The sequence below is a fragment of the Leptinotarsa decemlineata genome, unplaced genomic scaffold (genome assembly GCF_025532065.1).
Source record: "Leptinotarsa decemlineata unplaced genomic scaffold, Ldec_3_MD MMD2_tig00078346_RagTag_RagTag, whole genome shotgun sequence".
NCBI lineage: Eukaryota > Metazoa > Arthropoda > Insecta > Coleoptera > Chrysomelidae > Leptinotarsa > Leptinotarsa decemlineata.
In genome coordinates, this window is record NW_027412724.1 from 1,265,894 (window position 1) to 1,538,328 (window position 272,435).

The 272,435-nt window shown below is 34.2% G+C and overlaps 11 protein-coding genes across 14 annotated transcripts; 7 read left to right on the plus strand and 4 right to left on the minus strand.

Moving 5' to 3' along the window:
• Positions 1-38,372: 38,372 nt before the first annotated feature.
• On the minus strand, positions 38,373-86,797 carry LOC111514702 (uncharacterized). Of its 3 annotated transcripts, XM_074185647.1 has the most exons (8): positions 86,583-86,719; positions 77,992-78,039; positions 77,795-77,918; positions 75,241-75,389; positions 67,319-67,603; positions 48,069-48,333; positions 44,717-44,846; positions 38,373-38,491 (listed from the first exon to the last, which is right to left on the minus strand). In XM_074185647.1, the coding sequence occupies exons 2-8, from the start codon at positions 78,012-78,014 to the stop codon at positions 38,430-38,432; spliced, it is 1,038 nt and encodes a 345-aa protein (XP_074041748.1). In that variant the 5' UTR covers positions 78,015-78,039; positions 86,583-86,719; the 3' UTR covers positions 38,373-38,429. The 3 variants fall into 3 exon arrangements, with proteins under 3 accessions (XP_074041748.1, XP_074041746.1, XP_074041747.1); XM_074185645.1 differs by having other exon boundaries at positions 77,795-78,039; positions 86,583-86,795; XM_074185646.1 differs by lacking the exon at positions 44,717-44,846 and having other exon boundaries at positions 77,795-78,039; positions 86,583-86,797.
• On the minus strand, positions 63,968-65,511 carry LOC111514700 (uncharacterized protein CG3556). The gene is made up of 3 exons (XM_023170949.2): positions 65,356-65,511; positions 64,588-64,908; positions 63,968-64,099 (listed from the first exon to the last, which is right to left on the minus strand). The coding sequence occupies exons 1-3, from the start codon at positions 65,417-65,419 to the stop codon at positions 64,032-64,034; spliced, it is 453 nt and encodes a 150-aa protein (XP_023026717.2). The 5' UTR covers positions 65,420-65,511; the 3' UTR covers positions 63,968-64,031.
• Positions 86,798-86,845: 48 nt separating the features above from the next.
• On the plus strand, positions 86,846-102,775 carry LOC111514701 (uncharacterized). The gene is made up of 16 exons (XM_074185637.1): positions 86,846-86,992; positions 87,515-90,018; positions 91,235-91,354; positions 92,713-92,802; positions 93,088-93,491; positions 95,591-95,781; positions 95,837-95,935; positions 98,842-99,025; positions 99,079-99,259; positions 99,443-99,659; positions 99,726-99,935; positions 100,022-100,221; positions 100,287-100,440; positions 100,497-100,671; positions 100,725-100,937; positions 101,858-102,775. Exons 2-15 carry the CDS (start codon positions 87,778-87,780, stop codon positions 100,894-100,896), a joined length of 4,638 nt encoding a protein of 1,545 aa, XP_074041738.1. The 5' UTR covers positions 86,846-86,992; positions 87,515-87,777; the 3' UTR covers positions 100,897-100,937; positions 101,858-102,775.
• A 3,726-nt stretch (positions 102,776-106,501) lies between these two features.
• Patr-1 (Protein associated with topo II related - 1) lies at positions 106,502-136,288 on the minus strand. The gene is made up of 12 exons (XM_074185832.1): positions 136,130-136,288; positions 135,613-135,793; positions 131,603-131,751; positions 125,596-125,841; positions 125,257-125,478; positions 118,759-119,055; positions 118,280-118,447; positions 115,678-115,898; positions 109,567-109,741; positions 109,349-109,506; positions 109,156-109,294; positions 106,502-109,073 (listed from the first exon to the last, which is right to left on the minus strand). Exons 1-12 carry the CDS (start codon positions 136,166-136,168, stop codon positions 108,813-108,815), a joined length of 2,256 nt encoding a protein of 751 aa, XP_074041933.1. The 5' UTR covers positions 136,169-136,288; the 3' UTR covers positions 106,502-108,812.
• A 7,051-nt stretch (positions 136,289-143,339) lies between these two features.
• Ufc1 (Ubiquitin-fold modifier conjugating enzyme 1) lies at positions 143,340-144,532 on the plus strand. Its single transcript, XM_074185729.1, has 4 exons — positions 143,340-143,541; positions 143,594-143,725; positions 143,784-143,951; positions 144,005-144,532. The coding sequence occupies exons 1-4, from the start codon at positions 143,419-143,421 to the stop codon at positions 144,080-144,082; spliced, it is 501 nt and encodes a 166-aa protein (XP_074041830.1). The 5' UTR covers positions 143,340-143,418; the 3' UTR covers positions 144,083-144,532.
• Positions 144,533-154,206: 9,674 nt separating this feature from the next.
• Positions 154,207-162,053, minus strand: Taf6 (TBP-associated factor 6). Its single transcript, XM_023156414.2, has 7 exons — positions 161,666-162,053; positions 161,311-161,541; positions 161,059-161,256; positions 160,827-161,006; positions 160,475-160,772; positions 155,580-155,893; positions 154,207-154,720 (listed from the first exon to the last, which is right to left on the minus strand). Exons 1-7 carry the CDS (start codon positions 161,906-161,908, stop codon positions 154,295-154,297), a joined length of 1,890 nt encoding a protein of 629 aa, XP_023012182.2. The 5' UTR covers positions 161,909-162,053; the 3' UTR covers positions 154,207-154,294.
• Positions 162,054-166,146: 4,093 nt separating this feature from the next.
• On the plus strand, positions 166,147-169,662 carry LOC111502350 (uncharacterized). The gene is made up of 2 exons (XM_023156415.2): positions 166,147-166,304; positions 166,362-169,662. Exon 2 carries the CDS (start codon positions 166,378-166,380, stop codon positions 168,544-168,546), a length of 2,169 nt encoding a protein of 722 aa, XP_023012183.2. The 5' UTR covers positions 166,147-166,304; positions 166,362-166,377; the 3' UTR covers positions 168,547-169,662.
• A 7,692-nt stretch (positions 169,663-177,354) lies between these two features.
• Positions 177,355-179,126, plus strand: LOC111512147 (uncharacterized). Its single transcript, XM_074185794.1, has 2 exons — positions 177,355-178,938; positions 178,997-179,126. Exons 1-2 carry the CDS (start codon positions 178,686-178,688, stop codon positions 179,116-179,118), a joined length of 375 nt encoding a protein of 124 aa, XP_074041895.1. The 5' UTR covers positions 177,355-178,685; the 3' UTR covers positions 179,119-179,126.
• A 19,646-nt stretch (positions 179,127-198,772) lies between these two features.
• LOC111502351 (uncharacterized) lies at positions 198,773-225,690 on the plus strand. Of its 2 annotated transcripts, none has more exons than XM_074185722.1 (3): positions 198,773-198,908; positions 204,273-204,439; positions 224,205-225,690. In XM_074185722.1, the coding sequence occupies exons 2-3, from the start codon at positions 204,281-204,283 to the stop codon at positions 224,316-224,318; spliced, it is 273 nt and encodes a 90-aa protein (XP_074041823.1). In that variant the 5' UTR covers positions 198,773-198,908; positions 204,273-204,280; the 3' UTR covers positions 224,319-225,690. The 2 variants fall into 2 exon arrangements, with proteins under 2 accessions (XP_074041823.1, XP_074041824.1); XM_074185723.1 differs by having other exon boundaries at positions 204,273-204,421.
• A 1,949-nt stretch (positions 225,691-227,639) lies between these two features.
• On the plus strand, positions 227,640-232,977 carry LOC141487022 (uncharacterized). The gene is made up of 3 exons (XM_074185724.1): positions 227,640-228,631; positions 230,327-230,819; positions 231,490-232,977. The coding sequence occupies exons 1-3, from the start codon at positions 228,602-228,604 to the stop codon at positions 232,839-232,841; spliced, it is 1,875 nt and encodes a 624-aa protein (XP_074041825.1). The 5' UTR covers positions 227,640-228,601; the 3' UTR covers positions 232,842-232,977.
• Positions 232,978-244,360: 11,383 nt separating this feature from the next.
• On the plus strand, positions 244,361-249,138 carry LOC111502347 (uncharacterized). The gene is made up of 2 exons (XM_074185652.1): positions 244,361-244,448; positions 248,608-249,138. Exons 1-2 carry the CDS (start codon positions 244,425-244,427, stop codon positions 249,130-249,132), a joined length of 549 nt encoding a protein of 182 aa, XP_074041753.1. The 5' UTR covers positions 244,361-244,424; the 3' UTR covers positions 249,133-249,138.
• Positions 249,139-272,435: the final 23,297 nt, after the last annotated feature.

Here is a 272,435-nt window from a genome sequence, read left to right on the forward strand (position 1 = left end):
TTTTATATTCTGATGTGAGGAAAGTGTTTTCATTGAACTTCCACTGTATTCGATTTCCGCTCTTTTCTTAATATCTGAGTCGCAATTTCGTATTCACTATTTGCTGACTCTCTCTAAGATTACTGTTTGATTGATCCAGTTTTTTGTTTTGTTTTTTTCAGTGTTATGCGTATCAATTACTCGTAGATTTTACCTTTTATGTCCAGGAGCCCTTCAGGTCTGAATGGGGACGGTAACTAACTCCAGGATTTTTTTCTTAATATATTCGGCATTACCTGTCAATGTCATCAACTATAATCATGTGTGCGATTGTTCCTAAAATGACATGAGAAATACTTCAATCACTATTCAAAATGGATTAACTAAGTGGATACTATTTACTAATATAATGCTCCTCAGCCTCACTTTGTATACCTACCCACAACAAAACAAAATCAAATATTCGGGATTTATGTACTTATACCCCATCAACCTTCAGGATTTTACTTGTACCTCATTGTACTCAAGGAGTGTTACCGGATAATTAGTTTTTACATTTTCTTGTACGTCCCCTTCAGAAAATTCAACCCCCATTAGGCTATACAAACTTGCCGTTATAAATATAATTTTCACGTTGATCGGCAATTAGTGAGCAACCCCGTACGCCAAGAGAGTTATTGTACTCTTAATTTATGTGACACATTATAGGAAAATAAAATACTTTTTTCACAGCTATTAGTTCGTAAATCAATATTTATTGATATGGAATTGATTCGATCGAAAGGGGTAGACTAGTAGGGAGTTTAAAATTTACGGCACAACAAAAAGTTACAACCGAATGATATATTGGCGTTCGCAAGTGTATGTTGCTTACGTTTTTTGAATTATGATCGTCCCTTATGTGAAAACGAAACGGCTTTAAGATATTGCACCGAAATTTATGGCCGATGGATTTATATAGTTCATACCGGTATTTGTGGAAGTGGTTATTTAATGCAGAAATCGTTCTTTGAAATCGTAATGGTTTCTAATCAAATGGCATTTTGATGTAAAAGAATAACGATCTTATTGAATACTAAATGATCAACGGCGACTCCATTCCTATGAACTTTGGTTTTTGAGTTGTCACAAAATTTCTAATAGAAGAAAGAAAATCGTTTTCAATTTATAAACATAGTAAAGTTTTGATCAAATCAACAGAATACCATTTTTACAGTATTTTTTTTTCAATAAATGTTTAACGTGATTCTTCAAATTGATATAACTTTTTTATTTATGAACCGATTGAAATAAATCTCACAAAATATAATGTGAAATTTGTTAAAAAAAAATTAGTGAAAACGGCACTCAAATCTTTTGAGCCGTTTTTGAGAGTAACGCATTTCTATTGTGTTAAAGGAATAAGATAAGATAAGACAAGATAATTTATTGATCTTTTAGATGTATACAAATGAGATACAGATAAGATAAGTCACATACACACATAGATTATTACCCAAGAAGGAATATTATACTGTTTCGCACTGTTTCGCCGTTTATATGTGTTTCTCTGGATAAGACAGCTATATACTCGTTAGGAGAATATACACAATTTGAAATCAATAGGTATTTCAGATACTTTTTGAACAAATATTAATTTAACTTTTTGACATGGGGAGGTAGAATATGGTATAAGTTGACATCAATAGAGTTTCTGCTTGACTTTTCCAATCTGAATCTACTGGCCCTCAACAAATCACATCCTTCTAGTCTCATGATCGTGGAAATCACAATTTCTGTTTAATGTTGATTCATTTTTATGAATATCTATCAAAAATTGATACAGATAAATAGAAGATACTGCCATTATTTTCATCGAAAGGAAATGATATCTACATGAGTCTAAGAAACCAGCCCCAGATAATATCCTTACGGCCTTTTTTTGTAACATCAATGTCCTATTTGCGTTAGTACTATTTCCCCAGAGAATTGTTCCATATGAGATGTGAGAATGGAAAAAGCGTAGTGAGCTAACAATAGCGCCTGTTGTTTCAATTTCCGAAGAAGAAATGTATATTTCCACAGTCAATATGCTCTAACCAGTTCAAATCATCGTATATAGTGTCATCCCCAAAATATGCACCATATGGGAAACTTATTTATTAAGGGTTTTTCGACAAAAAGTTATTCCTGATAAAAGTTTGTGCATACCCTAAAACTAAACATGCATCAACAAAATACAGTAAAGCACACGTAATATACGAGGAGCCTTCAAATATTTAATTTGTGGTAAGAGTATAGTACTCTTATTTTGAAAAATCTCGGGAAATGTTATTTGAAAAAGTAGTTCAGCATTGAAAAATACATCTAGATTTGAAGGCATGGCCATCTAAGTGAAGTTCTATTTTTTTACCCATTTTTTTAAATGAGGACTACGAAAAAAAATTTTGCTAAAACCATAAATAGATAGCTTTCTGTGTACGACGGTTCATTTAAAGAGCCTGTAATATTACAAATTACACAACTATGGTTTTACCCACGATCAATTTTTTTTAAAAGTTAATTTATTTTCAAAGTTTTTGGAACAAAGTTATTTTTATTTTTTGTTAACACCGAAAATTACTCAAAATTGTACAGTATTGTAACAAGAACTCAATATTCAACAGTATCAAATCACAAAACATCAAAATAAAATATATATTTCGAAACAAACTCATTGATTTTCTGGAAATTCAACTTAAAACACTTATTTTGGACAAGAAAATCTCTATGAAATCAATGAGTTTGTTCCGAAATTACTATTTCATTTTGATATTTTGTGATTTGATATTATTGAATATCAAGTTCTTGTTACAATACTGTACAGTTTTGAGTAATCTTCGGTGTTAACAAAAAATTAAAATATCTTTGCTCCAAAAACATTGAAAATTAATTTTAAAAAACATTGACCGTGGTTAACACCATGTAATTTGTAATAATACAGGCTTTTAAAATGAACCGTCGTGTACAGGATACTGTCTATTTATCGTTTTAGCAAATTTTTTTTTCGTAGTCCCCATTAAAAAAATGGGTAAAAAAATAAAACTTCACTTAGATGGCCATGCCGTCAAATCTAGATGTATTTTTAATGCTAAACAACTTTTTTTAAATAACATTTCCCAAAATTTTTCAAAATAAGAGTACTTTACTCTGGTCACAAAATCAAATATTTGAAGGCCCCTCGTATATTACGTGTATTGTCCTGTATTTTATTGGTGCATGTTTAGTTTTAGCGAAAAGCCCTTATAGTGCATACTTTGAGGATGACACTTTAGATGTATGCCTAAGAGTTTAACACTGTGTCCTTCAACCCAAAAGGTGTTTGATGTAAAAATCATGTGTTGAGTTTTATTTTCGTTCAACATTAGATTTTTTCTTTTGAAGCATATGTCAGCATTCTTTTGAATTTGATTTTTATCGCCCACCAAATTACCCTTGATTTTTCCGGATGTCGTAAGAATAGTATCATCGGCGAAAGCAAAACAATTGTGATGTGACATGAAGGAAAAGATATCATTGATTGCACTTTGTTGTTACATATAATTGCATTATAGATTGAGTGAAACTTTGTCCACAAGATCAATCTTATGACAATAAAGTATATTCTCTCTCTCTCTCTCTCTCTCTCTCTCTCTCTCTCTCTCTATAGATTATGAATAAAAGAGGCCCAGAACCAAGCCTTGGGGAACTCCACATGTAGCTGGTTTTAGGTCGGACACATTGATTCATATTGGTATTTGTTTGTCAGATATGAAGATGTCATAGTCGTCTAATATTTTTCAGTAGAATAGAATGGGAGACGCAATCGAATACTTTTATTAGATCACATAAAGCAGCAATAGTGTGTTCTTCTTTTTCAAAGCAAGTTGTTATGCTTTCGATTACTTTCTTCACCGCACTTATTGTGGAGGATGATTTCGTAAATCCGAATTGATTAGTGTTGAATAGCTTGTACTTATGAAAATACTCATAAAGCCTATTTTTCAGCATTATTTCAAATAATTTGCCGAAAACTGGGACGACCGATATTGGCCGGTAATTTTCAATTGCATCCTCACTGCCTTTCTTAAAGATTGGGACAACTCGGGTCACCTTGAATTCACTTAGAAATATACTTTTTTCGATACACGCATTAAATAATATTCCAAGCGGTTCAATTAGATACGAGGCCATTTCTTTGACAATTCTACCATTAAGTTTGTATGCATCAAAAGAGTTTGAGTTTTTCAGATCAGATATTGGCCCAGCAAATTCACTGTTCAAAATGGGTTCCATGAAAAAGGATCTTAGTGTATTTGGTCTGTCCGTTATTGATAGAGGAATATAACGGGAATTTGAGGGTGACAGATCCTCAGATATTCTAACGCCTACGTTAACAAAATATGTATTGAAATCATTCGTAGTGAACTTACTTTCACGATGTTTAATACCATCTCCATTATTTTCAAAATTAATAAGTCTTCAACTGTCACTAACTTTATTTTCCGAATTTAAAATAAAGTCATCATATGAACATGTTTTCGTTGATAGTATCATATATTCAACGTTCAATGCAATACCCCCTACTCTTCCATTAGTTAGGACTTCCATTGTCTGATATTACATAAAATGATTTGAAATCCCTGAAAGAACTAATAAAAAATAATATAAAAAGAATAGCTGAAAATAAGAAATATATTAAACAAAAAACCTGAAATGAAATAACACTGAAATAAAATACAAGTAACAATAGAACAATTGGACAAAAATTAAAAATAAAAAGCCAAGTTAAATCACGACGTTTCGATTGTTGTTCAATTGTTCTATTTTTACTTGTATTTTATTTCACTGTTATTTCATTTCAGGTTTTTTGCTTAATGTTATTCAAATTATCTAAGAACAATTCGTTCAGGCCAGTCTCAACTCCCTACACAGTAGGTAAATAGACTGACACCTGTCAGAAAACTACTACTCCCCTGGCTAATACCACGAAGGGCGTTGGATTATATCCGACAGGTGTCAGTGCAGGATTCTTCACAGAAGTTATTCCTGCATATGCTGTTGGCGATACAACTGCCGCAACAGATTTTCAATTATTGGAACACACTTGCAGACCGGTTTCGGGCTGTTTGGCCACTCGTCAGTGCAAGGTAGTGTATATCATCAACATAAAGTCGATGATTTCCGATAATTGAAAATCGAATTCCGTCAGAGTATTATTCCTCGAACAAAGCTGAAGCATACAACAAACAACAGGCTTGTCGTCGCTCCATCTGCCTGTGAACGAGGTAACCAAGCGCTTATCCAAAATTTGCCCAATTCCTCGTATAAGGAAAGAAAACTTTCACATATAGTCATTGGGCATACTTGAAGACTGGCTATACATCAAATTATCTAAGAACAATTCGTTTAGGCCATTCTCAATATTATTGTTATTTTCAGCTATTCTTTTTAAATTCTTCTTTTTTTATAAGTTCTTTCTGGAATATGAAATCATTTTATATAATATCGGACAATGGAAGTCCGAACTAATGAAATTCATCATGAAACATTATCAATCACATACAAACAAACCCTCTACTTTGTAATGGATGAATAATGTTCATCCACTTTTACCCAATTTGTCTACCAATTCTTCCTGATTTGAAAAAAAAATAAATAGATAAAATAAATGATAAGTTCGAAGTCATAAATTTTTAGAGTTAATTATTGACTGAAATATTAAATCATTTATATAAAATAAAAAATGAATCAGTGTTTCCATGTTGAGGAATACTCAGAAAACTACATTTCTATAATACCACGTATTCTTTCTTCTCATATGAGATTATCATCAGAATTGGTCCTTAAGAAAGCATAAGAATCAACACATCGTGGAATACCCTTTCTTTGGAACTGTAGAAAATCTCGTTTTAATAAAATAAGAAAAAAATTCGAATACGAAGAATATGTAATGTTTTATTTTGGGAAAAAATTTGCAATACAATATCATTAAACTATCAATTGTAATAGTTTTCATTTCAACATAGTTTAACCAATTTAAGACAACAACAAAAAATATATAAAAACACAATCCAATTTCAAGTTCTTGCGAAACGAACAAAAAATTTCTAGAAGAAATATTTCTTATTATTAACAACCGTTACTTGCATATCCCTTGTTTACTCAAATTATGAGAAATATATTTTTTTTATCAACGAAATAAAAATAAAGTTCAAAAATGTTTTGAAACCGCGACACGTATTTCACTATAAAATAGCTTTCTCAAACGTTTTCATACTCTATATTATAGCGAAACACGTCTTGCTTGCAGTTTTGTAAACTGTCTGGTGAAATAACACAAGTGTTATTTGAATGTGAAAATATCTGTTATCAGATGTAACATCTGTTACTCAAGGGTCATTTTTGTGGAAATTGAAAAAAAAGAGAGTTATTAGACTTAAGGGTCTACAAGAAAGCAGAATTGTTGAACTAATACAAAAGTCGTTCATCAACAAACCAATGTTGACGTACTGAGAACCAAATTGATTTTCATCTTATAAACGAAGCTGAAAAATAATAAAAATTCATGAATATGTCACTTTTGACGAGACTAATCACTGAAAATTCAGATTACCAAATTTTTAAGTTAACAGAATTCTGATGAAAAACGAAATGAACGAATATCAAAAAATATATTAACGTTTCCAATTTCAAACTGTCGGAACATATTTTTGCATCAACCTGAGAATACAATGTGCAGTTCATAGATACTCTGCTATCATAGATAAAGGATAATGCTCAAAAAGTAATTGCAAGAGTCTGAAATTTTGGGAAACTATTGATAAACCTCAATACGTACCTTATCAGTTATTATCCTTCATGAAGTGATAGCTGGGCTCTATATTAAACCACGTAACAGTAGCATAGTCATTATGATGTTTTGTCGATGAATCTCATCTCTGTACCATATCCTTGACATTAAATACGTTCTAATGTTGATTATTTGCTGCTATACTCCATTCGAGTAATGAACCTCTTCATTGTCAAATAATAAAAACGTCGAATTCTAAAAATTTGAGAGGAAATTGAAATTACAGAACGAGGTCGACAATTCCAACGTAGCTAAAGATTAGAGAAGGAGGACATGGAAACCAAAACGAGGTTACCGATAAGAGTAATTTACTAGAATGCTGTATCCTGAACTGCTATTTATAACTGAGGAACACGATGGACTGCTCTCGGTCATGACCGACTTATAAATGGAATGGTTTGAAAATGTGACTTTTGAAAAATCCTGAAGAAGCTTCGAGTTTGGTGGAGATATTTTGCCGACACCATAACATAGAACCATGAAGACACAGAATAGAACGTCTTCTTGCAACACCTCCCTGAGAAACCTTCCATAAAATTCACAATGAGAGCGGAATCCTAAAATGAATTGCCATTCCTAGATACGATAGCAAGTGGAAAACAGAAAACCAATCACAGGATACCTAAGCCATCAAACATGGACAGCGAATCCAATTTTTACAGAAACCGGATAAAATGTGAAGGTTTCAAGTCTTGTATCCATGAAACCAGGAGGTCATTGAAAGGCCGTATTGAAGTCGTATTTACATTTTGTGGAAATTAATCCTAAACTTGTCTGAGTATGGTTTGCATCATTTTGCATCTTTGTATCGAAAGTAAAAGTTGTATGGTGGATTAAGATCATTGCATGTAATAGCAATAATGCTTCAACTAACACTTTATTACAAAACAATTTCTTCATGGAAACAAGGTATGCTCAAAATCATGGACAATGTATTCACAACCTTCCTAATCAAAAGGGCAGTATTGGTGAGAAGACACCAGCAAATCCGAAAGAGCGAATACTGATTGAACCCATCACCGATATAATATCAAGTACTCAGAAGCGGAAAACATACATAAGGAGAACCGCTGACTCAAAAGAAATTCTAAAGAAGCTGAAACCATATTGAATCAACTATGCTATCAGCCAGGCAGGTATGGAGATCCAAAACGTGTGAAAACCTTCTAATCATGCAGGAAAACTGGCGCGAGGGTATAATTACTATTAGTAATAAGTTATTCATCATCTGAAGATTATTATGTATACCAACTATCAATACGTCATCAAACAACTTGGATTGAAATATTTTTTCATAATTATTTTTTATGATTTTATGGACATTTCTTGCATCGTTCATCAGATGTCTCTCATTAACTATTCTTAATTATTTTCAATTTGAATAGAACTGGCCGATACTTGATGAAAATCCATATTAAAATTAATTAATACAGTTTATTGTATGATTTTATGTTGTATGATTGCATGTTTCGTTATACAATACCTTCCTCAAGCATGAACGCTATTGATTAGTTTTTTTTTTATTTTAAATTAGGTCACAATCATTTATTTTTTACAAGTTAGCATAATTTGTATATTTCATTTTCATCGCTATTAATTTTCATAATAATTTTAGTATCATGTTCATTTTTAAATCCTACTTTTACTAATTTCTTCAATCATTTTCTATTTCGTGGATTTGAAATGTGTTAAAATTTTCAAGACAATGATAATCTGAATCTCCTAAAAGAAAAATACTTTCAAAGATAAATATTCTCAACTTTAAGTTCAGTTTGTGATCTTTTTTCGAAACTGGTACCTGTCAGTGATCGCTGTATTTTAAAGGTTTAGAAATCATCAAAAAATATAAAATATTTATATAAGAACCCTTTTTCAATAAATTGAGTTCTGTAGGTAATTCAATATACTCTTCATGGAAAAAGCACAAAATTGGATTATAAGGTAGATTAATAAAAAAGTAGCATGCCAGATCAAACAATCAGAAATCAAGAAATTGGTAACTATTAACATATTTTGGTAAAAGGACAGGGTTTTATAAAAAAAACAATGTGGAAGTGGCATTCAGACCATATGGACCAGGTTATCTGATTTTCTTTTTAATACCAAAGATAAAGTGGACAAGTTGGAGATATCCGGAATTTATAAGCTTAAGTGTCCGGAGTGTCATAGTGTTTATGTAGGACAATGTGGTATGCTGAACTTGAAAGTTCCTTAAAAATGATTTGACGTTTTCAAACCATTCCTTGGAATGCAACCAAAATTTTCCGAATCCAAACGATACGGAAATTTTGCACTATGCAAGGAATTATTGCAAACTCAATTATATGGAATCCTTGGAAATTCATAAGCAACATTGCGGGTACAACCTGTTTAATCATCAAATCGATCTAGTTTACTCACCGGTTTTCAAATTGGCGTATCCACATTGTCACAGATAAACAAAATACAGGTACTCAATTGAGCTAAGTACCTCTCTTATTACCTACAGTGGTATTATATAAGGGCTTATGTAATCAATGATTTTTAGTTGATTGTATAAGATTGAAAATGTCCTTATAGGGTGAAACTGCAGTGATATTAGTTACAAATAAAAGCGCTAAAAAACATAGATAGTTTGAATTCTCATTTTTCACATATTTTATTGTTTATTCATAGTATTTTCGAATTATTATATACAAATACATACACCAAGCACCAGGAATTAGTTCTTTCTGTGGTTTATCAATTTATTCATACATCTCTAATCATTAGAAAAATTGTATACATCATATATTATTATGAATAAATCATTATTATTATCATTACACTGGTCAACAAAATTTTAACTGTGTCATGTCACATGAAAATTTATATCAAACTTTGAATCTACTAGGGTCACTAAACAATATATTGTATCAATGAAAAAAAATTGACACAACAGGTTTTTGTCTTGATATCAAAGCATATATTTTGGTGGAAATTACAAATTACACAAGCAGTTCGGCACTATGTAGGCTGGGTCTGTTGGCCGAAGACAAGTTTGGATACTGGATAGTATGTTTGGACTTCGTTGTTAACCTTTTATTTTTGTTTGACTCAAATAAAAGCCCAACCTAATAGGAGTCTCACACACGTTACACAACATTTATCTGGGACACAGAATTTATCTTGATGCTGCACAGTAAATCCAAAATATTCTTAAAAGCACTGTTCTATTAATGGGGTGAAATTTCGACGCTGGAATGTAAAAGCTGATTCTTCACACACATAACAAAACTGTCAGGGTAAGTAGAACACTTTCGTTGCATATTTGCGATGTACCTAACGAAAATAAAATGTATGTTAGCTGATGCAATAGCTATACAGCCGCCTAAATAACGTAAATTAGGTCAGAAATGAATATATAGCTGTCACAAAAAAACTGGATGTGATTGAAACAAAATTATTATATATTTATAATGAGGGTAGGCCAACATAAACAAAACACATCACAAAGTTCATGTGACAAAAACACTGTTGACCTGTGTTATCAGTGTTGCTAGGCTGAACTATGAGTGTATTTTCAGGCTCAACTATACTTAAAAGTTGAACCAACAATGGATTCGTGTTTCAAACTAGCCCACTGACCAAACCTATCAGGTACCGAAACACCGCCGTGTTTTTGTTTAACTATTTAGATATTCTTTTTACCTATGGAAAACAATGCTACGCTTTAGTTTCAATAAACCTCATCTACATTTTATTACTGCTAACTAATCAATCTACAGGTAGACAGACAAGAATAACACCTTTGGGATTAATATTAGAAAAAATATTTTCTCAAGATCTTTTAGTGATGACAACAAGGCGTGTAATGTGGATTGATAACTGATATTAGAGAAATATTAAAATAGCTGGGAAGAGATCCCGAATGATGGGGTTCTTTGTAATAATCGTTTATGCCTATTTTAAAACGATTCTGAAACCGAACATAATTTTTCGACTGTAACCAATGGTCCTTTCAATTCATTAAAATCGTATCGAAAAGAAGGGGTGCGAATAAAGGGATGTGCCCGTGAAAAATAGAATAAAAAGCCCAGACAAAAGAATAGAAAGACATATGCGTTCGGTGGAAGCGTGCCCCTTTCATAACCTAACTAAATGTTTTATATTTATTAATTTAAACCTATTCGGCATGGTTTTATTGTGACAAATTTTCATTGTCTGTTAGAATATTAGTAGCGCTCTATTATTTATTGGGATGATATGCGCACTGTAACTAATCAAGGATATTATTATTCGACGTTCCTTCCTAAGTGAAAATATATTTCGGTTAGATTAGCCAGGGGCCGCCTGAAATGTAAATTTTTTCAAGTTACTGGAAAATACAGTAAAAAAATAAATATTCACCTTAGCCTCCACGGGCCACTTTGAAATAATTATTTACATTTTTGAATTCCTCATTGGAAAAGGAGTCAAAAAGTATATGGCTGCGACTACCGATACAAAACATACAAAAAAATGTCAATGTTGAATAAATGGATTTTTTTGTTCGAACTCTCAGAAGAAAACACCTAACCTAAGCTGAATTCAACTCATACCTAACCTAAACCCTAATCATCACCATGAATAATCAAAATCGGTAGGAAAGCTGAAGGCATGACAAACCTAACCTAACTAACCTGAACCCTAATCATCTATTTCATTTTCACAGCAGAAATGTTCTCCCATTCAACTCAAATCTAACGTAACCTGATCTAAACCCTTATCAATTCCACAATTGCTCATAATCAGTTGCTAAGGTGATTCCAACGTAAACTTTAAAACCAAATCTAAACGCTATATAATAATTCCCACAATAATTGCTCAATATCGGTCTCGAAGCTGAATCCAACTTGGACCTAAACCTAACTCAATCTATCCTGAACCCTAATCATTTGTCTCATTTTCTTCCATAGACAACATGTACCGCCATTGTATGGCGAAACACGTGTTGCGTTTTTGTAAAACTATTTTGTAAAAATCTCACAATATAGTGTTTTTTGAATACGTTAGTTATGGATTTTTATCAAGTATCGGCCAATTCCGTCATATATCTGTTGTATAGAGTTGCGATTTTTCCGATTTTGTAAACTGTTCAATGCAATTCTCACAATAAACTGCATCATCTGTTGGCCATTCGAGTGAATACCAACCAGAAATAACTCTGAATTCAGTAACTATCTATCGGTATCTATACATGAATCCCATTTGGATTCCTAATAAAGTCACACACGAAAATATGCTAATTTAATGTGCCTAATCTGTATACCAAGCAATTAAGCAATTACCTCTCTTTGACTATCATCTGAGCTTTACAATTTTCAATACCTTGCATATTAAACATTTTATTTTAATTTCTCCCTGCCACGTTTGAATTCATCTTCTTCAAAAACATCCATTGTCATCTGCTACATTAGTGACCTTATGTTTCATTTTAACGTTAAATTTATAGCCACGGACGATTTACATACAAAGATTCGTCAATTTATCATCAATTAGAGCCCTCGAACCCTTTTATCCTTTGTGTTTTCAGAACAATTTCACACTCCGATTGATTTGAAGAATAAACGATACTAAAATGATGTAACGTAACCGGGATTGTTAGAATTTGCCACCCCGGTTTATTTTCAGAAGAAAACATTATAGGACTGGTTCGAGCCTCTCATATATCCCGAATCAATGGGTTATTTTGTTAAGGAGGCCTTGATATATTTGTAATGAATGATTCAAAGAATGTTGTATAGAAGTGTATAATTGTAAAATCTTTATGCAAAGCGCTTTCGATTTTCGTCATTATCAGTGCTCACCTGGAAGTAAATAATCTTATTGAAAAGAAAGTTTTTGGGAAATTTGAATTTTGAGGTTATGAATTTAGGAAAATTGTTGATGAGTACTTACTCGTTAGGCAACAGGAAGTATCGAAATGTGAGAACATAGTACATTACAAATGTACTATTGAAGCGTGTTTTTTAGTTATTTAAACTATTATTTATGAATTATTTAGATAATTTACGACGGTGTTATGACCACAAAGCAACAATATGTGTTTTGAAATTGTTCAAATTGTGCAAAGCTTATTGTTGAATCATCTGAAAATGGAACTTTTAACGGGTGTAACTGGCAACTGTATTGCCAAACATGTGCCAAACTAAGTGACTATTAGAAGACAAGTATAGCTAGGGCACCAGTCAATCTAATAATAACACTGATGATTTTCAAACCAGTCAATCTAATAATAACACTGATGATTTTCAAACATGACTCAATCTCTGACGGAAGCACCAAACTTTTACGAAGGTTCGAAATAAATGAACACTTCAGTCTAGCAGACTTCATGTAGTCATTGTTCACTTTGGTTCTGGCGTTGAATCTGGTCGTTATTACACACTGGTCAAAGACGAAACGGACTGGTTTAAGTTTGACGATAGTTGTGTCACTAAATCTTCTAGCGAAATCTTGAGTTTATTTTAGCCTCTGGAGACACCCTACATTTTATTATATGAAGGAGAGGACATTGACAGATCAAGATCTTCAGATGACGTGATGCTGCAGGTTTTTCCGCCATTGGAATCAATCAAGTCGCCCCGGAGCGCCAATTAATTTTTGTTGTTGTTTCATAATTTCATGATTTGTACCTATTACTTTCTTCTTTACATTATAAAAACTAATTGATTCTGATATTTTTTTGGATTCTTTCAAAACAACATAAAAGCAACCTTTCAACAATCAGCTGCTCAAATAATCCAAATTCTAAATTATCGTTCTCACCACAACAAAATCATCGGTAAGTGTTTTGACGTGTGGTTCATCGGTTTTTAGAGAGTCATGTTTGATACTAATCGTTTATCAGTAGTACCACGATTTTGGTGATTTCAGAACCACCAAAGCAAATTACTTTTGGAACATATCTAATGTATCAATGGAGAGAGAAAGAGAAGCTTAAACTCCTAACTTAACACAAAAACATATTGGTTTACTCTATTTTCGTCAAAGTGTAGTCTTTTGTGAACTTCATCAGAATTATATAGCGAATTGCTTAATCACTGAGGTACCTACAGGAGTAAACTAAGCCTCGAAAATGAAACAAACTGCACAACTTTAGTGTGGGAATGTGTCGTGGTTGATAGTCAAGAAGGGGTACTTCGACCACGCCACTGAAGATAACTGCCGTAGTTGCAGCTGAAACGTTTGGAGATTATAACCAATGAAGACCACGACAAAACCGACGAAACCAACCAAAACATGCACATTTGGGTAGCCAATAACAACTCCGGTCATAATGATGAGCCTCTTCAAATCGTAAAAACGAATCGTTGCATTATTTCAGTTCAGCGGTAAACTAAGACTCAAAAATCGGTCAAACTGCACAATTGTATAGGAATGTAAGCTTTCACGGCTGGCGTCAATGTTTTAGCGTGGTCGAAGTACTCTTCTTGACGTATCAACCACGCCACTGAACTTGTTATAAACTGTTTGGAACCTTTGGTGTAGTAATGAATATTACTAGAGTTTTTTCCCAACATAAAACCAACATAAGAAGAAGATTAAACTAAATATACTTACAGGTACGGGTATACTTACTATATTCCTGATAGTTCCCATCATTGTGGACAACACAAACGTGCTCGGCTGAATTTTCTAGTGGATAGTCTTTTGACTTCTCCCCTCACACATGAGAGGTTCACAAAAGAAAAATGTACAATACAGGAAATAGCGGCCAGTAACGTTTTCTCGAGGGGTATTGAAGACGATATAATAAGGAAGAAAACGAAATTTCGACTTTTAAAAACGACGAAAACCAAGATAAGTATATCTCAGTTTGGAAAGATTTTCAAGGAACTACGTGTTTTTTAAAACAAGTCATACACTACAGAGCCTTTTAGGAAATACAAAACACAAAGTCGAAAATTCGGAAAAGTCTGGAATTTACAAAATTAAATGTAGGGATTACGATGCAAAATATTATGGACAAGAAAAAAGATCTATCAAAATAAGATATAAGGAACCGTTAGCACATCTAAAATATGGAAGACCAGAAAAATCAGCAGTCGCCTATCATATGTTGCAACAAAACCATTCCATAAACTTTAATTCATTAAGATTAGTTTAGTGTTGCCCAAATGCAAGAACAAGACGAGACTTAGCCAGTCTTGGTCTTGGTCTTGCGCCAATACACCTGGTCTTGGTCTTGGTCTTGCGCTCCCAGTCTTGGTCTTGGTCTTGGTCTTGCAGCAAGAGTCTTGCAAGTCTTGCAATTACCTATTAGTCTATTACTATTTATTAAAGTTTACTTTAAATCTTAAAAAAACGTATTAGAATTGGAACATTGTGAGCTTGAATTAACATAGCCATAGTAAAGATCAAGCAGATTAACAAATAACTGAAGATTTAATAAGAAATTCGAAAAATTAACTGACCTATATGTCGTTTTCCATGGAAGTAACTGTTTCTTAATAAACATTTATGATTTATAAGCTTACATTTGCTAAAACATGTAAAAAAACAAATTAATTACAATAACTTGACTGTATTTTAAAGAACAATACTTATCTGTCTAAAAAGAGATTGAACCCTCAACTTATAAGAAATTTAATAAAAGAGTTTTACGATTTATCATTTATTTGAACAAAAAATAAAATACAACACTAATCAACAGCTTTATCATTAGGTTATGATACTTTATATCAATTTTTTTGACCAACAATTAATACAAAGTAACCATCTGGCTGACTCATCATTTAACCTATTTCTATGTTTTCTAATTACTAATGATGCTTTAGAAAATAACCTCTCAGCAGGTACTGAAGTTGCAGGTATTGAGAGAAAATCACGGGCCATTTTCGATAAAATCGGATACTCTGTCTCATGCGTCCTCCACCAATCTAAAATGTCTTCCGAGCTGGCAGTTCTTGGTTTTCTCAGGTACTCCTCCAACTCGTCTATCACTAAGCCTTGAAGACAAGATCCAGATGACGTCGAGGGACATTCATAGAGTTTATCAAAGTCTATTACGTCTTCATCTTCATCACATACTTTATTTTCTTTTTCTGGTAATTCCAGAGATTTGTTCAGTGAGTGTAGATTTTTATATTCTTCATAAAGTTCATTGAACTTGCGCAGACTTTCTGTTTTAAGTTGCTTCCCCCACATTGTCAGGTCAAAAGTCTGAGCCTTATGCCTTGGGTCTAAAATTAAAGAAGTACAATAAATCCAGTTGCTCTTTTTGTAATGTTTAAGCATTTTGTCTCGAGCTGCTTGGAAAGCTAGAATGAGCCTTTCATCCACTTCAGATCGATTAGGTTTCTCATCTAACTGTTTTACCATAGATTCAATTTTATCTAGCAAAAGATTGAATGATACAATGACTAGCGGTAATGTAACATATTTGTCTCCACCAAGTTTTGTACTTAAAAGTTTAAAGTTTATTAGAAATTTATGTAATTTTTCGAGTACCTGCCATTCATTAGCTGTGATTTGAAAATCATTTAATTCGGTGACAGAACTGCACAATATGTCAATGCCCGCTCTCACTTTTAAACCAAATCCAATCATATCATGTGTGGAATTCCATCTCGTTGGACAGTCAAGAATGGCATTTAGATTTGATGGCACGCCAGCTGCTTCACAAGCAGACTGAAACTTCTTCTTCACTATCTCACTTCTTTTTATTTTACTGGAAACACTGCGTAACTTTGTTACAGATGTACGCGAGTCAGCAATATTTGGTGCAGATTCTTCATCTTCCTCATCCTCAGTTTCGTCTGCATAGTCTTCGTACTGCTGATCTTGCGCGTTAGTGTCAGACTCACAGTGTAATGCTAAGGTCTTTAATAAATCTTGTACACCAAGGTTTAAAATGTGAGCAAAGCACCGGAAATGTTGATTGTCTGAATCAAAGTGTGGCGGCAGCTGTTTGCCCAGTTCATACATAAATTTGGTATTTGCAGTTGCGTTGTCGACCGTGATACCTTGTATTTTATCAATTATGCCATATTCCAATAAACATTCATGGAAAATCGTTGCAATATCTTCCCCAGTATGTCGACCGCGTGATGGTATAAAATCAAGAACTACAGATTGATACTTCCATTCGTTGTCTATATAATGAATAGTAACCCCGTAGTAACTCCTACCAGCAATTGACGTCCACCCATCAATGGTAAAAGACATTTTAGATGATAATTGTTGAAGTCGTTCCTTGAGATTCAATTGGAGCTCTTCAAATCGCTCTTTGACTTTCCTTCTAAGTGTAGACCTTTTAGGAAACACCATATTAGGGCAAATGCAAATACGTCGAAAATATACTTGTGTAGCTTCGTCATCGAAAAATGAGAAGGGAAGATATTTTTTCACCACCCAATCAACTGTAGCTGTCGTGATGTTGTCACTGCTGTTTTCCGACTGAAACAAAACAATAAATCTTGTGTTATTATTTAAAACATACAAGGTTTGAGCATATAAGAGGAGGAGGTATGTTGTTGTTAAATCGAGAAAATCGTTAAATTGATATTTGTTATATTAAGGTTGCACTGTACTGTAATTTACCAAAATAAAGTACTTAGTTGTTACTGGCCGATTAAATGAAAATATGGGTGTTTATAAAAAATATTTAAGACGATAATTACATACTTAATATGTCGCACCCCTAGATGAAAACACCACTAACTCAAAAATACTTACGTAAGTTAATGGCGTTTTTGAAAGTATCGCATGAATAGCTATGCAGAGTTGAAAAAATATTCTTACCTGTCCACTTCTTCCAGCGGTTACTAAAAAGCTTGTGATATCTCCACTTAATTTTGGTTTAACAGGAAGAAATATTTCTGATTCCTTTTTGTGGAAAGATATTAGATGTTTCCTTAAGCCTGAAGTGTTTCTGTTTTTCATTTTTATTTCAATCTTTTTATGTTGGCACAATTTACAGAAGGCAGTTTGGGATGCATGAATTATTTCGAAAAACTCTTCAAATTTGCTTTTGGGTCTTTTAGATCTGTGACTCAAACTCTCGTTACTCGGACTCGAATAATTTGAATCTTCGTCACTCATATTAAATTGTACACGTGATACGTTTTTAGAAAACAACAAGAATTAGTAAAAACAATTATTAAGTTAGACTCGAAGCACAGCTCAATTGGAAATGACTGGAATTAAAATAATTCCTTTATTTATAGTACGTTTCCTTGCTTTCTACCGCGCCGCCTCGCCACGTGCCGGCTCTATGAAAAGGATGCCGCCGCAAATCAAATAATGCCGCGTGCGGCGTACAAACACACACTAAATATTACCTACTTGTACAGACGCGACGCGTGAATAAAATATATAGAAAAGAATTAGTGAAAATCACTATTCTTTACATATAAGTGAATGTTTTGGCGTACATCTATACTAATATTATAAAGCTGAAGAGTTCGTTTGTATGTTTGATGACAGAAGTTTTAAAATAAATAAATAAGTCCTGAACGTCACTATACCTCCAAAGTTACTATTCCTCGTGGACGAAGTCGCGGGCACAGCTAGTAAATACTTACTCTCATCATCTCTCTCAGAGATATTCGGGCTGGTAAGTAATACAAAACTCTTATCGCAGGCTTTTTATTTTATTAGTAGGTAAGTACCTACGCTTTTTATATTATTTTATTAGTTTTGTAGAATTTTTTTACACGTTTCAAGTATATTTAAAAGTGGCTACAATATTTATTAAACGGGTGCGGGGTGATATTTGAACACTTTTTTGCTATTTTTTCTTGTAAAAACTTAAGAAATATAATGACTAAATGTACAATAATAGTACCTAAGTAATTAGTTTAAAACCATATAAGTAATCAATATTATAATATATACTTACTAGAATGAATTAATTTGACATCTACTACCTATCCTTACCATTTTATCCCAATCATAATACTACTTGCGTGATCAGTATAATGTATTCATTTTCATTCTAAGCACTCTGAAACTTATTTATTCTTTGGAACACCTGTAGGTACTCTTAAAATTCGAAATTATTTTACACGAGTATACCTACGCCTACGCCCTATGGCGGCAATCAAATAGTGTCAAATGTTATGATTTCGGCGTGGCGGCAACGATTGTTTTAGATTTCAAAAGAAGCCGCCGGCGCGTGTATCGTAACCATGTACTTCCGAAAAGCGGCAAATTTCTTTGAGAAGTAAGTACAAAACCTTTGAAGCCGCATTATCAAAGTGCCGATGGTTAAAACATAACTATGCATGCACTCAGTTTGATTTTAATAGATAGGTCCAGTTTTTCATACCTATTCTTTGATACAGTTTTTTGCGTCTCATAGAATTTCTAAGCGTACCTACCTATACACCGAACTGTTACACCTAACTACTCAGTGAAATAGCGCTAAGTCCTAGCTGCAAGACGCAAGAGTCTTGCAGGCTATGTCTTGTTCTTGCTCAAGTCTTGCACGGTCAGTCTTGGTCTTGGTCTTGCTAAAATACGCGGTCTTGTTCTTGGTCTTGGTCTTGCAAAAACGCAAGAACAAGACCAAGACTGCAAGACCAAGACTGAATTTGGGCAACACTAGATTAGTTAGACAAGTTAACAACAACAGACATCTAGATGCCTATGAGAGTGTAGAAATAAGTAAACATAATAATATTATGAATTACGATGGTGGACCAATACCTAATAGTATACTATATTGCTTGTTGAAATAATATTTTAACTATTAGATTTATCTGACTATTACATAAGACACATTGTAAAATTAATTTAAGACTAGTAGATAAGGCAGTATTGTGAAATCAATTTAAGACACTCAAGACGGAAGTAACTAGAAGAGATATCTATGGTATAAGTAAGGATAACAGTGTACGTATATTTAGTTTGTTCTTCCCCTTGAAGATGATCACTTAGTGATCGAAACACGTGCCGAGGTGTTGAAATAATAATTTGGTGAAAAAAAATCCAGTGATATTCACACCACTGAAGATGATTGCCGCAGTTGCAGTTGAAACGTTTGAAGATTGTTACCAAAAAATATCACGACAAAACCCGGAAACCAACCAAAACATGCACAATTTTGTAGACACCTTTAACTTCGGTCATAATAATGAGCCTCTTCAAATCATAAAAACGAATCATTGAATTATTTTAGTTGATTAGGAAAAACCTGATAATTATTAATTAAATAAACTACTCTATTAACTTTCCTCGTAATTCAAAGCATCATAATGCTCAAATAGTTAAGATTTGAACTCAATGGAAGGAAATCCGAATTAAGATCTCGATGTTCGGGGAGCTTGTGAAATCGACGATGCATAATAAAACGTCCCCAGTGTAGAGGAGAACGAGAAAGTCTTGTGTCTCATTATCGTGTCCATAACATGCAAAGGCACCCAGGCTGTCCAACGCACGCACTATTAATAGCAATTACCCTAAGGCGGCGTTTAAATACCCTATTACTGGCTCGACCCTCTCGACCAAGACATGTAAGTGACATTTATGTATAATATGTACAACTACCGCAATCGTAATGACACGTGGCCAATGTTACATCGTCGGTTTCTCTTCGAATAAAAGTTTGCAGAGATGCGCTACGTCTGGGTATAATGGCGATTTATTGGATAGATCGACTGGAACGATGGTCTGGATGGGACGTCGTGGGGTCGAAAGGGATTACACGTTGTTTGAGGTCGGATGATTTGTGCTGCGATCAAAGGTACTCAACAGATCAGATATAAAAACAAAAACACCAGCTTAAAAGGATGCCTTCTGGCCAAATTAAATCATTCGTCAAATTGATAACAATCGCCACTCGCGTATATGAGATTCGCGTTCTTAAATTTGTGAACAGCGAAATCAATTATGTGAACAAAGAATATTTGCATATCAAAGTGTTCCTTATGTAACAATAATATTGTAACCAATAATTAGATCCTGTTAATGTTTTTTCAAACTCAATAACAGTGCCATCAAATGTTTTCCCTTGAAAATATAAAATATCACTACAGATTGTAATATAAAGTCTCCTCGCCGTGTTCATCTGTCTGAACGCGATAAACTCAATGGAGTGATTTAAGAGGGAAGGTCTATGTGTATCATTAATAATCCTTCTGTGTGCATTTTTTGAAATATGATGATGCTATCCGTGAGAAGCTATCCGAAAAGCTTCCATCGGAAATGCTGTCTGATACCTTCTTGGTATGACATAACAAGTCAATATATATTCTTTGAAAGACATTTTTGTGGACTACTCAATACTTTTCACTGTTTTTTGGGTATATAACCTTCCACAATCTTAAAAATGAACAAAGCTAAATCTTTTTTTTCATAAACTATACCTTACGATTTGATCTCCACAAAAGTTTTCAATTGTTACGAACGGTTTTGGTTTGTTAAACCTTGAGAATAGTTTAACAAACTCTTACTTGAAAATGATTTGACAAACCGGTCATAACCATTAAAAACATAGTAGAAATCAGACAAGAGTTATTTTCTTTATCCTGTATTTTATATATCCTAAAAATATAGCTTACTATTCCCATTTTATTAAAAAAAATTGCCACTTTCACATTATAATTGTCCTTCACAATTCCACTTACTATCTTAAAAAGTATTGCAAAATGAAAACTATCGTGCGACAAAAAAATCAAGCCGCCTCATACAACGATATGACAAGACTTGATGAAGAATAAAAGGTTGCAAATGCATTGATTGTGTTTACGTAATAACTCACTGAAGGATAAGGTTGCATTTTTGTTTTGTGTTGTCTTTAGATAGAAAAGTTTTATAATCGAAATCAATAGTTTCATGAACGTACTTTTGTTTGAGTGAATTTTATCAAAAAGAAAAAATTGTAAGCATATATACTCTGTTACACGTGCCAAGCCGGAGAGAGTCGCCAGCAATAAATATGTCAGGTACTTTAGAAGCAGATGTCCATTCGAAATTTTTCTGATTCTTTCTTTAAAAATTTTTTGTGGAAATATTGTAGGCTGCAAACATCATTTTTAACATAAAAACTTAAATATGTCAAAAACGGTTAGACTCAGATACAGGACATTAATCACAGAAAGTATTTAGATTCCGATGTAGAATCCAAAAATGTAATAATATTCAGGGTTTGCCATTTGAAATAACGAAGTTGACAGTTACTTCCGGTGTAACCGGGAATGCCGCCATTTTGGAAATATTTTAGCCAAGTTAATACCATCAGCTTTAGTATATTGTAAAATTTTCATACTTTTCTGCTTATATGCTTCCCATAATAGATCGATGCAGTTCCTGGAAATTCATCCTATATAATTCATTGAAATTTATACGGTTTCCTATTAGCTTTATAAAACTTACATTTTAATTAGATATATTAAGGTCATTATCGATAGCCCCCTGAATGACTTATACCATTTTTCAATATATTTCTATTGAGTCTGAAATAAAAGATTATTTGAATAAAATTTCCCTGAAAATTCGCTCGTGGTGATGATCCTGAAAGCGTTCATTAAAAAACCTGAATCTAAAACTGCAATAACGGAGCCATATAAACGAAGTGAATCTGTCAGAACGGTCGTCGTATTTTTGAGTTAATTGGTTCTGAAAGGAACTTTTCCACTCTCCGATTTTTCCGCAGTTGATGTCAAGATAATTAAATTTTTAAACCGTTTTTCTCCGGGCTCGGGGCTCTTGATGTGACCCCGAGTATTCGTTTCACTCTTTTCGTAATTTCACCCCGCTATTCAAAACATACGCCTTGCTGCTAATCCTAATCATTCGGTTCTCCTTCATTTTGAAAGCTTATTAAACGACAGACAATTTTCTTGAATTAATTCGGAGTGGAAAACTCTGTAGCTGACAATAAAAACTAGAAATCGCGTAATGAAAAAAATATCAAGGATTCGTGTTTCAGGGTGAATAATTTCTCAGTTATTCATTATAGAAAACCTATATTTTGACAGAATTTGATAAACAATTTTAAAAAAACGTATGCGTCTCGGGACACTGCAAAGAATAGATGAGTACTTATTTAATCATCCCCATATTGATTTCAATTTGAGAGCCATAATTTTCATGGAATTGTAGGATAGGAATTCATAGGATGTAGGACTTGTCTCATTCACATAGCATCCGATGAATGTAATTATTGGATTCGCCATCCGCGTTTGGTGGACTGTTTTTTATGAGACTGCTGGTGGTGTTTCCAGATCCGACACAGTTTTTAATGTTGTACTCGAGTATTCGAGTTTTAAAGTCGGAATTTCCAAGGAAATGTGAATTATTAATCTTTGTTGTTGATATTATCTTTATTTCTAGTTCGTGATCATAGTTGGAATTGCAGTTTTATGATAACTGCAAATTTTTTCACAATTTGTATGCAGGGTGGCTCATTCAAAACAGTTTTGCTCGACCTCATGCGCTATTTAACGATCTTGCAGAGTTACCCCCCGTTAAGCGACGGCCCTGTTCCTCAGATTTACGAACAAAAGATGTTTGGTGAAGCCTATTGAGTATATTTCAGGTGGATTACTTCAAACGGGCTAACCTGAATATAATATATTATTGGTATCAATTAATCTTAAATACACTTAATTTTTGAAGTGATAACATGGGAGGGTGAACCGCTTCGCCACCTAAAGTGTAAAGGCACCAGTTTGTCTGACTTTCCTTTCTCTCACGCAAACGTCAGCGGAAATAGGCTTCTCCTCTCTCGTCGGACTGACGCTCAGTGTTTAGTGTGCGTTAGACATATATTTTGTTTCTCTCGACCTTTTTGGGGTTTTTTTACTTTTCACAATCTGAAAATAAATAGTTTTTGTTTTTGAAGTGATAACTTCTTATGGGAGGGTAAACTCAAGCATACGTCAGCGAAAGGCAGGCTCTTTTGTCGGACTAACGCTCAGTGTTTAGTGTGCGTTAGACATATATTGTATTTCTTTCGACACACATTTCACAACCTAAAAAATTGATAATTTTTGTTTTTGAAGTTATAACTTCTCATGACAGGGTGAACCGTTTCGTTTCCGAACGTGTTACAGTGCCAGTCTGTCTGGCTTCCGTTTCTCTCAGGCTTATGTCAGCGAAAGACAGGCTCCTTCTCTCTCATCGGACAGACACTCAGTGTTTAGTGTGCGACAGACATATACTCTTGACAGTATTATAAAAGTCTTACCAGCAAGTCAAGTTGACTTGGGTGTCAACTTGCCCAAGTCAACTTGCCAAGTTGACTTGGGTGTCACACCAATAGGTGGTTCCACTTATGTTTCACTTGCGTTTACGCAGCTATTTTTATCAAGTACTTTTCTGGTTTTTCACATTTTGTCTTCAATCGAGTTTCTCTTAAACAATTTCGTTCATGTTTTGATGTTAAAACCAAAAAAAAATCTACTTCAATTATTACGGAAGATACGGGGGTGTTTCCATAAGAAGTGAGACAAATTCGGATTTTTCAGGACTGAAATTTTTTCAGGAAAAAAAGTGTATTCGTAGTGAGTTGGTAGTTCTGATCACGAATCTGAAGGAATTTTGAGTCTACTTTGCCCCCTAATATGTTTTACCGTAAAAATGGGGTGTTCCATCGCGAGTGAACGAAATTGTTTAAGAGAAACTCGATTGAAGACAAAATGTGAAAAACCAGAAAAGTACTTGATAAAAATAGCTGCGTAAACGCAAGTGAAACATAAGTGGAACCACCTATTGGTGTGACACCCAAGTCAACTTGGCAAGTTGACTTGGGCAAGTTGACACCCAAGTCAACTTGACTTGCTGGTAAGACTTGTATAATACTGTCAAGAGTATATGTCTGTCGCACACTAAACACTGAGTGTCTGTCCGATGAGAGAGAAGGAGCCTGTCTTTCGCTGACATAAGCCTGAGAGAAACGGAAGCCAGACAGACTGGCACTGTAACACGTTCGGAAACGAAACGGTTCACCCTGTCATGAGAAGTTATAACTTCAAAAACAAAAATTATCAATTTTTTAGGTTGTGAAATGTGTGTCGAAAGAAATACAATATATGTCTAACGCACACTAAACACTGAGCGTTAGTCCGACAAAAGAGCCTGCCTTTCGCTGACGTATGCTTGAGTTTACCCTCCCATAAGAAGTTATCACTTCAAAAACAAAAACTATTTATTTTCAGATTGTGAAAAGTAAAAAAACCCCAAAAAGGTCGAGAGAAACAAAATATATGTCTAACGCACACTAAACACTGAGCGTCAGTCCGACGAGAGAGGAGAAGCCTATTTCCGCTGACGTTTGCGTGAGAGAAAGGAAAGTCAGACAAACTGGTGCCTTTACACTTTAGGTGGCGAAGCGGTTCACCCTCCCATGTTATCACTTCAAAAATTAAGTGTATTTAAGATTAATTGATACCAATAATATATTATATTCAGGTTAGCCCGTTTGAAGTAATCCACCTGAAATATACTCAATAGGCTTCACCAAACATCTTTTGTTCGTAAATCTGAGGAACAGGGCCGTCCCTTAACGGGGGGTAACTCTGCAAGATCGTTAAATAGCGCATGAGGTCGAGCAAAACTGTTTTGAATGAGCCACCCTGCATACAAATTGTGAAAAAAATTGCAGTTATCATAAAACTGCAATTCCAACTATGATCACGAACTAGAAATAAAGATAATATCAACAACAAAGATTAATAACTCACATTTCCTTGGAAATTCCGACTTTAAAACTCGAATACTCGAGTACAACATTGAAAACTGTGTCGGATCTGGAAACACCACCAGCAGTCTCATAAAAAACAGTTCACCAAACGCGGATGGCGAACCCAATAATTACATTCATCGGATGCTATGTGAATGAGACAAGTCCTACATCAATGAAACCAAGAGGCCGTCGAAAGTCCCTATTGACAAGCTCAATGAAAACATCCAGTGAGGAGAAACCAGCAAATCTGGCATACAGCGATGCATGTTTGGACTCAAGAACATAACACCAAGTGAAATTGAAATCATCCACAGGGAAGAACGATGGTTCAAAAAAGTGTTCAAAGACGCTGATTGCATGCTGAACAATCACGCATTCAAAAAAACTAAAAAAGAGGGAAAACGGTCTATGTTGGACAGAACCAGAAACTGAGAGGAGAAAGAGAGGGGAGGATGGAGAGGTTGAAGTGTCCAAGTGATCTATGAATAGTTGAGACTACATGAATAGGCCAGTTGTGGAATGGAAAAGATGTACGAGATTTATGGACGAATCCCTTCTGGACTTCCACACATACACGCTCAAAAAGGAAGTCCCGCCCCATGCAGTCATCCGGGGGATGCCGGAGAACGTGGAGGAAGCTGACGTAGCAACCGACCTGAAAAAATAAGGATTTGAGGTTCTGGAAAGTGAAAGATATCGTAAGACGTCTAGCTACTCGGAAAGCCCCAGGCCCAGACCAAATAACAAACCGGGCTCTGAAAGTCCTACCACGAAAGGGTATAGCAGCTATAACAAACATCATAAATGCTATACCTAAACTGCAGCACTTCCTGTACCCGGGGGATACCGGAGAACGTGGAGGAAGCTGATGTAGCAGCCGACCTGAAAAAACAGGGATTTGATGTTCTGGAAGTGAAAGATATCGTAAGACGTCTAGCTATTCGGAAAGCCCCAGGCCTAGACCAAATAACAAACTGGGCTCTGAAAGTCCTACTACGAAAGGGTATATCAGCTATAACAACAAACATCATAAATGCTATACTCAAACTACAGCACTTCCTGTACCCGTTTAAGGAGGCGACGTTTATCCATATCCCGAACCCAAAGAAGAACCACCTATTTCCAGATAACCACAGGCCAATCAACTTAACCCCCTCCTTAAGCAAAGTGGCAGAACGCATCATCCTGAAAAGATTAGTGGACCAAACCAACGAACTAGGAATCCTACCACACGAACAGTTCAGTTTCAGATCAGACGGAAGGCTTCAACCTCGGCAAAGGATACAATACCGGAGCGATTCTCCTGGACGTCTCCAAGGCGTTTGACAGAGTCTGGCATGACGGAGTTCTGGCCTAAATGATCAACGTGCTATACAAAACCAATGGTGAGATTAATCGAGTATTTTCTAGCTGACAGGCGATGCCGCTGCAGAATTCTCAACCGTGCGACTACTGGAAGCAGGGGTCCCACAAGGTGCAGTCCTTTCGCCACACCTCTTCTCGGTATACACAACAGACGTGCCCAAGCCGGAGAACAACTTTAACAAGTTGGCGCTCTACGCGGACGACACAGCTCTGATGGCGATATCAACAAGCCAAGCGCACGTCACCAGATACTTGCAGCAACAGACAGATAGATTAGAGGAATGGGCCAACCTGTGGAAGATCAGTATGAACCCTGACAGGAGTCAGGCAATACTGTTCACCCGGATGATGGTACACCCGGAAGGAAACGTCATCTTCAACGGACAAGAGATTCCGTGGACCAACAAAGCTAGATACTTGGGGGTCAACCTAGACAAAAGATTAACCTTTGGGTCTCACGTACAGCAGAGAATCTGCCCGGCAAAACTTTTACCAATAATAGGTTGAAGAAGCAACATGGAATTGAAAGTGAAGCTGCTGATGATAAATACCGTAACACTACCATGCGTGAGCTAAGCGCACGCACTGAACAGAGATGACCCCAAATTCCGAGAGAGGGACAAACACAGGAGGCCAACGAAGGAGAACCAAAGACCACCTCCGAGAGTGGCTGACAGGCCGCTCCGGTAAGTATAATTTTCTAACAGATAACTAACACTTCCTTTTCAGGTCCAACGAGAAGCACCTAGAGGCTGACTTTCGACCAAAGAAGGTCAGATGTCAATCTTGCTGAAGTGCCCATCAGTAATTTGAGGACCGCTCCGAAGGAGCAGGGGTTGATGAACGAGATGGGATGTTCTGCACACATTAACCGCATGAAGAAGATTTCAACTCAGGGCACTCAACCCTGGAGGGGGCATGGGGGAATAGGTCAGTTATCATCAGAAAACGATTGATTGTGAATTATATCTATAGAATCTTCCTGAAGTAGCTTGGTTTGAAATACGTAATCTTTCTTTTTTGCATTTCTTTATAATTAATCTCAATTATTTCATTTTTATTTTTCATGTCTTATTTTTATTGTTCGTCTATAAATGACATTCTCTGATGAAGCTTCCTTATAGCGAAACGCGTTTTGAATACATTTTATTGTGGATATTCTATAATTACATCCATAGATAGTTTCATTGATTTCCATCAAGTAACGGGTCAAGTTCTCTTAATTGTTTAACTTATCATTATTTTATTTTCATTTCAGGTCATATTTTATTATGAAACACTCCCTTTGTTAAACGTAACTTCATTTCTGAACTGTTTCATTGTAAATAAATAAAAATTGCATAGTTGAAACTTGAATCAAACTTAAAATGATATTATTTATCTCCACGCATGCATTGCACAAGAAACAAAGGAACCCTTTCAAAGACCAAAGTCTTACATTTGTTACGTATAATTAAATTTATTTCCAGACGGAATCGAATTCGATTTCAAAATCAGAAGCATCGAGAAACAGAATACCCGAAGGAAACAATTTAATCTCTCGCAAGCAGGAACTGAAATGGGTGAACGCATCATTTGCGATTTGCGATGCCGCTTCCTTCTGCTGAAATACATCTCTGATATTTGAGTGAATTGCACCGAGAAAAACTAAAACATATATTCGAATCGTTTCAATTTCTGTTTCTGGCATATTTGAACGTTAACTCTCTATATAATATGAATGCTTTAACTTTACCGGGCTTTTCCAGTTGTTCAGCTCATTCTTTCTCTCCGCAACCGAGCACTCGATAAATAAAGTGCTCTGGACCGCATTATAATGCATATATAATGTTATATTGCAAAAAAGTTCGGGGCTGTGTGCCAACAAACCTCCACGATTTTAATGGACTGATTTATTGAATGTCACTGATTTCAATTTTTTTCAGTGGATATAACTACGAACAAATATCAACATTGGATGATGGCAATATCGGAATTATCCAAATATGTCTTTCCAAGTAATTAATCACCCCATTTTTCTGTTCAAGACATATTATCCGGTGCAAGGAATCCTTTGTTAAAAATTTCGCTGGCCATCAAATAACTTTCAAATTTTTTTTTATTTTATTTTATTTCTCTTTTTATTGAATATATTTAAATCAATTACTATCAGTGTCCCATTATGTGAGCTATAATCCTGAAGGTTATGGACCCAGGGCGGTAATCTGAGTGAAAGATCGGAAAGAGTGTATACATAACTTCAATTTTTTTCACATATACATATAGAAATCTTATTGTATATCTGTAAATAAGAGAAATACTGAAATTTTGCGAAAACATTTGAATATCTTGAAAACGCATAATTATTATATGATGGGCAATAAGGATTTCGAAAAAATTGTGACACAGAGACCACAGTGTTAGATGACATAATCCAATTACAGCTATATTTAGAGAAAAACAAAACATGTTCTTTCATAAGACCTGAAGAATGCATTTGATACTGTGGACCATAAAATTCTTCTGAAAATATTGTATAATATATGTATTAGAGGTTTAGTTTATAATTGGTTTTATAATTATTTAATGAATAGAAAGCAATATGTCTATATTGGTGACATAATTAGTTGAAAATATATATGGGTACCGCAAGGATCAATACTTAGACCTGACAATAAGAAAAAAATAGCTCCCATAATTGAAATTTTATTCAAAATAAATGTTGTATCCCTAAAATACCTTAAATTGATTTATTATTCATTAGTATATTCCAAAATTCAATATCTTGAATCAGTATGGGGAATGACAACAAATTCCTTATTGAAACCAATTAATAAACTAACTAACTGACTGTTATAAGGAAACAAGTATATCTGAGGCACCAGTCAATCTAATAATAACACTGACGATCTTCAAATAAGACTCAACCTCTGACGGAAGCAAGAATCTCTTTCGGTGGTTCGAAATAGATGAACATTTCAATTTAGCAGACCAGTATTATAATATTCATGCAGTCATTGTTCACTGTGGTTCTAGCGTTGAATTTGGTCATTATTACGCCTTGGTCAAAGACGAAACGGACTGGTTTAAGTTTAACGATAGTCGTGTCACGAAGTGTTCTGGCGATGTATTGAATCTATTGGAGCCTCTGGAGACACCCTACATTTTGTTTTATGAGAGAGAGGACATTAGCCGATCAAGATCTTCAGACGATGTGGTGCTGCAGTTTTTTCCGGGTTTTCCTGCAGCTGAAAAAGCAAATACGCCACTGGAATCAATGAAGTCGCCTCGGAGCGCAAATTAATTTTTATTGTTGTTTTTATTTTTATCGTTGTTTTATAATTTCACAAATAAAAATCATAAACTTGAGAACAAAATTATAAGGTGTTGAACAAGTTGAACTACAAGGAACGTACAGTCAACTTGTATAAACCATAAAAACTATTAGATTTGTCATCGTCACATAAATTCAAATTATGTACCTACTCCAAACATTCAAATTTGACTTTGAAAATCAATGGTTGCCAACACAACCATTTTCAGATAATCTGAAATTAATGAATATGAAAATAAATATTGGGTTAAATTCGATTTATTGTAAAGGTATCAAATTTTACAATGACCTACCGAATGCTTTAAAAAAAATTAATAAACATAAGTTCCGGATTATTTTGAAAAAATATTTATTGTTTGTATACATACATAGATACGTTCATGATGATAATCATATTCAAACAAATATGTATGTATATATGTGTTTATATGTGTATATGTTTGTATATGTATGTATATTTACATTTTTTTAAGTTTCAGTTCTGATTTTTCTTTTTTTGTGTGCTCTCTTTGTACATAGTTTTTTTTGAATTATTGTTTTTTCCCTGCAATAAACATTGTAGTAGACTTGGGAAAATAAATTATCATTATTATTAAATACCTACATGAATTTACCAATGAAAACTGTACGTACTGAAATTAGAAAATTAGGATCAACAGAATGAATGTTTAGTGAAACTGTGGAAGAACTGGAAAGACGCAAAATATGGTGGTTACGGTAGGCAGAGTATTCCAATCTATAGGATTGTATATAATTTTAAAAGTAAAGTTGCCGTACATAATCAACTTGTGTAGAGCAGAAAACTTCAAACTCCACAGCATATGGATATATCATTAAGTTTCAATCAGTCAAATTATAGACGATAAATCCTCTGGAGAAAGCAGGTATTTTTGTAAAAATGTTCGTCTCTAATTCAACATCAAACCATCAAATAAAATAACACTTCCTAGTAGCCAAATAGGTATATCACAATGCCAGATATTTTTTCCATCTGGAAAAGTTGAAATCTTCTTGGATATCGGGTTGATGTGTCGTCAGAAATGTCATCCCCGTATTCTCAAAATATGTACCCCGGATCTGACACCGAACTTCTGCAAGTTGAGCTAACTTTCATACAGACTAAATGCATTTGCTACCATTTGGAAAATAATATAAGCCCAAACAGTTTTTAAAATGGAAAAAATTGCTCTCTTTCCTCATACAATGAAGAGGAATTATAATAGATATTTCCTAGTTGCATTACAAAAATCTTTTAATGTTGAAACATTTTCAAATGCTACCAATCAAATTATTAAAATTTATTTTTTTCTGTAATTTCATTCACCCTTGGATGCGGTTAGTCTCTGAAAGCATTTTCCATCCAAGCAGAGAATTGGAACACATCCGCCTTGTTCGCCTTACTACGAGTATGATATTAATCTTCAAGCTTCTGCGGTTGATGTATATTATATTGGATATTATAACCGAGGAAAAACCAAAGCTATACTGCCACCGCCGAGCTGCCGTTGCTGCATTTCAACACAAAAGCTCACTTAGTTTTATTGTGTCTATATTAATTAACAGCTTTGTAATAGAATAAACTCTGCGGTTGTTGGAGAGCGCGCGTGTGTGTACCGGATGGATCTCGTGTGTCAAAAGACGAGGCGGAAGATGAAAATGATATTTGACAAGGTTATTTGGAAGGTGTTTTATATATTTATGATAGAAACAGATTATCGAGAAAAGTCCAAATCCATTTCGAGGTTAATAATTTCTACCGAGGAATCTACAGTGTTAGCGAAACGCGTCTTGACATTACAATGTTTGTGAAAACTGTCATGGATGATTATCATAGATAATAATATATCCAGCATAACAACAAACTTCACTCATCAATCCTCATCTATACCTCCTCTATATCTATCATGTTACGCCTCTGGGAACTTTAATGAGTGACATCTTTAACAGATTACCAATTTATGAAACCATCAACAAACACATTCACTTCAATATCACTATAAATATCTCACTTATTTCACTGGTTCATTTCTCTCCTTACTTGTGTGTACTATACTGACGAATTAACAACATGCCTGCTAATTCATGGAATCAAATTACGTAAAGTTGACGAGAAAACGATAGTTTTTCACCATATCTCTGATCTGATTGTCTCGTAGGCTTCCTGTTTTCTGGTTTTCTTGAAGAACGCATTCGATGTGCATTTTTTAGGTGGTGTCTTCTGACTTTTCCTTATCACATACATTGTCCCTAGTTCCTACTGTATTTCTTCTTCTCTTAGTGTTACAAGTACCGAGCTATTTCTCTTCTTGCCAGAATCCATGTTTCATTGGTACGAATACTCCTTGATGTTCATTTACTGTTTATGAGTTTCCGCCTTCCTTCACGGTAATCTGTGCTCTCTCGGGCAGTGACAACCTTCTGTTTTTCCTGAAAACGTGGTGATTTCTTCTCTAAATGTGTTTTCATTTTTATTCTTCTGGAACATGCTCTAACACAGTTGAAAACTCTAGGGCGGTTATTGATCCAACATTCATTGTTTTCTCTCTAGGCATTGGAAGCCGTCTGATTTGTCCATTTCTTCGAACTATCTGAAAAACACTGAAGCCTTACGGTCTTACTGCATTTTTCTCCCATCTTTTTTATCACACCCATTCCAACTATCTTGTTTCCTGTGCTGGTTTGAACAGGTCCCTTGCTGGATGTATGTCATGTCTTCTGAACATAATTTGGTTTATTCATACATCATATTTGCTGTCACTGTCCCTTTGTCGCATTGTCTGCAACCGAGGTCCCTGTTGTACAGTTCTATTTTATCCAGGTGTCCTCTCAATGAACAGTGTTCAGTTATGAGCTCTGAGCCGATCCTTGCTCCTTTGTAAAGTATTCACCGTGTGTGTTCCTGGATATGGTTTCCCAGTACTCCAATTTGGTTTAATGTTGAAAATGTTGATGCCCCCACAGCTCGTTCAAGGACTAAATATGGGGCTGATGATCCGTTCCTGGCCACTCATCATGCCATCATCGTGCCTGCTGTTTCATCATTTTCCAAACAGAGGCGACACACACTGTCTTCCGACAGTCCGAGTCTCTGCATATGATGATTCAAATGACAGTGACCTGTAAGAAGGCCTATTAGACATCGTAGTTCATCCCTACTGTAGTCCAATAACTGTTTGGTATCAAGCTCCGAAGGGTGAATAAACGCCTTGGAGTGAGTCAATCCTGGAAGTTTCTGCCGAAAGTCCATAAATCTTCTTGCCATCCAGGTGTTCAATGTTTAATTAGCAAAGCCCAAAGCGATGCCAATAACAGGTTCTGGTCCGATGAACCTGGTTGCAGCACCCTCCTTTGCAAGGGAGTGGAGAGGACTGTTCATTCTCCACTCTTCGCGGTGTAGAAATTTAACTGCTCGTCAAAGACGAGTTCTCTTACCCTGAAATTTTTGTCGTATGTATATTTCGGTATAATGTGGTCCGAAAACATATTTGGTGTTCGCTTCTTTACATATTCAGAAATTAGTGTTTTGCTTGATCACATGACTGTGATTTTTAGTACGAATTGGCCCACCCTTGCTTCACCCATTATAATAAAATTTAGAGGAAAGATTCAAGAGTGTCTCCAATGCAGCTGTTGGGGTAGTGTTCATTGCTCCCGTTATTCCCAAACATTCAAATCTTTGAACCCTGCTCAGTTTGTTAATAGCGGTCGTATGTTTCATCTTTGGTCGCCAAACCAGATATGCTTATGATATCATCATTTTGTGGAGCCAATACATGTCTGGTTTGAGCCCCCACGTTTTTTTGTAGCATCAGTGCTAACACTCCCTTTCTTTCAACTATTTCTAGAAGTTGGTTCCAGGTAAACCTGAGATCAAGAATCAATCCCAGTTATTTAACCTCCCTGTCCATTATGGTCGAGAAGACGTAGTAACTCGCCCATTACAAGGTTCCATAACATAATGGAGGTGGAATTTCAAGAGTCGGGACTTTTTTATTTTGAATTTCCCCCTCTCTATAAACCTTTTTTTTGTCAGATGTATTGCTGGTTCTTGAGTTATTAACAAAAAACTCATCTCTATTTGTCAATAATAATTAAAATTTTTGTGCTCTGTGAAATCATTAAAATCCATTTTTCCACACGTCATTCTGAATCCAATAAGCTATTGCTCATATTTTTGGCATATTCATGTCTACTTAACATGAAAATCAACTTGTGAAGTAGACTACAAGGTTGAGAAAATATACTTTGAGATTGAAGAGATGACTCTAGAGTTTAAATCTTCCGGGGCTTGAAATCTGCGAGTAATAGAGATAAAGTATTCCTAATCGAATTGAAATTTTATATTACAATGTATTGAGTGCAACAAATACAACAAAATACAAAGTATGAAAGAATATCAAACGGAACAGATTCAATCAACTTTTTCCCGTTTTATGTAATTTCATGTAGGGGCGTTTACTAGAATGATGAATTATACTAATTTTGCACAGTGTACCCCTTGTGAATGAAACATCCCCACATAATTGGAATAACGGCATCATTATGTACATATTTTACCACCTTTTTAACAAAAGGACACAAACGTTAACTGAATTATTGGAATATGGGTATTAACTGATTTTTTTATGTAACCAAGGGTTATGCTGAAGGGAGATTTAGTAGTTTTAATATATTTTTTTTTGGTTTTTTGGGTGATACTGAAATCTGAGTTAGGAAGATCTGTCAGGAGGTTTCAAAAGACCTTGCGAAGCTTGTGAAAGGGAAAGGTTTGACTTTCCACTGGCGATGATAATGATGTTATACAGTACATTAAACGGTGTGTCAGTCAAATGAAATGTCAAATATGGCTTTCCATAGTCGAATTCACTCGGTAAAATGATTTCAAGAACTGAAAGATTCTATTGGTCAATAACGAACCGTTCAGAAGTTATGCCGGAAGTCAAACAGCTGATTCATTCAACAGTCCACAAATTCATCCAAAACTTATTCTACATTTCATTTTATATGTTGTAATTTTTCTAAGAAGAGCTCTCAGAAAAAAAGGGTGATGGAGTAAACATCTAGCGGTTCAATAGTCATATTAATTTATACACAAAAAAGAAATTCTAATGTTTCCAACACAATACTATTGAAAAGTTTTTTCTCTCCAAAAGATTTTCAATGATGACGTTTTTGTATTGACATAGAATAATTTGTACTTGCTAAGAAATTCTACCTAGAAAACAATTTTTCCTCATTGTTTTTTCGAAAGGAACTTATATTACTGATGAAATTTCTTCACTATAGTCGAAGTGAGCGATATTGTGCACTCTAAAGTTTGAGGCACTCTCAAAGGCCCAGAAAAACAATACATAGAAATGAATCGGCAGCAAAATAGTCCACATAGACGGTAGACTTGGCGGTTCGTGTTGGATAATTTTTCTAACCGAGTTTTATGATTAGCTGAAGAGTTTTAGGGGAAGCACAAACTTTTATTAGGAATAACTTTTTGTCGAAAAACCCTTAATAAATAAGTTTCCCATATAGTGCATACTTTGGGGATGACACTGTATATAAGAATCTACATCTCGAATTTGGTTTTGAGGAAAACAAATTATTACAAGCAACATCAGATTTGACCGAAATTCCTGTCTCAACTGTACGTAAAATAGTCAAAAACAAACCTTATGAACGCAAGACGAGATGTGATACAGGATTACTAAAACTTTTAGATATTCATCTAATAAATGCATTGAAAAAAAACAATTTACGACTGTTACAAAAGCAATGAGATTCCTACAACTGCAATCATATGGAATAAATTGAATAATTCCGGCCATAACGTGAGCTGCTGTGACAAAACTCTTCAGCATTGGATAAAGAAACTAGGATTTAGATTCAAAATAATAAGCAAACGTCAAGCAGTTATGGAAAGCAGAAGAATAGTTGAATTGCGTTACAAATACTTAAGAACAAATAACTGAATGAAGACGAGAATAACGGCAAATTTTGTATTTGGACAAAACTTGGAATGACACTCATGACACAGTTACAGGATGGGTTCCGAATTCTTTGAAATTATGTGAAGAAAAACTTGAGGACTGCAATGTTGACTATCATGTAAACATGGAAGCTAATATTTTCGATTAATGGTTTGAAAACACATTAATCCCAAATTTTGATGATCCCAAAATAGTAAATAGTTCTTAACAACGCTTTCTATCATTCGCAACAGCTCATCAAAGTACCGAATAAAAATTCGAGAAAAATTAAATACAAAGTTTTTAATGGATAACAATTTGTATTTTAAAGATTACTATACCAAAAACCAAATACTTAAAGTTTTACAGACAAAATCATTTGAAAAAGTGTATGCTCTTGATAGTATTGTTGAGAAGTATACTGAGACTTCTTCCCTATTTTTGTGTTTCCAATCCCATCAAGCTGATTTGTAGAAAATTGAAACAAAGCATTAGGCGTAAAAATAATTTTCCAGAAAAGGATTAAAAAAGTAATTTCAGTTGAAAAAGACTCAATGAATTCATTTCCACCATTCATATGGTGGAAATTACTGAATTACTGATTTAATATATATATATATATATATATATATATATATATATATATATATATATATATATATATATATATAACAGAATAATTAGTGACTGGATTAACTATAAATCGGTTAAATTCGTGAGGTTGCAGTCAATAGCTGGACTGTTACAAAGAAAACTCTTTGTTATATGTCAAGCTTTCGGTATATTTCACATCTTCGTCAGGACAATAACGTGAGAATAAAATATAAAATGGTTCAAAAACAGATAGAAAAACATTATAAATGACAGTTGATAAAAATTTTTGGCCAACAATTTTTATCTGTCAGATATTGTATTCATTCAAAGAGTGAATCTGGTACATTCGAAATGAAATTCAAGAAATGCAACATATTATCAGGCTGCTTCAAAAGTTTTGTCCGTTTTAATGTCATGTGTTTCTTTCTAGCTCCATATCTCAATGAATATTTATTCTACTGTATCGTAGTGTATACTGATTGATATCAAATGTTGTACTGTATACATTGATGCTGTTCATTTTTCCAAATTTTAATATTTTGCCTCTTTTCAGCTTATAATTATATAATATCGTTAAGCGATTTTTGGCCAATTTTTCGCTACGAACTCAAATTGAACCAAAGCACTGCCGAAACAGCCTGGAAAATTAACCATACATTCGGCAATGATAATGTTGGTTTGCAAAATTTCGTTCGGAAGATCTAAGTCTCGAAGATTATCCCCGAAGTGGTCGACCCTAATCAGAACGATATATTTTTTGGCTCTGATCGTCACGAAAGATGAAAAGTGAGTCCTCTACGACAAAAGTAGACGTTCAGGACAGTGGTTGGACACCGATGAGCCAGCCACCCAGGTACATCCCAAAGGAGAAGTGACGGTTACTGTATGATGGTCAGCGGTTTATGTGATTCACTAGAATGACAATGCCCGTCCGCACGTTTCACAAATCATCGTCTGAAAATTAAACGAATTGAGCGTCGAAGTTCTGCCTCACCCACCTCATTCCCCAGATCTCTCGCCAACCGACTACTATCTTTTCAAGCACTTCGAAAACTTTCTCACCGATGGTAGTGCGCCAATCAGGACTAGGTAGAAACGGTCTTCGTCGACTTCATCGAATTCCGATAAACCAATTTTTATGCTTACGAAATTAATCGACTTGTGTTACGTTGACAAAAGTGTACTGATTCAAGTGGCAGTTTTTTCGATTGAATTAAATAAGTAGATAGTCACTGAGATATTACAGTTTGAAGTAGACTCATAAAAACGGATAAAACTTTTGAAAAAACCTAATAAAATACCCAATTTTTCATACTCCCTCCACGTTATTTACATTTATTATGATGACGTCAATAGAAACTCAATAAGGAAGAAGGATCATTTATAGTGGCATCCCATTTCAAAATGGATAAAATATTTTTATATTAATGTGAAGCTATTTTATAGTACAACACATGTTGCGGTTTCGTATACTGTTCAGTGAAAATTTCACATTAAAGTATCACTTGAACACGTTATAGATTACTATCAAGTATGAGCCAATTCCATCACATGTATTATTCAATAAGTTGAATTGGTAATGAACCAATTTCGAAATTTTGTATACAAAAATCACAACGAATTCTAATGTTTTCCTCTGAAAAAAAATGAGGCATGAATTGCAATATAAACACTAAATCCTTGGGATTTTTTATTTGATATTATGACAAAAATAAAGTAAAAATGAACATGCTTTCAAAAGTATTGGGATGGACCATATCCATAATAGGAAATTCCGAAAAAGTTATTGTAGCAACCTGAAAAATAAAATAAATTATATAATGGAGAGTCACCACAGAAATAATAATGTTGCCACCATAACAAGAGATTCTAGTCTCGTCTTATCTTGTCTAAATTTCATTTTTATCATCACCACGAAATGAAAAATAATGATTATATTTTGAATTTTTCGTTGTGTAGTAAATGTTGTTGCTGATTGGCTAGCAGTAAATCTCTCATATCCACCAGGAACTTTTGTTTGAAGGTGATTGACAATGTTTCATGATGAGTTTCATTAGATCGGACTTCCATTGTCATATCAGACAATGGAAGTCCGAACTCATGAAATTCATCACCAGGAACTTGTTCATTTTGTTCCTTAAAATGTTTCCATAGCGCCTAATGTGCAGAAAATAATGTAATATATAATGTTCGCTATTCTCCAATCAATTTTTTAATGCACAATCTCAATACTCAGTTTCAATACAAACTTCCACAATCCGTGAAATCCTGATAAACTATTTGGGCGATCGAGATAGAAATTTCACATACTATGACCAGAACTATAAAGAGGTCTATGGACCTCTTCCCCAAAAGGGGAAGTCTATGTTTTTTTTTCAGATATGAAACCTCAAGGCCTGATATCTGATATCAGCTTTTGAAAGTCTCTGACTGAAAGTCCCCTCATCCCTACCTTCCATAAACTACCTTCAGTCGTAGTAAAAAATCGTCGTAAAAAAAATTATATAGTGTGTCTCAAATATGAGATATGACTTCATCGATAATTTTTTCAAATGACCACCCTGTTTTTTTAATGACTTTTATTAAAAGGTTCAACAAGTTGCACATGCCTGCCAAATTTCAATACAAACATTTACTAATTCAAAAAATGAATTCAATTCAATAGTCTTCCTTCAATAAATGCTTAGAATGTCAGGGATACCTGACAGTGACATTGTCATAAAAAAGTTATCAAAAAAAAAATAAGGAGAGTAGTATCGCATTCCAATCATATTTGTGCACAAAAACTGTTAGTCGTTTCACAGTTTGTTGTTCGCCATTTGTAAAATGCCGTACTTAACTGAAACACATAAGATTGAAATTCTAATGATGATTGGATGATGATAGGACAAGAACACAAAATGAAGTCACCCATTTATTCAGAGAGAAGTATCCTGATCTACTACCCATATCGCGAAGTACCGTAAGCAAGATCGAAAAACAGTTCCGGGAAAATGGGCATTTAAGAAAAACAAATAATCATCGTCGGAGTGCACTCAGTGAAGAGGTCAAGATAAATGTTCTTTTTGACTATCGAAGAAAATCCCCATGTTCCCACTAGGCAGATAGCTAGGGAACTCGAAATTAGCCAGTCTTCAGTGGCAAGAGTTCTTAAAACTGAAAAATTTCGTCCATATAAAATAACAATCCTCCAGGAACTCACCGAAGATGATCCAGAAAGAAGACTCCAGTTTTGCGAACAAATGCTGGATCTACTAGACAGGAATGTTGTACAAAAAGAAAACGTTCTATTTTCTGACGAATCAACGTTTATGTTGAATGGTGTGGTAAATCGTCAAAATTGTCGTTATTGAGCAGACAGAAACCCACACTGGATGAGCCACACTAAACATCCAGAAAAAGTCAATGTTTGGGCAGGGATTGTTGGTGATCGAGTTATAGGACCAATGTTCTTCCAAGAAAATCTTACTGGAGCAAGACATTTAGAATTCTTGCAGGAGGACCTAGTTCCGAATTTGGCTATTTTGTTCTCTTGTCCTATAGAAGCTGACGTCCCTAATAAAAACATCTGGTTTCAACAGGAAGGCACGCCTCCTCATTTTGCAAGACCTGTCCGTGAGTACCTGGATGATGTATTTCCAGGCAGATGGATTGGCAGAAGAGGACCCTATGAATGACCACCTAGGTCTCCGGATTTAACACATTTGGTCATTTTCTTATAAGGTTACTTGAAGAGCAAAGTTTTTAAGATCAAACCGGCAAATATTGAGGATTTAAAAGAACGAATAAGACAGGAATGTAGGCTAATTTCCAGCGAAGTAATCAGAAATGTTCAAAACGAGTTTCAGTTACGTTTAGGGTATTGACAGTTAGTAAATGGACAACATTTTGAACACTTGTTGAAGAAAGACTATTGAATTGAATTAATTTTTTTAATTAGATAATGTTTGTTAACTATCTTTTAAAGGACAAGGAGTAAAGAATTGAAATTTGGCAGGCATGTGCAACTTGTTGAATCTTTTAATGAAAGTCACTAAAAAACAGGGTTTTCTTTTGAAAAATTATCGATGACGTCATATCTCATATTTGAGACACACTGTATTATTTTTTTTTTGCATTAAAATAAAGGCAACTTAAAATACTAATCGACGTGTCCGAGCATATTTCCGAAAGAAACAACACCTTTGATTTAGTGAATTTGTTCCATGTTAGAGACTCGCACTGTATACAGGGTGTAACTGAATAAGTGTAAAACATTCAAGGAGGTGATTCCTCATCGAAAAAAAGATATGATCTTTCATATAAAAAAAACTTCATTGGAGCATCCCTTGTTAAGATACAGCCCCTTTAAGGGGGTACATAAAATTTGTATAACAATTTTTTTCACAAGCACTGAAAAAGTTACAATATTGAAATTAACCTGACATTTTGTACTACCAAAAAGACACTTGGCCAGTAATTTATTTGGTTTACCCCATGGTTGTAAGGGGTAGAAAACGCAACCCCTAAAATGTATTTCAAATGTAACTTTTTGTCTTATTATTTGTTTACCATTCAAAAATTTATTTCCGATAGCCTGTTTCATTCTTAACAAAAAATGTCTCTTGGGTTTTTTGCCCAAAATAAACCAGTTCGCAGCAAAACATTATTTTACGAACAACTACAGAGATACATCATCATAAATGCGAACTGGATTTATTGTTATTTTGTAGTTAGTACCTACACAACATGTAGAAATCATAGGAAATGTTCAATATGTCTACCTTCAGACATTACGCATGCGTCTAGACGTCGGCGCATTGAGCCACGTATTCGCTCAGATATTCCTGGAGTCTCTCTGATTACCATGCACGCATCGATGATGCGGTTTCTTAAGTCCTCTACATCGCGAACAGTAGTACGATAAACCAAATGCTGTAAATGGCCCCAAATAGAGAAATCGAGAAGGTTTGAGATCCGGGGATCGATCGGGCCAGTTCTGTGGTCCTCCTCGACCTATCCACCGATTTGCATATGTTTCAGTTAAATGCTGACGTGCTACTTGACTAAAATGGGCGGGAGCCTCATCATGCATAAAAAACATATCCCTTCTGACGCCCAAAGCAACTTCCTCCAGCAGTACTGAATGCAATTCTCTCAAAAATTTAACGCATGCCTCACCATTTAATCGAGGAGGTAGAAAATGAGGCCCAATTAAATCATCCCCAATAACTCCGAGGCACACGTTAAGAGAAAACTGTTCTTGATGGTTAGTTTCGACAATAGCGTGAGGGTTTTCATCAGCCCATATGTGGTAATTATGAAAATTAATAATCTCGTCCCGAGAAAAACTACATTCGTCTCTAAGGGTATAAGAGTTATTCCTCTAAAATTCGAAATACCGTCATATGATCAACATTTAGCTGGAAAGCAATCTTTCTAGTACTGGTAGAAGGTTGTTCTTCAATCAAATTAAGTACTGCTTCCTCAAGCTGTGGTGTTCGTACTTCTCGATGGCGACCACAATCCTGTTTGTCGAATGAACCATATTCTCGTAATCGTTGATGAAGTCGAGCAAATATTCTATGTGAAGGATGCTGCCGTTGTGGATACATTTCAGCATATCTTCTAGAAGCTTCTAACCCATTTCCCTGCGACAGACCGTAAACGTAATGCATATCAGCCATTTCCTCATTTGTGTATGCCATTTTAATAACAAGTGAATTATTGAAGTAACAAATTAAGAACAGAACAACAACACACAATTAGTATTAATTCAATTTCGAAAATTCACAAACTGACAGCGTCATACCAACCTTGACCTACTAGATAGATTAGTTTCGTATTTTCGCATTTATGACGATGTATCTCTGTAGTTGTTCCTAAAATAATGTTTGGCTGCGAACAGGTTTATTTTGGGCAAAAAACCCAAGAGACATTTTTTGTTTAGAATGAAACAGGCTATCGAAAATAAATCTTCAAATGGTAAACAAATAATAAGACAAAAAGTTACATTGGAAATAAATTTTAGGGGTTGCGTTTTCCACCCCTTACAACCATGGGGTAATTTCAATATTGTAACTTTTTTAGCGCTTGTGAAAAAAATTGTTATATAAATTTTATGTACCCCCTTTAAGGGGCTGTATCTTAACAAGGGATGCTCCAATGAAATGTCTTTATATGAAATATCCTATCTTTTTTTCGATGAGGAATCACCTCCTCAAATGTTTCACAGTTATTCAGTTACACCCTGTATACATATCGTCGAGTGAAGTTGAGAGGAGTTGAGACAAGCCAAGACGAGAAAGAAAATGCCATCTCGCCAAGAGAAACGGTTTATTGTCAAGACGAGAGAGTAATTTCCACCCAAGTTATCAAAGCAAGACGCGAGAAGGCATTTTTTAACATTGTCTCGATAAGAGGCAACATTAGGAGATATTGAAGTTTTGTATGTAGACTCTAAAGAAGTTTTATCAATAGAACAGTACCATAACTAGTGAAATATTTTGTACATGTTGAAGCTTATAAAATGCTTTTGTCGAACATTTGAAAATCTCACTTCACGATATTATATGGATGTTTTGTATAGCTTTATTGACCAAAACATTATTCAAATATTTTTGGGTAGGATTAACTCTTTCTATTCTATTAATTAACTTGATGAGTAGAATTTGGAACCTCTGGTGCAGAATGAATATATGATTCCGTGTTAGGAATCACACGTTAAAAGGTAAGACCTCGTTAGTCCTCGCACAAGTTTCTCAACTTATGAGAGTTGTCGTTCGTATGGGGGCGGCAGCTGATTAACGGAAAAACAGATTTAAAACAGATTTTTTTCAAACACGTTTCCCCCTAACAGAACAAAAAAGATGCGAAACGCAGGTCAAGAGTCAGCATTTTTGTTCTGGTGCAGGAAAAGTGTGTTCAATAGATTTATTAAGTAACCTCAATTTTGGGTCATATCCATGTCAATCATATAACTGTAAAGTAGAGCTGAATAAAGTGACAAATTGAGCAACCGCTGGTAGTTAAGTTTAATAGACTAGATAAACCAAATGAGTTTTTTGATAAAAAACCCTGGCAATGATTCAACATATTCTTAATAATTTTTTGATTACATATATTACATATATAGGTATAAAGATTCTATGTACATGCCAGTTTGGATTTAGGAAGAATACATCGACCCAAAAATCAATCCTGGCATTCACAATAAAAATTACGGACGCCCTAAATAAAAACAATCCATCGTTGTCTATATTAAACATTTTAACAATAGAAATTACGGACATCCTAAAATGAAACCAATAATGTTGTGTTTATTTGTTGACTTTGAAAAGGGAATATTTTTAGAAGAGATTAGTTTTCTTAGATAATCGCTTTATGGCTTCCTACTTCTCCATCAACCAACAAAAAATGTGGTTGTCTCGAGATTTCGAAGTACACCATTGAGGATGGAAGTGTTGGGACTTCCATTGTCTGATATGATATAATCTGATTTCAAATCTCTGAAAATATTATATTAAAAAGTGAAATGAGTTGCTGAGAATAACAATTATATTAAGCAATAAACGGTGAAATGGAATTACAATGAAATACAAATGAGCAAAAATTTAAAAATTGAACAATTGAAATGGAATAAAAAATTCAAAATATTTTGAACCAAGGTACTTCACGACGTTTCGATTGTTAGTGTCCACAATCGTCTTCGGATGATGACTGAACTATTCCTCCGAGAGATGAGTTTTTTAGGTCATTTCACTAACAATGACCTAACTGCGGCTGCTTAGTTTGTCACTTTCGACGAGCAGGCAGTATTTTTTGAATGGCATTTTGAAACATAAAATTATTTATTAAAATTTTGTTATAACTGAAGAACGAATATGAAGGTAAATGTGTTTTATCTTCCGTATAAATGTTTTTATTGATGCGGTAAAACTGTGAAAGATTTTAAAATAAATGTGTTCGAATATTAAAAGTCAAATATATGGTTTTTATCATAGTTGCTAATGGGTATTATCAAACATATAGCTAAAACTTACTTTTGCAATATATTTCTCCACAATTTTCATATACATTTTTGACGTCCAATAGCTTGTGACAACAATAGCAAGAAAAACAACTCGTATGGAAAGCCCCACAGGAGACTGAAACTTTTTCAGCAGCGTACACCTAGAGAAAATAAATTACATACCTACATATTTTCCTTCAAGGAAAAAAAGTTAAGTAGTAAAATTATTTTAAAATGCAACTAGTTTTCCTTTATTTTCAATGTTTTGATATTAGTACCTGTTTACAAAAAGAATTTGAAGCTTAAATAACTTCTAACTATTATATGCGAGCGCTTTCGGTAGCAGACTGTGCTATCATCTTCATGACTATACCCAAACTGAGTATATTGACATGATATTGCTATGATATGATATTGATATTGAAATTCAAGAATATGTTGGAAACGGATTTGCTCGAATAAAAATATATTCATTTTCTGGATATTTTAAATTTGACTTTATGCACTGTTTTGAACCTTTGGTGTAGTAATGAATATTACTGGAGTTGGTGTTGGGATAAAACTCCAGTAATACTCGTATGCGGCAACAATTCTTCTTTAGCTGTTTGCTATTTGAAAATTATTCACATTTATTGAATATTTAGTTGTTTAAGTTATTTTAGGGGAATGTTTAACTAGTTTTATGATCTCTACATACAGGGTGTCAATTTGAAAATTTCACACCATTTAAATCTTCCTTCCAGTAAACAATATGAGGAATCGAAAAAAACAGGTCAATTTTATTGTCAAGTGGGACACTTTCAAGGACTATTTGTAGTCCTCGTGGTTCAACCCACTAGGAGGGGTAGATGTTACTCTTAGAATCAAGTGGCACATCATTTTGATTGGGATTCAATTCTGCTTCCAATGGTAACCTGACTCATTATTTTTTGACGAACAATGAATTTAAGATACCCCCAAAGAAAGAAATATAATCCTGATCCCCTTCTGCCAATCCATCTATCCGGAAATCTATCGTTTAACCACTGTCGGATGGGAAGAAAATAATGAGGTGGAGCACCGCTGTGCTGGAAATGTAACAGATCCTCCTGCAAAAGTTCATTACCTTCTGCATCCATTTGAGTTTCTAGCTCGTGTGTTATAATAGGATCAATAGTATGTTCAAGCATTCCAAGATACAGATTGCCAGTCAACGTTCCTTCCAGAAATAATGTACCAATAATGGCATTTCTATTAACATTGCCATTCAGAAAAAAATTGAACACTCGTCGCTGAAACAGATGTTTAACGGAAGACTCGTTGAGACATGATTTCACAAAACTCCATTCTTCTATCGTAATCAACCTAGTGGAGCTCTTGAAGAATCTGCATTTTATAGGGATGAAATTTATTTTCAATGCTTCTATTACAGTCTCGCATGACATTCTCGTCTGTTCTGAGACTGATCGTTAGGAGCTCGTGGGCTCTGCAGCAAATGTTCCCAAAACTTCAATTTGAGCTGCTTTATTTGGTAATACTCTGGAATTATTTCTTCTTTTATTTGTTACTGAACCAGTTTCGTAAAACTTATCCACCAAATCAAGCACATACCGGTGACTTACATTACAATTTGGATGTCTTTCGTTAGAAGAATGCAAACCATTTTTACACTTATTAAAGTAATCACCAAACAGCGCAACAGGTACAACTGTATGCACCACAGGTACTACCAAATTTACGAACCAATTTTTTTACTGAAAACCGAAACTTTTTACAGCAGAAGTAGCAAGAAAGGACGGCTATCTGTACACTTTCTGCGATGGAAATTAAAAATTCGGCATTCACTAAACACAACTTAACTACAATCTACGATTAACTATTAGACTACTTTCTGATGTGAATTAATTGGAGTTAATAGCTAATGTTACCCCTAATATTCTATTAATGCGTCTCACTATAGGCGTACAAATAACTACTTCTATTAGTTAAGAAAGCTATTTTTCGGAAAATGTTCATCAAAAAATAATAAGGCAGGGTATCATTGGAAGCAGATTTGTTTGAAGGTGATTGACAATGTTTCATGATGAATTTCACTAGTTCGGACTTCCATTATCTACTATATAAAATGATTTGAAATCCCTGAAACTACTAAAAAAGAAGAATTGAAAATGAATAGCTGAAAATAACAATTATATTAAGCAAAAATAACCTGAAATGAAATAATAGTGAAATAAAATACAAGTAAAAAATATTTTTACTTGTATTTTATTTCACTATTATTTCATTTCGGATTTATTTTACCTGAAACTACTAAAAAAGAAGAATTGAAAATGAATAGCTGAAAATAACAATTATATTAAGCAAAAATAACCTGAAATGAAATAATAGTGAAATAAAATACAAGTAAAAAATATTTTTACTTGTATTTTATTTCACTATTATTTCATTTCGGATTTATTTTACTTAATATAATTTTATTTTCAGCTATTCATTTTCAATTCTTCTTTTTTAGTAGTTTCAGGGATTTCAAATCATTTTATATAGTAGACAATGGAAGTCCGAACTAGTGAAATTGGAAGCAGAATTGAACGCCAATCAAAATGATGTGCCACTTGACCCCTCTTTCCATTTACAATTCTAAGGGTAACATCTACTTCTCCTAGGAGGTCGAACCACGAGGGCTACAAACAATCTTGCCAATAAAATTGACCTGTTTTTTCGATTCCTCATATTTTTTACTGGAAGGAAGATATTAAGGGTGGGAAGTTTTTTAATTGACACCCTGTATATAAACGTGTATAAACATGTAACGTTTCTGGGGATAATAATATATATATATATATTCAATATGTAAAATCAAATTAATGGATTCAACGAATGTCAATAAGCAGGACATTTTAGTAGGATTATATGTACATTTCACGTTAAAAATTGTGATGATATGAAATACTGTTCAATACTGCCGAAAATTTAACATTTTTGTCGTGTCCCCGAAAAAAAATAGTAGGCTACAAGCGCTAAAGGTATTTTAGAGAGATATACTGATGAATAAACATTTATGTATTCCCAAAAAACTATAATGGTTCACACAGGGAATTATCTAAACCAGAAATATTCTAAATATTACTGGAGATATTTTCCAACACCAAACCATTATTTTAACACCTCGACACGTGTTTCGATCACCAAGTGATTCATTCATCATTATATATGATTATATAGTATATATAATAATTATTACATAATATATAATTAATAAGTTAACAAAACACGTCTTTCCGATTGAAATATTATAAAAGATGTAATTATGATAAGGAGGTTAATATTATTGATTCAGTTTTTATTATGTCACCCTTATCAACACTTTCGAGCAAAAGTTCACTGCTTTAGATACATTGTCCTACCTTATGACCACATCTGACGCATATTGATGTACAAATTGCTCTGATTTGGCTGATGTTACAATGACATGGGTTCATTCTTCCACATACGCAATACTTTGGAGTTTTCTCACAGCAACAAGTGCATTGCTTTTGGAATTCTCCATTACGATTAGAGAAAACACAGGGATGTCGAGGTTTTGTCGCTGGGCATTCTTGGCATTTTTTGTTGTTGTATTCACAGGGATTGCGGGAAATACACTGTTTTCTTCTGGGTGGAGATGGTCTCCTTAAAAAAAATACAAATTACCAGTGCATAACGTGACAAATGTGAAAAATGTTTTTAACAGGTCTAATAGTTACAGATCAAATCAAATCAAAATATACTTTATTGTCAGAAGATTTTGTATCCCATCGACAAAGCTTTGTAGGTATAAATACAGGGTGTTTCAGAATTCGACGGACAAACTTATACCACGTCATTCCTCTTGCAAAATGATGAAAAATGAGGTAGGACATGTGTGTCCGGAAATGAGCCGTTTCAGAAATACAGGGCGTTGAAGTTGCAAAATAAAAAGACCCTTTTCGTCGTAGCTCCCGGACTAAAAGGAATAAATTAATGAAACTCAGCAAATCGATTACGAGCTAGAATGTGCTTCCTCCAGTGGTATGTTTGCTTCAGTATCAGTAGCCAGTGGCGTTCCAGCGGGGTAATAGCTTATATTTCCCCCCTTATTTTTTACGCCACTGACTTTATATCCACAACCGTCTTTTTTTTGAATTCCTTGATCAATTTTACGTAAAAACCAAATAAACATTCACTATGAAAAAACCAGTAGTTTTCGAGAAAAATTGAGTTGAACTGATAGGTGCATTCTCATATGGGAATATTAATAATCGAGTAAAATAATCGAAATTCCAAAACCGAAATTATTTGAACTCTTTCATCATTCTACCATTCATTGTGTGCTTGAAAAATTATTCACTTCGGCAACATATTGCGGATTTTCTACCATTTTACCAACTTTTTTGCAGATATGTTGTGAGCCCGCAGATCTACTGAATGGCTTTACCTCGAGATTTATTTTTTAATAAAATGTTCCATCCAAACGATTTTCAAAGACAATTACGAATAGTTGGCAAAACTGAACTCAGAATGTTTTATCGAATTATCTTCTCTCACTGGGTAAAAATCCAAGTTTTATCGATTAACCAAAATACCATTACTTGTTTCAACCTTAGCCATCTACAATGTTTCCTGGGCATATCTATTATAGTTTTGTTAGATAACTGTACCGATATTCTCGAGTTCTTCAGCCACTGGTTGAATAGTTTCAGAATACATTCACGTGACCTATAACAATCTTTGATCCACCTAAGCAATGAGGATTACTTTATTCATTGACAACAATAAATTTGTTAGGGGGCTGTGGAAATGAAATGAGATTCGTATGACACTTCCAAGTTAACGTAGCTGTCAGAAAGTGTTTGATTGTGTATTTCGTATAATAAAAATGAATTTTACATTCGAAGAGTTAGCGGACATGCACCTTATTTATGGAAAATCGGGACGAAATGGAAGGTTGGCACAAAGAATGTATCGTGAAAATTTTCCTGGAAGAAATAGAATTCCTAATTGGAAAACGTTCGAAAACGTGGACAGAAGACTCAGGGAAACAGGAAGTTTTTTAATTACCAGAAGGAATGCAGGTATATAGAGAACTGTAAGAAATTATATCACAGAAGAGGAGATATTGAACTATGCTGCTGAACATCCGTCTGAAAGTAGTAGATCTATAGCTAGAGTGCTGCATGTGTCTTCATCATCTGTTTGGAGGACTTTGCATGAACCGCAGTTATACCCATATCGACTGAGAAAAGTTCAGGCACTGAAACCAGAGGACTATCCAGATCGAATTGAATTTTCTCGATGGTTTTTAAGTATGTGGAGAAATAATCCGGAATTTATCAAGCAAGTGTTATACACTGATGAGGCAAAATTCACAAGGGAAGGTATTTTCAATTCTCGCAATAGCCATATTTGGGCCGAGGAAAATCCTTTTGCTATTCATCCTCATGGCCATCAAACAAAATTTTCATTGAATGTTTGGGCAGGAATAGTAGAAAACCGTTTAGTTGGTCCTTATCTTTTACCAGATAAGTTGAATGGGGACAATTATAGCACTTTCTTGGGAGAAGTATTGCCTGAATTGTTAGAAGATGTTCCTCTGAATATCCGGAATGGAATGTGGTTTCAGCACGACGGTGCTTCTGTTCATTTTTCGTTAGCTGCTAGAGAGTACCTAAATCGGAAATTCGGTGACAATTGGATTGGACAATGGCCTGCCAGATCACCAGATTTGAATCCTGTTGACTATTTTCTTTGGGGTCATATGAAGTCACTGGTTTATGAAACAGAACCAAAAAGCCAAGAAGAATTAGTCGCCCGCATTCAAGCTGCATCGATAACGATTGCCGAAAATTTAGAATCATTTGAAAAAGTGCGATTTTCTATGTTGCGCCGTTGCAGATCGTGTATAAGTGTTGACGGAAAAAATTTCGAACAATTACCCTATTGATTATTCATCAGATGTTCTCATTATTATTCAAAAGCACATTTGAATTTTCAATGTAAATTTCAAAAAGAAATTCGTGTTTATGACTTACTGTTCTAGAATTTCAACAGTATTGTTTCTTATCACATTATCTAAAATATGTGTCGAGAAGGTATATTTTGAACATGATATTTCTACTCAAAGATGAATTATGAGTACCGACATCCAACTAAGAGTTATGTAATTAGCTGTAAATAGACAACTTCCATTTCTTCATTTATTTAAAAAACTTCATTTACTGACTAGAGTTAGCGAAAATCTTATCAGATGGTTATTCAAATAAATTGACTTCTTCCAAATACATTTCTTTTTTTCAGGCGTATAATTAGAGTCTACTGGTAAAATTTTGTTTTTCGGCTTCATCTGTGAAAATTTGAAAACACTGTATACTTTGAGAATGTTTTTCATTTTCTTATTAATGAATATTCTTCAAGATATTTACGATTCTACAAAGAGAAGTGTGATTTCACGAATGGGAAAGACAGGATAATTGTGAACAAAAATTAATTTTCCCAAAATCCAGAATAATGGTGTTATTTTAGGATTATTGGAGCCTAACTCAGTCGAGATTCCGAATGATCGCAAATTTTATTTGGGGTCACTTTTTTTCAGATCACAAAGTCACTCGAAGATCTGAGAACAATGAAAACATTTCAACAATGAAATCTATTGACAAGCACGAAAATTAGCCTCAAGAGTTATGATTTGTCATTACAATATGCTAAACATAACAAAAATTGGTACGATGATAGAAAACCCACAATAATTACCATCACTTGCAAGCGCTAAATTAATGGTAAAATCATAAAAGAGTTCAAATAATTTTGGTTTTGGAATTTCGATTATTTTAATCGATTATTCCCATATAAAAATGCACGTATCAGTTCAACTCAATTTTTCTCGAAAACTACTGGTTTTTTCATAGTGAATGTTTATTTGGTTTTTACGTAAAATTGATCAAGGAATTAAAAAAAAAGACGGTTGTGGATATAAAGTCAGTGGCGTAAAAAATAAGGGGGGAAATATAAGCTATTACCCCGCTGGAACGCCACTGGCTACTGATACTGAAGCAAACATACCACTGGAGGAAGCACATTCTAGCTCGTAATCGATTTGCTGAGTTTCATTAATTTATTCCTTTTAGTCCGGGAGCTACGACGAAAAGGGTCTTTTTATTTTGCAACTTCAACGCCCTGTATTTCTGAAACGGCTCATTTCCGGACACACATGTCCTACCTCATTTTTCATCATTTTGCAAGAGGAATGACGTGGTATAAGTTTGTCCGTCGAATTCTGAAACACCCTGTATAAGCATAACTAATGGTGTATAGATAAAAACTGGCAATTAATAAGGGTTTGAATAAAACAGGTACAAATACAACAATAGTATATTATGCAACGATCATGTAATGATGGTTATTAAGACACGAGCATTAACCGGGATACGAAACGAGCCGAAGGCGAGTTTTGTATGGTATATGCGAGTGTATTAATAACCATTACATGAGAGTTGCATACGCTATTTTTTCTAAACCCGATAAATAATGAAAAACTATAAATATTATATTTGTATTGAACACATTTACAGCAATTAACTCATATTTTTTTAAAAAAACACAAACCTAATGGTATTATCATGGATATATGAAAACTATAAAGATTCTAATTATATTTATATTGAATATAACAACTGTAATTAATCTGATCTTTTAAAAATATTGGAGTCGATGGTATTCCTTCTATATCGCTGTTTTCAGACATTTCGATAATATAGGTAGGTAATATGAAAACTGATTTTGACAAATGAAGCAATTAGTTACTTTGGTTAGAATCTAGAACAGGATTCTTGATTGAAAAATTATGGGTTTCTATTGGTTGATAATCTGTATCGTTATGAAAAATCTGTATCATAATGGATATCATTATGAAACGGATTATGGTCATATAAGTGTATTGTTAGAGTACGGGTGTAGAAAAAAATAAATATAAAATGGAATACACTTTTAAAATGATTCATTAAAATACTCTTGCAAGCTATAATAGGCTCTATCAGCTAGCAAATTTCTAACTGCTTTCTTGAATTGTACGTTGGTCAGATTTGGAGACCTTATATCTACTGGTAAGTGATTGAATAATTTTACACCATTATAAAAAATGAAATCCTTGATTAATGTTGAGTTAGGTATAGGAAGTCTAATATTAAATATGCTATTACGAGTAGCATAAGGAGAAGAGACAAAGTCAAACTCCGTTTCATGTTTGTGCACCAAACATACAGTTTCAAGAATGAACAGTGCAACGACGGTTAAAATCTTATTGGCCGCAAAATAATTTCTACATGATTCCCTAGGTTTGACTTTACAGACATCTTACTGCCCTTTTCTGTAATATCAACACAGATGAGAGAAGGGTTGCACTGCATGTTCCCCAAAATGGTATTCCATATCTTATTTGGGATTCAATTAAAGCGTAGTAAACCGTTTTTGCTGTGTGAAAACACAGCTCGTTAGAAACCACCCTCACTGCATAACATCCGGAGGAGATTTTACTCTTGAGTTGCCTGACGTGTTCATCAAATTTGAGCCTATTATCAATATAGCCACCAAGAAATTTTGTGTTCAATTTGTTTTCCAAGATATCATTATATTGACAGTTCATTCAGCAGATATTCAAATGTTATTCAAGGATAATAAATTAGCATCATACCAATTTTTCACCTTTTCTAAATCAGATGATATATTTTTATGTAGCTCTTCTGGGTTTTTTTTCTTCCACAATATTGTTGTGTCATCCGCGAATAGAGTAAAGCTGCCAGATATATCTATCATCTGTATCTGTAGAGTAGGGAAGGTAAGTGTAAGCCCACGCACTTAGGCCACATGTGACCCATTGTACATCCTCCCGAGGAGTTGTTCTCCTAGGTCATCGTCCATCCTGTCTTTTCCAGGAAGGTGAACAGGTCGCTGGGAGACATCTCCTTTATATCGGCAGGTGTAGACCAAGACTCGCCGAACACACACTCTCTTATTGACGATAACTCCGGGCACTCGCACAGGACATGCCTGACAGTCTCATCTTCCTGTTCACACATCTTGCATAGAGGTGTGTCCACTAGCCCCATATTATGGAGGTGTTTCCTTAGTTGACAGTGGCCAGTCAGAAAACCTACTGTAAGGCGTAGATTTTTCCTGGTCATCGCCAGATATTTCTTGGGCGCCAGCTTCCCATCCAGATTACAGCTTCCCATCCAGATTACATCCTTTAATTCCATCCCATCTCTTTAAGGATTGAGCATGGGTGTAACATTTGACTAGTTCCGCAATTGTCGAAGTCATCAGGCCGTGGGTGCCACTGGGTCCTAAAATTCTTAGTCCAGCCGCTTCCTTGGCTAAAGAGTCGGCAATGCGATTACCTTTACTCCTGTCCTGTTATTATCTACCGAGGCTTTGGCTAAATCTTGGTGGCACTCTAGTACTAGCCCTGAGGTAACACGCTGTCTGTTCAAGGCTAATAGTGCTTGTCTGCTATCAGTGCAGATTGTTATGTTTTTGCCAGAAATTCCTTTCTTGGTTATTTCTTTTGTGACTATTGAGATACCAGCCAGTTCTGTTTGGACCACGCTGGTATTTCTTCCCATTCCCCACTTAATCCTTAGGCTAAGTGATCTGGAGTACACTCCACATCCTGAGCCTTCTTTGGTTTTTGAACCGTCTATATAAATCCGTATTGCATTTGTAGCATCTGACTCTGTGTTCTGCTTAATTTGTATTTTGTAGGGCTTATTAAACACAAACCTGGGTTCAATTGCATCACTTGTTGCCTGCAGCAGAGGTTGCGAATCAAGCGCTTCCCGCCATAGGCCCAGTCTCAATTGCTCCATTTCTACTTCGAGGTTTACACCAGCCGTGCGCAATCGTACCATGGCCATTAACGCAACCTCCTCAACGTACAGATCCAGAGGGGTCAGACCCGTGATTAATTCCATTGCCGCGGTTGGTGTTGTTCTCATGGCTCCTGTGATGTTCAAACAAGCCAGTCGCTGTATTTGATAATTTTTGGATGACTGTTGCTTGTAGAACTTTCGGTCCCCATGCAATGGCTCCATACGTTAACATAAGTCTTATTATTGCAGTGTAGATCCAGGTGACCACACGGGGTGAAATACCCCATACGCGTCCCACTGTCCTCCGGAGGACAGTGGGACCGACATTGCTCATAAGCCACGTATGCTCTTTTTGCTCTACTCTGTAGATGAGAGATCCATGTTAGCTTTTTGTCGAGGATAGTACCAAGGTATTTCACCTCTTCAGAGAAGTTTAGTTTGCTTTCGTAGAAATGATCGACAGTGAGTGTTCCTCACACCATATTTCTATCAATTTGAGCCCATCCTGCGCTCTATCGCACAGTGTGTTTACAAATTTGCCGGTCTGCAAGATAACTATGTCATCTGCGTGTGCAATTGTGTAGAATCTATTTTTGTTAAGGTGATTAATTAGGGTATCCAGAACTATGTTCCAGAGAAGGGTTGATAAGACCCCTCCCTGTGGACATCCCCTCATGACCAGTCCTTTCACTGTGATGTCTTCTACATTAATACTTATTGCTCTACTAGAGAGCATCTGGAGTATCTATCATAGTCAAATCATTAATATACAACAAAAACATAATTGGACCCAACACAGAACCCTATGGCACACCAAATGTGATCGCCCTGCTTTCTGAGAGTTCTGATATTCTTACCATTTGACTTCGACCTGAGAGGTACGATTCAAACCAATTGTGCGTCACCCCTTTGCAGCCATACCGGTGGAGTTTTTCGAGTAATAATTCATGATCAACGCAATCAAAAGCCTTCGAAAGGTCACAGAAAATTGCGGTAGCTACTTCACCAGCATTTATTTCTGAATAAAGTTTATGAAGGAAAGATAATATTGCGTCACTTGTATCTTTCTCCGTCTGGAACCCAAATTGGTTATTACTCATGATATCATGCAAATTTAAAAAATCATTCAATCGTTTATTCACTAATTTTTCAATAATTTTCGCTAAGGTTGGAATTAGAGAAATGGGCCGCAGATTGGAGGGATTATGCAAATCACCACCTTTATGTAGAGGAATAACAACTGAAGTCTTAAAAGAAGTAGGGATTGAGCCAGTTTCGAAGGAGGCATTAATGAGATTAACTAAAGTTTCCAATGCATTGCCTGGTAGATTCAAAAGTAATTTTACAGAAATCTCATCATACCCAGCGGTATTTTTATTTCTGATGTCGTTCAATTTTTCAATTAATTCATGAATATCTGTGTTATACAAAATGAGGCTATCATCGATATTAATATTTTCTAGATTGAATAAAGGATCATATGTCACGCGAATAGTGCTGCTTAGCTTTTGAGCAATGGTGCAGTAGAATTCATTTATTTGGTTACGATTTAATGGGATATCAACCTTTGTTTTCTTTGATTTTCCTCTGAGGTCATTTATTATGGACCAAGTCTCTTCAATTTTGTTAGTTGATTCTCCAATTCTATTTCTGTAATACATTTTCTTTGCTAACCTGATAGTTGATTTATAAATTTTACGGTACCTCGTGAGGTACATACAGATAAATTGGTCATTCGTAAATTTCCTAATGTAATGCAGTGAGCGTAAGTTTTTTGAGGAATTTTTCAGTCCTTTCGTCACCCACGGCTTTTTACGCTTCGATTTGATTTTCTGTATAGGAAAAGACTCATCATACACGTCCAATAACATGCTGTGAAATGATAAGAAAGGATTATCTTTAGTCAGAGTGCTCTCCCAGTCAATTCCGATACAATTATGATAGAACCCATCATAGTTTGAGCTACTATACAGTCTACCATGTTTACATATGGTATGTTTCTTTGGCGACTCTAGAAGAACAGAACATATTACGGCTTCATGATCCGATAACCCGGATGGGATATCTGTGCACGACTCTATCTGTTCTTCTAGATTTCTACATACATAGTCAATACGAGATGCAGAGAATCGAGAAATACGAGTATCCGCATTAACGTGCATACTCAAGTCAAATGATAAAAGTAAATGTTTTAGTGAATCCCTAGCTAGAGATTCGCAGTCATTGTAATTTATATTAAAATCACCTGTTATTATGACCACACAATTACTGGTCAAGTCAGCCTGGAGTAGCTCTAGTTTTCTAAAAAATATATGAACATCTGAGGAGGGTGATCTATAGAGACATACAACATATAAGATATATTTTTTGCTGAAGCAAATTGTGAATTCAAAGGTTTTATCCTTCAGAAGGTCTTTGAGTTTTTCAATTTGAATGAAGGAATAATCATTAATCACATTGTTATTAACCAGAATAACTGTACCTCCGTGGTTGGAGCCTGTTCTGGAGTTTTTGCATATTACTAAGTAGTCAGTTATATATATAGGTTCGTTAACGTTACACCAATGTTCAGTTAATAATATCATATTGGGAAAATTGAGACTATTCAAAAATACATAAAGTTCATCACACTTATGTCTAAGAGACTGAATATTCAGTAGAACTAGAGTAAATGATTTTGTATGTGAGCTAGAATATTCACTATTATTATAACTCCCAGAGTATTGTTTACTTAAGAAATCACTTTTTTGATATATAATCGAACTATAATGTTCTTGTTTTGAATCTGTTCTAAAAAAAATTCACTGATAGGGACAAATTTCAAATTATTTTCTTGTTTTTTAGCTAGAATAACGTAATTTAAAACGTTATTTGCAATAATATAATTATTGAGCTTCTTTCCCTTGAAGCTAGGAGAATTCAGGTAGGAATTCAGAGGTAGGAGAATTCAGGCAAGTTTGAGTATTTAACGTTTTCAAAAAATACACTTCAATGTGAGTTTTCCACTTGAAAGTTTACAAAATCGCGACACGTGTTTCGCTATACAATCTTGAAAATTGCTATACATCTTGAAAATCAATGTACTCAGTTTATTTGAGAAACTTTCAGAAAACGTAGGGTATGAACAACTGATTCATCACCTAGAAAGTAACCAATTAATAAGTATTGTACAATCAGGCTTTCGTGGAAAACATAGCTGTGAAACAGCTATTCATTATGTTTTAGATGATTGGATTTAGCTCAGAGATAGGAAGGAAATGATAGGACTTGCAAAGAGCTTTTGAAACTGTAGATAGTAGAAGGTTGGTCAACAAATTGAGAGATTTTTTTGTTGTGGGAGATGCATTGTTGTGGATAACTAGTAATTTGGATAATAGAAGACAAAAATTGAAACTGAATAACATAACATATGATGTAGTTGATAGTACTCATGGTATTCCACAAGGCAGTGTGTTAGGACCATTATTGTTTCTGCTGTATACTGATGACATTGTACAGGCTTCTGGAAGTTGTTCATTTCATTTGTTTTCTGATGATGCTATTATATATTTTTCTCCGCCCGATCTCAATCAAGTTGTGAAAGCTGTCTTCTCCACCCTTGTACAAGTACACAGATGGTGCATAAAGAATCTTCTTAGAATCAATACAAAGAAAAGTAAGTTCATGCTCATCGGAAATGGCAGTGATTATTGCCAATTCAGGAGTTCTAATATGAAAATAAATGTATGTAACGAAGAAATCGCAATTGAAGAAAAGTAAAATACTTAGGAGTCATAATAGACAACAAGCTGTTTAAACTATATAATTAAAACTATTGCATTGAAACTGAACTATCTTTACCGAGTATCACAACATTTGAACAGATGGGTAATAAAACCACTATTTAATGTTTTAATACTCCCCCATTTTAACTATTGTGGAACTATATTGTATTTACTAAAACAAAATGAGATATATAGACTACAAAAGCTACAAAATAGAGGAATGCGAATACTATTATCTTGTAATCGACGTGAATCTATTCAACATATGCTAGCAGCGCTGAACTGGATGTATGTTTCTAAATACTCTCTATTTTTGAAATTAGTGTTTATTTATAAAATCGAAATGGGTCTAGCACCTTCATATCTTTTTAATAAAATAATCTATAACTTTCAGATTCACCCACATCAAACAAGAAACAGAAACAATTCTCATGTGCCACAACTGTTAAAAAGCTCTTCACAAAATTCCAGGGTCTAATTGCTTTTTAATGAATTAACTGTTTCTCTATACCTTTAAAACAAGTTAATAGCGTCATATGTTGAAGTAATCGGTATCTATTTAAGTACTGACTTTATGCTATTGTACATTATGATTATATTCTGACGAACTGATTCAACAGAGTTTAACAGTGAATATTAGATTTTGATTTCATAAATAAGCGACAAAATTACAACTAGTTCATAGAAAATTCTTGAAATATCGAAGTGTGTCTGGTGAAATCAACTTTCAAAGAAAAATTAATGTCAAAAACTAAAACACAATCAAATTTTGACGAAAGGTCGATATATCATGATGGAATCATTATATATATATATATATATATATATATATATATATATATATATATATATATATATATATATAATTCAATTTCACGGAAAATAAATAAGCACCATTCCATTACGAAATTCAAATATGAAATGAAAAAATTCTAGTTAGTCGAATTTAATAGTGTATTTCATTTTGTTCTATTACTGATTTTTTTCTGAAATCGATTTCATTTCTGACTGCATTTCATTGTTTATTTGTGTTATCTGTTGTGTTATTAATAAAATATATTCTCTCTCTCTCTCACTACCATTCTATGATGTTTTTAGTTAGTTATAGTCCCTAATTATAAATATTTAATGTTTCTTGGGACAATGAAATGAATTGAATTGAGTTGAATCTGAAAAAATACTATTATACTTGGTACTTGTTATAATTTGATGAGATTATTTCTCATCAAATGCTACATGCCACATATATTTATTTGCGTATTCAACTCATTATTCTTGAATTTGGACCTATATTCTACATATCGAAGTCATTACTGTTCATCACTAAATTAGAATACATAATGGATGCAAATTTGAACCACAAGGGAAAAATAAATAAAAGGGATTTTATCCATTATATAGTAATACATAGAGCAAACAGAAATATGAAAAATAATAGAATTGTTACAGTTATTGTTTAATAATGAAAAGCAAATCTGCATGTTTCTGTCATATAACACCTGTCGAAAGCATTCAACAATCAACGTTAAAGGTAAAACATCATTAATTCTCAGCTCGCATAAGTTTTGACTTCTTAACAGAAAAAATAGATTATTAACATTTATTTGGTAAATACGATACATTCCTAATATACAATAATGAAATTATAAGTAAGAAATTATCAATTAATATTACAAAATCATGACTTCATCTTATTTGTAATAAATTCAGTTACATTTATTAGAAATTTGTTGCAGTAGTTCAGTTCCAAACATTTTAAGGTTGATGTTGATTTAATTGAACGAGGCATTTTGTACGTATCAAAACCTTCGACATATACTGAGTTCATACTGTTTTTGGTATTAGTTCTAGGTATTTGTATGTCAAGATTATGTCTAGTGTAATATTGGTGAATATCATATTAAAAAAAAATAGATTTTTCAAGATATTTTCCTTGTTAGGAATCACACGTTAAAAGGTAAGACCTCGTTATTCCTTAGCTCGCACAAGTTTCGACTTCTGAGGGTTGTCGTTCGTAGGGGTGCGACAGTTGGTTAACGGAAAAACATATTTTAAAACAGATTCAACAGAACAGTTAAATCATTAACAATTCCATGCACGAATTTAAGGTTGATAAAATGGTAATTATGGGGGTATATCGGTTTCCTCTCAATATACTTCTTAATTCTCTATTGACATCTGTCGAAGAAGTAAAGAAATAAACTATCAAAAAAGGAATAACTGCGAATATATTCGAATTTTTTATGCATTTCTGAAGACGAAGGCAGATTTTGGCCCCCGAAACGTAAAAGATAAGTATTATTTCTTAACAATTTTTTTGATATGCAAAATTGTTAGGTACGACAGATTACTGATAAATAGAAGATTTTTCTTTGTGAAAAATACTTTGATTTTTACGCAGTAACTTATCGGGGTGAACTAAAAAGTTTGCCCTTCTACACTTGTATAAAGTTCTCCATTATTATAATTTTTATATTTTTCAGATTGTGGAAGGTAACAAATACCCAAAAAAGGTCGATAAAAAACTAATATCTTTGTATGTTTAATGACAGATGTCTTCAAATTGTGAAGTAAAAATATGTTTTTTTTTTAATTTTCTTATGTATGTATTCAAAATATTTATTATATGTGAGATTGCAGTCCAGTTGGAACCCTAGGCATTTTACAGTATTATTCACTTTCAACTTTTTTTCATTAACGGTAATATTCATCTAGTTTATATAAATTTTTTTATATTTGTATTTTGAAGTGAGGATCATGGCAGTAGTTTTACTCACATTCAGTTTCAATTTCTTAATTGTCAACTTTTTGCAATATCACATTCATTTTCTGTACAACAGCGTCTAGACTTATATCACTACAAGCTATTAGAGTATCGTCTGAAAATAAGTAGATAAATTCACAATCAACATATATATTGATATCATTCAAATATATAATGAATTATAAGGGGCCTAAAACACTTTCCTGGGGTACTCCTTGTTTTCTGCCTTCGAAATAGTTCGAAAACCATTCATGCACATAGCCCTCAATTCTGTAATTTTCAATTTGCTGAGAATTATATTTTTGTCAATATTTTTAAAAGCTCTCTACAAATCTAAAAATACCGCTAATACATTCTTGTTATCTAATTTTTTCATCAAATAGTTTAGTGACCTCTGCAGTACCGATTCACAAGAGTACTTTTTCCGAAAACCTGTTATCAAACATATTCTCATTTTTATTCACAAAGTTTAGTAATTGATTGTAAACGGCATACTCTAGTACTTTCTCAATGGGCGTCAAGTTAGTTTTATTTACGTTTGGAACTGGAATAATGGTACTAATTTTTAGCAGATCTGGAATCTTTCCAGTCTGAAGCGAAGTGTTGATAAGATTCAATATGTCATGTCCAAAAGTTTCGAAAATTTGTTTCAGAATTTTGGCATTTAGGATTTAATAGGTTTATTATCTAATGAAGAAACAATATCACGTAATTCTCCTAAGGAGACCATTTTGAATTTAATTGAAGGCAAATAAAGATTAAAATCACGATTATACCACACTTTATCACTTTGAATACCTGGTTAATACTATTAACAAATTAATTGTTGAAATTTTCTACCAAGGATGTCTCTGCCTTAACAGATTAATGAAATGAAAGTATTTTTAAGGCTAACTTAAAGAGACGCATTTTTTCTGGAAATTCCAAATAGAATCAATTTGCTTTTCTTAGCATTGATCATAAAAATGGGCATCAGTCACAGCATCAGCGGTGGATCTAAGGGTCAAACCGTACTAAAATTCATGAGATGCTTTTTCAGATCATGCTAAAGAATTATAATAAGATTGTATGGAAGATTGACAATTATACTTCAGTGACGTGTATTAAGCTCTGAAATTCTTGAAGCTGAATTTTCATAATTTAAAAATATTAAAGTGAATCGTCAGTCGCATGTTTATCTAAAGTAAGAATATCAGTTATCATCATCAACATTCCGCAAGTGCTAACAATCTTCAAACTCACAAACATTCAGCTGTCGGCGATTTTCACTTTCATTAACGATGAAAATCCCCATATTTTAAGTTCAAGCAGTGTTTTATTATGGTACATGAAATCACATTATTCAAGTTACATCAGTATAATACTAATTGAAATTGAAACATAGTATATTATTACTGGAGTTTTTTCCCCAACACCAAATCGTTATTTTTACACCTCGACAAGTGTTTCGATCACCAAGTGATCATCTTCAAGAGGAAGATATCTATTTTATCTTCCTCTTGAAGATAAAATATATATCTTCCTCTTGAAGATGATCACTTGGTGATCGAAACACGTGTCGAGGTGTAAAAATAACGATTTGGTGTTGGGGAAAAAACTGCAGTAATATTCATTACTACACCAAAGGTTCCAAACAGTACATCATAAGTACATACTATATTAACAAAAATATGAGTTAAAATTGCTGTCAGCTGAATGTTTTAGGGTTTAAAGATCATCAGATCATTTGCGAAGGCGACTACAAAGCTCAGATGCACTGAGAGCGCATCTTTGAGGAAAATTCGTATTTTTAGATTTACTTTAATTTTTTTCTCTGATTTCCTGCCCTATTCATTCTATGAGACCGCAATTTCCTACTAGATCTCTCCATTGACGACTTTCAGTCGATTCATAATCAAACAATACCATAGAAATTCCGAATTCCAAAGAGAAATTCATCATTTTACTCCTAGGACAACTTCTGAAGTTTGAGAGCAATGCATATTTTATCATGTGAATATTTTCTTTTTGTGAATAAGTTTCGATTTTTTCTTATCACATCCACTGAAATTGTAAATTCTCTAATTCCTTTTCACGTTAGGCTCCTTTTCACATTTCTCACATTTTGCTAGGTATCGCACTTTATAGAAAAAGACCTCGTTAATCCTCAAGTTTCTACTTTTGATGGTTGTTGTTCGTAGGAGGCGACAGCTGGTTACCGGAAAAATATATTTCAACAGATTTGATAAAAAGTCCGGATCTTGAGATCATAACGGAAGGAGCATTATGTTCCTATGGTCTTTCTATTTATGACTAGAAGAAATGCTGCATTTGAAAGAAAGTCCACTTCGAAAGGGGTAAATACAAGATGAGTGGAAAAATGCGTAGGGAAAATCAGTTAATTTACAGATCTGTTTAAAAATCTGTTTAAAATCTGTTTTTCCGTTAACCAGCTGTCGCACCCCTACGAACGACAACCTTCAGAAGTCGAAACTTGTGCGAGCCAAGGATTAACGAGGTCTTACTTTTTAACGTGTGATTCCTAACACGGGTTGTCGGTAGCAAGTGAAGATCAATTGTTCAGACTAGGGCTTGAACCACCGACCAACACGGCAGTCAATTCGAGTGAGTGAACAAAGCACCCATGCCGAACCGCTTGGCTACCGACTGACCATGACGATGTGGACTTTAAAAGAAAGTAAGAGTGGTCAAGAGAACTGTGCAATATCTAGAGATTCTAGAGGTATCTGTTCTGAAAGTTTGGAAAGTACATCTTCCAATACGGCAATGCACTCTCAAATAAATTCATCAGGCTTAGCAGTTGAACACTGTTACTCAACGAATGAAGATCAAAATTTAAATCTATAATTCGTAGTAACAAAAGAAGATGTAAAGATTTTCAAATCAAACTAAGTCAGTAATATAAAAGCTGTATTGATTCATAGTAAGTACTATCACATGTTTGAGATTGTTTCAATTATTTCAACTCTTCCATATTCGGTACCAGAACAAGTAATGGTAGCCCTTCTCAATCATCAAGCCGTCAACACCTGGAACAGAAAGTAACAGTTTCATTTCTTGCAACAGATGATACTACTACCGTATACAAAACTACACCTTGGTTTGAATTGAAACAGAAAGTTAATAGATATATGGAAAAAAAATTAATCTTCGGAGAGAAAAGTAAGAGAATGAAATAATTCAACTGTCCGGGAAATTGATTATATTCAATATATTTTTAAACAATACACATTGACTTTATTTTGGACCTTTCTGCACAAACTCAATTCAGAGAATACTAAATGTGATGGAATTTTTAATTACTATTTCATTAAAGATGACAGCTCTAACAGATTAAAACACTTGAATCTGTCATCAAGGGAGAAAAATATCTATTTAAAAAAAATAGTAAACATTTAAACAAACCAAACCTCGTTAGTGATTCCACCTCAATTGCCTCTCCAACTATACATTATTCATCTGTTTCAACAAAGTGCTTGCAATACGTCACAGACATAATTACCGAAAATACACTTACCGACTGGGGAGAGCAAGTCATCAGAAGGTGGACTGTTAGGATCGGGCATTTCTTTCAAATTGTATATGAACCAGAATATATTCTTAGCTTTATCTTCTTTATGGCCTGCGATAGTGGTGATGTAATGTCCAAATGTTGATTCGGTGGCTTCAAAAGTAAAATATGGATCCTTTTTCATAGCCAATTGCATTACTTCATAGAAAGGTGTCCTCTTTGGTGCTGTTATGTTTATTGTTGCAGATTCTGTGATATCTGGGCCCACCCAGACTGTGTATGATATGGTAATATCAGAATATCTGGAATCTCCTTCGTTTGACGTTGCTTAACATATACTTATATGAAATAAAATATAGATTTGTATTGAAACTGATATGAAAATAAATGGAGCACTAGAAATAATTTTACTCAATAAATTCTAACTATTTTCAATTAAAGATAACGCGTGTGACTGAAACCTTGACATATAATGAATATAACACAAATACTGCTCCCTACACCAGTGCAACACTTTTATCGACGCTCGTTTCTCTAACCGAAATGACATCATCAGGAGATAAACTGCGAAAGCAGTATTTGTGTTAGATTCAGATAAACTTCCCAGAATCATAAGATACATTGCCCTAAACATATATACACATTTGTAAATTTCGACATGAAAGTTTAACATACAAACTAATAATATTGACATAATGAAGTATATCTAACTGAGCAAAATGTTACACATTTCATTATTATTCACACTAATTGCAGTCAAAAACAAAAACTTACCGTGAAACTTCGTTCCTGCACTGAAGATGATCAAATTGAACAGTATCAAACTTAACAAATACATTCTGAACAAGCAAATGAACACAAATGAAAATCGAGTGTCGGATGACGATATTTTTACCTTATCAGCTCTCAATTATTTACGACACAATAATAAACAGAGCAAGGTTTATCTTCAGATTTACATATGTGGAATAAAGTAGTTTAGATACCTTCAATTTTTCGCAAGTCTTATAATTTCTATAATCAAACGTTCAATAGTTTTAGAGTCTTAGAATGTTGGTTATAGAGACCATTGCCAACCATTATTCATTAAATTGAGAATTTTACCGCTACCATTCTTACATCTGTTTTTATCTTCTTAAAATCCACAAGAAATCGAATTATTTAACAAAACATTCGGATATTATTTACAATACAAGGAATGCGAATATAATTTGCTCAACTCGTTTTAGACTAGATAAGTAAATCGCAAAAAATTCCTCGGATCACATTCTGTATAGTATTGTAGCTGGTGATTTTAAAAAAATAGTTCCGTGCAATTCAAGAAATACTCACTGAGTCATTGCTTTCACTCGGTCAATGATACATTTTTTCTTAAAAAACAATCGTTTTCTTGCCCCCGTTTCGAATTTGATTTAATTCTTCTTCAGAGCTCGAAAATAGTTTCTTCGTGTTGATAATATTACTATTTTACAAACTATCATACATATTAGATACATATTGGTGTTGTCTCGGAGATTTGGTTGTTGCAATGTTTTTTAATTTCTTTTAAATATGTATCTAATATATCTAATAGTTTTCAAAATAGTACTTAATATCATGAACACGAAGAAAGTACTTTTCGAGCCATGAGGGAGAATTTAATTAAATTCGAAACGTCGGAAAGAAAACAATTGTTTTTTCAAGAAACAATTGATTCTGATACCCAATCAACCTCTCTTCAGGATTCTTCACAATGTGAAATAAATCCTATCTGATGTATCTTATCCAATTTTCAACGAAGAAAGCAGTACCTATAGGAATAACATTTAATGTTCGGAAGCTGAAATCGTCTATAAAATGAAACATTGGGTTCAAAAAATGTTTATTGACACACGCATTGGTCGGGGTAACAAAATGATTGATATAAAGTATTAATTTTTTGATTATATTAATGATAATTTATACACTCTTTCTCAGTTTCAGAAAAATCGGGAGTGTATAAATGATCATCTCCAATGTTTTATATAGGTCAAATTGGAAGAACATTTGAAGCCCGCATAAAGGGACACGGAAATAATTTCCAGAATGGAAAAATGAATTCCACATATCATATTCATTCAATCACAGAAGGATATGAGTTCAACCATAAATTCAAGCTCCTCCATTTACAGAAGAAAAATTTAAAAGTCAACCTGTTGGAGAGTATGGAAATGAATAAATTTAAGAACACTAAATATCTTATGGACTATATATTTTGAGATATCCTAGAAGACGGTTGATAAAGGAGAAGTGAGTAGAATACTGTATATAAGTATAAAAAGTAGGAAATATAGTAACTGAAGAATCATCTCGATATTTCTTTACATGAAGATGCCCTCAGCATGTCTAATGACAAAAGAAAAATCCGTAAAATAAATATCAGGTAAAGATTGCGATGTCAAAAATGCAGTGAATTATTTTCAAATCGAAAAAAAGAAAAAGACTGCATTGTCTTTCTTTTCGTGAAGTCCAAATGAGTACCTATACATAAAACAAGAACTGAATAAATTTTGTTAATATCAAACGTTTTTAACTACATTCTGCAGTCACTAAATAATTTTGTAATGAGTTTTTTCTTCAACAAAAAAATCATTTGTAAGACATAAAGCTTTCCGGAAAATAATGTCTTACACAATTACTGAAAAATGAGATGGAAGACACGAATAATGTTTTATTCTCATTATAGTAAAATAAACCTAAACGAAGATTCAACGCTTACCTTTTTAAAGGTGAACCACATGTCGGTTTTGGGGGGCAAGGACAGCAGATATAACAAGGTTTACTATTATTATTAGGACACGCACAAGCACAAGGCGGCGGACAGGATGGCTGGCGACATTGGTTACAGCAACATTTCTGTTGTTCCAGGGAAGAACTTCGGCACCTCGATGGAGGGCAAATCTTCTTCTTCGGTGATATCGTGCGAACCCTGATTCGGGGGCGGCATTCGGTTTCTCTCGAAATGACACAAGAATCTTCTTGTGGGCAACAGTTTGGCGGGCTTCTGAAATATAAACTTACAATAAGTGTGAATGGAAACACTTTGAAGAAAAGTTTTTCAGTTACGGAAAGGAGTCCATCCGGAAAAGTATCTCCATCTACGGATACTTAATTACACATAAACTATATTTTCAATTTTTATACGTAACATTTCTAATCAAAAATAAAACAGATTTTTTTCACAAAAGAACAAAAATCAATATAAAATCCAAAATAGATGATTTTTTGCAAAAAATTGCTTTTTGGTATTCTACTTTTCCAACCAGCGAGAGCTGGTTAACGGAAAACAGATTTTAAACAGTTTTTTTTGTAATCAATTCTGGGGATGTTAAAAACAAAAAAGTTCTGGATGAAATAAATTAGTGTGTTGAGATTCATCGTGTTGAAAGTGAATGAGATCGTCTTGCAAAATCATGTTAAGGGCCGCTTCAATTTGATTTTTCAACTTAGTCCATTATTTCTTCAAGCAGATTCAAGTAGTGGTCAATATTTAGATTTTTCTGATTAATAAAGATCCAATTATAGTATTCTTAAAAATACAAGCCCAAACGTTCACTTTCTCTGGATACTGTGTATGACATTCCCAAAATAGATGTGGATTTCCATTGCCCCAATAGCGATAATTTTGTTTGTTAACATGACAATTAAGAAAAAACGTATATAGACTCATCAGCAAAGCAAATATTGTGTAAAATATTTGATTTCTAATTTCACGAATTGAATTCTTCTGTCGAAATCTTCGTCATAAAGTTGTCTCAGCAAAACCAGTCAGTCGTCCTCGCAGTCAACGCACATACCATCGATGTTTTCTGCCGCATTAGCAGACGAAACGTTTGGTACTATAGGTTCTATTCGATTACGGCCTACCAGCCTGGATTTTGTTCTCTTTGATCTCGTAAATATGTTTGAAGATCGGTGAAAAAGGCATTCGGACCCCTGGAATATCGATGGATTTTTATTCATGGGGAACTCTTAAACAACGGGTATACCGAACTCCACTTGAATACGAAGTTAAAATCAAAAGCAGAGTGAGATATACAAAAAGCAACTACATATTTTATCATGTATATCGCATTTTGAAATATTTGAAGGTGAACGGACAACATTTTGAACAACTGCTCAAGATACTGGGTTATCAAATGAGTACTTAATTTTAAGTTTCGGGTGATTGGCATAATTTGTTTGACCAATCTTCGAAACAGACAATTGCGGAAGCAGAAATTTGGGAAGCTCTTCCGGAAAGCCATCGGAAAACAAATCCACATGTTTCTGGAAACCACCAACGATTACATAAAAACTTGGCCAATAAACTTGGGTGTCACGCCAATAAGTGGTTTCACTGATGAGTACAACTTTGCGAAAAACTCTGATTCCAACAGAAGAAAAGGTGGAAATTAAAAATGAAATCCCAAGCAGTAGCTCAGAAATGCACTATATTATAAATCCTTATGTTACGAAGGTGGTCCCAAGAGTACCCGGTCCAACAATGAAATAAAATTTCATTTTTCAACATAATCTCCTTGCAGCTCTATATAATTTTCCCAGCGACGTTCAATAACTTCGATACCGTTTTTATAATAAAAAGTGTCTTGCTCCTCAAAATAGCCATTAACTGCCGAAATCACTTTTTCAACATTGAAAAATGTGGCGAATAAGGTACATGAGGTAGCAACTCAAACTTTACCCAACTAGCAATTTCGTATTTTATAATAGTTGCGGAAACGTTTCGGAGAAACAAATTATAAAACTGCAATTCTCCCAGAAATGTTTTCAATAGGTTTATAAAACTGCTATAAATAGGAAATTGGCACCGTTTTATAAAACATTATAGTTATTATCAATATTTTGTAAGGCTTTTTACAAACAGTACAAAACAGTTTTATAAACATTTTGGCAGTAACTATAAAATTTGTCTAACGCTCTTAACAAGTAGTTTTGTAAAGACTTCCCTAACTGCACTTTTCCAACATATTTAAGCGATACTTATAAAACAATCAAAAGACAATTTTATAAGAGTTTTTTAGTAGTTCCAAGTAGGCGTTATAAAATATAATACAGGCGAAAACGATAACAATTAAATAAAAAAGTGTTAAAAATGTTTTCTTGAAGACGCAAGAAGTAATTTTGTATTGGACACTAGGAAAATATAATAGATATGTCACCAACTGAAAACTAACAAATAGAAAGGTTGAAGCTATTTTAAAATTTCACTTCTGCACTCATAAAACTGTTAAAGACATTGTTTATCTTTCGAAGATTGATATTTTTACTGCAAATGAAATTTTATTGACAACTATATAGCCTATTATTAGCAAAATTTAAGGGCGCCACTCATTTATAAATGTTTTCGGTAAAATTATTAATTATACAAAAATTCACTCTGTCGACGTTTTCTAGTCGCAAACTTAACTCACTTTATTCTAAATAATATAATGTTATAATATTTATGTACTTTTCAGCTGTAAATATCCCTATATGTGCGGTATTTCATATTTTCAACTCATCTAATTTCAGTATCCCGGATCGCTATCATTACAAATGGCGTCGTTCTATAAAATGAATTGGTATCGGTAGCAAGCATTTAAACGTATTTTAGCTACTATGTTACCCCTATAAAACTGTTAAGAAACACTTAGTTCTGGGAGTGATGGTATTGCGGCAGAGTCGGACTACTTTTAAAGCTTTAGGTTTCTACAAAAGTGCTAGTATGAATAAAAGATTTCTCACATATAGTTTGGATAAATATTATCTGTCTTTGATGTTTTGGCTAAAAAGTTTCTTTCATCGATTATAAAGGCCAAACGACGGGTTTTAACCATTATCATAACCTTTTCCTGATTTTCGCAAGAAAAAATTGAAGCACCAGGATAGGTGGGATAATTCAAAGTGTTTTTTTTTTACTATTTCCAATATACAGGGCGACTCAAAATGCTTCCAGAAAGTTTTTTTATGGAACACCAAGTCATTTTTTCGTCTGTTTGAAGCACCTTGAACTGAATCTAAAACTATTATATACCCCCAATGGCCGCCATTGAGTTATTATTTATTTTTATTTATATATTCGGGATACAAACAGAAAAATCCACTACAGTATCCATACAATGGAATTATTATCAAATTGAAAGTATAAATTAATACACTAATATATGCATAACATAGTTTCTAAAATTAAGGATGAATTAGAATTGAATACAGTAACAATAGAAACTGATTATTAGTTATTGACAAAATGTATCAATTAATTATAATTTATAAAAATGAGTTTTCAATATTTTTTTGGTCATAAGCTACAATGTATTAAAAATATGGAAGTATTTTGCAAGAGTGTTACCTCATATTACTGGAGTTTTCTCCCAACACCAAACCGTTCTAGACCCACTATTAAGATTTCTGACCGTATATTTTGTAATAGATGGATTTTCTGAAATAACTGAAACAAAACCAAACTAACCCAAACCAACCATTATCCCTTCTTTCACTAAACAAAAAATTTTAAAAAAATATTTGTTACGAATAGAGTATTCGAACCCACCACAAAAATTAATCATACGTCAATTGGTCAACATCCCAACATCAAAGTCATTTACACTATCGAATACCTATGGATACGAACACTGTCACGAATTAATTATAGAAAGCGGGTAGCGAACCTATACAATTGAATTTGAACGCGAACGCATACGCTCAAATCACAAAATTATCGGAAACCTAGATACTCCCAAATGAATTAAATTCCGTGAATCACCTTGTATAGTTTAGCTGCTAAAACTAAACTCCCATCCAACCCTAACAACTCATTTCTATATGAAATATTTTTTCGAAACACAACTAAGCATCCCGTTATTTTGATGTTTTTTTTACACAGAATACTAAGAATACGGCCCTATTAATATTTGTTTGCCTTTCTGCTCCGCTGTGGCTCTGCTGTCGGTACACAACTATTGTGATTGTTTATAAGTTAGTTGGCAACATTTTTGCTAATAAATGATACTTTGGTGACTCTTATAATATATATTACTTATATTCATCACATATTACCTTTTTTATGATAAATATTCGTTGTCTAATGCTAAATACATGTTATATTAGACATAACCTATATGAACGCGGATTAAATATTGTTGATATTTATATTTCGTTAATTTTGGTCATTATCCCACATGCATCCCAAAAACCCAATGCCATGATCTTGCCTGCAGATGAAATGGTCTTCGTCTTCTTTGGAGCCGGTTCTCAACTTTTGAGTCCACTGTTTTAATCGTTCTTTTGTCTCGGGTGTAAAGTGATGGACCCGTGTTTCATCCATGGTTATGAAACGATGCAAGAACTCTGCTTTGTTGCTGTGAAACTTCGCTTCACGACACTGTTTTTGCTCGAATGTGAGCAAACGCGGCACCCATCTTACACACAGCTTTCTCTTGTGAAGTTTTCTGAAAAAATACGATGTACCACACATTTTGAAATGCCTACTAAGTCTGCTAGCTCGCGCACTTTCAGTCGACGATCATTCAGTACCACTTTTTGGATTTTCTTCACCGTTTCTGGAGCTGCATCTCATTTGGTCGACCACTGCGATGCTCGTCTTGGCAGCTCGTACGGCCTCGTTTAAACTGTGCTACCCAATATTTTACTATTGTAAACGAAGGAGCAGACTGACCCAGAGTAGAATTCAGTTCAACTTTTATAGTGGTTGGCCTGAGACCTTCCAAATAAAAGTATTGTACCACTTAATGATGACCCATTTTCTGCTTCGGGTCTTAGTGAAGTTCAATCTGAATGGTCTAAGTAATAAACATTACAAAATAACAAAAAGTGATAAATTAATTATAATTTTCCTTTTTATTAAGAATTCATTCGTCCTTTTCAATCCTCTTATCCTCAAAAAATCAACATTGTAATAAATTGTATATAATGAAAACATCATTATATACACTATACACCGGATTACACTATATTTATTCTTATTTATAGAATATATTCAATGAAAATGTCCATCGCTAGGTTTTTGAGCAATGAAAATCGAAAGCTAGTGGGATAATTTTTTTTTTAAATATTTGTATTGATGGAAATATTTTCAATAAAAATTTAAAGGAATAATTTTGATCATACTTTCATTTCTATGGAATGTTTCAAAGTGGATATCAATAAGACATTTATTTGTGCATTGAAAATGTCCCGAAACCGGCTACATATGAACTTTTTATTTTGATAACCCTTTCATATCATACTTAAATAATTACAAAATCAAGAATGTGTCGGAGCTTCGAGGACAGGGTCCGATCAGCTTATCCTTCGTTCAAAATAATAATAATGACAGCACCTCTTCGATAGGATACGCATGTTAGTGACCGCCAAAAAGTCACTACTGAGGCAAGCGATAAGTATTGCGGTTTTCCGAGAGTTTTTTTTTTCTCTTATTCCAAGGGCCCCCGCGTGGTGTGGATAATCTGCCTACCGGATATTTATGAACTCTCCTAGCCACTCAAGGTAAACACTCTAGCCTCTAGAAGCTTTCAGCAGAGAATTTCGGCACCCTGTGCTCAATGAGCTACGCAATCCGTTAACCCTGGATGACGTTCGATGAGCCCTTGTGGGCTCCAAGAACTTTGCTGCTCCACGCCCAGATGAGCTAACACTTTGCTATTGATGGAAAAAGCTATCAAGCACCCAGCGCCATCTGAACAGAGTTTTCAACTCATGGCTGAACGGAGAGCAGCTGATTTCGGATTAGTTTTTCGCGAGGCGAATCATTCTCATCCCCAAAAACAGATTTTCATCAATACCTAAGAATTACAGACCGATAACAGGCTCAAATTCGTGGTGTTATAAGTTGTTAACAAGCATCTTATACACACGAATACTCATCACAGTTTACCAAGTATTCGAACATATATATATATATATATATATATATATATATATATATATATATATATATATGAGCAGAGAGGGTCAAAGAGAGAAGTTGCTGGAAATGAAGGAAACCTGCACATCGATGGATGTGTAACGCAGGATTCGATACAGTATAAGCTTAACCTCTCTATGGCCTGGAATAATTACCGTAAGGTATTTGATACAATATCGCATGAGCTCATCTTGCATTTGCTCAAATGCCAATCTGTTTTATATGGGTGATCTTAAACTTCATGCCTCTGGAGAAAAAAGATCTGCATCAATCCTTGAAGATGGTGGAAGGGTTCACGCATGCTATCGATATGAAATTTGGGATATACTAATGTGAAACGATTCATCTGAAAAGAGAACGATGTGGGGATTACGGAAGGAATGTGCAGCTCGTAAATGGAAACATTTTGCACTTTCTAGATGCCGGAGAGACGTATACTTACTTCGGGGTGGAATAACGCCATTCACAAAAGGTAATAACAGTGAAGAACTCTCTCCGTGGCAAGTTTCAGCACAAAATATGGCACATCTGCTCATCGGATCTGACGGGAGAAATCAAAGTTGCTGCTAGGAATATGCTTGCAGTTCTAATATTACTCTACTCGTTAGTAGTAGTAAAATGTACGAAAGAGCAGCTGTATCAACTCTACATACATTTCCAAAAAATGAAGCATTCCCAAAGGAGTTTGCATTCCAAAGCGTCCGTTTCACGCTTGAACTCCATTCGACAAAAGGGAGGCAGTGAACTTTTGGGTTTGGAGTATCTACATGGCAGAATGGTACTGAATTAGGTGATCACAACTCTGTCACCTGCCAGTATGGTATTTTCAACACCTTAGGCTAGGAATAGAGGTACCTTACACCAGGTGCAGGGCCTGCTGCGAGGCACCTGAAACAATAATACACTTGCTGTCAACATGTCCAGCATATGCACTTTCAGCCTATATCCATCGACATAACTCGGCTCTAAAAGTACCAAATTTATTGGAACTATTTATTCCTCGCCCTAGTGCTCATACAAGCCTGATGTAGTTCTTTTCGACCATCAGAGCAAAACGATATTCGTCGTGGAGTCTTCGTTCGAAAAGAGAAGAAAAAACGGATGAAATATCTAGATTTTTTTTTCGAACGACCACTCTGTTGTTTCGATTGTTGAAGTCCTTGTTGGAATGATACCCTTTCTACTCAATATCTTGTCGGCTTGCAGCACGATAGCAGAAATATTGGTCAGACAAATGCAGAAGGCTGTCATTCTTGACTCATTGCTTCTGCTCAGGGCACATATTTTCGGACCCAATGATCACTTACCCCACGGTATAGGGAGTGGTCATTGCTAGGTCATTGCTCGCGCCTTCCCGACTGGGTCGGGGCTTCGAAGACAGGGCCCAACCAACTCACCTTTTCGGAAAAAATAATAATAATAACTTATTAATACTAAGATGGAGAAGTAGAAAGCCAAAAAGATTTTTCCCAGTTGAATTATTCAAACTGAAAATGTTAGACAAATCAAGGCTGCAATACACATTCGTATCATGAAAAATGAGAAATGAAACTGTCAATTTTTTGCCACTTTTTGCCACTGCAGTAACGTTAGTTACAAAAGTGGTAAAAAACATAGAAAGTTTCCTGATGATATACCACGTTGTAACAGCTACAAACATCAATTCACATTCGTATCAAGAAATGGAAACTTTACATTAGTATTCAACAGTAATTATTTATTAAATTTCAGCTTACGTGTATATATTCGCTGTCTTTCTCATGTTGCTTCTATTATAATAATTCGCTACTTCTCTGGGAATCGGAAACGCAAAACAGTACGGTTTAGTATTTTTCTTGGTGTCGACTAGGCAACTACAGGATTGAACAATTTTCGGGCACTCAACCTTCAAAAAAGGATTAACATGAATAACTTAGTCTGAAAAAAATTGACCGAAGTAAAACTTATTAAAGGTATTAAGTTATAACTTATCAAAGTGCATGTTTCCAATTGATTTCGATAAGGAATTATTAAATTTTTAATTGGTTCGACTGTATGTTGAAATCAGTAATATTCCAGTTAACCGATTGAAATGTTATTCTTTTAGGTTCTTTGTCTGAAGAACAGTTTCAATAACTTTTATAATAGATTTTTAAAGTACAGAAAATAGAGTCTAAAACTTCTAAGAGGTTCCTTTGGGGACTTTAAGGGACAAGGGATGTGGTGGTAATGTGAATCAAAGGGGGCCAAAAGGTAGAAGTATTTTTATGAATTTATGTAATACCTATGTATATTTTTTTCAATTTTTTTTTCATTTTTGAATTGAACTGTGCTTATTTCGCAACGACACTTCAAAAGTATCAAATAAATTTCACCCCCAATCATTTCAAAAAACGTTTTGTTCAAACTTTTTTCAATCCCAATATTTTTTACAGAATCACAGGACGTTGGATTTATTTAAAAAAAATAAAAATGATATGTTTTCTCGAAATATTAATTTCTTTGTCATGAAAAATGCTTGACAGGTTTCGTTTTCGACTCAGTTCTTAAATTTTTAATTGATGATGATGAAATGAAAAATGTCTATGAGACCGCAATCCAATCATGATTCCCAATTTCAAGTTTCAGTAATGAAAAGTTAAAGTTAAACATGAAATAATTCCTTCATATACATTTTTGTTTAGCTGAAATTTACAAGATATTCTCAATAGACACATCTGGCAAAGTAACTGGATTATTTATGATGCACTGTTTGGAACCTTTGGTGTAGTAATGAATATTACTGGAATTTTTTAATGAACTGAAGTCTATGGAATGGTTTTGTTGCAAAATATGATGGGCGACTGCTGATTTTTCAGGTCTTCCATATTTTAAGTGTGCTATGTGTTCCTTATATCTTACTTTAATAGATCTTTTCGTCTGTCCATAATATTTTTTTTGCATCGCAGTCCTTACATTCACACAAAAAAAAACTCCAGTAATATTAACTTGATTATATTCAATGACACTGATGCTTCAAGAAATTGAGTCAAAACTAAGGAATCGAATTTTATTTACAGTCAATAACTCAAAAATTTCATGGCATATTTGTTCGTTAAACCTTGAAATTCTCTTCAGAATTTTATGTTAATAATAAATGATTTAACACTCTATATTCCAAATTATTGATATTTTTGACTAACTTGACATACAATTTTACTCAAAACTTAAACATTTAGTTAATCTTATTCAAAATTTACCAACCCATGCTCAGAAGAAATTCTTTATGGGTGGTTACTTTGCGAAATATCACAAGAATCGTTGTGTTTTAGAAAAATCAAATTAACCAGCAATAGCTGTTTGTAACCAACAAATTTTAAATACGTTTGTTCACACCCCACTTTCTAGGTTTCACCTTTTGTGAGTATTTTAATAATAGATGAATATATTATTGAAATACTCTTGTTTTTATATAATATCATATTTATTGTATATTCTGATGAATAAATTATTATTATTATTAGTTAGTCAAAAGAAAAATTAACGGTAAATGGACGGAAAAGTGGGACCGATAGGTGGGAAACATCTGTTTACATGAAAACATCTCATAGGGTACACTATCGATCTATCAAGAAAAAAATCGTTAACGCACGTAATGATCTTGAATTTAGTTTCCTTGCAACACCAGAAGAACTCTCCAAAAGGACGTAGGTCACATTGAGGCTAACAACAGAATGGATATTCCAAAGATCTGCTCGTATATACACTTACCTTACACCAAAAGAGCATCAGAAATGATAAAAATAATTGTAAGTGAGTACAACATTACAATCTGTTTCTGATCCGCCACAACTTCAAGAATTGCGTTTACCTGATACACATGAAGACAACAAGTCTTACAAGGTGGAATCAAGGTCCAGTGAGAAGCAATTAACATATTGTCAACGTAACATCAGGTTCAGATGAAATAACACTGGTATGAAAGGAAGTTTGAAGAAGTTGGGGGGATCCGCAACGTGTGAAAACCTTCAGTCAAGCGTTGAAACAAGCTGAAGTGAACTGATCCGAAAAAGCGTGCTATCCGAAAGGATAGCATGTGAATTTTTCAGTTCAATTAACGTTTTCAATGCTTTATAAATTTATCTTCTTTTAGTTTTCAACTTTGTTAACACTTCTCTAGCCGGTGGTACCTAATCGGAAACCTCCAATAATTAACCACATTCAAATAAGATTCAAGATCTGAATTTCTGTTTCACTAACTCTATTGACCTATTGCTATAAATAAAAGAAGTACATATAATTATTGTTTTCATGTAAATTTTGAGTACTTACTTTTTGTTCAGGTCCTGAGCAAATATCGTATTTCTCGGAATAATCAAAAGAAGATGTATTGTTTGGAGCAGCACCTCCTTTTTTAATGCATATACAACTCGGAGAAGATACAACACGACAAGGCCTGCAAGGTGGTGAATAAAATATTTCCAATTCTTCTACTATACTTTCATAACAATCATCGCAATATATTTCACCTTGAAAAATTTTTGCCGTGCATTTGTCCAATTTAGTATTGCAACAACCTGAAAGAGAATTGACTGCGGTTACTGGAAAATTTTGAGACTTTTGATGGAACGACGTTTTTTGTCAAACTGACAAGTTGTAATCACAAAGATATAACATGGCATTCTCGAGTGCGACGTATTAAAGAAATAAGTATTTCGGTTCTCACAATCACAGAAAATGTTTAAATAAGCCACGTACAATATCGAACATTTTGGAATACAAGCCATGTTTGAAATATGTGGAACAATATTATTGTTCTTACTGATGAAGGAGTTACGAAATAAAGCCTACAATAGAGTACCTCAAAAAAGGGGGCAAGTGGTGGCAAAAAATATCAACATCACAAAACATCTTCAGAAATCGATAGTCAATAATGTTAAAGTTCACAATTTTGTTTATAGCTGTGATTCTATATCATGACAGAGCACAAATTGCAATCTAGGTTGTGGTTTGAACCTTATGTATGTTGGCTATATTTAAGAAAGTGGATAAAACTATGCATACTGTAATATAGCTCAAAAGTTTATTAAAAAAATAATACTTCAAGATGGTATTGAAAACACAAAAATAGGGGGAAGATCTCAGTATGGTGTCTCAATACTTTTCAGCAATACTCTCAAGGGCATATACTTTTTCAAATGTTTTTGTCTGTAAAACTTCAAGTAGTTGGTTTTTGGTATAGTAATCTTTAAAATACAAATTGCTATCCATTAAAAACCTTCGTTTAATATTTCCTCGGTACCTTGATGAGCTGTTGCGAATAATAGGAAGCGTTGTCAAGAACTATTACACTATTTGCATTCAAATTTGGGATCAATGTGTTTTCAAACCATTCCTCGAGAATATCAGCTTCCATGTTCTTATGCCAGTCAAAATTGCAGTCCTCAAGTTTTTTTCCACATAATTTCGAAGAATTCGGAACCCATCCTTTACTTCCTCCGCAATGCACAATGATGAGTTGCGATCCTTTGTTTGCAGACATGTTAGGCATACATATTCTCGAACCATCAATCCACCCTTTCGTAACTGTGTTGTGAGTGTCATACCAAGTTTTGTCCAAATAAAAAATTTTATGTTGTTCTTGTCTATATTTAGTTATTTGCTCTCAGTATTTGTTACGCAATTCCACTATTCTTCTGCTTTCCATAACTGCTTAACTGAAAGCGTTGTTAAGAACTATTCATTATTTTGGGATATTCCAAATTTGGGATCAATGTGTTTTCAAACCATTCCTCGAAAATATTAGCTTCCATGTTTTTATGATAGTCAACATTGCAGTCCTCAAGTTTTTCTTCACATAATTTGAAAGAATTCGGAACCCATCCTTTACTTCCTCCTCAACGTACAATGATTAGTCGCGATCCTTTTTTTGCAGGCATGTTAGGCGTACACATTCTCGAACTATCAGTCCACCCTTTCGTAACTGTGTCATGAGTATCATTCCAAGTTTTATCCAAATACAAAATTTGCGGTTATTTTCGTCTTTATTTAGTTATTGGTTCTTAAGTATTTGTAACGCAATTCAACTATTCTTCTGCTTTCCATAACTGCTTGACGTTTGTTTATTATTTTAAATCTAAATCCTAGTTTTGTTTATCCAATTTAGAAAAGTTTTATCACAGAAGCTCACGTTATGGCTGGAAGTATTCAATATCTTCCTTATGATTTCAGTTGTAGGAATCTCATTGCTTTTGTAACAGTCGTATATTGTTTTTTTCAATGATTTTATTAAATGGACATCTAAGGGTTTTGGTAATCCTGTATCACATCGCGTCTTGCGTTCATAAGGTTTGTTTTTGGCTATTTTACGTACAGTTGACAAAGGAATTTCGGTCATATCTGATGTTGCTTGTGATAGTTTTTTTCCCTCGAAACCAAACTTGAGATGTAGATTCTTATATGCATTGAAACATACTCTCTGTGTTTCAATAATAAAATGCATCCGAATCTTATTCACCGGTATCTCTTTTTCGCATTGTTCACCATCGCTAATGGAGTCAATACACTGGAAAAAGTCTGCGTTGTTATCACACTCGTTATTACAATTAGTATTTGTCCAAGGACGCCACATTTTAAACAAATAAAAAAAAATTCAAGTAATTATAACTGCACCAATATCGAATTTGAACACTCAAATCGCGATCAGTTCTTGAACTGAACACGACGACGATAACCATCCCCGCATTCCCGATTTTTATTCGTCACCGTAACATGAATTCAAATTTAATTTCATAATTCTTCAGCCAATCATAAAACTCGGTTAGAAAAATTATCCAATACGAACCGCCAAGTCTACAGTCCACGTGGACTAGCTTGCCGCCGGTTCATTTCTATGTATTAGTTTTTTTGGCCTTTGAGAGTGCCGACAACTTTAATAGTGAAAAATATTGTTTACTTCGACTATAACTGTCTGTGTGTATTGGTTTCATGTGGCATAATGTACAGACAGACGTGAATGTCCACAAAAACATTTAATAAGGCAAGAGTCCCTTGGGTGTCTCCTTCTGCTGTGAATTGGGTTTTGGGTCGAGCGAGTTTAGATATAATAAAAATTCATTAAGTGTCTCAACCTCTTGCCATACCACGAACGTGTCATCAACATAACACAGCCACCAAAATGGTTTCACTGACGTTTGTTCTAAGGCCAGTTATTCGAAATCTTTCATGGAAAAGTTTGCCACCGCCGAACTCAATGGACTGCTCATTGCGGTACCATCCGTTTGTTCGTAAAAAACACTATCCCACAATGAGCGCAGAGGACGATATATCCGCTGGGAATACTTCGCTAATTAGCCGTATTGTATTCTTAATCGGAACCATCGTGTATAAGGGACCACGTCGAAGCTCACTAGTATGTCTCCAGGACCTCTACTCTTTTCGATAAGGTGTCCGGAGTCCTTAATAAATGACTCTGTATTTCCTATGAATGGTTGCAGTATTTGCAGTATTTGGTCAAGTATTTGGCCGGCTCATAAGTTGATGAACCTACCCCATTTATGATAGGTCTAGGTGGATTTCTGTTAAGTCATTTAGACGTTGCATAAAGGCTTTGGATTTCTGTATTACTTTTTTGTGTTCTCTCCAGGACATGATGAACGGATAAGACGATTCGTTTTTCTCAAAATCCCGGCGATCGAGTCCGACTGACTCTTTTATATGTCTCTGGATCGAGTAAGACGACAATCTTCTCATTATAATCCTTGGCTAGAGCTATAGCAAAGTTTCCACCTTTGGCTCATATGCCGCACTCGTCTTCTGACAGTTTCCGACCGGAGAGGTTAACCACTGTCTGTTGTACTATGTCTTCAAAAGGAATGGATACAGCGTAGGAGAATTCGAGCGGGCCATACGACCCAGGAGAGAGATCCCCAAAGTAACCCTAGCTGGGGTGAACAAGGAAAAAGCTTTCCTTCCCTATGGTAAAAATGTTATAGACCGGACTGGGAGAATCTTAAAGAAACACAACGTGAAACCAATATTTAGGTCAACAAAAACTATCAACCACGAAAAGAATCATGGGTACCCTGCTCTCGAAGACGAAAATCGTCTCGTCAAAGGGATCCAAAAAACCAACAGGCAACTCAGAGATGGCAGGTGTCCTCACCTCATCATCTAAGCATACTTATCCCTCGATCCCGGGAGAGGAAGGTGGAGGTGTCCATAAGGACCCCCATCTCCTCCCTCCTAGGGTCGAGGAGTTCTAAGTTTGCGCAACACTTTGTTAACTTCAAGTGTTTGCAGGCAAACTTACAATATGCCAGGGCCGTTTCATACGTCCTTGGAAAAAACTTTAAGGATGAATTAATCGACCTTGCTTTCCTGCAGGAACCATGGACAGGAAATACAGGCTGAGTAACCGCACTGAGCAATATTCCTGGTGAGGTAATAGCGTGCCCTGGGGTGAAACCGAGAAGATGTCTGGTCATCAGGAATGGTATTAATTATTTTTTGCTTACAGGGTTCTGCACCCAAGACGTGGTAGCCATCCAAATTTCCCCTCTCGGGCAAGAAGGGTAAGACGAATTTTATCACCTGCTCCGCCTACTTTCCGGAATATTCGGATACCGTACCTACTCTAGCTGTTAGACGACTTACCGACTACAGCAAAAGGAACAAACTTCAAATTGTAATGGGATGTGATGCCAATTCACACCATATAGCCTGGGGCAGCAGGAATATAAACCATAGAGGTGAGTTACTCTTTGATTATATTCTAGGGGAAGGGCTGTCTGTAATTAATAAGGACTCGGAACCAACTTTTGTCACTAGGCAAGAGGTATTAGACTCAACCATGAGCTTTAATTCTCTGAGTAACAACATACACCATTGGTCTGTATCTACTGAACCTTCTTGTTCAGACCATAGATCTATTCTTCTCAATATTAAAATAAGTCTAAGACCGGTAGTTAAATATCGTGACTCAAAATCTACTGATTGGAGTGGGTATAAAAACTCCCTCTAATCGCACTTTGAGGACAGATTCATTACTATTCACAGTTGTAATGATATGGATACAATAGCGACGCAATTTCGCGAAGCAATGATCTCATCCTATCATGAGAGCTGTCCACTGAGGTTTGAAAGAGATAACTATAACTCTTCTTGGTGGAACAAAAGACTGAAAAAAAAAGAAGTTCGACGACTATTCAATAGAGCTAAAGAGTCAGGTAACTGGGAGCTTTATAAAACTACTCTAACGACATACAACAAGGAACTTAGAAAGGCAAAACGGGAGTCTTGGAAGAAGTTCTGTGAGAGTATCTCTGAATTCACAAATTCTCTCTAGAGAGCCGACTGCTGAAATTGGGTCGCTTAAAAGAACCGATGAAGCCTTCACGACCTCTAGTAAAGAAACGTTAGAGCTTTCGATAGAAAACCACTTTCCTGGAAATCTGACTCTTGATAACAACAGACCTCCCATCTTCGAGGGCGCTAAACGCCCAAAAAAGTACGATTGGGAGATCGCAAAGGAGGTTATCACAGCACCGGCAGTTGAATGGGCTATCAAGTCGTTTCAGCCCTTAATCTCCTGGAGAGGATGGTATATTTCCAGCTCTTCTTCAAAACGGACTGGAAATAATTTTACCTATTCTCACAAAATTGTATAGAGCTAGTCTGGCGTGGAACTATATACCACCCAGTTGGTTGGCTGCAAGGGTGGTATATATACCTAAAGTGGGTCGGAGAGACCCACACTCTAAATTGGTACGACCAATCAGCCTTACATCCTTCCTGTTGAAAGGACTTGAGAGGATACTGGACATACACATCAGGAGGGTAGCATTATATGCATCCCCCCTGAAACACCACCAGTATGCTTATCAAACCGGCAAATGGACAGATTCAGCGTTGAAAAACCTTGTAGAGAAAATCTCCCAATCCCTTGACAACAAAGAGATTGCGGTTGTTGTATTTCTTGATATTGAAGGAATATTTGACAATGCACTACCTAAATCTGTAGGATCGTCTCTGGCTAGGAAAGGTATACAATGGACCATAACTGGCTGGATCTATGCCATGCTGATAAACAGAACTGCAACTACGACTCTTCAAGGCGAGGCCATTAAGTTCGGGGTCAGCAGGGGCTGCCCCCAAGGTGGAGTACTACCCTTCAGTGGTCGCTCCTGATGGATAGTCTGCTTAATGCCCTCGACAGAAGAAAAGTAGATCTGCAAGCTTATGCAGATCACCTTGTCATCTTGGCAATGTCCACGCCGAGAAGGGTAGCTTGTAATATCCTCCAAAGCACCTTGGACGTTGTTCACAGTTGGTGCCTGAGGGAGCAGATGTCTGTCAACCCCAGCAAATCTGTGATAATCCTCTTCACTAGAACGAGAAAATTGGACGATCTAACGCCACTTTCCCTCAATGGTGAGGTCATTCCATTTGGAATGTAGGTCAAATATCTTGGCATTGCCCTTGATAAAAGACTCACCTGGAACGCTCACTTGGAAAAAGTTGTACACAAAACCAGACTGTCTCTATGGACATGTCGAAAGATTTGTGGTGAAACTTGGAGTTTAGGTCCCAAACAAATATATTGGATATATGTGATGATCGTCAGACCAATGATCACTTATGGTGCAATTGCCTGGTGGCCGAAGGCTTTACAGAAAATGGCCCAGGCGAAGTTCTCTGGCTTACAGAGACAGGTTTGTCGGGCTATCAGTGGTGCCATCAGTACCACACCGTCAGCGGCCATGGAGATCCTTCTAGATCTACCTCCTCTCCACATTTTTCTGGAGAGAGAAGCTAGATGGACTGCATACAGACTTGTGCACATTGCCAATTGCACAAATCAATTTAATGCAGAGTGCAACAGACTGTTGGCTGACACTGGAAGTCACGGCATTCTGGAAATGACCTCTGACTTTATGCCTCCAACTGTCAACTACGAACTGTCTTATAAAGTACTGTTCCCGAGTAGAGAGGACTGGATCCTCTGGGAGAAGGAAATATTAGGAACAGATAGTTGTTGGTTCACAGATGGATCAAAAACACCTTCCGGTTCTGATGCAGGTGTTTTAAGTCGCAGACCCAGGACAGAGATATCTACCTGCCTAGGAACCTATGCGACTGTATTTCGAACGGAAATTTACGCTATTGAATTGTGTGCAGAGAGATTGGAAGAATCCAACCTCAGACACAAGTCAATAAAAATATTCTCGGACAGTCATGCGGTGTTGGAAGCTCTTGGCTCCTACCGAGCAACGTCTATAAATTGGTAGCAAATTGCCAAAAACGACTCTCCTCGATAGGAAGGCTTAACAGATTTGTCTCTGGTCTAGATTCCTGGCCATACTGGCCTGAAAGCAATGAGGCTGCTGACTCCCTTGCAAAGGAGGGTGCTGCAAACAGCTTCATCGGACCAGAACCTGTCATGGGCATCGCTTTAGGCTTTGCCAAACAAACATTGAACACCTGGATGGCAAGAAGATTTATGGACTTCTGGCCAGAATTGGATCACTCTAAAGCATTTATTCACCCTTCGAAGCTTGATACCAAACAGTTGTTGGACTACAGTAGGGATGAACTACGATGTCTAAAAGGCCTTCTTACATGTCACTCATTTGAATCCTCATATGCAGAAACTTGGACTGTCAGAAGACAGTGTGTGTCGCCTCTATTTGGAAAATGATGAAACAGCAGAGCATATACTTTGTGCCTGCCCCACTGGGGACCGAATCAGGTTTTTAGAGTTCGGCAAAGCCGAACCAGAAAGACCACTCACCATTCAAACTAATCGGCTTCGTTGAGAGGCTGGGTTTATTTGGTCGAGTGTGAATAGGAGTGAGCCACAATAAACCCTTGCGGGTTGCGGTGGAGGGTCGAATAGACACACTCACTTTAGACCTAATCTAACCTAAGTCTCTCTGTAAACAAGATAAAGGGTCGACTCGGACAAACCGACAAATTAGCTTTAGCCGAACATGCTCTCAACAAAAAAGCACTCACATTATCTAATTCGAAGATACATTGATACTCGATAAAAAATATTACTATCCGAAAGTATATAGAGAGGCAATAGAAATTCAAAAACACAGGGATAATTTTAATAGAAAAGAAGAGGCAATGAATAATAATAAGATCTGGCTACATATCCTTAGAGGTGCACTAACAAGGTCAGGTAATCTAATTAGGAGAAAGAATCCACGTCCACTAATAATAATAAAAAACCAGAGTCAAATACCAGCATCGTAGTTACAGTGTTCGGAACGACGGAAACAACAACTCGAGCACAAACTCGGGCACTGTGACCGTTACCACATCGTCTTTGATAATGTATACCGCAGTAGTAGGCGAAACGTCGGGCATAAAAATCTGCAGACCACAGCCAAAATAGCTTTCACATAAATAGGTAGGTATTTCGATAAAATCCAGAGACCGTAGGATTATCGAATTCTTATAAATTGAAGTCATTTGCATAGTAAAATTTCAAAAATTATGATTTTGCACATTATTCAATTCATTAAATTTAGAACACTATGGATATGGACCTTGGAAAAAAATTACCTCCGAAATTGAATTGAGAAAGCTTTACAACGAAATTTCGAATCATATCATCTGAGGATTAAAGGGGGTTGAACTCATAAATCGTCCCTTCTTGGACGATTTGTCCCAGAAGGGACATAGGTACAAATAAGTCTAGAGTACGTTTGTTATAGTATTCCATCAAAAGTATCTGTAATCATGATGAGAACCACATTATCAACCAGATCAATCCATAACAAACTTCCAACAAAGTTTCAGGGCTAGATCCACATATGAATTTTATTTTGATGTACAGCGTCATCTATGAAAGTTAAATAAAATCTATTGACGACGTGATGTAAAAGTTTCCATTTCTGCTAATAAGTTCGGTAATAAGTGAACAAGATTCGAAAGATCAATAGAAGTCGCCAGCAGTTTTGATCTTTCGACATTTCGACATTTTTTAAAAAGAAATAACTTTTTTTAGAACGAATGGAAAGACAAGAAGTCGTTAATCTCTCCATGGAAAAGTGGGCAAAAAATTCAAAAATTAAGTTTATGAATGAATGTTTCTATCTAAGAGACTTACGGCAAGAAAAGCAGCATTTATGCCAAATTTTATTCAGTGTTATTTGATCTTCTGCTTCATAAACTCCAGAGCCACATCGAGCACACGTCATATTCACTAATACATTATCAATTCACTATGATTTGGTGCATTTGAATATCCGGGATTAAATTACTCACAAATTTTGAAATGAAATTTTGACATTTTGTAACCTTTCAAATCTCCCGGAAAAGGAGGCGTCATTAACTAAAGCGTCATCTAGCGCTCTAATTTTAAGAACTAATCTGACAGTGAAAATTCAGTGAAAATTTGTCATAACCAAGAAAGTGAAGTGAGACATTTTAAAATAAAACTATAAACTTATTTTCCGGAAAATACTGTGATTTATTGATGTTTTTCGTGTTTAAGTGACCCATTTGAATGTATATAAGGTAAGATATCAAGAAAGTATTTGATTTATTTTAGGATAGGATGGTGTGGGTGTTATGTAGCACCTACTACAAACAAGAACTTATTTTTAGATTTGTATTTATGATAGATGAATGAAATTATGAATATTGTTTTCCAAACATCAATTTCCTTCCTAATATAGTGAAAATTCATTTGCCAAAATTAAATGATCCTATATGGGGTTTTGATTTGTGTGAATAACATTTTGATGTTTGCTGCTACAATGAACCTTATTTACATTTTAATATTATTCTTTGCATTGATATTGTTCTTTTGTGGTAGAACAGTATATTTACAACTACAAGTTTCAGAAGTATGATAAAAGATTGGCCAATGAATGTATTTATTTTTTGAATGTTAGTTACAATATTGACCCTAAAAAACTGAATTTGCAAATTATGTCATTGAGATTGAATTTATTGGCAGAATGTGCCCATTTCATTTCATTCAACTAGGATCACGAATTTTGGGTGTTAGTTAATTCCTTCCACCTTTGCTTTCAGATTCAGACTTCTTATGAAATAAATTCTGTAACAAAACATGGCAAAAATCCAAGATAATATGAATCAAATCATAAAAATGGATATGCTTCCTGATAGTAGGTGAAAAAGTTTTAATAAAAATGTAGTTTTTTGAAGAAACTCCTATATTTTCCATGAGATACGTAAGAGAAACTTTTGAGACTGTATGAAATACAAAATTCAACGTCCTAAGGAAGACAAATAAAGATAGTACATTTATTATTATTTTTGAATAATTGCTGAATATGGCAGGCCAAGAAGACAAGAAAAAGTTTTATTGTAGAGAATGGGCCTTTCAAAAATTGGCACATTGTCTGGATCAAAGACCTGTTTCAAAAACATGTGGTGCTCTACTGCTAGGAGGCTCAGGTTGTGGAAAAACCACCTTTTGTTCAGAGCTTTGTTGGCCCTCACAAGGACCTGCCGGCCGGCAGCAAAGGGCATTGAATAGACGGTTGCTCTGTTACCATTTTTTACAAGGTCATAATGAGAAAAGTTTATCTTTGAGTGAGTTTGTGAGATCATTGGTAACACAGATATTAAATCATTCCACTGAAAGTCATAAGGAGCGTAGTATTAGAAGACGAATGGCTCAGGAGTCTCAAAAGACCGAGGAGGCCAGTAAATCCCTAAGCCCCAAAGTAAATAAAAATGTTCCCTACGAACAGAGCCTTTCAGAAAACAGTCATTTAACTCAAGAAAGTTTGTACAGCAATATTTATTCTGATAATTTACTATCTCCCACTCTTGAATCTAAAAAGTCAGCTGAAACTCCACCAATACCAAGTTTACCTGTAAATCCTCGTACAGTTATTGCAGATGCCTATTTGGAGAAACTAAAGTCTGATCCTGAAATACAGATTGCTCTCAGAGCCAAAAATATTGAAATGAACCCAGACGACTGCCTTAAGAGGGCTTTGTTATTTCCTCTACTTGAAATCGACCCTCCAAAAACTTCACTTTTCATTTTGATAGACTCTATCGATGAGCATTCATTTGTGTATTCCAATTCGACTCTCACAAGATCTAAGCCAAGAGAAAGAAGTTCACAGAGTAAAACAATCGCCGAATTACTAGCCAATCATCATCATCTGTTTCCGCAATGGTTATTATTGGTGTGTACAGCCAAAAAACAGTCTAAGAGCATTGCAAAAATGTTCACAGGTTTTAGAAAATTGAGTTTGGATGATTTACGCAAATCTCAAGTTGTGCGTGATGTTCAGCAATATATTCTTGCTAGGTTAGACCAGGAAAATAGCTTAAGGCAGCATATAAGTAGAGATACTGCTGAAATGTTAAATCAGCTACATATTAAAAGTAACGGGTGTTTTTTATATTTAGAGAAAGTGTTAGATGGAGTTTCGGATAATTTCATTGTGCTTCGGGAAGTAAGGGAAATTCCAGGAACACTTAATGGATTGTATTTGTGGTTATGTCAGAGGTTATTCAACCGTAGACAATTTGCCAAAGTTCAACCGCTTTTAAACGTAATTTTGGCAGCAAAATGTGCTCTTAATGAGGCACTCCTCTTTGATATAATAAAAGTATATAATCCGAAAATGACCACCGAGGATTTCAAAAAGAGATTTCATTTGATGAGGAGAGTAGTAGTTATTTCTAAAGGTGGAGCAATAAGATTATTTCATCACTCATTTGCTGAATGGTTGTTGGACATAAAGCACTGTACACAAAAATATTTATGCAATATATTCCATGGACATTGTATTTTGGCAATGTACTATACCTTGCATGCGAAGCTGTTGAACAATCAAGAGATTTATGATTACGCATTTCACTTGACAAGAATGGAGCAATATTTAAATGATAAACCTTCACAGAAATGCCCCACATTAATGTACAAGTTATCACAGGAAAGAAATAATTGTTTATCCCAAGGTGAGAATAGCCTGGAAAAAACTTCTACTGAAATATATTCAGATTTGAAAGCTTTGCAAGAGCTCACTAGAAACTATGAAAAAGAACTCAGTTTGGAAATGGAAAATTTGGAGACCAGTTTTGTAGATACAGAAAATAGCCAAAATAACTTGGATGATTGCCCATACAATCTTGATATAGGTTTACCAAGAGTAGAGGCAAAAGTTGAAAACATCAATATCAAAAGTCCAGTCTCAGAAAGAAATCCTATTTATGCCGAAATAAACAAAAACAAAAAGGGGAAACCAATAAAAGGTCTGGATATGGCCCAAAGTATGGAAAACAATGCTTTACAGAATGACCTGAACTCTTCAAACTGTGCTAGTATCCAAGACCCTACCAATGACACAATTTTGGATGTTCATACTTTAACAGTTTTGTGGCTGATCAATAGTGGCTGTAATGTGGAAGAGTGTCTACTTGAAGGCAACGAAATGGCAGGAGTTAATTTTGGGGCCTTTTTGCCAACTGATCAAAAGGTTCTCAAACTTCTTTTAGAGGCAGGTGCCGTAGAACAAATCGATTCAGATGGGTGTGATTATGAGAGTCAGGTAAATACATTTTTTTCAATTTCAATAATTCTAGTTTTATTGATTACAAAATTGAGATTGCCATCAAACAACCAAGAAATTTTAAGATAATGGCATGAGTTTCAATATTGAAATTTAATAAACTCAAAAACGTTTTTACTCTTATACTGCTGAAATTTTATTGCTATTCATCGCCAATTATTCAGAGACTGATGGAGTTTCTCAATTAAAATGACAGTTGCTAAAGAATTATTGACTGTAAATTTTCGATTTTTATCTCTAGAATTTTTGTATCTAGGTGCAGTTTCCCAAAAATATTGCTGTTAAAATAATACCTTGTTTTTAATATTATTTTGAATACTTCACGTATGATTTCATTAACTAATAATATTGCGTAATGAGGTGAGTGAAGCTTTCTGTTGCTGAAATTTTATGTATATTTTCATTTTCATTTCTGTCTAAGCCAATATTAGACTCTGTCCATCTAAGCAAAAGAGTGCTCCAAAACATTTTCATGCATAGTGCACATGATCTCCCAGATGAGGCTGCAAGTTCCACTGAACTACTGCGTCAGTTTTCTTTTTTGCTGTCCTCATGATCAAAGTTTAAAAGGTAAACATTGTGACAAGAAAGTCAATATTGTCTCATGATTTAAATTGTTTCACTCTTCTTGATTGATGGTCGTACAATAAAATGAGTAAAGTATCAGGTATATTGTTTTAATTTATCACTAGCAATAAATTAATTGATTTCGCAGTTAATTTCTGCTTGAGAATATCTGTGAGATGTAATAATTATTCATTCACATCAATTGTGATTAAATGAAGTTATAGTATACTATTAATTGATATATAACCATAATAAGCCTTGTTCAAACTTAGACACTTAAATAATTTCTTGCTTTCATTTATTTCTCTCAAATATTCAATTTATTCTTCATTTCTCATCTCAGCAAAGACTCATCTCAATGGATAGAAGGAAAGGTGCCTCTTTATGAAGAATTAATACCTGTACAAATATTTACATCTAATAAATTCCATGAATGAACATCCATCACTCAGTCAATTTTATTAGCAGTCACAGGAATTTTATGTGTCATTTCATCTAGTGTTGATGTATTGAAACACTTTATAACATTTATCTGCATATCTTAATGTTCTATAAATACTTTGCAAACTTGTGCATATACGGTTTTTTGTGGATAGTTTTCATAACAATGTAAATTTCTGCCTGCCAGATGTCATTAGCAAGTACTTCCAGTGAGCAGAGTCCTGAACCTTTGTTTGATGTTCATGATACACATGGTCAAGCTGCCCTACATGTGGCTGCCAGACTAGGACAGGCCCAGGTAGTAAAGGTAATTGAAAGGATTGTTTGAAATATACAGAGAGTTTGATTTACAATAAGCAATACTTTCCAGAAATGTTGCATAAACTGAAAAGTGGTGATTCAGTTATTTTCTGATTTAAATTGAAAAACAACAGAATACTTATTCTTTGACAGTTACAACATTAACATAATTTCAATATTTTTTTGGAATATGATTTCACTCCAATGTGACGAATTTGGTTTTCCTTGACTATTTGTCGTGACAGGTATTACGTTTCATTAGAAGTCCATTTTTCCATTAAAATTTCTATAATAAAACTCGTAAATAAACAAAAATTTGAACATAAAATAAAGCAAAGGAGCAAGCAAGTTTGGTATTATGAAGTAATTGATATCCTTAATGAAAACCTACCGTTGTGGAACTCTTATCATTTAATGTATAGAATATTTCAATAAATTGTTCCAAGATTCACAATTTCATTTCATCCAATTTCTTTGTTTTTTCATTAGGATATGATGAATAAATTCATGTAATTGAAATTTGCTGACATCACTTCCACATTTGATTGAATTGTTTTTTTTTTTCAACCTGTTCATTAACAGTTTTTCTGCTTAACGTTGGTAAAGTTTTTATAGAAAAGTAAGCAGTGTTATGATTGGTAATAATGAATTAGTCTGCTAAGAGGGTTTTTCTTTTGAAAAAATAATTTTCATTTATACAAATTGTTTATTTAATCAAGATATGAATATATCCAGTGACTACTGAACCAAACAACCTCACCTTTTAGTGAAGAATTGCTTTTATTTTTGAAATCACTAAAAAATAACCTGGTGTATCACAAGGAATTTTGGGTCAATATTAATCTTGCCGGTTTTCTCTTCCTTTTTCTCTTAAAGAAGAAAAAGTGCTATATAAACGTGTGTTTTAGCATAACTTATTGATGATGTATGTGCATTTTTTCCTTGTTCCAACTATATATTTTTTTCTGTTATAAACCGGATTATTGGTTGGTTTTATTTGGATCTTATAAATAAGATGCATTAGAAACTGGAAGTTCAATAATTTATTAATTTGTCTCTCAACGGTTACACAATTTGTACATTTTATAATCATATTGAAATTAACTAACTGCTTGATAATGGGAAATCATGGACTTCATGTTGATGATGGCCACTAACTTGCACTAACGAGTGGCCAAACAGCCCGAAACCGGTCTGCAAGTGTGTTCCAATAGTTGAAAATCGATTCTAACAGTTATATCGCCAACAGTATATGCAGGAATTACTTCTGCAAAGAATCTTGCACTGACAACTATCTGATTCCTAATACTAATCTTTTTTTTATTTATTTTCAAAATTTCCTATTCAGGTATTAAATTTTTTCAGGTTCTTTTAGAAGCAGGAGCAAATGCTGATCAGGCAGATGTAGATGGGTGGACTCCCTTAAGGGCGGCTGCTTGGGGGGGACATACAGAGGTAAAATCATTTTTTATATCGAATGAATTGAGTTTTTCCTAAAATGCCTGGAGCTAGTGATATTTCTGAAAAATCTAATCAAATAATGATAATCGTGACGCTGAACTTATCTCTTAAATATTAGAACTCCTATGAAAAACTGTTTCAAATCAAACCAAATTAGTTACAAATCATATTTATCTAACAATATACAGGTCTCGAAAGCTGCTCAGTGATTTTGAGTGAATATTTCTAATTATTTATTTCTTTCCATGATTTTTTCAGTCACAAAATTTATGTTACTAGGTGGTGGAGATACTTGTTAAACATGGATGTTCCTTGGACAGTGTTGATGCAGAAAATCGTACAGCTCTGAGAGCGGCAGCTTGGTCAGGCCATGAAGAAATTGTAAAAATACTCCTACAGAATGGTTCAAATGTCAACCTCACCGATCATGAAGGCAGAACAGCATTAATCGCAGCTGCTTACATGGGTCATTCTGAAATTGTTGAACATCTGCTTAACTATAGTGCCGACATAAACCATGCAGATGCCGACGGAAGAACTGCATTGTCTGTTGCTGCACTTTGTGCACCAAGAAGTCCGGGTGTTAACGTAGTTTCAACTTTGTTAGAAAGAGGTGCTACAGTTGACCATAAGGATAAGGAAGGAATGACGCCTCTTTTGGTTGCTTCTTTTGAGGGACACAGGTAATGTTTTATAGTGCAATAGTTTCTTGGGATTTTTTTTTTGTTTTCTGCTTCTTTATCGCTAAATAAAAAAATGTGTAAAAGTAATCGCTTCCTTTTCAATTTAAATACAATAGTTTCATAACGAAGATTATGTCAACTTTGAAACCATTCATTTTAGGAAAAAGTATTATCAAAGCTACTACAAAATGATGAATTTTCATTTATTATAATGAAATCATTGATTTATTGATCTATTGTTATCAAAAAAAATCAAAAGCAATACAATCAATGCAATGAGTAATTAATATTATAATTATTTGTGTCACATTCTGAATAAATGGTGAGATAATTTTATCTACATTTTCAGATCATAATAGATTAGGTACATTCTCCTTTTACGTTTAAGGGCTTGCCAGGGCTAGATGTAAGTTCTTTGGTGTTTCATTCTAGTGGCAGAATTCACTGCCACTAGAATGAATCAAGTATTTGAAAATTTTTTCTTTTTCGTTATATTTTATCTGAGGACATACACTTGTAGTGAGAATATGACTTTGTTTTATATCATCTGAAAAATCGCTACTTTGAAAATGTATAATAATAATAATATGCTTTATTATCATTGACAAAGCTCAAATTTTCATCAGTCACCATTCAAGTACAAATCATATTAAAACAGCCAAACACATACAATACATATGGATACTGAAGATAGATATTTCACTGTAAAGAAAAAATACCAGAAAAGTTTATAATATTAAAAATGCAGTATACTATACTTTGTCTATATATTAAAAATACTGATGAAAAAATAATAAACCTTTTACTGACTTCCGAAATTTACGGTTTCCTCTGAAATTTTATTATGGCCAGATAAATGATTAAATATCTTAAGATCATTTTAATATAAGGAGTCTGACTAGAGTAGAGGGTAATCTCAGATCATGAGCTTGACGAAGGGCATAATTATTGGAGTAGCCGCTAAATATAAGTTTATGTTTGTTAATCAAACAGACTGTTTCTGAAATGAAGATTTCAAATACTGTCAAAATTGTATGTAGTTCAAGCAAGGGTTTGCAGGAGTCTCGACTTTTGGCATTGCACATGAATCTTATAGCTCTTTTTTGAATAATGAAAACAGTTTGCAATTGAGTTTTGTAACATAATCTCCAGAAAGGAACTCCACACTTCAAATGAAACTCAATGAGTGAAAAATAAGCAGATTTAGTGGCAAACAAACCAACTTCCTTATAAGTTATTCTCACTGCGAAACACCCTGGAGCTAGTTTTTTATTGACTTTTACAATGTGATTCGCAGATTAAAGTTTATTGTCAATTATTACCCCCCAAAATTTAGCACCCTGTCTATTTTCAATTATCTTGTCTGCGTCCTTTGTTAATGGTATGCAGCAAATTGCAAAACGATGAGGTTTTTACAATCTGATTTTGTCCTGTGAGATAATTCTGGAACCATGTATTACTAATTCCAAGGATGCCAAAGTTTGTTCAGCAGTATTCCGTGATCTGCTGTGGTCAAAGGGCTTTAGCAAAGTCACAGAACACTGATGCTGATGACTCAGTTTTATTATTGTTTCCATAAACATCATATAACAAAGAAAAGATAGCATCGTGGGTGTTCTTTTTTGATTGAAAGTCAAACTGGCTGTTGCTTATGATATTATTATTATTTGAGAAATTTGTCAATTTCATTTTTACCACACTTATTCAATGAACACTTCGTTGTGAGATTTTCACTAAACAATTTCACAAAAACGCAACACGTGTTTCACCATACAATGGCTTTTTCAGGCGTGTCTTTACTCAAGCCCGAAGAAGCCATTGTATGGCGAAACACAACAAATTTATACAAGTCAAAAAATCTATTAAAACTTCCCATGGCCTCTGATTCTTGGGAATGCATTTGAAAAAAGTTATATCTATTTATCATTTTCAAAATCTCAGGTTAAAATCTCGTTGTGAAATAGGTCAACAGTAGGTAGAATAAAATGAAGTTACATTTGAATTCTGTCCTCTGTTTTTTCACATCATTTCGAAATCACGATTTTCAAGTAATTGAAAATCGGAACTTGGATACTTCTATAGTATTGTTTTTATTACAGAGATGTCTGTGAACTTCTACTGGAAAATGAAGCAGACGTCGATCATTGTGACAACGGTGGAAGAAGTCCTTTGTGGGCTGCAGCTAGTATGGGACATGCTCCAGTTGTGGCCCTTTTACTGTTTTGGGGTTGCTGCATTGATTCAATGGATTCTGAAGGACGCACTGTATTGTCTGTAGCTGCAGCTCAAGGTTCAACTGCTATATGTTAATTATGATGCAAATATTTCAAATTTGAATTTTTCAGGGTGTGTTGAAGTTGTGAGGCAATTGTTGGATAGGGGCTTGGATGAACAGCACCGAGACAATTCAGGATGGACACCTCTTCATTATGCAGCATTTGAGGGTTTGTCATCAAATTATTTTGGGAGTTTGTTTTCTGAATTAGTCCCTAGTTATTTGAAATGATGAAACTCAACCAAAACTTGTTCATTCCCATTAAAGTTCTGGTCTTGACAAACTTATTGACTAGAGGAGCCACCAACTATTTCCTTGAATATTTAGCCAAGCATTCAACTTTCTCTAAGCAATTCATTACTTGTGATGCACTGTATGAACACCAAACCATTATTTTAACACCTCGACACGTGTTTCGACCACCAAGTGATCATTTTCAAGAGGAAGATCAAACCAATCATACTTACAAAGATATCCCTATTTATACCATAGAAACTTGTTTCTGGTACCTGCGTCTTGAGCCGTATTATTTAAATAGAGGACTTGTAAACTCCAATAATTTATTGTTCAGGCAATCTGTCATGTAAAATGTGAATTTTATAGTTCGACTGCCGGACATTAAACAAAATTGTCTTTCCTATAGGGAATTTACCCTAATTTTAGCATTTAACTAGTGTTGTAACGGAGACGGAGCCAGAGATACAAGTGAAAATGTTGGCCTCTGTGAAAGCGAATTTTTTGTTGGTAATCTAAATTAATAAGAGAGAGCCAGATACTTTCTGGCTTTTTACCCTTTTACAATTTAAAAAATGTATGATCCAAAATCCATATAATTAACAACAAACCGAAAAGTTAGTTAATAATAATACATTTATTTTCCCAAAGATGATAAAACATATAGGAATAGTCACTTATAATCTAAAGATCTAAAAAATAAAAAATTCATCCAATGTATAAAAAGCATTGTCGAGTAAATATTTCCTCAAGCGAGTTTTAAAAATAGAAATATTGGCGCAATTAACTATTTCTTTAGGCAGTTTATTAAAAATCCTCAGACTCAAATATTCAGAAGATTTCGAAGATACAACATATTTACAGTAGGGAATGTGGAAATCAGCGCAATTCCTCGTATTATAACTATGGACTTGATGGATTCTAGTGAACTTATTTTTATTTGTGTATACGTATACACACATTTCTAAAATTAAAATACTCGTCATTGTTAAAATTTTTGATGCTTTGAAAATCGGTCTACAGGATGGTTTGCTTGAGGTATCGCAAATAATTTTTAAAATGCGTTTTTGTACAATAAATACGTCTGGTGATCGGGAGGCTACTTGTGCATGATATAATACTATTAATTGTTCACGTAACAAAATGTTCTTAAGATTTCGGAGCATAAAACATAATGAGTTCAATTTTGAGATCAAGTTGGTAAAATGTTCTTTCCAGTTTAAACCAGAGTCTATTGTAATTCCAAGAAATTCAACTGATAAAGTAGGCTCGCTCAATCAAGATTTCATCAGTTTTTATTGTTACAGTTTTACATTGTTTTTGGTAGTTGTGGAATCGTATTATATTTGTCTTATTAATATTGAAATAGAGACACTTCTGATCACACCATGAAATGAGGTTACCAACCGCAGTTGTACACTTTTGTTTCAAGGTATTTCTACATTAGTCAGAGATAAATATATTGGTGTCATCTGCATATCTAATAAAGCTGGCAGAAGATTCGATATTATCCATGTCATTTGTGTAGAATAAAAATGAAATTGGCCCCAAAACAGAGGCCTGGGGAACGCCCATAGAGTTAGTTATACTTAGTCTGTAAATTATCGTATTTATGAATTTTACCTATAAATAAATAAAAAATCATTGGAGTTTTTTATATAAAATTTGAAATGGCTAATGTTTTGCAAAAAATCATTTTCTTTCGTTTTTAAAACCTAAAAAATTGGAGGAAAATGCCTCCATTGGAAATATGTATATTTAGTTTCCAAATGTTTTTGATTTTAGGGAAGCTATCTATATAAAAAAGTTCTAACTCATTTACTTCATGACTAATCACACTCAATAAAAGTTGGGTCACTTTGCAGTTTGGAATGACATGCTCCTTCATAAACAAAATTTTAAAACACGTGACAGGAATAATTTCATGTTGAAGTTTCGCCCTTGCGAAAACGAAGGCAAGATTTCAGTTGTAGCTTAGTATTATTCTTCACACATTTATGATGGTTTAACTTGAAATGAAGACATTTATAGGTTTGAGCTCACTCTTCCACAAATATTAGTATTAATATGAATGTCAGGACAGACAATTCCACTTTCTGCTTCGATAAGTTTGCTGGGAGTTAAAATGGACACCAATATGTCTTGGCACAATCATGTCGCTGGAATTGAAAAGGCGGCTTCTCAACAAAAGCTTGGAGCACTCTTCTGAACCAGAAAACTGTGCACACCTCAGCAACTTTTGATGCTTTATAAGGCTCAGATCAGACCTTCTTTGGAATATTCTTCTCATTTATGAAGCCTAAGCATACGCTGAAACTGCTGGATTCCATCCAGAAAAGAGTCATTCACATGATTGAAGACGCGAACATCACTTGAAACCATGATAGTCTGACTTGACTTGACTTGAAACATTTGATTCCACCAAGAGTGGTTCATATCAGAAATATGCGACAGACTGTGGCTGCCCATCGTTTTGAGGTTCAACTCAGTACACCTCGAACTCCACTGTTTAAGAGATGTTTCATTTGAAGAACTGCGTTTATGTGGAATAAACTTCCTGAGAACGTTTTTACAAATGTATTTAAACTCCAGCGATTCAAATCCAACGAGAATCACTACTTTCGCACAGGCACCGATCTTAGAGTGCCTTAAGGATTTTCCTGTAGTGCTTGTGTTTCGTCCTTTAAAAAACGTTGTAAAATAAGATGTTATTGTTATTAAAATATTTTGTTGTAGACTAATTTAGAATAGCACTTTCCAATTTGTTTCTTACTGTACTTTACTTTGATTCATTCTTTGAATGGTTTAGAGGTTCAAGAACCTGAAAATTTGACATTTCAGGTCATCAAGATGTCTGTGAGGCTTTGTTAGAAGCAGGAGCGAGAGTAGATGAGACTGACAATGAAGGCAAAGCACCCTTAGCACTTGCAGCTCAAGGAGGTCACACGCCTTTAGTTAACTTGTTCATAGACAAGTATAGTGCGCCCATAGATCAAAGACCCCATGATGGGAAAACAGCTTTGAGGTAGAATTAGACAATATTAACCAAATTACATTTATGGTGTGATGTCATTTCAGGTTGGCTGCCCTGGAAGGACATTACGATATCGTACAAATTTTAGTGTCAAACGGAGGTGACATTGATTCCAAGGATGCCGACGGAAGAAGTACTTTGTATGTTCTGTCACTTGATAATCGGTTAGCAATGTCGAAATATTTTCTACAACAAGGAGCGGACGTTGAAACAAGAGACTTGGAGGTGAGTTTGATATAATTTGACCCCACATATTCCATGTCTTACTTCTAAATCAACAGAGAATCTGCTCAAGTTTGATACCTAATGAATAAATTCATATTTCAGAAAAGTGCTAAATTATTGAATCATATGACAGTGGTATTGCTTAATTATTTCATTAATCAACAAGAATTTTATATTTCTTAGGGTCGCACTCCTTTACATGTTTCTTCTTGGCAAGGTCATACAGAGATGGTTACTTTACTATTAACATTTGGCAAAGCACAAGTAGATGCTTGCGATCTAGAAAATAGGACCGCCCTTCATTCGGCTAGTTGGCAAGGGCACAACGATATTGTCAAAATGCTTCTCGAACATGGAGCCATGCCGGATCATACATGTAATCAAGGCGCAACAGCTTTAGGTAATACTATTCAGTACTTACAAAATGGTTAGGTTATGTAATTTACCTATCAACATTTTTCTTCAGGTATAGCCGCACAAGAGGGCCACGAGCTTTGTGTGGTTGCTCTTTTAGAACACGGAGCAGACCCAAATCACTCTGATGCTTGTGGAAGGAATGCCTTGAGAGTGGCTGCTAAATCTGGGCATAGGGGGGTGGTAAGACTGTTAGAAGAATACAATGCAAGGTCTCAGAAAGTGGCTCACACAAGTAGTAGTGCTAATTCAATCACTTCAGGTGAGTATAGTGTTCAGAGAATTACTGATCATTCGGTAAAAATTAGTTACAATATTTCATATGTATCATATATCATTGATTTTCAGCATCAACTGCTGAAACAAAACCTTCTTGTGCCATCTTGTATCCGTCAGGGGGTACAGGGGAATGGTCCGATCAACAAAGAAGGTCAATGGTGTCTTTGGGCAATCACAGCTCCAATTCAAAATCTAGTTCCAACTTGACAGGTTCTAGTCAGTCTAGTAGACATGGCGACCGTCAGAGAGAAAGTACGCAAAATATTCAAGTAAGTATTTCATCAATATCTAGGAAAATAAATGGCTAAGGGAAAATGTGTTTGATTACTTTCAGCCTATGTCTTTTACACAACAACTTCAACAATGTACACGAGGTGGAAAGACGAGGCCGTTGAGTAAATTATTATCGCCTCTGCAAAGTGAACCGCAGAGTCCTATCTATGCATCCCCTCCTCTGAGTCCAGTGAATGATGCGCCTAATATGTTTGGTAAGTGGAATTTCTCATTCAACTGGCCCACCTAATTGATTATTAAAAATTTTCAGGTGCTATGAATATTTACCAGCCAGTTTTGAGGCATAATAACTTCGCAAAGGCTCCAGATACACACTTCGCACGTGATACTCACATGAGAATAATCCTGGGAAACTCTAGCAGTTCTCCATTCGGTAAGGAAAAGAAATCTGACCAGGCTATTGAAAATCCTAGTTCGAAATCCAGGTAAACACATGTGTAGCATCGCGTGAGAAATTTTTTTGATCGATAATTTTTAGTAATCAAAAAACCAAAAGAAACGGAATAGTCACAAATCCTGCCCTTCGTTTGGTTGCCAATGTCAAAAATGGGTTGGACACAGCTGCAGCAAATTTAAGAAAATCTGCATCTGGAGGTAATCCTGCTTCCAAAACAAACAGCTTTCATTGGCGTAAAGAAACGCCTTTATAAAATGAAGGAGAAAAAACTGGAATAAACTAGTCAATAATATGGTAGGTGGGTATTTTTTTTCAGGGTCATTATACTTGTTATATAGTATTATACAGAAACTTCCTTAAGTACTGTCATTAATCTCTGAGGGCCAATTTTATGATATTTTGTGAAAATAAGTTTCTATAAACATATTCAAAATTCCCTATTATTTTCTAAGAAGGTATCGGTGAATTAAAGAAGGATACTTCTACTTCATGAAAGGACTTACATGTAGAACTTTATAAAGTTGAAGCAAACAACTTCGAGTTAGAGAAACTAACAAGCTGATAATTGAATGTCCTCTGATGTCTGTGTATTGGTGAGCATAATAATCGAGGCTAGTTATAGCAATAGTCGTGAACTACCAACTGAAATCTAAAATTATCTCCACTATTAAAACGCCGGGCAAGGAGCTGCACAAGAACAACCTTTTTGTGTCAAAAGAGTATCACAAAGAGGACTAGGGAAAAAAGGAACTCATTTCCCAAAATATGAAGGCAGCTAAATCTAAATTTGAAGTTTTCAAAACCGCAGACCACCAAAAACATTTATATGATTACCTGGAAAACCACTCAGTTTCTATTCAGGGCAGTACCATTTTGACTTATTATAACAGAATAAATAGTATATCTGAAAGGAGAAGGAAACGTTTCAATCTCTAACAAAAAAATGCTACCATAAAGAAAATTAATACTGGATCTCAAGAAAGGAAATAATATTCAACTAAGTTTCTTTCTATGTTATGTTCGTAGTTTAAATTTTGCTTAAATTTCTACTTCTAAACGAGGTAGGTGAGGTAAGTATCATGGGCCTTTGTGAAACTTGGTCACAACCCCCATGAATCCTTTTCTTCATGAAATAAGAAGGCTGAAATCAGTGACAGTACTTAAGAAACACCCTGTACTTGAATCTTTTCAAAATAACAGAATGTATTTTTCAGGTTTAAACTACACTGAGAAAATGAACAATGCTAATGTAACAACACTCACCTAGTCTTAAATATATCAAAGAAATAATTTTTAATAGACTTTAATTTATCACATAGGTTCTTTATTTGATACTTCTGACTGAATTGCTCTTCTTTTCAATATTTTTGGCCTAAGTTGATTTCAACGATTTTTGTAGAATATTCTCAAGTAATATATTGACTTTTGTGATAGCTGAGTGGTAAATATGAGTATTTTGTAAATGATTTGAATGATATTGATCAGTCTTTTCATAGTGTTCTAACTTTTTAATAATTGGGTTTATATACCAGGTGGTATCTTTGGAGGAATTTTGATTTAAGTTTCATCATATTCATACTAATCGTCTTATGATTGTTGTACATTTTGGGTCTTATAATTATCGATCCATCTGGTATGTGCTCCATTGAAATTTTCAAATGCAATAAAACGTAAATAGATTTTTTGTATCAGTTCGTAAAAATTATATTCAAAAGTATATTATATTTCTCTTTTTGTAAAAGTTTTTCAGGTATTTTCAAAAAATCTCTTTAAATTGATCTCATTAAAAAATATTTTTGTATTTCTCAATATTAGTTAAGAAAAAGTTGTTTTCAGGGCACTGCAAATAGATGGTGTCAATTATTCAGAATAATTTAGAATACAATTAACTTTGTACATTTTTTTATTTATTGAAGCTACATGTTCTTATCTAAATTTTTATCTAAATGATCTCTATTCACAGAACCGGGATGTTTAGGTAAAACATTAGCTTAGAGCCACACCTGTATATCAATATTATATGCCTTTTGTATTTATATAAAGCTTTAGTTTTATACAGTTTTAAACTTGTGCACTGTATATGTTGAAACAGTATTAAATACAAATATTGAAATATACTTATTTCAAAAGAATATTTCTTTTTGTTATAAATTCAAAAGCAAATATATGTATGAATAAAAATTAAAAGGTTTTAAAAGGCATTTCATACATGATCAACAAATGTTATCTCAGAAAAATGATTTTTATCTTTTAACATGTTTCTATTAATTCATTATTTCAGATTTGATGAACGTTTAAAATACTGCTGAAATTTATTTTTTCATCTTCAATTATCCTGCTCAATTGAAAATTCAGGAAGACTTTCCTATCAAAAATTACATGACATTTTATCTTGTGAAAAGGCTTGTTTCATGAATTTTGGTTTATAGTTCACTTGGTAGTAATTTCAAATTGAAAAATAGTGTACTTTGTTTTAGTTCTCTAAATAGTGTTGTTTTCCGTAATTAATTATTAAAAATCGGATTTTCTAGGCTCGTGACGTTACAGGCCTAATCCCGCTTCTTGTTCGATTGACCAATAGGAAAAATACAAATAATGAACATTGTCAATTTGTAAAATTCTCGGAGCATATAAACAGTTTCTGATTAATTCGTGATTCAAAGTAAAATCACACTCACTTCCGACAACTAAATCTAAGAAGAAAGTGTAATAAATGTATTGGAAGGAAGAATTAATTATACATGGGATTCAAATAACACAAAACGCAATAAAAACGTTATTTTTGAAATATCCGGCAGTAGACATTTTCATGTTGATATCACAGAAATTTTAATAATGGAAGTTTAAATTCATGAAAAAATTCCCCATATGAAATAAAAGGTACTTGAAAACCATGGTTCTGAATGGTATTCAACGAGGTATATTTTTAAATGGTTCTCGAAGGCTTATGAACCCTAATAAAATAAATCAATTATGCATTCATGCCACCCACCAAAAATAAGAAATTCAACGTTATATATTAGCCATATTGCCACCCAGTCGGCTATCTCCCTTGAATGTTTGAGTCAATGTAATCTGTAATATTTCTAATGTTTCATAACTTCGTATTTTTGTTAAAATAATTGACACTTGGCAACACCGCTGTAGACACGATCAATTTTATTGGTCAATAGACACGCGGTCAATTTAAACTCTTGCATCTCGAATTTTTCTTTTTTCTGCAAATATAAAAAGGTATTGGAACCGATTAGGCTCGATAAGTATAATATACCCCTAACTCGATCAGTCTATAAGCAAACCAGTATCATATTCAATAGCATGAAACAAGCCCAGTAGAACTAAGGTATTAGTGGACAACATCGTCGATGAATCCGTTTTGGTACTAGACATCAGGGATCTGGTGGCTTGAGCACAGTATTGATAGAGCCATGCAATGGCTCTGAAGTATGAATGTTCGTGGCCAGATCTCTCATAAACTAGAAACTAGACCATTCCAGTAAGAATAATCAACCCTAATTATAACAGGGTAACTCTCAAGAAAAGGCAAGTAATAAGAACCTGCGAACCAATTGTGAAAATTGTTAAAATCAAGGATGTAATCTCTCTGCAGCATGCTTATCAACCCTCGAAGGAACTCATTGTCTTCTCCAGGAAGACGTGGAGCCATATGTCTGAAGAAGAACTATGCAAGACCACCTGTAGATATGTTTGTGAAAGGCAACATCATTGGCCGAACGGATTTAGTTCAACATCGGATTTATACTGGTGATGTCAGACCTATGCGTCAATAACCGAGATGACTGCCCTTTGCAAAGCAGGACGAAGATTCTTCCAACGTTTAGAAACTGTTGGAGGAAGGAGTGATCGAATAATTAAGCAGCCCCTGGAGTTTTGGAAACATATTGTGGATTTATACAGCATCTGAATGGTTAAGAAGTTGAAAAAGACTTAGTGATGCAAAAATAGTGTTTATTCAACTCAACTCATTTAAGCAAAAACAGGTGGAGTTGGCCGCGGTGGTAATGCGCCCAACTCACGATCGGAAGACCGTGGGTTCGATTCCCGCCTCGACCAGATATTTTTCTCGAGAGAATTTATCTGGTTGAAGCTGGAATGATTCTGCAACCGTGTTAGGAATCACACGTTAAAAGGTAAGACCTCGTTAGTCCTTAGCTCGCACAAGTTTCTCAACTTCTGAGAGTTGTTGTTCGTATGGGGGCGACAGCTGATTAACGGAAAAACAGATTTCAAATGTTTTAAATTTGCAAGTCCTCATCTTCTATAATATTTAACTCATCTGGAACAACATTTGCGTCAGAATTATTATCATCATCTGGAATAGTAGTAAGAACATGTTCATAAAATGACAAATCAGGATCATGTTTTTTCAAAAGTGCATCTACATCGGAAAGCTTTTCTTTTTTGACCTGCACTTTATTCTCAAGGAGCTCTGGAATCTTAGCTTTATTTATAAACCGCAAACACACCAAATCACAACAAGACTGCTTCACGTTCTAACAACTACTGACAAAAATCGTATGTGTACGTAAACAGTAAATAAACCGTGCACATACGAACAAGATCAAACAAGTTTTGAAACCGTAGCATGCAATGAATAACATAATACTACTGGATCTACGCACCTTTGAAACAGCAATCACGGCAGTGGATTCACACACTTTTGTAACAGTGTTTATGAAGAATGTAGCTAGTTTTGGAAACGTACTATTTTTTTTAATATCATAGTATTACTGGAAATCAGATTTGGCCCACTCCAATTATATAGGCATGTGTCAAAGCTGTCGAAGAAGGTATTGTCGCCATTTTCTTAATTTTAATGAAACATGGATCTAATTAGTTATGGAAACGCACGCCTCATCTTTATCAATTAAAGTAATATTTTTGAGCTACATAGAATTCAACTTAATATGTGCTTATTTTATTTCAAGTTGCCTAGTCAATCTGTTTTACAAGTACCTACAACTGATATGGTTTTATTAGTTTCTCATCTACCCTGTGTTTGTGTTTGTGCGCGCTTGCGCTGTTTTGTTTTGTTGAAACAAGCGCGAGCGAGTATCGAAATCGGGGGTGCGGACGTGTGAGCGGGAGAAAGCAGACTGTCTTTCATTTGTTTTGTGATTTTTCGCGTTTTCATAGTATTTCAAGAGCTGCGATGCAAAATTTTATGGACAGACAAAAAGATTTATTAAAGTAAGATATAAGGAACACAACACACTTAAAATATGGAAGACCTGAAAAATCAGCAATCGCCCATCATATTTTGTAACAAAACCATTCCATAGACTTCAGTTCATTAAGATTAGTTAGACAAGTTAACAACAACAGGCAACTAGATGCCTATGAGAGTGTAGAAATAAGTAAACACAATAATATTATGAATAACGATGACGGACCTATACCAAAAAGCATACTTTATAGCTTGTTAAAATAAAATAATGTTGTTGGGTTTACTGATTACTACATAAGGACACATTGCAAAAATAAATTTGGATAGGCAATATTGTGAAATTAATTTTTATATAGCTGAAAATTGTTTTATATAAACATATATTGTAAAATAATAGATAAGGCAAAATTGTAAAATTAATTTAGGTTGGTATCCCTGGATGGTTTACCTGTGTATAGCATAAATAGGATTAGCTCGCACTAGTCCTTAGTTTCAATCTTCCTCTTTGAAGATGATCACTTGGTGATCGAAACACGTGTCGAGGTGTTAAAAATAACGATTTGGTGTTGGGAAAAAACTCCAGTAATATTCATCTGGATCCACGTCTGAGTTATTTGAAGTGTAGATCAAATAAAGTTGAATTAATGCAGTGAATTATAGTAAAACACAATTATAAGGATCAAACATTGTATTTTATATATGTTTGCAAATACTTAGTTGAAAAAAGCTGGACATTAACAATATAAATGATATCTTTCAAACATATTTCGATATCTTTAAATTAACCTAAAAGATAAAATTATGAGTTCATCATTATTTTTATTCAATGCAATCAGAAACATATATTTTGCATTGAAAAATGTTTGTTTTCAAGCAGGAAAATCAGATAACATAACTGTTCAATAAAATTGATCAATATTCATAATTTCCAAAACTATCAACAAAAATTAACATCACAAACACAATACAAAAATATCAAATACATTTGAATTCATTTTAAAAATATAGGTTCTATTTCTCTATTTTGTACAAAACCATTGTCAAATTAGACAAATTAAACAATTTGTTTTTAGTCACAATATTTCTGGGATCCTACCGTATGTTATTTCTAAAAGAATAGTAAAATAACATAAGACACAAGTGATATATTATTCACAATTACTATAGGTATAACTAATGTATGATTTTACATTTTTTAACATTTGTTCAGAAATCACAATCCACTAAGCAATCTCGTCTGTTGAAATTTCATCATTTTAAAATCTGTCGTGGGGAAAAGTAGAAACGTGGAGAGTATTTGGAGTAACAACTTGCAATTAGGTAGATGAAATTTATTAGTTTGGATGTGCCTCATTCAGTGTCCCAATATTCACTAACGGACTAATCTATTTCTTTAAATAGGGTTTGCAGTAAACAAAAATTATAATTCCCAATGAGATACTTGACATGTAAAATTAAGCATTTACTCAGTTTTCATCAAGATTTAGTGGTATCAGATAAGTGAAGATAACGTTGTTTCCAAAACCATACCATATTTTATTTTGAATTCTTCACTTACTAGAGGTAAATATAATTTTCAGGAACATGCCAGTAACGGAAAAAATATTTGAAACGAGGTCTTTCAGATCAATGACAAACAATTTTCATCTTTCTATTCACAAGTTCAAACTATTTATAATTCTTTTTGAAAGTACAATCAAAACAGAACATTTATTTCTTCAAATTCAGAAAATCACGATTATTTCAAATAAGGATAATAGTATAGAAATTAATATTTCCTGTTACTTCCTTTATATTACTGGAACCCTCTGAATAAAACTACTGTAGAACCTCAAATATTGATTTAGGGTGGCCACCACCAAACACTTTAAAACTGTCATCCTCTCTAACCAGGGTTGGTTTGAAGCCAACATCAGGCCTACCAAGAAACACAAAAACGACTTTCCAAAAAAAATATTATCTAAGTTTTTGTTTGCCTAGGTAGAATGCCAAAATCCAGTGCAATTCTAGTGATTCATTATAATAAAGAAAATAAAAACGAATTGGTGAAGTTAACTGCCACCATAGCTTAAATGTTCTATAACTAGCTGAAACATATTGATGGATCACACGAGATATATCATGCATTTGTCCAAAATATGAATACAGGTCACAATCAACTGTTTCAACAATAAATCACGTCCTCCACAATACTACTAGTTCAAGATTTTAGCAGTTTATCATTTTGTCAATAATACAAGTAATATGTAGATATTGATTTATGCATACTCAATAATTTAGGCAGGGTCGTTTTACAGATATTAGGAAAACAATTTCACCTATTCTCGATTGACAACGTGAATTATAAAGGAATCTTAGAAATGGAATGGTATGGAACTAGAAATACTCAATCGAAATCATTAATACCAACGTTAATCTGCGCAATTCTTTGGATTACATAATTGTAGTTATTCTACCGCTAGTGGTTGGAATAAAAAAAAATATCGCTATTATTTTTTTAGAACAACTGTATATGAGAATACTGGATGCTCTATATGAAGGAAAATTTTATTTGGCGATGAATTCAAGATGAGATTTCTCATATAAAGTACATTTCAATATAAAATAATCATCAACGAAAGAGATAAAAGGGCTTTATTTGTAATTCTTTTTTAAATAATGTTTGAAATTATTATGAAATACATGAATTCCTCATTTCAATGTAATTTTTCCTCTAATTGGCCTGGAATGATCAGTTAATATTATCAAGTTCCTGTAGTTTCAAGCTTTTCTGTTTGGTGGCGGTAATGATCATAGATAGAAGTGAAATAATCTGGATTTTCAAAAATATAAAAAGTTAAAAACAACACGAGTATTTCAATTCATTGACATTTGCCTTAAAATCCAATACTTCTTGAAAAATGGTTTTAGTATGAATATTTTACATCTGGAGGTAATAGAATTAATCTCTATTCAATAAAAAGAATGACTCCTAGAAATAGTTAAACATCAGAATCAACAAAGTGTTTTTCTAACAGCAATTTTTTGTCTGGTTTCAAATGGTTAAAACGATTGCAATGTTTTATAAAGATTTGTGAAGGAATTAACTCTATGGGGGTAGCAAGTTTGCTCACTGCTTCGGTTTGTTGAGCCCAACTTGTCAAGTAGTTGAACCAGTTGTTTTGTTGCTTTTCAGACACTGAATCTGTTGTTATCAAATACTCCACTCTAATAAGTAATATCACTAAAGCTGATGTACCAAACTGAAACAGATATGAGAAGTGTCAATTATATTGTACTAGAATTATTTTTCTAGGAAAGCAAAAAATACTATTGTTGCCTTACCTTATTCATTAATATAAAATATAACGGTGACTTTCCTACATGACTGAGAGGTGTACTTCTGTTATTTTCTTGCCTTACCACTTCCACCAATCCTGTGACAATATCTAAAATGTCTGATATACTACAAGTTTGGACAAAGCTGAAATGATCGAAAATTATTAATAACAAATAAGACTATAAAGAAAAAACTTACCGCTTAAAGAAAGGATAAAATTTCGGTAAAATATTATCTCCTGCCGTATCTCTTCTACCAACTATTGGTAAACTAAGTAGAACTCTACTCCACAATTCTAACAATTGAGATGAAAACACGTCTACTGCTAAATGTGGTAAAAGTCTCAAAACTAACATCTGAAAATTCAAAAAGTGTTAATGTTTCACAGTAAAATAAATATAATCAAAAGGATTTACCTTGCCCTTTCGAATATTAAAAAAACTATTGAATTTCTCATCTTGTAATAGTCCGTGAATTATTTTCACAATGTAATCATATTGGTTTTCTACTATTGGTTCACTTTCAAGTTTGAATAGCCTTAGGATTTCTTGCTTTTGTTCTGGAGTTGGTGCTACTTCCAATTCCTTTAACCTAAAAAATATTATATTCTGATAAAAATGAATGTATGTGGACAATCAATATATTATGAAATAACAGAAAGAAACCAAATTTTGCGTGCTCACTAAAAGGGAGATTTAATTACAATCGAACTTGAGTTTTTTTTTACTTTGGAAGATCCCTACATTCTATATAATAATGGAAAAGTAGAAAACCAAAGGTTTTTTTAAACTCAAATCTCCCTTTTGAACGTGGAATTGTATATTATGAGTCAATATTAGCAAAATTTGTATCCTCTTAACAAATTATAGAATCAACAGATAAAGTAAAAATGATACTCCAATGGTTTTGATGAAATTTCCACATATCTGTGATGAAATCTATCCCAAACATAGGTGAAGTTGAATAATGCATTGAGATTTTTTTTTATAAAAAAATTATGATATTCACAAGGGGCATCAACCCATGGTGCAATATTTTGGATTATACAAATTATAACAAATTAAACAGAAATAAAATGGTATTTTCTTAGACTGAAACTGTTTCTCTGCTTGATCCACAAGGAACTTGTAAAAAAACTGGAACAATAAAGGATAAGAGGAAATTTTCCTGTCTGCTAACAAATAGTAACTACTAATAAATATGGATTAACTAAATTAATTGCACACAAATTTAACAAAATGATGAAATATCCAACGAGAAAACACAAGTAATTAATATGAGTAGTAAACATTAAGTTTGTGAATAAGTGTGAGGAAGTATTGAAAACTGAAATAAAAAATTTAAAAAAATTAATAAATATTTGAATAAGAAAACACAAGCAATATGAGCAAACAGTCAAATTCTTAGATGATTGTGGCTACACGAAAAATAATATAATCATGTATTATTAATGAAATGTTCAAAAACACTTGAAATAATGACAGTAACATACGGTGGTTGTACTCTAAGTCAGAAAAATGTTTACAAGTGGTACAAGCTTTTTACAGGTCCAAAAGATGTGAATGACAAGTAGTGTCCGACCGAAAGTTCGGTTTCGGTCGAGTTTTGGCAAAAAAAACGGGTTTCGGTTTAGTTTCGGTTTCGGCGGCAAACCTGCCGAAACTATGACCGAAACCAAAACTGCATTCGGGAGTTACCGTGCTGTGATCGGTCATGTTCGGTGCGTTGAATTTCATACAAGCAACGAAGACATTTTGCCGAGTACACGTGCCTAATCATGTCATGACTCGTGACTTACTTTCTGATTTACATTGTTTATTACATAAATATTAAGTACCTATTGCGATATAAGGTAACAACTGTATTATATTGATTTAGTCGACCACTCGGTACTTCAGTTTATATTTGAGGACGTCAGTTTTTTAGAGGAAAAAAACAGTAGGTATCAGGGCAGTATGTATGTAGTCGTTCAACAATAAACACCTATAATAAAACCACGAGTGATTTTAATTATTGGTATCAAGTCCCAATACATTACAAGTGGCGACGAGGATTTACAAGGAATTAGTGTGTGTAAATTTCAAATTTAAATTTCACGAACTGGAACCACGTCTGAAATTCAAAATGGCAGTGTCAGTGTCATTGACGAGAATTCGATCCATCAGTAGCCGACTGGTCAATTTTCAAGAGGAGGATCGAAAATTATTTTGTGGCAAACAATATCAACGACGATAAACGTAAAGGTGCGATTATTCTTAACGTGCTGAGTGAGGACGCTTATAAATTGATTCATAATTTATGCATGCCGGCTGAACCAGAAACTAAAAAGTATTCAGAGTTGATTCCTTTATTGGACGAACATTTTAAACCAAGTTTATCAGTGTTCGCGGCACGGTACAAATTTTACCATTCGCAAAAACTAATCAGTGAATCGCCTAGAGAATGGTCAGCCCGGTTAAGAAATTTGGCGACATTGTGCGATTTTGAAAACGATCAGTTAGAATTAGTGCTGCGTGATAAATTCATTATGGGGTATGATATCGCCACATTTAAAAGTGTGATTGAAGTGGCTATAGCGAAAGCGACGGCGCATCCATCTTTAAATTCTGGAAATTTTGAACCTGTAATAAAGAAGGAATCAGATATTCATTATGCGCAGGTCAAACTCAGAGAAGATAGGGGAAGGCAAAGACAAATAGCAGCGGGGATACAACCGTCATCTTCAGGACTAGTGTGCGCAACCGCAGCGGGAACCATAGAGGACACGCAGGGGAATTTCCTTCCAAATGTAGTGTATGCGGAAGAAAAAATCACCGAGCAGATAAGTGTTCATTTCGAATTTGTTTTTGTCACTCATGTAATAAAAAAGGGCATTTAGCTCCAATGTGTCCCATGAAACGGAACAAAACAAATATTGCGAATGTTCTCACACAAAATTATTTAGAAAGAGATTCTTCATCTGATTTTTCACTTTATAATTTAAATTGTAAAATCAATCCAATTCAAATTGATTTAAAGATAGATAATATACCTGTTTCATTCGGTTTAGATACTGGTTCTAGCTTTACAGTAATTTCAGAAAAGTTTTATTATGAAAAATTGAGATATAAAGTTTTGTATCCAACAGAACAAATTTTCAACTTATATAATGGAGATCAAATTATTCCTATTGGTTATATTGAATGAGTATAATAATCAATCAGCTATTATGGATATTTATATTATAAAGGATGCGGCTGGTCCACCTCTCTTGGGACGTGATTTTTTCAATATTTTCCAACTAAGAATTACAAATAATTTTTTTATGAATGCACCCGAAGATTTGAAGTTTTTATTAAAAAAATTTTGTTCTGTTTTTGAACCCGGTTTGGGGACCTTCACTAAAGGTGTGATTACCATAAATTTAAAAAATGAAAATGTAACACCAAAGTTTTTCCAACCTCGACCGCTTCCTTTTGCGATTAGAGAAAAGGTTGAAAAGGAGCTGGATTGATTACAATAATTAGGTGTTATAGAACCGATTGATTATAGCTCTTGGGGAACACCGATTGTACCCATTTTAAAAAGAGATGGTTCAGTGAGGATATGCGGGGACTTCAAGGTAACTCTTAATTCTGTGATTGAAATAGATCAGTACCCTTTGCCGAGAATCGAAGAATTATTTGTGAAGTTACAGGGGGGAACACATTTCACGAAACTAGATTTGGCAAATGCATATACCCAAGTGTGCCTGGATGAAAAATCAAAAAATTTGGTGACCTTATCAACACACAAAGGTTTATTCCGTTATAATACGGCACCCTTTGGCATATCCAGCATTCCGGCTAAATTTCAAAAATTAATGGAATCATTATTAGAAGGCATTCCGGGAATAGTCGTTTTCTTAGATGATATTTTGGTAAGTGGGTGTAATCGACAAGAACATCTGTCTAGACTGAATCAAGTTTCAACAAAATTGCAAGAAGCAGGGCTGAAAATATTATTGAAAAAGTGTGAATTTAAAAAAAAATAAGATTTCATATTTGGGGTTCGATATCGACAAGGAAGCTTCTCTACCAACGCAAGTATATAATGAGACAAGTGATTCAAACGTTGTTTCCATGCAACTTAGACAAGAAACAAGGGAGAATTTAGACAGTAAGAGTAGTTACGAGGAAGTACTAGAGACCTCCCATTCACCTCAGCGTACAATGGTCAATGTAAGACCAAGACGTGAAAAAAAACCCATAGATCGGTTAGAATATCGGAAATTGTAATTTTTTTTTGTCTAGATTTTTGTCTAGTTTTTTTTTATTTTTAGGGAGGAAGTATTGTAGTATATTGATTTAGTGGACCACTCGGTACTTCAGTTTATATTTGAGGACGTCACTTTTTTAAAGGAAAAAAACAGTAGGTATCAGGGCAGTATGTATGTAGTCGTTCAACAATAAACACCTATAATAAAACCACGAGTGATTTTAATTATTGGTATCAAGTCAAAATACATTACATGTTCAAAAACACTTGAAATAATGACAGTAACATACGGTGGTTGTACTCTAAGTCAGAAAAATATTTACAAGTGGTAAAAGCTTTTTACAGGTCCAAAAGATGTGAATGATAAGTAGTGTCCGACTGAAAGTTCGGTTTCGGTCGAGTTTTGGCAAAATAAAAACAGTTTCGGTGGCAAACCTGCCGAAACTATGACCGAAACCAAAACTGCATTCGGGAGTTACCGTGCTGTGATCGGTCATGTTCGGTGCGTTGAATTTCATACAAGCGACGAAGACATTTTGCCGAGTTCACGTGCCTAATCATGTCATGACTCGTGACTTACTTTCTGATTTACATTGTTTATTACATAAATATTAAGTACCTATTGTGATATTAGGTAACAACTCAAATAAGTAATTTTATGTTTAATATTTTTGAAAAATCATCAATAATATTCAAAAGATGGATCTACACTTACTCGAATAAACACTTCACCTATTATAAGTATTTTCAAGGTGCAATTAATATTTTTTCTTAAATTAGGCTTTGTTATGTTGATTATTAATAAGTAAAAATGTCGAAGACTGCCTAACGTTGTGATTTAAAGATAAAAAAATTGGGACTGACCGATTGTTATGTTTTCTTTATTTTCTATCAAAATCAGTTGGCTCATGCCATGCAGTTTTTTCAGAAATTTTGGGTATTAGGCGTGTGGCAGCCGTCGCATGAGCATCGGTCAGGAATTGTGAATGACGTCAATGGAGTTCCAGATTTGCTTGAAAGAGTCATAACTGGTGACGAATCATGGGAATATGGCTATGACAACGAAACCAAAGTCCAATTGTCCCAATGAAAGAGTCCAGGAGAGCCAAAACAAAAAAAAAACACGCCAAGTTTGATCAAATGTCAATGTTTTGCTCACTGTTTTCTTCGATGGCGTAGTGCATCAGGAGTTCTTGCAACATGGTTGTAAGGTCAATAAGGAGTATTATCTTGAAGTTATGCGCAACTTGCGAGAAGCAATACGAAGAAATCGTCCAGTATTCTGGAAAAACAATTAATGGCTTTTGCATGACGATAATGCACCTGTTCAATCGTTATTGCTTGTTCGTAATTTTTTGGCCAAAAACAACACCATAATCAAGCACCAGCCATCGTATTCATCAGATTTGGTTCCCTGCGACTTTTTCCTGTTCCGAAGAATTGAAAAGACCCATGAAAGTACGGCGTTTTGCGACAATTAAAAAGTTAAAAACCGTATCGTTGAGAGAGTTTGAGGACATACCAAAACTTCATATCAGAACTGCTTTGAGGATTGGAAAAAACGTTGGCACAAGTGTATCATATCTGAGAGGGACTACTTCGAAGAGGACAAAATTAAAATTGATGAATAAATGAATATTTTTCGAGAAAAATAAAAATTCACATTATTTTTTAACAGACCTCGTATATAAAATAGTTTCAGTACTTTCGTCATTTGTGAAGCCGTGATGACTTGAAGATAGCAGCCTATTCACAGTTAAAAATGAAAGCAGTTGATTTTTTATATTCAATTCATAAATCTTACTAAAGCTCGACAGTATACTTATTCCTCTGTAGTTTTCAGTGGAGTGGAGGTAATCTTTTTTTATAGATTGTGTTTATAAGCCCTAGCTTGAGTTCGTCTGGAAAAATTATTTGTTCAACTGATAAGTTTATTAAATATCTAGGGAAGGCTCAACTCATAACTACATCTCTCATTTAGATTATTAGATATCCCAACATATTCAGAGAAGTACTACATATTTTTCAGGTTACGAATCAGTTCTGTTACCTACAAATTGAAAGTAACTGATACAATTTACTGGAAAATTTTTACTCTAAGGGTGAACCTCAATGTGTTTCGCTATACAATAGCTTCCTCAAGGAGAATGGTGGCTTGAGGAAGCTATTATATAGTGATTCTGAAATTATAAATATATTCTCTCACCTATAGAATAGTGTTATTTATTATTCTCATTATTCAAATGGCGCCCTTTATTATTTTTAGATGATAAAATCAAAGTAGGAATTACCTTTGCTTCTGCTTCATTTCCCTCAATTTCTCCATATTGCTAATATATAAAGGATTATTTATATCTTCTGCCTTTAGGAGTGATGCATAATGGGCTTCTAGTTCAAGAAGAAGTTGCTTAGTTTTTCTTGTATCTCGAGAACCCTGCGGAGTATCGTTGTCCTTGTCAGGAGTAACAATATCCATGTCTATGATTTTTCGTGGTGCTGTCACAGATCCACACTGTACAAAATTAGAGAAAGGTTAATGCAGTCAAGCTGCTGGAAAATAATTCCATGAAATTCAAAAGATAAATAGATAAGTACTATTCTGATCATTCCCATATTGGTTTTAATTTAAGAGCCACTGGTAGACAGCTATTTCAACCTATTGGGCATCGTCAGTACCGGGTAGACGGTCTTCGATTGAAGACAAAATGTGAATAACCAAGAAAAATACTTAATAAAAATAACTGCGTAAACGCAAGCGAGACATAATTAGAACTACCTATTGGTGTAACACCCAAGTCAACTTGCCAAGATAGATAGATAGAGATATTCAGATAGATATCCTTTATTAGTTCTTTGTAATAAAAAACTTTTTCGGGTGTAGAACATGTCAATTACAGTAAACATTATAGAAGTAGTAGAAAACCATGAGGCAGTATCATTATTATTGGTTAAGAATATAAATGGCCACAGATGTATGAATAACAATGTTATCACAGTCAATATACTTAATGTAATATTATTATAGTAGATACAGAACACAAAACATATACATCTATATGTACATCACAATGCAGACTGATACGACATGAAATATTCAATGCGAACATCAGTTTAAATTATTTTTGAAGAATTCTTCCAGCGAATAATAAGATTTGGAGAGAAGCAAAGTTTTCAATTTATTCTTCGTGATCATAGAAGACAAAGTTCTGAGAGATTCAGGTATCTTGTTATAAATATTAATGATTGAAAAAGGTATATTTTTTTGAAGATAGGTCGAACGTGTCTTTATATTTGAAAGGTTATTTTTGTTTTGTGTGTTGTGGGTATGGTTCCTATCATGAGTCACAAAAAGAGATATATTTTTTTTTGACAAATACCACAGATTCATAAATATAGAGACCTGTTAGTGTTGATATTTTTTTCTCTGTGAATATTTTTTTACAGCTGTCTCTCTAAGAAAGGTTGAAAGTTTTTCTGAGACACCGTTTTTGCAATATGAACTACAGTTTTGTGATCAGTAGCCTATGGTCAACACTGTCAAAAGCCTTGAACAAGTCCAGATAGACAGCTGTTGTAGCCTTTTTACTATTAATAGATTGAATTACCTTACATAGAGCTTGATAGTTAGCTCGAGTAGTTGATTTCTTTCTTCTATATCCATTCTGCATATCACTTGGAAGATTATTATTCTCTAGATACGTGATCAGTCTATAGTATATTATTTTTTCAAAGATTTTATTAACATTTGACAATATTGCAATTGGCCTATAGTCGATTATTTCATGTTTATTTCCTTTTTTGAAGATAGCTTTGACATACACAATTTTAAGATTATCAGGAAAAATACCTGTCAAAAATTATGTTTTTATGTCGATGTTGGTGGTTTGACCAATCAACCAACAACTGCCGTTGCAAAAATTTGGGAAACTATTCTGGAATGCCATCGAAAAACGAATAAAAAAAATTAAAATTGGATAAACGAACTTCTAGCAAAATTTTGAATCATCTTGTGAATAATCAAAATTGAATTATTTTTTAAATTTTCATACAAATTATAGAATACCTGTGTGAATTCTAGGTTCACACATGTTGATAAATTGAAAATGTTGTTTTTTTTTTAATTAACTTTACAAGTTCTCTTCGTAAGGTTCATATCATAGTTTATAAACAATAAGGCATATATTCTAAAATATTATTGTATTTATGCATGATTGAACTTATATTATTATTATTATCATCATGATCTTAATTATGGTTACTTTAGTCAATTGAAGAGACTGGCGAGAAGTGCAAACAATTTTGATTTCAAATATTTTGGTTCATTACTTGCCCATTTTAAAAGTAGCATCTCCAAAAAGTTCTCTAATAATACTTTTTTTGTACAGTGTACTTTTTAATAAATTATAGATCTATAATAAAAATTATTCTAGTTTATAAATTTTTTATTTGTGTATTATTTTTCAGAAACGTTTTCTTCCGTCAGAAGAATCAATATAAACAAGTACATAAACTAGAATCAAAGTTATTTTAAATGGATATTAGAATCCTCTTCGGGCATTTTTCCTAGATACGAGAAATACCAAAAGAGCAAACATTTCTGGAAAGAAATGTTTTGGCTTCCTACTTCTTCACCTTTATATAAAAAATGTGGACATCTTCCAAAGAAAGGAAGATTCTTACTTTTTTTGTATAAAGATTGAAAAGTAGAAATCTAAAATATTTCTTTCCCAATAATTTTTCTCTCCTAAAAATATACCTTTTTCAAAATTTGATATAAATTATGTATATATACATATTTTTTTATATGTATTTTTATTGTAATGAAGAAACTTCCAGTTCATTAATAAACACAGTAATAAATCACAAATGTTTAATAAAACTCTAAGCTCATACCTGCAATTTTCCCAAGGAATTTTCAAACTGTAAGGGTGTGTAAACTCTAGGAGTTAGGGTATTTTGATTTTCTTGCCTATCGCTGTTCCTATGTTGCCTTTTGTTGTTAAAGAGGTTTCGTTCATTCAAGTTCTCTTTATTGCTTCTCGATTTTCTCTCTTTGAAAATCTGAAAATAATTCCAAAATTACGTTGATTTGAAGAAAAACTAAAATCTTAAAAAAAAAACTATAATTGTGCAAGTCTATTAATAGAATACTTACAAAAACAAATTTTATTTAATAATTTAGAGATCATTCAATTCAGCAGAATGACATCATTATGTAACAATCAGGACCCTAGAGATATCACACATTCATAAAATATATCACACACTTCAATGGATTATAGAACCCTCAAAAAAGAAAAGACTTATCTGGTGAAAGTTTCCTCAAAAAAATAATAGAGAAACAACAGGTATAATAATCCCAAAGAACTCACTGTGTAGTAATAATCATCAAAATAGGGAGTTCCTGTATTCAGCTGCAGCAGCTGAATATTCAACAACCACTGTTTCTCTCTCAAAGTCATCAACCCCGCATATTCATCTCTTGGCTCTTGGCTTTCTCTGTGCTGTTGTCGGTAACCTCCACTGTCATGCCTAGTCCTTTGTTGTTGATGGTTATATTGTTGTTGCAGATTATGTATCTGATTGGGCAGATTTCTATGTAACATGGCGGCATTTGCCTGCATGTTGTTAACGTGGCGTGGAGGAGGAAAATTAAAGGGATGGTTCACCTACAAATGAGCAAATGAATTATTCAATGACACTAGGAAATATGTTGAGCACGTTTATATTAGTCATTATCAGAGATCTATTCTCCTCTTTCTATTATGATTTTTTTAATTATAAACATTTTTAAAAAAACTGAAATTTGATCTAAAGATTTCAGATCATCTTCTGATGACACCAACTTAGCTGACGAAACGCGCCCCACTATAGTTCTGGTATCTGACAGAATTGTGTTCAGAATAGACCTAAAAACAAGGAATGTTTATAACCAGTTTTTAATTATTTGAACATATTTGTATTCATAAGTATCTAGTCACATCATTCCTTATTAAAGTACAAACACACAGTTACTAAACAATTGTCAGTATAGACAATCCAAAAATGTTGCTCTATCAGTTTGATAATGTTCATTTTTGTACTTCTAGTTGACTGATAGAGAGATGCAAAATGTCTAATGGTCCAGTATTCTGGTGTCGATACATAAAAGAGACTGAAACTAAACTCTTAGGTTTAGCCTAACCATGAAAGGCTCATTGCCCTCTAGTTTGATAATATTAGTAATAATATTTGCTTCTCAAAAGTTTTTGAAATAGAATAGATAAATAGTAAGAAAACAAAGAACCTGGTAGTGAGAAAAAATCAAAATTCATCACAAAACTTACACAATTCTTTAAATTAAATATCATTCAGAGCAGACTAGAATGAAACATTCAGGTATCTCAGTTATTTGTAAAAAATTATTCAACTGTGCAGTAATTTTTCTGAATAAGGTGAGTTCTCAACTTGGACTTGAAAATTTATATGTTGCTAGTATCTTTTATCAAGGTTTTCCATATGTTGATTATTTCAAGTCCAAGGTACATGCGATTTTTTTAATAGTGAGTGTTTCGATAAGGAGCAACTTTTAATATAGTAGAGTAACCATGATTTTCTCAGTTCAATATAAACATAGAAATATTATTTATTTTTGATTGACTTCGAATACAAACAGTTCAATTACCAGATCAAAATAAACAAAGTAACTCATGAGAAATACTAGAGCCATAATTAATGGAACAGTATTGAAATGAAATTCTATTTACAATAATCACTTTTAGTCGCAAATTATACCAAGACTTTTGAGTAAAAGCACTTGTTTTCATACAATTAGTGGAATTATTCTAATTCGAGGGTATGGAAGAACTGGACTGTCAACGTGTGTGTTCAAATTTTAGACTCGAAAGGAATAAGGGTTGAATGTATCTCAACATCCATATCGGAGAATAAAACTTTGGCGCTACTTGCTCCGTTGTGAAAAAAAACATTTGTTTCGCCTAATCTCATAAATATATACTTGCCGTGGGGATTACTTATTGTTTTCTATTTAATTACGAAACCTACACTAAATACACTTGTCACCAATGATTTTTAATTTGAAATAATCAAATGCAAATTTTGTAATATAATTAATTATATTACTATTATCATAAACCTCAGAACCCGCTGAGTATTATCATATGAAAGTAATGCAATTACAAAAGAGTTCGACCTGTTTTCAAACTATTTTTCTAAAATAGTTCAGACAAAACAAATCGCAAATAATCAATAAAAAGTTACAATAAAAACCCATAGTGCACCATAAAAACTTTCAATTTGTGGCAAAAAAGTCCTCCAACTCTACAAGGTGAGTAAAAATTTGTTTTATTATATGGTGGTCTTTAAAAAGTGTTATAGAAAAAATGGTAACTGACTATACAGGGGAGAATCGACTGATTGAACATTTCATAATTCAATTCAAAGGCTAATTTTTCAGCATTCTCAACAATCTGGGATTCTTTACTAAAATGTACAAAAATTAATGTATTTTCAGATTGTTTTACTCTGAATGTTTGCATCCTAATAAAATTTTATGGGTAAACGAAGACAAAACATATTTTTTTAAATCGTTTGTAACTAGCTACTCTATAAATTTAGGTTTTCCACTCTTAGTACAAAAAACTTTGTGGTCTTTCGTTTTCTAAGAGAGTGAGGTAATTGAAAGATGATTTTGTAAAATGATGAGTTCTTGATATCAACAGTTCAAAATGATTACATTTTCAATGTTTTTTGTCATGAGACTGTCAGAACTGAGGCTGTCTATTTCAACTGATGTTGTAGTATGATTCGACATTTTGGGATTCTTCGGCCCATTTTGATAAGGTATTCATATCCCAAGAGAATAATTCTGAGAACAATATTCGAAGCCACCCCCAGTGTCATGGCAAACCATCATTTCAGCAGTTTAAGGTACTGATTCTGCCTTGACTATATAGATATATATTTTAGGTGATTATGTATATGAAAAATGTTGAGCTTCAATTTGATACAAACTGTGGCCTTCATCCACATAATACTCATAATAGAAAAAATTTACATGAATTACATTCAAGACTATCATTGTCCAAGAGTTACCCAAATCATATCGGTATCAACCGTTTCAATAAAATTCAAAAAAATATTGGTACTTCTATAACCAGGCCCGGATCTAGGATGGGGGGCAAGCCGGGGCTTATGCCCGGGCGGCAAGTTCAGAGGGCGGGCGAATCCACACTTTACAGAAGAATGGACCACTTATCATTCACTTAACTTTGACCTACACCAGGCACGAACATTATTATTCGCGAGGCGCGAGGCATAGTTTCTTTGTGTTTTACTATTTAGTATTTGTCGATCATATTAGATATTGGACAATGTCGTGGCCAATCTTATGATAATGGGTCCAATGTGGATGGCATCTACAGGGTGTTCCATCTCAGACGAGCCACCCCGTATTTTTCTTAACCCATACTGAGTGGCAAAATTTCCCGAAACACGTCGAATGATTTTGTTTGGGGACATCTTTTGACGTATATTTTAGGCTTGAACGAGCAATCCCCTAAAAGGGGGCTCTTCAACCCCTCAAACTTGAATAGGGGAGAGGGGTTGTGTGATACTCTATTTGAAAGGTCTTGGAAGCCTCTTTACAACGGTGTATGAAAAACGTAAATTTGATGAACCGTTTGAGGTTTGAGGTTGAGGTTTGATTGTGCTATCATGCTGAATTTGAATTTTACTTCTCTTAACTCGGAGTCGTTGTTGCCGGGTATCTAATACCCGACGAATTTTAAAACTGTCAAAATTTCAAAACAAAATGCGCGAGTTAATTGTCAGTTACAATAGCTGCGGTTGTTGACCTCTTTTCGCGTATTCCCTTCTTTATTTAGTGTTGTTGCGGCTGCGACGAAGTTATACCCGGCCACAATGGTCAAGTAAAATTTATAAAGACAGCATGTTTGTTGTTTTTTATTGTTTATTTATGAATTGCATATTGTTTTTCACAGTTTTATGAACCATGTCTTATGAAAAGAAACAAAGTCGACTCCTAACCTGCCAAAGACAAAAAAACTAGCCATAACTGCAATAAGTGTAACAAGCCTATTTGTATGTAATAATTAAGCTTTGTTATACAAAGTTTGTGTTTCTTATTTATATTCTAAAAATAATGTTATATTTTGTACCTAAATTTGATGATAGTATGCTATTTTATAATAAATAAATATTTAATTTGTATTAATAATGTTTATAATTACCTATTTCCCTATGAATAAGGAAATAATGAATAATGAAATGAATAAGTTCTGTCCAAGATGTATAAAATCCTGGTGTAAGAAGTTCAAGATACTTCAATTAGATTTCTAGTGTTTTGTGTATTTCCTGCCAGACAATACTTATATTGCAATCTGATCAGAAGATTTGATCCTTTGGAATTCTGCTCAAAATGTTATTGAACATGAAAAAATGTTTAAAGAGAGTATTTTACAAATATCACTGCATCATTTCAATATTCTTCAAATTCATGTAAATGAGTAAAAAACGTACTGTAATGCAATGACTTACAATCTGAGAATATTCACATTCATTCCACCAGGTACTTAGATTCATCATAGAGTACCACAAAATCTACAAGGGTTTTGAAATATTCAGCGGACTCCTAGATAAAATATTAAAAAAATGTTAATGATGATTAATTTCTGAATTCAAAAATCAACTGACACAATTTATTTCAAATCACTGACAATTTCTTCAACAGATACTATTATTTACGGAAACGCAGAACGGTCACATTTTTAATATTTGTTTCTTGGAAATTGAGACTTCAAAACCCGAAATTCAATCTTGAAATTAGGACTTTGTAACCCAAATTACGACTTTCTAAATCGAAATTACGGCTTTTTAACTCGAAATTACGACTTTTTAACTCGAAATTATAACTTTTCAACTAGAAATTACGACTTTCAACTCAAATCACTACTTTTAACTCGAAGTCACGACTTTTCAACTTGAAATCACGACTTTTTAACTCAAAATAACTTTTTTTAATATATAACATGAATATTGACATAAATTTGATTAAGTAAACAATAATATACATAGGTAAAATTTACCCGGCCACAATGACTGAGTTCTGTTTAGTAGCTACAATTACGCCGGGTTAATGGTACTAATATTTTGAAAATGTAAATTGAAGAACTGCAAACGTATGAAGCAGAACTCAACATTTTCAAAGATCGAGCTCCACTTTTATTCGGTGATATAGACTAACAGTTTCTATCTCTTGCAACATATCTATGTCCATGATCTGAAGGATGCTTTTTCTAATATTTGTATTGCCCTGTGAATTTACTCTATGCTTCCTACTTCATCCACAAGCTGAAGGCGAAGTTTTAGCAAACTATAACTAATTAAAAATTATTTGCGATCTTCTGTGAGCTGGAAAGCTTATTGAGTCATACAATCTAAGCAATAGAAAATCGAACTGAACACGAATTAAATTTTGACAAGCCTTTAGATTTGTTTGCTGAACAAAAAGCTTGAAGAGTAAAATTGTAATATCAATTCACAATATGCAATAATATATTTGATTTTTATTTTACATATTTTTATTTTAAATCCTACCCTAAGCTACTTATAAAATATATGTTCTACACGTTCATATCTTTATATCTGTTAATAAATGGGCTTGACACAGAAAGAACAGCGATGGATACATTATTTCCGGAAGGCCTATGTCCAAATGTCAATAAATTAGTGGACATTTGATAGCTAAAATTATAATGATGATAAAGATAAAAAAAATATAAGTGGGTGGGGGCGGCATTTTTCAGTTTTTGCCCCGCCTAAAAAAATTGAAGATCCAGGGTTGCTTACAACAAAAATTAAATTCAAACCATTAATTTTTATGCACCAAAACATTCTACTCAGTGAATGAATTTCTTGTGTTTCCAATTTTATTGTATGAGAAAACTTTTAGGTGTTTAATTTTATATCTCATTAACAATGATAGTTACTGATCTGAATTTTTGTATTGTATTTTTTATTAGTCAGAAGTCAAAAAAGTCAACTTTTACTAGATTATAATTATTCAGTATTTATCTAATAATGCTGAAAAAGCATTATTAGATAAATGTAGGATATATGAAAACTTTTCGAAAGATTTCAAAATACTATTCAAAAAAATTGTATTTTCAACTGACATTTCCTTTATTCTCATTTCAAAGATGGATTCAGTTTCCATTTCAAATATAAGGGACATACAAAGAAATATTTTGATGGGGGCAATGAAGACCTGAAGGTTTTTCATTCGACAGAGAGTCACGTAATGACTGTCAGCTAAATTTATATTCAACTTTCCAATTAATACAAATAAAAGTAGATTTTCAAACGAAAATTTCTGACCTAAAATGTGTGATTTTTTAAAACAATGTTATTTTTAGGTTACTTTTGTTTAGATTTTCCTCAATATTATGGGGAAACGTAAATAAAAATTATACATATTCTACATACATAATGAAATTTTGAAATAAAGTGTGATAATTCCTTATATCTAATGCATTCTGATGCCAAAAAGCTATAAAAGTGACTACAGTAGTAGGCTATAATAACAATACAATGACATGGCAACAAATTCTGTAATAATGGTTTCTAGCAAATCTGAAATACTAACAGAATAACCCAAAGGAATATTTATCGCCTTGTCAAATGTCAAAATCATGTGTTCTCTTATTTTCACTTTCTCTCCTCCGATCATTCTTCAATTACTGCATTCTATTATTAACAAACGGCCAGTATGTGTAAATAGTTCCCGATGAATGATTACATAGAAAGAACATACACATTTTAAGAACATTTCAAATTTAATTGATACTTACAGGAAACTGATTCTGCATGCTTCCAGGGGGATACATGAATCCTGGTGGCCTTGGAGGGCCATTAGGTTGCATAAACGAGTGAGGAGGTATCAATCGCAACATACCAGGAGGTAGCATATTAGGGCGATGGTTAATCTGTTGTTTCAAGGGGCCTAATCCTGGAGGTGGAATATTCATTGGAGGTAAGCCTGGTGGTGGTAATCTCGTATTTACCAATGGGTGCTATTTGGGTGAGAGAAAAAATACATATTAGGTTTTCGATATGTTTTTGATTTGTTAAGAGTTACGTGTGCAAAATGTACCTCATAAATGAACATATCTGAACACATTGAAACTAACCTGCATCAATGAATGATATGAATGTCCTGGCGGGGGTAATAGTGGCTTAGGTAATTGCTGTTGTTGATGAATTTGATGGTGCTCCTGGAGTGGTTTTGATGATGTAGCAGCATTTTGTGAAGATTTGATAAGGTTCTTCTCTATCTCTTCCACAGTGCATATTTTTTTAGGTTGAGTAGCTAACAATGATGGAGTGCTATCTAAACTGCTAACGGATTTTGATGAACTATCTGTATGTGCTTCAATCTGAACAAATAAAAATCAAGAAGAATTTAGTTGAAAAAAAACATATTCTTCACTTGCTCCTTAAAGAATAGGTTGGCAAAAAACATTCAAAGTGAATTGAAGGTCTAAAGATTTGAATCAAGAATAATATTCATCTTCATAACTGAAATATAGTACAAAAATTCTATTCTCTCAGGATCTTCAAATTCGGACCCTGTATTTTTTTGGCTTGGGATTATATTAAAAAACCCTTTTTTTCATTTTGTGGACTTTTAATAGACATACTGGGCAATGACAGTTATGTCAAATATTCAAAGAAAGCAAATTAACCAAAAATTCAGCATATATACATTATTAGAAGATCCACCTAATCGATACATAATATTTATCTAAGGATCTTGATTAACATGCTTATATAAGCTTCACTTGTATGTTTATTTGTTTGTAACTGACTTCTTTGGGGCTAATGGGGCTTTACAAAACAATCCACCAGATGAGCCACCATCCATTTCCATGAATATTCAAATGAACCTCCAACCTTCTATAAGTGACATCCAAACTATCTTCAACTACAAATAGACTGACTGATGTTCGGTGCTTCGATAAGTTCGTTGGGGGTTAAAATGAATACCAATATATCTTGGCACTATCATGTCGCTAGAATTGCCGTTTCTCAAAAACTTGGAACACTGTTCCGAACCAGAAAACTGTACACACCTCAGCAACTTTTGATGCTCTATAAAGCTCAGATCAGATCTTCTTTGGAGTATTGTTCTCGTGTATGGATACCCTGAAGCTGCTGGATTCCATCCAGAAAAGAGCCATCCACCTGATTTGAGAAGCGAACATCATTTGCAACCTTGATAGTCTGGAAGATCGAAGAGAGGTTAGAGATTTGTCTCTCACGGGAAGTGTTCAGTTACTTGGAACATTTGATTCCACCAAGACCGGTACATATCAGAAATACGTGATGGACTGTGACTGCTCATCGTTTTGAGGTTCAACACAGTACACCTCGAATTTCACTGTTCAAGAACTCTTCCATTTGGAGAACTGAGTTTATGTGGAATGAACTTCCTGAGGACATTTTTCCAAATGGATTAAATCTCCAGCGATTCAAATCCAATGTGAATTGCTACTTCCGCACGGGCACCGCACTTAGAGCGCCCTAAGGATTTTCCTGTAGTGCTTGTATTTTGTCCTTAAAAAAAAAGTGTTGTCAGCTGAAAGATATTGTCTAGCAGCTGAATACCTTAGATTTACTCAACTTGGACAAACCAACTGCCCATAGGTTTATTTGAAAGCAGGAAATTCATCCAAAAACAAGTTCTGATCCCAAACACCAGAACTGTAACATTTTTTTCAACGCTCGTTTAGACAAGATGGTGTCTTCGGGACATAAAGCAGAGTAATTCCTAACTCTAAAGCTGCCACATTCATATTTAACACAGTACAATTTTACTTTTAAACATACTTTAATGATTTCTGGTATAAATTGGTGAAAAATGTTCTAGTGAAAGTTCCCTTTAATTTTTAACAGTGATTCATATGAAGGTAAACAATAGGCTTCCATTGTCTAATTTGATATGATTTGAAATCTCTGAAATAACAAATGAAAAAGAATATCTGAAAATAACAATTCTATTAAACAAAAAAACACTGAAAAGAAATTACAATAATAAAAATTAAGCAAAAAAGTGAAAATCGAATCATTAAAATGAACTAAAAAATAAAAATTTAAAAGATTTCAAGACAAGTTACTTCACGACATTTCCATTGTTAATATCCACAATCATCTTCGAGTGATGACTGGACTTATTCCTCCGAGAAATGACTATTCATAGGTCATTCGAGTGCTTTCACCTATCCCCTCTTCCCACTCTCCGCTTCACCGGTTTAGCGGGAGATGGACATTTGGCGGGAGTTGACCGTTTTCCGCTTTATTATAGGTTTCCATATGTTGCGTATCTCTACGCTAGGTTGGCTAAAGGCGTCGTTGGACAACATGTATGCAGCTTCTTTGAATTTTCTCCTAAACCAGTTTCTGAAAATTTTGAGTCTTCAGCCAGGCAAAAAAAAAGACTGAAGTACTGGTAAAGGCTACAAGGTAAATATTAAAATTATATGGTGGAATTCCTGAAGCCTGCCAAGAATTTCCTAAAATTCAGAGAACACATACAGTGCATTTCTTTAATCTCTACCCTCCTTTTTTTTTTTGAACGGGTCAACTCAAAACATTGAATTTGGGATAATGAAATTATTGCATGAATACTTTATTTTGAAGTGAAATTGACAGATGAAACTTTCAAGATGGAGACTAGGCGTCACCTGGGAAAAAAAATTAATGGAAAGGGGGTCTTGTGACATCTTTTTGAAGCTCCCGACAAATGCTTCACAACTTTCGTCAATATCTCTACAAATATTTATTATTCTCTGCCGTATATCCAATATTGAAGCAGGTTCAGTTTCGTACACCTTTTGCATCAAATAGCCCCATAAAAAAGTCCAAAAGTGTCAAATCTGGTGAGTGGGTTCGCCATTCTGTAGGACCTCGACGGCCAATCCAACGACCGGGAAAAATATTATCCAAATAGTTTCTTACTTGTCTGGAGTAATGTGGTGGTGCTCCATCTTGTTGGTTGGAATACAATATCCATATCAAATTCATTAGGATTCGCTTCGACGATTTCACTGATGAGAGGGTCAACAATAGTTTCCAACATATTCAAATACAGTTCCCCTGTTAAATTTTGATCAATAAATAGAGGTTCTACAATATGGTTTTCCAATATTCCTGCCCAAACGTTAATTTTTTCTGGATATTGGGTATGTATTTCCCGGAAAATGTGAGGGTTGGTATCACTCCAATAACAGCAATTTTGTCTGTGAACATTACCGTTTAAAAAAAATGTACATTCGTCACTAAAACAAATATTGTGGAGATAGGTAGGATGCCTTGCAATGGTTTCTGTCATGATTTTGCAGAATTCTGTTCTTCGATCAGGGTCATCTTCAGTTAATTGGTGTACCATTTCAATTTTGTATGGATGATACCTATTCCTCTCCAAAAGTCTCCACACAGTAGAAAGAGACACCTTACAAACATTCGCGATGGAATAAGTAAACTGTTCAGGATTTACGGATTTACTACCATCTCACCAATTATTTGCAGTTGCTGTTTTTCCGAAATGGTAGTTGTGAATTTGGATACAAGTTCCCCTTGTATCCTTCATTGAAAATCCTTTCAGTCCTTTAAAAGTTACGCGTCGCACCGTAAATAAAAATCGCTTCAATTTTTTCTTCCAATGCACCAGAATTGACCATTTTAGAGATTGCTGACGTGGTAGCTTTCTACTAGTAAAACCGAAAACTAAATGAGAATATTCTAACTGAACAATGATGTTCATTGTCGTACTGACATTTTTTGTCGTTTTTATAAACAAAAAATAACTTAACAAACCTTATCAGGTTGTTGGAATTGCCATATGGCAGATGAAATGGAATTTTTCTAGAAATATTGATATTAATGTGTTTGTCTTCAGGAAATTATTAAATGTTCCGCCATTTTGTAGTAGGTAAAGATAATAAGACATGTGAATAAAAACTAGCACTTTCTAACTAGCATATGCTAGGTCTAGTAAGTATTTGGTCTAATCAGTGTGAATGAAGAGTAGTAGAAAATACTAGGGCAAGTCTAGTAGAATCCGGAAAAACCCAAGCACTTACTCGCGGGGTAGTACATGCTAGACCAAGTAAATGGTAGGTTTTAACGTTCCTGTCACGACACGTTCTCCCCTCCACTACCTTTCAGTCTACTCCACATCGGCGGCCCCTCTCTCACTCTGTTCAACCACGTGCTAGAAGATGTATTCATCATCAGAAGAATCTGACAATGATTTTAATAAAATAGAAAGAATTGATCGCACTCTGTTTGTACGTCTCCTGTCGGATCACATTGTCTTACTTAGCAAATCAGAAACCTCTGCTGTGATGAATGCTAAGAAAGAGGCTTGGGAAACCTTACGCTTTGACTACTGTGGTGCATTGGGGAAACAAGTTACTGTAGGCCAACTAATAAAAGCATTGAACAATGTGAAATCTACCGTCAAGAAGAAGACTGGCGTAAAAGTGACGGGAAACAGGAAAATGAAACTACAACCGTGGGAAAAAACATTCTTGTAGTTGATAGAAGATGATAACCCAGTATTCCTTAAACTCCCGGGTAATATTTCAGTTGGCACAAGTGCCGGGCCCCCAGTTCAGCAACCAACCAGTGATGACATCCAAGAAAGTTTGCCGAATACATAAACTGAAGGGAAACCAAATAAAAATGAAGAATCGAAGAGCCAAGAGAAGAAGCCGATGAAAACTAAATCTGATGCCGACCACCACAAAAATAAGATCAGAAAAAGTGAAAAAATTGTGTCGAATCATGAAGCAGATGAAACTAAAGACCTGTCCACACCGCAGTTGCAAAGGATTGTTTTGTTGCAACAATACAAACTGAATAAGATCAAACTGGGGAAGGAAACTATATTGTTTCCACACTTTGCCGTCGTGAACACTGCCGGGCCACTCGGCACTAATACTTGTAAACTGTTCCAATGCATTGCATGTTGCCTGGACATCCTTTTCTACAAATATACTCATCACCGTGCAGTCCAGGCTTTTGTATCTCAGTTTGAGTACAATCAAGGGCACCAATTACAGCCTCGGTCATATCTTCAGCTGTAGTTGGAAACCGTACCCAATTATGTGATTGTTCAACTACTCTACTCATCACCTACCTTATAGTCTTGTTAGCAGTAGTACGATGTACACCCACATCTTGAGCTACACCAGACTGAAAGCCAGGATCACCCACAAACCTCAGAAATATATCTATTTGCTGTCTTCTGGAAATACCACCGCCACGAGTATGACTTTCTTCAAGAAACTGTGCCGCAAGGAAATCAACACTCTCACTGTTGAACCTTAACAGTTCTTTACAATTACGTTTGTTTATTCCAGAGCGAACAGAATGAAATTTACGTTGACGAATAGGCATAAACTCAGCCATGATCAATAACAAACTGTGGACTGAGCAGACAGGTAGTAAATGATAGGAAAAAGTCTAGCATGCCCCAGACCAGGCTTGAAAATATCGAAGCATATGCGACAGAACAATCTACTTCAAAAGTTTTATTCACATTTTTTAAGCATTCACTACTCGTCCGGGAAAACTCTAGAACTTACTACCCCTAGCAAGTGCTAGTGTGTTCATTCACACAAAACGTAGCATTTACTTAAGAAATCCCTAGTATTTGCTTATACTAGTTTTTATTCACATTACTGATTGACTTTATATTCTAGGGTTGTGAAGTATTCGTACGGAGCTTCAAAATGATGTGTCACAAGACCCCGCTTTCCATTTAATTTTTTCCCCAGATGGCGGCCAGTCGCCATCTTGAAAGTTTTATCTGTCAATTTCACTTCAAAATAAAGTATTCATGCATTAATTTCATTATCCCAAATTTCAATTTTTTGAGTTGACCCGTTCAAAAAATAAAAAGGGGGGACATTAAAGAATGTATAGTTTTTTAGAAAAGCGGTATAGATTGCAGTAAGATGATGTTGCTTGATATCAGTAAAAAATTTACAATAACAGAAAATTATAAATTTCAGGGATGAAATTCAATTGCGAAGTCTTGATCACCATAACTCAGATGAACCCCTTTAGACCTTCATTCAACAAGCTGTTAAAAAAGCATTACAGATTTATTGTATAGTTGAATCTACTTACAAATGATTGAGAAGCTTTCCGCAATGATGAAAGAACTGAGGAATTGAAACTGTTGTCAGTTTTATCGGAAGGTGTGTAAGACCACACCGAGTTAGATAAGGATACGCGATGCTCAGGTTCATCTAAAACTAGCTGTGATATGGAGTTCTCTGAAAATAAATTGAAATAAGTTAGCAACTGCTCACATGGATGTGTTTGATGAAGGAAAAACATAAAACGATTTTGTGATTTTTTCCGCACTTCTCAAAGATGTGTATAAAACATATTTAATCTTTTTTATTTTGACTGTTTTTCCTTCTCTTTGTGTCATTTTCTGATTTAACTTCTTATCAATTTATTTGTGTTTTAGTTTTATACTTTTGTTCAACACTTCTCTTTTTATAGCAAACAAGTGCTAACGATAATTTATAAGTGGTCACTTGTAGTAGTTCTTAAAATACCTTGGAACTCTAATATGTATAATTCTAGTTCTGATCAGAATCTAAATCAAAAATCAGCTATTTGTCAAATGAAAACAAAATCAAAAAGTGTGAAAGTGTAAGTGAATGCTATAACGTTACAATGATTCGAGAGGGTATAATGATCATAATGAAAAGAGAAATGAAAATTTCTATGTTTTTTACCACTTTTAATTGTAACTAACGTTACTATATGGACATTCTCAAACTAATACAATAAACTCAGAGTTTCAACAGAGTTTATTGTATTAGTTTGAAAATGTCCATATAGAACGAAACTGCAGTAACGTTAGTTACAATTAAAAGTGGTAAAAAACATAGAAATTTTCAAAAAAAAATCAGTATTCAATGTTTGGTTGTGATATTATGTCAACTGATTCGTTATAAACATTGTTTTGCTTGTAGACAAATGGTCCTCATTCAGGTGTCCATTATACCCATTGAATTAGTCTGCAAACTCGCTAGGAATCACACGATAAAGGTTAAGCTCTTGTTAATCCGTAGCTTACATATACTTCAACTTTTGAAAGCTATTGGTCCCAGGGGACTGAAGTGCCACAAATACTAAGAAATGAAATTACTACCAAGGGTTACGTTTTTTTCAAAAAACAAACAGTTGGAGAAAAGCTTGACATAACCAAAATAATTGTCACAGAGTAAAAGTTTGTGAAAAATCGAAGGTAAATTTTGATAAATAGCAGTTGAATAGTTAGAAACGACCAAGATCCCAAATTCTACGATGACTGAGATCACCATATTAATGATAAAAATTTCATATATGAAAATAAACTTTTTCAGTGCATATGATATCATAGTAATATAGCACTTTTCGATTTTTTGACTTGGTTAATCAAGAAAAAAGTAATTTTATTTCATACAAACAAACAGCCTTCGACTCAAATACCTGTCACAATTCACCAGTCCTTTAGTTACCAATGTCAGTTTTCTGACAAGATAACTAATAGACTAATAAGTCATGACAGGTATTTCACTCGAAAGGTGTTTGTTGGTATGAAATGAAATTACTTTGATTTGAGTATCCAAGTCCAAAAAATAAAAAGTGCTAAATTGCTGAATAAAGAATTGAAAACACATTCAAACGCAGTATTACAATCTGTCCCTTTTTGTAAAAAAATTCCACAGGGGTAGCTATTGCCCCTAAGGGGTTGATAAGGCAGTTGAATAATTTCATTGAAAAGGTTTATTTTCATATATAAAAATTGACCTTTTTCAGGATCTTCCATTTGCAAAGGGTAAAATAATCTGATTTCTGTTAGAAAAACAAAAGATTCAAAACAATCAATATAATAGCTTGTAGCTACAAGTCGATTCATATTCAACATTGTAATCACGAAAAGAAGTATGAGTATCTGGATCTCGTAACATAAAAAGAAACTGTCATTTTGGATAAACCACAAATACTGTACCAAACTCATAATTAATATGCCAGAATTTATAGGGAGACAATAGAAATTGATGAACACAGAAAAAATTGCAATAGAAAGGAAGAGGAAATAGATATTATAAAATCTAGCTTCTTGTCCTTGAATGCACACAAATAAGGCCATTTAATCCAACCAATTGAAACGAAGCCACGTCCACCACCAAGAATAAAACCAGAGACAAATTCGAATAATGTAGTATCTACTGTAACAACCCAAGCACTTTGTGGGTTGACCAATCACCTTTGATGTGTAACGCAGTAGTAGACAATACGTCAAACACAAAACCTATAGACTACGGCCAACAAACCCGGAAACAGCTTTGACCCAGTCAATATAATTTCTAAAAATAACAAAAGAAATTTTCAGGTTTAAATGTGGTCATCACCAAAAATAATATACTATATTGTCGAATTCTTAAAAAGTTATTGATTATCACTAATATCAGAATGTCGTATCTGGAAGTTTTAATATTAGATAAATGAAAAAAACATACAGGAAATATCAATAATGCAAAGGTCGACAAAGCTGCTTACTTGTTTGAAAGGAAAACATCTTCAATGGTATGGGGAGCAATGATTGCTATTGTTACATAAATTCAGTCATAAAAACTTCATATATTTACTTACTGAATTTATTCAGAAAAGTTTTCAGCAAAAAATACTGTTTGTATGATTTATGTAAGGTGATTCAGAAGTTATGGTGGTATTTCAAAATAGTCCCTTAAATTTTTGCCGCATGTTTAATAAACACCCTGTATGTGGAAATCTTCAATAATGAGGAAAAGCCAGCTGCAGCTCAATGCATTACTGAAACAAGTCAATTACCACCAGAAGACGATTGTAAGAATCAAAAGGTCAAACAACTATTATTTTCTAAACTGTTCAAACTTTCAAGTTATGAAAGCTTATCATTACACATTTTTGAAATTGATTTCACATATGTTCAAGACTTCAATTCTGCACAAAGACGTTGTGGCAGCATCACCAGGCAAAGTATAGCCTAAATTCATGAGGTATTGAAAGTTCTATCAAAATTCCTGCACATTTTCGAACTTTTCAGGTCCTAATTTTTTTCTAACAATTTCCTTTTTCTAGCTCTCCAGTAACCTTTGAATTTTATTGCTCGCACAGATACTGTGAGCACGTGTATAAACATTTTGAATGAAAATTTTAAACTACATCTAAAATTCCTGCATACTATTCAGGTCTTACTTCCGTTCTCTAGCTCTCTGGTTACCCTTGAATTTCATTATTCTCACAGACACTGTAAGCCACACTATAAACATTCTGAATGAAAATTTCAAACTCTTTTTGGAATATCAAAATAAAAACATTGTCCCTAATTTCATTAGTTACAAAACTCACGTACAAGTTCAAATATGAAAAAACTCATGATTTTTGAGAAAAGAAAAACATGCAAATTAGAAAATATTTTGCCAATTGTACAATGGATGCAATGCACATCATTCAAGGAACTGTTTCGTTTGACACGGACTTGGATTGACCTGAGTTTGAATAACCAAGGTTGAAATCTAATAATGGGTTCTGCCGGTAGGTTTCCGTTTAGATAAAAACTGACATGCCCTGACCTTGTTTATGCACCCTTCTCAAAATAAAATACACTTCAAGCTGGCATCAAAAAATTAATTCTCAAATTTCACCAGAGATATGTATGCTGGGGATATACATTTGCTGATAGGGGATTCCCAAATCTATATGTACCATGATGTGGGATATAAAAGTGTATATTTATGGTGATGGATAATTCCTCTTATATTTGATATTATAATCTAAGAGAATCACTAGACATTAATGGGTGTTTTGTTGGAAAATTGATATTCAGTGAAGTTTCTCTTCAACACTACTGTTAAGGCACAGTTTTCCATGTTGAATGAATGATATCAAATTAAATAAAACAGGTTGGAATATTGATAAATAATGTGACTGCCAACTTAGTAATGTGTGTATGGACATTAATATAAATATTAAGTGTGCAATGCAACATATATCATCATATATCATATTATGAGGTGGAAAAACAGTGTAGAAATTATAAAAACAGTTTGTATAAAGTATCTTTCAGTGTCTAAACACATTCAAACTTTTACCCAAGTGTTCAGAGTGCTTAGAACTTTTAGCAAATTCAGCAAATTGTTCGTGTTGCTCTTCCCAATCATCAAGGATTGAAGAATCCTCTGTTGCTCCAAATGTCTCATCATTGAGTGCATCATATTCCTCTTCATTTTCTAAACAATCATCTTCATCTGGTGGAAGTAAACTTTCCTGATTCTGCAACAGATTACTTTATTACTTTTTATTCATGCTAAAATGAAGGGAGTGAAGCATCAATTGCACATTAACTTTATTGAATTAGTTGTTAACCTTAATAAAAATCATTACAAAATTAATATCAATGAACAGATGTGCTGCAATACTAGATCTGATGCTTTCTATCATCAAAAATAATTAAAATAATCAAATATCGAAGAGAAAAAGGTATTTTTATTCAGTAAAATTGCTTCGACGCAAAAAAAAAATTATGATTTTTATCAGCTGGTATTCTAGAAAGGATAACCTTTCTTGTCAATCTCATAGATTATTCAGGAATCCAATCATTTTACTTACGTTCAAAGTCGAACCGAAGTCAAAAAATGTATTAGCCATTTGAATATTTGAAGAAATTAATCATTTCTTTCATTTATTTAATTTATTATCATAAGAACATACACGAAGTTAATTCTCTCTCTCTCTTCTCTTTTTGGCTCTGCTCCCTTTTGGTGCAATATGCCACGAAGTTGGTTCTCTCTCTTTAGGTTATCTTGGGTTTTGCTTCCGTACGGCGCATTTAGCCAATACGAAGTTGAGAGGCGCATTAAGCCAACACGAAGTTAGTTATTAGTTTTAGTTAGTTAGTTAGTTAGTCAGTTTATTAGTTAGAAGTTAGTTATTAGCATCAATCTCTTATTTCTTTCTATTCACCTATGGAGCCTTCACCATGAAATGAGTTAGCCAGATCTATCTTCAAGCAAGGGGAGTAAATTTCATTAACTAATATAAAATATAATGTTCAAGTTATACAGGATGTCCCGCAAATCTCAGATCAAAGTGTAGATAGGTTCCGATTCCACACAAATTTTGGTTTTTCCGACTTTTTTTTAAGACATTTCGGCACACTTATATTCAAAAATAAGTAGTAGGGTCATTAACCTGTCATTTTGAGTATTTACAAAAAAATCACACTTTACCTCAATTCTAGGGTTCAATTTTATTTTATCATGTTTTTCTTCGCAAATAGTAAGCATGATTCAAATGCTAGTAATCTTCTGTTAAAAAAATCTGTTTAAAATATGTTTTTCCGTTAATCAGTTGTCGCGCCCATACGAACGACAACTCTCATATGTTGAGAAACTTGTGCGAGCCAAGGACTAACGAGGTCTTACCTTTCAACGTGTGATTCCTAACACGGTTGCAGAATCATTCCAGCTTCAACCAGATAAATTCTCTCGAGAAAAATATCTGGTCGTGGCGCACTACCACCGCGGCCAATTCCACAATTCTAAAACAATATACAGTGAGTAGATGGAGCCCTTTCTATAAAAACTACTATATTTCGTGCTGAATTACATGATGCCCCATTTGTTTGAAAATTAGCAGTACTTCAATTTCTATTTACTAAAATTCATTGTCTTCCCAGTATTGAAAAAAATCACTTTGCCAAAATTTTAGTTTCGTCAGTTTTGTTATAAAAATAATTTCAACAACTCACAGATATGATACAATTCTGTGAAATTGCTGAACTTGAGCTGCTCGACTTGATCTGATCTGCTTTAAAGTTAAAAACAGCAAGAAATTAAAAAATAACCTCTATGCCTGACAATTACCATTTCAAAATTTTATTTGTAATGCCTTGCCCACATTTCATCAGGTGGCGTTTTGGCATCATGTGTAAGACAAATATATTCTTTTACTCACTCGACCACACTAAATGTGGATTTATTCAACATCAACTTTTATCTCCACTATGATTTTCATCTCAACTTTTACCGTGATATAAAGAATCATATAAAGTCATTTAGCGGTAAATTGGCGCAAGTGGTAGTGCACTCGATTCACAATTGAATGGTGGTTGGGTTCAAACCCTACCTAAACCAGATATTTTTCTCGTGAGAATTAATCAAGTTGAAGTTGGGATAATTCTGCGATGTCAAATGGCTGATGGACTGTGATTACCCATGATGCCAAAAAAAAAAACAAATCGTTTTATGAAAATCTCAAAAACTGCGTTTCATTTCTGTTTAGTCGGAAGCCGAAATGGCCCAAGTAATACGTCATTTATATTAGCCCAATTGAAACCAAATTAATGTTAGAATCTATCTTCTCGCATTATTCCTGGGTATTCTACAGTCCAATAATGCAAGTTATAATCATTAATCATACTCTCTTCTTATTCTTCGGAGCTTTTATTCAAAAAATCGTAGTCGTTTGAGAAGTCTGATGAAAACAGTATTTGCTCACGCTTGATGTGATAAGGATGCAATAATTGCCTTCTCCAAATCACCCAACGGTTTTCCTTTGTGGGTATACCAGCATTGAGCGCTATACGTCATATACTACGTGTAAAGTCCTCTTTAATTTGAGTAAGTATCTAGTCATTCCTCCTGAATCGGAGCTTTAGGAATTTCGCCCCTACATATGCGTTATGAACACAAATGAAAATCGGAATTATTCATTTTCTATCAGAGTAGCAAAGTCGAAGATAAATTCAAGATGCTTCCCGCGCGTCCTTATTACCAAAATCATTAATGAAATGCATACTGCTGCGAAGAGTTAGTTGGAGTGTTAGAGATGCAACTTCCAGACCTAAAACTAGGACCAAGCTGATCGCCCGCAATTGTTAACTTTTCATACCCATACCAACAAATCTATCGTCACATCCCGTTGATCTTCATTGTCGATCACAAGCAAGTGCGAAGCAATTCCAAACAGGTTGATAAATATTTACGATGTATTACCATTTCCGGATTTTGTTCTCGGTTTTTTGGACGGTCCCGGTACTCTTTATGTTGCTTAGAGATACATATCCCAATCTGGTTCCGTACTGAAGATTATGGTACTACCTCAGCTGGTGGTCAGAGTCAGTCTCCATGTTTTGGGTACGTATAGCTAGAAAAATGCTATCTGGTGACTTATTGGTTGAAATGAGTTTACAGATCATTTCATCGTTTCTAAATCTATGACTTACTTTACCTCCCCCAGCCAAGTCTCCCTGGACCTTATTTTCACATCAAACTGTGAACTGAGTTTGACCAGCTCAATGCTTATAACGTCTAGTTTGCTATCAGTGATATCAAAAATCATGGAGAAAGCTGTAATCCACCATATCCTTAAATATTTGGAAGGCTTCAACATCTTGAGCGATCATCAAGATTAACAGGTGACCTTCTATCGTATATGTCACCCATATTTGGAATAACGCCATCGAGAAACATTGAGAGTCAAGAGCTGTTGCGCTTGATATTTCTAAGGCATGAGACATGAGGGTTTGCTGGCCAAACTTTGATGATATGGCTTGTCGGATCACTTTTGTGTATTACTCTGCAATTTCCTCAAAGAACGTTCCCTGCAAGTGGCCGTCGATGGTGATCCAAAGGGATCCATATTGTCTCCAACCCTCTTTTGATTGTACTTATTAAAAAAAAACAAGAATCCAATATATTACTTTGCTGACGACAGCACACTTGTCTTGTCATTCCATTTGATTTCTACTTAGACAAACCTAATCTAAGGATTTCTAGGACATCGGTTGCAGATACACATCTTCACCAGCAGCAAGAGGTTGCATATCTTAATGAGGATCTAGAAGTGATTTTGAATTGAGGTGGAAGTAACCAGGTTCAATTCAATGCCACAAAAACCCAGGCATCGGTTCTCTCCAAAAAGATAAATGTTTCCGAATCGGATATAATAATGTCAGGACAGACAATTCCGTTTCCTGCTTCGATAAGTTTGTTGAGGGTTAAAATGGACACCAATATGTCTTGACACAACCATGTCGCTGGAATTGCAAAAACTAATAATCAAAAGCTTGGAACACCTAAGCAACTTTTGATACTTTATAAAGCTCAGATCAGATCTGCTTTAAAGTATTGTTCTCATGTATGGAGCTCCGCACCTAAGCATACCCTGAAGCTGCTGGATTCCACCCATCAGAAATGAGCCATCCGTCTGATTGAAGATGCGAACGTTACTTGCAACCTTGATAGTCTGGAAAATTGAAGAAAGGTGGGATATTTGTCTCCCTTCTATTAGATACTTTTACGGGAAGTTTTCACGTGACTTGGAACATTTGATTCCACCAAGAGCGTGTTAGAAATCATACGTTAAAAGGTAAGACCTCGGATATAATTGTGTCAAAGCTATTTTCCGGGTTGTTTAACCGTGTTATGCATGCCTGACGTTTCGTCTGTTACTGCGGTAGTCATTATCAAAGGCGATGAGGTAAAGATAGAAGTGCCTGACTTGCTGCTCGAGTTGTTGTTCTCGTTGTTCCCAACACAGAAACTGAAATGCTGGTATTTGACTCCGGTTTTATATTATCATAGCTGGACGTGGCTTGATTTATCTTCATTGGATTACCTGACTCCGTTTGTGTGCAGTTAAGGACAGGTAGCCAGATTTTATTTATGTTCATTGCCTCTTCTTTCCTATTGAAATTATCCCTGTGTTTTTGAATTCATATTGCCTCTCTTTATTTTCTTGGATAGTAATTTTGAGTTTTATCGAGTATTTATGTATCAGCGCATAATCGGCTACAGCTGATTTGTCAGTTTGTCCGAAGCGACACTTTCTCTTGTGTTTAGAGAAATAGGTACCTATACTTCTTTTTGTGGTTTCAATGTGGACCGACCCACAGCTATATAATGAGTGTTTTTTTTGCTGGTATCTTTTTGGCAACTTTGTTTTTGACAGATCACGCCTGAGGCCTGAATTGTGCCTTGTATCATTGTCAAACTTGTTCAGTTTGGTCTATAATTTAACCATGGATCGACTTACGAATGAACAACTCTTGCAAATTATCGAATTTTATTATCAAAATTCATGCACGGTGAATATAGTGCATCGTGCACTTCTTCCAATTTATGAGCAGTTTCGTCGGCCTACTGAGGGAGCTATTCGGAAGCTTGTGACTAAATTTCGAACCCAGTTTACATTATTGGACATTAAAACACCAACACGCATACGTAGAGTGAGGACCGAGGAATATTACGGCTGTATCTGCCAGTGTTCGTGATGACCGTGAAATGTCGAGTCATCGCCGTTCGCAACAATTAGGCCTCTGTTACTTCACTACTTGGAAATTTTTGCGAAAGGATGTGGGTGTAAAACCTTATAAAATACAGCTGGTGCAAGAATTGAAGCCACACGACTTCCACAACGTTTAACATTTGGGCGCTGGCAAAGTTGGAGGAAGATCAACATTTTTATCGAAAAATTGTGTTCAGCGACGAGGCTCATTTCTGGTTGAATTTATACGTTAACAAGAAAAATTGCCGCATCTGATGGAGAGAAAATCAGTCACAAGCATTGCAAGAGCTCAAGGTACATCTTCAAAGACGACAATGGCCGGAACGTTACTGTGAATGACGAGCGCTACCGTGTGATGATTGACGACTTTTTGTTGCCCAAAATGGAATAATTGGACATGCCTGACATGTGGTTTCAACAAGACGGTGCCACATGCCACACGACACGCGAAACAATGGCCCAATTGAGAGCCGCCTTCGGTGAAAAGTTTTTCTTACGTTTGGGGCCCGTCAATTGGCCGCCTAGATCATGTGTTTAACGCCTTTGGATTATTTCTTGTGGAGACATGTTAAGGCTCATGTCTACAGGAATAAACCAGCAACGACTGACGCTCTGGAAGCCAATATTGAAGCATTTATATGTGAAATACCGGTCGATATGTTGGAGAGAGTGTGCCGAAATTGGACCTTGCGCATGGGCTATCTAAAGCGGAGCCTAGGACAACATTTGCAACATTTGCATCTTCAAATATTAAATTATATTGATCGTTCTATCGATTTCAATAAATATTTCACCAATTTTTTCAAATTTTTTGTGTTGTTTTGAAAATAAAATCCTATACCTCTTGAAAAATAACCCGTAATCTGATATACTATGGCTGTTGCTGAAGGTTCTCTGAGGTTCTTAGCTGACCTTAGACTTTCTCTGATAGTTTTCATCGGCCTAAATATTGGTTTCATGTCGTGTTCCTCTAACAATTTCCCAATCCCGTCTGTAACATTCGTAACATAGGGAAGGAAAGCTTTCCCCTTGCCTAGCCTGGCTGAGGTTACTTCGGCATTCTCTCTCTTGGGTCGTATGGCTCGCTCGAATTATTCTTCCCTGCACCCATTCCCCGTGAAGGCATTTTTCAGGTGATTTGAGTTCCTCAGGAAGGGTCTCAGGTTCACAAATACGTCACGCTCTTCAACCAACGTTTCAATTGCCGCTCTCATTTGTTGTGAATGGTGGTTAGAGTTTTTGTTCAGGTACTTGTCTGTGTGTGTTGGTTCAGTATATGGCCCAAATATATCATCTTTACGTCTGTTCACAAGAACATCCAAGAAGGCTGTAGTCTTTGAGTTTTTCATTCCATTGTGAATAGAAAATCGTTCGTGTCTCTGCATCATCTTGCTATACCATGAACGTGTCGATAACACACAGTTAACAATATGGTTTCACTGTCACTTCCTCTCAAAGAAGGCAATCATACATTATCTCATTCGAAAATACCCAAATACTCAATGAAATTTAAAATTACTATCCAAGAATACATAGAGAGGTAATAGAAATTCAAAAACACAGGTATAATTTCATTAGGAAAGAAGATTCAATGTGCATTAATGAAATCTGGCTACCTGTTCTTAATTGTACACAAACAAGGTCAGGTAATCCAGTTAAGAGAAGCCACCTCCACCGATAATAATATAGAATCGGAGTCAAATACCAGCATTGTAGTTTCTGCGTTGTGAACAATGAGAACAAGTCAAGTCCCAATCCGGGCAGTTCGACTGTTACCTCATCAATTTTGATAACGTCCAGCGCAGTGGTAGACAAAACGCCAAGCTCAAAAATCTGCAGAGCAGTTTTGTTGGAATGTTGGCTCAACAACCTGACAAGGTGAAATCATGATAATTTCTCAACGGAAATGAAATCATAGATAGATTCATCATTACTCCATAGTCCAGGGTGGCTCCACAGTCGAAATATTCAAAAATCCTTTCTTATTGCACATCTAAAAAATGAAACGAACCTACTTGAAAAATTTCAGCTTCCGAAAATATAACAGTAGAGAGAAACAGTGATGAAAAGGTAATAATTTTCTTTCTTTCTTAGTGTGCATCTAAGACCTAAGAAGCATCTATATACTAAATTTTAGCTTCTTAGGACTTACCAGTACATAGCAACAGAGATAAATTGACTTCAAAATAAACTCTCCACAATGATGTGTAGCTCATGCAAAGAAGTAACTTTCAGGCACAAACTGGAAGAAAAATCCTTCTCGAAACAACTACTTTCATATATACATGGAATTACACAGAAAAAATACTTTCAAAACAACTGCTTCTATATGAACAATGAATTATAAGAAAGGGTGTTTTTGTATAATTTAATGTTCATATAAAAGTAGTTGTTCCGAAAGTTTTTTGCGTACCTTGACGAAGTTTCTGTTCACAATGGACGGGAGGAGCCTGGCCAAATACGCTCGAATGAGAGGCAACGGCCATAGAAATTAGAGAGAGAGAGAATATAGTGACATATGATTTGACAACTTATCGTGATTTGTGTTTACCACTCTGTTGAAGGGTGTGAAGACGGTGCAAAGAGTAGAGAGTTATAAATATTTGAAAATGGTTGATGACAGCACTCGGAAAACTTTGAGTAGTATTCCTCTCCTGAAAACGAAGGCAGGTCCGAGAGATAAAGATTTATGGGTACAAAGGCTGAAGGAAGAATATAAATCTTTAATACAGGTAAAGTCAATTAGATGTAGAAATAAACTCGACATATGGTTGGCATTTTCAGTATGTTCAAAATAATAAAGAAGCTGATAATGACTGGTTTAGACTTGAATCAAATAAAGAGGGTACTAAATGGTTTGGCAAATGCTGGTTTATTCACGAACTACTAAAATATGAATTTGATGTTGAATTCGATGTAAGTAAAATAGGGACACTCAAAACAGGGCATTGCTAGTGTCCCATTTTCGTTTCAGATTGCAGTGACTTATCCCACTACAGCACCTGAAATTGCCTTACCCGAACTTGACGGAAAAACTGCTAAAATGTATAGAGGCGGTAAGATTTGTTTGAGCGATCACTTTAAGCCTTTATGGGCAAGAAATGTTCCAAAATTTGGGATTGGACATGCAATGGCTCTTGGGGTTAGTTTTCATTTGCTTTTTCTGACAAGTATGATAAAAAAAATAATTTTCAGCTGGGTCCCTGGTTGGCAGTTGAAATTCCAGATTTAATTTCAAAAGGTGTCATTACATATAAAGAAAAAATAGGATAAATATTTTAGAGGTTTCAAATATAATGAATTTTCGATAGAGATGCAGAGGTTTTGTTTTTCTTTACCAAGTTAACACATGAAATACTCTTGGAAAGGATGAAGTAAAGGGTTTCTTCAAGTATCATGATATTAGTATTTTGAATAATTGGGAATGATGCCCGTGTTAACACATCACATTCATAGATAGATTTTTGTTACCTTGACATCAACATCACCTTATAGGCAGAGGATAATTATAGTACAGGAGAGGTATAACATTGAGGGATAAAAAACAGGATACTATGGATCACCTAATCAAAATTACATTCCATATGCAGTTTTAGAAATGGCTATACATCCTTTGCATCACTACTGATAATGAATAATTTCGTTTTGCATTAAAAAATATTTTTTATGTGAGAAATATAACTGTTACATGTATTTTTGAAATATAAATTATTTTCAATATTACCTGAATCATTTTAATAATTGAAATTGCCACCAAAACAAATACATTCACCACATTTAGATTTAGTAATTCTGAGTCTAGAGTAATAGAAGCAATTTCTGATATTCAACAGCAATTAGCTAGATAGATATAAAATGTAGATTATTATATTAGTGTGAAAGCAGCCACAAGTTCTAGCCATGGATTTGTCGATGCGAAGCGGAAGATCCGATAATCAGCGGCTCCCAAAATACGGAACAAATTAATGGCCAGCCATGAATTTACTGAACAACCTGAAATGTATGCGATTAAAAACAAGTATAACAATAAATCCTCCATATCAAAAATTGTCGAGAATATCAAGTCATTAGAAATTGTTGGAATATATACATATAAGTTTAAAGAAAATCCATGATTCATCAAATCCATATCTTATTAAAATATTTCGTGGATGGAGATTTTTTTTGAAATGTATTCAATTCAGCATACAGAATAAGACCCTTATGCCAAAATATTTTGTCGGGCAGAAAATCAACCCCCACCCCGAATTAAATAATTTTCAAAGAAAAATCCATAACTCTTTCAAATATTGTTTGGATTGCGATTTTTTTCTGTGAATGTATTGATTTTAGCGTACTTGAGAAGACCCTTATGCCAGAATATTTTGTCGGGCAGAAAATCAAGCCCCACCTCGAATCAAATAATTTTCAAAGAAAAATCCATACCTCTTTCGATTATTCTTCGGAAGGGATTTTTTTCTTTGAATGTATTCATTTCAGCGCACTCGAAAAGACCCCTATGTCAAAATATTTTGTCGGACAGAAAATTGGAATTGGGAATTTTTTCTATGAATGTATTCATTTTAGTGCACTCAAAAAGACCCCTATGTCAAAATATTTTGTCGGGCAGAAAATCAACCCCCACCCGAATAAAATAATTTTCAAAGAAAAATCCATAACTCTTTCAAATATTGTTTGGATTGCGATTTTTTTCTGTGAATGTATTGATTTTAGCGTACTTGAGAAGACCCATATGCCAGAATATTTTGTCGGGCAGAAAATCAAGCCCCACCTCGAATTAAATAATTTTCAAAGAAAAATCCATACCTCTTTCAAATATTGTTTGGATTGCGATTTTTTTCTGTGAATGTATTGATTTTAGCGTACTTGAGAAGACCCATATGCCAGAATATTTTGTCGGGCAGAAAATCAAGCCCCACCTCGAATTAAATAATTTTCAAAGAAAAATCCATACCTCTTTCGATTATTCTTCAGAAGGGAATTTTTTCCTTGAAATGTATTCATTTCAGCGTACTTGAAAAGACCCCTTTGTCAAAATATTTTGTCGGGCAGAAAATCAACCCCCACCCCGAATTAAGTAATTTTCAAAGAAAAATCCTTAACTCTTTCGATTATTTTTCGGAAGGGATTTTTTTTCTTGAAATGTTTTGATTTTAGCATCCAGAACAAAACCCATATGCTGAAATATTTTGTCAGGCAGCAATTCTATACCCATCTCATATATACTACTTAGTGGATGTAAATTAGACTCCAACTCTTTTCCTCACCACCTTGCGGTAGAGTAACAGGCGCGTTTTTTTTTGTGTGGTGTCCCCAATAGGCCTAATCCACATTAAAACAATCCAGTAACAATTAACAAAAAATAAAATATAAAATAAATCAACTTCAGGTAAATAAATAAAATCAATAAAAAGTATCATGCAGATAAAATAATGAAAGTAAATCATATTAACTTCATCTCTAGTACAAGAAATATTCCCGTACAAAAATAAAAAAATTTAATAACTATTAGTTACATCCTTCTTAAATAAATCAATCTGAATTCTTCTTAACAAAAATAAAATATGAAATCAAAAATAATATCACGCAAATAACGTCTATAAAATCATTTATATGAACTTCATCACATACAAAACATTTTCCTATACGAGAATAAAAAATAAATAATTAATAATAATAAACAGTTCTCAATGAAATAAATTAATGCAAAATTCTGATATTCAAAATATTTTTCATGTCGAATTGCAAATATTGCACCTATGTAAAGTGCAATACATAGTAATTTATGATTATATCAAACAAATATATCATAATCAATTTTTCAACTATTATTATGAAATTTATTGCACAGCAAACATTCGAAATGATTGAGTTTACATCAAGAATCATGAAATTTTCTGTGACAAGATTTACAACTATTGTTTAAAAATCCAGCAATGGCAAATCCGCATATGAGGCAAAATTCAAGTTGATCTCTATCAGCATTTTCCAAAATTATCCCCATTAATTCATTTCTGAACAAGTCCATATTCGATGGCTTCATCAGAGAGTCTTTCTTTAAAAATTGCATGAAAAAGTATATGACGTAAACTCCACAATTATATCCGTCTCTTTGTCTAATGTGACCAATGCTCTCAGTTTCAAATTTGAATGTTACTTCTTCTATATATTAATTTTTCTTGGTGATTTTATATTTTTGTAGAAATATCAGAAATTTTTCTTTATAATTTTCAGCGTCTTTTGAAATATTATTGTATCTTGGATCGATGTATATAAATTGCTTTTTCTGGGTCATCAAAAAAAGTCGATTCTAAATCGTTCCCGCAATGCATTATGGCGTAAACTTGATTTGTCGTTGAAAGAATATGAGATTCATCATGATGTAATTTGCCAAAGATGATAAACAATAATTCATAGCAAAGTCTGATAGCCACTGTCTTTCATATGTTTTAAAATCCTCAAATCTCAGTTCTATCGAAAAATTTTCTTTGTATTTGGCAACAACATAATTCCTGTACTCAATGCAAGTATCGTAATATTTAAAATTTTGAACTAGACCATTGTGAAAAAAGCGTAAGTCTTGTTTATTATTTGATTCATTATCAATGAACTCTTTTTTTTATCGTTTATGAAAGTTATAGAATTTATTTTTCTTCCGTCATCAAACTGAGGGTCAACTATTTCTGGTAAAATGAAAGATAAATAAAATTTACATAAAAATGTCAACATTTTTTCTTCCCAAAATTGAGTATCCCTTTCTACTCTAATCATAAATGCACCTGCCCAAGACCAAATAAATAAGTCACACCACATTCTATCCGTAATATTCAGCAGGCCTTGTATTTGGTAAAAATAATTATGGTTTCTTTTCAATTCACGATTTTCATTATTATATTTCAATTTATTGTTCGCTATGGATATTTCAGGATTCTCGAATTTAGTAGTGAAAGGACATTTAACCTCAACCATTTCATGAGTGCCTACCAAGCCATCCGGAGAACAGGCCAAGTATGGATATTTTTTATGAACTATTAGCCCTACAGTTGTAACCTTTGAATTTGTTACTTTTTCATTGTCTTCAATAGCTTCCCTCTCATACTTATTTCCATGATATATGGCTTCAGTTTGTGGAGTGTTTTTATACAAAAGATATTTTGCTATAGATATTGCTTGTCCGAAGTAGACTTTATTATTTTTCCAAAATTAGAAGACGTGATACGAATTTTTCGATGGTATAGCCATAATTCAGATTTTTGTTCTAATTTTTCTAGTGCGGAAGTATCTTGTTTACTGAGTGCGTTCAAGTACTTCTCACACTTTTCTGAAATATTCGTTACCTTCGGTATTTTTGAAAGGGATGATAAAAAGTCCCCATCATTTGTTAGCTCATCATCGGTTCCTGTTAACTGTAAAGATATCTTTGAATTCATTCCAGAATTTTTTTGGTTGATTTCGTTTAACGTTTTTTTCAAGTTTGTTCCTAAAAAGTTGGTACACTTTTTAATTTGTTTTTTTTCCAAGTTTCTGTCTGGGAGTATTCCTCATTCAAACGTTCAGGTACCTGCGTATTAGATGACTTCTTTTTCACTATCATTTTCGAAGTGCACGCGTTTCGAGGAATACTTAACATTATCTCTTTGTGGAGTGAAATGACTTTTTTTCGTAACACTCTTATGACTCTGCTGCACTTTTGATTGCAGCAGTTTCCGTTGAGTAGATTATTTTTAACCTGTGAAAACCAATTTTCAACATTTGCATTGCTGAATCTGCCGGGATTATTATTTTTATAAATTACTCCTGACCATAACGGAAGAAATGGCAAATATTTCTTCAAAATTAAATTCAGAAATTCAGTGTTATAATAACAGTTCGCTTCCCCTATTTCACAATCTAACTGGGAGGTAGTTGTTTCATATATTTTCAAAATTTTTTTATAAAAAGGACTATTTAAATACAGAACTTCTGATTCCTTATCATATTGCGATTTAAATAATGAAGATTCAAATTTAATACTTTCAGTTTCTGGTGACTCTGGCTCTGAACATAATTTCAATAAACTGAATAGAGCTTTTCTCATTTGGCGATTTTGATTTTTAGAATAAAGAATTATAACCAAATTCGTGAACCAAACTACGACTTGTTCTAAGTGGCTGAAGTTGATACAAGCTGCCATAAATTCTCTCAAATGTTTCTGTGAGTCTTCAGTGGCCCCAGTTTTTTTATATCATTACTGATTATTTAAAAAAAATGTGAACAACAGATATGTATTGGAATGATATCATAATCGGCCAGTTGTTTCCCTTCACAAATTGCAAAGGTCCATATTAGATACATTTTCATATCCATGTTATTAAAAAAGTGTAGGGTGGCATTCATCATCGGAAAACTAAAATCGGTAACAACTCTCGAAAATAATGGCCACTTTTTTTATCTCTGCAGGGAAAACGATTTGAATTTTGCTAAAAATATCCCAATTGATACCATATCATGATTACAATTAATCATTTCAAAAATAGGTACTATTCTATTATGTGTGTTAATAACACCAGCATAATAAAAAACACGTTTATCGGTGTAAGTAGGCTTTCTAATTATGCTTCCAGTTGCATCAAAATGAAGAACAGGTCTAGAACTACATCTCTCAATAATTTATAATTGTTTATCACTATATAAATATACATGGAGTGGTTGGCCAACACTTTTTATGTATGCAGGGTTATCCCGCTGCATTAAAACTAGATTTACAATATCATCGTTATGACGATCATTTGTGGCAAGTTTTTCAGAACGAATTTTTCTGAAAACTGCATCGGACTTTATATTCTGGAGATTACCACTTTGCGTTATTGCAAAGTGGTAATCTCCAGTGTGAGTGAGGGTCATAGGGGTTTGTCTGTATGCTAAAATAAACCAATTTCCAGAAAAAAATCCTCACCCAAAAAATATTTGAAAGAGTAATGGATTTTTTTCAGAAAATTATTTTATTCGGGGTGGGGGTTGATTTTCTGCCCGACAAAATATTTTGACGTAGGAGTCTTTTCGAGTACGCTAAAATGAATACATTCAAAGAAAAAAATCCCAATTCAAACAATATTTGAAAGAGTTATGGATTTTTCTTTGAAAATTATTTTATTCAGGGTGGGGGTTGATTTTCTGCCCGACAAAATATTTTGACATAGGAGTCTTTTCGATTACGCTGAAATGAATACATTCAAAGAAAAAAATCCCAATTCAAAAAATATTTGAAAGAGTTATGGATTTTTCGTTGAAAATTATTTTATTCGGGGTGGGGGTTGATTTTCTGCCCGACAAAATATTTTGACATAGGAGTATTTTCGATTACGCTGAAATGAATACATTCACAGAAAAAAATCGCAATCCAAACAATATTTGAAAGAGTTATGGATTTTTCGTTGAAAATTATTTTATTCGGGGTGGGGGTTGATTTTCTGCCTGACAAAATATTTTAACATAGGGGTCTTTTCGAGTGCGCTGAAATTAATACATTCAAAGAAAAAAATCCCAATTCAAACAATATTTGAAAGAGTTATGGATTTTTTTTTGAAAATTATTTTATTCGGGGTGGGGGTTGATTTTCTGCCCGACAAAATATTTTGACATAGGGGTCTTTTTAAGTACGCTAAAATGAATACATTCATAGAAAAAAATCCCAATTCAAACAATATTTGAAAGAGTTATGGATTTTTCTTTGAAAATTATTTTATTGGGGGTGGGGGTTGATTTTCTGCCCGACAAAATATTTTGACATAGGTTTCTTTTTAAATACGCTGAAATGAATACATTCATAGAAAAAATTCCCAATTCAAACAATATTTGAAAGAGTTATGGATTTTTCTTTGAAAATTATTTAATTCGTGGTGGGGGTTGATTTTCTGCCCGACAAAATATTTTGACATAGGGGTCTTTTCAAGTACGCTGAAATGAATACATTTCAAGGAAAAAATTCCCTTCTGAAGAATAATCGAAAGAGGTATGGATTTTTCTTTGAAAATTATTTAATTCGAGGTGGGGCTTGATTTTCTGCCTGACAAAATATTTTGGCATATGGGTCTTCTCAAGTACGCTAGAATCAATACATTCACAGAAAAAATCGCAATCCAAACAATATTTGAAAGAGTTATGGATTTTTCTTTGAAAATTATTTAATTCGGGGTGGGGGTTGATTTTCTGCCCGACAAAATATTTTGGCATAAGAGTCTTATTCTGTATGCTAAATTGAATGCATTTCAAAAAAAATCTCAATCCACAAAATATTTTAATAAGCTATGGATTTGATGAATCATGGATTTTCTTTAAACTTATATTTCTAATGACTTGATATTCTCGACAATTTTTGATATGGAGGATTTATTGTTATACTTGTTTTTAATCGCATACATTTCAGGTTGTTCAGTAAATTTATGGCTGGCCATTAATTTGTTCCGTATTTTGGGAGCCGCTGATTATCGGATCTCCCGCTTCGCATCGACAAATCCATGGCCCGAACTCGTGCCTGCTTTCACACTGATGATTATTATAGCTCAATTTGAAAAAATTAAAAAGCCTTGTGTTCATAGGAATCATAGATGAATTGAAAATAATGTATCTAATAGAAAACGGTATGTGCCTAATAAAGTTTCCAGTTTGTCAAAACTATTACTTGTGAAGTTCCACAAGGATCTGTTTTGGGTCCAATTTTATTTTTGTATTATTCGAATAATTTCAAAATTTTTAAGAGAATATACTAACAGATCGGAAGCCCATATAATAATAATAAAGCATCATGTCCTTAAAGGTACACGAACGCGAACAGGTTATACAACTAAGAACGATATAGAGCGCCCAGTACTGAAATAGTAGTTAATGCGTTGGATACAGCAGGAACAAGAACCCGAGCACCACCTCGGGTATTACGACCGTTACCACATCCCCTTAGAAAATGTATACCGCAGCAGTAGACGAAACGTCAGCCATAAAACTCTGCAGACCACAGCCGAAAAACAGCATTCATACACTTATCTCCGGCCGTGAAAGTTTACATTCTTCTATATTGATCATGTTTTCATAACAATGTAATTTTTCAATACAGCTCTAGAACTATAGACAAGAAAACTGAATACAAATAACCATGTACCACATGAACTTGGGCTTAGTTGTTTGAGACATTCCATGGCCTTTGACTATCGCAAAAATTGTGTTCATGTAGTAATTCAAAATAGTGTAAGCTAGAAAGATGTTGTATATGAAATCCTCAATAAATGAATATTCTCTTTATTAACAGTAGAACAACCTGAAATCTGAACTCACTCAACATGAAGAAAATGATGAGGTAGATCTGGTTATTCGGTATGTACACAACGCCCCCAAAATCGTAAAAAAACTAAATTCATCATCTATTGGGAACCAATACCTTGTTTACTATCAGAATTGAAATAATTTGAGCAATACACTCCAGCTCTTATTAAATTATTTTCTTCACAGAGACATGGTTGCAGGGTGATATCTCAGACACAGAACTTGAAATGGATAACTTCCTTTTATTCAGAAAAGATCGCTCTATTTCAACTAGTATTAAATCCCTGAAAGGTGGTGTGGTTGTTGCTGTCTATAAATCTATCTGCAGTTTCCTTTTTCCAAGTAATGATTCACTGGAAAAACTATTTGTGTCCTTGGAGAATGCTGTTACAGGAGCAATATATTTCCCACTTAAATGGTCATTGAACCATTATCTTACATATACCAACGAAGTTAATTCACTGAGTGAATCAGATGTGTTTATTTGTTTGGAGACCCTAACTTACCTTATAGTACCTGGACAAATGGTGCTTTGGGAGCGAGTGCTGTTGCAAGCAATTCTCAGAAAAGGAATGTCTTGAAATGCTATCATATATGAGTACTCCACAGTTAACTCGGTAGCAGATGCTGTATTTCTGCAAGATGCCTTGATTAGACTAAATTGGTGTGTAATAAATTGAATGGTTCTCAAAATTCAGAAATACCATTCAATGTACTTCTATCGCTGTAGACAGCCTATTGAATTTGAATATCACATCAATTAAGAGTAACAGTAGTGAAGGACAGTAGTGAAGGACCTAGGGGTTTATCTTGATACTGCCTTGACCTTTGACCATCACATTACAACAGTTATAAAGCCATGAACATTTTAGTGTTTGTGAAACGAAAGACACAGGACTTCACTCAATCCGAGCACTATATTGTTCTCGCTTGGTCTCATTTGGAATAGTACAGTACCATATGGTCACCTTTTTATAAAATTCATGTATACAGAATTGAAAATGATTGGCAAAGATTTTTGCAATATGCTGTTTTTAAAATACATGCAAATTGAGAGTATTCCACTCTGGAGTCACAATTATCTGTTCAACCATTAGAATTGAGACATCAGTATTCTAGCAATTAATTACTTTCTTTGGAAGATTTCTACTTTTTTTTCCATAAAGAAGTAAAAAGCCAGAGCCTTTCTTTCCTAAAAATCGATCTCTCATAAAAATATACCTCTTTCAGTTCAAACCAGAGATCTTTTGACATTGTTTAAAATATTGAACCATCACTAAGACTGTCCCGAACTAGTTGGTAAAATTGGTTTTAATGTACCTTTGCGTTCAACAAGGCAAGAAACACTGTTTTTGTCCCATTTTCAGAAATCAAATTCAAAATATGGATTCCCTTGATTGTGTCATTTGTATTTTCATTAGATGGCTGCAAAGCACTACAGTAACTCTTATGGAATTCGTTTTGTTTCTTGATTTTTAACTATAGTTGGCTATATTGAATTGCTGTGCAGTGGATGTTTTTGTATTGTTGCACTAATATATAGGTGTTGCATTGGTAGTGCTTTGATAAATGCTAGCAAAGAAAGCTTATATTGTATTGAGAGGTATTTAGTTTCATTTCTTTATTATCTGGAAATGGAAAACCATATTATCTGAACGAACTCTGAAATATTTTTTCTACAAATCATTTTCCCAAGAAAAGGCCTGAATATTGCCCTACCCGATATATCAGAAGAACTCTACAACCATAGTGAATGTCATTATCAATATTGTTAATTTACGTAGTTCTAAGAAAAAATGAGAAATAAAAATTTCTAATGTTTTTTACCACTTGCATTTGTAATTAATGTTACTGAACATTACATGAATGTTACAAGAACATTTTCAAATAAATACAATAAACAGTTTATTGTATTCGTTTGAGAATGTTTTTATACGACGAACCTGCAGTAACGTTAGTTACAAATATAACTGGTACAAAAACATAGAGTTTCATTTCTCATGATTTCCTACCGTAGTAATGGCTACATCCATCAATTTATTGACATTAGAATATTCCTCAGAATATAACAGTCTGTAGTTCAGAAGAAAATATCTCTCAACTCTTTTTGACGATAGACTTTAATAAAGTATGAAAAACATTTATATTTGTAAAAACAGTAACGAAATTTTCTATATCACTCGCTAATAATTACACTAAATGGGAAAGATCGTCAAGAGTAGCAGGTTGAAGTTGTTGTTGATGTTGTTGCTGCTGATGCTGTTGCTGCTGGTGTTGTTGCTGCTGGTGTTGTTGCTGAATAGCATAATTCTGTTTAGAAATTAATAAGGCAGGTGGTTGTCCACCGGAATTCTGTCCTTGGAAATTAGACTGATTGGATTGATTAGACACTACCATTAATTTCTGCGGAGTTGAAATTTTCTGTTGACTATTGGGGTTGTTTGGCATGAATTTGACCACAGTATTTTGTGAAGGTGTAGACTGCTGATTCTGGTGAGAAGTGCCCATTGTGCTCTGAGGTCTTTGAGTTACATACACAAACTTTTGATTTTGTTGTGGGTTTTGAACTCTAGGTGTTGGATTCATCACAATTGTCCTTCCAGCAGTAGGGTTTTGCTGAAACAAAAATAATAAGTGACATAATGAAATTCTTGGATATTCTAGTTATAAGAAATATCAATAAGGGTTTATAATTTTATATATATATATATATATATATATATATATATATATATATATATATATATATATAATAAGCATACTAGCACTTTCAAAGAGGTCCCTGACAGCTCTCACCATTTGCCCACAACAAAAAATGGCGGGACTACATTTTACGGTTCATAGGCTGGTTACGTTTCTTTTGTGCAGAGAAAGATATATGTTTCACATATTCGATTCAATAGACTACAGAAGTCCACTGTTGCTCAACATGCCATAAAGAACGACCACAGTATAAGTAAGAAATGTTTGAAATTGGTAAGTTTTTAGATGTCTTCGAAACTTTAGAAATAAAAAAATGTGGAATGATATCTGTAAACGGTGATAAATGTCCCATTCCTAATGGCACTCATAGGTAAGTAACAGGTAGAAAATAAGGTAAAGATTAAGTAAAGTCAGGTAGTAAATAACAATAAGACAATAAGGAAGTACTAGGAATTATTTTAATAACCCTCATTATGCAAGGTAATAATTCCTTGTAGTTAAAGAATATTACTGGAGTTTTTTTTCAACACCAAATCGTTATTTTTAACACCTCGACACGTATTTCGATCACCAAGTGATCATCTTCAAGAGGAAGATGCTATACAGATATATCATACAGGTAAACCATACAGGTATACCACCCTAAATTAATTTTACAATTAGCCTTACCTATTATTTTACAATATGTCCTTATGTAATGTTTAAATGTTATAGCTATATTTGTGTTAGTTTAGATTAAAACTTCTTGTTACTTTCTACTAAAATAACTAACCTGTTGAATAATGCCACTCAGTGTTGTAACGGTTCTTGTGATAGATGAACTACAAGTTATTGGACTAGTAGTCATACTTGAAGGAACGGTAGTAACTGGGTTTGGCTGGGTTCTGGCTTTAATGACAGCAGCATGCAGAGCTATTCCCAAATAACCGTACTCTTGCCTATACTCCTCCAAGTTATCAGGTGGACCCCGGATAGTCTTCAAGACTGGTGCCAGCACTTTTACTAGTAACTGTTTTATGTGGCCAGATGCTATCCTGTCTATATTAGAGATGAGATTTCCTTCTAGATGTGATTCAACACGAGCACCTAAAATTGTTTGATTAAATTAGATTGTCATAAGAAAAAGTTCTTGTTGACAAAATTGAAAATGTGATAAAAAATTATTGACTTGAAAAAATATCTTTCACCATATAACATAGAAATGCTATAAACAAGAAAAATTCAAAAAATATAAAAAATAATTCACAACTATCCTAAACTACTCTCATATAAGCATGATTGTACATCAGAGAGTCCTTTAATAATGGGAGCTTTGATCTTCAAAGCATACTATTTGAACTTGCTTGACGGTACTGAAAGCTTGAAGTTGTATGATATACTATTTCAATACTAATAATAACATTTACAACAGAAAGCTTAAAGCAGACAAAGAGATTTCCGCAATTGATTTCAGTTTTGCCTTTGCTAAGTTAATGTTGCCCCATCTCAAGAAGAAAGATATACCATAACTCAAGACTATTAGGGCGTTTTTGTTACCAAGATTATTATAGCAAGCTCCCATGAGTACAAACTCATTTTCAATGTAAGCCCCACTACAGTTCTGGCAAGACATACAAATGCTCTGTACATAGGCCTATCAATACGTGTGCTCCAATGCTGTTGGTGTTTGGCATTGTCTGAATAATTCGTGTTGTTTTTGAAAAAATGTCATTGCCTAACATCATGAGTGTATCATTATGTAACATTTTAACGAAGTGTACTATTACCTATAATACAAAATAAAATATGTAAAGAATTAACAAAGAAGTCATGTTCCATTTGCTACCTAATCAAAACTAATTATAGGTACGACACTGGCCAGCAAGGGACTTATCGTAATCCAATAGTATGTTAGTTGGGAGAGTCTATACCTGCGTGATCGTTCACCATCACATTTGGCGCATGCTATAGCAACCTGAATATTATGAAGTATTGGTACTATAATGGTATAATGAGAGACAAATATATTCATCGACTAGAAAGAATAACATCACTTCTTTAAACTGAACAAATTGGAATCAATATAGTCTTTATAAAATACAAGAGTTAAACTCTGGCATTTTAAATAAGTAACTTCATTCCACGACATTCTGCTACAGTCTAAAAGTAGTGTTTTGACTTGTAGTATTACTCTTGCCCGGGTCTGATTTAAGTATTAGCAAACATTGAATCTACAGTTATAAATCAGTGTTCATATCTACAAGAACTAAACATATGCAATAGCACCACATGATCTGCACTAATTTATGGATGTGCCTGCACAATTGTTAATCATCTCACATGGTTATTGTGAAATTTCATGTTGTCTGTTATCGAAAAATATGTTAGCTTGAATTTTTCCAAACTTGAAAAATATTACAGCCAGGCATATCCGCCCGGCGCTCTTATAAAAACTAGTGTATTACTTATTACGTGAGAAATGTTTTCTTCAAGGACAAAACACAGGCACTACAGAATAATCTTCAGGCGCTCTAAGAGTAGTGCCTGTGCAAAATTAGTGATTCACATTGGATGAATCGCAGGAGATTAAATCAATTTGGAAAAAGTTCTCAGGAAGTTTATTTCACATAAACGCAATTCTCCAAATGAAAGAGTTCTTGAAGTGAAGCTCGAGATGTACTGAATTAAACCTCAAAACGATGAGCAGCCACAGTTCGTCGCGTATTTCTGATATAAACCTTTCTTGGTGGAATCAAATGTGCCAAGTCATTTGAACACTTCCTGTGAAAGTATCTATAGAACAGAGACAAATCTCCAACCTTTCTTAGATGTTCCAGACTATCAAGGTTGCAAGTGATATTCGAAGGCATTTATCTTTTTGGAGAAAACTGATGCTTGGGTTTTTGTGGCATTGAATTAAACTTGGTTACTTTCACCCCAATTCGAAGCTACTTCTAGATTCTCATTGAAATATGCAACCTCTTGCTGCCGGTGACATTTTGTATGTCCTTTCCCTTTTAGTTTTGCTAGGCAAAAGTATAACTTTCTTGTAAAGAAATTGCCACATATCATTTTATAAAGATATAAAATATTTTACCATTAACAGTTATGGTATTATGAAAAATAATTTATTACAAAACTGAGAATCACCATACATATAGTTCAATTTTCAAAATTAGTTTCAAATAACTAGGCATACAAAATGTTACAACAAAGCATGTAAAAAAATATTTTTCAAAAATGATAGAAGTTTCACCTAGCCCAGGGGTCTCCAAACTTTGAAGCCTTCGGGCCATAATGATTTTTTCTTTTTCAGTTTGTTCCAAGGGCCAAGTAGGATAGTCGCAAAGTGTGTTATCTAAGTAGTGGTACTATGTACCATCTTTTTCAGCTACCCGCTAGGTGGCATTAGGCATAGTTAAATATTTGGAATTACCGCGTTGGTTCGAGAAAGTTCTGGTTCTGGCAGTAATAATTGCATATAAAAAGGCTAGCAGCGCAACTGCGAGTTAGTCTGCGTAGGAGAGGCGAAGGAAGCGAAACTGTCTATTGTGAAATAAAGTAACACCCGTCAATAAAAGTATTTTGATTTGACTTTTTGTTTTTATGTGTGATTTGTTAGTATGGAAAAGAAGCGAAAAATCGACAGTGAATGCAGATTGTTCCAAGAAAAATGGAACTTTCAGTATTTTGTGATGAGTCCAGTAATAAGGCGCTATATTTAATTTGTAATGAAACCATAGCTGTTCTCAAAGACTATAACTTTAAACGACACTATGAATCGAAACATCTTCAAAGTTACTCCAAGTATACAGGAAGTTTGCGGAAGGAAAAATTTGAAGCTTTGAAACGCGGACTCAAATCGCAGCAATCTTTGTTTACCAAAGCGAATACTGAACAAGAGTCTGCAACTCGCGCCAGCTTTCGTGTGGCTCTTGAAATCGGAAAACGTGGCAAACCATTCACCGATGGAATCAATTTATTTAAAAGTGTCAGTTTGTCAGCAAACACCGTGGCTCAGAGGATGCAAGACATCGCAGAAAATATATCATCTCAACTGTCTGACAAAAATGGACATCATGAGTGGTTTTCTCTAGCATCGGATGAGTCAACGGATGTGTCAGATACTGCTCAGGTGTTGATTTTTATTTGCGGAGTAGATAAAAGCTATGAAGTGTATGAAGAACTTCTTGATATTCATAGTATTCACGCCACGACAACTGGGGCAGATATTTTTAAGGGAGTTGAAAATGCCATTAATAAAAAGAACCTTCGATGGAGAAATTTGAAATCTATAACAACTGATGGAGGCAAAAATATGTATGGTAAAAATAAAGGAGTAGTTGCACTTGTGACAAAGGCTGTAGAAAATGATGGTGGTTCAAAACAATTAGTCTTACATTGTATCATTCATCAACAGTCCTTGTGCGGAAAATGTTTGGATATGTCTGAAGTTCTAAAACCAGTCATATCAGTTGTTAACTTCATCAGATCCACTGGGCTGAATCACCGACAATTCCGCGAGTTTATTCAACAGATTGGAGAAAATGATTTGCCATATTATACTGCCATACGCTGGCTTAGTTGCGGAAAAGTCCTTAAGCGCTTTTTTGAACTTAGAGCGGAGATCGAAATTTAGCCTTCTATATCGATTTGACAAATCATATGAACGAACTGAATTTGAGATTACAAGGAGAAAATCAGCTTCTCCCTGATTTATACACCAATATCAAATCCTTCAGGCAGAAAATAATACTATTTCAATCGCAATTACGTAAAAAATGTTTCACACATTTTGAAACATGTGAAATATTCAGCCACACTACAGAGACTGTATTTCCCGTCAATTTTGCAATCGAAACTTTGAGTGCTTTGAAGATAAATTTTGATACTCGTTTTTCAGATTTTGATGTCATTGCAAATGAAATTGAGCTTTTTCAAAATCCTTTTGATTCTGACATTGAAACCCTGGCTCCGGAAGTCCAAATGGAAATTATTGATTTACGGTGCAGTGATATGCTTAAGAACAAATATCAAAATTCATATTTGTTAGAATTTTATAAGAGTCTTCCACTGGAACAATTTGATAATTTGCATAAATTTACTCGTGGGTTGTTTTCTGTTTTTGGTACTACTTACTTGTGTGAGAAAACGTTTTCCAAGATGAAGTACACAAAGAATGTTTACAGATCTCAATTAACCGATGAGCATCTTAAATCTCTTTTGATAATTGATGTAAGTAAAATCGATCCACAACTACAAAGCATTGTCGGTGGAAAATCACAATTACATAAATCTCATTAGTGTTTTTGTTTTACTGTGATTCATTTCAATTATTTGTTAGTAATCAATATGTGTGAACTTAGATACTTAAGTTTTCTTTGTCATCATTTCTGTCGTTAAGTTTTACCTTGCAAGTAAATAAAACCGAGTAATTATCATTCTGTGTTTTCTTCTTCAACTTATCACAGCAATAGTAACAACAATTAGGTAATTATTGGCTGTCGCTGGCCAGATTGATGACAGTAAATCATTGGCTGTCGCGGTCCGGATTGATGACCTGACCTAGCCTATTGAGGATTTGAATATTACAGCTACCCCTTAAATTTGTATTAAGCATTCAACATCAAGTCTAATCAATTCAGGCTCCAAAATATCTATCTGCTGCTATTTGAGTTGGCAATTTACCTATGGCTTTGATTTTTGGAAGAATAAATATTCTGGTTACTTCAGTGCCCAATTCTGAGAGTCCTTGAAGAGCTCCATACAGAGAGGATAGTGGTACCTTATCTTGTTGTAAGGCATTTGTAAACATTCTGGTCACTCTTGTCTGAATATTATTAGTACTTGTATTGAAATTTTTACAAATTTGAGCCATAAGTCTTGATGCAAAATCTCTTAGTGCCCAGTGATTATCTAATTCAGGTCTCATACAAAGTTGTTTTGATACAATACAGGTTGTTACTGATGGTATCAATTCGTGAAGCTGAAAATTTAATAGTTATCAAAAAAAAAAGATATATTTTTGAAAAGTACTCACATATTTCTCCAAATACAAGGATTGATTATCTAATATTGCTTTTACCATTCTCATTAGATATATCAAAAGTGCTAAATTATTCTGAACCACATTTACTCTTACACCTTCTATGATAAAAGTGCACATTCGAGGTAGCATTTCATGGAGTCCTGGATCAGATGCAAGACTTTGCAGAGCTTCCTACAAATATTAGATGTGATGGACAGAAATTAAGAGATGTGATGAAACATACTGCTCTTCTAGCTTCATCAGAGCCAACACAGGCCTCAGTTATTTCCTTGTAATACAGCTGTTGTTCTACAGATAGTTCATGTGTGGCAAGTTGCTTAATTTGAACCGTTTCAACATTTCGTAATTTTTGTTTACCAGTAGTTGGTTTGCCTGAAGTTTCTTTTACAGGCTTTTTATTGACTGGATCCACAGACTCTAACTAAAAAATTATAGTATCAAAAATAACAAAAGAAAATATTATATTCCGACTTACTTTCTGGGCATTTTTTGCTACAGGCGGTGGATTTTCAGGGATTGTTGGTTGGACACCATCAATACATAACCAATGAGACCTCAGTGTACATTCAAGTGGGGCCTTTGGATTCGTATTTTGTAGTAAATCATTCAGGTCAACCTCTTTTTCTTCAATGAAATGTAGTTCCCTTCCTCCCCCAGATGCAAACCGAAAGGGTAATGGTTCTGATGATTGGAAGCCATACTGAGGCTGCAAAAACATATTTATATCTTTACTTTCAATATTTACCAATAAACTTTCGTAACATTATTCCTAATCATTATTTCACTAATTTATGAAGGGACTGAAGATTTTTACAATTATTTTCAGTTACCTCAATGTTCTTTGCCTTTAGAGCTGCATCTACATCACTTTGCATAAGTTTTATACGTTTAGCATGATTCATGAATTTGGCTGCATCTTGAATTATATGTTTTAATCGAAATGATATATCTTCAGCAAGCTCCTTTGCAGCATCATCAGCCAAATATCCTATACCTATACTTTCTGCTATAACTTTCATAGACTCTATTGAGAAATTAGTGCCATACAAATCATGGTCACTTATTTTCGACATTATACACTCTCCTTGTCTGACTTATTTCATACAATCAATTGTTATAACAATAATTCTCATTCAACTCTTAAAACCCTTATTTTCCACGACATCTCTAGTAGTAACTACCTCTCGCGTCTCGCACAATTCGTAAATATACAGAAATACTGTGACAGGTGACAGGGGTCTATTTTCTCCTTCTTCTTCTCTCCCTCTAATTTCTATGGCCGTTGCGCATTTGGCCAGGCTCCACTTATTTTATATAGTGAACAGAAGCTTCGTCCGGGGAGCAGCAGTCCTGCTGCGACGCGAAGTTTTTTCATTCACTTCTTCTTTTAACAAAAACACTTCATTTTTCACTGGTCGCCTACTTCTCGCGGGGCCTTCAAATGAAAATAACACAAATACACATATTCATATATTTCATAGAACTGACGAACTCGTCGATATCCAGCCTGATTACTGGTGTAGGGGACCGCCAGTCTTCTCATCTTTCACTTCAATATTTCTTCAAACATAACTTTATTTTTAGCTTACACCTTTCGAACTCCACTCCAACCACAACATCCACGTGCCATCTTTGAGGGCAGTCATTATCTGCAAAACCATCCTCTGTCGCGTCTGAAAGGAAGTCCCATCTTCTTCTTATGCAGAGTGTCTTATTTGTAACATCCCCAAGCATGTTTTCCACTTTTATTATAAGTAATAAATATTTAAATATTACCGGAGTGTTTCCCAACACCAAACCGTTATTTCAACAATGATTTTCCACAATTATTTTTGTATGAAGATGGAGAATCTATTATTCTTGTTTTTTTGGTAGTGTTTATCCAATTGAACTCTGAGCAGACACTACTTGAAGTATATCAACTTCTTGAAGAAGTATAGAGGTTCCAATCATTGGTTTAGTTCAACCGTTGATGATGATCATGTATGCGGAATTTCATCTGCGTTTTTTTGTCCTTGCAAGAATCTATGGAGCAGATTGAATATTGTTTATAGCGGAAGTTTATTCCACCAATTACTTGTCCAGAAAACCTGAAGTACATTTTACAAAATTATATAACATTAAGTAAAGAATAAATATTCATATAAATAAATATTTATTCAGATAATCAACGGATATTTTGAATATTTGAATTTACAAATTTTGGAGAGATACACAAAACGACACATGGCAAATGATAATATTGACATTTTCAAAAGACAACTGAAGTTTTTTTTAACACGGAACAAAAAACCTATAAAACAAATAATAAATACATTAATGACTTCCCAAATAAAAAAAATCGAGATTATAACATGTCAAATGTGAAAACAAAAGAGTGCCTCCAGTGGAATAGTTGTGCCTCAAATGATAAGAAAAATGATGACAAAAACTCAAAATCCTGTCAGTGTTGCCGATCTGGTAGAGAGAAGTCCTACGACTCAGAGGGTTCGTATTTAGGAACCCTGGCGGGTGTTACGTTCAATAAATATCTTTCTTGTAGTTGTCACCTTCCACAACCTGAGAATGAAAAAATTCATATATGCATAGAAAGCACAAATTTTTTGAGTCACCTGATGGGTTAAGGTGTAAATTTAGAGTATTTTCCACCTAGGAAAATGTACTTATCGTATTTAATAATTTTGCTTGTGATAAAAAGAGCCAAGGACTTGTACAGAAACTTATCCCAACGTATAAAAAATCAATATCTGCCTTCGTCTTCAGGATTGGACAAAATTAATTTGAGACACTTCATTGTGAGGTTTTCACTAAACAGTTTTTCAAACACAAACGCGACTCTTGCTTCTTCAGGCGTATCTTTACCGACTGAAATCTATATATTCAAAGCTCAATATATTTTTACAATTTGAAATACCTAAATTTTTAGTAACTGAGTTTTTACCTAGACAATCAATATTGAATGTTTAACCGTTTTGGGAATAAATCAATAAACAAAAACCTAAGGAAAGAAGAGTAAGTGTAACTCGTTTGAATAAACTTGTAATAAATGAAACTACCTGAGCTTATGTGCCAGTTTGAAAATTAAAAATATATTCAGTAATGGGGAGTTATTTATTAATTCTATTTGGCTATTCAGTAAATTACTAGAATGCTTGAATCTATTCATTTCTAAACATTCTAAAAGATTGAAATTCAAATTTTTCTCATCCAAATGTAACACGTTATAGTCATGATTGAACTCATGTTTTCCTGGGAAAAAGTACTTCCTGTTTGACCAATATAAAGTTTTGGACAAGAGACACAAGTCAATTTATATACTCCTGATCTATCCGATACTGAAGTTTTGTCCAAGCATTGGTGGATTCACTGAAATATGACAATGTCCTATAACGGACGCTATCGTTTCTTGAATAGCTTATTTTTGTAGTTTTTTGAAAAGAATGGAGTCGATATATTTACCTTGTAGTCGTTGTTGACATCAATTTGTTTGATGAAACTCGGCTCTCTATGAAAATTACTTTCCGGCACTGGAATATTCAATAGTCTGTGGAGCATACTATCGCGAATGCAGCTATTTTATGCTGGTAGGCGGGTGTGAAGAAATTATGTATGACAATGTCTGTATAAGATGATTTGTGGAAAATAGCATAATCATGCTTATTATTAATTTTCGTAATAATCAAGTCCAGAGAAAAACTTACCTAATTGCCTAGATGTGCCAGTAAAACAGACTAAGATATCATCTACGTATGTGTATCAGTACAAAACACTGGTAATTAACTCATTTATATGAATTTTGTTGTCTAGATTATACATGAAAATTTCGGTAGCAAAGGACTCGACGGGCTATCCATTATTAGTCCTTTGCTGCATGAACAAAACTTTTCGTCGAATTGAAAATCATTTTGAGATGAACAAAAACAGTAAACAATCAAATTTTTCTGTTTCATTAGAGAATTTACATGATTTTTGTTCAAGAAACGCTCAACTAGCTCATTTGTTCCAATTGGCGGAATACTGAGAAATAAATTTTTGACATCAAACGATATCAATTTATCAGGAAAAAATACATTTTCAATCTAATTCACTGATTGATGAATATAATTTAGGTATGCTAAAGTTCGATTCGAAATTAGTATAGGTTTGAATTGATTTAATAGGCATTTCTGAAATTTTTACTGTTGGATCCATTACAAATGAAAACACATATGTAAAATCGATTATATTTGAAGCTTCTGGAATTTTCATTTTTTTTCATATGTAATAACACGTTTTGAAATCAAATCTGAAGTTTCAACTGCCAATCAGGGACCTAGCTGAAGAATGACAATTTTTTATTAACTTGTCAGAAAAAGCCATTGCATGGCCAATCCCAAATTTAGGAACATTTCTTGCTTGCCCATAGAGGCTTAAAGTGATCCCTTAAACATTTTAGTCGTTTTCAGTCAGGTAAAGCAATTTCGGGTGTTCCTATTTTACTTACATCGAATTTAACATAAAATTCATATTTTAGGAGTTCGTGAATGAACCAGCATTTGCCAAACAATTCAGTACCCTCCTTTTTTGATTCAAGTCTTAACCAGTCATTATCCAGTTCTTTATTGTTTTGAACATATAGTTTGTCTTTTTCTCTAAGATTCAAGTTTACTGATTCATTCCTAAACTTAGGTACACATTTAATATTATTTGGCTACGTAAAAACTAGGACACTCAAAATTTTGGCACTTCAAATTGTAAAAACATACCTATATAAAGCTTTGAATATGTAGATTTTAGTTGGTAAAGACACACCTGAAGAAGCTATTGTATAGCGAAACACGTGTTGCGTTTTTTTTAAACTTTGAAGAAAATGTCACAATAATCAATTTCTTGAATACGTTATGGATTTTTATCAATTATCGGACGATTCCATCACATATTTTGAAAAAATCGAATGACACTTGCATTCATGCTTATCCGAATATTCACATTTTTTTTTGTGAATGGCAAATCGCAAAATAACCATCGCAATCTTTTACAGTACATTGAATAAAAGTATTAACAAATAACAGGAGAATGATTCCTTAGAGTTTCAACTAACCTCTCTACATGATGAGGTATGGGTTTTCTAGTGTTGAATGACACATTACCAATGTGGGTCCTACCGTTAATAACAATACGTCAAATTAGGAGCTACGTGAAAATATTCGAAATATTTGTTAAAATCATATATTTTAATATGCGTAATAGGGCGTGCTGGTCTCCCTGTATTCAAAGAAAAAAGGTGTTTTATTCAATATTTCGTATTATGTGTTCCATGGCGCGGTGAAACATATGTTTGCGATATTGACGTGATACGTGATTTATGTTTTGTGGTTATAATAATAATATGTCAATTTGAAATATATTTTTAAAGTGAAAAGTGGAAAGGAATGTGATTTTTCTAAAAGCTTGACCAACCTCAAGTACCTCATCTTCTTATAAAAAAACGTAAAAAAAATGTAACTAAATGATAGAATAAAATATATACATTTCAAATACTTGTAGTTTTGAAGAAGGGATCATGGAAGAGATAGTAGAAGTGTTGGAAGAACCATCTGATGTTGGGATGACAGTACCACTCTTCATAAAAAAACTATGGAACATGGTAAATGATAGGGACGAAGGAGATATCATAGGTTGGAATGACGTTGGAGATAGCTTTATCATACATGACCGACTCCAGTTTACCACAAAATTGTTACCACATTATTTTAAACATAACAATCTATCCAGTTTTGTGCGACAGCTAAATTTTTATAACTTTCGTAAGGTATCTAATGTTGAAGATAAGTTACAATATGAACATAGTTGCTTTATGAAAGGTGTTCCCCAAGTGCTTGTCTTTATTCGTCGAAAGAATCCTGCTGTCCACAAACAAACGTCTACAACAAATGTGAATGAAGCTGCAGCACTGAATAATCTTCTGAAGGATATAAAGGCCATGAAGAGTAGGCATTCTCAAATTGACAAAGAAATGTCAACGTTAAAACAGGACAATACTGCTTTATGGAATGAGTTAAATTCATTACGAATGAAGTATGCAAAACAGTCTTCTGTTATTAATAAATTGATACATTTTCTAATCACTTATATTCACACACATCAAACATCATTCTCAAAACAAAATATCAGAGTTCCTAGAAATATCAACACAAATAAACTCCAACCTGGGCCTACACTGCTAGAGTTAGATTACCAGCATTCTAAAGATACGTTGAAAGATATCAGAACAGGAAGATATACTGTACCGGGCTCCAGTAAAACTATAACATATTCCTTGAAACTTCCTGAGGGTCACTTAGAAAGCAATAGAAATACAAACATGTTTTCAAGAGATTCCTCTCTTCCAAAGAAAAACACTCAGTCTTTGAAAGAAATTTTAGCTTTAAATGAGCCATGCCATCAGGCTGGAAGAATTCCAAAGAATATGTCTCAATCTGGAAGAATCACCTATTCCGTAAAACTACCTGGAAATCAGCCAAGAGAAAAAATGCAATCTGATATTCAAAGATCATTGTTGAAAATTTTGGAAGACAATGAAAAACTGTCAATTGAAAATTCATTGGAGCAAGAGCTGACAGAAATACAATCAGATAATACCCTACTTATTGACAGTGAGCAAAATCAAATATTTGAGAATTTACCAGTAGTAGAAAGTCCACCAATGGAAAATAGTTCAAATGCAAATTCTGAATCTACAAATATGGTTTCATTTGTTAAGCCAGGAACTGATTTTAATATGCAAACTTTCAATAATCCTCAAGCTAATTCATCTAGTAAAACTAAAGGGGGAAATAGCCAACTTGTTTCCATGGAGGGGACAAGTTATTCAAACAGTACAAAAAACAATACTCATGACCACACAAAAGCTTTGGATCCCAAAATTGCGTTTTCAAATCGAATAAAAATTATGGATAAGAAAAGAAATAACCATTCGGAATCGATGTCCAGAGGTTTACAATCTCCTCAGAAAAAAATTAAAAAAAAAGTGACTGAAGTTTCTTCTTTCAATGAACAACAGGTAAATCAGAAGGCATCAGTGCAACCAGAAATTGAAAATAATCTACTTGAAATGTTGAAGGAAAGCCAAACTGCGTCCACTGATAATTCCTTGGAACAAATATTTTACGAATTCCAGACACAAGGTGAAAGTTTTGACATAACAAATAGAGTTCAGGAAACTTTTCCAATTATAGAAAGTCCTCCTGAACCTGAAAATTTTTGTAAAAATTATTCAGTGAGTATCTCACAACCGGAACTGGTTGAAATGCCAGAAAGCAATATTAACGAATTTCCAGATTTGGAACCAATAATTCAGAGCCCAACGGATGAAGTTGATATTTCATCTAATATGTCTAAGAATTTAGCAAGGTTTAGTATATTAGAGAATCCAAAGCAAAATCTTGGTTTATATATAGATAATACCCAAGAAGAACTGAATATGCTTCAGGAAATTTTGAATAACTTGAATTCTAAAGACTATGGTGATATTCCAGGTAATGCTCAGAGAGATGAAAACATTTATTCATCAGGAAAGAACAATGAAAATCAGATTGAAGAAGTTGATAACAAAGCCAGTTCTTCAAATATCGCTGATATTGAATCTTTAAATACTTGCAATTCACCACCAACCCCAACTGTATCAGTGGATGAATATTTCAATCCAAATTTTATGATCAATAATAATTAAGTACAGAACTGAAATTAGATTTTTGATACAATTTTTACTTTGTGATAATGAATTATAAATATTAATCTTCCTACCTAATTAAGTTAATCTGGCATTGTGTTAACCTAACCACTTAGTTTTTAATCTACTTGTCAGAAGTATTGCTCTTAGGCCAAATATAGCTTCTTTAGTTAAAGGTATTATGGATATTTATTAAAGAAAACTTAATGCATTTTCTTGTTTTGTGATGGATGCCTTCACCATGTAGCAATGTTAGGATAAGTTATGTGAAAAATAAGTTTTGTCTATCATTATTTTTACGTGTTGACTTTTGTTTAAGGAAAATTTTTCACAAGTAGCTTATATGAAAATTTACATAACCATCAAAATAAAAAAATCCATGGATGGTTATAACTGGTTCATTAATTACCATTTAGGCTACCTCTAAACACCCGAATTGCACGGTTTTGTCATTTGAATTTTTTTATCACTTAAGACATCAATTCATTCAGGCAATGTGTACCTATGAGTTTCAACATTTTAGTAGTATACATTCTTGAATATGGGTTTTGTCGTATGTCCGAATGGTTCTTGCAAGAACTGTGACCAAAAACCTAATTTTTGACTGATTACCTTTATTTCATCATAACAATGTTCATACTGAACAACTCTAACAGATCATTTATAGGAAAAAGTTTAGATTGATTCAAGGTTAGATAAGAATGTGTAAAATATCTTCTTCAAGTAATCTGACGATTTCCTAGCTTATTTTGAGTTTCTTTATCACTAATCTTGAATTTTCGAGAGGCTGATTTTTATGTGTACAAGCCATCTTCCCGAAAATGAGTAATTTTATACACACCGTTGATATATGTATTTACTTTTCAGTATTTTTAAATATCTGATTTATAAAATTTTGATAATTTACACTGCCGAAAAAGTATACTGACATTTAACTAATACATTGACAAAAGTCATATCCTTCTCGACAGCATGACTTGAAGAATTCATTTATCGTTTTCTACCGTTTCTTCAAATAACTTCCTATTCATTATCACTGTAGACATCATAAATATGATTGATAATAACATGTTATTTTTCCACGTTTAGGTGTAATATATATGAATATGTTTTAAATTGTTATTTTTTTATTTTCAATACAAAGCTGTCCTATATCTTACCTATTTTGTTGATTGGCCTGGGTTAGCGTGCCAATTTTATATTATCTCTCATTATGCAGTTTTGATAAGCCGGAGAGCCCCATAGGCCATTTTTTTATGGAGGTGCCAAAGCACTACATGAACATTTTTAAAACGCCCATACAGAAAAATGGCCTTGTGAAGTTTATTAAGGAAGGAAAAGATCTAAAAGTGAAGTTCAAGTTTAAATTGTTATTTTTTTATTTTCAATACAAGGCTGTCCTATATCTTACCTGTTTTGTTGATTGGCCTGGGTTAGCATGCAAATTTTATATTATTTCTCATTATGCAGTTTTGATAAGCCGGAGAGCCTCATAGGCCATTTTTTTATGGAGGTGCCAAAGCACTACATGAACATTTTTAAAACGCCCATACAGAAAAATGGCCTTGTGAAGTTTATTAAGCAAGGAAAAGATCTAAAAGTGAAGTTCAAGTTTAAATTGTTATTTTCTTATTTTCAATACAAGGCTGTCCTATATCTTACCTGTTTTGTTGATTGGCCTGGGTTAGCATGCAAATTTTATATTATTTCTCATTATGCAGTTTTGATAAGCCGGAGAGCCTCATAGGCCATTTTTTTATGGAGGTGCCAAAGCACTACATGAACATTTTTAAAACGCCCATACAGAAAAATGGCCTTGTGAAGTTTATTAAGCAAGGAAAAGATCTAGTGGAATAGATAAAGTGGAATTCAAGGCATTCAATCTGATACCCAACGAATTAGTTGATATAGCCAATGAAAGTAGAGAAAAAAAGTGACAGCTGGAATTTCTGTTCCTTACTATGAAATTGTACTTGGTTACAGTTATTCTAAAATAACATTTCTTCCAGGTCTTCATTAAGATATGACACTTCCTGTTGATCAGGCTCGAAAGTTGAGCTGTGTTGGGTGTCGAGGTGGTAAAAATTACAATAATTTTTTTAATTATTTGAATGAAAAGACAAGGGTTAAAAATATAAAATGATATCGAAGTATATTAGCAATAGTAGCAAGAACAGCAAAATATTTTTTTTACATGCATTCATTATTTTATACTGTAATAGTGGGCCCAAATAAATTGCATTTTTCACACAATTCGAAAGCGCATGAAATTTGGTTTTTGCAGTTATTTGAATTTTGAAGGATATTTTGATATCCAAAGGTTAGGTTAGGTTGGGTCAAAAGTGAGTGGGCCTATTCGACCCTCCACCGCAACTCGAAAGGGTTTTAATGTGGCTCACACCTATTCGAACTCGACCAAATAAACCCAACTACTTGTAGAAGCCGATTTGTTTATGTGGTGAGTGATCTTTTCGGTCAGATGGTAAAAGTGTGGTCCTACCAAATTCTGAAAACCTGATGCGGTCCGCAGCGGGGCAGGCACAAAGTATATAATCTGCAGTTTCATCATTTTCAAACAGAGGTGATACACACTGTCTTGCGACAGCCCGAGTTTCTGCATATGGTGATTTAGACGACAGTGACCTGTAAGGAGGCCTGTTAGACATCGTAGTTTACTCTACTGTAGTCTCACAACTGTTTGGTTTCAAGTTTTGAAGGGTGAATGCGCGCTTTGGAGTGAGCCATTCCTGGAAGTTTTTGCCAGAAGGCTTTACATCTTCTTGCTATCCAGGTGTTCATTGTTTGTTTAGCAAAATCTAAAGCAATGCCAATGACAGGTTCCGGTCCGATCAAGGTACTTGTAGCACCCTCCTTTGCAAGAAAGTCAGTGGGTCTTTACGACCCACTTTAGGTATATATATCATCCTTGCTACTAACCAACTAGATGGTATGTAGCTCCACGCCAGACTCTATATTAGAAGGGCTGAAACGACTTGACGTCCCAATCGCTCTTTTTTGGGCGATTGGCGCCCTCAAAGAGGGGAGGTCTGTTATCAAGAGTATGGTTTCCAGGAAAGTGGTTTTCTATCAAAAGCTTTTTTTTCTAGAGGTCGTAAATGGTTCATCGGGCCGTTTCAGCGACCCAATCACAGCCGTCGGCTCTCTAGAGAGAATCTTGTGAATTCTTATGCTGCGAGGTAGGGGAACGCGGGGCAATGAGAATGGTCGGGAAATAGGAGCTACGGCGATTGAACGGAATGCATGCACATTAGCGCGATCGTAAGTACTTCGCTACTTCGGTTAACCAGCAGCGGACTTCGCCTGACGCGCTCGAACCGTTAGTACCCTACGTTTAGTTTACGTTTAGTCACGAGGAACGGTTATGTGTTTTTCGCTCCACGCTTACAAAAAATTGCCAATTACCAGCATCAAGGTAAGCATGAAATTATATTCTTATTTTATTGTATTTATGTTTATTATATCCCTATATTCGTTTACTAACAAATCCAATTAGTTGAATTGTGATTGAAAATAGAAATAAATATTTTATGTTATTACTTTTCAAAATGGTAGCCTAGCTAGGTTTCCATTACCCGACATAGCTCCCATTACCCCATTTAGTAATTTCAAATATATAAAAAGCCTTGTTTTTTGTTTTAGATGCCACATAAAAGAAATCGGACAACCACAAAAGTTTCTTGGACAGTGGATTCATTAGAAAATGCTGTATCTGTTCTTAAAAGTGGAGGCATTTCGGTATACAATGTATCTCAACAAACTGACATTTCTTACAGCACTCTATAGAAGAGATACAGTTTAGCAAAAGCTAACGATAGTAGCTTAACTCTCTCAAGCTGGATAAAAAACTTCTCTCGTAAAGGTTTCTTCAGATGCACTTTCTCAGAGGACTCATACAAAAAAACTTTCACATATTGGTATCTGACAGCCTGCTTATGCAACCTTCCCAACGCTTTTCACACACTTGCTTTAAAGTAAGTGCTTTTAGTATGGCCATTTATTATACACCAGCGCTTTGTTGAACTTGAGAAGATGGTAATGAGTCGTTGTAGAATACCAAAGACGTAGACTCAATTGATGATTTTGCTCCATATCAGTAATCACTAGGTTTAGGCTATGTCACCCATAAGGAATGAACACAGCCGAAGGAAATTTGTCCAGTACTCGGGCTTGAATTTCATTATGTTCACCTGACATATTGGAGCCATTGTCGTATCTTGGACCTTGACAGTTTGTCATGTTCAAACTACACTCTTTAATTTCCTTGAACAGCAAGTCAGCAAAAGTTTCTCCAGTGGTTTCTTCGGCAACTCGATAGGCTATAAAGCTTTCTTCTATTTTGATTTTTCCATCATCTTCAGTGACGTAGCGAATCGTTGAAGAAACGTGCTTCTTGTGACTTATTATATCTGGAGTACAATCAAGGATAACGGAAAAATATCTGTCTTCCTTCATTTTTGTCAAGATGCTTTGCTTTACTGAATCACCTAGTATAGTTAGTAGCTCATTTTGTAAAATCATGTTCAGACCAGTCTCAACACCCTACACTGTAGTTTGAAGGTGATTGACAATGTTTCGTGATGAATTTCACTAGTTCGGACTTCCATTGTCTACTATATAAAATGATTTGAAATCCCTGAAACAAGTAAAAAAAGAATAATTAAAAAAGAATAGTTGAAAATAACAATTATATTAAGCAACAATAAACCTGAAATGAAATTATAGTGAAATAACCTACAAGTAAAAATATAATAATTGAATAAATAAAAATTAAAGGAATGAAAAAAGAAAATAATAAAAAAAATAAAAAGTGTAGAGATTCCAAGTCACGTTAGTTCAGGACGTTTCGATTGTTGGTATCTACAATCGTCTTCGGGTGATGACTGGACTCATACGGGACAGTATCTGAACCACGAATCCAACCACCATCAATCGACAAAAAGAGGAATCATCAAGACTCTATTAGACCGTGCTTTTGGGCTCTGTAATACAAAGGAAGGTCTCGAGAAGGAACTAGACACCATCAAAAATGATCTTCAGCGGAATGGGTACTCCAAAGCGATGGTAGAAAAGACTTTGGCTAAAAGACAGCAGGAGCCTCGCAAGGAAGAGAAGCCGTCACAACCAGTGCTTGCACTTCCCTACATCAGAGGATTATCGGAGAGGATAAGAAGAATTGGTTCCAAGTACAACATTAGAACCTGTTTCAGATCCGGTAACACTATCCGTAGCAGCCTCACGAAAATCAGGCCCCCAAACGCGGACTGCGATTCCAAGAATTGCATTTACCAGATACCCTGTGAGTGCGGAAAATCCTATATTGGTGAAACTAAGAGGCCATTGAATGTTCGCATTGCCGAGCACAAGAAGCACACACAGCGAGGAGAAACCAGCAAATCAGGAATAGCAGACCATGTTTGGACCCATCAACACAACATCGAGTGGTCCCAAGCTGAGATCTTGCACAGAGAGGAACATTGGTTCAGGAGAAAGTTTAAGGAAGCCGCATACATGTTGTCCAACAACGTATTCAGCCAGGCCAGCGTAGATATACGAAACATATGGAAACCCATCATCAAACGAAAAATGACCAACTCCCGCCAAAACGGTCATCTCTCACGGAATCAGTGAAGCGGAAAATGGAAAGTAGAGAAAGTGAAAGTATTTCAACGACCTATAAAATAGTCATCTCTCGGAGGAATCAGTCCAGTCATCCCCCGAAGCAATTGTAGATACCAACAATCGAAACGTCGTGAACTAACGTGACTTGGAATCTCTACACTTTTTATTTTTTTATTATTTTCTTTTTTCATTCCTTTAATTTTTATTTATTCAATTATTATATTTTTACTTGTAGGTTATTTCACTATCATTTCATTTCAGGTTTATTGTTGCTTAATATAATTGTTATTTTCAACTATTTTTTTTTAATTATTCTTTTTTTACTTGTTTCAGGGATTTCAAATCATTTTATATAGTAGACAATGGAAGTCCGAACTAGTGAAACCCACATGGACTGACACCTATCAGAATACAACTACTCCCCTGACTAATACCACGAAGAGCGTTGGATTATATCTGACAGGTGTCAGTGCAGGATTATATTCACTGAAGTTATTCCTGCATATGCTGTTGGCGACACAACCGCCGCAATAGATTTTCAATTATTGGACCACACTTCAGTTATACGTCTTAAGTATTCCATTAGTACACTATCAAGTTTTCCTGAAAGTTGTACAAGTCCAAGAAAGTTCCCATTATTTTTGGTAAAATTTTTGGCAAATGACCCACGAAAACCCATATTATGCTCTGTTAGAAATAAATCAATTTGCTTTATGATGTGCTGGTTAATTGAGGTGTGTCCTTTAATTCTTTTTTGTGCTTCAAACCATTCGGCCATATTTTTTTTAAATTCTGGAACTTTCACGAGAAAATTTCCTGCGAATTTCTAACCGAAATCATTGATTTGTATCTAAAAGTAAGTGTGAAAATGTACCTTGCTAGATATAAGTAGATACCTGTTTTTGAGTTAGGGATTAGTGTACTTCATCTCCTGAAGATGTCAATGAGGTTGGTGAAACTCGCGCCAGAAAGAGTCTTCCAGTGTTGGAGAGTGAAAACAGTGCTTGTTTTGAATTTATTATTTATTGCATAGAATCATATTACTGCATATTCATCAAAAATAAATAGTGGATCATTTTTTAAGTTGGCAAATTTGTTCGCAGTTAAGCATTTACATTTTATCAACTTCAATGTACATGGTTATTTGAATATTTCGGAATATGCACCAGTGAATCTTTAAATTTCAATGAATTTTTTACAAATTCTAAGGTGAAAGAATGAAAGATTGTATAATTCTTGTGAGGATGAACTAGGAGAGTATTCATATTTTTTTCGAACTTATACCTAAAATATATCTTTCTTTGTAGGGTCATTCGACCAGAAAATGAACAAACCCAGTTAATGAACACTGTTTAATACTTCAATGTATAATAAGAATATATTTGTTTGAAGAGAGCTGTTCATTCTTTCAAACGTTTCGTGCGCATGTCCACTAGGCAGTTCATTTACAGTGCGTTCCACTAAGCACTCACAACGACCACGCTCACGACCACGGTTTTTGCTGTTCCATTTGGTTCTGGGCGTCACAATCATTAACTCAAGTGGAATGGATTTTGGAGCGTTTTGAGCGTTCATTTAAATAATACACATGGCGCGTTTAAAAAAACATAACAAAAAGTTGATGAGGTTATGTTACAATTTGTAAGTGGTATCAATAAGTTCTATTAATTGTTGGTTAACATGATTTATTAAACAAAAATTATGTATATACTTCAATTTTAGAGGAGTATTTAACTAATTTATGTTCGTATATAATAAAAATGCCTTTTACGGCGGCAGTTAGAAATTTGTTGGTGCGTCGAAATAATGCTCCACAAAGTACTAGTTCGTCCAGCTTAGATGAAGAATGGAATACAATTTTACAAAAATATAATCTTGAAAAACGAAACCTTAGACCACGTATTATTGATTACGATAATGTAATTACTCGTTATTCAGATGAAGAATTTAAAAGTCATTTCAGGTAAATTATTTTTTATCACTTAATACACTATAGATTTTGAAAATTTTACTCATGGAATTCTTTATTGATCTCTTTAGACTCTCTTTAGATTGACAAATGATGAAAATATATAAATTGCGATAAATTATAAACTGCAATTATGCTTAATAAGCTTCATTTACCAATAATATTTACCTATTAACGCACGTTCACCATCTGCAGGAGAAAGTTTGAGATCCACAACAGTATCTCGTTCGGCACAATAGAACGATATTGTTGTCGCCATGTTTGATGCTTTTTGTTCTAAAAATTGCGTTCAGTTTCTCAAAACGCTCACATCGACCCACCTCTTGAGATGGGTCGTCGTGGTTTGATCAAAGACCGTTTCGTTAGTCTAAAGCAACAAATGGAAGACAGCAGTGTCAACAATTGATGTGAAGGACGCCATTTTTATATAACGTTTCGTTATCGATCCCGACAGTTTTAGATATTTTATATTTAAAAGTGTTAGACTCAGTTGTATGAAATTGATATTTTATGCATGTCAAGGTACGCATTTGAATATTTTATTACTTTTTTGTTGAAAACTCCATATTTTGCATAAAATTTAGGGTGTTCATTCACTGGATAACGTTTTCTACTGAAATCCACATTCACTGGATTTTCGTGCAGGCTTGAAAATATGCAAAAATCAACGATGTATTCACCGTCAGCTAGTAAATACACCGTTCATTCACTGGAATTCATTCACTGGAACGGATTTGATTTCTAGATGAGTACGAACTACAAACGCTTCAAATACACAGAAAACGATCTGTCCATGGCATTGAATTCAATTAATGCTGGAAGAATGAGTTTAAATAAAGTATCAGTACAATATGGAATCCCAAAATCAACTCTTCATAATGAGCTAACGAAAAAGGTCCCTATCGAGAGAAAAATGGATCCTCCTACCATACTAACCAGTGAAGATGAACACAGGCTTGCTAACTGGATTTTAGACAAAACCAAACTCGGCTTTCCTATGCATCCTGAAGAAGTCAAAACCGCTGTTCAAAAAGTTTTAAAGGCCTGTCCTAGGGAAAATAAATTCGTAGATGATAAACCGGGAGAAAAGTGGCTACAGTTATTTCTGCGAAGACACTCCGACATTTCTAAACGGAATAGAGCTTCAGTTACCGAAATGGCAATTCGGAAATGGTTCGAAGATCTACGAACATTTTTGAAAAATGAGAATATGTTGGAAATCTTGAATGATCCTTGACGTATATTCAACGCCGATGAGACAGGAGTTAAAACATCAATGGAATCAGGTCTTGTTCTGGGGCCTGCAAGAAAAAACTTCAGAAATTTCTATGAAATTGCACCAGGCAAGGAAAAAGAATCTATTACTGTTCTTTGTAATTTTGCAGCAAGTGGAACGGTAGTTCCTCCGATGATTGTATTTCCTTACAAACGAATACCCAAGGAATTGGCTGTTTCTGTACCAGAAGGATGGTCAATTGGACGATCTGATTCGGGTTGGATGACCAGTGCAATATTTTTTGAGTATATAGCCAACGTCTTCTACCCTTGACTTATCAAAGAGGGCACTGAATTTCCGGTAATACTTTTCATTGATGGACACAAATCCCATTATAACCTAGAAGTCTATGAATTCTGTCGCGAAAAACAGATCTTTCTGTATTGTCTCTTTCCAAATGCAACCCATATATTACAGCCCTGTGACTTTGCTATCTTTAGGCCATGAAAGTGGAATGGAAAATAACATGTCGTGCTCATAAACAAAAAAGCACGACATCAATAACACGACATACTTTTTGCGGATTATTCAAAGAAGCATTCGATGGGGCCTGTAAACCGAGTACCATTATTAGCGGATTCAAAAGTTGCGGACTATATCCGTTAGATGCGGAATCTGTCGATTATACTAAATGTATATCTACCCGACGAAATGAAGTGTTCAAAAAAACAGTTGTAAGCGAGTTAGGTCGTGAAGATTACAAATCGAGTTTGAAAGTTCTGGTACACTATTTTGGTGTAAACAAATTCAAAAATTCATCAGATACAAATGATGACATCCTTTCATTTTATGAATATTGCAAATGCCATGCTGACGAACAAAACATATGCAATAACACTGATAGTCAACTGATTTCAAGAGAAACAAATACCAAACAGTCACAATTGCTTTCAGAGTCTTTTTTAAACGATCTCCCTATAGAAATTAACGGAATAATTTATGATCCAATAAATGATATTAGTGAATTTAACTATCCCGATGATACGATCTTAATGAATGATCTGGCTGATGAATGTGAAAATGAATTGATTTGCTCAGAAATCATGAAAAGTATTCTTGATATGGTGTTTGATATTGTGGAGAATAGAGATATGATACCTGCAGAAGTTACTTTGGCGAAAAGTGAAAATGTGTTACAGGAAATTAGTAGTAATGAAAAAGGAATGAATATTATATCCAATGTTATTATCAACCAGGTAAATAATGAAAACTTGAACAGTTTGTGGGGCCAACACCTTCATTGGCCAAAGCAAGATGTCGCTTCAAGAAAACGTGACATGTGACCAAATACCTTTTGCAATAACTTCTGAACAATGGGTAGCGTATCATAAAGAGCAGGAAAGGAAGAAATCTGATAAGGAAAATGCAATAAAAAGACGAATATTTGAAAAGACTTTGAAGAATTCGGCCATCAACAAATCGAAAGTAACTAAGAAGAAAACGAAAAGTAAAGAAGTTTTTTCAGAAACTCTGCCCACAGACCAAAAGAGTAGTACGGAAACTCAAGGTAGGATTAAGTTGGTATACAATTCATTTTTTTTAATTTATTTATTTTTCAATTCCAGGCAATGCACCAAATGAGAAACATTCTCCAGAATGTATTTCAAAACCAATGAAAAAAACACAAAAAAACGACGTCGAGAATCAATACGAAAAGAAATTATTTCTAAAGACAAACAACTTGTGACTGTCGAAACAGATTTTGGTAATACCAAGTAGAATATTCGTGTTGAAATACTTAACTAGATTTATTTCATTCGTTTCAGGTTTCTCGCTTGGAGATTACATTTTGGTTCTTTTTCGTGGTAAAAAATACCCAGGGCTAATAAAGGATGCCGACAAAGAGAACAAAGAGTACGAAATTAATGTTAAGGAGAAGAAAATGAAAAAGGTTGGATATGGCCTACTAAAATTGACCAAGCCTGGTACAAGGAGAAACAGGTTTTGAAAAAAATACCTGAACCAAAATATGATGAAAATTCAGAGGTCTATATGGTAGTACTAACCTAAATAGCGACCAATAACGATTTGTAACTTGTTGACGTTGATAATAAATTACAGTTCATTGACTGGAGTTTGTTTGTTTTTCTATTGGCATAACCTGTTCATTCACTAGGTTTTTGGTAACCTCTCCAATTAGTTGATAAAATAAAAAAAATCAGGCTTCGGGATATTGTTCTTTAAAGTTCCTCACCATGTTAAACACCCAAATAATGTTGTACTACCTTTTACAGCCCTTGTGTGATTATTGTTTTGACGTGTTGGGAGTGTGAACCTGAAACTTGCCTTATTTGTTCATTCACTGGGCGATTGACCCTATACATTTTTTCAGCTCATTGGGAAAATTTCATTATCCTTTCTCTATTTTGAACGTATGCCACCATCAAAAATGTATTGAATCTTCTATAAAAATAATTCTGAAGACTATATCGAGAAGATATACAAACGTACTGAGATTTTTGTTACTCACCGTATGCAAACATTCTGTATTACAATAAAACTGTACTGCATTTTCCACTTATTGTCCCACTCAATTATGGACCGCTATAGAACAGCAATTTAAAAATGATTTATTACTCCGCTGGTAACGGAAATAGACTATTGTAACAGCTCTATTTTGCGAATAAAAGGCCAAGAGGGGAAGAAGCAACCGGTGTAACACCACTTTAACAGAAGGTAAAATAAGTCTGAAGACTGTATCGGGCAGAAATACAAAAGTACAAAAAAAATTGAATGAAATTCGAAACATTCACCTCTCTCAACTTCCCTAAACAGTTTGTTGTGCCTGACAGAAAATAACTACTTCCCTGGATCTGTCCTGCACCGACGAGGGGTAATAACTCATAATCGTACTGTTGGCGATTCGGAATATAATATCTGATGTTGATGTTAATAATGTTCCTAATGAAACTGATCTTTTACTGGGAGGTGATATTTTCTGAAAATTATTGACATGAAATATAAAGTGCATCACAGAACATTCAATAGCTATGGAAAGATATCTTGGATGGTTTCTATGATTTTTCCATACCAGATTTATGAAATTAAGAAAAATGAGGTATCAAAGAATGACGAGGTAAAATCAAAGGTACCGTCAACAGTGGAGGTAACTGATCGACAGGAAATCAATGAAGGCACCTACTGGACGAAATACTGTGAGTTATATATACCGGGTGACTCTCTAAGGTGGCTCACATCTATAACTTTTTTATTATTGGAGATAGAAAAATTAAATTTGGGGGTTGTGTATTATAGTTCAATTTGAATTTTTTGACATATTTACTTGCTTTGCCGCACTTCCGCTTTGGCCGGAAATGACCACAACTTTCGATTTTTAAATGAGACTTGTCAATATTTGACAAAGAAAATCATTTTTATTCCAATTTTTATTTTTTAATCTAGAATGCCATGGATCGTGTAAATTGCTTCATTCTTGATCAAGTAACATGGGAAAACTACAACTTTGAGGCTTATGACTTCATAGTCGTTTTAAGAATAATTTCACAGTCGCAAATATGAATTTTTCTAGTAAACTTGATTTTTTCAAATGGAAAGGGAGTGGATCATTTTCTTATGAATAATTTGATGCCACACACTTTCACTTTATTTTCTTTATTTTTTTTAATAATTGCAAGAAACGATCATACCTTATAAAAAATAATACATATTCAGTATACTTATGCACTAAGTCCTGTTATTCTAGTTTTCCGTGACAAACAATTGAACCTGTTGCTAGGACTACCTAAACAAATAGGCCAATGAATATGCTGTCACTTTTAAAAATGTATTTGTTGTGTACTTTATAATTAGATAAACAAAAAATAATGCACCTGATGCAGCTCGAATTTATGCTCAAAGGTTCCCTAATCCTCGCCATCCCACTCGGCATTATTTTCCAAAACTAGAAAGAAAAATGCGAAATGAACCGGAAAAACATGCCAATAACTTCATCGTCAGTGAAGAAAAAGAAGTAAACGTGTTGGCCAATGTTGAAGTGAATTGTACGGCGTGATATAAGTTATTCGTCCGTTTGGAGAATTCTTCACAAATATATTTATCGATCATTCAAGTACGAACTACACCAACATCTTTACGATAACGATCATAACCGAAGATTGACTTATTGCAACTGGTTGTACGTTTTCCATTTAAAATTAATTATTCAGATGAAACCCGATTCACCCACTTGGGTATGTTCAATAGGAATAATAAAAGGTACTGGTTTCGAACAAATTTACATCTGATGCAAGAAGAAAATTTTCAAGAGCGATTTGGTTTCAATTGCCGGATGGGTATTATGGAAGGAAAACTTTTGAGGGCAATAATTTTGGACGGACAACTGACTACGAAAAGATATCTACAGTTCCTTATAAATCAAATTAATGATTTCATTGAAGATTTGCCAATGGCTAACCAAGATGATATCCGTTTTCAACAAGATGGAGCGCCACCTCATAATTCTCAAGTTGTAAGAGAACATCCGAATGACATCTTCCCAGAAAAGAGGATTGGCACTTACGGACCTATTCAGTGGCCTGCGAGGTACATTCTTGATTTGTCATATTTTTACATAAATGTATTATTTCTTTTTCATAATCTAGATCACCAGATCTAGATTTTTTTCTCTGGGGAACAATTAAAAGTCAGGTTTACAATACAACATCAGCTACTCCGTGAAGAACTAGAGCATAAAGTAAGGGTGGCATTCATGAACATCACTGAGGAACAGCTAATCAATGTGATGCGCGCACAATTGAAAAAGTTGAACTTTGGCGTGATCAAGGAGGAGGCAATTTTGAAAATTTATAACCTTAATGGATTAATTTGCGATTTTCTTACAATTATTCAGAAAAATAGAGAAAATAAAGTGAAAGTATGTGGCATCAAATTATTCGTAAGGAAATGATCTTTCACAAAAAGCCGACGAGCCACCCCCTTTCCAGATGAAAAAATCAAGTTAACTGGAAAAATTCATATTTGCGACTGTGAAATTATTCTTAAAACGACTGTGAAGTCATAAGCATCAAAGTCGTAGTTTTCCCATGTTACTTGATCAAGAATGTAGCGATTTACACGATCCATGGTATTCTAGATTAAAAAAATAAAAATTGGAATAAAAATTATTTTATTTGTCAAATATTGACAAGTGAAGTATTGTTGGATTTAGAATGTCATTCTCGATCGAAATAAGTAAAAATATATAAGATGTCTCGTTTAAAAATCGAAAGTTGGGGTCATTTCCGGTCAAACCAGAAGTACAGCAAAACAAGTAAATATGTCAAAAAGCAACCCCCAGATTTTATTTTTCTATCTCCAATAATAAAAAGTTATAGGGGTGAGCCACCGTAGAGAATATTTAAGGCCAAAACACAAGCACTACAGGAAAATCCTTTAGGCGCTCTTAGAGCGGTGCCTGTCCTAAAGTAGTGATTCACATTGGATGTGAATCGCTGGAGATTAAATCCAAATGGAAGAGTTCTTGAACAGTGAGGTTCGAGATGTACTGAATTGAACCTCAAAACAATGAGCAGCCACAGTTTGTCGTGTATTTCTGATATGTAGCGCTCTTGGTGTATTCAAATGTGCCAAGTCACTTGAACACTTCCCGTGACAGTATCTATAGAAGAGAGACAAATCTCGAACCTTTCTTCGATGTTCCAGACTATCAAAATTGCAGGTGATGTTCGCGTCTCCAATCAGGCGGATGGCTCTTTTCTATATGGAATCCGGCAGTTTCAGGGTATGTTTGGAGGCGGAGCTGCATACATGAGAATAATACTCCAAAGAAGGTCTGACCTGAGCTTTATGAAGCATCAAAAGTTGCTGAGGTGTGTTACAGTTCTCTGGTTCTGAGCAGTGTTCCAAGCTTTTGAGTAGCAGCCTTTGCAATTCCAGCGACATGATTGTTCCAAGACATATTGGTGTCCATTTTAACCCCCAAGAAACTTATCGAAGAAGAAAGCGGAATTGTCTGACCTGACATTATTATATCCGATTCTGAAACATTTATCTTCTTCGAGAAATGGAGAAAACCGATGTGTCATTGAATTGAACCTGGTCATTCATTAGATATAGGGAACTTTTGAATTTACTACTTTCCAGGGGGATTGCGTTTCAAAAACTTTCTTTTGGAAATTAATAGTTTTGTAGTCATGATGAGAAGGTGAGTAGAATGTGTTAAATTAATTTTTTCATTCTGATAACTGTTCGTATGTTTTTTATGTGTGCTTAGATCATGCATATAAAAAATATCGAAGGCAAGTGTTTGGTATCAGGTAGATTAGATGGTATTAGATGTACGATGTTTCGTATATATCATAGTACACATAAAAGAACATTGAAACAGTTTCCAGACTGGAAAAATGATTTCAATATATGCTATTCTATTCATTTCCAGAAGAAATGAATTCATAAATACAAAAATTCCCAATATCTAATGAACGATCAAAATGATTTGAATAACAATTCGTTCAATCACTTCTTACCAGATAATCATTCTTATTTCCCCCCAAAAAAATTATTTTCAATTATCAATTCATTGTTCTGTTTTCAGATGTTTTTACCTGCTTTTACCAATAAATTATGCCCGCTTCTTTCAGTTAGTGTAATCTAATTGAGCCGTAGAGGTAATAGCTAATGTTTCTAGAATATAAAATGTTGAAATTCAGAACAGCTTTTATTACTTCTGCTTGAGGAAGCTATTTATAGCAAAATAGTTTTTTGCAAAATTTTCGTAATGATATTCTCAATGAACTGTATAAGTTAGTTTTTAGATATACCAATGAAATCAAAATCTTTATTTTGTACAACAGTTTTTTCGTATACAAACTGGAAAAAAAACATCTGTTTGAAATAACTATTCTCAATCATGAACACTGAATTACACGGAAGTTCATGATGGAATTCAAACAGATATCATATATAGGAACGTTATACCTACAACATAAAGATGAAGGAATTTTGATAAAAAATTTCATTAACAAGAAGAATTTTAAGTTTTCGCTGAAATAACTAGCCTCCAACTTCTCATCAGCACTCTTGTTGCTTCTAATTAATTTTGTTCACAGTAGGATTGACTAGTCCAAACATTGGTCTTTCGAGCAAAAGAAAAAGAACCAAAAGTAATATTATGTCCATGCCTAATCTAGTGAGGAGTGAGAGGAAAACTAAAGGAGTTCCTCCGGAAAGATATAGCGACGTAGGTATGTTCTGACCCACGACAAGTTTCGGAGTTGCAGAAACATTCTTCATTAGAAGGCCCATCTTATGCCGAAGACAACTAAAAAATTACAAAATCTTCAAGCTCTAGACGGCGAATGTTGGAAATAGAATTGGAAGAAACGAGAAAATTAGCCGAAATTGAGAGGAGAACCGAAATTGATGCTGAACTAATAAGGAAAGAAGCACAACTACAACGTGAATTGATTCAAGATTCTTCATCTAAAAAATCCACAATCTCTAGTGGCAAAAACATCATATATTTGGAATAAATGACGGTACAAGAAAAAGTTGCTGAGTGGAAAATCGAAGAAACAGAAAATAAAACCAATTTCGTACCGACAAATAAATTCATTACGATGACTACTGATAATTTCAACCAGATTTTAAACGTTCTGAAGATAAATAAATCAAAATGTTCGGAAAAAACAGACAATGTTAAATCAAATTTACCGATTTTCGATGGAAATCCAGAGGACTGGCCTTTATTCTACAGTCAGTTCGAACGTTCCACCAAACTTTTTGATATATGTGAAGATGAAAATATAATCCGTCTACAAAGATGTTTAAAAGGAAGGGCTAGAGATGCAATAAAACCTCTTCTTGTTTCACCAAATAATGTTATGAACATAATAGAAACTTTGAAAGTTACATTTGGACGACCTGAATTTATAATTTCAAATCTAATAGAGAAAGTTCGTCGAGCCTCTCCTCCGAGAGAGGGACGGTTTGAAACATACCTACCATTTTCTAAAGTTATCGAAAACTTAGTAACTACTATGGAACTCTTTGAAAATACGGGACATATGAAAAATTCATCAATCTTGAATGAAATAGTTACTAAACTACCCCCATTCCTGAGACTCAAATGGGCTGAGGAATCTCTTTTATAAAATGAAATTACTTTGAAAACCTTTTCTGTGTGGATGAGAAATATCGCAATAGCTGCATCAAGTTGTGCTGACTTCAGTAGTTACCACTTTTCCAAAAGAAAAATGAACGAAAATGAGAAATTTCACTACAGGAAAAATGCTAATATATTTTTGACCAAAAAATATGAGAAATGTCCCAAATGTCAAAAAAATCATAATTTGAGTGACTACCAAATTTTTAAAGAACTAGATATCAATGAAAAATGGAAAATTGTGACTTTGAAGAAACTCTGTTTTTATTGAAACCAGGTCATAATATATACTCATGTAGATTGAAACGAAAGTGTGGAATTGAAAATAGCCCAAAAATCCACAACAACATATAATATAACCTTGATTTTACAAAAAAGGAAAACGAAGCCTCAAGTTCTTGTTCAAACCCAAACGAAGATGTCGGACCGGAAAGTCAAGTTGAAAAAATACATTTTTTCCAACAAGATAACCCCACAATCCTTCTTCGAATAATTCCGGTGAAACTTCGAGGACCTAAAAAAGAAATTTCTACCTTTGCTTTATTAGATGAGGCAGCTACGACAACAATGATATACAGCAAAATTGCCCATGAATCAGGACTAGATGGACTGGTTGAGTCACTCTGCTACCAGTGGCTTGACAATGTTACCAAAAATGGAGAAAACTCCAAAAGAGTGACAGTAGAGGTATCTTCGATGGAAGAGAACTCAAAAATATACGAAATGAATATAGTTCGAACTGTAAGTGAACTCTCACTTCCAAGACAAACCATTGTTGTCGAATACCTGAGTAGAATCTATCCATACATCAAAGAAGCACCTGTACTTTTTTTATGATGCACAACCAACAATCTTATTGGTCAGGATCAATGTGCTTTAACTATTGCAAGAAAAATATATCAAAGTTACTGGAATGCACTGTTTGTATCAAAAACTTTACTGGGACGGATACTGACATCAATTTTGTGGAAATTTCTACAGAAGAGAATCGCATTTTGCTCAGGTGTTCAAGACATGTTCCACCAAGTTTTCATTCGAGATGAGGATTGCTCAGCCCAGCGCTTTTTCTGGAGAGGATTGGATAGGTCCAGAAAACCTGATATTTATGAAATGAAGGCAATGACATTTGGAGCAACTTCTTCTCCTTCGAAGCTCTTGCTCCTCAACTGAATTTACAGGGAGGAGGTCAGTTGGAGTCGTAAACTTGACATCCATCTCCTCTGTAGACTCGCTACTGAACTGAATTTACAGGGAGGTCAGTTGGAGTCGTAAACTCGGCATCCATCTCCTCTGTAGACTCGCTTCTGAATTAAATTTACAAGGAGGTCAGTTGGAGTCGTAAACTCGACATCCATCTCCTCTGTAGACTCGCTCCTGAATTAAATTTACAGGAAGGTTAGTTGGAGCCGTAAACTCGGCATCCATCTCCTCTGTAGACTCGCTTCTGAATTAAATTTACAAGGAGGTCAGTTGGAGTCGTAAACTCGACATCCATCTCCTCTGTAGACTCGTTCCTGAATTAAATTTACAGAGAGGTCAGTTGAAGCCGTAAACTCGACATCCATCTCCTCTGTAGACTCGCTCCTAAATTAAATTTACAGGGAGGTCAGTTGGAGTCGTAAACTCGACATCCATCTCCTCTATAGAGTCAGAGTCAGAAAGAATTTTTAAGGGACTGTCCATAAAAGTCCCATGAGTAGCTAGGGAAACAAGGTAAATCACGGCAGAGCCACGCATTACCGTAACAAGACGCTACGACGAGAGGGCGCCCGGTATCTCGAAAGTTCCGTAGAGACAGCTGATAGGCTCAGTGTCATTCTTCCTCTCGGCACGGATACACACACCTTAGGATTAAGCCATCGTTGGGATGCCATTCAGTTAGGGAATAACAGAACCACAAGTGATTCTGTCATTCTCGTATCCAGCGGGGCTACGATGGTCGGTTTGCTCAACCCCCACATCCCAAGCCAATGCACTCGCCGAAAGCAGCATGTACAGGAGTTCAAGCAGTGAAAGGTGAACAAGGACAGCCCACCCTAGAGGGGAGTATGCCATCATTTTTGCTCAATGTCGTCCCCCTATTTAACGTCTTTCAACTCGATTATTCTCGTAAAGTTCCAGTCATCACATTCAGTGGGAAAATCTTGCATTTTTTCTACAATCTTATTGTATTTATAATAATAATAATCTTTTAATATGTGTTTTTTCTCCGATCTTATTATGTAGGTGGTTGGGTTTGCGTGAATGACTTATTCTATTCATTCAACGGTGGTTCAAGCCCTACGACCGGTCGATCGATTTTCGCTTTCTATCATAGACTGCTTGAAAAGAATGATAGGGTAAGACCTTGTTAATCCTCAGATCGTACAAGTTTCGAATTTTGAGGGTTGTCATTCATATGGGGGTGACAGCTAGTTACCGAAAAAACAGATTAATGACAGATTTTTTTCTCCAATTTCATTGTACTTTTATCCAATCTTATTCTTTTTTTGTCTTCAATTTGTTGTGTTTTTCTCCAATCTCATCCGCGTTTTTCTTTAATCCACCTTTTGTTTCTCCTCCAATTTTATTGTGTTTTTACAATCCGTTTTTTCAATATTGTGTTTTTTTTTCAATCTTATTGTTTTCTTCCTTCAATTTTGTGTTTTTTCTTCTCTCTAATCTTATTGTATTTTTCTCCAACCTTATTGTAATTTTCCCTAATCTATTGTTTCTTCTCTCTAATATTATCATTTTATTGGACTTAGTTTTTGTTGCCTCCTGTGATCCAATACCTTACATTCTCATGAGACATAGCGAGCTGTACCTATGCCTTTGTTGCAGTGTCTTCATTGTTGCATTGATAAGCAGTCCTGTTTTGTCCAAATGTTCTCAAAATGGACGGTGTATGTTTTTTAGTTTTTTAATTATTTCCATTCAAATATCATTAAAATTCAAAAATCCAGGGCCTCTTCTTGTTGAAAGAATTATAACTGGGAAACGAGTGATTAAAAATACCTCCCTACAGGAGGTTCATAACTTTTCGGTTTTTCACGTCGAGAAGGTAGATTTCTTGAATTCACTTCATTACATTAAAAGAGTAGATATGTGTGGATCCTTATATTTTCTGCTATTTTCGGGAGGTAAGAATATCACTCTGGTTTCGAGAAAGTAAAAAATGCCTTTCTCTTGAGTTAGGTACACCTCTCCTTCGAAATTACATCTTCTTTTACTATTATTATTATTCTATTTTTGTCACCTAGAAACTTGGTAAGGAAATATTTAGAACCACTCAAAGATAACTGAGAGGCCTATAAACCTAAAAAAAATATTTGTAGTAATTAAGACCCAAATATCCTCGTCAACGAGTCGGTAGCCAGCGAGGCGACGTCACTTCTATCACTTGTTTTATTTCGTCGCCCGCTGGACGAGACATCCTGACGCTGACGTTATCCTGTGAAATTTAGAGGGGAAATGTTCTAGGAGCCAAGACGATTGTATACTTTTTGTTATATCACTAATCGAGTATCCTTGCTCTACTTATCATCATTTGTTATTCATAGATGGATCTGCATAAAATTATATCTGTTCAAATCAATTTTTTTTGTGTTGTTTCCTGGTTGAATATTCATTTGTTTGTTTGTGATATTATGGCAAATATATTCATCTTAGAAAAATCCTTTTTTCAATAACGATTCATTAAATAATGATAAAAACATCGACTTGATTATTTTCAAAGATTGATTAAAACCCAATGATTGGGATTAGAGAGCAAAGCTCAATTCTTGTGATGTAACTCCACCATCCACGATTTTTCCGAAATAGAAACTTAATTCATTTAATATAATTAAATTTAACATCTAAAATATTGTCTAATTATGAAACAAAAGTTAAAACTGGAACCTCTGCCGTAGAATAAATTCAAAACAGACGCTTTTTTGAAACGCCAGAACGGCAATACTCTTCTCGTTTAGTATTTTTGAAATTGTAAAGACGTCAATTTGACTAGCGAAACGAACGTCGGGAAGAGTATGGCAGTTCTGGTGTTTGAAAAAAGTGACCCCTTTGGTATCTCAATATGACTCACACAACATAATGTCAAAGCAACAAATTCCTATTACTTAAGGATGTTTTGAGTAGAGAATAATGATGTTTGAAAATTATGTTGATATATTCTTCGAATCGTAATTATATAATAAGGACACCAAGCATTTTGCTTCTTTGGAATGCATCAGTGACTCATCATTAGGCGATTGAAAATTGAAATACAAATTGACTGAATATAATTTTTTGACGAGTTTTTGAGATCGGAAATGAAATCTTTCGGCTTTGTTATTGATAACAAGACATTGGTTGGTAGCATTCTTTCACGAAAGCCTTTCCCCCTTTTGGTAAGCTCATGAGCCTATTCATACTTCATGCAGGCCCGGATCTAGGGGGGGCCTATGCCTCGGGCAGCAAGTTCAGAGGGCGGCCAAATTCACACTTTACAGACAAATGGACAACTCATCATTTACTCAACTTTGACCTACAGACAACCACATGACATGTGTGTTGTCTGTTTGTGTTTACTATTTAGTACTTGTCGATCATATTTAATATTGGACAATGTCGTGGCCAATCTTATGATGATGGGTCCAATATGGCTGGCATCTATAAAGGAGTACAAGCTAGGTTCGAGTTCGTACCTTGTTTGGCTCACTCCTTAAATCTTGTAGGTGTTCATTCTGCCCCATCCTACCAGGAAGCTATTAACCTATTTGGACTGATTCATAAAGTATTTTGCTTTTCTGTTGGCTCCACTACTAAGTGGAACATTATCAAAAATATGTTGAAACAAATTTAAAAATGGATAGTCACATGAGATGGTCGGCGAAACATTTTGCTGTGAATGCCCTATCAAATAATTTGCCAGAAGTAGTCGAGGCCCCAGAAGAAGTTAAGCAAACTTCTCATGCTCCAGAAGCTAAGTACGATGCAGGTCATCTTTTAACTGCTATGAAAAATTCAAAAATTATTCTTAATTTAACTATTTGGGCGAATATTTTACGCGTACTCAATCGAGTGAATATAGAAATTTAGAAAGAAGACATTATCCTTGCCCTTTTCATCGTATTTAGGATGATTTAAAATCTGTTTAAAAATCTGTTTGAAATCTGTTTTCCGTTAATCAGCTGCCGCCCCCAAAACTTTGCAAAAATAAGACAAAATCCAATAAAATATTGGATAAAAGAGGCCGGAGAAGTTGCTGAAAAAAACTGATGTTGCTCCTATTTTGCGAAACAAATCAGTTCTGAAACGCAAAAACATTTCGATGAGATGTGTGAAGACGAATTACAAATACTACAACCTGTTCAACAATTTTCTTAAAAAATGATGGTACGTACCTATATGATCGAAATTAAAAAAGAGGTTTGATTGTGCCATTATGCTGAATTCGAATTTTGCTTCTCTTAATAGTACTGATATTTTGAAAATGTCAATTGAAGACCTGCAAAAGTCTGGAGCAGCTCTGGCTCGAAAATACGGGCGTGATTCAAGCACCGTTGAATTCTGCCATGAACTCAACGTTTTAAAAGAGCAAGCTCAACTTGTATTCGATGATATAGAAAAGGCTAACAGTTTCTATCTCTTGCAACATATGTTTGCGTATGATTTACAGGATACTTTTCTTAATATTTGTATTGCTCTGCGAATTAACTCTACGCTTCCTACTACATCCGCAAGGTTTGAACAAAGTTTTAGCAAACTAAAACTTATTGAAAATTATTTGCGATCTTCTATCAGCCAGGAACGCTCATATCGAGTCTTGCGATCTTAGCGATAGAAAATTGAATTGCACACGAGTTAAATTATGACAAGGCCTAAAGATTTATTTGCTGAACAAAAAGCTCGAAGAGTAGAATTGTAATCTCAATTCATAATATACAATAATATATTTGATTTTCATTTTTATTATACATATTTTTATTTCAAATCCAATTCTGTGCTACATACAAAATTTATGTCTAACACGTTCATGTCTATATATTTGTGAATAAATAGGCTAGACACAGAAAAAACAGCGATAGATGCATTATTTCTAGAAGGCCTATGTCCAAATGTCAATCAATTAGTGGACATCTTATAGCTGAAATTATGATGAAGGTAAAAATGAATATAAGTGGGCTCCGACTAAAAAAATTTAAGATTCGAGGCTGAATTATAAATATCGAATGAGTGATTAAAATGGCCAAAGTATGCATTCATCAGCAGATAAGGAACTTTGAAAATGGCCATCAAAATATTCAACAAAAAGTAACCTTTTCGGAAGACTGGTTGGATTATTGGTGATTTACTTTTGGGGCCATATTGTCCAACCGCTCTTCTCCCAGATGTGGAAACAACTTTTCTGATCAGGCAAAATTTACAATAAAAACTATGTGGTGGCAGCAAAGCCTAGTAACAATGATTTTTATATAACACATATTAAGGTAACCGAATGATGCGGAGGTCCTTGATCTTTCTATTGCGAGTGGTAGTTTTGCGATGGCTGATGAGACATAGAGATAGGCCCATTTGAGAGAATATTAGCCTATGGTTATCTCTCAATATGCTTATCTCTTGCCGCATGATGGTTGTCATTGCTAAGATTTTCTCGAGTAATGCCACTTGTGCTACCATAGTACTTTTATGTTTGTTTGAATGTGGTTGATAATGTTTCATGGTGCATTTCATTAGTTCGGACTTCCAGTGTGTAATATGATATAAAATGATTTGAAAACCCTGAAAGAATCAATGGAATTAAAAAGATTAGCTGAAAATACCAAGTATATCAAGCAAAAAGAAACTTAAATTACAATGAAATTAAATACAAACAACAATTGAAAATTGAACAATTAACAAGAAATGAAAATTGAAAGATTTCAAGACAAGTTACTTCTCGACGTTTCGATTGTTAGTATCCACAATCGTCTTCGGGTGATGACTGGACTTATTCCTCCGAGAGATGACTATTTATAGGTCATTCGAGTGCTTTCACCTACCCCTTCTTTTCTCTTCCCTCTCTCCGCATCATCGGTTTTAGCGGGAGCTGACCGTTTGGCCGGAGTTGGCCGTTTTCCGCTTAATTATAGGTTTCCATAAGTTGCCTATCCCTTCGCTAGCTTGGCTAAAGTGTTGTTGGACAACATATATGCGGCTTCTTTGAATTTTCTCCTAGACCAGTGTTTCTCCAGTGTTCCACTTGATGTTATGTTGATGAGTCCAAATATGCTCTGTTATTCCTGATTTGCTTGTTTCTCCTCGCTGTGTGTGTTTCTTGTGCTTGGCAATGCAAACTTTCAATGGCCTCTTAGTTTCACCGATGTAGGATTCTCCGCACTCGTAGGGTATCCGGTAAATGCAATTCTTGTAATAGCAGTTCACGTTTGGTAGCCTGGTTTTCGCGAGGCTGCCACGGGTAGTGTTTCCGAATCTGAAGCAGGTTATGCATATTATGAAGGTGTTGGATCTCTCGGAGGAATATGTCCAGTCATCACTCGAAGACGGTTGTGGATACTAACAATCGAAACGTCGTGAAGTAACATGGCTTGAAATCTTCAAATTTTTAATTTTCATTTCTTGTTAATTGTTCAATTTCCAATTGTATTTTGTTTCATTGTAGTTTCATTTTCTTTTGCCGAAAATTTTTATACCGACAATTCATAACGTAGGGTGGAGTTCTTCGATTTTCCACCTTAAATTTATGGTTTCTTCAGATTTTTGGTTTTTTGTTCCAAAAAAATGAGTACATCCTCAATCAGTTGTTTCAATGCGAATGATTTATTTTGACAAAACATTCACACAACAAAAAATAGACTCACGTAGTGCTACGGTATACCCTAAAAATTGCAAAAAACAATAGAAACTAGGGTACTCCACCTGAAATGGAAATTATTACCAACTAGTATCCTAAGTTTCGAGACTCACTCCACTTTCCGGATTACTCCTAACTAGCATTTGCCTAGAATCATCCTGTATACAATAAACCGTCCATTTGTATCTGTTGTTGTCGTTGAATTCAAGAAAGTTCAAAAATAAAAAGTAACAATGAGATTTTGATCACCCAGTATAGAATAACAAATTTCTTCATTTTGTGAAAAAGAATCGTGAATTGATTTCAAAAAATGATATCAAATAGTGGTTGTTCCAATTCGTTTGATGGATTGTAATACAGGATGTTCCATCTTGTATATTTCTACATTATTTTTTCCATACTGCTTTTGCCCATTTTATTAATAATCACATCAATGACTAAATTTAGAACTTTGAACAGCCCTGAAAATAATACTTGGATTATTTTTTTAAGGTACTATAGCAAATATTAAGATCTCGTATAAAGTGACAAATGAAGACAAAGTTTTCAACCACCCACGCTCGTCTAATATACGTTATGAATTATTAGTTTCGAGACGAGAGGTTGAACACCTCTAGTTTCAAGGGTTACCTTCATATAAAATATTGATAATTTTTGTAATCTTGAAAATCCATTCTTGAAGTGGAAAATAAATAATGTAATGCATGCCTTGTAAGGAAAGTAATACAAATTTTGGCGAATGAACAAAGGTGGGATATAATTGCCACCTCTTATAAAGCCTTTCTCATAGCAAGTTGCTCAAAAATGTCCTTTCTCAAGCAAATATTCTTTGTCGTTGAAGACTGACAAAGTTGGATCTGTGTAAATGAAAGGTTAGATACAACTTGTAAATGAAAAAAAATGGAATGATGCTGCATAAAATGTTTACCCTACACAAATATTGTTTTTTTAAGGAAACTATCATGTTTCCTGATGTTCATAATAACAATAGTTATTTATATAATATGACCCATTGTATGTGCAACGAATGGGATTTTTTTATTTACATCAAAGTCTGAATTTGAATATCGCAGGAAGTTAATGCCAGTCAAGCTGCGAATGAGTTATATCATTTTTTCAAGAATAAATCATTTCTATTTCAAAAATATAGTGAAACGTTATTCAGAAAAGGCAAGAATTGAAAGTTTTTCTCAAAGTTTTTAACATTTTTGAATATTTACAATTAATAACGTGTATATTTTTTCAGTATTCTGATTCATTTTTTTAATTAGCCACAATGAAATACCTTTCCACATGCACATTGCAATAAATTAATTAGTTACCTTATTGAAAATATATTTGAGAAATATTATAATTATGTAAATATTTTTGCACAATAAAGTCATAAGTATAAAAAGTCCGAGTTGAACTTTTTAAATATACTTCAATACGAGAAAAGTTACGCAAAGTGATTTTATTGTGGCTATTTTGAATATAATTGAATCAGAATACTGGAAAACATACCATACGTGGTTATTTCAAATTTTTCAAAAAATTATAAAAATTTTAATGACTTCATATTTTAGCATAACATTATTCCAAACAACGAATTAAATCTTTTTTGATCTGTCCTGTTCAGTATTTCACTATCACAGTATCATAGAGAAATAACCACATTGTAAATTTATAAATATGTTTTTGAGAGAATTTTCCTTCTTGAATACAAAAAATAGTTTTTCTGCAATTATATGGATGAATAATAATAAAATATGAGTGAAACTATGAATTTTCAGTTTTTCGAACACATTTTCTCCGTTGCAGATTATTATTGTTATGTCTGTGCTTTTTTAGTTATATGGCACTCCTATTGTTTGCACGATTTCATTCAATCAATCAAGAATACTTCAATATCATTTTACTCATCAATTACAACCATTTCACTTGTTTACTCCACTTGCTATTGGTGCAATGTATGATTTAAGACTGACTCTTCTCGACCACTCTGCATAAAGAAACAGAGCAATATTTCTGTAACTTTCTAGACTTCCCGGTCGACTGCTGCAACTGAATGTCGATAACATTTTCATTTCTGAAATATTTTATAGTTGAAGTAAGAAGATTCAGTGAGTAAGAGGTGAGAAATTCACCAAAATATGTATAATTTTTTTTCAGTTCTAGTTGAACTACTTAGTTGTTTGAACAGAATATTGTAATTTTACTGTAGCAGTTTCAAACTATCAGATGAATATCAAAACTTTGAAAGCTAATTATTCATTTATAGAAAAGTCAAAATCGAAAATCGGCTGGCTTCTTCAGAGGTTTATTCATCTTGATGACTGGTGATTTCTAGTTCGTAGGTTGTATTTATGTTGACTACCGTACATCCCTAGGGTTACAGACAGAATTGGAAAAATCTTAGGGAAATATAAAATAAAAACAGTGTTCAAGCCCACCAAGAAAATATAACAAAGCCTTAGATCTGGGAAAGACAAAAGAGATCCACTCTCAGCTGCGGGGGCATATCGTATACCATGCACCTGCGGAAAAGTTTATATTGGTACCACCAAAAGATCCATGGGTACAAAATTGAATGAATATCGGAAAAACTGTAGATTAGGTCAAATAGACAAATCGGCAGTAGCTGAAGACGCGCTTAGTGAAGGAGATCACAAGATACTGTTTGAAGATGTGAAACTACCACAGTCGGCTTGTATGGGAAGTCATAAAAGTCCATAAACATACGGAAAACTACAACAGAAAAAAAAGGAAGCGGTAACGCTTAACCAAATTTGGAATCCCATACTAAAATATGCTGAAGTGGTAACAGCGCAATGCAATGTTACGTCCTTAACAGATAATAATACTTCGGTCAATAGCAACGCATCAACAAAAGAGGCGGACTACCTGAGTCGACATAAATACAACCTACGAACCAGAAATCACCAGTCATCGGTGAATCATCAAGATGAATAAACCTCTGAAGAAGCCAGTCCTGGCGAAACGTTAGGATGCAGTTTTAAACTACGACGGCCTTCAAATCTGAATGAAGATAGTGATACTGAAAATCTTGGCCACGAAGGCCTCAACCAATTTATCTAGTACCATTACTGGAATCAAAGAAGTAGAATGCTTTTAAAATGTAAGACTGTTAACTTTGATGTAATTCTATTCAGAACTCTTCAAAAATAAATTTCTAAAGGTGTTTTAGATTTGTATTATTACTCAAAATGCATTTTAATTCAGTTTCTGTAAATAATACACCCTTCAAAAATTGCACTGATTCATTGAGACTAATTTGCAGATATACAGTGCATTTCTTTAACGCCCCCTCCTTTTATTTTTTGAACGGGTCAACTCAAAAACTGAAATTTGAGATAATGAAATTATTGCAAGAATACTTTATTTTGAAGTGAAATTGACAGATGAAACTCACAAGATGGCGACTGGGCGCCATCATTTTGAAGCTCCTGACGAATACTTCACAACTCTAGAATATGAAGTCAATATCTTCACCTACAAAATGGCGGAACATTTAATAATTTCTAGAAATATTCCCTTTTATCTGCCATATGGCAATTCCAACAACCCGATAAGGTTGAAGTTAATTTTTGTTTATAAAAATGTCAGTACGACAATGAACATCATTGTTCATTTTTCAGAATATTCTCATTTAGTTTTCGGTTTTACCAGTAGAAAGGTACCACGTCAACAATCTCTAAAATGGTCAATTTTCGTCCACTGGAAGAAAACATTGAAGCGATTTTTATTTACGGTGCGACGCGTAACTTTCACGAGACTGAAAGGATTTTCAATGAACGTTTTCCGAATCCGTAGAAAATATTTGAGAGAACTTGTATCCAAATTCACAACTACCGGTAGTGTACATAACAAAAAGCCCCCAGGTCATCCGTCCATTTCGGAAGAACAGCAAGTGTGATGGTAGTAAATCCTGAACAGTCTACTTATTACATTGCGAATGTTTGTGAGGTGTCTCCTTCTACTGTGTGGAGACTTTTGAAGAGGAATCCATACAAAATTGAAATGGTACACCAATCAACTGAAGATTTTTAAACGGCAATGTTCACAGACAAAATTGCCGTTATTGGAGTGACACCAATCACCAACCCTCACGTTTTCCGGGAAACACATACCCAATATCCAGAAAGAATTAACGTTTGGGTAGGAATATTGGGAAACCATATTGTAGGACCTCTATTTATTGATCGAAATTTAACAGGAAAACTGTATTTGAATGTGAAATATGGAGCACCGCCATATTACTTTTCCCGGTCGTTGGATTGGTCGTCGAGGTCCTACAGAATGACCAGCCCGCTCGCCAGATTTGACACCTGTGGACTTTTTTATGGAGCTATTTGAAGCAAAAGGTGTACGAAACTGAATCTGCTTCAATATTGGATATACGGCATAGAATAATAAATATTTGTAGAGATATTGCCGTTATTGTGTTCGAAAATGTTCAGCGTGGAATATCAGATAGGCTGTTCATATGTCAAGAAGTTCAAGGCAACCATTTCGAGCATCTTCTTAACTGACCTCAAGCTTATTACCTCATATATTATGTAGTTAAATGTCAATGTATTTGGCAATTATTTAAATGTTCCGCCATTTGGTAGTAGTTGAAGATATTGACACAACATAGGGTTGTGAAGCATTTGTCAGGGGCTTCAAAAAGATGTGTCACAAGACCCCCCTTTCCATTTAATTTTTTTCCCAGATGGCACCCAGTCGCCATCTTGAGAGTTTCATCTGTCAATTTCACTTCAGAATAAAGTATTCATGCATTAATTTCATTATCACAAATTTCAATTTTTTGAGTTGACCCGTTTAAACAATAAAGGGGGGGACATTAAAGAAATGCACTGTATAGGTACCACGTAATCTGAATGTATTTTTTGTTTTAAAAACTGTTTACTACTGCTCTTATCTGCGAAAGAAATAATAATTTGAAAGTACCTATACTGTTTAATTTTGAAAGAAAGGCTCGCGTAACGTAGACGTAAATTATATGTCAACTTGGAATATAATTTAATTTTGCATTTAAAGCATTTTCTCAGTATTGCCGTCGTAACGATCACTGTCACTTTTAGTACCACCCCACCGGCTCTGAATGTAGAGTCCTAACCATGGTGATTTTGATTTGAATTTGAAAGAAAACAAAGTCGAGTTCAGGATAGGAATGTCAGTTACAAAAAAAAATGTAATTTCGACGTTCCAAGAAAAACAATACATATTAGAGTTTGATCGGGTATGATATCTAAAACGGCAATGGGATGTACTGATACATTTGTATAAACCACTGGTGGAAAAATGATCAACCCAACCTTTGTCTCAACATGTAAACACATCAGGGGAAGTTCCTAAATTACCCCAACCCTTTGAATATGCGCATCGCCCACACTTCTTGCTTTGATATAAAACCAAATTTTCAGTTCATGTCTTCTTAGTTTATCAGTTGCAGCAGAATATAAAGCTAACAATTTTTATTTTCGCTATATCACAACTAACTTCATTTCGTAGCACAACAAATTTCCAAATAATTGTAAGTATATTTTTCCATTGCAGCTTTTGAATTTAGATTGGTTTGCTGTACGATGCTTCAGGGTGTACAAGTGATTCTCATATGAATTGATGTCTCATATTTTGTTTATCCTCTCAGAAGATTGGAAACAACTAAATTCAATATACTTCTTTTACAGAATACTAGTTGTTGTTGATTCAGATATGAGATTGTTCTCAAAATGAATTCCAAATTGAAAATATCAATAAAGGAAAAGTTATCTTTGGTTGTGTGGGAAATAAGTAATTCTTACAGAAAAATGATAATATTGGCAAGGATAACCGTGTTTGTAAAAAAATTATCCAGAATTTTACATTCTAGAAAGTCTGTAGTTGAAAATACATACTTTTCAACAAAAGATAGCAATATGTTTTGAATAAAGGCCTTCGCGGCTTTCTGATTTCCTATTTAATAATAATAATAATAATAATATTTATTTTACTACGTTACATAATACAATATGCTTGTACTAAGTCATGTTTGGCTTTACATCTAAAATTTACAAGTTAAAATTTATAAGCGAATAACAATAATCACATATGAAAAAACTTTGAAACTCAAAAAGGAGTAGTGACTTGTGTGTTACCACAAAAATGTGTTCTGAAGTCATCGACAGAATAGAAGCAATGCCTCAACAAATTATTTTTCCATTTTTTCTTGTAAGTATTCAGTCTGAATTATTTTAAATATAGGGGCAAACTATTGTACAGAGAGTAATCTATGGATTTTTTTTGCGATAAGTAAAGACGAAATCGATTTATTCTAATGTGGTGAGCGTTTCATGTGTTATGTTCGTATATATGACATTGTTTCGCCAAAGATAGTTTCTATTTATGGATTTCAATCAAAACGTAATGAAGAAATGAAGTTGGCAATGGCATAATTCTGAGTTTTTTTAAAATATTCTTGACAGTGATCCCTGTATCCAATATTAGCCAGCACTCTCAATGCCTTCTTCTGCATCCTGCATATTTGAATGGAATGACATGAATGTCCCCAAAGTTGAACACCATAACTAATATGGGAGTGAAACAGTGAAAATATAAGGTTTTTAATATATTTGCACTAGTGATGTACTTCAATTGGCGAAAAACAAATAGAGAACCCGAGAGGTTTCTCCTCAGTTGAGAAATATGTGCAGACCAGTTGAGTCTATTATCTAATGTAATGCCAAGTAATTCAACTCCATTAGTTTCACAATTAGAGATAATTTGATTTTTAGCAGAAATCTGGATGTATTGTGTTTTCTGACCATTTAATGTCAGCTTATTAGATAGATAGAAACCACTGATTAGCACTATTAGATACCTCGTCGAGATGAGACTGTAACATATCATTATTTTTATCCGACAGAACGAAAGTGGTGTCGTCCGTAAAGAGAACCGATTTGAACGGAATCATGTATTTGTACAAGTCATTCACATACATGACAAATAAGAGTCCAAAACAAACCCTTGCGGAACGCCATGCTTAATAGTACCATTGAGCATCACTGTTTGTTGACGATTAGTAAGATAGGTTCTTATTAAGTGAAGCAGAATACCTCCAACTCCGTAATAGTTTAATTTTTCCTATATCTATCTATCTAGAGAAAAAATTAATTCCGTTTAACGCGAAGTTCACAAAATAAAATATTAATTTCAGATGGCTGTTTCTCTTGGTACGTCTCTGAAAAAAACATCTGTATGTGATCGACACATTTTAGCAAAGAGGTTTCACATATATTTTTGTTACTTTCTCATTATATCTATATTATGATTGAAAGGTAGAAAGCCAGAATATATTCTGTGTCTAAGGTACAAAGTGTCAGTGTGGAAAATTGAAAACCACGAGAGATACAAAGTCGGTTAAATTTAAAAAAGTTTGTCCATTTCAGAGCTCATTCTAATGAGTTTTTGAAATTTTGGAACTGTTGATTAGTTCCGGAGGTAATCGAAAAGCACCAAAATTTGCCAATTCTGCTTGAATTTTTTTCTGAAGAATTGAAGAAGATGAAATAAAAACACTGAAATGATGAAAATTTTTAATTTTTTATACGTTTCTCTTTTTTGTGATAAATTCACTAATGTATCACCATAATCTTTCAATTCGTAAATTTTGAAGCTTCATTTGTTCAGGCTCAAAAATGGGCATGTTTTAATCGATTTCAAGCCAAGTTACTCCACAACGTATCCACAATCGTCTTTAGGTTATTATAATTTTTAATTCTATTCGTTCTTTTCGGAATTTCAAATCATATTATATTATATTAGACAATGAAAGTCCAAACTAATGAAATTCAGCATGAAACATTGACAACTACCTTTAAAAAAATAAGTTTGAAGTTTGAATCATGCATAGAAGTTACTCACTGGAATAAACTGGAAGAAAACGCTTTCTTGCAACAACTACTTTCATATGCAAATGAATTATAATAAGAAAATCACTTTTTCCCCATTCAGTTTATATTCCAGACATTCGTTATGTAATTGAATCGTTCTTAGAAACGCCACACAATATAATATATGAAAGAGTTCCGATATAAAATTTCACTTATATGGAACACTATCATTCTCAATGGCGGACTTCGAGATTTGAAACAAGACATTCGTATTATTACCTCATCAGCACCGTTCTGGATGGAATCGAAAGATGAAGCACTCAATTTATTCATAAAATTACGACTTAATGTCATGGATGAGTTGAATCTACTCACGTCACATCATCTTTTGATGGTATCCAGAAGGGTGCTGACACAAGGATAAGCCAATGCATGAGGTCGTCTTCAATAACATTGAAGACCTTGTCTCAGTCCAGCATATGCGGTCTCGGCCTATATCCATCGACATAACGCGGCCCTACGAGTGCTATATTATCATCTACGGTACTCGTACGGTATTGACGAGACATCGCTGTTGCCCTACGCTCTGGGGGATATTGAATTCGTTGTGGGGAACGAGAAGTGCCGAATTTATTGGAACTATTCGTTCCCCACCCTTAGGCTCATACAAGCTAATAAGCCTTCTCGACCACCAGAGCAAAACGATATTTGTCGTAGAGTTTTCAGCTCCCTGTGAGACGAATATCGTCCGAAAAAAGGAGGAGAAACGAAAAAAATATCGAGATTTTCTCTTCGAACTTCGCAGACTCTATCCAGACCACTCTATCAAGATGGTTGTTCTGATTATTATTGGAGTCCTTGATGAAATGATGCCCTTTCTACTCTCTAATCTTAAAATCATACCGGCTTGCCGCACTAAGGCAGAAATCTTAGCTGGACAGATGCAGAAGGCTGTCGTTCTTGGCTCACTGTGCTTGCTCAGGGCACATTATTCTCGGACCCAATAATCACTCACCCCACGGTGTGGGGAGTGGTCGTTGGTTGATAATGCTGGCGCGCCCTCCCGAATGTATCGGGGCTTCAGGGGATGGGGCCTGACCAACACATATAATGGTAAAAGAATAATAATTATAATAATAATAGCCTTTATTATCCAACTGTTTCATCAGAACTTCTCGAGCGCGTCAGATTGTGGTAGGGTGAGTTAATTACATGCTAGAAAGTGTATATTCAAGTAATCTGTCAATTTGAGAGTGATGTAATGAAAGGGGAGGGCAGCAAAGTTGAAAAATAACGTCATTTCGTCATTCGTCATTCTCGAGCGTAGCTAATTTTTTTTCATTTTGAAGGAAATAATTCAAGGATAACGAAAAATATATAATCTGATGATTTCCGCAAGCCGAAATAACGAAAATTCGTCGATAAAGTTTAATGCGTGCAGCTGTGTGATACCTATATTTCCCTCTCCGAGTTTCTATTTCTTTTTCATTTTTTCTCTATCTATTACTCTCTCACTCCGTCCCCACTCTGAATTCTGTTGCCATGACGTCATCACAGCTGATCACAGAGACTCGTTCGTCATGAAGATGAAGATGATGATTAATTAATCAATTGATTATAAAAAATTGATTTTTTTTGAACATTTAAAAAAAATTATTTTCTTATAAATACAAGTATTCCACTTAAAAAACATACACTTATTTATTTGCATGGTATTTCCTGAGCTTTTCAATTATTTAAGTTCAATGATTTAAAAAAAAAATTTTTTGTCAGATTAGGCGAATCCCTCTAGATAATCGTCAGATTATGAGCACGTCTAGAACATAAAAATGAACCATATACATCTCAAATCTGACCCGCTTGAATATTTCAAAATGGCGATTTTTTTTGCACATTATAATAATGATCGCGAGTTTGCGTCAGATCGAAATCGTCAGATTATTGAATGAGAGTAGAAAATTTGACGCTCTCGATTGCATTTTTTTTTCTTTTCACTTTTAACCCTTACGTAAAACCACCGGCATCATGCAAACGATCAGATTAACATACGAACAATATTAAAAATACGTAGGACATTGATGCTATCAATATCTGAGGCGCCCGAGTATGTCCATGCAACAGTATTTTTTTACATATTTAAAAATCTATAGCTGCTTTCCCCACCGATGAAACGGTATATATTATATAAAAATTTTTTCTTCTTATCATCTAAGCTTTGCAACCTGATATGTCTCTATGACGCTCGAGTAAATCCCCATTTTGCATCGTGGGCTCCTCTACTATAAAAATATTATCCCTTCACTATAAACCAATATTTTATTCCAAATTTTGAATATCTCCATTTAGGATGATAATGTTCCAGCATTCTTATGAATTATGTTTAATTCAATTCCATAACGAATGTCTAAAGTACAAACAAAATAGAAAAAAGTGATTTTCGTACAATTTAATATTCATATGAAAGAAGTTGTTTCGAGGGTTTTTTTCCAGTTTGTATCTGAAAGAAACCCCTTCACATGATCTACACATCTTTATAAAGAGTTTATTTTGAAATTAAGTGCTTTCCTCCTTCCCTCGAAAGTTTCCTACATGTAGAAAGCCACAAACTTTTCTTTCCTAAAAACTAATCTCGCCTAAAAATACACCCCTTTCAATTTCAACAAGTGACCTCATTCCTAAACGAATTAGGTGATTATTCTGTACCTTGTTTGACTTAAAAAACAATTCTAAATGTATCCTATATGGCTAAGTGTTTCCAATATGGTCCATTACGGTATCCTCAGGGCTACCAGAACTTTTCAATTCTTATTTCAATGATAATATCATGGAATAGGTTTCCAATTGGTTTGAGATGGCTCTGATACCGATACTTTTCTAATAATCAAAAAGTTGACGGGGGCTGGTGTCACAATAATAACAAAAAGTTCTCGAAATGAAAAAAAATATTGTTTTCAGATATTCTGGATAGTCATTCGTCAAATTTGAAATCAACATATGAACATTTTCTGACGTGATTTTTTTTGTAGTAACCAAGATGCTCTCAAAAACATTGTTCTTCAGTTCCCTCTTCGTTGTCTTCGCGGTTCTTCTGCTGGACGCATCAGTTGAAGCCCGATACCTCCCCACCAGGGCCAATGGGGACCGTGTGGATAAGCTTAGAGAAATGCTGAAAGAAGTGAGTAATGTGTATTCGGTAAGTCACATAAAATTTTCATTCCTGTATTTCCAGCATGGTATAGAGATGTAAATGAGATAACGAAATGATATGAAAAAAAAGTTTCAAGAAAAACATAACATTTAGTAATAATTTGGAAATATAAGGAGTTGTTAATGTTATGTGACATTCCATTGACGTTCATTTTTCATATCGTATCATATTAGCTCATTCATTGCCAATTTAAAACAAAATGACCTGTTCATAACATATTTTTTTTTCAACATAACTTGAATATATCTGACTGAATTTGTAATAGAAATGATTGATAATTGATGAAAATCTATAACAAACACTTCTATCAGAGGGTACCTAGTTAGAAGTTTTCCGTTCTAAGCATTCAATCAACCGCAAGGTGGGATTTTTGATTATCACTTCACATCGTCTGATCCGTGCTGATCGAACAATGAAAATTGTGACCTCGTTAATCCTCAGTTCGCATAAGTTTCTACTTGTGAGGGTTCGTAAGGTGGTGTCAGTCATTTTCAGTATTGAGATTAAATTATAAAAAATTTCACTGAAAACGTAATGAGTGAAATACGCACCCCTAGCTATAAAGATGAAAGATATCTATACGGAGGAAAGAATGTGTATCAATGATACCAATCATTATGTCGCCCAAGGGATTACACCGCAATGGTTTACTATCAACCAAAAAAATAAAATAAACATCCACTAATCCATATAAACAAACATACAGAAAGTATCAATAATCAAAACTCATAACACGGTTCGTGAATTTTCAAAAACCCTAACATAAAACAATAACCTTTACTTCCACTTGAATTCGTCTCATGCAGGAAGCAAATATCAATGAGGACAATCATGCAATCGCGTGATGGTTATATAGACGTTCTTGACACGAACTGTAGAATTTGTCGTGAGGCGTCTGAGACGTTAATGCACTTGCTGTCAGCATGACCAGCATATGCGGTCTCAGCCTATATTCATCGACATGACGCAGCCCTAAGAGTGCTTTATTACCACCTAAAGCACTTTCAAGGTATTGACGAGACACCGGTGTTGTCCTACGCTCCCGGAGCTTCAAGTATGCCCTCTTACTATATGTGAAGATTCAATAATAATAATTTGAGTTGCTTCCTTTCTGAGTACGAGGGGATGAAATAAAAACAAAATTGTATGAATAAAATATCACCAATTTCTAACACCGATTTGGTTGTGCTGTTGAAAATATATTGATACAGTACGATACCGCCATGTGATTAGATATTCAAGGTATGTTGAAGACACCTACCCATTTCACCCGATGGAGGACAGTATAGGATGGAAAGAGTGAAAGTTTTGCATTTACTCGTACTGACTGGAAAACTGATTTGGAAAACAATATACTGAATTCAAATGTGGTACTAATGAAAGCGGCGATCCCTACCATTTCTGTCAGCACGAACTAACTGATGAAGATTAATTTCAAACTGACAGTCACTTTTTGGATAAAAAAAATCATTAACTGCGAATATATCAGGTTTTTCGTTCGAAATATATTACGATAAGATATCAAACTCCGTGAATAAAGATCCGATATACAGGGTGTTTCCTAACTACACTACGAAACTTCAGAGGGTGATTCGTTAGGTCGTTTTAAGAAAAAAATTCTTATGAACATCTGTCCGGAACTGCTTCGTTTCTGAAATACAGGGCGCTGGTTTAAAAAAAAGCCAGAATTTAAAAAATATCTTAAATATCCTTTTACCGATTTGGTTGAAATTTGCTACAGTTATTTGAAGTAATAAGACGCTTATTTTGCCCAAACTAGATTGAAATTATTAGGTCCAGTGGATACCACAGCCAACAATATTGGAAAAAAAAGTAATCAACTGAAAATACAACTTTTTCGTCGTTTGTGTTTTCTTCATATCTAGCTTCGGTTTCGAGAAAATAAATTGAAGCCACTTCACTTTGGAGACCAGCTGAAAGGGATAGTATTGTCATATCAGTGAAAGTCAGAGTTGTCAATTAGCAGTGATTCCATCAAATAATTTTACTAACGCTAAAATGGCTAAAATGCACTTCATTTATGGATTAGCAAATAGAAATACGGAAGAAGCACGGATAATTCACCAGGATAGATATCTTAACAGAGTAATTCCATGTGCTAAAACATTCAGAACGTTACGTGCAGGATTATGTGAATCTAGGAGTTTTAATAAAAATGCAGGCCAGAAACTGTAACAACGCTTCAAGTAGAAGAAGCTATACTTGATGCGATAGAAGAAGATCCTTCAAATAGTATCAGAAAGATCGCACTGCAGCTAGAAGTGAGGCCAAAAACAGTATGGGCAGTTCTAAAAACATACCTCCTATATCCATATCACATACAGGGGGTCCAAGCTCTACTGCTTTGGGATTTCCACTCAAGGTTAATGTTTTGCAGGTGGTTGATTCATACGATGGCACACAATAATAATTTTTATCAAATATTTCATTTACGGACAAAGCTAATTTTTCACGATATTATGAACATTCACAATGACCATTTTTGGGTCGACAACTACACTGTAAGTCAATGGACTGTCACCTATTGAAATGCAACTACTCCCCCGGCTAATACCATGTAGGGCTTCGGAATCCGATATGTGTCAATGCAGGATCCTTCACAGAAGCAATTCCTGCAACTGCCGGAATCGATTTTCAATTAATGGAACGGGCACACTTGCAGACCGGTTTCGGGCTAGTTGGCTTCCCGTTAGTGCAAGGTAGTGTCCATCATAAACATGAAGTCGATGATTTTCCATAATTAAAAATCGAATTCTTTTCAGAGCATCATCCCTCGAACAAGGCTGAAGCGAACGACAAACAACAAATTTGTCATCGCTTCATCTGCCCGTAAACGAGGTACTAACCAATCGCGTATATCCGAATCGCCCAATTTCTCGTATAAGGAAAAAATCTTCACATATAGTAAGGATGCATATTTGAAGACTGGCTGTAAATCAAATTATCCAAAAAAATAATTCGTTCAGGCCAGTCTCAACTCACCTACACTGTAGGTTGATGGACTGACATCTATCAGGAAACAAATACTCCCCTGGCTAATACCACGAAGGGCGTTGGATTATATCCGACAGGTGTCAGTACACCCTTACTAACAGGTGTCAGTCCAATAACCTATAGTGTAGGTCAGTTGGGACTGGCCTGAACGAATTGTTCTTTTAGATAATTTAATATTATTGAATCCTACGGTATTCCAGAGGACTATTAGAGAAGGAGATAAGAAAATAAAGTCAATAGAGCTGGTTACGAATAGTAGGGATAACCGCAGGGCAGTTACAGTTGGGACGACGAAAGAATAGACATGTGTCAAAAACGCGATGAAATATATACTTTTTTATAGCATCCTTTTCTTCTACAAGTATAAAAGATGAAATAGCTATACTAATGCGAGTCATCTCAAATTTCTTCGATTTCTAGAACAATTGGGAATGACTATGTCAAAAGTTCCGCACACCGGAATATTTAAATTGCTATGTATCGGAATGTAGAATATGATTTTACAGAACAGTTAATAAAGTTATGATCAATTTCATAAAAGAGAGCTAACACCGTAACAAGGAGTTTTCAATATTAATGAATTTCAAAAACAGAAGCAGCTTTCCATTAAAAGGTTACGTTCGTTGTTCGTGATAGTAGCCACATCTTTTTTTATTCATTAATTTGTTGTGCATTATTTCATGGATCCAATTTAATGAATTTGAAACCAACCAAACACTTTTTTCTTATACATAAAACCAATTTTCCAATTGGATGTCTATGGTGTCGTTTGTAACGTCGTTTGATAATACGTATCAATCAGTTGATAATTTCAAAAACACAATTTTTCCTCATAATGCTAAATTAAGATTATTTAATTTCTAGAATGTATTTCCGAGTATGGCAATACTCCAGCAGCAATAATATATTTGTCACATACTGTATATTTCCTCGTTTGTCCAGTTTAGCTTGAAAGCATGTTAATTAAATGGGATAGTTGTACTCGAGGGTGTAAAATTTCTGGTCAGCTTATTCTGTGGGAATATATCTTATGAAAATTTTACAGTGCTCGTATCATCTTCATTGTGTGTTCTATATTGACTTCTCACTTGTTTACTTTTTCATCATGCAGAAATTTTCTTTAGAATGCCTGCTCATCTGTATTGATTAAGGTTGGATATTTGCTAACAAGTTATGGCTGCTAGTAATTTGTTAAGCAATTTACGAAATTAGTAATAATGTAACACGGAAGTTTACTATGAATTCATCAAGTTAATCAGATAATCCAAGTTAGAAAACATAAATTGAGTGATTACGTGAAGAACTTCTCATTATGGTGAAGGGACTTGAGTAATAAAATAACGAGTAAAGGAAGAATTCGCATCTCTCATCGACTATTATTTACAATTATGTGCAAGTTGTTCGTCTTCGGACTTGATATATCATTTTGGATTTTAAGATTATCTAATTCATATTTGTTTATTTCATAGTTAAAATGGTACAACTCTCGTGAGAAAAGAAACTGATAGGGTGAAATGGGTCTAAAATTGAAGATGCGGTTGAACATTGGCTTATGATTGTCAGAGCCAATATTGATAAATAATCGGAGCATTAAATATTCAAAAGATTGAAATAATTTAGAAATCTTATATCGAATATATGGTTAGCTACATGAAAAATAACACCTTTCGTTGGATAGATGTTTGAGTATGATATATGATGCGATACGTATGCTCCCATTCATTTTTTTATGGAATAGTTTCCTATTCTTCTGTTAGTTTAATTTCATTTGAATTGAAGGGGTTATATTTTTAGGAGTGATTAATTTTTGGGAAAGAAAGTTTTTGGCTTTCTACTACTCCATCTTGATACAAAAAAAGGTTGAGGGAATCTTCCGAAGAAAGGAAGGAAGTAATCAATTTGAAAATAAGTAACTTTATACATGGATGTGTAGATCATGCAAAGAAGTAACTTTCAGACACAAACTGAAAGAAAGTCCTCCTGAAACAGCTACTTTCATATTAACATTGAATTACACGAAAGAAAAAAATTCTTTCGAAACAAATACTTCTATATGAACACTGAATTATACAGAAGATACTTTTCTCTACTCAGTTTGTATTTCAAACATTCGTTGTGGAATAAAAATCAGATATCATTCATATGAGTTCTACTTTAGATGAATGGTAACAAATTGCACTTACATGGAACACTGTCATACTCACTGGTATACATCGATGTTTCGCCTTAAGACTCTTGCCTTAAGGCTCTTCAATATCAAATTGGATAACATTATAGAAAATACACACACTTCATTCATGAATTACGATTTTTAATGTCACGGAATAAGCTTGATCTGCTTATGTCAGCGATCACATCCTAATGACATTCATTCACCTATTTGATTTAATCCCAGCCAAGAGGAATCTTATTTGAATTGAAGGGGTTATATTTTTAGGAGTGATTAATTTTTGGGAAAGAAAGTTTTTGGCTTACTACTACTCCATCTTGATACAAAAAAAGGATGAGGAAATCTTTGCATGATCTACACATTCATGTATAGAGTTACTTATTTTCAAATTGATTACTTCCTTCCTTTCTTTGGAAGATTCCCTCATCCTTTTTTTGTATCAAGATGGAGTAGTAGAAAGCCAAGAACTTTAATTCCATCCTTCGGACTTTCCTCATAGGTGATCATATGGAATAATGTATTTCCCACAAATTATGGTGCCACATTTGAAAAACACTCTCAAATTGTATTGTCTAAATGCTAGACGCCAGTAAAAAGTTTACTTTTATACAATTTATGCTTTGAATATCGGTAACCTCCAGCTGTCAAATTTTCCCTAAGGAAAAACATTCTAACTATTTGATTGTCATATACACCGCACCTTTGTAGCGCTTATGCATGATTACGTTTCTGTGATTCTAATAAAAAACGTGTGCGTCTCGAGTCGCCTGACAGAAGTGATAACTTAAACTAAAATAAGTTGAACTATTTAATATTGAAATTGTTTAACTTGAGAAAAGCTTAGGTTATTACTTAAATTTTATGTGTAATAATATGATAATGTAAGGAAAGGTTATCTCTTGATAAAATCTTTCATTGATTGTTTTGTGTATGTTCATATATACAGTGTGTCCCAGCTAAAACTTGTCACCCCCCTAATCTGCGAACTCGTGAAAAAAATTGAAAATTGCTCAGACCCGCCGAAACTTTATTTCAAGGGGGAACACTTTCACCAAATACATCGTCATTGTGTTGTCAACGTCCTCATTCCCAGCACCCCCTACTTCAGAATTTTCAATGTGACTACTATAAATTGAGGATCGATTCAAGTGTTTTTGAGGTTTCCATGAAAACTAAGTTTTTCAAGATATATTTTTATTTTTCATCACCAAAAATGAAATAATCACATGAAAGGTTCAAAATATGAAAAATTCAGTTCCTTACAGAAGTATAAGTGATTTTCGAAATGTCTTCGCACACTTCTCAACATTTCTGGAGTCACTGTACGATACTCCGCAACAATTCTCCTGCGTATATCATTAAGAGAATTTGGCTGTGTAATATAAACTTTGTGTAATATAAACTTAAAAAGAAGCCTATTGGCCATTATATCGGTCCTCGCTTTCCAATCCATCTCCCTGTAGAATTGTCATCTAAAAATTGACGTAAAGGTGCAACAACATGTGGAGGAGCTCTGTCTTGTTGAGAGGTGAGCTGGCCTTTAAGTAGACTATCATCATCTTCAAGTAACTGAGTAATTCTGGGGTTCAAAATTGAGGTTATCCTCAATAAAATATGGACCTTCAATATGGTCTTCTAGAATACCAGCCCAAACATTGAATTTCAATGGGGATTTACTTCATTCCAGTATCTGCAATTGTGCTTATTCACATGTCCATTTAAATAAAAGGAAGATTCGACAGAAAAGCACACATTGTAGAGGTAATTATTATCACCAATCAATAATTGACTCATGATTTCACAAAATCCTGTACGTCTGTCAGGATTATCTTCATTTAATTCTTGTACATTCTACATTTTATAAGGATGGAATTTTGCTTCTTTCAAAATTTGATGTACTCTGCCTTTAGAAACTCCAGAAATAGTCTCAAGTTGTCTTAAAGATTGTATGTTGTCCATCATGTTTCTCCTTCATGTTTTTTTATTCAGCACTGATCTCGACTGAATCACGTACTCATATGATGTGTTTTTTTTCTGGACGAATTTCATTAAAAATTCGATCCGTAGCTTTAGCACATCGTCCATTTTCAAAATACGCAGCTACAATGAATATTCTCACTTGTTTAGTATAAACCATTTTCGAAAGTTTTCAAATTGTTGAATGAGGTGAATTGAATACATCAATATACCAAGGCTTGAACAAAGATATGCGTATATAAAAACAGACGGCGACAATTTTTTTCCATGAAAACGTCTGTCTCACCTTCTAAACTATTAATAATTCTGAAAGCATATTATTTTTTAATACAGTAGCGTACCCACAGTGAACCTTTCATACGATGATAACATTTTAGGTGATAAAAAATTAAAATATCTTGATAAAATCAAGTTTTAATTAAAACTTCAACAACACTTAATCGATCCACAATTTCAGTACATTTACGACGTATTTGCGATTGAATTCCCTTCAAAATGATGTATCACAAGTACCTATAGTAGTCTCATTGAAAATTCTGAAGTAGGGGTTGCTGAGGATGAGGGGGTTGACAACACAATAACGACGTATTTGGTGAAAATGTTCCCCCTTGAAATAAAAATCGACGGGTCTGAGCGATTTTCAATTTTTTCACGAGTTCGCAGATTAGGGGGGTGACAAGTTTTAGCTGGGACACACTGTATTGTAGCTACCATAATCCAGTTGTAACTTTTGTAGGATCAAATAATGATACTAATAATGTACATTCACAAAATTAGTATCATCATTTTTTAACCCACGTTTCACATAATGAAAAATATTTTTTTAATACTGTCAACACTATATATCTAACGCACATTAAACACTGATTGTCTGTTCGACGAGAGAGGAGGAGCCTGCCTTCCACTGACTTATGCGTGAAAGAAAGGAAAGCCAGACAACTGTCACTGTTACGCGTCAGGTAACGAAGCGGTTTACCCTCCCATAAGAAGTTATAACTTCAAAAAGCATGACATGTTTGAAACTGTTTCGTCCTTACTTAGAACAGTGATCCCCAAGTAGAATTTCTATTAGAATTTCTATAATATTTTGTATTCAATTCAAAGCAAAGACCAGCACCTAATTTTTTGTATTTTATGTATGAGCTTCCAATCTCAAGGCGGGTATTGTTATAAAATTTGAATATTTTAAACTAAAATACCAGGGCATTACATTTTTTATAATGAAGCTTTGCTGGAAGGTAGATAATCTAAAATTAAAAGTTCCTTAACTTTTCTTGGCGGTGATTATCGAATATATCCATTTTCTGTAGTGGTGTGAAAATGAGAAATATGGCACTTTCTAAATTCCAGTACTTATATGAATAACTTTTCACAGACCGACTACCAAATTACCTTGCAAGGTCACATGTACAAGTTTCGATAATTATGGGCCTTGCATAACGGAATGATATACTAATTACGTGCATTAGTACCCTCGAAGCAGCTATTTTAACTTTCTCCGTGAAAAAAATTCAAGTTCATCTTACGCAACTTATATCTCGAGATGATCTGGTCGATATTACCACATAATATGTTTTTTCTCGATCGGTGATGCGTTACGACTCTTTCGTCTTTGACAATAAGGCCATTTTTGTTTTTAACGACTTGCTCTACTAATGCAGGCGTAATTAGATCAAATACCAGTAGACCTTGTCTCGAAACAAGCAAGTGAAAGTCTATTTTGAAACGTCTTCCTTAATCTATTTTTAGACCGCAGAACCAAAATTGGGCATACGGTCGTGAGTTCATGCTTTCTATTGTTTCTCTGTGATGCAATTGCTATCGCAGGACATACATTTTCAAGTTTGAGGTTACTTCGGAGCACATCAGGTTGATTAAGAAAAGAAAAATTATTGCGGAAAATAGTTTGTCGCAAATGGTAAAATTCACAGAGATAAAATGGAAGTGAAGTTGCATATTGCATAAAATTACCTATATTTATGATGTCGAAAAACAAATATAGGTTGGTTCTCATTTATTGATGTATGTTTCTTGATTATTTTTTCTTTATTAACCCTTCCCAAAATAAATAAGTCAAGATCAACTGATAATCTACTTTTAGTATCATTGTTTTGAAAAGGAAATATTTTCAAAAGAGATTAGTTTTTTGAGAACTAGTTTTCGGTTTTCTACTTATCCTTGAACACAAAACATGGAAAACGTCCAAAGAACGGAAGAAAAAATAACTGTAATAAAAAATGAAGCAGATTGAAATTTATGAATTTATGATGATTTTTATGAAAGTGTGAGAACTGAAACGGGTTTCTTTCTGAGATGAATACCATATATAATGAAAAATGTTATATAAATTATTCATATAATAATTCAATATATTCAACGAAATTCATTTTTGTGGAGGATATCAGAGTGCCATTAGATTTTCTTTAATTCTGAATACGGTTGCAATGTATCTGTATAATCTCGTATCTCTTTTTTGATATGCAAAATTATCATATACCTACGACAAGTTACTGGTAAACATAATATTTGTATGGTTGAACTGGCCCACATTTGATGAAATCCATTACAACGTATTGAAAAAACACACTTCAATGTAAGGTTTCCACTTTCAAGTGGAAAATAGTTTGAATTCACACAATAACTATCGGAGTGAACAGAAATGATTTCTTTTTCTACATCCGTAAAAAGTTTTTCATTACAATTTTTCATTCAGATTGTGGAAGGTGAAAATACCCATATAGGTCGATAAAAATAATTTAATTTCATTTTATTGGAAACATTTATGAATATGACAAATTACTAACTGAATGAACTGACTTTAGAAAATTACATTACAGCTTGTCAAATCCAAGAAGAGACTTGAGAATTCTTTCTCTTTCTCTCTCTCTCTCTCTCTCGCTCTCATAGTCTTCTAACGAACGCACATCTAGTGGGCGGGACAATAACGGAATTCAGAAAGCTCTTCCTACATTTGACAAGCTGTACGTAGTAACATTTCCAGGCGAACTTTTCAGTTTGTTCTTCATTACACTTGAGCAGACTCTCTGTTGGTTTCTTTACAGAAGTCTATACTTTGTGACACTGATTATCAACTTAAACTTTCGTATGGCAATTTTTAATAACGATTTGGAAAACAATGAGCACAAATATAATAGATTTTATAGAAGTATATAGGACACTAATTATTGAAACTAATCAGCATTGAATATATTTGATTTTAATGCCGTTAAATTAGACAGAAACCCCCTCACTTTCTACTATCAGGCCTCCAATTGATGATCAACCTAATACTCATTAAAATGAGGGAAACTGTTAAGTATTTACCTTTTCTTGGTTATTTTGAAAAGTCATAGTGATATTTTAATTTTTCCATTAGGCCACGGTGACAGTTTATTTTGATATTATAAAAATCAGTACATTGTGAAGAAAGGATTGAATATAAAAATAAAACATTAAAATAAAAAGTTGAATAAAAAATATGTCTAAATATGTTTTTTCCGTTTACCATTTGTCGCACCCCTATGTACGACACCCTCAGAAGTCAAAACTTGTGCGAGCTGAGGACTAACGAGGTTTTACCTTTTAACGTGTGATTCCTAACACGAATACAATGGATATGAATGTAGGAAAGAACAGTGTATGAGTCTATAACTCTTGAAGCTGTGATTTATTTCCCTCCTGTTCATAGAAAAGAATATGCCTCTCCACTTACAAGAGATTTTGGAGAAACTATGTATAATATCCACTGTTAGTGGACCATTGTGATTTGACAATGCATAGACGTTATAGCGAAAAGCTTCCAGACTGCTACTACTTATTCATATCCAACCATTCCAGAGGTAATTCTATAGTAACTTTTTATTTGCCTCTGAATTCGAGGAATCTTATATATTGATACGATTTCTGTACATTTTTCTTCTTTCTATGCTTTTCAAACCTGTTGGTTTTTCGACTCTATCCAAGGTTTCTTTTTTAATCTTAGTTGGCCAGTTGTTTATGATATCGGAAAAGACAAATCCCAGAATGTTCGTAACTTCATTTTTACCGTTCTCTCCATTGAATGAAACTGTTGTTCATTTGCTTTGAAAAGCATGATATGACCATGGTTTACTTACGAACAAAATGAAAATGAAATGTGTTTAGCAAAAAATATAGTTTTAGTTATACTCAGACGACAATAACCCAGCAGAAAGACCGTTCAGAACATTATATATATATTACAAGAATTGAAGTAATTACATTGTTTTGGTTGGTTTCCGAGTTTTGCCGTGGTCTTCTTTGGTTACAATTTCCAAACGTTTCAACTGCAACTGTGGCAGTCATCTTCAGTGGCATCGAAGTACTCTTCTTGATGTATCAACTGAAACGTTTGAAGATTATAACCAAAGAAAACCCCGGCAAAATCCGGAAACCAACGAAAACATTGAACGCCATCCGTGAAAGCCTACATTCCTATAATTACATAGTGGTTTCAAGAAACTGACTCACTACAGAGAAAATGCCATTGAAATTGACGGATGGAAATATGGGAAGTGAATCTTATATGAAGGAAAATGCCCTAGAGCAGTATTTCTGTAAAAATTAATGCATATTTCTTAATAATCATTCCACAACTAGAAATTCACCAATCTTCAAAAATGAACGTATTTGACTTCAGGTAGACTTCACCCAGAAATTTCATCGCAATGATCCTCTTGGACAAGTTTTATGGTTTTGATGGGTATCAAACATAATCGAACATTTTTTTTAATAATAAGTTTAAGCCACATTTTCAAATTACAGGTTGTGCCATAAGAATCCTAAATAAAGCTTTCAGTTTGATCTTCCTCTTGAAGATGATCATTTGGTGATCGAAACACGTGTCAAGGTGTTGGAATAACGGTTTGGTTGGGAAAAACACAAACTCGATTGTGGACAGGAATATATTATGACCAGTTATTCACTCTTCTCATCTACGATTACTATTTTATTATTTATTAATTAATTAAATGTTATTTGAGTCATTCAGGAATCACCTATAACATAATAGTGTATGATTTTGTGAATCGAAATTTTCCTTAATAATTAATAAAAAACAAGGAGTGATTTGGTGGCTTGCAATGTTTTCGGACCTTACTCTACTGGACTTGTTCCCGCAGATACTCCGAAAGATTGCGATTATTGAAGTGTCTTTGGAAATTGAAAATTTAACGAATTTTCTTATTCACGAATTTTTGGAATATTGAAAAGAGAACCTTGTGAATGTCATCTTGACGTGAGAAGATTCGTCTCTTTCGTGACATAAAGTCGTAACGTTATACAGAAAATGGGTGTTTCATCTTGTAACGTTATCCAGAAAGGAGCTGATGAGGTTATGAGACAGGTGTTCCATTCCGAAACTCCGAAGTCCACCATGAGGATTTGCTGGCCAAACTTCGATGCTATGGCTTTTCGGATCATTTTTGTGTATGGCTTTTCAGTTTCCTGAAAGAACTTTCCCTGCAACTGGCCGTCGATGGATATCTCTCGAATACTTTCACCATCAACTCTGGTGTTCCCCAGGAATCCATATTGTCTCCAACCCTCTTTCCATTTTATATCAACTACTTATTGGAAATAACCAATAACCCAATATGTTACTTTGCTGACGACAGCACACTTGTCTCGTCATTACATTTGGATTCCAGGACATCGACTGCGGATGCACATCTTCGCTATCAGCAGGAGGTTGAATATCTTAATGAGGATCTAGAAGTGATGTCGAATTGGGGTGAAAGTAACCAGGTTCAATTCAATGCCACAAAAACCCAGGCATCGGTTTTTGTCCAAGAAGATAAATATATCCGAACCGGATAAAATAATGTCAGGTCAGACAATTCCGCTTTCTGCTTCGATTAGTTTGCTGGGGATTAAAATGGATACCAATATGTCTTCGCACAATTATGTCGCTGGAATTGCAAAGGCTGCTTCTCAAAAGCTTGAAACACTGTTCCGAACCAGAAAACTGTACACACCTCAGCAACTTGCTGCTTTATAAAGCTTAGATCAGACCTTCTTTGGAGTCTTGTTCTCATATATGGAGCGCTGCCCCCAAACATACCCTGAAGTTGCTGGATTCCATCCAGAAAAAAACCATCCGCCTGATTGGAGACGCGAACATCACGTGCAACCTTGATAGTCTGGAACATCGAAGAAAGGTTGGAGATTTGTCTCTCTTCTATAGATACTTTCACGTGAAGTGTTCAAGTGACTTGGCACATTCGATTCCATCGAGAGCGGTACATATCAGAAATACGCGACGGACTGTGGCTGCTCATCATTTTGAAGTTCAACTCAGTTCACCTCGAACTTCACTGTTTAAGAAGTCTTTCATCTGGAGAACTACGATTACAGATTTAAATGTAATCAGTTAGTTTTGAAAATGGTGTAATAGCCGAAACCGGTCAACAATAAAGAAATATAGTGGAAAATAGACAAAAGTGTGTTTTTGTAGTGTATCCTCACTGATATAAACCAATGTTCAAACACGGACCTGTATTGTAATACATAGCTGAATATGTTATTACAGTGGTTACAAAAACCCTGTTTAAAAAAGTAGAGGTCCGTATTTAAAAAAAAGTTGATGATGAACTCTAATCAGCGAAACGTTGCATTGCATATTAGTTCACATCAGATTATTACAAACTAGCGACCCGCCCCGGCTCCACACGGGTGCAGTGCTGATATTAAATATACATATAAACGCGTGCGATCGTTGCTAATCATGAAGTGCTAAAGAACGGCCCTCGCTGGAATCGCTATGTCCCTGCATTTTAAATCTATAATATTTTCGAAAATATTAATTCAAATTATATTCTGTAAAGGGCCATATTGATGTATATTAAATGCACAATGTATTTGAAGTAGGTACTTAATTGGATAACGATTAATGCTGTAATGCTTAAAATCGCTTCGTAAAAAAGTAAAGGATAAAAAAGGTTATTATAGGTCAGATAGATAGACATACAGTGTCTAAAAACCAAATGGAATAAATGCATTATTTCGGTTGCGGTACATATTTTAACAAAATCCCGAAACACGTCAAATTTATATTATAATTTGACATACTTCAATGGTAAAATGCTACGCCTACCTTTAACCCCCGTCGAATGACAGGTATAACCCTCATCTTTTTAAACGAGAAGTATAGACTTGTGACATCGGTTGAAAGGTCTTTTCATTCTCTATTCAAAAATGTTATCACTTTCAAGTTTATTGCAACAATTAGGATAAAATAAATTAAAATCATGTGGTTACCGAAATTCGATAAAATACACTCAAAACTTATTGCAATACACTCAAAACTTATTTCATCTTGAGGTATTGATAATAAGAAAGTAAGAAAAAACTATAGCAATGTTCTTTTTAGATGGTATCTTTTAAAAAAACTGCAAATAATTTCCGTCGCAACGTTAGTTTGAAACGCCTTGTCAACTTGTTTTGTATGTTACAACATTAGTTATCAGTATTTAAATTTGAGTTTGAAGTTCGTTAACTCCGAGTCTGACAAATGGTTATATTAAGGGAAATGCATAAAATAACAGATTTACAAATGATTGGTTACGGAGATAAAACCCGAACACATCAGGAAGTAGCTACCCTATTCCATGAGAAATGTCCTAATTTACCGCCCACTAGAACTCAAGGAAACCCTCAAGGTCCAGTGAATTCTATATGGTTTCATTAGGATGGAGCACCACCACATTACAAAGTCTGGCAATATCTCGATACATTTTCCAATCGGTGGATAGGGAGGCAAAGATTGATTGAATGGCCAACGCGATCACTTGATTTTTCATCATTAGATTTTTTTTTATGGAGAAATATAAAGAGCAGTGTGTAGAAAACTAAACCTCCATATTTGAATGACCTAAAAGAACGAATAACGCTTGCGATTAGGTCGGTCACGCCTGATATGTTAAATAATGTTATAAGACAGTTTTATTTGAGATTAGGATGCTGCCAAGACATTCGCGGTAAACATTTTGAATATCTACTTCGTTAACATCCATAGTTCTTTTTCGTATTCTACATTTCATTACGGTTTGCATTACATTTTAGTTTTTGAGTGTATTTTATGGAATTTTGGTAACCACATGATTTTAATTTATTTTATATTGTTTGTTGCAATAAACTTGAAAGCGATAACATTTCTGAATAGAGAATGAAGAGACCTTTCAAAAGATATATCACAAACCTATACTTCCCATTTAAAAAATTGGGGGTTGTACCTGTCATTCGAAGGGGGTTGACGGTAGGGGTGGCATTTTTACATTGAAGAATGTCAAATTATAGTTTACATTTGACATGTTTTGTTTTTTTAAATATGGACAGTAACCAAAATAATGTATACCATCGCGGACTTTTTTGTAGAACTTTTCAAGGTGTACAATACTGTAGTACGATATTTTGATCTATCTCGTAGCCAGCTTCTGCAATGTAAGCGCAAAAAATGGGTATATTTACGACATCACATTAGAAACCTCTAAAATTATCAGTGTTTCTTTTGTATATTATGCAATGAATTACTTTGTTTATTGTAAGAACCCGCAACAAAATCCGTTGCGTAGTTTTAAAGATCTAAGCATGCATAGGGACAGACAGCGAAATGGAGGAGGTAGAGTCAAAAAACTGAATTCGACAATTCAATTAAAATCACCAGAATAAAAAATTTTTTACCAATTCAACCGACCTTGTAGATCTTTTCGTTTCCGAGAAAGCAGTTAAAAAACCCTCCTGTATATCTCTATCTATGTATGTCGATTTTTTCCAAATTTAAAGGGTTGGTGGTCAACTCTATCAAAGAGTTAAAATATAATAATTTTCTTTACTCGAATAAGTACTTGGACAAACGAAAAAAGTTATATTTACCAATGTAATTCCAAATAATTTTGTTATAAGAATAAGTTAGATGTATAAGGTAAATTGATACCTATTTATTTTAAAAATAAAAATAACATTACCATTGAAAAGAACACCGCCAAGAATATTATACGAACGAGTCTTCAAATTATTGCATTTGAGAAAATATGTATGAAGATTAATTTGTACCGAAATAAAATCATTCGTTCATTCAAAATATTTTAACCGTCAAATGGCTTTCTGATAGGAGCAATCGTTAGAAGTTCTACTGCAATTTGTTAGAGTTGAGAAATTGATATTTTACATTGGATGACAAAGTGTAATAAAAGAAAAGAAACTGCGGTCATATTCTGAACATATATTTCTACAGCAACAATTCGGATTTTTAATTCACAAGAGAGCAGTGTACCACAGTTATCTCAATATATTTTCGCTCTTATTCAAAAACTCCAAAAATGTAATATCGCACGTGCGAAAGTGCTAAGTCAGGAAAGAAATTCCAGAATATATTTAATATGTAATACATGTTATTCACAAAGGTAATAGTCTTGACCCGGTCCTGTACATCAACTATATATTTTGGTCATTACGAGTACCTACCTACGTATACAATTGCTGCTAAATTAACTAGTGTCAAAATATTTACTACTTTTATCACCAAGCATAATTTTTAATGACGAGTTTCTACTACCGAGAAACGCTTTACAGAAACGCTTTATTTGTTTTTTGGTAATTTACAGACACACATAAGAAGATAAAAATATTGAACGAGTCATTTTTGTGGATCAATTTTCTGGGGCTCATCAATTTTCACAATCTGAAAAATAACAATTTATGGAGAACTTACAGATACAGAAAGCACAAACTTCTCGTTCGCTTGGATAATTACAAATTTTCACAATATATCTACACTTTATTATCAATTCGCATTTCACTCAGTTGGACTATACTTTGTCCATCTAAGCATATAAGTACTCCAAAACATTATCATGTACAGTGAACGTGATCTTCCAGACAAGGCTGCTTGTACAGAGGAGCCGCCGATTTTTTTAAATATGCGGCTGGGTATACAAAAATTTTTAGGTGTAGTGTAAGGACACAAATTAGCAGTTTTTTCAGCCGTATCAGTACTTGACATTTTGAAAACGTAATGTAACGTAACGTAACTCACCACTCCGACTCTGCAGCGATATACCTGAATGAATTCCGCTAGTCGACTGAAGTTGAATCTGATTGGTCAGCTTAAGGAATCTTGCTTATTCTACCCAATAGATGCAAATGTACGTGGCGATCATTCTTTGATCACGTATCTATCATTTTTTGGGTTACTTTGTTTGTTGGATGGACAGAGTTTAGTCCAGTCCAACTAAGTTTTTTCGATTTCGAAGAAAAAATCGTTTCAGAATCACTAGTCAATATTTTACGAGCAAATTAAATTGATTGTTGATAATTTTATTTTAGCTCTGCGAAAAAACAGCGCCGAATTACGAATATCAACAATCTTTTGAAATTATGTTAATATTATCATCAATAAACAATTTTATTTGTTTTTCGCAAAAATTTGAGTCGATATTTTGATAGTTGAAAAGAAAGGTACCTATATGACTAAAATTCACTATCATAAATTTCAAGCAATGTGTCAATGTTATAATTGCTCACAATTGATTCATTCAACATTGAAAAACAAGTGTCATTTAAAATAGAAAAAATTTTGTGAACAGTCGTTTTTATGTGTCCAACGAATAAGTACATGAATCAATTCCACTGAAACGAATAAATTGTTATGTGAATGAATTGAGGAATTATTATTTGAAACAATAAAAAGTGAAACGGCATTTCGGAGATCTCAGATTGTTGCTATTTCACCATTTTCTACATTTTTTTTTCAAGTGACAAGTGCATATGGTTCATTGGCAAACATTTTGATTTTATTCAATTTCACGTTATAAAACTAATATTTCAATCCCGAAACATAAAACCTTGTTGTTCAAATCATCATTTTCGTATAATATAGCCATCATTTACATTGTTTTCTCCATTGAAATGAAACAAATGTCAATTCATTTAAAAAAAAATGAAACAGATTGTAGCTGATGGTTTAAACCTTAAATGTTTTCAAATGATTTATTACTGTGCTGATATCATCAATGTAATTTTGAACAATATAATTATTATAACCTATATAATATAATTATAACCTATATAATAAATATTATATTATAACCTTTCAGGTGCCACATAAAACTTGAATATTTCTATTAGGGAAGTTTATTTATTTTTCATCTTAGCATTTGTTTTTTCTTTTTTTTTATTACACGCTTCATATTAGCTTCACCTGTATGTATGTTTGTTTGTAACTCTCAAGTTCGGGATCTGTATTTGACAGTTAAAAATATTTTTTTTTAATCAGCTCAAAACAATAACGAACGAAAAATACTAGTATTATTGTGAAAAAAGCGTGGGCGTTTTGTGCCATATTTTTTGTATACCAAGCACCCGTTGCTTTTTTCACAATAATACTAGTATTTTTCGTTTGTTATTGTTTTAAGCTTATTCAAAAAAATAACTTTTAACTTTTCAGTTCGATGTTCCTTGAAAGTGTGTTTTTTAGTTTTTTAAACTATTTTTATTATTTAACTATCTAGGGATTCATTTCTATACAACTTTTTAACGTGAAGTAGAAATTTCAAGATGTTCTTATCAAAACCATGTATTGGAAATAATTTGTAGGTTTAGTGAAAGAGCTAGCTCTGCTCTCAACTTCTGCTGAGAAAGCACGAACTCTGCCTTTTGTCAGACATGTATATTTTGTTTTTTTCTTTTTCACTTTATCATATATATATATATATATATATATATATATATATATATATATATATATATATATATTTATATGTATAAGTTTGTGATTTTCCGCCACTATGAGAGAGCAGGAATTGGTGCATTTTTCTTTAGGGCAGCTGCCCGAACAGCTGATGAACTCGGTTTAGTTGTTTAGTTTTCGACACTGAACGAGGTGACTACAACTCTGTCACCGAGTTGGAACCCGTTCAGCAAAAAGCTCATATAGGAGCCGCAGAGATCACCTCACTTCTGCGGAAACACAAGGATAAGCCAATGCATGGGGTCTTCTTCAATAACATTGGAGACCTTGACTCATCAAAGCGCCTGACTTTCGCTTTCTTCAGGTCGAATGGGCTGAAGTCGGAAACTGAGGGGTTCATCATGACTTGCCAGGATGGTGCCTTCAATACCTTAGTCTATCGCAGTCGCGTGATGGATATAGGGGTTCCTGACACAAGCTGCAGGGCCTGTCGCGAGGCGTCCGAGATCTTAACGCACTTCCTATCAGCATGTCCAGCATATGCGATTTCGACCTATATCCATCGACATAACGCGGCCCTAAGAGTGCTATATTACCATCTAAGGCACTCTTACGGTATTGACGAAACACCCGTGTTGCTCTACGCTCCGGTGGATATTGAATCCGTTGTGGGAAACGAGAAATGCCAAATTTATTGGAACTATTCGTTCCCCACCCTCAGGTTCATACAAGCTAATAAGCCTGATGTAGTCATTATTATTGTTATTATTATGTATCAAAATCATCAATCATTATTATTATTATTATGTATCAAAATCATCAAACTTACCAATTGACAGAAATAAAGTGGTCTGAAAAAGTGTATAATCGAGTTATATTTGCAGCTGTTAGAGAGCGAGATAGAAAAAGAAGAAATGGGTGACGTCCCAAGATGGCATCCAGAAAGCAAATTATTCTACAAGAGGGAAGCCCCTACACCAAAAGCAGATACTCAATAAAACTAATACCCATGACGACTAAAGCTGAGGAAAATGGTCACGAATTTTCGGGAATTGTACATAAAAAAGTTATATAAAATTTTAAATATTTTTACTAAATGTGAAAAAATGTAAAATATTAAGATTTTGGCAAACTGGAAGATATCCACCTCCCAAGAAATTATAGAACGTAATATTATCGAAAAATAATATACAGAGTGAATCTTATACCTTATACATAATATGCATCAATCGAGCATTTCTACATGATAATGAAAATAATATTATAGGTATTGGGATAAAATATGAAAAACAAACTTATATGTGTCTTACTTCGATATCAGCCACTCTGTATATTGTTCATAAAGAGGTGATTTTCAATACCTTAGTGAAAGGCAGAGAAGTAGGAATATGCTACATAAAATAATTTCAATATTTCTATGGTTAGTTTCTATGTATTTGAAATAACTTAGATATTCGGAGTCCTCCAATTCGACCGATTATATGATCGGAAATGATTAATTTTGGTTAACAATGTGAAGGAAAGAAGTAAAGAGTTCCTTCGTAATATCTTTTTGGCAAAAAGGAGTCCGTTAATATTTTTCAAATATGAATTAAATTTTCACTTAACTTTTGAAGTATACGTACATCAATGATGTCTATTCAAGAAATAGCACGAATAGTGATAACAAACATCAGAAAAAGGAATGCCATTCAACATTAACTATTGAGTTCAAAAGTGAACAGTACCATTGATAAAAATATTGTGGATATTCTAGTAGTGAAACAAAACATGAAGTGTTGGTTGATTGATTATGTCAGTAACACATAGTAACTATTTCCAAATGAAACCTATCCAAATAATTTTGACAGGATTGATCGACAATAAAAACGTAGGAACACGTTACATATTTTTATGTCCATCATTCACATTTCTGAAATGCGGCCTGAAAACGAATTACTAACGTAGGATTTGGAGGAAACTAAGTATTGACTATAAATGTCAATAGTGTTGATATTGAAAACCCATTAAGAAATCGGAATCTGACAATAGTGTCATTGAATTGAAGTCTATTTTCTGAAGGAAAAACTTCGGAACATAGTGAATGAATAACGGGATTCCCTATATTCATATGCGATTATCTGAAATATCGAGAATATATTTCTAGCATTGAGAATTGTAGACATTAAGTTATATTCGATATTATAGAGTACCTACCGTCCTTAAAAAAATTCAGTTTGCCAAAATTAATGTAGGTCAATTTATTAGTTATTATTTATTAAAAGCAATACTTTGAAAAACAAATTTTAACAATAATAAATGTGATTCACTATGAATGTGTCTTATGATTAACAAGAGAAAAGTTGAGAATAAAAACTTCCAGATCGAAAACGAACTGTAGTTTTATTAACAGAATGGAACTGACCGATACCTGATCGAACAGAAAATCCATATTGAAGCTAACTGATACAGTTTACTGTGATATTTTCACTATTTCACTATTTTCCTAGTAAATATCTCACACTAAACTGTATTTTAGTGAGTAGTGGTTTTACTTCTAGCAACTTTTTTAAACTCTATAGCCTTGCAAAAAAGTTTAGCTTACGGTTAGCCAACTAGGTTTTCCACTAGTTGGCTTTCGATCTCGAAGCTTGGCTTTGCAACCAATCATCTTGTGGAGCCTCTTTTATCTTTGGTATTCGATCATTGAGTTTTTTGTCGATCTCATAGGTGGCGTCTTCGTAAGGGGAGATGTCATCGACCTTCCTAACTCAGTCTTGTCCTCTAGTAACAGTTGGGGACAGCAAGAAATTTGTGGTTCAGCCTAGCACCACTGATGAGTTGTGTTTGGGCTCTGGTTTTCCACTAGTTGACAGCTGCAGTGAAAAACAGGACGAATCATTGATATTTGACTATTGACTTCTCTGTAGATCCCATAGATGGCGTCTTCGTATGGGGAGATGTCATGGACCTTACAAACTATATGTATCTGGAATTTGTATATTATGGTAACATATTAAAAAGACACGATCATGAATTCGAACATCAAATGCCTTTAAACATTCCTACCATTACAATACCAACAAAGAAGAAGTGATTCCATGAATATGCAGCTGATTAGCTAGCCTTGAACTTTAGGACTCAAAGGTAGAGAGTGGTAGATGGTTAGAGCCAAATTTGATGATGATGCCAAATTTGATGATAATTAATTCCCATAATTTTATTGTAGTGGTATGAGCCCCAAACTATTTTTAAATTTCAAGAGAGTAACATTGAGCACTATCACATTTGCCAGTCTTTTCTGATTTTTTCTCTTTATATTAGTTTGGATTTACAAAATATTATATGTGATGATCCTATCGTCGTTTCAGATTTGAATAAGACAATTTTATATATTTTTCAAATTCAATTCCAGTCCAGAAATAATTATAACTATGATAATAGTTTTGTTCATCAATCGGAAATAAATTTACAAAATTAATTTAGATATTGAAAAAAAAGTTCCCAATTTGTGTTTTCGTTTTCAAATATTTTTCGAAATTTATACCTCATTAAACTTTTTCATAAATCATTGATTATTATACTTCGGATATATTTTTTTATTCCACTCATTTTCGTGGTATTCAAAAACTTGTCATTTTACTCTCCTCTCAAAAATTTTGTGAATTTTTGCAAAAAACTCATGTATATAATTCTAAATTATAAACAACAACAACAATAAATTGAATTATTCTGATTGTTATCAGTATATTTTGATGCATTCATAGGTAAATTGAAAATGAAATATTTTCAGTGAAGGAGACATTAGTTCTTTAAGAAAAAATATTTCTGATTTTCTTGGACTATCATTGAAAAAAATGTGGAAGACTTTTAAAGAAAGGAGGAAAGGAAATAACTTAAATAAAAACTCTTCAGAAAGATATACAGAAAGAAAACCACTTTCGAAATAACTACTTCCACATGAACATTAAATTACACGAAAAGACAAGTCTTTTCGAAACATCTACTTGCATATGAACATTGGATTACACGAAAAATTACTTCTTCCCATTTTGTTTGTACTACAAACATTCGTTATTTAATAAAAATATATATCATTCATAGAAACGCAACACATTTCAATAAATGAAAAAAATTTGATAGAAAAATTAATTTACATGTTACACCATCAAAATGGAATGCGTCGATGTTTTTCGATAAGAAACTTGTCTCATCACCTCATTAGTACCGTTTGGGTTATTATTACATGATGAAATACTCATATTTAATTTCTTTCTAAACATTATGACTTTATGTCATCGCAATCTGCTCTTGTCACGATGACAGCACTTATACATAAACATAAATACTGTTAATTTTTAGAACGACTGTGTAATCGAAAAAAATGATTTTGGCTTTCTACTTCTCCATCATTGAACAATAAATGAGGGAAACTTCCAAAGAAAAGAGGAAAAAAATAATTACAATAAAAATTCTTCATATAGATATGTAGAGCATACAGAAAAGTTTCTTTCAGATACAAACCGAAACATCTAACCTCACATGAATATTGAATCACACATGGAAGTTTCCCATATTTTTTGTTTAATGTTAGAGAAGCAGAAAGCCGAAATGTTTTATATTGTTTTGAGAATTTCAGATGGTGCTAAGTATTAAAAACAAAATGGAGGAATTGTTGAAAAAATTAACCACAGATTTTACATAATAGGAGACATTTCGTCCAAAACACCATTTTTCTTATTCGAACATCTAGAGAATAATCGTCTTCAATGTGAATAATGAAATAGATTATAGCTAAAAACTCACAACTTACAATGGTGAGAAAAACGACTCCACATAGACTCACAACAAAGGAAACAGGAAGATCGTAATAAAGTTTTATAAGACTCGTTTTGATTCACTCTTCCGGATGCCAGACCTCATACTTCGTCAAAAGTAGGCAGAGTATCTATTGAGGCGCCTCAAATATTTATATATTTGATAAGTACTCCGGCTAAATGGACTTCTGTAGACACTTGACAGAGTAATAAGGGTGGTCCTACCCCTCTTGTCTTAGAGGGTTGATTGTTTAGAAGATTATACCTGTCCCATCTAAAGTGTTATGGCTTTAATCTCCTTTGGCACTCGAAATGATTGAATTATTGTACCATTTTATTATTTATTAAGATAGTATGTCTATGTGTCTGGCCACTGAAGAAGGGATAAAATAGTCGTCGAACTGTAATTTGGAGTTATTTCTACATGAATTTCCAAAGTGATAACTTGATCTGTTTTTAAGTTAGTTTTCAAGTGAGTTAGTTTTATGTTAAGTGGCATCATGTATGTGTCAAATGTGAGTATTATTTGTATTTGTTTCAGTTTACTTCAAACATTTTCTGTAAAGTGATATCAATTAAAGGTAGTACTTATGAAAAGTATTATTTTTCAATATATAACAGTTTTTTCTTTCATTGAATAATCAAAATACCTGTTCATAATAATGAAGAAAGTTATTTACATATTTGAATATTTATTAGAAATAATGTTATTTGATATAGTGAAGTGAAAGTCAAATATATCTAGAAATATTTTCCGTCATATTTTTAAACATGTATTATGATAAAGTCATTTAATATCCCAAAAAATAGATTAATCTCTGTTATGATATTCGCAAGGTACATACACTGCGGCACGGTGAATCGTTCAAGAAAGAACAAATTTTGATAGATTTTTCAAGAAATATTTATTAGTAGATATTTACGGAAAGCGTTAATATATAACATAGAAATTCACAAAAATTCTAATTTTTTGCGTTTCAAAACCTCTAAATATAAAAAGAGGAAACATGAAACAATTTCTATTGCTGCAGCTCCTCCAGAACTGAAGGAAGTTGTAAATATCGCCCTTTTGACATTATTAAATTGAAAAATTTCTGTCTTTGAATGTTGAAGTGAAGTTGACATTTGTCGTCATAATTTTCATTTTCAACTGTAGCGTTCAAAGTTTCATTTCACAGAATCAGATCTCAGTAGGGAATATTGTATTTGAATTTGATAATACTTTTTCATTGGAAAAAAGTGTAGGTGATAATTGAGCTTGAAATAATGAAACTTTTCTTGTGGTAATATGCCATTTTAGGTTTTTGATAAAGTACTTGTAGTCATTACTCATTCTACTGAAATGTTGAAATTGATGAATGCTTCGTTAAAAAAGATCAAATAGTATATATACTATTTGATCTTTTATATCTTATTATATTGTGGTGAGCAATACTTGTATTTCATATAAATATGAAATTTGAGTAGGTTGAGAAAAGAGAGATCAAAATTAAAGGACGAAAAGTAAAACATGATTCAGCTTCAGTTGTACTCGACTTTTTTCTGAGTGGTTTTATATCACCTGTGACAGGGGGATTGAAAATATTATAACTCGAAATATTTTCTGTAGTTAGGTTTTTTAACTGAACTGAAAAATGCATAAGGTTGTTTTCATAATTGAAAATATATTGTGAATAACTTCCCAGCGTGATAAGAAATTTGCCTGTGAAACATAAACAAATTTATCGATTTGATTTTCAAACACCTTTCATACTAATGCATTTGTGAAGATATTTGGCTTTCCTGGCAAGCGAAATTTGTTTAATAGCAAACAGAAACAAACAACATACCTTTAAGTGAAGCTGTTACTGTTTAGTAGCAAATTTATCTTCATTTCTTTTCTAACAGTTCCAGTTCTTGTATTTATTCAGTTTGTATAGAACATTTAAAAATATTTCTGAAAATAAAAAGTTTTGGTTTTGCACTTCTCCATCTTTATACAAAAATTAATCTCTCCTGAAGATATACCCCCTTTCAATTTATTTAAAGGAATATTTTGAATTTTTAGGTAGAAATGAATAGTTTGTTTTTGTTCTCTAACCAGATGTGCTCATTTTGGGAATAAAACTTCAAATTTATGTTTTCATGAAAGTCACCATCATAACGTAGACATATGCTTTTGCGTCTATTTTTTTTGTGTCATACTAACAATATTTTTACTATTTTTTCAGATCAAAGCAATTTCATTTCTCACCTTCATCTTAGCCAATTTCAAATATGGTTCGTCAAGGCCGCATCCTGAAAATTTTAAACACATCTTCAAAAGAGATATTTTTGCTTCCAATCCGATGTTCAACAGAGTATTTCATAGTAGAAACCCGGAACAGAGTCTAACAAGAAACTTCCTTGAAAGAAACACTTTTGCGTTCAACTTTCCCAGAAATGGTAACTACATTACTCGAATTCCTATAGAAGACAATTCTGAAGAGTACAAAGACAATTCTGAAGAGTACACTGACCAAAGCAAAATCGAAACATCTCAAGAAATAATGTTTCAAAGTCCAGATCAATCCACAGATGAAGATAATTCAAAAGTAGTAAACTCCTATCAAGAGAAAGATCTGGAAACCACCCCCAAACCTATCATTGTGAAAGTAAAGGAAGATGAAAGTGAAGAACATTCATCTACGGCGGTAATGATGGACACCGTAACAAGGACATATGGTATGTTACAATTTATTACAATTATTAATAATTATGATAATAATAATAATAATGTTCTTTATTCATCACAAGAGATAAAGAATATCTTATTTGTATTTATATTAATTGAAGAAAACCTTATGATGAATGGGCGAAGTGTCAGATAAAGCTGTTTTTCAAGTAATTCCTGAATTAAAACCACTAACTTAAAAATAAAGACCGCTAGCGAAAAATATGTTTCGCTGGCGTTTACGCAGCTATTTTTATCAAGTACTTTCTTGGTTTTTTCTCATTTTGTCTTCAATCGAGGACCGCCTGCCCGGCACTGACGATGCCCAATATGCAAGCGAAACATATGTTTAGCTTCCGTTTACGCAGCTATTTTTATCAAGTACTTTCTTGGTTTTTCTTATTTTGTCTTCAATCGAGGACCGCCTGTCCGGTACTGACGATGCCCAATAGGCTGAAACAGCTGTATACCGGTGGCTCTTAAATTGGTATTAATATGGGAATGGTCAAAAAAGTACTAATCTATTTATCTTTATATATATATATATATATATATATATATATATATATATATATATATATATATATATATATATATATATATATATATATATATATATATGCATATATTATAAATTGTTAATGTTACCTACAAAATATTCACAAAAGTAATTTTTTTCAGGAAATGTTAGCATACCAGAGCCTCAAAATAAAAAATCTAATTTGGTGGATCCCACAACGAATGAAAATGAGACGAAACTTTTAGATTCTAATATTAGGACAAACTTCAAACAAACCAATGAAAATTACACCTCCCAACAAGAATTGCGCGGTCATTTGAGTATGGAGAAGAAACCAGCCCCCTTAACAAAACAACCTAACACTCTTGTTCGAGGTATCAATGAGGAAGACACGTTTTCCCATTTTGTTGAAGAAACGGAACCAGAAAGAACGATTCTCCGAATACCTATAATTCCACATATCAACAAAACTAAGGATAATATTACTAATGTCACCATCATATCACAAATAAATACAACACAGCAAGTACCATCAAATTCGCCAATATCATTCACAATGAATGAAGAGGAAAGTAATGAAGAAAATACCGAATTAACGTCGCTCAAACCACTCATTGTAGAAAATGGAGATAGCAAAAGGCTGGAAGAATCCATGAAGGTTTCGGTCATTAGTAAAGAAAATCTTCGAGGTTCAATTAAAAGTACTGCTATGAAAACAAAAATTGAAAAACCGATACGTAAGGAGTTGGAACGTGTTGGCAAATTGGCTTCTACTGCAGAAGAGGGACAGAAATATGAAAGAAATCATACCAGCGATGAGGTCCAAAATTTCAAAGATACATTTTTGCGAATATGGAATTACAACCCAACTTCTTCCTCGAAAAATAACCATTCAAAAGGGCCAGGTGGTACTTTCAATGAGAGACACAAACAATATGGTATCAAACCTTCCAAAAATTTCTTCAACCTAGTTCCTGAATCAACGACTCTTGCTGTGCAAAAAGGACGATTATCCACGGCCAAATTACAATCAAATCCGACTAGGAAAATTACATCCCATACCAGAAGTGGACATAAAATAGTTCCGCCCAGGCAACAGTTAGGTAAAGATAGACTATGGGCTAGTATTTTCTCGAATATCTTAGCATCTGTTATAACTGCAAATAACATACCAAAAAACACCGTAAGAGTCAGTAGAGATACTGGTTATCATAGAAATACTCGTATGCCTAAAGTCGTTTTGAGCAGTGCCGCGAGGAAATATGTTGCTCCGAAGTACTTTCCAAAAACTGGAAGTAACGTGTTTCCCATTCCTGGAGAATCTCCTGTTGAAACACTTCCTGCTAATTTCCGCCAAGATAGTCCTGAATCGATTCATAGAAATTTGGTAGATTCCAACATGGGAAGGGAGAACAGCATGAGTCTGGCGGATATCTTCAGCGGCGAGTATCAAAGGGCAGTGAGAAGCCAAAAGTGGAAATACTATTTGGAAGACTTCGAGCAGATCATGTAATTAATTATCTCGTTATAGGTGCTGTTGACTTTATGTTATATAGTTTATGAATTGTTAATTCTATTAGATTTTAAGTTTATTTTGTGATAAAGAAATATATATATTTTATAACTTTGTAATTTAATCAGATATTATCGTGGTGTATATATTGAGTAATAAAATTAGTGATTATTCATGAATCTGATTTTACTTACTAGGAAAACCAAATAGTATATGAAGAATAAATACTCCAACGTTCGAAAAAAAAACATTTAATTGAAACCAATTTCTGAAAACAGTGTAAGAGATAGAAATGGAGAAAACCTGGATTATCTATCGTAAAACTATCATTGTGGTTGTTGTCGTCATTATTATGTTACATCCACAAAAGACGTTTAAGCTTCATGAATTTGGAACAATAGTAATAATGATCGTTATTTTCACTTTATTTACTATAACTTCTCACAGAAATCTGATTTTTTTCCAAACAATGAATAGTATGGAAAATGTTTCACAACTACTGAGATATTTGCAAAAAAATCCATCTACTCACCCGAAACAATGTAAATATCTGAAAATCGGTACCATAGAACATCCTATAAACATACAGAGAGCTTTATTTGAAATACGGATGTTGTTGTCAATTTCTGGAATATAAGGTGGGTTGAAATTATTTTATATTACTGCCCCGACTTTTCAAAAAACGTCTGAATAACCTTCGTAAAGAATCACTCCCAGTCTAAAGGATTCCATTACTGTGCAGGTTTTCCATTCCTCATATGATCTATGGAGAAATATAAACTCTTTTTTTTCTTTCAAAAATAGTTTGAGATATTACTATCATTCTCAATAACAGCCATATAGTTTCTGCAATTTTTTATTTTATAATATTTTTCACCCTCTCTTCGGATTTATCTTGACATCAAGGAATTTAATAAATACGCGATGACAAAAATCAGGTATGAAGTTTTTTTTCATCGTTATAGAGGACTAAAAAATGAAGAAAATTGATCGAATTTTTTAATTATTAACAATTTATTTTGAATCAATACGAAAGATACTAATGATTTCCTTTATTTTCCTGTAAAAATTGTTTCTTTTGAAGAAATCTTCCATTTTGCATCCTTACTTGCCATTTTTCAACAGTTTTATTTAGCTTACCCTATTCGTTTGTTTGTTTATTTGTTTGGGTCAAATTCAGTAATTGAAGTTTAACCCCCTTTCTGTTGACAGATTGACCTGAAATTTGGTACACACATCAAGTTTTGATGACAATACAATTTAATGAACCCTGTATTATTGTTAATCTAAGCCGCAACTACAAAATGACGGATTACACATTATTTCACAACTACCTGAATATGGGTATCAAATAAATGACAGGGCTTGACTAGTAGAACAGTAGTACACTTTGAAAAAGATGCAAATTCATAGCCGTAGCTATAAAATGGCGGATTGAATATTTTTTCAAAACTATCTCAATATGGGTATCAAATGACAAGGCTGGACTAGTAAAATAGAAGTTCATTTTGAAGACAAAATGGCGGACTGCATATTACCTTGTAATACCTTGTTATACTAAATACTGAATGAACTAAACAGAATGAGAAGAATTGAGTAACAAAATTAGAAACTAAAGATTTGAAAATGAAATAAGTAAGAAAAAACTATGTTCAAAGGTTTTATTGAAAAAAAGATTATAATGATGTAGATTCTTATGCTTATGCTGATAATCTTATGGAAACTCACTTCCCAGGTTCTGTCTTTCCTGGAACGACGAACTGGACGGATGTACCAACAACACCCTCACAATACGACTGGCAATCTGCTAGTGCAGTAATTGATGAGGACAAAATAAGATGGGCTATATCGGGCTTTTCCCCCTTCAAGTCACCGGGACCTGACGGTATAAGACCAGCCCTACTTCAGTGGGGACTGGACACTCTAATGCCGCACCTGGTTGGAATATTCAGAGCCTCTCTAGTTCTGTGGTATATTCCCAGTAAGTGGAGAGAAGTAAGAGTAGTATTTATACCCAAACCAGGTAGGATGGACTACACCCTACAAAAAGCATTCCGACCAATTAGTCTCACATCGTTTTTCTTAAAAACCATGGAGAGGCTATGTGAGCGGTACATAAGAGATGTTCACAACCCACTTCATCCAAATCAGCATGCATATACTCCGGGAAGGTCTACTGATTCTGCCCTTCACCATGTGGTTGACAGAATCGAGAGATCATTGGACAACAAAGAATCCACCCCGGGTATATTCATAGATATCGAGGGAGCGTTTGATAAAACAACCTTTCCAACAATTACCCAGCAACTACACTCCAGGAATGTACCTCTGGTAGTAGGAGAATGGATACTCAAGATGCTCTCTAGTAGAGCAATAAGTGTTAATGTAGAAGACATCACAGTGAAAAGACTGGTCAAGAAGGGATGTCCACAGGGAGGGGTCTTATCACTCCTTCTCAGCAACATAGTTCTGGACACCCTGATTAATCACCTCAACAAAAATGGATTCTACACAATTGCATACGCAGATGACATAGACCGGCAAATTTGTAAACACACTGTGCGATAGAGCGCAGGATGGGCTCAAATTAATAGAAACATGGTGTAAGGAACACTCACTGTCGATAAATCAAAAGAAGAATGTGATGGTCATTTTCACATGGAAAAGAAGTTTAACGGGCTTAAAACCACCCGAAGTTTTCAAAAGCAAACTATAATTTTCTGAAGAGGTAAAATACCTTGGTATTATCCTCGACAGAAAGCTAACATGGAACTCTCATCTACAGAGTAAAGCAAAAATAGCATACGTGGCTAATGAGCAATGTCGGAGGACAGTAGGACGCGCATGGGGTCTTTCACCCCCTGTGGTCACCTGGATCTACACTGCAATAATAAGACCTATGTTAACGTATGGAGCCATTGCATGGGGACCGAAAGTTCTACAAGCAACGGCCATCCAAAAATTATACCGAATACAGCGACTGGCTTGTTTAAACATCACAGAAGCCATGAGAATAACACCAACCGCAGCAATGGAATTAATCACGGGTCTGACCCCTCTTGATCTGTACGTTAAGGAGGTTGCGTTAATGGCCATGGTACGATTGCGCACAGCTGGTGTAAACCTCGAAGTAGGAATGGGTTAATTGAGGCTGAGCCTGTGGCGGGAAGCGCTTACTGCGCAACCTCTGAGGCAGGCAACAAGCGATGCAATTGAACCCGGGTTTGTGTTTAATAAACCCTACAAAATAAAATTGAGCAGAACATAGAGTCAGATGATACAAATGCAACACGGATTTATACAGACGGCTCAAAAACTTCAGGTATTCTTTAGATATTCCTCACATTACGTGTGAGGAATCTGTGTCAATCGAGAGGGATCCGGAATTTGAAAATAAGGACTTACATGTTCAAGTTCAGCGAGTAATTTTAAATATTCATGAATGCTTGAAGAAGGAATACTGTCACACTTCACAGAATGCTATTGTGAATAGAATATGCGAGTTAACGACAGTTAACTTCGACAGTTCTTCGAGTCATTAAAATAGGGGATGTCATTGACCATGCAATGAAACGAAAACAAAGGAATAAAAAATTCGCAAACGTTGATGGTGCTACAAAAGATGTGATTCGGCGAACAATTTATGGTATATACAAAAAAAATGAAGTACCAACCTTGGAAATGAACTCGACTATCCCGATTACAATTACAAATCTTTAGAAACTCTATGAGGCGTCTTATTTTCTTGTGGTTTCAAATATAAAAAATTGAACAATCGAATGGTCATAATGGAATCGACACGCATTGTTCAACGCCGACAAGCTACCGAGAATCCAGCAGAAATATAATCTACCTCGACGAAATTTGACACCCATGATGTTGTCAAATATGGCTGGTTAGACGAAACCAAGTATTGTGCTTTGAACACACCTTCTTCAAGGGGAAAACGTGTTATAATTTTGCATGCCGGGAATGAAAGTAGTTTCGTACCTAACGCTTTGCTTCTGTCGGCCAAAAATATAAAAGATTCGTCTGCTGATTACCACGAAGATATGACTGCGGCTTTATTCGAAAGCTGGTTCAGTGAGCAGCTTCTCCCAAATATTCCTCCAAACTCGGTTATTGTTATGGATGACGCTTCGTATCATTCTCGGTTATTGACTACAATACCAAACAATAACACAAAAAAAGCAGATATTGTTGATTTCATGCGAAATCACGACATGGAAATACCCGAAAAGATTCCAACGGAAAAGGTATTACTGGCGACCATAAAACAACGTAATTTCAAAAAAGCATATATTATTGATTTGATGTGTGAAACACGTGGTCATATTCTCTTACGTTACCCTCCATACTATTGTGTGTTCAATCCAATTGAAATGGTTTGGGCTACAATGAAAAAAAGCTTTTGGAAATGTAATCAGTCACCGACTGTGAATGCTGTGATGCCGACAATATAAGGCGAGTGGTGAATGAAGTAGGTAATAGTGATGTGTGGAAGGACTGTGTGGCACACGTTATAAAAGAAGAAAACAAATATTATGTGCAAAGTTCCATAAATCCGATCGTTATTCAACTCGATGATGATTTCACTTCATCCGAATATAGCGAAGAAGAATTTTGATCTTTCTAGCAATTTTGTTGGCCTCTATCATTTTGTAAATATATGTTTGACGAGAATTCGATGTGATTATTTGTGTTTTCATTGTATTTTAGAGATTTCGACTCGGAAATCAATTACCTTAAATTTCGAAGTTTTTCATTATCACCCATGGTGAAAAAATTCAGTTGAGATAACTTATTCATGGGGTGATCAATTGCTATGATTGTAAGAATAAGTAACTGAAAAACTACCACTGAAAAATAATATGCCGACGCCTATGTCGAGGCGGGAATTCCTTCTCTGTGCCGTTCCAATTGGTATTGGAAATACTATACCTGAAAGAACGTTCCCTGGAAGTGGCTGTCGATGGATATCTCTCGAATACTTTCACCATCAACGCTGGTGTTTCCCAGGGATCGATATTGTCTTCAATTTTTTTTTATTGTATATCAACGACTTATTGAAAAAAAAACAAGAATCCAATATATTGCTTTGCTGTCGACAGCACACTTGTCTCGTAATTCAATTTGGATTCCAGGACTTCGGCTACGGAGGCACATCTTCACCGGCAGCAAGAGGTTGCATATCTTAATAAGGATCTAGAAGTGATTTCGAATTGGGGTGAAAGTGAACAGATATATGGCCAAGATATATGGACACTAATATATCTTGGCACAATCATGTCGTTGGAATTGCAAAGGCTGCTTCTCAAAAGCTTGGAACACTGTCCGAACCAAAAAACTATACACACCTCAGCAACTTTTGATGCTTCATAAAGCTCAGATCAGACTTTCTTTGGAGTATTGTTCTTATGTATGGAGCTCTGCCCCCAAACATATCCTGAAGTTGCTGGATTCCATCCAGAAAAGAGCCATCCGCCTGATTGGAGACGCGAACATTACTTGCAACCTTGATAGCCTGGAACATCGAAGAAAGGTTGGAGATTTGTCTCTCTTCTATACATACTTCCACGGGAAGTGTTCAAGTGATTTGGTACATTTGATTCCACCAAGAGCGGTACATATCAGAAATACGCGACGGACTGTGGCTGCTCATCGTTTTGAGGTTCTACTCAGTACACCTCGAACTTCACTGTTCAAGAACTCTTTCATTTGGAGAGCTGCGTTTATGTGGAATAAACTTCTTGAGAACGTCTTTCCAAATAATCTCCAGCGATTCAAATCCTATGTGAATCGCTACTTTCGCACAGGCACTGCTCTGACTTTTAAAAAAACGACACAGTAGAATGAATATTTATTGAGATATGGAGCTAGAAAAACACATGACATCAAAATGGACAAAACTTTTGGAATAACCTAATACATGAATATTTCATGACCAACACCATAATTTTTATTTCCTTGCTTAATTTAGAATCAAAAACACAATCCACAGGAATGTTATAATACTTTTCAATCTTCTATACGTTCATTGTTTTTGTAACACATTTTTCATCTATAGAAACGAGCATCATCATCATTTATTGTTTCAAATCTTATACATTTTCACTTTTTTATTTAATCAAATGTTCTCACCTTTCATGTACAATTAGAGGGAACCAAAAAAACAATCTGTCCAGAAGTACAGACACGCTATACCACGTTTTTTGGCCTACATAGGAGCAACTGCTACGTAAGACTTTATTAATATCATGTTTTCTTCTTCTATACTCGATTGCTTATGAGATAAATTATAATGACGTGTTATTTTCTCAAAATTATTTTAATGATAGTTTTATGCGAGTTGCAAAATCAAACAATGGTATTCATTCGAAAATGCAGGTACATACATGTAATTTAATTTCTAAATTTATCTTTCCCCAGGAGTTATGTATCCCAGAGAGAAAAACAAATGTTCGGTGGGGCAAACATCACGAGCAGCATATAAATTTGGCGCACCTTACTAGAAAGATCAAATACAGTGATACTTCGACCTTTTGAGGAATGTAATCAACTAGTAGTTAGAAGTGTCTATCAATATCTCACCAACGAAATCACAAGTTAAGAAAAAATTATTGTTTTGAAGTCAAACAATATTGATGACTGGACAATGAGAAGAAACAAATTTTTATAGTAAATGTTCAAAAACGTTTCTACCAACTTCCATACAATGGTACAAACGAGCTTCCATTGCCGCCCTCACATGGTTGAGAATCCCGGGAGTTATTTCTCTGCAATGTCTCATGATATTCTCTCTCAAACCTTCTGATGTTGTTTATTCTGTCTCAGACACTTTAGAATTCGAATAACCCCATAGAAAAAAATCTACAAGACTGAGATCCGGAGACCTTGGTGGCCATTCTGTAGGACCTCTTCTGTCAATCCAGCGACCAGGAAAATGATCATCCAAAAACTGCCGCTACAGAAGTTCATTCAGGGTTGCTCGTTTTCAACTCCAATAATTTTGAGCTTCCAAATTATGAGCTTCTACTTTGTTGAAATCTGTTCATCATGGAACATCTGATAATGCAAAACAATTGTCCCATTTAAAAAAATGGTGACATGCTCTGGGGGTGCGATAGGGAAAGTTAGATCAAATGTGAATATGTCAAAATGTGTCCCCTTGTATACTATTGTTGAGGTGTTTTTTATTTTCCCTGAAAATCATTGTACCAAAAGTTATTTAGGGTGGTTCGTTTAAAATGGAATGCAATGTATTGCCACTCACAATGGCGACTGATTAGGAAGAATAGTAATATAGTGACAATAATTTTCGATGTGTCGTAGAAGTAAAATTTCATAATGAATTTTTTAATAATTTAATTATTCAAGTGGAATGATTCAATTGTTACAAATCAAATATGAAGTGAGTTCTGAATTTAAATTTCGTATATTATGAAAAGGTCGATGGAGTCACAGTATACAGTGTGTCTCACTTCTCATGGAAACACCCCCGTATCTTCCGTAATATTCGAGGTAGAACGATGAAACTTTCAGGACTGATGGGAATGCTCAAAATGCACATACCACCTGAATGGGGTTGGCCAAAGTGATATACACTGTCCGCCACTCGCGATGGAACACCCCATTTTTACGGTAAAACATATTAGGGGGCAAAATAGGCTCAAAATTCCTTCAGATTCGAGATCAGGACTATCAACTTACTACGATTACAGTTTTTTCCTGAAAAAAATTTCAGTGTTGAAAAATCCGAATTTGTTTCACTTCTCATGGAAACACCTCTGTATCTTCCGTAATATTCGAGGTAGAACGATGAAACTCTCAGGGCTGATGGAAATGCTCAAAATGCACATACCACCTGAATGGAGTTGACCAAAGTGATATACGCTGTCCGCCACTCGCGATGGAACACCCCATTTTTACGGTAAAACATATTAGGGGGCAAAATAGGCTCAAAATTCCTTCAGATTCGTGATCAGGACTACCAATTTACTACGATTACACTTTTTTCCTGAAAAAATGTCAGTCCTGAAAAATCCGAATTTGTTTCACTTCTCATGGAAACACCCTTCCATAATAATTGAAGTAGATTTTTTTTTTGGTTTTGACATCAAAACATGAACGAAATCGTTTAAGAGAAACTCGACTTTTGTTTTCACATAAATAATTTATTTTTTATTTTGTTGTCAGGAAAGTTATTCCTTCTCAATAAGAGAGAAAATGGTAGTTCTGTAAGAGGAACGGAAACATGTAATCGGTGAGGTTTTAGGATGGTTAATGTTAGTTCATATTCTCATTTTCCCATTATTTAAAAAAAAACAAGGATATTTGTGGTGAAAAATGTTATGTAGTTCAAAATTCTTCAGAAGTACTACTTTCAAAATCACATTTTCAATTAAAAAACAAAACAATCTATTTCAAATGATTCAACTATTGACAATTTTATATTTTCGTGCCTTCTATGAAATTTCCCTCCAATCGAACACATTTTTCTATGCGCCTTTTATTATTTCCTCCAACTCTTCTCAGTTCTCTAGGTGTGATTTCTCTACACGCATGTATAATTCTTGCACGAAGATCTTCTTTATTTGTTGGCCTATCCTTATAAACTTTATTTTTCAAATTTCCCCATAAATAAAATCCAGTGGAGTTAAATCTGGGGATCGTGGTGGCCATACTACGAAAGGGCTATTGGGTACTGTCTATTTCATAGGTAGATTCCTATTCAACCAAACCCTTGTTATGCCACATTTGTGAACTGGTGAACCATCTAACTGAAAAATCATGCTGTGTCTCACATCCAAAGGTAGTTCTTCCAACACATCGGAAAATACATTTTTGAGAAAATCAACGAATAGTCGTCCGTTTAAATTTTGATCGAAAAAAAATATTTTCGTTCAGGATACCACACCACACATTACCTTTCTGAAATATTTGGTCTCTACAATTCACCACCTAATTTGGATTTTGTTCAGCCCAAAACCTCATGTTCTGGGAAGATACAACACCATTCGTGGTAAAGGTAGCCTCATCACTGTATAAGATATACTTTAAAAAATTCCTGTCATTGAGATAATTTCCCTGCATCCATTAACAATACTCCATACGGCGGATTTCATCTCCTCCGTGCAAAGTATGTAAAAATTTGGGTTTGAACGCATGCATTTTATGCCTCTTTAAACACCTCCATATTTTACTGCGGCTCATATTGAGTTGAAGCGATAAGTTTCTCAAACTAATTCTAGGATCAGCTTGATGAGCCGCCAATATCCTATCATCAATATAATGATTTACAATTTTTCTGTCCTTTGTTACTTGGCCGGTGCTCACGAATAGATTATATATTTTATGTACAGTTCCAGGGTGTACAGCTACCTCTAGCGGGTGTCGTCTATTGATTCCAGCGGCCGCTTCACGATAAGACCTCACCCCTTCACCAACAATTAAAACAATTTCAATTTTTGTTTGAAGTGACAGACGTGTCATGTTGAACTTTGTCAATCAGAATGAGCTGATATCAGTTAAAATGGGAACTTAAGAAATATTAAAATATGAACAGGAACTCACGAACAGAAAACAACTGGAACACAGGAACAATATCCAACACAAATACAGGAACAATAAACACAATGGGAACAAAAACACGGCAGAAACAACAGAAACAACGGTGATTCATGATACAAATTAAACAAGAATTGGTGAAGATAAAGTAAATAAACTTCTTTTCAGAAGTTGGTCCTGACGGTATTCAGTAAGATGAAATACCGTCAGGACCAGGCTCAGCTTGTCCTTGAGTTTAGAGATTCCTCCGAAAATTTTACCAAAACAGAAGGTAATTGAATGTTCACTGTATCAACAATGTGTGTGTGGCAAATGGTTCACAATATCTAATTATATGTAATTATAAGTGTTGCCAGAATGATCGGCAAAAAGAATAACAATCGATTTGCAGTATTGTATCAAGTCAGAAAAAATTGTGTAATCAATAGGGTTTCTGGTTAGTTGGTATTTACCGTGAGCTTCCTATTTATTTATGATTAGATTGATATGATTAGAAGACATTCATCACGTCGGAGGTTTATACGTCATGGCGCAGTTAGCATTTATGAATACTTCATCGATATTCATTCCATTCTGAAATTATTTGAAAGAAATGAAAACTATTTTTTCTTTCACAAGTATCAAATACGACTTGAAAAAGCGATAGAAAAAGTATAACAGGTGACAAATAATCTATGACCGTTTTGGATCAAAGAATACTTGCCAAATGTAACCAATAGGTAGAAGTAAATGTGCAGTTACCGAAAGACCTATTCCAATAAATGATGTTATGCTTGAAGGAAGGCTTTCACCCGAATTTACTGGAAACTAAGAAAAGTAGAAAATATCTTTCCAGAAGTAGAATAAGGGCGGTATCAGTGAGACAAAAGATAATGACTAGTTTCAAAACTGAGAAGAAAAGTTAGATGCTAGAATTTTCATTTTTTCTTTCTTTTGTAAAATATATAATACTAGCTGTTGCCCGCGTCTTCGCTCTCATAGAATTTGGTTACATATTATTTCATTAGGTCATTGGTTTTCTCGAGATTATTTTGGAGAATTATTTTGGAGAAGAAAATCTCCAGAAAATCAATGAATTTGTTCCGAAATACCTATTTTATTTTGATGTTTTATGATTTGATATTATTGAATATTAAGTTATTGTTACGACACAGTGAAATTTTGAATAATTTTCGGTGTTAACAAAAAATAAAAATAACTTTGCACCAAAAACTTTGAAAATTATTTTACTCTTCAAAAAAATTGACCGTGTTTAACACCATAGTTGTGTAATTCGTAATATTACAGGCTTTCAAAATAAACCGTTGTATAAAGGATGCTGTCTATTTATCGTTTTAGCAAATTTTTTTTTGTAGTGCCTTTTTGAAAAAAATGGGTAAAAAAATAAAACATCGCTCAGATGTCCATATCACTTCAAATGTAGATGTATTTTTTAATGCTAAACAACTTCTTTCAAATAACATTTTTCGAGATTTTTCAAAATAAGAGTACTTTACTCTTGTCTCAAAATCAAATATTTGAAGGCTCCTCGTATGTATTTCGTTGATGCATGTTTAGTTTTAGATATTGCACAAACTTTTATCAAGAATAACATTTTGTCGAAAAATCCTTAATAAATAAGGTTCCCATATGGTGCATACTTTGGGGATGACACTGTATTGAATTTCATTTATATATTCATTTTGATATATTTCTTACAAAAATTTATAGTAGGTACGAAGTTTTCTTTTCAGTTTCTGAGAATTTTCGTTCCAAAATGACTCTATGAATAAAATCGAATTAAAATACCATTTCAGAAGTACGCGACAGCTGTAATCGATTCAAAAGGTGAAACTAATAACCAAAAATACCATGTCAACTACGTGTTTTGTCTAAATTCTATAACTTTACTAATAGTTTTGGGGAACCTCATTAAACAAATGATGACTTATAAACTACTTGAAAACTGAATCTTGACTTATTTGAGACCCAGTCTTGTTCTCAACAGTCGAGAGTCAACTGAATGAGTTAGTGAAAATGGGTATTTTCAAGTTCATTCTGGTAAGTCCACTTTTTCAATCATCCACTTTCGTCAAAAATTGTTATATAATTCTTTGTTCTATTATTGGATCGATTTGTCAAAATAGATACGCAATTACGTGTATTATGATTTTAATTTCAGATTAATTTTTCCTTTATACAATAAACCCAAATATTGTTCGGTAACTTCTCATTGCTGATGATTTTAATTTCAGATTAATTTCTCCTTTATACAATAAACCCAAATATTGTTCGTTAACTTCTCATTGCTGATGATTTTAATTTCAGATTAATTTCTTTATACAATAAACCCAAATATTGTTCGCTAACTTCTCATTGCTGCGTACTTCTGTAATAATATCAATGAAAAATAAATTTCGGAAGTGGCACCAAAACAAATCTGAGTTCAAGACTCTAGTTATGAAATTATTCATTGAACATTTTTAGGCTGTATTTTTTTGGTTTTATGACAATAATCATAGACATTCAATTCCTAGTTTGTGAGGAAGTTTGTTGTACATGATCACAATATATTTGGGATCTGAATTGTTGAAGCTTCTAGTAACGATTCCTATATATTTGTCCAGATCACTTGATTTTTGTTTGTTTTCTAATGAATTACGTAGACATGAACTTCTATTTCTTCACTATAGACACTTGTAATAGTGGAATATTCAAAATTACTTCCAAATCTCTTGTCAGGTACTGACAATTGTCATTATGTTTCATCACTAGCCATAATATTGACGGTTTCGGTTCGAAACTGATTTAGTAACATGACTGGTATATCAATTACTCATTGACTTCAAAAAATTTGAATGTTATCAACGGATTTATAAATAATAATTGAAAAAAGCAGCCTGAAACCTCACGTATCGTTTACAAGAAAAACAATGTGCTTATTTTTCATTTAGAAATATGCATTTTAGTTGAATAGGGATAATATCATGAGATATTTATTTGTAACTTGTTAACCCATTCCTTTTTCTGGTATTTGATTTGTAGAAATATATGACTTTGAAAAATATTCTACCCCATACTTGATGATGTTATTCAGAAGAACATTATTATCCATGATGAAAATTTAATAATTTTCACAAGGAAGCTACGGTGTTTACGAAACGCGTCTAGAAATAAAAAATATTTGGAAAATTGTTCAATTATTGAATTGATTTTCATCAAGTAACGAGTTAGGCAATTCATTTTGTTATTATCATACTTGTATTATATTTGAATATGTCAACATCAAATAACTGTGAAAAACTTCTTTTACCAAAACAAGACTTGCATAATTGAAAATATTTTTTACTTAGCTTCTCTGTCAAAAATAATATACATTAATGATTTAGAGTGTGGACGAATGAATTCTTTAAATTCATATTGTTCCATTTCAAAAAGTTCCATTTCATGAATTGAATTAATGGAAAAAGCTTTTTTGTTTTTCCTCTCCTCCATTTTTATACAAAAAATGTGTGAAACTTCGGAAAAAAAAGAGATGGAGGGGTAGAAAGCCAAAAAGCTTAGTAACCAAAATCAAACCCCTCCTGAATAATATTTCCCCTTCAATTTAAAGTCAATTATGTAATCGGATAATATTTTGTTTTGATGTTACGTTACGGGCAAAATGGGATGGAAAGATGAAATTGGGTGAACATGATAGTTTTTTAAACCAGTTCGAAATAAAATAAAAACCGTTTCCATCAAAAAATATTCGATGACATTGAATTTTTTAGTATTTGTTTTTTTTTCTTTGAATGCTGAGAAAATTATTGTGACAATGAATTATTTCAATTCAATATATATGTTGAAAGTTTCGATACTAATAATTGATTATCACATGACAGTAACATATAAATTGAAAGTGAAGTTTTCAATATTTCATTCCAATAATGTTCTTTAATGTATGAGAATGATGAAACAGTTGAAGGCTTAAGCAGTGTTTACAGGTTTGCAAAGTTATACAGTGATAAACTCAAATCGGTGCTCATATATTGCATAAATTCTAAATTTTAAATTTTGAAACCAAGTTTTGTGAATTTATGTTATCATTTGCTTCTTCTGGAAATAATCTCAACTTATATTCCTGGTACACTGAGCTCAATCAATCAAAATGCATGCAACCCCATGATTTTGAAAATTTTGCTTTTAAGCAAATGCTCTCGTATACCTAAGCATAATGATTTAAGATAAACTTCTTCGACCTACGGTCTAGGAGTTTGATCAACTTATTATACACTCGAACCAATTGCTTAGCAAAATTTCGAAAATTGCGAATTTGCACACATTTTAATCAATTGAACTTGGTGCATTAGGGATATAACTATTTGTAATTATTACACAGCTGAGGGATACTTAAATGTAATATTCACCGTTTATGAAATAACCTAATGAGTATGAAGAAAATCTTTGAAGAATCTGTTCAAATCTATTTTTCCGTTAACCAGCTGTTATTGTATGTAGCCGTCACTACGTAGTCTAGTCAATTTAGACATTCGAAGCTACCTAAATTCCCACCAAGCTGAAAATCAGTGAGATTGTTTAAAATATGATTAAAAATAAGTTCCCCTTGTTCTTCTTCTTCTTGTTCTTCATCTTCATCCTGAGTACATGTAAACTGCGTTAATAGCGATGTATCACATGTCGCCTCGTTGGAATCAACCGGATCCTCGACTGTTGGTAATTCAATATTAGAGCATTACCGGCCTTCAATGTGTAAATGCCAGAGAAAAAAACAGTCCGGCTTTTTTGCAACCACATTTAGCACTGCATCCCTTTCTGCAGGTGCAAAATGTGTTCAGCAGTTTTACCGGCGCAGGTGGAAGTAAAGTTTGGACTGCCTCTGATGAATTGTTGACCAACTTCCAACTCTGCAGGGTCTAGTTGATAACCAAGCCACACTTGAACTTGGTAATATACCCGAAAAATATGTTGATGAACAGCCACGCACACAATTGAACAGGGGACAGATGTTGTCTCAAGGTTACAATGGGGTATAAATTAAGGGACTGTGTTTAATTTTACCTAATTTATTTATAGTTATAACTTATGTATATTTTATATTATAAGTGTAAGTTACAATGACCGATAGAAAAATATTTTAACATATATTACAGCTACAGAGATGTATGTACGTGGCGGACTCAGGCATATTTTGACAATTACAACTTTTACAACTTTTTGAATAATCATATCTCAAAATATAACAATGGAACGAAGTAAAGACACTGACTAGAGATAGAAGGGAATGGAAAAAGTTCATAAAGCAACAATAAAATGATAACCCGACACCCTGAGGGTAAAAGGGTTCAAGATTATATATGTATATATATGTATATATATATATATATATATATATATATATATATATATATATATATATATATATATATATATATATATATATATATATCTCAAAATACATTTTATGTAGATGATTTTATGATCTACAATTTTTGCCTGAAGAATTTTTATGGTAAAACTTACCGTTTTGCTGACATTAGCGAAAAACTAATTTTTTTGACCTTTGACCTTGAATAAATTTTTTTCCATACAGTGGAAAGATGGGAAACTTTCAAATTTTATTTTTGATCATATTTTGAACAGTCTTACTGATTTTCAGCTTGGTGGGAATTTAGGTGTAGCTTCACTCTTATTCTTTGGTCTAATTTGAACGGACTAACGTGGTAGGAGGTTATCATGAGAAATGAGAAATATAACTTCCTATGTTGATTGTAATTGTTTGAAAATTTTCTTATAGGACGAAACTGCAGTAACGTTAGTTACAAATACAAGTGGTATAAAAACATATGAAGTTTTATTTCTCATTTTCCATAATTTAAGAATCACGCTAAAAGATGAATTTAGTAAAATTAGAAAATGATGCATTTTTGTATCTGGAAATATGATGAAGATCTTGTTCATGCTTTTTAGCGAAAACGCCTTTGGAAGATTAGGTATTTGTTAAGGCCTTGGTTATTGTGCCTACAGGGAATTGGATTTTATCATATATGGGGTATTTTTAAACAACCCTGGATGCAATAGATGTCAAGAATCTAATTTTATTTTTTTGACGTCATGATTTGGAGCGACCTGTATAAATCAGCATCATGATTCAATAACAGACTATCATTCACATAAATATAACTGTATTGAAACTATTATCATGTATTGTTTTTTACAGATTTGCATGATCGCGACTAGATTCGCTGAAGGATATAGACGTATTTCAGACTCGAACATAACAGATCTGGCCGAAGTAGAATCTTCTTCAATCTCAGCAATATCTAATTTGATCGTTGACTGGATATCCAATGCTATTCAGTACATTACCGAACTTCTAGACTTGAAGGTGCGATCGGTAAGGTTCATAGCATCGCTTTATACCAATGAAAACTTGACTTTACTGAAAAATTTCATGAATCTTGCTCTGAGAATTGGTCATTGGCTTTACGATATTATTCCAAATTCCACTGGTGGAGGAGCCCAAACTTTCTTGTCATTCCTGTTTCCTGAACTGAATCAATCGAGGGAAGATGCTGAAAATAATAACGACGGTCATTCACTGACTTCAGATTCGACAGATGATTCAAGTGATTTGAATGAAATAGATGATACAAATGAGAATTTATACAGGGACAGATATGGGAAACAAATGCTTAATTTGGAAACTTTGATTAACGCACGCAGTAGAAATAGAAATTTTTAAAATAGATATCACAAAATATATTTTCAAGTTTTGATGTTTTATTTCAGATTATCACACTACCTTGTCGACTATAATAAAATAATTATATATATGTTTGGTAGATGTTTTATAGAAACATCTAACCTGACTACCTGTCTGATTGTCTCCGTCAGTTTATATTATCATGTTAGTCCCAATCACTATCTGGACATCTGTTGATGATAGCTTCATGTCGGCGTTCGTCGTATCTGTCTGTCTCACCTGAGGATTATTTCATAATTCATAGTAATAAATGCGACGAGTTTAGCACGAGTTCAGATTTCTTCATTACATGATAATGAGATAACAGTCGATTCACTGGGTTTCTAAGATAAAAGACTATTAGATTCTCAATCAGAATTTTCACGATGCGGTTGATTTCTTTTGAAATTGTATTTGAAAGATAGTTATTAGTTATCAATCTTCGGATAGGCTTTTGAAAGGGTTTTACTCAATATTTTAACATGCATTGACTTTTGTTAACTCTTAATAGTTAAAACTTCTTTCGAAACAGATACTTTTATATGAATACTGAATTATACATAAAACTATGTAGAAATCCTGTGAATGATATCTGATTTAGTTCCATAGCGAATATAAATATAAAAGTATTTGTTTCAAAAGAAGGCTTTATCTTCCAATTTGTGTCTGAAAGTTACTACTTTGCATGATGTACACATCTATGTATAAATTTACTTCCTTTAAAAATGATTACTTCCTTCCTTTCTTTGGAAGATTCCCTCTTTTTTCTGTATCAACATGAAGTAGTAAAAAGCCAAAACTTTCCCAAAAATTAGTTACTCCTAAAAATATAACCCTTTTAAATTAAATGTTGAGAAATATAATATTATGGTGGGAAACTACAAAACATAGCTGATACAGCATGGCATATAAATAAATATGATTTGTAACAGTTTTTTTTAAATAAGTATTTACATGGGATTTTTCGAATGCTGCCATATATTTCACAATTGATGGAATTCAAATATACTTCATATTCTGATTGATAAAACAACATTGAAAACATTATTCATAACTCAAAAATGGCAAGGCCGTTTTTCAAGATTTTTGATTTGTTGAAATTGGCAATTGAGATTATGCCATTTGAGATTGTACGCACCCGAATAAATGTTTCATCACCGTACATAAGTCTTCTATACTTTCGATTTTTCATGATCATGATCTTTATATTTTCCAATTTTGTTTTTCGTTTTGAGTTGAATCTAACTTTGTCGAAATTTATGAGTAAATCGAGTTAACATGAGGATTTTTCACTGTTGAAATCTTCACCGCTAAATAATTTTTCTAATTTCAGAACCTCACTTATTACTGTAGGTGCCACTGAAAGAAATTCATTCACTCTACCAAAATTTTCTTCCAAATGGGCTATTTTGGACTTTTAGCGAACATAGAAACAAAATTTGAATAAACAGTTTACTAGTTTAGTGATCTAATGATTTTTCAGAAGAAAGGTTGGTTATGTTTGGATAATCAAAATAAAAAATGTGTCCATATTCTTCTTCATGTTCAATGAGGGTTGTGGGCTTTTTATATTCAGTTTCTCAGAGTGTCTCGTACCTTCTGAAACATGTTTTAAGATAACATCCGGTTTGACCAACATAGCATTTGTGACAGCTTCAATTTGTACGCTATATTGGTGTATACTATTCTTGTGTATACTATTCTTGTGGTGTTTTTGTTTTTTTCCGAGAAGAAATGCTTTCCAACTGTATCTTCATTTGAAAAGGCCACTTTAACTTGTTTGGTACTGAGTAGCATTCCAAGTTTATCAGATACATTTTCTACAAATGAAATTTTGTCATAATTGGGTTTCACATATGTATTTTGGGAAGAGGAAGTTTTTTCTTTATCTATTTTTCTTACAGGGGCTTTAGAGAAATAAGTTTCTTCTAGATAATTCTCAACTAGTTGCAGATTTTTGTTACAATCTACTTTCAAAACTGGTGTCATAGTAAGTACCTGGGTGGCTCATCGGTGTCCAACCAATGTCATGAACGTCTCCTGTTATCATAGAGGATCCACTTCTCATCAAATGTGATGATCTGATCTAAAAACGGATCGTTTTGGTTGCGCAAAAGCAAAGAAAAACAGACCCCGGAACGTGATAATTTTTGTCGATCGTTCAAATCGTATGGCACTTACTTTTCGAACTATTTCACCTTTCCAATACGCTTTAAACTATAAAAAACCCTTGAGAACTGATGTCCAGTTATTTCGCCATCTCACGCATCGTGGATTACTGAAGGTAGGTCGACCATTTTTCCGGAACGAAATTTCGTGAACCACCGTCAAACAGTGCGTTCATTGACACTATCGCCTGGTTAATTTTTCAGACCCGTTTGATAGCGCTTTGGATCGAATTTGATTCGTAGAGAAAAATTGGCCGAAAGTCGCCTAACGACTTAGTAATAAACTGAAAAAACGCCAAAACATTAAAATTTGGAAAAAATGAACAGCATCAATATAGAGAGTACTATACAGGGTGTCCCTGGACTTCCTCTTTTCCTCTCGGGAATGTATAGATGGGGTCAAAATATCACCAGTACTTCATATAACTTTTTTTCCTAAAATCCTTCGTTACCAAGTAACGGGCCCTCGAAGTTACAAAATGAAAAATGTTTTTCTTTGATAACTTTTCAAGTGAATATTCAAAATCATCCAAATTTTGGTAATTGACTAAACAAATGAATTCCTTCGATGAGCTTTCATGCAGGAGTCAGTTGTTTTGCTACAAAGTCAGGAACGGACTACCCCCGATGGTCCACACCCCAAAACTTTGAAATGACAGATATTTTTCAACAAATTAAGGTTACTTGGACAATTTTATGAATAAAAGTACTCGTGTGGAAAGTCGATCGGAGCAACGAGTCTTGATAAAAATGTAGTTTCACTCGACGACATCAAACCCGCTCGTCCACCATTATTTGAAATGAATAATTATCAAAGCAGAAATAATAATGATAATGTTAATTCAACAACATTTATCCTGAGATGTCTACCATTATTCGAAAATATTAGTTTTTAAGGAAAATGGAAAAGGTAAAATGTTCATAACGAATTTTTATAATGCAAACACGTTTAACTAACGAAACTCAAGAGCCTCAAGAGCAAACAGAAATGAAAAATCCGCTACAGAAACTGCTCGATATGACCACCTTCTCTCTCTATACATTTTCTTAGTCTGCGAAGACACCCTCTCTGTACTTGAAATAGCATTCCAGGGTCGTTTCGTATGGCTTCACAATGTAATGTTATTCTATTCAACAATGCATCTCTTGTGTGAATAGGTGTAGGCTTTTTAGATGCCCCCACAGAAAGAAATCCAATGGATTTAAATCCGGAGACCACGATGGCCATGAATATGGCCCACCTCTACCAATCCATCTATTGTGGAAAATATGGTTCAGATGGTCACGCACAATCAAACTAAAATGAGGAGGAGCGCCATCATGCATAAACCACATATCTCTTCGGGTTTGCAATGGAACATGTTCCAAAAGTCCATTCAAATCGTTCTGAATGAACTCCAAATAACGTTCTCCATTCAATCGGTCCTGTAGAACGAATGGTCCTATAAGATGGTTTCCTATGATACCAGCCCAAACATTCACGTTGAATTTCCGTTGGTGTTTGGTTTGCAATATCCCATGGGGATTTTCTTCGGCCCATATATGGAGATTATGAGAGTTGATAACTCCATCTCTACTGAAACCTGCTTCATCAGTGAATAAAACTCGATTAATAAAAGTCATATCCTCTCTTTGCCTATCCATGAACCAATTGGCATATTCCAGTCGTGCTGGAAAATCTTGAGGTGTCATGGCATGTACCTTCTGGATGTGAAATGGGTGGAGCAGTTGTTCCCTAATTATTTTATGAATAGTGGACTTGGATGTATGGAACTGTTCTGATAGATTTCTGATGCTCATATGAGGATCATCAGCGACGGCTTCCAAAATATTTTCCTCCAATACAACGGTACGTACAGTCCTAGGAGCGCCCTCACCACCTCGTTTTGGCAAAACTGTACCTACAATAATATCGAAATAAAACAACGTGCTCAAATTAATTATCAATTATTACATACCTGACTCCCTCAAGCTGCGATCGACACGCTCGAATGTTTCTCTTGACGGTACCGTTCGATTGGGAAAATGCTCGGAATACAGACGACGAGCTTCTGCAGCATTACAAAATGCTCGTCCATAAAATACATGCATATCTGCATATTCATTGAATGTAAAGTGTACGGCCATATCAAAAAAATTCAAAATATCCTATAGAATATTGACAATACAATGATAGTCATATGACAACGCACCACTCAACAAAACAAAATTGCATTCCAGTTTCTCATTTTTTATCGAAACTTTCTAAAAGGTTTTTTTGTCAACATCTGTGAAAGAAATGGAACATAATTATTCCCTAGATATTTTTCACCTGATCATGTGCAGCCGTTTTTGTAGTTCATTCGTTTGCTTTTTATTAGTATAGTAAATATTTTTTCCGATGTGCGTTTTTTCAGCTAAATTTAGATTCGTGTTAAAGAATTTCTCCCATAAAATTATAATTATCAGTTAAACTCCTCAACAGTTTAGCTGTGAAGAAGAATTTGAAACATTCGAATGTTGAGTTTCATGAGATTCAGATAACTGATCAACACGAAACGTGATTATTCCACACGTATTATGTACATACAAAATATGGAATGAATTCGATATTTCATAGTAGAGTAGCTTGTTAGTTTAAAAACACCACGAATCTACAGAACTTGATATTTCTTTTGAAAAAATATCTGCTATCACAATTGTGACTTAAACTTCCATATAGGTACTGTACTTTTTGTTTACGACTTCATTTTAGCATACTTTGTATTATTCCTGTTATAAATGTTGTTGAATTAACGTTATCATTATTATTTCTGCTTTGATAATTATTCATTTCAAATAATGGCGGACGAGCGGGTTTGATGTCGTCGAGTAGAACTACATTTTTATCAAGACTCGTTGCTCCGATCGACTTTCCACACGAGTACTTTTATTCATAAAATTGTCCAAGTAACCTTATTTTGTTGAAAAATATTGAAAAATATCTGTCATTTCAAAGTTTTGGGGTGTGGACCATCGGGGGTAGTCCGTTCCTGACTTTGTAGCAAAATAACTGACTCCTGCTTGAAAGTTCATCGACGGAATTCATTTGTTTAGTCAATTACCAAAATTTGGATGATTTTGAATATTCACTTGAAAAGTTATCAAAGAAAAACATTTTTCATTTTGTAACTTCGAGGGCCCGTAACTTGGTTACGAAGACTTTTAGGAAAAAAAGTTATATGAAGTACTGGTGATATTTTGACCCCATCTATACATTCCCGAGAGGAAAAGAGAAAGTCCAGGGACACCCTGTATATAGAGCGCTGAGATTCTTATGCAAACTCACTTCCCAGGTTCTGTCTTTCTTGGAACGACGAACTGGACATAATTGCCAATAACACCCTCACAATACAACTTGCAACCTGCAAGCCATATCGGGCTTTTCCTCCTTCAAGTCACCAGGACATGACGCTATAAGATCAGCCCTACTTCAATGGGGACTGGATATTCTTATGCCGCACCTGGTTGGAATATTCAGAGCCTCTTTAGCTATGAGGTATATTCCCAAGTGGAGAGAAGTACGATTTTTACCCAAACCAATTAGGATGGACCACAACTCACCAAAAGCATTCCGACCAATTAGTCTCACATCGTTCTTTTGGAAAACTATGGAGAGGCTTTGTGAGCGTTACATTAGAGATGAAGTACTAGTTTACAACCCACTTCATCCAAATCAGCATGCATATACTCTACAACTGGTCTACTGATTCGGACCTTCACCATGTGGTTGGCAGAATCGAAAGATCATTGAACAAAGAATCCGCCCTGTGTATATTCATAGATATCGAGGGAGCGTTTGATAAAACAACCTTTCCAATAATTACTCAGCAACTAAACTACAGTAATGTACCCCTGGTAGTTGTTGAATGGATACTCAAGATGCTCTCTAGTAGAGAAATAAGTATCAATGTAGAAGACATCACAGTCGGGGATGGGTCTTATCACCCTTTCTTTGGAATACACTGTAAACACGCTGTGCGATAGAGCGCAGGATGGGCCCAAATTAATAAACACATGGTGTAAGGAACACTCACTGTCGATCAATCCCAAGAAGACTGAGATGATCCTTTTCACCAGGAAAACAAGTTTAACGAGCTTAAAACCACCCGAAATTTTCAAAAGCAAACTAAACTTCTCTGAAGAGGTAAAATACCTTGGTACTATCCTCGACAGAAAGCGAACATGGAACTCTCATCTACAAAGTAGAGCAAAAATAGTATACGTGGCTTATGAGCAATGTCGGAGAACAGTGGGACGCGCATGGGGTCTTTCACCCCGTGTGGTAACCTGGATCTACACTGCAATAATAAAACCTATGTTAACTTACGGAGCCATTTCATGGGGACCGAAAGTTCTACAAGCAACGGTCATCCAAAAATTATATCAAATACAGCGATTGGCTTCTTTAAACATCACAGGAGCCATGAGAACAACACTAACCGCAGCACTGGAATGAATCAATGGTCTAACCCCTCTGGACCTTTACGTTGAGGAGGTTGCGTTAATGGCCATGTTACGATTGCGCAGAGCTGGTGTGAACCTCGAAGTAGAAATGGGTTAATTGAGGCTAAGCGTATGGCGAGAAGCGCTTACTGCGCAACCTCTGCTGCAGGCAGCTAGTGATGCAATTGAACCTAGATTCAGATGCTACAAATGCAATACGCATATATACAGACGGCTCAAAAACCAAAGAAGGCTCAGGATGTGGAGTTTACTCCAGATAACTAAGCCTAAGGATTAAATGAGAATGGGAAAATTACCAGTGTGATTCAAACAGAACTGGCTGGTATCTCAAACGCCACAAGAGAAATAACCAGGAAAGGAATTTCTGGCAAAAACCAAACAATCTGCAGTGATAGTAGACAAGTCCTATTAGTCTTGAACAGACAACGTGTTACCTCAGGACTAGTACTAGAGTGCCACCAAGAGTTAGTCAAAGCCTCGGTAGAGAATAACATTATCCTGAGGTGGGTTCATGACAGGAGTGAAGGTAATCGCATTGCCGACTCTTTAGCCAAGGAAGTGGCTGGACTGAGAATTTTAGGACCTAGTGACATCTACGGCCTGATGTCTTCGACAATTGCGGAACTTGCCAAACGTCACACCCATGCTCAATCCCTAAAGAGATGGAATGGAATCAAAAGATGCAGTCTTGTCAGGATCACCCTGGGCGACCCTGGGAAGCCTGCCACCGAAGAAATATCTGGCGATGACCAGCAAAAACCTACGCTTAACAGTAGGATTTCTGACTGGCCACATTATGGGGCTAGTGGAGACACCTATATGCAGTATGTGTGAACAGGAAGATGAAACTTTCAGGTATGTCTTATGCGAGGGTCCGGAGTTATCGTTATTAAAAGAGTGTGCATTCGGCGAGTCTTGGCCTACACCTGCCGATATAAAGGAGATGTCTCCTAGTGACCTGTCCACCTTCCTAGAAAGGACACGATGGACGTTGAACTAAGAGAACAACTCCTCGAGAGGATGTACAATTGGTCACATGTGGTCCGAGTGCTGTGGGCCTACAGTCACCCTCCCTACTCTACAGATACAGAGATATAGAGTACATACATCTCTTTAGATCAGTATACACCACGACACAGCAGAATGCATATTCATTGAGATATGGAGCTACAAGAACACATGATATTGAAACGGATAAAACTTTTTTGAAATAACATGATAAAATCTGATTTGCACACCAGAGTTTATAATCAAGGTGGTCCAAACAGCGAAATGACATCTTTTTGAAGAAGCGAATGTTTGGTTTTTAGTAAACGTCAATATTAATAAATAAATTAAAATCTTGAATATTCCTCATAATGTATCCATAAAGTAATTAATAAAACTATAGGCTTAATTTGTTTCCAAGACTTCGAGCCGATATATTCTGTAAGCCTTCGGCTAGTGCAAACTTTGAAATCAGCCCCTTTAAAAAAAATCATATTAATCAATCTTCATCACAATCTGATTACTCAATAATTGAAACAATGCCGCATGTAAATAATAGTCAGAACATATAACTGCTATTTGAGAGCAAAGGTAGCAACCGAAAACATCCAAAATCTTTCAGAAGATAAACGCCATGATGTATCAACTTGTATCAAGTTGAGATGAAATTTCAGCGCCATTTCATCTTGAAATAACTGCCTACATGTTACAAAACAATTTTTTTTAATTTGTCAAAAAGTAAGTCCCTAATGCATTATCGAAACTGACAAAAGTAATATTCATCTTTTGAATTGGATGCAGTAGAACCGTAAGTAAAACCATACACTAATCTCCCAAACATCGAACAATTTATTATAGGGTGGGCACTGACTATATTTATCGAAGTGAATGATATTCATTTCTACAATTTTATAATGAAACTATAACGGTGAAAAACGCTTTCAAATAGGGTATATTTTTCGAAGAGGCACGGCATTAATATCAAATCTCATTTGTACCTCTGGTAGAAATTTTCTGAAATCTGAAACAATTCTTTAAAGTATTTTAACTATAAAACTCCTACACAATCCACCGCTGTCCCTAATTTTTTCCGATACCAAATTTGAAGCTTCCAGAATTGATTTAGAAAAAGGTGAAATGTTTGGACAGTTATTTTTGGAATTTTTCGGAAGACAAATTATAGCAGAACTTAAACGCGTTGTACCAACTACCAGGCTGTTTCTATCTGTCATTCCATAACTGCCACTAGGCCATTTTTAGCTAACAATATTTTCAAGTATTTCTCGAATTAATCAAAATTATCTAGATCTACAAAAACGACAAGTGCCTGAACAAAAGATGGCAGTGGCGAAAGAAGTAGTAATTACTTTAGTGTCAACAACTTCAAACCTTCAGTGAAAACTGTTGAACTTACTTATTTGAAAAATATCGCTAAACAACATAATCCAATGTTTAGCAAACACAAAATAGTTTCAAGACTATTCAAAAAGTAATGCCTACATAGAATATTATGATCAGTATTTATCCAAAACAAACACTGTTCCCAAACCCCAGAACTGCAACACTTTTTCCGGCGCGCATTTCACCAACCAAATTGGCGTCTTAAGAAGATGAATTAGACAGTCTACTTCTTCTACTGAAGACGCCAATTTGGTTGGTAAAACACGTATCGAGAAGAATGTAGTTGATGATGGGAAACTGTTCATATCTCCATGATTGTTTTCCAACTATTCTACGCCAGGTGATTGAGTCACTATCGTCAAAGATTCATTGAAGAGAGTGGTGAACGTATTTTTCAGTTGAAAAAAATGATTCCTGATTCTTGGCTCATGAGCTACAAAATGCTCAGGCATTTCTCCAATATATTTGGAAAAATTTACACGAGGACTTAATACAATTACTGAGAATACCTACAAAATATGACAGATATTGATGAAAATGGACAAATGAAAATACACGAAAACATCAGTTCAGTCGGATATTTCCAGATGGATAATTCCAAGATTATGGATGGCTTTGCAGGTCAGTTGAAGTCTTCCTTGAAATGTAAATACAGTGGTCCACCTCGGCAACATTCGACCCCCCTTAGTATTTGACTTTCTCTAAACTACCACTAACTAGTCATCTGACCAAAACTAGTGATCTATAGGACGGTAGCCTGGTCGTCGTCGATGGTTTGCTTCACTCACTCAATCGGCCGCTGTGTGAACCGGTGGTTCAAGCCGCGAGGCCGAACGATGTATTTCAACTTTCTATCCTCCAACCTGTGTTAGTTATCACACGTTGAAAGGTAAGACCTCGTTAGTCCTTAGCTCGCACAAGTTTCGACTTTTGAGAGTTGTCGTTCGTAGAGGGGTCACAGCTGGTTACCGTTGAAACATATTTTAAATCAACGTAGTGGTTGGCTACTTTTATACTAGAAAAAACCTCCAGATGGAGAGACGTGTTTGAAGTGCCAAAGAGAGAAAGGAATATACAAAATCCCCATCAGTCCTGAGTTTTGAATATACATTTGAGGGTTTTCACTTCAACGGAAAGACTCATAGGTGAATTGAATGCGACTAACGACTTCCCTCTATAAGATTCATACATGACTAATTATGAAATAGGAAAAGCCACCCATTGACATCATAACACTTATGAACTGTTAAATCACAGATGAACTTTTTACAGTGGATATCACTCGGCATACTGTAGACATACCTACATCCGTACACATTGGTATGTGGCACGAATATAACGATTTACGTTTTCAACAATTTCATCGAAATCTCCTATAAGTAAGAAGCCGTAAGTTTTCTTCTAAGAACGGAAGGAAACACCTTTATTCGTATTGATTTGTAATTTTAATTCGTAGGAGCTAGGCCGATGGCATTTTGAAATAAATCCAGGCACATGTTACCTGGAAAATTTCCAGGTAGGAAGAAGAAACCCAGAAGAGGAGTTATAGATTAACCCAGCTGACACGTTCAAACATTGAGGATTTCATATATGTACTGTGTTTATAACCCTATTGTAGGCACAACAGCGACCATGTGGCGATCAACTGGGGTATTAAAAAAAGTTGGTACACTAATCCAAAAAATCAGATTACATAAGAAATTACTGTTTTCCAACCGTTCTGAGGGTGCGATGGTTTTTCATCATACATTCACTCATAATTTCGCCAAAATTTTATGAGACAAACAATCAAATTTTACGGAGTCATCACACATTCCTTACCTCGCACAAGTTTCAACTTTTGAGAGTTGAGGAAAAACTATTATTATACAATGTGTGTTGTGGGCTCCGTGAACGGAATGAAAATATGTTGCATAACAGCGTAGTTAATCTGTGTAGTGGCGACGAGAAGTGTTCATAGAATTCTCGAAACCTTTAAAGAAAATGAAGATAAATGTGATAATGTATCTAAATACATTGAAACTAGAGGAAGAAAACTTGATGATTGCACCGAATATGCTATTCGTAGGAAATTACATTTGTTCTTTCTCCGAAATGAAATCCCAACCCTAAAAAAATCGCAGCCGAAATAAATTCCGATGAATCGATGCCCAAAATTGAAGCAAACTAAAATCAAATTTATGAAAAGAGGTAGGAAAAGTGCTCTTATAGAAAGAGAAAAATTGTTTTGTGGCGGAGAAATTATTTGAAATCCGAGAGTATCGCCTTCAAGGTACAAACATTTATTATTTACATGATACTTGGTTGAATCAAGGCCATACTGTCTCAAAGGTATGGCAAGATTTAGAAATTAAAAGAAGTCGACAAGTTTTTATTGAAAGCCTCTCAATAGGATTAAAAGCGCCAGCTAGCAAAGCGGAGGCTCATATTAACTCATATAGGCAGCGATTCGGGTTTTTTGGAAAACGGCTTGTTACTTTTTGAGTCTAAGAAAATTAGCAGACGAGGAAATGGATGAGCATAATTTCGAAAGTTGGTTTTTGAAAATTGTACAGAGTGAGCCAAATTGGACACTTTTGAAGGGAAACACCTGTTTTCAAACCTAATTATACACCGCCTCCCTCCTTACCATTGTGAGCTAAATTCGATCGAGCTAATATGGGCTCAAATAAAAGCAAGTGGCGAGGAAAAACTTGACTTTCAAAATGGATGAGGTAAAAGGCCTACAGACAGACAGACAGACATGTTTTTTTATCATAAAATATCATTGCAACAGTAATAATATGTCATATAGGACAACATAGAAGTGCAGGTTAGATAATAAATACTAAATGTTTAAAGTACATGAATTTTCACAGAATAAAAAGAGTTCATCAGCTCATCTCAGTTTATATTGCAGAGAGAGGAAAATTCCTGAATGTTATAAAATGTATTCGTGATCAAAAACGACTTAAGACTATGTTTGAATCTGGCCAGGCAGGCTTGTTATAGTTTTAAAATCGTTTGATAAAATGTTGAAGTACTGCATACCAGCGTAATCTGGCGATTTTTTATAACTAGAGTATTTCACCTTTTGCAATCTGAATTAATTTTTTGTCGTGTTTGGTAGCCATGAATGTCGCTATTGAGCTCAAAGTTATTTTTATTCTTGTAAACATATGTTAATAGTTTATATAAATAAATATCCGTGAAAGTTATTAATTGCTTTGTTCTGAATACTTCTTGGCAGGACTCACGATAGTCTAGTCTGAACGGATTATTTTTTTTGTGCCAGAAAAACTCTGTTACTGGAAGTTGCTAGCCCATAAACTAAGATGTTGCAACTAATGGTCGAGTAGACGAGAGCATAGAAGACTGCGATTAGCCCTTCTTCGTTCAGGCAGCTTTTCAGGTTATTTATGGCAAAGTATTGTTTATTTAGTTTAGAGCAAATGCTGTTAATGTATTCGTCCCAGCTGAGAGTTTCATCTAGAATTGTGCCTAAAAAATTGCATTTGGAATTGAATAGGAAACTATATTGTCTAAATGTGATATTTTGGGCGATTATGGGATCTACACAGGGTCTGTGGAATCTTAGTAGTGTTGTCTTTGAATGGTTCATCATTAGGCAATTTTTGTGACACCGTTCATCGAATTCGTGAAGGACCTTTTTTGTTTTAAATATCACTTCATCTTCGTTTATGCTAGATACGATTATAGATGTGTCGTCTGCATACATGAGGACTTCGCCGTAACTTATGTAGTCCGAGCACATTTCCTTGAGGTATTCCCGAATTAACCAGGTATTCGTCTGAAATTTCATTATTCACCCTCACAATGAGACTTCGCCCTTGTAGGAATGACTGAATCCAATCAAGTATATTACCTCGTAATCCTATTGCTGATAATTTTGACAATATGAAAACTAGCTATTGGGATCTCGACACTAGAATGGACATTGCAATTGAACCATTAATTATTATTTTGAACAATAGCGATCGCAATAGTTGCTAATCATTTGACTAGTTTTTTAGACGATAATGAATAATTCAATACTGTTATTTTAAACATTTTGCAGTAGTAGTTGTAACGGTATATTTTTACTTCACTAATAACCCTAAATTATTGATTGGAGACGCATACGAAAATTAGTTATTTCCCATTTCAATAAACTTCATATTATTTCTTCAATTTTTCGTCTGATATTTCTAAGAGAAATGTGATATTTGATTTCAAATGATTTTCGGACATCTTCTCTTAACCAACGTATTTACCTTCAAAATACTTCGTCGAGACTCATTCCGTTATCTAGCGGTCAATTTCCGAAATTGTTAGTTTGAGCACCGATTGAAAGAGTACTATAATATATTCAACTTTGGTTATGGCAATAACTACTGGGAAGAATTTCTAAATTGGATAAATAACCTAGATATCTCCAAGAAAATAGAATTTAATTTTTTCAGAGTATTATCCGTGTCTCAGTTGATTCAGGTAGGATCGCAAAATTTGGTATTATCAATCGACCGAAAGTACTTTCCCGTGATCCATTCTGATTGGTCTAGCTTTCAATCATTAGTGAAGTAGAGACATTAGTTTGATTTTATTTTTCCTACCTGGAAAAAAATGCGAAGTATTCGGAGTCACCTTGAAAAGCCATGATTGTTTTTGAGGTGGCTGTAAGTGAAGTTTGTTGGAAACCTATTGGATAATTTGTCATTGGTGACTTCTCTTATGAGAATATTTTCCGAGGTTTCAATAAGTGAAAATTGGTCCACGTTGCGTATATTGGGTATTGTATTACTTTGAACGTGGTTTTCATTCTCCTCGCCAAGGATCATTCAAACTTCACAACCCTACGTTACCAAGGTCTTGTTGGCATAGCACCAAGATGATAGATACGACGAATCATTTCTGAGATCGTTCAGAAAACCAGGAACTAGAAAATCTGTTTCCAGAATATTTTCGTTGCTCCAAGCTATGTTTCTAATATTTTGTTCTCATTTAAATGGAAACATAAATGGATTTAACTTATCGTTTACTGAGTTCGATGTGTCCCAAAACTTATATTTGATGAATTTCTTTCATTAAAAAAAATGTTAATTTTCTTGTGGTATATACTGTTAGAATTTGTGGCAAAAGTATTATTATTTTCAAACAATGCAACTTTAGTGTAAAAGATGGATGGGGAAAAAAAGTTTTGTCTGCTTCTGAGTTTTTGTTGCGTTATAACTTTATTTTTTTTAATTCATTATTATTGTGAATTAGTGGGGATGAATAACTGAGTATTTCGTGTTCACACAAACTGAAATATGATTTAAATAACTTTTTTTAATATTGTAACTCACCTCCTAGATAATTTATTATTTTGTCATGTTGCCAAATTTCCTAAGAAACCTGAAATCTACGGGTTCTATTTTCATTTTCGTATTTAATTAATAATTTATGGTAGTTTAAATTAATTTTCTGCCTCGCGGGGTTGCCAGACCAACTAAATTGAAGCAAATCTGAATAATTATTTTCTTGTTGGTTTCATTGATTTCAATTTGCGTTACGACGCATGGTTGGGTACCCCTCTTTTCAAGATTTTTTTCTTCTTGAATATTGATTGGTAATTTATTTCTTAAAGGGTTTTTTTACGTTCCAACGTGAAATATCATTCTATTACCGGTCATGAAAGACTGTCGACTTCCTGCTGAAGACCGTTGAAGGCTGAAGAGTCAGAACTATTAATTCGAAAGGAGAGGACCCAAAATAGACTTTCTGTCCAGCACCGTAGTAGAGGGGATTTTCAAGATATTACGCCTGTACTGGCGTCACGCAAGTAGACTGCTACCCGTATCACCTCTCAACTGGGATAAAATATTTTGAGTTATTGTTGAGACGTTGATTTTTTTTTGTTGTCAAATTTATTGTATTATTTCAAATTTCACATTCGTTATTTGCGGAAATTAATCGGTAACGGTGTTGAATAGTAAGAGATCATTAGTTTATGCGCCTTTTGCTTCGGGCCCAAAGCTAGTGGCGGTTATTATCTTAATTTTGGTGCTGATAACTATCCATCCATTGATTTCTGCGCCCCTCCTATTTATATTGACTAGAAAAAGAACTTATTGTTATTAGTAAAGCGTTAATTCACCAGCGAGATTTATTCTTTTCATTATTGCAACATTTTTGAAGTCAAACTCCAATTAGTTGGGTACTTTGTGATTGGTAGTTGATTGAGTATTCGAGGGTTAAAGGTACCTGGCACCCAAACACTTAAGACATATTTGTTACAACCCGCTCCCACCTCCACTAGAATTAGCTGGAGCCGAATACTTGGTCGTCATAGCGACTTCCATTTCTTAGTAGCTTTTTGTGGGCTACATAGTGGTTTATGTAATTATTCCATTTTGCGATTATTTGCAGAATTTCTAGGAAAATCAAGACATACCACTTGGGTTCAATTTTACATAAATTAGATGCAAACTTTTGCTAAAAGGACTTTGCGCAACTAAGCGCAAAAAACCACATGATTAATCTAAATGTGAAAAATTAATTTTTTTCATCTGAAAATTTGAATTCATGCCTTATTTTAGATTATAAACATCATTCATCATTTTACAAAACTTTGTGTGGAATAATAATGGTACCTACTTTTCTCATTGAACATTTTTACGTTTTATTACTTTGCTAACACTAACACTTTTTGTAATAAAATTAATAATAAAGTAACTCCTCCTTATCCTCCATCCGTGGACACACTGTATGTTTTTTATATAATTGATATAATTCAATTATTATTTGTGAATCTATTAAGACAAAAACATAACAGTCTTTATTGAGAATTAGCTGCCTACTATTTTGGAATTATAGTATAGTATGATGAGTTTGTGATGGAAACATAATTCAACCTTCGAAACGAAAGTATCTGAGTAATTTCTTTACCTTTCATTATTAATAGACAAAATTATTAATTGCGACCAGTTACAGATAAATAGAATATACTTTGAATTTACACATTAACTCATCGAGGTGAACTAGAATGTTTGTCCTTTCTACGCCTGTATAAAATTACAATTTTTTTTTTGTATTTTTCGGTTTGTGGAAGGGAAAAACTTAAATAATGGCCGATACAAAATTCATTATTGCTTTTAGCAATACCCTCTTAGGATTGTGAGTTTTGATCAGTCAACTCACATACCAGTCACCGTAATAAACCCCATTACAGCATGTTTCGTAAAAAGTAGACTACTTTTCAAGGTAGAAGATGGAGCGTGAAATAATTCAGGACGAAAGTGAATCTATTATTGATGCAAGTCACGACAGAACAATCAAATTTTCCGATTGCTGCCTTTGTTGCTGTTGCCGAACAAAGTTGCATGATAAATCACATCAGAATATTCATTTAATTTTTATTTTTCGAATCTTCATTCAATGTATGTACTCTTGATTGGGAATGTGCGAAATATTCGAAAGTGTTTTCGAAGACTCGATTACAATATATGCATATCGAATATATTTTTTTTGTGAATTAATGCAATTTTACATAAATTAGATGCAAACTTTTGCTAAAACAACTTCCTTGATTCGCAATTATATGCGATGTTTTAGTCCGATGACACCATATGACTTTGCAACAAGGTACATTATTTTTTTTCAGTCATTTTTGCTAGACGACATGAGACAAGTGCTTACAAAATGCATATGGAAATTTACAAAAGTATTGAATTACATGAAAGAAAAATAATTTTATATGAAAACTGAAGTATACAATAAAATACTATTTTCTATTCAGTTTGAATTCCTAACATTCGTTATGGAATTGAATCAAATATCATTCATAGGATTGCGACACAATATAGTAAATGAAACAGATAAATTTTCACTTACATGGAACACTGTCATCCTCACAGATAGACATGCGATGTTTCGCCGTAAGTTACTTGCCTTATAGGCTCTTTAGTATCAAATCTTGATGACATTATAAAAAACACTCAATTAATTCATAAAGTTACGACTTTATGTCACGGATGAGTTTAATCTACTCATGTCATCGATGACAGTAAGTACTGACATTTATTCGCTTATTTGATTAAATCTCGGCCACAGGAATCTTGTTCAAATATAAAGGGGTATATTTTAAGGGGAGATTAATTTTTGGGAAAGAAAGTTTTAGCCTCCTACTTCCCCATTTTCATACAAAAAATGTGAGAATCTTTCAAAGAAAGGAAGAAAGCATCGGTTGTCTCCCAGGATTGGGGTTGGGTTGTGTAGCAATCCTGTGAATGATATCTCGTTCAATTCCGTGGATGCTTGGAATACAAATTGAATAGAGAAAAGTGTTTTTTGTTCAATTCAGTATTCGTATAAAAGAATATGTATCAAAAATCATGGAGAAAGCCGTAAACCACCATATCTTCAAATATTTGGAAGGCTATCTTTAGCGATCATCAATATGGCTTCCTGAAACAAAGATCAACAGGCGACCTTCAATCCTATGTCACCCATATTTGGAATAACGCAATCGAGAAACATGGAGAGTCAAGGCCTATTGCGCTTAATATTTCTAAGGCCTTTGACCGTTTGTAGCATGAGGATTTGATAGCCAAACTTTGATGCTATGGCTTGCCGAATCATTTTTATGTATGGTTCTTCAGCTTCCTGAAACAACGTCCCCTGCAAGGGGCCGTCGATAGATATCTCTCAAATACTTTCACTTTCAACGCTGGTATTCACCAGGGATCCATATTGTCTCCAATCCTCTTTTTATTATATATCAACAACTTATTGGAAAAAATCAAGAATCCAATATATTGCTTTGCTGACGACAGCACACTTATCACGTCATTACATTTGAATTCCTGGACATCGGCTATGAGTGCACATCTTCACCGGCAGCAGGAGGTTCAATATCTTAATGAGTATCTAGAAGTGATTTTGAAATGGGATGAAAGTAACCAAGTTCAATTCAATTCCACAAATACCCAGGCATCGGTTTTCTCCAAAAAGATGAATGTTTCCGAAACGGATATAATAATGTCATGTCAAACAATTTCGCTTTTTACTTCCATATGTTTGTTGGTGATTAAAATGGACACCAATTGGCACAATCATTTCGCTAGAATTGCAAAAGCTGCTTCTTAAAAGCTTGGAACACTGTTCCAAACCAGAAAACTGTACACACTTCAGCAACTTTTGATGCTTTATAAAGCTCAGATCAGACCTTCTTTGGATTACTGTGCTCATGTGTGGAGCTCCGCCCAAAACATACCATGAGCTTCTGGATTTCATCCACAAAAGAGCCATCCGCCTGATTGGAGACGCGAACATCACTTGTAACCTTGATAGTCTGGAACATCAAAGAAAGGTTGGAGATTTGTCTCTCTTTAATAGGTACCTACTTTCACCAGAAGTGTTCATGTGCTTGGCACATTTGATTCCACTGAGAGCGGTACATATCAGGAATAGGCGACGGATTGTGGCTGCTCATCAAAGTACAACTCTACACCTCGAACTTCACTGTTTAAGAACTCTTTCATTTGGAAAACGGCGTTTATATGGACTACACTTCCTGGAAACGTTTTTCCAAAGGAATTTGATCTCCAACGATTCAGATCCAATATGAATCACTAACTGTTTCGAGAGGGCTTTTTTTACAGTGCAGTGTGTGTCTGAAAATCACGTTTTTGCATAATTTACACAACTTTGTATACAGTTAACTTTTTTGAAATTGATTATTTGCTCACTTTTTTGGAAGATTCCTACATTTTTCATATAAAGATGGAGAAGTAAAAATCCAAAACCTTTCTTTCCCAAAAATTAATCTCTCCTTAAAATTTACCTCTTTTAATTTTCACAAAAGAATGTTTGACCCTACAAAACATAAATGAATATCATAATTATTGTAAAATCTACGATATTTTTAAAGACAGCAGTAGCTATGAAATGTTAAATAGTGACAAAGTCATGATGGGTGACAGATAGCATGCCTTTCTATAAACCAGAAGTTATTGCTCAAAATAAATAATGGTAACTTCGATTGATGACCTATTCATTTAGTAAAAATTCATATTAAAAATATAATGAAAAAAAAATTTTGTCTAATTTCTACTAAGTAGTATCAAGAGTTACTTGAGAATGGTCTAACAAACCGAAACCGGTCGTTACAAATAATAAACTTAGTAGAAATTAGATGAAAGGGTAAATTTTCGTTATATGGACAACTGGCGATTTTGAAAAAAATTTTGACTGTACTTACGTATTTTGATGCGTAGATTACGAATCCGAAAGAAAAAAAGCGGCGCTCTCCCTTATTTAAAAAGTTACGGCCCTTCAAAGTTCAGAAAAGGGCAACTTTTCAGCCTTCTTTCTCACTAAATAAACTGTTTAAAAACACAAGCATTTATTCACTAGGTCACCTTTACACCTTATTCTTCCTTCTTTAACACTTTTCACTTCAATAATCAACATTTTTCTTATAAAAATGTTAAAAAATGTTAAAAAAATGTACGGAGCTGCTTTTTGGTTACATATTGTATATTGTATTTTACGTTTTTAAGGTTAATGATATGGTTGGTACGACTGATGCAGTCCATATTCCTGAAGTAATTCAAATGTTTTTTACCTTCATTCTTTAGATCGTAAATTGGTTTTTGGTGGTGTATTACGAATTTGAAATAGTAGGCGACGGCAAATACCAACCGTTTTTTTCTGAAATATCACTAGTAACTAACCTTAAAATAGAATAATGTCACCAGGAGAAGCATTCGTTTTTGATAAGAAAAATGTTGATTATTGAAGTGAATAGTGTTGAAGAAGGAGGAATAAGGTGTAAAGGTGACCTAGTGAATAAATGCTTGTGTTTTTGAATAGTTTATTTAGTGAAAAAGAAGGCTGAAAAGTTGCCCTTTTCTGAACTTTGAAGGGCCGTAACTTTTTAAATAAGGAAGAGCGCCGCTTTTTTCTTTCGGATTCGTAATCTACACATCAAAATACGTAAGTACAGTCAAAAATTTTTTCAAAATCGCCGGGTGTCCACATAACGAAAATTTACCGATGAAAGTTTTTTCTTTATCCTATAATAAATAATATAAAGATGAAAAAATTAGCCAGATTTTCATCATCCTGATGTAGTGGTTGAACCACCTCCTCCTTGCACTGCAGTGAATCAGACAAGTTTGAACGCTGCCTTCTTTGAGAGTCATTATTATTTATTTTGTTTATTTGTTTATCATTCAGTATATATCTTTTTGTTCCATTTAGTTAGCTATGAATGAGATATGTTTATAAAAGAAGTTGTAGTTGTTGATTGTCAAAAAAATGTCAATAGACGTCAAAAAGTATTATTTGGTATTTTCTTGAGAAATAAAGTTTCTAAGGAAATTACATGGTCCTTTAACCGGATCAGACATCAAAATATAGTATTTAGAGTCCACAAATACGTACTGAAAAGGAAACATGTCTGAATATCGAAGAAGATCTCAGAGAGAAAATGCTGGCAAGACCAATAATTTTGATGATTATGTTCGATGGCCTCTGGCATTAGAGAGTAATATTCAAAGTATTCATGACACTGTTCAGTCAGAATCAAATATCTTCATGTCTTCGCATCAGCAAGAAGACGCAACTCAGGCGCTGGAAATTATCCAAACAGCTCCCATAGAAGAGCCGAAAGGTTCCGGATTTCATGTACAATCTAATAGAATTGGCAGTAGGGATGGAACATATCTAGGATCAATCATGTATCCATCAAAAGTATCAGATTCTACTCAAAATCGGCAAGGAAATCAAATGAATCCAAGGTATCTTCAAAGAGGGTACATACTGAAAGGAAGCGTTTGGCGTTGGAGACTGAGGTCGCGAGGACTGAGCTAATGAGGGAAATGAAAAAGCAGGAATTTGAAAATCAAATGAGGAATCTAGATCTTCAGAAAGAGTTAGCTGAAACTAGAATTGAAGAGAAAGAGTTATGCTCTACAGGAGATATCAGTTCGAGAAAGTCGCTTGCAGAGAGCATATAAAGAAAGCATGTTCAGAGGAGTACAAGAATGGGTTGATAAGTATGAAGTGCATTCTGTTACTTTTTCACCAGAAAAAACGAAAATTCAAAACATAAATATGTCACAGGAAAATGACATTTCAAAATTATGTCATGTTGTCGCCGATGCCATTAGAAGTGTTTTGAGGGGAAATTGTTCAAATAATCATGCAATTGCTAAGGAACTACCTTTTTTTGATGGCAAACTAGAAGACTGGCCGTAATTTATCAGCCAATTAAACAGAAAAACTGTCACGTATCAATCTCAGATGATGAAGTGATGCTAATGTTACAGAGGTGCCTGAAACGAGAAGCTCTTAAAGCGGTAAGGAGTTTATTATTGCACCCTAAAAATATTATTCATGTTATTGAAACATTAGAAATGCGTTTTGGTCATCCAGAATACGTCATTGGTTCTTTGATAAACAAAACTCAGAATTTGCAATTTGTTAGAGATGGCGATTTTAATAATTTTGTTAAATTGTCACGTCAATAACCTGGTGGCTACGTTGGAGCAATTTGAGGCAAGTAATCATTTGAATAATTCTGGAGCAGTTGGTAGGAAAATTACCCAATAGTCTGAAATTACAATGGGGACAGAAGATGGTGCTAAAAGGAGGTAAGGTGAATTTGAAAGATTTTGGAATCTGGGCAAATGAATTATCTTCAGCTGCATGTTATGTAAGTCAAAGAACATTCCCTACCACCACTCACCATCAGAAAAAATTTAATAATTGAAGATCGGAAAATGTCTTGGTTGCTACAAATCAAGCAAACGATGACCCTAAATGTCTTTACTGTAATGAAACTGGTCATTTACAATTGTTCCATATTGAAAAATGATAACATAGATATTCGTTGGTCAAAATTATACAAAACCAAAATTTGCTTCTGTTATTTGAAAACTGGTCATTCAAAGAGGTTTTGTAGATCAAAACAACGCTGCGGCTTTAAAGGATGCAAATTACGCCACCATAGCTTTCTGCATAAAAGTAAAGTTTCTGATGTACTTTCTCAAACTGAAAAAATTGATGAAAGTGTTCAAACAGTTTGTCTCACCAACAATAATTCTAAAGTTCTTCTCAGGATAGCTCCTATCAAGATTTATGGCCCAAAAGGGTATATAAATACTTATGCTCTGTTCGATGAGGGATCAACTATATCTTTGATAGAAAGTCAGATTGCTGAACAACTAGGATTATCAGGGGAAACAAAACCTTTATGCATGCAATGGGCTAAGAATATTGTTTCATATGATGAAGGTTCAAAATGTATCAATATGAAAATTTCTGGAGTTCATGAAGGGGCAAGAATCTTCCAAATGAGTGGTTTGAGAACAGTAACAAATTTGTCTTTACCTCCTCAAACCATCGTGATGGATAATTTCAAAGATTATGTACATCTTCAGGGACTACCTATTCAAGATGTAGATGCAAATCCTACTGTTCTCATAGGTCAGGACAATATCCATTTGACAGTAGCAAGAAAAGTTTATCAGGGTTCTGAACATAGTCCAATTGCTACTAAAACTAATTTAGGATGAATTATCCATGGTAATACTTCAGAATCCGATCAAAATGTATATAGCTTTCACATTTGTTCCTGCGATAACAATGATGAACTGAATCGTCTAGTCAGGGAATCTTTTAGTACCGAATCATTTGGCGTTTCCGTTAATAATAGAATTATTGACATTGCACATAGAAGAGCCCTTGATATTTTGAAAAAAAACCATAGTTTATTTAGAAAATGAAGAACGATATGAGACAGGGTTGATTTGGAAAAATGGCAATGTAACTTTACCAGAAAGTAAATCAAATGCTATGAGAAGGTTCATTTGTATTGAGAAAAAAATGTTGAGGGATGAATCAAATTTTAATCAGTACTCCAACAAAATCAGTGACTACTTAAAAAGGGGTACATTCGAAAATTAGAAACTTCCAAGGCGATTGAACAAAATTCTCGCACATGGAATCTTCCACATTTTGGTGTCGTAAATCCTAATAAGCCCAATAAGTTGAGACTTGTTTTTGACGCTGCCGCTAAGAGTAATGGTACCAGCTTAAATGAAAACCTTCTGCAAGGTCCGGATTATCTGACTTTATTACCAGGTGTTCTGATGCGCTTTCGTCGATCGAAATGGGGTTTCTGTGGGGATATAACCGAGATGTTCCATAGAGTAAAAATTCGCAAGGAGGATAGATGTGTACAGCGGTTTCTTTGGCGAAATGGTGAGCAACATAGGCAGGTAGATGAATACGAGT

What these genes read in the sequence shown, in the direction of transcription:
- LOC111502351 (XM_074185722.1), top strand. Translation starts at nt 204,281, where the DNA reads ATGCTCTCAAAAACATTGTTCTTCAGTTCCCTCTTCGTTGTCTTCGCG. An exon ending in AAGTGAGTAATGTGTATTCG is followed by an intron (nt 204,440 to 224,204) that starts GTAAGTCACATA and finishes TTATATTTGCAG; the next exon opens with CTGTTAGAGAGCGAGATAGA.
- LOC111514701 (XM_074185637.1), top strand. Translation starts at nt 87,778, where the DNA reads ATGGCAGGCCAAGAAGACAAGAAAAAGTTTTATTGTAGAGAATGGGCC. An exon ending in GCTTCTTTTGAGGGACACAG is followed by an intron (nt 93,492 to 95,590) that starts GTAATGTTTTAT and finishes TTTTTATTACAG; the next exon opens with AGATGTCTGTGAACTTCTAC. An exon ending in AATCCTAGTTCGAAATCCAG is followed by an intron (nt 100,672 to 100,724) that starts GTAAACACATGT and finishes GATAATTTTTAG; the next exon opens with TAATCAAAAAACCAAAAGAA.
- LOC111512147 (XM_074185794.1), top strand. Translation starts at nt 178,686, where the DNA reads ATGTCGCTTCAAGAAAACGTGACATGTGACCAAATACCTTTTGCAATA. An exon ending in GAGTAGTACGGAAACTCAAG is followed by an intron (nt 178,939 to 178,996) that starts GTAGGATTAAGT and finishes TTTCAATTCCAG; the next exon opens with GCAATGCACCAAATGAGAAA.
- LOC111514700 (XM_023170949.2), bottom strand. Translation starts at nt 65,419, where the DNA reads ATGTATTTGTTAAGTTTGATACTGTTCAATTTGATCATCTTCAGTGCA. An exon ending in TGCAGGAACGAAGTTTCACG is followed by an intron (nt 64,909 to 65,355) that starts GTAAGTTTTTGT and finishes GTATATGTTAAG; the next exon opens with CAACGTCAAACGAAGGAGAT. An exon ending in TGACTTGCTCTCCCCAGTCG is followed by an intron (nt 64,100 to 64,587) that starts GTAAGTGTATTT and finishes TTTCTGTTCCAG; the next exon opens with GTGTTGACGGCTTGATGATT.
- LOC141487022 (XM_074185724.1), top strand. Translation starts at nt 228,602, where the DNA reads ATGTTAAGTGGCATCATGTATGTGTCAAAT. An exon ending in GCATCATGTATGTGTCAAAT is followed by an intron (nt 228,632 to 230,326) that starts GTGAGTATTATT and finishes CTATTTTTTCAG; the next exon opens with ATCAAAGCAATTTCATTTCT. An exon ending in CACCGTAACAAGGACATATG is followed by an intron (nt 230,820 to 231,489) that starts GTATGTTACAAT and finishes AATTTTTTTCAG; the next exon opens with GAAATGTTAGCATACCAGAG.
- Taf6 (XM_023156414.2), bottom strand. Translation starts at nt 161,908, where the DNA reads ATGTCGAAAATAAGTGACCATGATTTGTATGGCACTAATTTCTCAATA. An exon ending in TAGCAAAAAATGCCCAGAAA is followed by an intron (nt 161,257 to 161,310) that starts GTAAGTCGGAAT and finishes ATAATTTTTTAG; the next exon opens with TTAGAGTCTGTGGATCCAGT. An exon ending in TGAGTGGCATTATTCAACAG is followed by an intron (nt 154,721 to 155,579) that starts GTTAGTTATTTT and finishes TTTTTGTTTCAG; the next exon opens with CAAAACCCTACTGCTGGAAG.
- Patr-1 (XM_074185832.1), bottom strand. Translation starts at nt 136,168, where the DNA reads ATGGCTAATACATTTTTTGACTTCGGTTCGACTTTGAAC. An exon ending in ACTTCGGTTCGACTTTGAAC is followed by an intron (nt 135,794 to 136,129) that starts GTAAGTAAAATG and finishes AATCTGTTGCAG; the next exon opens with AATCAGGAAAGTTTACTTCC. An exon ending in ATTTTATATTAATGAATAAG is followed by an intron (nt 109,074 to 109,155) that starts GTAAGGCAACAA and finishes TATCTGTTTCAG; the next exon opens with TTTGGTACATCAGCTTTAGT.
- LOC111502347 (XM_074185652.1), top strand. Translation starts at nt 244,425, where the DNA reads ATGGGTATTTTCAAGTTCATTCTG. An exon ending in GTATTTTCAAGTTCATTCTG is followed by an intron (nt 244,449 to 248,607) that starts GTAAGTCCACTT and finishes TGTTTTTTACAG; the next exon opens with ATTTGCATGATCGCGACTAG.
- Ufc1 (XM_074185729.1), top strand. Translation starts at nt 143,419, where the DNA reads ATGGTTGATGACAGCACTCGGAAAACTTTGAGTAGTATTCCTCTCCTG. An exon ending in AATATAAATCTTTAATACAG is followed by an intron (nt 143,542 to 143,593) that starts GTAAAGTCAATT and finishes TGGCATTTTCAG; the next exon opens with TATGTTCAAAATAATAAAGA. An exon ending in GACATGCAATGGCTCTTGGG is followed by an intron (nt 143,952 to 144,004) that starts GTTAGTTTTCAT and finishes AATAATTTTCAG; the next exon opens with CTGGGTCCCTGGTTGGCAGT.
- LOC111502350 (XM_023156415.2), top strand. Translation starts at nt 166,378, where the DNA reads ATGGAAGAGATAGTAGAAGTGTTGGAAGAACCATCTGATGTTGGGATG.
- LOC111514702 (XM_074185645.1), bottom strand. Translation starts at nt 86,673, where the DNA reads ATGACGTGTGCTCGATGTGGCTCTGGAGTTTATGAAGCAGAAGATCAA. An exon ending in AAGACAGCGAATATATACAC is followed by an intron (nt 67,604 to 75,240) that starts GTAAGCTGAAAT and finishes TTTATATTTCAG; the next exon opens with AAGCCCGCCAAACTGTTGCC. An exon ending in TGTGGTTCACCTTTAAAAAG is followed by an intron (nt 48,334 to 67,318) that starts GTAAGCGTTGAA and finishes ATTTTTTTTAAG; the next exon opens with GAGACCATCTCCACCCAGAA.